Source organism: Triticum aestivum, chromosome 5A (assembly GCF_018294505.1).
Source record: "Triticum aestivum cultivar Chinese Spring chromosome 5A, IWGSC CS RefSeq v2.1, whole genome shotgun sequence".
Taxonomy (NCBI): Eukaryota; Viridiplantae; Streptophyta; class Magnoliopsida; order Poales; family Poaceae; genus Triticum; species Triticum aestivum.
Genome location: NC_057806.1, coordinates 217416254 through 217704611, shown reverse-complemented (window position 1 = coordinate 217704611; position 288358 = coordinate 217416254).

Here is a 288358-nt window from a genome sequence, read left to right as displayed (position 1 = left end):
TTACCGCCTCCTTCGGCACACCGAACACTTCTAATGGATGGATGCAGCCACGGCCGGACTCGAGGAGATAAAAGCCATACTTGCAACAAACCTAGTCCTGGCCGCGCCAAATAGTGGCGAACCAATGCTATTATACATTGCAGCAACACATCAGGTTGTAAGCGCAGTGCTCGTCATCGAACGAGAAGCGGACGGACACAGATTCCCCCTTCAAAAGCCGGTCTATTATGTGTCCACTGTCCTCACTCCTTGCAAATCACGGTACCCGCATTATCAAAAGATCGCATACGCGGTATTCATGGCATCCCGGGAGCTACGACACTACTTTCAAGAGTGTTCAATAACAGTAGCCTCGGAAGTACCACTTAACGATATTATAAACAACCATGACGCAACGTGCCAGATTGAAAAATGGGCCATTAAGCTCCTCCCGTTCGACATAACTTATAAGCCACGGCGAGCAATCAAGTCGCAAGTCTTGGCCGACTTCGTCGTAGAATGGACGGAGGCCGAACTCCCTAAAGAGTACGGCACATATGCAAATTGGATCATGCATTTCGACTGCTCCAAGATGTTGGCCGGACTGGGGGCTGGCGTCGTTTTGACGCCCCCCATAGGAGACACAGTTCAATACGTACTCCAGATTATGTACACGGACTCCAACAACGCAGCCGAATATGAGGCCCTTTTACATGGTCTCCGGATGGCAGTATCCATGGGCATTCAACGCCTAGAGGTGCGCGGGGACTCGAACCTCGCAATATTCCAAATAAATGGAGACTTCGATGCCAAGGATCCAAAAATGGCAGCTTACTGCAACGCCGTCCTAAAAATGTCAGCTCAGTTCGAGGGGCTTGAATTTCACCATATAGCCCGGGAAAATAATCAGGCGACAGATGTGCTGGCACGCATCGGCGCAAAACGTGATGTAGTCCCCCCCAACATATTCTTGGAAAGGCTGTTCAAGCAATCCGTAGTATGGGAAGGCGAGCCGAACAATAACACCCCGGACCCAACCGCACTGCCCGACACCAAACATTCTGACACAATCGGAGGCTCTGCCAATGAAATAACACCTTCAGCCCACGTAATAATGGCTGTAATCGCCCCGTGGACAGAACCATTCCTTGCCTACCTCACTAGGTAGGAACTCCCCGAGGACCAAAATGAGGCATGCTGCATAGTGCGGCGATCCAAAGCCTACAGAGTCCACGAGGGAGAGCTTTATAAGAAAAGCACTACCGGAGTCCTTCAAAGGTGCATCTCCGAAGAGGAGGGGCGGAACCTCCTTGCTGAAATTCATGCCGGACTGGGCGGTCATCACGCTACAGCTCGGTCCCTTGTAAGCAAGGCCTTCCGTACAGGCTTTTATTGGCAGACGGCTCGGGAAGACGCTCAGGACTTAGTCCAACGATGCACCGGTTGCCAGCTCTTTGCAAACCAAAGCCATATGCCACCCACCGCCCTCCGAACTATCCCCATTACTTGGCCCTTCGCGGTCTGGGGGCTTGACATGGTTGGACCCCTTAAAGGCGGAACCCACAAGCAAAAATACTTACTGGTCATGGTGGATAAATTCACCAAATGGATAGAAGCCAAGCCTATTAAGACGGCCGAATTCATACCGGTGATAGACTTTATATCCGGGTCGTACACCGTTACGGCATTCCCCACAGCATCATCACTGATAACGGCACGAACTTCACGGCCGACGAGGTAAAACTCTGGTGCAAAAACATGGGCATCAAGCTCGACTATGCTTCCGTCTATCACCCACAAACTAACGGCCAGGTCGAACATGCAAATGGTCTTATCATGAGAGGCATTAAACCCAGATTAGTGCGGTCCCTCAAGGAATCTAACACGCACTGGGTAGAGGAGCTCGACTCCGTACTCTGGGGGCTGCGGACCACGCCAAATCACACCACCGGATACACACCATTCTTTATGGTGTACGGCGCAGAGGCAGTTTTGCCCTATGACATAATTCATGACTCACCTCGAGTGCGCATGTACGAAGAAAGAGAAGCCGAGCTCGATCGGCAGGACAGCTTAGACGCATTGGAGGAGGAGCGTGACGTGGCAAAAGCCCGTTCCGCATTCTATCAACAGCAGGCTCAAAGATACCAAAGCAGAGAAATACGGGCCAAAAATTACAACGTTGGCGAATTAGTTCTACGACTACCGGACAAGAAAAAGGACAAACTCAAGCCCAAGTGGGAAGGTCCCTTCATAATTGACCAAGTCCTGACTGGTGGAGCGTACCGCCTGCGAGATGCATCGGATAACCGACTCGAGTCGAACCCATGGAACGTAGCCCGTCTCCGAAGATTCTATGCCTAGCGCCGGACTCTATGTTTGTCTCCTACCTCTGTCCATTTTTTATATATTTTCTGTCTTGCATTTCTCTTCTTCTTCTCTCTCTCTCTTATAGCCCTTAAAGGCTCATAAAGTGACGCGCCATCCGCGCTCATTAAACCTGGGGGCTTCTTTAAATAGAAGTTATTCATACGGGCTTCATGCCCAACACATGCGTCACACTTCCGCATGTACCTTTTATTCACCATTATATGCATCGATATGACTTAAGTTTTGGCCAAGCTGGGTTGCCTTGCTCCTGTGCTTACCCCTACGTTCCTGATTGTTCGGCTAGGTGGTAAAGGGAGCACCTCTGCGATTGTTACTGCCGGGTCAGCCGGACGTGTACCTCAGACTGGGTAAAGCCGAAAGCTAGCGTTCTTAAGGGAATATTTGGTCCGTGAACTAAAGATGATCTTTTTTATTTTTATCTATACGCCCCCAGATGTTTTTCCTGCATTTCTTTTCGCAGCATGGACATGCACCTTAGGGCATGCCTCCCAGGGAAAGGAACCCCTAACAGAACTATTCTCCCTGGAAGATGTTTCTTACTAACCATGTAATATAACATAACTAGTCGGGCACTTGTCTGTTCACGCACTAATGACCCCTACGCCTGGTCTCCATGCATTCCCCGGTTCCTATATAACCGCATGGGAATTCGGACACACTCCGGACCATCAGGTCCCGAGGCTGAAGTGAAAAGGTCGGCCATGACAAATGATCTACAATCCAGCTAGAAGGCATTATAAATGTCAACTAAATTACATAGTCATTTTGACTGATTGTATTCCTCTTCAATACCATCTAACAGGCTATCTAATTTACAGTCCTGTTGGGAATACTTTGCGGCCAACTCTACTTGGCCGTATACTAAGCTTACAGGGATCTCCTTCCCATCGGGCCCTATAGGACCGACCTCGGCCATGTGGTTGGGGTTAGCCTTTGCGTACCGCGTCTTCACCATGGCCCAGGCCTCCCTAGCGCCTTGACGGCAGGCTGATATCTTCCACAATCGGAAGCGCCACCGTGCTCCTTTTAGCTTCTCCACAAGCTCTCCAAGACCTTCGGGCATGGAGACGGATGGCCACAGGGCCTGGGCGACGCCTCGCATTGCCTGCCGAACTCGATCGAGCAGTTGCGAGAGCTCGGGAAGTAGGTCACCCGTAGAACCGGGCATCTCCTCTGCAGGACGACCTGTCAGCAAACCTACAGACATTGCTCTGTTAGTAGACTTCCCCGCCGAACTTTCTTTCAAAAGGTTCGTTCAAGCACTAACTAAATATGCCGCGCCGAAGCTGCTGATTCTCCTTCACAGAGTCTGACAGCTGGGCACGAACATCTTTCAGCTCGACGCCAAGCTTGGTGTTGGCATCTTGGAGATCGTTCTTCTCCCCCATCACCTTTAACAACACCCTCTCACGAGCCTTTAGCTGGCGTAGGAGGTGTTGCCTTTCCGGATCCAATCCGACGCCATCTGCAATTTCATTTGTCAGATTCGCACCAAACCCGTGCTTCGCAAAATACTTATCTTTCGAAGTGTATATTACCAGAGGGGGCCTCCTTAGGCTCCCCTGCCGCGGCTAGTGCGGCCTCAAGTTGGGCTTTGCACTCTTCCAGCTCCTTGGACAGTAGGGAATTCTTTTCTGTAAGAACCTGCATAACAAATGATCCTTAAATCAGTTATTTTAACTGTTTCAAGTCTCAGGGGCTACTGGTATATATATAATTACCAAAATTTTCTTACCCGTATGTCTTTTACATATTGCTCCGTGGCTCTGGTTAGACCATTTTGAGCGGCACGGAGGTATGCATCTCCCGACTTAAAGGCATCTAACGCCTCTTGCGAGAAACAAGCGTCGCGAAGAATTGTCCGGCGACACCTGTGGTGCATGGCACTCTCCACCTCAGAGTTGGTGGCAGACAACCTGTCCACATCCTCCGTCGGAGGAGCGTCTGATGCGCGCCTTGTGTTCGGCCCCGCTTCCGGGCAAGGCTTTGGAGCCTGGCTGGTGGAGTTGCGATTGGCGGTCTCTTCGAATATAGTTCGCCGAGGTCTCTTTGTCCTGAAGAGAGCACAAGTGTTAATATGCCCTGAAGGTACGACACCTGGGATAAGGGGGTGCACCATACCTTTGTGCTGACGCCCCGGTCCGGACTGCACCTCTTTTCTGCCCACGGGGCCCTGCGGCCCCTCGTTGGCTTGTCGCCGCAGGTTCGGCCTCCCGTTTCCGGGAGGCCGGGATTAGCCCTGGATAATCGGCCGTAATGGCCACCAGGGCGTTGTCCCTGCTCAATTGATGGAACACTCCATCAATCAGATCCACTGAAAGCTCCGGATCCTCTTGCGAGTCCGGGTCGAGGGACCGTCCTCGGTCCTTGGGTCGTGGACGAGGGTTGTTTATTTCTTTAACAGCCTGGCGCAGTTCCTGCGTCGAAATCACTAAGATTAAATATTTAACAATTGGGATATAAAATGGATGGGCAAGATGTGATCACTCACCCAGCTTGGAGGATTGTACATGGAAAATCCACCCTTTGGGCCAACGCAGAGAAAATCCTCCTCTTCTCCCTTGTACAAAGCGGACAAGGTCTTTATTAGAGCCGCAGCCGAATCCGGCCCCTTACGGCCGTAGCGGGTGGTGTCGTCCGCCCCGTTGAAATCCCACATGGGTTGGCCTCTATACTGTAGCGCCTGCACCCCTCGCATGATGCATGCGGCCATGACCCCGATCATGGTTAGTCCGAAATGAGCTAACAATCTTATCCAGCCCATCAGGTAAACAACGTCCCTGTCACTTTCCCTCTGTGGGCTATGTGGGCGCCAACTTAGGTGCTTCTTTAAGGGAGCATTGTTGAACTCAGGGAGGCCGATCTGGATAGGATCCGGCAGCGGGACGTCTTCTATGTAAAACCATTCTGAGGGCCAGTCTTCGAACACCTTCTTTGGGGTTCCGGACAGATAGCCGGTCCCGGCGATGCGCCATACTTCGGCTCCGCCCACTTGATACATAGGCCCCTTCTTGGAACAGGGCACGAGGCAAAATAGCTCCCTCCACAGTCCGAAATGAGCTTCAATGCCCAAGAACAGCTCGCAAAGCTCTACAAAGCTCGCGATATGCAATACTGAGGCAGGCGTGAGATGATGTAGCTGGAGGCCGTAGAACTCCAGCAGCCCCCGGAGAAATGGATGGATTGGAAATCCGAGCCCCCTTATTAAATAAGGGACGAGGCACACCCGCTCTCCTTTGGAGCGATTAGGGGTGCTCTCTGCTTGCTCTCCGCCGTTATAGACGGCAAGACCGGCTCAAACCGGGATCATATAGGCCGGGGGGAGAAATCCCTTGGTCTGGAGCGTCACTAACTCGCTATGCGGGATGTAGCATCTTTCCCAATATCCAGGCTTAGGGCTGGAAGGGCGGGAGGAGGAGTCGCGACGGCTGGCCATGGTGGAATGGATCTTTGTTGAATGCGCTCTGATGAACACTCGCGAAGGGGGAAGGTGTGGTTTGGATCTAAATCCTCGTCTCCTTAAATAGGTCAACTTGTTTACACGGCTAGGGGTGTGAATGTAAAAACACTCAGACCTTTCATATTCGTTTGACACGTGGGGAGCGGCCATTATTGGGCGCAGAAGCCAAGGAGCGCAACATCTACAAGAAACCGGACTTTATTCAACAGGTACATGGAATTTGGAGGAGAACCCGCCTTGCAATGCCGAAGACAATCTGCGCGCCGGACTCATCGTCATTGAAGCCTGGTTCGGGGGCTACTGAGGGAGTCCTGGATTAGGGGGTGTCCGGATGGCCGGACTATACCTTCAGTCGGACTCCAGGACTATGAAGATACAAGATTGAAGACTTTGTCCCGTGTCCGGAAGGGACTTTCCTTGGCATGGAAGGCAAGCTTGGCGATACGGGTATTTAGGCCATTGTAACCGACTCTATGTAACCCTAACCCTATCCGGTGTCTATATAAACCGGAGGGTTTTAGTCTGTAGGAGAACATACACATCAACAATCATACCATAGGCTAGCTTCTAGGGTTTAGCCTCTCTGATCTCGTGGTAGATCTACTCTTGTACTACCCATATCATCAATATTAATCAAGCAGGACGTAGGGTTTTACCTCCATCAAGAGGTCCCGAACCTGGGTAAAACTTCATGTCCCTTGCCTCCTGTTACCATCCGGCCTAGACGCACAGTTCGGGACCCCCTACCCGAGATCCGCAGGTTTTGACACCGACAATGCACCTATCACGTCGCTCTCCCTGCTCCTGCTTTCTTTGACTCTCAGGCAAAAGGGAGATATATTATAACCAGGGAGGAGGCGGATGAGTATAAGAGGAGGACGGAGACGGCCCGTCTCCAAGTGGCAGCTCATGAGGCAATAGATGCTGCATCTCAGTACGACCCCAACTATAACTTTGGATATCCGCCAGGCCAGCCGTGGCTATAGACCAACTTAGGCCAAAAGCCTAAGCTTGGGGGAGTACGTATTTCTCGCCGACATTACATTCATGTTCACACACTCATTGCTAGTTGTCGGTGCTCATACTTTTTCATTGTATCATCCATGCTAGTTTATTTTCCTTTTTTATGCTTTCTTCTTGTGTGTTTAATAAACCTTAAGAAAAAACAAAAACAATTAGTTGTGGCTTTTAATTAGTTTACTTTCCATGCTTGTAGTAGTAATTAAAAAGAAAACCCAAAAAGATATCTCGTTCTTCTTTTGCTTGTTGGGAGCTTTCCCGTGTAAATAGTTTTATTTCTTTTCTTGTTCTTTGGGGGTCGATAGTAGAACACCATAATGAAAATGTTAAAGTGGATCTTATATGCATTATCGTTGATCTGACAAAGAACCCATATTACCTTGTCTTCTCTCTTGAATTGAATGCTTGCAGATTCCAGCTTAGTCCAATGCATGTGCACTATTATTGTTATCCACACTATTCGGTCGTGCAAGTGAAAGGCAATAATGATGATTATATGATGAACTTATTGAGATGAGAAAATCTGGTATGAACTCGACTCTCTTGTTTTTGTAAATATGATTAGTTCATCGTTCCTGATTCAGCCTATTATGAATAAACATGTTTGCAATGACAATTAGAGATTATAGTTGCTTATGCCATGCTTAACCAGCTAGGAGCTTATAATGGTTTACCTTGCGTGTCAACATGCTATTAAAATGGTTGTGATGTGGTATAATAGGGTGGTATCCTCTTTTAAATTATTCGAGTGGCTTGACTTGGCACATGTTCACACATGTAGTTGAAACAAAATCAACATAGCATCTACGATATTTATGTTGATCGTGCATTATATCCTACTAATGCTTGCATTCGGTGTTGATTAATTTTAATGCATGCCTTCACCTGTACTAAGCAGGAATACTGCTTGTGCATCCAATTCCATAAACCCCAAAGTTATTCCATATGAGTCCACCATACCTGCCTATATACGGTATCTACCTGCCGTTCCAAGTAAATTTGTATGTGCCACACGCTAAACCTTCAAATAAACATTCTGTTTTGTATGCTCGAATAGCTCATGTATCAACTAGGGTTGTCTGTATCTTCCATGTTAGGTGGGTTATTCTCAAGAGGAGTGGACTTCGCTCCTCACTCACGAGAAAATGGCTGGTCACCGGGATGCCCAGTCCCATGCTTTATGCAAATCAAATCAAAATAATTGCAAACAAAACTCCCTCGGGACTCTTGTTATTTGGAGGCACTCGTTGTTTCAAGCAAGCCATGAATTGATGCTTGTTGGTGGAGGGGGAGTATAAACTTTACCATTCTGTTTGGGAGCCGCCTATAATGTGTGTAGCATGGAAGATATCGCCATCTCTTGGTTGTTATGTTGACAATGAAAGTATACCGCTCAAAATATTATTCATATCTATTTCAATACCGAGCTCTGGCACCTCTACAAATCCCTGCTTCCCTCTGCGAAAGGCCTATCCATTTACTTTTATGCTGAGTCATCATCCTCTTATTAAAAAGCACCAGTTGGAGAGCATCGTTGTCATTTGCATCCATTACTGTTAGTTTACATTGAGTATGACTTGACTGGATCTCTTTTACCATGAATTATAATGTCTAGTCAGTCCTTGTTCTTTAAAGGTGCTCTGCATTTATGTTTTGTGGTCTCAGAAAGGGCTAGCGAGATACCATCTTGTTATATCATATCTTGATTGTTTTGAGAAAGTGTTGTCATTCGAGATTTATTATTATTGCTTGCTACTTGATTATGCCATTGATATGAGTAAACATGAGACCTAAATGTTTTTGTGAATATGGTTAGTTCATAATCTTTGCTGAAAACTTGAATGCTGGCTTTACATATTTACATCAACAAGAGCAAATAGAGTTTGTAATTTTTTTTCTTTATCACTTTCAGTTTATCAACTGAATTGCTTGAGGACAAGCAAAGCTTGGGGGAGTTGATACGTCTCCATCGTATCTACTTTTCCAAACACTTTTGCCCTTGTTTTGGACTCTAACTTGCATGATTTGAATAGATCTAACCCAGACTGACGCTGTTTTCAGCAGAATTTCCATGGTGTTATTTTTGTGCAGAAATAAAAGTTCTCGGAATGACCTGAAAATCAATAGAGAATTATTTTGGAATATATAATAAATATTGCAAGGAAGATCCACGTCAAGGGGGCCTCCACCTGTCCACGAGGGTGGGGGAGCGCCCCCCTGCCTCGTGGCGCCCTGACGCTCCACCGACCTCAACCTTGACTCCATATATTCACTTTCGGGGAGAAAAAAAACCAAGGAGAAGGATTCATCGCGTTTATGATACGGAGCCGCCGCAAAGCCCTAAACTCTCTCGGGAGGGTTGATCTGGAGTCCGTTTGGGGCTCCGGAGAGGGGAATCCGTCGCCATCGTCATCATCAACCTTCCTCCATCACCAATTCCATGATGCTCACCACCGTGCATGAGTAATTCCATCATAGGCTTGCTGGACGGTGATGGGTTGGATGAGATTTATCATGTAATCGAGTTGGTTTTGTTAGGGTTTGATCCCTAGTATCCACTATGTTCTGAGATTGATGTTGCTATGACTTTGCTATGCTTAATGCTTGTCACTAGGGCCCGAGAGCCATGATTTCATATCTGAACCTATTATGTTTTCATCAATATATGAGAGTTCTTGATCCTATCTTGCAAGTCTATAGTCACCTATTATGTGTTATGACCCGTTAACCCCGAAGTAACAATAATCGGGATACTTACCGGTGATGACCGTAGTTTGAGGAGTTCATGTATTCACTATGTGTTAATGCTTTGTTTCGGTACTCTATTAAAAGGAGGACTTAATATCCCTTAGTTTCCGCTAGGACCCCGCTGCCACAGGAGGGTAGGACAAAAGATGTCATGCAAGTTCTTTTCCATAAGCACGTATGACTATATTCGGAATACATGCCTACATTACATTGATGAACTCGAGCTAGTTCGGCATCACCCTAGGTTATGACTGTTACATGATTGATTGTATCCGGCATAATTCTCTATCACCGATCCATTGCCTACAAGCTTTCCATATATTGTTCTTCGCTTATTTACTTTTCCGTTGCTATTGTTACCAACTGGTTATTAGATTTGAATATCCCTAGCTCCGAAGAGTGGCTTGTTCTTGGTGACTTTAACTACATGCGATCGCCTGACAATCGCAACAAGCCGGGCGGTAGTGTTCAGGATATGTTCACCTTTAATGATTTCATTCGTGAGCAAAACCTTACTGAATTGCCAATCAAGGGGAGAGCGTACACTTAGTCCAATATGCAACATCAACCACTTCTTGAACAACTTGATTGGTTTTTCACCACACTACACTGGACTCTTTCTTTTCCAAAGACAATGGTGAACCCGCTAGGAAAACCCGTCTCTGGTCATACTCCTTGCTCTGTGATCATTCAAACAACGATCCCAAAAAGTAAACTTTTCAGGTTTGAATCATATTGGATCGCTCACCCTGGTTTCATGGAGGTGGTGGAACAGGCCTGGAATAAACCCATTAAACACAATAAACGCTACAACCATGATGCGAAAATTGGGCAAAAACTCAAGGCTGTGAGATATGCACTCAAACATTGGAGTAAGAAGATCTCCCGCCTCACTGTTGCCATTGAAAACACTAATAAAGCCCTCCTGGAATTGGATAACATCAAAGATCGTCGACATCTTACTACTCTAGAAAGAAACTTCCGCAATATTCTCAAAAAACACATTCTGAGACTCCTTCAATACCAAAAAGATTACTGGAGGAAACGATGCACCATCCGATGGATTCAGTTTGGAGACGAGAACTCAAATTTTTTCAGACTGTCGCTACTGAACGTTACCGGAGTAACTGCATTAGTTCTCTTAAAACTGTCAATGGAGGGATTGTGGAGGATCATGTTGGGAAAGAATCTATACTTTTTGAGGCCTTTAAGGCTAGGATGGGACAAGCTAACCCTTTTCCCATGAAATTCAACTTAGACAATCTTGTGGTTCCGTTCACACGTGAAGAGATTGATGACGTGATGGCGGCTATGCCACCTAACCGTGCCCCCGGCCCTGACGGCTTCAATTGGGCGTTCTTGAAAGCGTGTTGGCCCATCCTCAAAGAGGATTTTTATCTTTTATGTGAGGAGTTTCATTGGGGTGGCATAAATTTGGAAAGCATCAATGCTGGCTATATCACACCAATTACAAAGACCAACTCACCTGACACTGTCAATGATTTTCGGCCCATCAGTCTCCTGAACTGCTGCCTGAAGCTGATCACTAAAGTCCTGGCCAATTGCCTCCAGAACATTATCCTCAAACTGGCACATCAAAATCAATATGGCTTCCTTCATGGACGATCCATTCACAACTGTTTGGCCTGGGCCTTCGAATACATACACCAATGTCAAGCTTCAAAGAAAGAAATTGTCCTCCTGAAATTAGACTTTGCCAAAGCCTTCGATACAATTGAACATTCCTCTATGCTCCTAATCATGCGAAAAATGGGCTTCCCACCTAAATGGCTCACTTGGATGGAAAGTATCTTCTCTTCCGGCAAGTCTTCTGTGCTCTTGAATGGTGTACCTGGGCGGCAATTTCACTGCAAGTGCGGAGTGCGCCAAGGAGATCCCATGTCTACCCTCATTTTTGTCATTTCAGCCGATCTCTTGCAATCAACCATTAATGAGGTGATTGATCTAGGTCTACTCAGCCACCCCATCCCTCCCAAGGGCAATGCCAAGTACCCGGTGATCCAATATGCGGACGATACTATCATTGTCTTGCCTGCGTGTCTCCTCCAAGCGGCCAAGATGAAGAAAATTCTTGAAGACTACGCCACCTCCATTGGACTTAAGATTAACTTTCATAAATCCACTCTCGTGTCCATTAACACACCGGCAGGCACGTGCAATGATCTGGCCACTCTTTTTGGTTGCGCTCAAGCCGAACATGCTGTTTACTTACCTGGGTTTGCCCTTAGGGACCACTCGCCCTTCGCTTCTTGATATGACACCTTTTTTGTGCAAAGCTGAGAGAAAAATCATTGCGGCCATGTCCCTCATGTCACATGCTGGAAGGTTGGCCTTGCTCAACTCGCTCATTACATCGCTCGCTATCTATCCGATGGGCACCATGCGACTGCCGCCAAAAATCCTCGCGTAACTGGACAAAATCCGAAGACATTGCCTCTGCAACAAAAAAATCGTAGATGGCGTCAAACATACCTCACTAGCTGCCTGGCCCATGGTATGTCGACCTAAATCTAGTGGTGGCCTCAGGATTCTTGACCTAAAAGTTCAAAATGATGGTATGCTTCTGAAGTTCCTTCATAAGTTTTATAACAGAATGGACATCCCTTGGGTGCAGTTGGTTTGGGATACATACTATGTTGATTCAATCCCCCATGCTAATGATATATGCGGTTCCTTCTGGTGGCGCGATCTTGTTCCTTTAATGCCAATATACCGCGGGATCACTCATGTCCAAATAAAGCAGGGTACATCTGCGCTTTTTGGAAGGATAATTGGAATAATGCTATCTACGCTGATAAATACCCGAGAGCCTTCTCGTACGCCACCAATGAAGATTTGTCGGTCCGTGACTTTTTGACTACCACCACACTGCGTGAAACCTTTCAATTTCCGCTCTCCGTGCAAGCCCATGAAGAGCTCAAACTGCTACAACTGGATGTCACGACTGTGACTTTTGAGGAGCATGACGATGTTTGCTCATACTGCTGGGGTGCGACCGTTTTCAAAACTGCCACATACTATCAATTCTTCTTTCGGTATGTGGTCGCTCATATGGCCTTCCGATCGCTTTGGCGCACCAAGTGCACCCCAAAAATCAAGGTCTTTGGTTGGTTCTTGTTGCCGGATCGCCTCAATACACGAAACATGCTATAAGGGAGGCATTACAACATTGGTTCCAACCTCGACTGCTTGCTCTGTGGTCTACACGTAGAAGAAACGGTGGAGCATATGTTCTTCCACTACACCTTTAGCAATGAGTGCTGGCGGCGCTTGGACATCCGCTGGACCGAAGCTGGAAATAGACTGGACCTCGTGGGGCAACTAAAGGCACGACATCCTCGCCAAATGGCGATGGAAATCTTCCTAGTTGCTGCTTGGAGTCTATGGAAGGAGCGCAACAATAACCACTTTAGACATATTGTGCCTTCGGTGGCCTCATGGTGGGATCGATTCAAGTCTGACTTTAGTAACATACAATATAGATTGCCTGAGCATAAGAGACATGTGGTCTCTTCTATCTTACAAAATTGACAACAAGACTCTCCGTAGTTGTACATTGATAGCTCTTACCACCCCCCCCCTTTTTGTAATTACCACCATGTAATAGTTCTATAGTTCCTTTAATATATATATATATGCAGTCGGAGCCTTTCCTACTGTCTTTAACTTCAAAAAATACCAAAAATATTACTTTTGCTACCGTTACCTTTAGCTACCATTACCACTACTATCATATTACTTTGCTACTAAACACTTGATGCAGATATTAAGTTTCCCGGTGTGGTTAAATTGACAACTCCGTTGCTAATACTTGAGAATATTCTTTGGCTCCCCTTGTGTTGAATCAATAAATTTGGGTTGAATACTCTACCCTCGAAAATTGTTGCAATCCCCTATACTTGTGGGTTATCACTCGGTACATCATGATCTTGGCCATCTCGCAGGGCCCAACCCCTATCGACCAGGTTCTAAGCGAGAACTGATCTCGCATTGAACTGCGGGTTTCGAGTGTCCCTCGTGTGACGATTGGGACTCGACCTGCAATCGCCGCCGTGTGTTCGCCTGTCAGCGTAGGGCTGGTGCATGTATGCGCTATCTCGTGGTGGAGGCATCAGGGCACGTTCGTAGTCCTCGTGACGCCGGGGCGACGCAACTCGATCGCGCCTCCGATCTTCATGATGATCTCTTGAGGAGGAAGCGACTCGGCGCCTGACGGAGACGAGTGGGCTATGAGCCGACTGAACTGTCTCCGCGAGCGTTGACGCGCTATGGATCCAATCTCTAAACTGGGACACTGCCGCATTCTGCGACAACACCATTGATTGCTCTCTAGTTATAGCACCAGAAAAGCTCCTATCTGCTAGTACTACGTTGGTATTTCCCCAAAGAGGAAGGGATGATGCAGCACAGCGACGGCATTTATTTCCCTCAGTGAAGAAACCAAGATTATCAAACTAGTAGGAGAACCAAGCAACACAACGTAAACAACACCTGCACGCAAATAACAACACCTCGCAACCTGACGTGTTAAAGGGGGTGTCAACCCCTTTTGTGTAACGATGCCAGAAAATTGTAGTAGATTGAAATAATAGATCACAAATAAAATAAATTGCAGCAAAGTATTTTTTATTTTTGGTTTAATAGATCTAAATAAAAATGTAAAGGAAACGTAGATCGCAAGCAAATATATGAGGAAGAAGACCCGGGGCCCGTAGGTTTCAGCAGTGGCTTCTCTCAAGAAAAATAGCAAACAGTGGGTAAACAAATTATTGTTGGGCAATTGATAGAACCTCAAATAATTATGACGATATCCGGGCAATGATCATTACATAGGCATCACGTCCAAGATTAGTAGACCGACTCCTGCCTACATCTACTACTATTACTCCACACATCGACCACTATCCAGCATGCATCTAGTGTATTAAGTCCATGGAAAAGCGGAGTAATGCAATAAGAATGATGACATGATGTAGACAAAATCCGTTTATCTATTGCGTAGATATAGATCCCGTCTTTTTATCCTTAGTAGCAACGATACATACGTGTCGGTTCCCTTTTCTGTCACTAGGATCAAGCACTTTAAGATCGAACCCACTACCGGGCGCCTCTTCCCATTACAAGATAAATAGATCAATTTGGACAAACAAAACCCAAATATCGGAGAAGAAATACGAGGCTATAAGAGATCATTCATATAAGAGATCAAAGAAACTCAAATAACTTTTATGGATATAAAAAGATATGACTGATCATAAACTCAAAGTTCATCAGATCCCAACAAACACACCACAAAAAGAGTTACATCATATGGATCTCCAAGAGACCATTGTATTGAGAATCAAGAGAGAGAGATGAAGCCATCTAGGTACTAACTACGGACCTGAAGGTCTACAAAAAAAGTACTCATGCATCATCGGAAGAGGCACCAATGGAGGTGGTGAACCCCATCTCAGATGGTGTCTAGATTGGATCGGGTGGTTCCGGACTCTGCGGCAGCTAGATGAATATTTCACCGACTCCCATAGGGTTTTGGGTATATTTGGGTATTTATAGAGCAAAGAGGCGGTCCGGGGGCACCCGAGGTGGGCACAACCCACCAGGGTGCACCTGGGCCTCCTGGGCGCCCTAGTGGGTTGTCCCCTCCTCGGGACTCCCCACAGGTGCTACCAGGGCTCAACTTGTTCCTTCTGGTCCATAAAAAATCTCCGTAAAGTTTCGTGGCATTAGGACTCCGTCTGATATTGATTTTCTGTGATTTAAAAAACACGGAAAAAACAGGAGCTGGCACCTGGCACTATGTCAATAGGTTAGTACCAAAAATGATATAAAACGATTATAAAACATCCAAGATTGATAACATAATAGCATGAAACAATAAAAAATTATAGATACATTGGAGACGTATCAGCATCCCCAAGCTTAACTTCTACTCGTCCTCGAGTAGGTAAGTGATAAAAACATAATTTTTGATGTGGAGTGCTGCTTAACATGTCATAGCATATTCTTTTCTTTATAGCATGGACAATTGTACTTTTTATGTGGTTCAAAGCAATAGCCTAGTGTTGACATAATAATTTAGATACTCAAGCATATCAACAAGCAACCATGTCTTTCAAAATATCAATGCTAAAATAAGTTATCCCTACAAAATCATATAGTCTTGTCATGCTATGTCTTCCTAACACAAAGTATTTATCATTCACAACCCCGATGACAAGCCGAGCAATTGGTTCGTAATTTTTAACGCGCCTCAGCTTTTTCAACTCTTACGCAATACATGAGCGCAAGCCATGGATATAGAACTACGGGTGGAATAGAGTATGATGATAGGGGTAAATATAGAGAAGACAAAAAAGTAGGAAAGTCTCACATCGATGCGGCTAACCAACGGGCTATGGAGATGCCCATCAATTGATATCAACATGAGGAGTAGGGATTGCCATGCAACGAATGCACTGAGAGCTATAAGTGTATGAAATCTCAATATGAAAACTAAGTGGGTGTGCGTCTAATCCTATAATGAAAAATTCCCACTAGTATATGAAAGTGACAACATAGGAGACTCTCCATTTGAAAAACATGGTGCTACTTTGAAGCACAAGTGTGGTAAAGGATACTAGCAATGCCCCTTCTCTCTTTGTTTATTTTTCTTTTTTCTTTTTTCTCTTTTTTTCCTTTTTCTTTTTCTTCCTTTTTATCCTTTTTTGTTTTTTTCTTTCTCTCATTGTCCAGAATCTCATCCCGACTTGTGGGGGATCATAGTCTCCATCATCCTTTCCTCACGGGGCACTGGGGCACACATTTCTGATTACAGACCTGTTTGCCGCGTATCACACACATCTTGTTATATTGAACCGCTTCTGTTCTCTTGCCTAATCACAAACAGTTCATCCAAGTGAACCGTATGATGTACATCGCACACACCTTGATCGGCTGACCGTTTCTTTTGTGTTGCCTAATCACACAGAGTTCATCCCAGTGAACCGTATGTTGTATATCGCACACGCCTTCATCTGGCTGCCCGTTTCTTTTGTTCCTCCTCATCGCAAATAGTTAATTGAGCTGAATCATATGCCGTTCATCGCATACGCAACTAAAATCTGAACCGTGTTTGATACATCCTCCATCGCAAATGTTTTGCACCGTTTTTGATGGTTTTCATACACCACCATTTGCGATTATTGCATCGCACACAGTTTCTCGAAGGGTCTCTGATCGTAGTGTCGCGTCAGCAACATCCTGTAGTAGTGTTTACTTATAACTCAAAAGAAACAAAAATTACAACTCGATACCTATGACAAAGTACGACTCTATATGAATGGCTTTAGCAATGATCTAGTGTAACATGTATGAAAAATGATGAACGGTGGCTGAGCCACAAACATTAAGTCAGTTATATGATCATGCAAAGCAATATGACAATGAATGCTCAAGTCATCAAACGAAAACGGTGGAAGTTGCATGGCAATATATCTCGGGATGGCCATGGAAAAGCCATAATAGGTAGGTATGGTGGCTGTTTTAAGGAAGATATAATGAGGCTTATGTGTTATAGAGCGTATCATATCACGGGGTTTGGATGCACCTGCGAAGTTTGCACCGTGTCTCAATGTGAGTAAGGGTAATGCATGGTACCGTAGAGGCTAGCAAATTGCGAAAAGGTAAGAGTGTGTATAATTTATGGACTCACATTAGTCTTAGAGAACTCATATACTTATTGCCAAAATTTATTATCCCTTGAAGCAAAGTACTACTACACATGCCCCTAGGGGGATAGATTGGTAGGAAAATACCAGCGCTCGTCCCCGACCGCCACTCATAAGGAAGACAATGAAAATAAATCATGCTCCAACATTATAGCATAACGAGAGACTATACGTGCATGCTTCGGGAATCACAAACTTTAACACCAATATTCCTACTAGAGCATAATTACTCATCAACATAACTCACATATCACATCATCATATCTCAAAACTATTACTAAGAATCAAGTTTATTTTGTCCAATGATCTTCATGACATTTTTCTTTTCTTTGTACTTCTTGGATATCTACCACTTTCGGACTAATTTTCATGTGTTGCTTTTCATAAGCTCAAACAAATATAAGTGAAGATCATGAGCATAATATTTCTTTCTCTCAAAATAATTTAAGTGAAGCACGAGAGTTTTTCTTAAAAAATATACTAACTCTCAAATAAATCTAAGTGAAGCAATAGAGCATTTTTTTGAAAATACTAAGCACACCGTGCTCAAAAACATATAAGTGAAGCACTAGAGCAAGTCCTAGCTCATAAAAGATTTAAGTGAAGCATAGAGAGCAATTCTAACAAGTCATGACATAATTTTGGCTCCCTCAAATAGGTGTGCCCAGCAAGGATTGATGACTTAAAACACAAAATAAAACAAGCAAAGACTCATATCATACAAGATGTTCCAAGCAAAACACATATCATGTGACGAATAAAAATATAGTCTCGAGTAAAATACCGATAGTTGTTGGAAGAAAGCGGGGAGGCCACTCGGGGGCATCCCCAAGCTTAGTTGGTTGCTAATTTTTGGATAATAGCTTGGGATGCCGGGGCATCACCAAGCTTAGGCTCTTCCATCCTTCCTTCATCCATCGTAAGATAAACCAAAACTTGAAAACTTCAATCACACAAAACTCAACAAAACCTTCGTGAGATCTGTTAGTATAAGAATAATAAACCACTACTATAAGTGTTGTATCAAACCAATTCATATTTTGTTTTTGTATTATATCTACTGTATTCCAACTTTTCTATGGCAAAAAATCATCAAAGAAAACCATAGAGCCATCAAAATAAGCACACAACACAAAGAAAACCAAATCTGTCAAAACAGAACAGTCTATAGCAATCTGACTATTTTGAATACTTCTATAACTCCAAAATTCTGAAAATTTAGGAAGACCTGAGAAATTTGTATATCGATCTACTGCTGGTGGAATGGGTATTTTATCGCTCTTTTGTAAAATATGAAAATTAATTTCATGAGCGTAAAAGTTTCTGCTTTTTCAGCAAGATCAAACAACTATCACCCAAGAAGATCCTAAAGGCTTTACTTGGCACAAACACTAATTAAGACATAAAAACACAATCATAATAGTAGCATAATTGTGTTAACACACAATAACAGGAAGAATAAAGCAAAAATAAATTTTATTCATTGGGTTGCCTCCCAACAAGCGTTATAGTTTTACGCCCTTAGCTAGGCATAAAGCAAGGATCTAAGTTTTGTCATCTTTGTCCAACTCTTCAATCAAACACTTAGAATACTTTAAGGATTTAGCATAAAGATTTTCAATAACAATACTCCTAGGAATAAATTCAAAGATTTCGTTCTTGCCAAAAGGATCTCTTATCACTTCAACAAAATCTGGGTGAACACTAATCATCTTAAGACCTCCATTATTACTATTACTAGAAGTGGCACCCTTGTTCCTGGATGTCCTACTCTTTACGGGACTTTCCTCAGTAATTTTAGTGGTAGAAAAAGCCGTGCTTAGATTACTAAAGATTCTTCCAATTTATCTATCCGAGACGGACTTTCTTATTCTTTCATGGATTAAGGTACCCCTCTCTTTTAACAACTTAAAAATATCTCCCGCTTTTAACCCAAGATGAGTAGAGAAATTATGCATCTTTTTATATATTATTTCCATATGATCTTTGGTGAGCATTTTCTTTTCGATAGCATCTAATCTTTCCATAACGTGCTCAAGAGTCAAAATTGTTTCATTAACCATAAGAAGCGGTGAACCCACTAAATCTCCCATAGCATTAAGGGCATCAAAAGGAGGAATCATTAAGAAATTGCCACCGGTAATCGTATCAAGGACGAATCTATACCAAGTGGTTATGCCAACATAAAAACAACACAGAAGCACAATGGTAGATTGCTTACAGATAGATCTATTATGAGCATTACAAATTCTATGTCAAGCATCTTTTAAATTTTCTCCTCCCCTTTGTTTAAAGTTGAGTACTTCATCCTCGTGAGTGCAAGAAATAGAAGGAGAACTATCCATAACGGCGAACAAAGATGCACGTAAAAACAGATCTGGCAAGAAAATGGCGAACGAGAAAGAGAGGCGAATAAAACGGCAAATTTTTGTGAAGTGTGGGAGAGGAAAATGAGAGGCAAATGGCAAATAATGTAAATTGTGAGGAGATGAGATTTGTGATTAGGAACCTGGTTATGAAGAAAATCCTCCCCGGCAATGGTGCCAGAAATTCCTTTTGATTGCTCTCTGGTTATAGCGCCAGAAAAGCTCCTGTCTGCTAGGACTACGTAGGCATTTCCCCAAGGAGGAAGGGATGATGCATCACAGCGACGGTAGGTATTTCCCTCAGTGAAGAAACCAAGGTTATCGAACCAGTAGGAGAACCAAGCAACACAACTTAAACAACACCTGCACACAAATAACAACACCACGCAACCCGACGTGTTAAAGGGGGTGTCAATCCCTTTCGGGTAACGATGCTAGAAAATTGTAGTAGATTGAAATAATAGATCACAAATAAAATAAATTGCAGCAAAGTATTATTTTTATTTTTGGTTTAATAGATCTGAATAAAAATGCAAAGGAAAAGTAGATCGCAAGCAAATATATGAGGAAGAAGACACGGGGGCCGTAGGTTTCAGTAGTGGCTTCTCTCGAGAAAAATAGCAAACAGTGGGTAAACAAATTACTCTTCGGAAATCGATAGAACCTCAAATAATTATGATGATATCCAGGCAATGATCATTACATAGGCATCACGTCCAGGATTGGTAGACGGACTCCTGCCTGCATCTACTACTATTACTCCACACACCGACCACTATCCAACATGCATCCAGTGTATTAAATTCATGGAAAAATGGAGTAATTCAATAAGAACGATGACATGATGTAGACAAGATCTGTTTATCTATTGCGTAGATATAGACCCCGTCTTTTTATCCTTAGTAGCAATGATACATACGTGTCGGTTCCCTTTTCTATTACTGGGATCAAGCACCGTAAGATCGAACCCACTACCGGGCACCTCTTCCCATTGCAAGATAAATAGATCAATTTGGCCAAACAAAACCCAAATATCGGAGAACAAATACGAGGCTATAAGAGATCATGCATATAAAAGATCAAAGAAACTCAAATGACTTTCATGGATATAAAAGATATGATTGATCATAAACTCAAAGTTCGTCAGATCCCAACAAACACACCGCAAAAAGAGTTACATCATATGGATCTCCAAGAGACCATTGTATTGAGAATCAAGAGAGAGAGAGATGAACCTATCTAGGTACTAACTATGGACCCGAAGGTCTACAAAGAACTACTCACGCATCATTGGAGAGGCACCAATGGAGGTGGTGAACCCCATCCCAGATGGTGTCTAGATTGGATCTGTTGGTTCTGGACTTGCGGCGGCTAGGTGAATATTTCATCGACTCCCATAGGGTTTTGGGAATATTTGAGTATTTATAGAGAAAAGAGGCGGTCCGGGGGGCACCCGAGGTCGGCACAACCCACCAGGGCGCGATTGGGCCTCCTAGCACGTCCTGGTGGGTTGTCCCCTCCTCAAGACTCCCACCAGATGCTATGAGGGCCCAACTTGTTCCTTCTGGCCCATAAAAAATCTCCGTAAAGTTTCGTGGCATTTGGACTCTGTCTGATATTGATTTTCCGCGATGTAAAAACACGGAAAAAACAGGAACTGGTACTTAGCACTATGTCAATAGGTTAGTACCAAAAATGATATAAAATGATTATAAAACATCCAAGATTGATAATATAATAGCATGAAACAATCAAAAATTATAGATACATTGGAGATGTATCAACCGTCTTCAGGAGTGCCTAGATCTATGGAATCCATTCGTCGGCCGCAGAGCCAGAGGTCTGGATGGAATCCGCGATCCGAGTGGCAACTGCTAGATTTTGCAATGGAGTACTGAGGACTTCATACTTACGAGGCTGGTCACTCGAGAAGAGCCGATGTTTTTGCTGACTGGAACTGGGTTGATGGTGTTCATGTTCGTCCAGCTACTTCTGAAGCCATTCAAGGCGATCACGCTTGGCCAAGGTGGCCAGGCGAGTTGACTCCATGGCCAATGCCTTAGGAGTCGTCCCGGTGTTGGGGGTGTTTGGAGTTGTTCGTTCCGGCGGTGGAGCTCGCCCCGCTGCTCTCGGGTGAGAGCTTGAGGTAGGTACGGCTCATGGCCCTCGGTGCCAGCATCTGTGTTGTCGTGAGATGCACCCACACAGCCATTCTGTGCATCTGTGTATCTCGGGGGTGCACGGCACTCGGAGTTATCCGCCATGAGAATCTCAACGGTCGACTCGGTGCTTTCACACTCGGACTCCTTAGAGGAGTCGCCGAATGACCCCTCAGAGAGGTCGAGGGCGGGCTCATGGAACTCGAGAGCCGCCACATGCTCTGCCGCGGCCTGGGTGGCCACGGCATGCTTGATCTAGCACTGGAGCCACGAGCACTCGGAATGCTTGCGGCGGCGCGCGATGGTAGAGTGGGCAGCCACTCGGTATGGAGCCAAGGGTTGTCGGAGAAGGACTCCGTACGACGATGCGCGAAAATGCCCCACGTCACGGACGGGCAATGCCTCCACATCCAGCGAGGCCTCGCGAAGCCACGCTGAGTCATTGGCGATGAAGGAAAGTGTCCTGAAACGGATTGCGCTGCCGACTGACATGATGATGAAGAAATCCACCTACGCCGCAAAATTTTGCTAGACACCTAGCCCCACTGTAGGCACCAACTGTCTGGGTTACAATCCTGACAATGAGTGCTAGGGGTATGAATAAGGGGAATAATCTAGCTATGGCGCAGGTGTAACACTCGGTGTTTAACGAGTTCACGCCCCTCTCGGTGGAGGTAAGAGACCTACGTCTTGTGCTCTGGGGCTTGCTTTGATTTTGTTGGTTATGGTTACAAAGATTTCTCGTGCCTGGCTGTGGAGTGGGGTGCGGCTTATATAGAGTGCGCTGCAGCCCCATGTCTCCCACACTGCAGTCAGCATTTAATGGCACTGAATGGGTCAGTTACTAGTATAATGAGCCTCTACTATGGTAGTTACATGTAACAGTAGCCATGACTCTTGTTAAAGGATGACTTAGGATTCCTCGACTGTTGCAGCTCCTACGACGTCCTCCTGCCTTCTATGTCCGAGTGGTGGTCCATCAGCCGAGTGACGTGTTGTCGTCCGAGTGTCGTCGAGCTGTCCGACTGGACTTCCTAATGTAAACATCCGAATGTTGGCCATGTCTAGGGGCCTACCTATGATGGTGATGGTCCCCATGTGGGTACCAAATGATGGGTCCTTGACCTGACCTGTAATAGGTGACCACATCACCTCCGCCATGGAGGCCATGGACCAGAGGGGAAACCCTCCTCCCATCTAGGGGGGAGGTCAAGGAAGAAGAAGGAGGGGGGCTCTCTCCCCCTCTCCCGGTGGCACTGGAGTACCGCTGGGGCAAGGATCGTGATGACGATCTACACCAACAATCTCGCTACCGTCAACACCAACTTTCTCCCCCTCAATACAGCGGTGTAACACCTTTTCTCACTGTTGTAATCTCTACTTAAACATGGTGCTCAACACTATATATTATTATCCAATGATATGTGGCTATCCTACTATGTTTGAGTAGATCCGTTTTGTCCTATGGGTTGATTGATGATCGTGATTGGATTGAGTGGTATGTTTTATTGTTGGTGCTATCCTATGGTACTCTCCATGTCGCGCAAGCATGAGGGATCCCTGCTGTAGGGTGTTGCGATGCGTTGATCATTCGCTTACGGTGGGTAGCTAGAGTGACAGAAGCTTACACCTGAGTAAGGGGGTTGTTGCGTATGGGAGTAAAGAGGACTTGATACTTAATGCTATCGTTGGGTTTTACCTTAATGATCTTTAGTAGTTGCGGATTCTTGCTAGAGTTCCAATCATAAGTGCATATGATCCAACTAGAGAAAGTATGTTAGCTCATGCCTCTCCCTCATATAAAATTGCAATAATGATTACCGAACTAGTTATCGATTGCTTAGGGACAAATAACTTTCTTGTGTTACAAAATCTTTCTACTAAAAAACTAACTTTATTATCTTGCAATTTTCTCGTAGTTTTATTCTCGCTAAGTACATCTAGTTTTATTCTTGAAAACCTATCCTATCACACCTAAAAAATAGTTTCATACTTGTTCTAGGTAAAGTGAACATTAAGTGTGCGTAGATTTGTATCGGTGGTCAATAGAACTTGAAGGGAACATAAATCCTACCTTTAGCTCCTCGTTGGGTTCGACACTTTTATTTATCGAAAAAGCTACAATTGATCCCTTATACTTGTGGGTTAATAGCCGACGCTGCACGGACTTTTCCGGCTGCGCACACCGGTGGTGGCGAGGGGAGTAGCTGCGGTGGTGAGCTCCTAGTAGCGTGCAAGGTTTTCCTCTTGAATTGAAGAAATTATCCCTCTTGTAAAAAAATTCCACTTGTTTCTGCCATGAGTTTTGTCGAGAGCAAGTTAGAAATACGAGGAACATCAAACCAACTTAGAATCAACATGCACACACGGGCTTCACCCTAAATAGTGGGGGCGCCTCCATGCACGCTCGTTGCCACCCAAAATCTCTCTCCCTCCCACCTTGTCGCTGGTGGAGGAAAAAAATTTCCTTCCTTGCCATTGCCTTTGATAACCCCACCATTATTTGTGCACACCTTTATTGATGCGGAGCATCCTATGGACATCACCATGTCAAGAGTCCATTTGGCAAGTGACACGTGCCACATCTACTTCATACATACAAAGGTGAATCATCTCCTTTACACGTGTCCACTTGTACCTCTCCAGGATGGTATACTACTTGACCCCTCTCTCGTATGCATACATAGGTGTGAGCGGAGCTACACATTCATCGAGGAGGAGTCCAAGAAGAAGAGAACATCTACACCATCCAAGAGGGAAGTCTGGAAGCGGAGAAGGAAGCGCCAAGAAGAAGGCAGCAGCTCCAGGCAACCCCGTGAGCACGGGCCCCTCCGACCCCGTGCCCACGGGCCTCCCAGGCTGGCGGTCCTGAAGCCCCCGTGCGCACGGGCGTGTACCGTGCCCACGGGACCCCCGTGTCCGTGGGCCCAACGGACCCCGTGCGCACGGGCCCTTGCGTCAGGTCTCTGGATACCCCGTGCGCATGGGCTCCACTTACCCCATGCACACGGGGCCCCCTGTGTGTTGCTGTGGGCTTTGCCATGGTAATTCCCATTTCGCCCCTGCTTACCCCTTCATCCCTTGGACCTATATATACTCCTTCATCGCCTCCATTTAGACTTAGCTAAGAATAGATCTAAACACTAGAGCTTAGCTCATGTATCTCCCCTTGTGGGATTCCTCTTGAGAGAGAGACACTCCATTGGAGTTCAAGGCCTCCATTGGAGAAGATCCCTAGTGGATGAAGACCCCCTTGAGGGAAGGATCTATCTAGATCATCAAGCCCTCATCTCCTTCATAGGATTTGGGATGAACTCTACCATGTATCTTATTTCCCTTTGATTGTTCATGTACCTTGTGGATCTTGTGTATTTGATTGTCTAGTGGATGTGTGATTGGACTTGTTCTTGAGTGTTCCTCTTGTTTTCCCTCTTGTGTTCATCTTGTTCTTGGGGATTCCCCCTCCAATTCGTGAAAGATCTCCACTTAGGGTTCCACCCTACACCATTTTGGTATCATGAGCCATGGTTTCTCACGAAATTGGAGCCCCCCTCTTTGTTTTCTAGCCTAGTTTTGTTGATTTCGTCCTAAATTCGAAAATTCCCCACCAAAAATTGCCCCAATTTTTTTTGTGATTTGTTGGTTTGATGATGTTTTGTTTGATTTGATCCATGGATTTGCTTGGTTTCAAGTGGATCTAGCTTTCCTCCACCTTCCCCTACCTTCCATCCTTCAATTTTGACCCCAATTTCAAGATTACCCACGGATCAGGAGCAGTTCATCCGCTCACAAAGCACCCCGTGCACACGGGCCATCGGGACCCCGTGCACACGGGCCAGACAGACCCCGTGCGCACGACCCTTCCAGTGCGCTTCGGCCGCTGTCCCTTCGACCTGCCACCCTCCCATACCACCCCCGTACCCCCAACTAAATCCCAGCAACGAGATCCATCCATTTGGAGCCCAGATCGGGAAGAAATCCGCCAAACCCACGTGCCCCAGGTGACCCCGTGCCCTCAGTGTGTGTACCGTGCGCACGGCACCCCGTGCCCACGGGCCCTAGACCCCGTGCGCATGCCCCCACTATAGCAGCCGTGACTACTTCACCATTTCGCCCATAACTTCCATATCCGGAGTCCGATTTTTGCGTTCTTTAGCTCGATGAGTAGCTATGGACATGCCCCATCCACCAAGATAGGCTCCAACACCATTTGACTCCATCAAAATTTTGACATTTTGGCATCTTTGCCTAGGCCTTCCACCATATCATCCGCAAAACCACCATAGCCTTCTGCAACCTAACCCATTTTGCTCCATTTAGCATTTGTGGTTGTTTGAGTGGTGACTTGAGTCTCCTAAGGTGTTTCGGCTACTTAGGGACGGTTGCTTCTTCATCATCCATCACCACCACTTCCGCATTGCCATCTCCGCTACCACCATTTGACTTTTTTCTGTGAGATTTTGAGTTCGTGGTTTTTCCGTTTCCTAAGGTGTTTCGACTACTTAGGGACGAGTCTCCATCATCTTGGTATCTACATCAAGAACACCGCCACTCACCATCTTCAAGGATAGTAACCTTGACGACACCATTGTACATTCCCCCTGCAATTGCATTGATAACCCCGAGCCCCTTTTGCGTCACTTGCCTATCGAGACTAGCCATTTGAGTATTGCCGGCAACGTTACTTGTGCACATTAGTGATCTACACCTTCCATTGCATACATACCATATCATATTGGTATCATCATATCATCTCTTGTGTCACAAGATTGTTCCCGCATATACACAATTGCTATCTTGGTTTGTGCATTTCGCATAGTGGCCATATCAAAAAAAAGAGAATAAGCTTTTAAGCAAAAGAAAAGAGAGCAAAGAGCTTGTAAGCAAGTGCCATAGCATCATACCACATTGCGCATAAGATTGTCATATCCGATCATCTTGGATCACCTTGAGAAGAACAACGGGAACATCATACACATAGCATACTTGGGATAGAAAGCTCATACATTTTGCATCTTATAGGTTGTGCACAAGTGTCGTATCCGCCTATTGAGCAATCGTGCTAGTGTCTCTCTTGAGTTGTGCAACACGAGCGTTTTCCGTGGATTCCACATTTTGTGCTCATTCCTTGGTTGCACGACCCCATTTATCTATCCGTGTGTGTGTTTCCGTGTGCCACATATTGCTATTGGTCTACTTGTTTCACTTTGCGAATTTGTGAATCTTTTCCAACATTATTGACTCTTGCTAACACTTTGCATCAAATTTTTGTGCCACTATCCTCACCGAGCTCCACCATAAGCTTTACTTGATAGGTGTGAGTGAACAAGTCCGGTACCAATTCCACTATTCTTTCATATCACATTGAGTGATACAAGATACATCCTCAACTTTGGGAAAAGGTAGCTTGGTATTGTTTATCTCATTTCCTACTCACCTTTGCTCGAGTTTTGTGATGGATAGGCAAGGCATTTCACCTCCGGTCTACAACCACGACGACGAGATCGATGCTATGAAGAACGTCATCAACACCAAGATGGACAAGCACATGGAGGAGCTCAAGGTCCTCATCAAGAACGGCAAGCGGTCTTCCTCATCTTCGAGAAGACGCTCAAGTGCAAAGACTTCCGTGCTACCATCTCCGGCAAGTACACACAAGCATCGACATCGACAAGACCATGAAGAGCGACCTACTGGACGAGAGTTGGCTTCTCTGCCACCCCCGTGCACACGGGCCCTCGACCCCGTGCACACGGGACCCTGCACACGGCCCACACCCCGTGCGCATGGGCCATACAGTACAGCAACATCGACTACAAGGCTACGGCTTCTTCAACACCTTTGGCATCTTCGCCAAGTGACTTCAAGGCATATTCGCCTACGGACGTATGGCATCTTCGCCTACTCCACGAGCTCAAGTCCACTACTCCCTCGAGCTACTACGACCTTGACACCAACCACAAGATTCCTTTCTATGGGACTCTAGAACCCGAGGAGTATCTCGAGTGGGAGCGTTTGATGGACGACGACCTCAAGCTACATCAAGTCCCTCCCGAAGATCAAGTGAAGTGCACCTCAAGAAACTTCCACGACTACGCGTCCACATGGTGGCTTCACACACCTTCGAAGAACTACGACATGAGTTGGCCCAAGACGAAGAGAGTTTTGCGGCGAGAGTTCGTGCCTCCAACCTACACGGAACAACTTCTATGCCAATTGGAGAACACCATCCAAGGATCCAAGTCCATCGACGAGTACTTCAAGGAGATGAAGCATGCCTTGCGACGTGTCGGCGTGGAAGACCCCATGCCAATGAAGTTCCACTTCATGATGGGATTGAACAACAACATCTCCAAGCCTATCTTCCTCGAGAACTACAAGTCCCTCGACGACAACTACATTGGTGCTCTCAAGGCAGAACAAGAACTCATGAAGGCCAAGGCTTCTCCATCCCAAGCTCACTTCTCGAAGACCAAGCTCCAACACGATGAGCATGAGGCTAGTACCACCATGATGTCCAAGCCCGACGAGCTCCAAGACGATGCTCCCAAGTTCGACTTCACCGCCATCCCTCTTTGTGGCATTGACGATGCCGAGTCTCCTATGACGCTTTTTCAAGACGGTGCGGCGACGAGTTCAACTACGGAGACCTTCAACGACCAAGCTTTGGAGGCAAGCGACCCGGTGGCGAGCAAGGATGATGCTTCCATCTTAGGAGGCAAGAGTGAAGATGTGCCATCTTCGGCCTTCATCCATGGCGAAAATGATGAGATGGTTGAGTATGTCACCTCGACCACGGCGACGCATGATGACTTGAGTGACTTTTGCCACCATATTGAGAGTGAGAGTGACTTCACCACTAGCCCCATATATGATGTGTTTCCACAATTCCCATGTGAGGAGAGCCACAACCCCCACCTCTTGAGTGAGAAGAGTGACTCCACCATATGTGAGTTTGAGTGCACCTATTGTGAGGGAGTGAGTGAACCACCACATAGAGAGAGTGAGGTAGTTGATAGGGCATGTGAGGCCACTATGATTTCTAACGACTTGACCTCTACCTCTATTGTGTCTTCTCATTTGGTGCTAGGTCCCTTATATGATGATGTGCCGATTCTCGATGACTTCGTCCTACCTTTGGACAAGACGATGGCCATGGTGGAATGTGATGCACCCCCACATGGTTCCATCAAGATGAAGATGACCACCATTTGGTCTTTCCCACCTCACCTACACCACATGAGTGGAATGAAAAAGGTAACATAGGTGAAGGTGATGCTCTACTCCCACTAGTGAACATTCTTGACGTTGATTGCTTGCATGATGTTGATCAACCTATTTCCATGCTTCATGCCAGTGTGACTTCCCCATGCGACGATTTACCCATTTATGATAAGTATGATGATTGCCATGTGGAGTCTATTAGTTGTGATGCCATGTTACATAGGATTTCTTGTGCTAATTCTCTTGGTCACATCATGTTTGCCAATCCGCTTGACTTGTCATATGCTATGCATGAGATCGACCACATGTCATATTTGCAATCTCTTCATAGTGACTATGCATATGCCATTCGGATTAACCCAATTTGCACTTATGGCATAGATGACAAGCCCATGGTTATTGGCATTTGTTTTTCTTGTGATGATATTGATATGCTCCCTTTGCATCATTTATATCATATGCCATGCCATGAACACCTAACTTCGGATATGCATTGTTTTGGATGTTGTCCATTTTCTCCATATGATGTTTCCATTATTGCTCATGAGGAGACCCCCATAGTTTCCTCATACATTTTAGGAGATTTTGATTCATCCCATTCATTGCATGATCCCAATACTTGTGCGCACCATATGCTTCCATGAATTATGATTGCCATATACTTGCATTCTCAATTTGCATCCCCATCGTGTCATACACAATAACTATTCTTTCATGATGGATGACATGTTCTTATACCATGCATAAAATTTCTTTAAACGATGCTTATCTTGTGCTAACTCACACATGCACATACACATCATGATGGATGATGTGTACATTTACCACGCGCACAATTTCTTTGGTTTGTGTCTCTTTTGTGTAGGTACCCATGAATACTTGTCAACCTCGCAATCCCACGAGTTGACAAAACAAGCTCTAGAGAGCAATGATGACTTGGGATCCCATGGATTGTCTTTCCCACCGCTCTCTTCGCGCAAAGACTTCGCACATTTCTTCTACATGACCCTCACTTGGTTATGGGTTATTGTTCATTACATATTCTATGCCCATCTTGCCATGTTCACTTTGCATGATATACTCATTCCTATGCTTTTGCCATGCATTTGTGACCCATGCTTTGCATTACACATGATGATTGATTCTAATACTTGTATGTGTATTTGCAAGCTTGGTGGAGATATCACTTGTTATTGCCATATTTGCTTTGTGCCCCATGCCTATGATTATACTATGATCTTGCTTTGTGTTCGTGCTTGCGATATGTCATGTGCATTGCCTATGCCTATTATTTGCTCACATGACATGATTGCCATGATTTTCTCTAGTATGTTGCATCTTCGCACTACTAGCTTGCACGACTTGTTTCCTATGATTGCTTGCCTTGTTGCATCATCGATGACTCATACTTGCTCACTTCACGCGGTTGATGACAACCATCTACATGCTTATCACATGATTATTATTGCTTCTTGTCATATATCTCCACATGTTGCCTCTCTCATGCTAGATGATTTGCCATGTATTGAGTGCAACTACTCCTTTAGTCTTGCTAATGAGATTGCCCCCATAGCATTCTCGCATATATTTGGAGATTCGGACATATTTCTTGTGAAGCATGCTTGTCTTACCCCTTTGCACCATATACCTAGTGCCATGAATATTGCCATTGTTGCATCATATTATTCATGCACTTGTGCTTCTAATGGTTATGTGCAAGAGAAGAGAACCATCATGATGGATGATGTGTTTATCTACCATGCGCATACGTTCTTTGCTTTGTTTTGTGCATGTGTAGGATACTTGGACCTTGTGTCGACTTCCGCTTCACATGAGTTGACCATTCGAGCTCTTGAGAGCGAGCCTCATACATTCGACCACGACTCGCTTCTCCAACACCTTTGCTACCTCTTCGGCATTGTGAAGAATGCACAAGGACACGCCTTCAAGGTGACATCTTTCTTGAGCATGGCTATTGCGGATCATACTACTTGTGTTGCTTGCACCATGAGAATTATTATTCATCATGATATATATGCCTTGTGTGTTGCATCCAATTCTTGGATTACTTGCTCCTCTCATATGTTTGGTTGTAAAAATGTCATCACTTCACATATGCCATGTCCCATCAATTGCTACATGCTTGCCTTGATTGCCTCACACATGATGAACACTTGCTCTTTCTATTGTGTTGAGTGCCACACTATATTCACTACACCCCATGCACATTATGCTTGGATTGTCTTGCACTTGAACCATGTGTTTAGATACCTCATTCTACTTGGTGTTGTGAATGATTCATATGTCTACCATAGACCTTTTGTTGAGCACATTGCGCATTCTTGCTATGATCTTGAGGTTGATGCTTGTTCACTTGTCACGCATATTAGCATCTTTACCACCCATTTGCATACTTTTTTCCATGATGTCCTTGATTGTGCTCACCTTATATGCTTAAATTCCATGCCACACTTCTTTGTCAAACCATATGCTATGCTTGATGACAACACTTGTTGGGTGAATAACCTCTTGAATGCTTGGTTTTGCTCTTACGCCAAACACATTTGTTTTTCCAAGTGCTTGTTATCTTTGCTCCTTTTGAAGGAATTACAGACGGTACGATATCGGAGAGTGCCCATTTGGAACTACAAGATGATGAATGCTTGGTGATCGTCCACTACTACACGGCAACATCATCTCTTTCCCATGGTGATTTGGATTTCGATCCGAGGTCGGATCTTTCCCAAGGGGGAGGGGATGATGCGGAGCATCCTATGGACATCACCATGTCAAGAGTCCATTTGGCAAGTGACATAGGCCACATCTACTTCATACATACAAAGGTGAATCATCTCCTTTACACGTGTCCACTTGTACCTCTCGAGGATGGTATACTACTTGACCCCTCTCTCGTATGCATACATAGGTGTGAGCAGAGCTACACATTCATCAAGGAGGAGTCCAAGAAGAAGAGAACATCTACACCATCCAAGAGGGAAGCCTGGAAGCGGAGAAGGAAGCGCCAAGAAGAAGGCAGCAGCTCCCAGGCAACCCCATGCGCACGGGCTCCTCCGACCCCAAGCCCACGGGCCTCCCAGGTTGGCGGTCCTGAAGCCCCCGTGCGCACGGGCGTGTACCGTGCCCACGGGACCCCTGTGTCCATGGGCCCAACGGACCCCGTGCGCATAGGCACTTGCGTCAGGTCTCTGGATACCCCGTGAGCACGGGCTCCACTTACCCCGTGCACACGGGGCCCCCTGTGTGTCGCTGCGGGCTTTGCCCATGTAATCCCTATTTCTCCCCTGCTTACCCCTTCATCCCTTGGACCTATATATACTCCTTCATCTCCTCCATTTAGACTTAGCTAAGAATAGATCTAAACACTAGAGCTTAGCTCATCTATCTCCCCTTGTGGGATTCCTCTTGAGAGAGAAACACTCCATTGGAGTTCAAGGCCTCCATTGGAGAAGATCCCTAGTGGATGAAGCCCCCTCTTGAGGGAAGGATCTATCTAGATCATCAAGCCCTCATCTCCCTCATAGGATTTGGGATGAACTCTACCATGTATCTTATTTCCCTTTGATTGTTCATGTACGTTGTGGATCTTGTGTGTTTGATTGTCTAGTGGATGTGTGATTGGACTTGTTCTTGAGTGTTCCTCTTGTTTTTCCCTCTTGTGTTCATCTTGTTCTTGGGGATTCCCCCTCCAATTCGTGAAAGATCTCCACTTAGGGTTCCACCCTACACCATTTATACCCATTGATACTAGCTATCTGAGTATTGCCGAGTTTCACGAAAACTTGAGCACCTTAGTGACAACGATAACATTGTATTGTGTGATAGTTTACTCCTTGCAATATATTAGGATACTTGTCTTGCATGTTTGATTGATACAAAATAAGAATAATGAAAAGGAAGAGAAAGCTAAAAAAGTAGAGCAAAAAAGCAAGAAAAAGAATCAATAAGCTTATAAGTAAAAAGAGCTCAAGAAAAAAGATATTCATGCATAGGATATTTGAGAAAAAAACATTATGCTTGCATGTATAGGTTGGTGCCAAGTAGCGAATCTTGTCCACAAGTGCAATCAAGCTACCATCTCTCCTAATGTTTGTGCAACACGAGCTTAGTCTTCATTAGGACAAATCCTATATATTCATTTCCTCCATTGCACAAACCCATTATCCCACCGCGTGTATTTATGTTGTTGACCCTCTCTACATTTGTTATCACTTTCTTTGCATTTTGTCTCATTTAGATTGCTTTCAACTCTTACAGATTTTCTTGAATTTGTGTCACTTGTATGTGCATCTAGTACCCCTTTGTGGTTTCGAAGTATTGACCACAAAAATTATTAAGGGACTAATGTGTTTATAAGTATATATATAGGTGGAAGTGCCTAAAGATTTGGTTTAACTGTCGTAGACAATCCCTAAAAATGTATGAAAACATTGATAATTTCGATGTGCCCTGATGAAGAATTGGAGCGTGAAAACTTAGTTTTTTGGTAGTTCACTTTCTTCCTAATTAAGTCATAGGGAACACCATATTCTTAAGAAGGGTTCAGGTGATATGAAGACAACATTTTTGAAGTGATGCTCAACCCAAACCTATTTCTTTGAGTGAAAACTTTGAAAATCTCTTACAATGCAGCTCATTTTCTTCAACGTCAGAGACGATGTTCATCGGGGCACCATTTTAATATTCTCACTAAAGATTTAAGAAACCAGCAATTTGGTTCTCCTACTTCGATGAATTTGAGAGTTCACATTTCGACTATTATCGAGCTAGTTTGTGCGACAGATAGAACAGTTGCTTGAGCGGCCGTGCTACGATTGCGGTCTGGTGTTGCCATCCCAATAACCCCGCACAATCGCGTGTCCAAATCGAACATCGTGTAGGAGGAGCCACCCTCCCGGCTGTGGTATGGAGCCACCGTCCTCGCCCTGTTGCTGGCCCAGGAGCCAGTGGCTTCCGTTCACCGTCAAGAAGGAGGAGTCACCCTCCCCTCCCCATGGCAGTATGGGAGCAAGTTGCACCCAGTTGTCGTGAAGAAGGAGGCGCCCTCCCTATCGACCTCCAAGGTGTGTGGCCGCCTCATCTACTGCCCTGATGGTGGCGGTGGTGACTCATCATCCGCAGTGATGGCGACCTCCGAGACAGCCTTTGAGGCGGTGCACCGAGGGTCATTCCAAGACTACTGCAGAGGCATCCACCCGATACAGCCATCAAAACAGCAGCCAAATCCTCAAAGTGGGATTGGACGACTCAAAGACCTTGGACCGGCTCAAAGCAAACAACCGTCGGCGCCAGGCAGACTTCATGGCCGACTATCGCACCCAGGCGGACTTCGCGGCTGACTATCACACCCAGGCGGAGGTAGCCGAGTAGCTACACCGCGAGAGCCAAACGGTGGCCAATCAGGACTGCAGCGATGCCTATCAGGCCACTGGAAGGACGACAATAACGATGGATTGGACGACAGTGATGATAGCACGAAAAATGACAAATGTGCCAGCTGCCTCGAAGGCCATGCCTACGACATAAACATTCGGTAGCTCACTTAGTTTAGTCTAGGTTTAGTTGAAACTTTGTTAAATTTCGTCTACTTTGGTTGTAATATATGAGAATCTAACAAATATTAACATCAAATTCATATAGTTTTTAAAGTCCCGTTTGAAATGAGGCTCATATTTGATGCTTACAGTTGGATGACCTCCGTCTCTATCTCTATCCACGGACATGTCCGTCAACATTTGGTGAGGCCATTTTGATGATCCGTGTTGGAGTTACCTTTTCTTTTGAATATGGTACAACGTAGATACTCACATATACGGGCATGCACTCACCCCTATGACCGAGAACACACATACTCTATCCCTATGAGTACCTTTGAGATCATGAGCCAGCACAACATCTTAAAGATGGACGACCTAACCACCAACTAATGATCATCGTCGAAAACTCTAAAATACATCCAGGAAAATGCAAGCACACATGCCAAGTCTAGAACTTGAACCGGATGGGTTGGTTCCACCACAAGGAACCTATAACTACCTAAGAGCATCTCCAATAGATGATTGATACGTCCCCAACGTATCTATAATTTGTTATTGTTCCATGGTGTTATATTATCATTCTTGGATGTTTTATATTCATTTTATAGCAACTTTATGTCATTATTTGGGACTAACCTATTGACATAGTGCCTAGTGCCAGTTGTTGTTTTTGCTTGTTTTTTACTTTGTAGAATATCAGTAGCAAACGGTGTCCAAATGCAGTGAAACTTTTTGGAGATTTTTTCTGGACCAGAAGACACCTTGCGGGCCAAGAAAGACCAGGCGCGCCCATGGGGGTTGTGCCCCATGTAGCTCCCGTGCATCGCCTCTTCACCCTACAAATATCCAAATATTCCAGAAACCCTAGGGGAGTCGACAAAATGCAATTCGAGCCACCGCAAGTTCCAAAACCACGAGATCCAATCTAACACCACCACGGAGGGGTTCATCATCCTCATTGGTGCCTCTCCGATTGTGATGCCCCTGATTCAATCGTACACTAATCATACACGCAAATGTGTATGATCAAGATCAAGGACTCACAGGAAGATATCACAACACAACTCTAGACACAAATTAAAATAATACAAGCTTTATATTACAAGCCAGGGGCCTCGAGGGCTCGAATACATAAGCTCAAATACAAAAGAGTCAACGGAAGCAATAATATCTGAGTACAGACATACGTTAAACAAGTTTGCCTTAAGAAGGCTAGCACAAAAGCAACATCGATCGAAAAGGCAAGGCCTCCTTCCTAGGAGCCTCCTAACTACTCCTGGTCGTCGGCGGTCTCCACGTAGTAGTAGGCACCCTCGGGGTAGTAGTAAGCGTCGGTGGTGGCATCTGGCTCCTAGACTCCACCATCTGGTTGCAACATCCGGAAAATAAAGGAAAAGGGGAAAGAGGGAGCAAAGCAACCGTGAGTATTCATCCAAAGTACTCGCAAGCAAGGATCTACACTAATCATGCAACAGTATCAATGGAAAAGTTGTATATGTGGACTGGGCTGTAGAGATGCCAGAATAGAGAGAAGGCCTAGTCCTATCGACGACTAGCATCTTCAGCATCTTTGGAGGTCTTGCAACATTAGAAGAGTGCAGATTAGCATAATGTAAGTAGTATAGTGTTAACAACCTCGGCCAGAGATCCTTTCTCGACTCCCTGCGAGAAAGTAATCCCAGAGCCATACTATACATTTCTCATAACCATGTCTCATCTCAAGTATCCAGTTCTAGTTGTATCGATCGGGATACAACTCCAAATGTCCGTTATCGTAGGATAGGCTATCGATAGATGTTTTCTTCCCTGCAGGGGTGCACCAACTTACCCACCACGCTCGATTAACTCCGGCCGGACACACTTTCCTGGGTCATGCCCGTCCTCGGCCAAACAATGCGCTGCAAACCGACCTTGGCTTAACAGAGGGGTCAGCACGCCGGACTAAACCTATGCCCCCAGGGGTCATGGGCATCGCCCCGGGAACTCCTGCACGTTGTGTGGGCGGACGGTGAGCAGACCTAGCTACCTCCTTAAAAAGGCAGGAGCTTACCAGTCCAACCCGGCGCGCGCCGCTCAGTCGCTGACGTCTAATAAGCTTCGACTGATGTATGTGACGCAGAACACCCATACAATGCCCACGTGATGGTTAGTGCTATCAGGCCAGAGACCCCTCGGATCAAATATCCAAACCGTTAGTGTGTTGGTAGTGCGGTCACGAGCAGAGACTCACGAAAGATGTTACCCCGTCGCCCCGTCTCGAGTACTTGTGGCAAGGGCTAAGAATGCCCGGCCACGCCTCATAAGTATCTCGCGGGCACCTTCCGGGTCAACCCGACTCCACATGACTTGCTATTACGCTCGCGCGGGTACCCCTCAGGACCGACCCGTCTTTAGTAACATGGTTCACTATAAAGTCATAGTAACCATAGTAACTGTGTGTCTAACACCAAGGGGAAAACCCGAGGAATCACCCCCGGTGAATTCCACTCGATGTAATCATGAAGATGAACGTAAGAGTATCCACCCTCGAGGTTCACACTTGAGGGGTTGCACAACAGAGCCGTATCGGAAGTGGTTACGGAGGAAATCACCCTCGATGACCACGACCGAATAGCTACACTATAGAGATCTCATCAGGAGTGATGTAAGAGGTTTCACCCTCGGCACTCGATGGTAACTCTACAGAGTCGTAGAACTAGTGGGGGTGATGTGCGATGTCGGGGCCTGGATGTCGATCAGATTGATCGAGTCATCGAACATAAAGCGGGGCAACTGGGACAAGGTGGGGGTCACTGATGGATCACTAACCAACCTATACTAAGCAGTTTTAGGATAAGCAGGTAAGGTAACAATAAGCAGGTTACAAAAGCAGGCTATGCATCAGAATAGGAGCAATCAAATATAGTAGAAAAATCTAATGCAAGCATGAGAGAATAGAATGGGCGATATCGGGATGATCAAAGGGGGGGCTTGCCTGGTTGCTCTGGCAAGGAGGGGTCGTCGTCGACGTAGTCGATCACAGGGGCAGCAAAGGTCTCGAGGTCTACCGGAGAGAATAGGGGGAAGAAATAGTAAATACAGAGCAAACAATGCATCACAAGGCATAACATGGAAACACGCAGCGCTAGGAGTGTGCTAACATAGTGTTGCATGATACAGGTGAAGGGGAAATCAACCAGGAAGGTATTCCTGGTACCGGACCCGTGTCAGACAGGTGACCGGAGGGGGAATGTTCCATGTTCAGATAGTTAGAGGTATCCGACAGGTATGTGGGTAGCGTATTCGGGTACGTCTCGTTTTTCTGAGCAACTTTCATGTAGAAAACATTTTCATCCGAGTAATGGATTATTTTCTATGATTTATCAAAGATTTTAACATTTACTGGAATTAAATAAATTAACATAAAGGAAAAACTACGTCAGCATGACATCATTGTGACATCAGCAGTCAACAGGACAGCTGGCCAGGTCAAACTGACCAGTGGGTCCACCGGGACCCACATGTCAGCCTTCGTGGGTTAACAATGGATTAATTTGACTAATAGTAGTAGTTAGGGGTGTGGGCCCCATTAGTGAGTGACTAATTAGTGATTAATCTAATTAACCAATTAATTAACATTTTATTTATTTATAAAACCTGTTTAATTAGTGCGGGGCCCACATGTTAGTGGCACTAGGGGCGGCCACGTCAGTGTTGACCCAAGTCAACAGGTTAAAGGGGGCCCTGGGCCCACCAGTCAGTGGCCCAGGTGGTGCCACGTGGACGCCACGTCGAACACCGGCCGGAGACGCGCCGGAGTTGACTCCGACGAGCTAAACGTGGCGGCGCGGCTCGGGAGGGGCGTAGATTTCGCGCACAGGGGGTCTGCGGGGTTGTGGCTGGGCGCGTTCGACGCATCTCGGTGTCGCGCATCGAACGGTGGTGGCCGGAGTGGCTAGAATGGACGGGGGCGAGCGCTTCGAGCTCGCCGGCAGCGAGGTGCTTTGGGCGAGCAATGACAACGGTGGTTCGGCGCGAGTTCGGGCAAACAAGAGAGCGGGACGAGGCCTACGTGCACGCGCGAGCAAGATGGACGCGAGCAAAAGTTCAAAAGGTCGCCGGAACGACGCCGGCGATGAGCTACATGGAGGCGCCTCCCGTTGGAGCACGGGGTCAGCGCTACGGGGCTCGACCGAGAGCGAGGGAGGAGTGCAACGGGCCCGCACGAACGTGCTTAGCACAATCCCGAGCTCATATGAGCTCGACGGACAGCAACGGCACGGCCACGAGCACGCCAACGGAAGCAGAGGCATGGCAACGACGGCGAACTAGCTAGGGACGAATGCGGCCACGGGAAGAAGGAATGGAGGGAGACAGGAGCTCACCGAGTGGCCAAGAAAAGACCTCGACGGATTAGTACCTGCAGGGTTTGCCGGAGACGATGAGGATCGTCGGTGACAAAGGCGGAAGGGGTCGCAGCAGAACGCCCTCAGCGAGGCCTCCCAGCTCCTGCTGATGGTTGGAGACGAAGGAGCGGAGAACGGCGGAGATCATGGAGGCATTGGTGAAGCTCGGGGTCGACGGTCGTCGTGGCGGTGTGAGAAGAACGGCGACAACAGCGTCGGGCGACGTGGGGGGAGGCCCGGGAGAGCGGGGTGGACCTGGGAGGCGAGGAAGCAAGTGGGGAGGGGCGCTAGGGTTCGCCCGGGGAGGGGGCGACCTAGTTGGCGTTGGAGAGCCGCCGGATGGCCGCCCCATGCCCATCGACGGCCACGGACGGCGTGCACGCATCCACCTAGCCCCTGGTGAACAGAGGTAGGGGACGGAAGGGTTAGGTGGGCTGGGCTGCACTGTTGCGCGGCTGGGCCAAGTGCACAGTGCAGCCTGGCCTTTTCTTTTCCCCCTTTTATATTTCTGTTTTTTTACAGAAAGGGTTTTGTAATATTTAGGGTGCCAAAATGATTTTTGTAAAATATGGGAATTGTCAACATAAATACAATGCAATGTTTGACACAGCCACAAAAAGTCTGGAAGAAGTTTGAATTAGATTGAATTTGTAAAAACATGGAAAAGCAATTAATTTGCTGAGTTGTCACTTTTTTAATTTGTTATAGTCCATCTTAGCTTGGATGTGATGTTTTTTCCTTAACAATCAATTGTTATGGAGTTTTGAATAAATGATGGACTATTTTGCAGCAACTTTTGTGCAACTTCAAAATTCACTTGCAAATTGAATTGACTGGTGAGGGAGTCCTGGATTAGGGGGTCTCCGGACAACCAGACTATATCCTTTGGCCGGACTGTTAGACTATGAAGATACAAGATTGAAGACTTCGTCTCGTGTCCGGATGGGACTCTACTTGGCGTGGAAGGCATGCTCGGCAATACGGATATGTATATCTCCTCCTTTGTAACCGACCTTGCGTAACCCTAGCCCCCTCTGGTGTCTATATAAACCGGAGGGTTTTAGTCCATAGGACAAGATACAATCATACCATAGGCTAGCTTCTAGGGTTTAGCCTCTCCGATCTCGTGGTAGATCAACTCTTGTAATACTCATATCATCATGAATAAATCAAGCAGGATGTAGGGTTTTACCTCCATCAAGAGGGCTCGAACCTGGGTAAAACATCGTGTCCCCTGCCTCCTGTTACCATCCGCCTTAGACGCACAGATCGGGACCCCCTACCCGAGATCCGCCGGTTTTGACACCGACATTGGTGCTTTCATTGAGAGTTCCTCTGTGTCGTCGTCATTAGGCTTGATGGCTCCTACTATCATCGATAGCGATGTAGTCCAGGGTGAGACTTTTCTCCCCGGACAGATCTTTGTGTTCAGCGGCTTCGCACTGCGGGCCAACTCGCTTGGCCATCTGGAGCAGATCGAAAGTTACGCCCCTGGCCACCAGGTCAGGTTTGGAAGCTTAAACTACACGACTGATATCCGCGGAGACTTGATCTTTGACGGATTCGAGCCCCTGCCTGGTGCGCCACGCGGTCACGATGAGTACGATTTAGCTCTACCATCGGACCGTATTCAGGAGATCGCACCGGCAGCCGCTCCGAGCCTCAATTCGGAGCCAGTTGCGCTATCCATGGACGGGTGGATAGACCCCGTCACGGAGGCCGTATCCTCAGCGGCGATCGAGCCGAATATCGACCTTACCCTTCACGAGAGCCGTGTTGCCAAACTGCCGGATCCTTCTCCGGCCACGGACTCAAAATAGTGCTCGGCAGCCACTCGGCCTATGGCCGAACCCTGCGCCGCGACAGTGGTGGCATCCATCTCCGCCCAGTATGTTTTGACACGGGCAAGGGCCACCCACGAGCCTTCTATGCACGCCAACCTCTTCATCGCATTAATGCGTGTCACCACACCAGGAACTGCTGCACCAAGCTAAAATAGTTGTTCGGCTTTGGCCTTTCCAGCCACAGATGATCCACGACAGACCTCATGGTGAGTCCGGACAATCTATTGAGTTCGGCCCATTCGGCAAGCTGATCTGTCAATGGAAGCGGACGCTCTGGAACGTTGAATTGCGACCGGAACAGCTTGTCCGCTTCACGATCTGTTTAATCTCGGATGTATTCGGCCGCATCGACAGCGCTCGCCGCTAAGTCCATATATGCGTCGGCCGAACTCCACAGCCGATCCAGAGGGGCATACCGCGGATCGCCGAACTTCCTCCGTAGCACAAAGGGCTTCCCAGCCACAATGTCCCCGGCTTCACGCAGTTCCTCCTTCTTCGCTCTCATTGCATAGCGGGTGTCTTTGGTCGCCATTGTGGCCTTTTCAAGGTCCGTAGCCTTCGCCCAGTTTTCTTCTTCAAGAAACTGGCAGCGGTCGGCAGTGTGTTTTAACTTCACACCCATTTTCGCCATTTTCTCTTTGCTCTCGCTATGCGCGGCCTTCTCGGCTCTCAACTCTTCGGCCGCCTTCAACGCGGCCGCATTACTACTCCTTGTTTGCTCCTTCGCTCGGGCAAGCTCCACCCGCAGGGCCTCCATGGTGGCAGCTCCATCTGCAGTCACAACATATTAAAGATACTGGCATCACGCGGCTCTTACTATGTGACATTCACTATGAACATCACCTACCCTGTGCCTCGTCAAGCCGCTTGTTAACAAGCTCGATATCAGCATCCGCCGCATCCAGTCACTGTTTTAGTTCGGCAACCCCATCAGTCCAGCTAGCCACCGGAGCTTCAGACACCTGCACATAACGGCAGTCTGGTTATTACCTAGGACTACGATCCTCTGTTCGCCGCCATTCTCGATGACAACCAGAGTCTCAGGGGCTACTATCTACATAGGGTGCACCTAAAAATGTGCGGTACTACGACAAATGCATATCATTCCACATACCTCAAAGCCCGTCAGTAGACTCATAAAGGCTTCATGCAACCCGTTTTCGGCGGACGAAATCCTTTCAATCACTGTACACATTAATGTACGGTGCTCTCCTAAGATAGTCGCTCGCTCTAGCAGACCCTTCAGTACGTCCGATCGCATACCAAGTGGTGTCGGACTCTTTTGATTGCTCTCTTCAAGAGCCAGATACTGAGGGCTTTGGGTGACCATGGGATTACCTTCTGGCCTTGCCGGATCTGGAGAAACTCTCCGTGACGACACTTCAAGGTCGCCCGCTTCTTGAGCCAGGGAGTCTAGGGGAGGCATTTCACTCTCCATCATCTCCGGAAGAAGATCCCCCGAAGATGAGCTCTACTGAGAAGGGCTCAGATCCAAACTGCAAGATAGATGCTTCGGTTATCTTCCTCAGAAGTAAGGTAGTATATCTTCACTATTAAGTACTTTTTGATTACTTACAGCTTGCTAGAGGGCTGATCCCCGCACGGACTTTGTGCGGCAAGAGCACCCTCCGAGGCAGGATCCTTTGGTGGAATTTTCTTCTCCCGTTTGGAAACCTTGGTTTCTGGGTCATCAGAGGTAGTCCTCTTCCTCCCCCGGGGCGAGGGGATGTCAGATTCCTTCCCTTGGTTATCCTCCCTCATGGAGGCACTCATTCCCTCGGTTGGAATAGGTAGCGGAGGGGGCCCGCTTTCGCCCTCTTTATTCCCCCCTTCATCTTCCTTTGAGGGCACCAGGCAAGGTGCTGGCTCGAGCATCTTTTCCAGCACCGGATTGTCCAAGCCTTCGGGAAGGGGGGGCCGAACACCGGATCATCTTCGCCTTTGTTATCCAGTCCTGGTCAAAAAGTGATTCTTCAGAATGACGTCATGATAAATGAAAGACAGTGTGTTCGGCTAGAGGATTACTTACTTGGGCCGCGGTGCGGTTGCTGCTTAGGCCCACGTCCTCGGGGGTGTCCGCACACTCTATTTGGGGTCCGAAGAACGACTTGTACATCTCCTCGTGCGTCAGGCCGAGGAAACTCTGAATAGCGCGCGGTCCTTCTGGGTTGAATTCCCACAAGCAGAGGGGCCGGCATTTGCAAGGCTGGACTTGACGAACCAGCATGACTTGCACTACCATAACCAAACTAAAATCTCCCTCGAAGAGATCCCACATGCGGCTCTACAGTATGGGCACATCCTTGGCTGGACCCCAGCTCAGCCCCCTACTGATCCATGACATCAGTTGTGGTGGAGGGCCCGAGCGAAACGCGGGGGAAGCTACCCACTTGGCACTTCTGGGAGCGGTGATGTAGAACCACTCCCGTTGCCATAATCCAGACACCTCTGGAAAGGAACATTTTGGCCCCGGAGCTCCGACAATCTTGCTTATTAATGCACCCCCGCACGCTGCATACTGCCCCTCGACCGTCTTCGACTTCACATCAAAGGTCTTGAGCCACAGGCCAAAGTGAGGGGTAATGCGGAGGAAGGCCTCACATACGACAAAAAATGCCGAGATGTGGAGAAAGGAATCCGGTGCTAGATCGTGGAAATCAAGCCCGTAATAGAACATCAAACCCCTTACGAAGGGATCCAGAGTGAGGCCTAGTCCTCAGAGGAAGTGGGAGATGAACACGACGTCTTCATTGGGTTCAGGAGTAGGGACGACCTGCCCTCGGGCGGGCAGCTGATGCGAGACTTCGGCGGTCAGGTATCTTGCCTCCCTCAACTTCTTGATATCCTCTTCCGTGACGGAGGAGGGCATCCACCGGCCCTGGAGGCTGGATCCGGACATGATTGAAGATCCGAAGCACCTGACCTAGGCTTTGAGTGTTAGAACTCGAGGCTGGGGAAGGATTCGATTAAGCACGGGAAGAAAAAAGTAAAAGCCTTGACCCTTTATAAAGAGGGTGAATATCAAGCGTCCTCCTCATGGCCGTTTGGGACTTGCCTAAGATCTAGGAGTCCTAGGCACGGTTGGCTTACCCACGACTGTATTGATGAGAATCCCATAATAAGGGGGACACGATGTCTGCTTTGACAAGATGTGTCAAGAAACTGCCTCGTGTTATGTGCGGGGCTAGTTAAAGAGAAATGGTTCGAATAATCACCGAGCCATGGCATGATGTCATGCTGCCAAAACGTGTCAGCAGATTAGATTTGTGGAAATATTATTCTCTCTATGGTGGTATGTGGAACTTATTTTGCAGGGTCGGACACTATGCTTTTATCAAACTCTTCTGTGGTGTATCTGGAGGAGGAACCCGCCTTGCAATGCCGAAGACAACACTGCGTGCCGGACTCATCGTCATTGAAGCTTGGTTCAGGGGCTACTGAGGGAGTCCTGGATTAGAGGGTCTCCGGACAGCCGGACTATATGCTTTGGCCGGACTGTTGGACTATGAAGATACAACATTGAAGACTTCATCTCGTGTCCGGATGGCACTCTACTTGGCGTGGAAGGCAAGCTAGGCAATACGGATATGTATATCTCCTCCTTTGTAACCGACCTTATGTAACCCTAGCCCCCTCTGGTGTCTATATAAACCAGAGGGTTTTAGTCCATAGGACAAGATACAATCATACCATAGGCTAGCTTCTAGGGTTTAGCCTCTCCGATCTCGTGGTAGATCAACTCTTGTAATACTCATATCATCATGAATAAATCAAGCAGGACGTAGGGTTACCTCCATCAAGAGGGCCCGAACCTGGGTAAAACATCGTGTCCCCTGCCTCCTGTTACCATCTGCCTTAGACGCACAGTTCGGGACCCCCTACCCGAGATCCGCCGGTTTTGACACCGACATTGGTGCTTTCATTGAGAGTTCCTCTATGTCGTCGTCGTTAGGCTTGATGGCTCCTACTATCATCGATAGCGATGTAGTCCAGGGTGAGACTTTTCTCCCCGGACAGATCTTTGTGTTCGGCGGCTTTGCACTGCGGGCCAACTCGCTTGGCCATCTGGAGCAGATCGAAAGTTACGCCCCTGGCCACCAGGTCAGGTTTGGAAGCTTAAACTACACAACCGATATCCGCGGAGACTTGATCTTCGACGGATTCGAGCCCCTGCCTTGTGCGCCACACGGTCACGATGAGTACGATTTAGCTCTACCATCGGACCGTATTCAGGAGATCGCACTGGCAGCCGCTCCGAGCCTCAATTCGGAGCCAGTTGCGCCATCCATGGACGTGTGGATAGACCCCGTCACGGAGGCCATATCCTCAGCGGCGATCGAGCCGAATATCGACCTTACACTTCACGAGAGCCGTGTTGCCAAACTGTCGGATCCTTCTGCGGCCATGGACTTCGAACCGCCTGCGCCCATTCCTATTGAATCCAATTGGGCGCCGATCATGGAGTTTACCTCCGCGGATATTTTTCAGCACTCGCCCTTTGGCGACATACTGAACTCATTAAGGTCTCTATCCTTGTCAGGAGAGTCCTGGCCGAACTACGTCCGGCAGGATTGGGATGCGGATGACGAAGAAATTCGCCGCCCACCCACCACCCACTTAGTAGCCACTATCGATGACTTAACCGACATGCTCGACTTCGACTCCGAGGGCATCGACAGTATGGACGATGATGCGGGAGGCGAAGTGGAACCACTGCCCATAGGGCACTGGACGCCCACTTCGTCACATGACGTATACATGGTGGATACACCCAAAGAAAACAACAACGAGGAACGGAAGGACACGGCGAAGGGTTGTTCCCTCGAGAAGCAATCAAAGCAGCGGCGTAAACGCCGCTCCAAATCTTTCGCGTCCTCAGCTGCTTTTTTTCTCGACCACAAGCTTCACCTTCTCGTTGATGTCCGCCTAACTAAACTTCTTTTTCTGCTTCTTGGTCTCCAGGACCTCATTGTAAAACACCTTCCACGTGGCGCCTTCTCCAGCGCCGTGCACACGACCATATTGCGGCCGCTGGCCCAAAGGGAGTCCCTTAAGTTTGTTCAAGGCCCGGTTGAGAGGGGTGTCCCACTTGGGCCTCATCAGAGAAGTAGGGCTTTCGGCTGCAAGCTGGTGTTGCTTCTCCTGCAGAAGGAGCATGAACCATTTAGGAATGTGTAGTCGACTAGATCTGGAGCTAAATGTAAGGTGGTAAAAGAATAATTACCAGTAGTCTAATCAATTTCCTTGTGATCTGGTCCATGTAAAAAACCTTCTGTTCCTTGTCCCACTTGTAGGAGGCCCTGATGAAGTCATGCTCCAAGGGGTTGGTGAACTTCGTGAAGGGGTCTGGGATACCCGCGGCTTCACGTTCCGTGTCCTCCTTATCCCATATGGGCCTTTTACTGAGGTAGCCACGGCTTCTGAGGTGATGCTTCCCCGTGTTCCTTTGCTGAAGGCTCTTGAATTTCGCAGCCTTAGACTTGGCTGCCTCGGTAGCGCAAGTGTCCTTGAACTTTTCAAACTCCTCTACCGTAAGTGTCGGATTTTCCTCAAGAATCTTAGACAGGGGTTCCTTAGCCTCAATAGCTCGTGTCACCCTCCCTTTCCAGGAGGCCAAATCATTGCTGAACATGCCCATGGCGTGATTGTTAATCTTTTTCATCTTCGGATCATCCCACGGTTCTTCTATGTCATCATCCCGGTCTGGGAACTTGAATCTCTTGTGCAACTTTGTCAGGAGCAACTGCGTCAAATGTTCTTTACTCCTTAAGTCATCGTCATTGATGCTCGCGCATTCCCGCAAGATGCATCCTACTTGGTTCCCATAGCACTTGCGAGGTTCTTCCAGCTCTAATGGCTCAAACTTGCCAGGTGCCATCTTTGTGATCACTAGTCGTCCAATCCCTAGTTTGTTAGGTTTTCATATCCTCTGCTTCTTCTGCTTCTTCTTTTCGGTAGCGGCATCGGCGCCGGTACCTTCCCCGTCGGTATCTTCCTTGCCGGTACCTTCCCCGCCAGTCTCGACGCCGCCATCGGTGTCGGCGCCGTCGGTGTCTATGTCGGCATTAGTACCACCATCGAGGCCGACCCGCAAACCTTGACTTTGCATTTCCTTAGCAGTCAAATAGTCGAGGTACTCTTGTTCACCCTCATAATCCATCTCGTCTGCATCTTGGTCAGAAGGCCCAGTTTCTTCGTTGTTTGACATGTTTCCTATGATTAAGTCTCCTCGGTTAATTCTAAAACTATGAAAAAAATGAGAAATGACATAAAAAATAAATCTATGTTTGCCGGAATGTCGTTTCCGAGCACTCGATATGCCTACTATGTAGCACAAATCATGCCAAAATTCACGGAAAATTTCGGCATGACCTTTGCTAAAAAATGGACATATCGAGCGCCTGAAATTCATTGGAACGGAAATGAATCAACATTCCGACATAACATAGGCCACTCGGATCATTTACCCTGCACATAATCATCATGTCCAAATGACATGTCCAAATTTCCAAATATGACATGTCCAAAACATCACATGTCCACATATATAACCTAATTAACCATCTGCCCTAACTAAAACCTAACTAAATTAACCAAAAAACCTAGCTACCAGAGAGAGGAGGAGAGGTGGGGGGCTTACAAAGGGTGCAGGCTCGACGATGGTCGAGGTCGGGAGGGGTCGGGGTCGAGCGCCGGGGCCGGAGCCGGGGTCGGGGTCGGGGCTGGAGCCGTGGCCAAGCGCCGGGGTCGGGGACGGGGGCCGTGGGCGAGCGCCGGGGTCAGGGTCGATGGCCGGAGCCGGCGCCGGGGTCGGTCGGTGTCGGGGTCGGGGGCGAGCGCAGAGGCGTGGCAAGGGCTCCGGCAGCGCGACGGGGGAAGAGAGAGTGTGGGGATTTGGGGGAAAAGAGGCGGGATGAAGAGAGGAGTGGGGATTTTCGGGGTTAAGTGGGCATAGTAGTAGCGCGTTTAGGCAAAACGCGCTATAGCTACTCGAGGTAGCTATAGCGGTTTCGTGTAGAAATCGCTACTGCTACCTTGACTAGTTGTAGCTCTTTTCTGAAAACGCGCTGCTGCTATAACTAGTAACAGTTTTCCCGTTTTTTTTCCTTTATTTTCTCTCACTTTTTTTCCCGAGAGCAGTTAACTAAGTGTGTATACAAAATAGGAACATGTATATTACATCATTTGACCAATAACATATGATTCCTCAGCATTGATGTTTTCGTTTTTGAGTCCGCTTCTTTCCCTTCTTGTTCGTTGAAGAATAATTGAGCCCCTCATTGTGACTTTGCCTTTTCCATGGAGTACGATTTTTCTTAGGTAATGTAGTATTGATTCTTCTTTTGATGTATACTTCATCATCATCATCATCATCTTCCCTCATTGGGTTGCTGTACTGATCGTAGTCTTCCTCGTTGGGGACTCCATCCATCCCAATGATGTTCCTTTTGCCTCTCCTCACGACAACACGGCTGGAATTGCGCGGGTCGGTTATGAAGAATCATTGTGTCATGTTCTTAGCATGTACCCATGGCTCATTTTTTGCGATAGCATTCACGGTAGCGCTCTTGGCGTCGGGTATTGTCATGGTAGTGAAATTCCGGTTTTCTCTTTCGACATTCTTAGCCCATCTGACACGGAACATCGTCGTGTTGTGCAGTCCAGAGTAGTCAAGCTCCCAGATCTCCTCGACCCTTCCGTAAAATATTTCAGTTGCACCGTTGTCGCTGCCGGTCATGCATTCCATCGTCACCCCTGAGTTTTGATCATCACCGTCCATATCTTTGGCCTCCGTGTAGAACGTGTATCCGTTGATAACGTATGCCTGATAGGTTTGGAGGTTGGGAGAGGGGCCATGTGCTAAGGCGTATCTGAGCAATCTGTCCTTAGAGCCCTCCTCCGGGGGATTAGAAATAATATGCTCTTTGAACCAATGTAGGAAAGTGGAGTTGTGCTCTCTAGTAACTTTGGCGTCCGTCCTGCATACCCCCCGGTCACGATACTTCTTTGCGATAATTTCTTTGTGCAGTGCCACGAAAGGATCTACCTCATCTAGGTGTTGTAGCACTACCAAGTTTGCTATGTCAAAGTCGCTACGTCGATCTGAGTATGCCACGTGCAGTTCCCTGCGACCGTTGGAGTGACCTTCTCCTTCGAGCCTCCCATCGTGCTTGTTAACGGGCAAACCAACACTAACATCAGGCGGCTGGTCTGCGAACGAATCCTTTGATGATCCCATTCATCCCCTCAAACAACATCATGTTGTGCAGAAATGACGGTCCCAAGTCTATTATGCCGTCCAGAATATGGACACACAGATGCACCATCATGTCAAAGAACGCGGTCGGGAAGTACATCTCAAGCTCATTCAGTATCACAACGATCTCTTCCTATAGCCTTCAGAGCTGCTTTAAACTGGTTGACTTTCGAGAGATGATGTCGAAAAAGTTGCAGAGACAAATAAGTGTGTCACGGACATGCTTGTCCATTATCCCTCTAAGGGCAACAGGTAGTATCTGCGTCATCATCACATGACAGTCATGGGACTTCATCCCGCTGAACCTTTTCTTGTCCGTGTCTAGATATCTGCTTATCTTGCCATAGTAACCGGAACTAACTTTGACTCTGGTAAGGCACTTAAAGAATTGATCGATCTCAGCCTGACTTAAGGTGAAGCAAGAAGGGGGCAATAATCCCCTTTCTTTTTTTTCTTGCCCTCCTTGTCCCGCGTCTCTATCTCCGTCTTTGTCTCGTCTGATTGTTTACGGGGCGGCATGTGCAGATCTTCCCTGATTTTCAAATCTTGCAAGTCTTTTCTTGCCTTCGGCCCATCCTTGGTCTTAGCCGGCATGTTCATCAGTGTCGCGAGCAAACTCTCAAGGACATTCTTATAGATGTGCATTTGATCAAGGCAATGAGGTGTATCGAGTTTGTGGCAGTACTCCAAGTCCCAGAACACAGACCTTGTCTTCCATACCTTCAGCAGCGGCTCCGGCGCCTTTTTCATCGTCTTTCCCGGCGCGGGGCACTCCTTCCAGTTTTTCAACAGCTCATCGATTTCGGCACCGCTCCGCTTACGTGAAGGTCCTCGATGCTCATCGTGACCATTGAATAGATCTCCACAGTTTCTCCACGGGTCGTCCTGTTCGAGCCATCTTCGATGCCCCATGTACACGATTTTCCCAGACCCACCATCTTTCCTTGACTTTAGCTGCTGAGACATCGTATCACCCATGCACCGCATGCATCCGCAATATCCATGGCACACCTGGCCTGCGACATATCCGTAACCGAGATAATCGTGCACCGTCGTGATCAGCGCGGCTCTCATGTAGAAATACTCGCCTTTGCTGGCGTCCCATGTCTTGGCCGGTGTTTTCCATAAAGTGTCTAACTCCTCTTGAAGTAGCCCCAGATACAAACTAATATTATTTCCTGGTTGTTTCGGCCCTTGAATAAGCATGCTCATGTGAATGTACTTCGACTTCATGCACAAACAGGGGGAGGTTGTACATCCATACAAACACGGGCCATGTGCTATGGTTGGTGCTCTGGTTGCCAAACGGATTCATGCCATCGGTACATGCGCCGAGCACGATGTTCCTTGCATCACATTCAAAATACTGATAGAAGCTATTCAACGCTCTCCACTAGCTTCCATCCTTAACGTGTCTTAGCTTTGGATCATCTCCATCGTCGGTCTTGTTCCTCTCCGCGTGCCAGCGCATTAGCTTTGCTTCCTTGGGATCTACAAAATACCGCTGGAGACGGGGAGTGATCGGTAAGTACCATACAGCTTTCTGGGAACATTTCTTCCCAGCCTTCTTGTATCGAGAAGCATTGCACACCGGACAGCTTGTTTTTTCCGCGTGCTCCTTCCGATAAATTATGCAATCGTTGATGCATGCATGGTATCTAACATGCGGCAGATCAAGAGGGCACACGATCTTCTTGGCCTCATCAAAACTAGTAGGACATAGATTGCCCGCGGGAAGAACATCCTTTAGGTACTTGAGATGCTCATCGAGGCTAGTGTAGGTCCATTTGTTTTTAGCCTTCGTCCTTAGGAGCTGGAGCGTGAAACTCAAGTGGGTCACCTCAGGATTGCAACAATCATACAATGGAGTGTTCGAGTCTACCACCAGTTGCTCCAGCTTAGCCTCCTCTCTAGAAGCAGCTCTCTCAATACTCGTCTCCTTGCGAAGTAGTGCTTGAACATGAGGGTCTCACACGATTGAACTTAGTACCGATGAACTCTGTTGCGTGGAGTCCACATTCTCTCCACCGCCATGTACGACCCCTTCTACTCCGCCATGTCCAGCCCCTTCTCCGCTGCCATGTCCAGCCTCTTCCCCGCCGCCATTATCGATCATCTCTTCGTGTTGCCCCATGTCATCATTGCCTGCCCCGTCGGCGTCCTCAACATCATCATCCTCATCTTCAATTATCCACCGAGTATAGCCATCCATGAAACCAGTCATGAGCAGGTGCGCTTCGACACGACCATCGTCATAGGGGTTGAGCCAAACTATTCCTTTGCATTTTTGACACGGACATAAAACCTCCGTCTGGTTGTTTTCTTTCATGTCCTGCACCACTGACCGCAACCACCTGTCCACCATCGTTCCACTGACCATCATGAACATCTGCATGGTAATAATAAACAAATTGATTATAAAAATGCGTGCATGCATCAAAGTCATACAAAAATTCGGCATGATCTTCCCAAAAAATAGGACATATGTAGATCTAGAGAGTTTGCCCGGAATTCGCCGAAACAGAAATAAATCGACATTTCGGCAAAACATAGGCAACTCAAAAGCACAATTTGGCGTCAACACATGCCACACACACAATTTCCATCATATTGCCCAATTATCATATCACACACACATACACATATTTCCATTTTGCAGAAGCATGAAATTTTAATCACCTCTATCTCGAGATCGATCACACGGTGGAGATGATGATGTACGGAGATCAAAAGTGCACAAAGCTCTTCTTGACAAACAAAGATCTAGTTAGGGGCAAATAGGTCACTTAACTAAATGCTACATCTACCTAGCTAGCTAATTTGGGAGGAGACAACTTCAACTAGTGGAGGGGGAAGGAAAAAGAGAAAGGAGATGCATTAATGGAGGTGGTGTAGTTAGCTAGGAGTAATGAAGAGAGAGAAAGGTAGGTAGAAGAGGGAGAGTAATGGGGGGAGAAGTATTGAGGAAGAAGAAGAGTGAGAGAGGGAGGATGCGGGAGGTAGGGGAAAGGGAGGAGAGGAGATGGGGAGAGGGGAGGTGGAAAAGGTGGTGGGTCCTGCGTCTTAGCAGTAGCGCGGGAGGAAAAATGCGCTGCTGCTAAGAGCATAGCAGCAGCACGCTTTCCCACCATGCGCTGCTGCTAAACGAGCCAACCGTGTGGACAATTTCAAAATTAGTAGCAATGACGTGACTAAAAAGCGCGCTACTACTACTGCATTAGCAATAGCGCGCTTCGCGATGCCGCGCTGCTGGTAAACTTAGGTCGTTGTGTTCTGTCGGTGGATTTTTGTAGCAGCACGGTTTAGACATCACGCGCTACTGCTAAATCTACATCAGTAGCACGCTTTTCCTAACCTCGCTGCTGCTAATTAGCAGCAGTGCCTCTTTTTGTGCTGCGCTGCTACTAAGATTCTATGTATAAGGTTTTCCCTAGTAGTGAAACTATGTTCTCAGTCAACTTTGCAACTACAATTCATCATCTTTTCAGGAAGGGTCACGTGTCGGAGGCTTTAGGCAAGTCCACATACTCAACCATCATATAGTCTTCTATGATGCTAACATTCGCTGCGTACACATGAGCAAAACATTTCAATCGGAGACATAGAAAGATAGGGGCTTATGGTTTCGCCTCCCAATGTACTCACCTTAAGGGTGATGTCAACAATAATAACTCATGCCACCCATACTCAACTGGACATATGTGCCTAGATCTTTTCGCACCACATGATGCTTGCCAAAGGTTAAAAATAAAAGGAATAACGAGAAAAACTTTGACTCTTGCATAAAAGTAAAATATAGGCCCTTCGCAGAGGGAATCAGAGGTTGCCATGCACTTATTTGTTTGTATGCTCAATTCCTTAGTGCAAAAGAACGTCACATTACATTGCCCCTTGTGATAGCGACCTTTATTATGCAGTCTGTCGCTTTTATTCTTCACCATCACAAGTTCATGCAACGCTCAATTTTCTCTTACACTAAATGATCTCACACTTTTAGAAGCAATTTTTATTGCCTTTTTGCACAGATGACAACTTACTTGAGGGATCTTGCTCAATCCATAGGTAGGTATGGTGGACTCTTGAAAATGAGATTTGGGTTTAAGGGTTTTTGGATGCACAAGTAGTATCTCTACTTAGTGCGGAATTTTTGGCTAGCAAATATAGGGGGCAAGCACCACATGTTAAAGGATCCATGACAATATGACTTCTGTGTGAATATGAACAAGCATAAATCATTACGTTGTCTTCCTTGTCCAATGTCAACAATTTTGGCATATAATATTTTGATGAGGGCTCACAATCACAAAAGATTTCTAGGATCGTATATTTATATGTGAATCTTCTCTTCCCTTATTAGTTCTTTCATGAGTTGCATCATTGACTAATGCTATGTTTGTCAATCTCTAATAAAAAATCTACTTATACTTTTCCTTATGTGGTGCCATCACCTACCATAGGATTAGTATGTGATCTTATTGATTTATTTCCTTTCTTTTATTTCCTTTCTCTTTTCTTTATTTGCAACATGAGAGTAAAGAAAGCAAAAACTCACACTAAACTTTATTATATAACTTGCACACGATTACAAGGATAGATCACTAAGCAAACTCTCAAAGAAGAAAGGATCGAACCAAACTTTTATTGATCTAAAGCAAAAGATTGAACTAAAATAAGTAAAAGAGAAAAAGATAGTGGGATGATACAATACCGGGGCACCTCCCCCAAGCTTGGCAAAAGCCAAGGGGAGTGCCTATACCCGATACTTAATTCTCCTTTAGTGGTGAAGAAGACGATGGTGGTGATGAAGCGATTCTGTCCTTAAGGATCAAGAGATTCTCCAATCGACGGATGGCACTCCGGAGATAGATGATATGCTCTTGATGCAGAATATTTTCGCGAGTAAGACATTTATTCTGCATACAAACTATTTCAATGACGCGAAAAGCTTCAATCTCAGCAGGAGTAAGGTTAGTAAGGTAGGGCTTAAGGTTACCCTCTTCCTCCTCCTCAGCCAGCAGTGCTTGTGCTGCCACCGGGGATGGATCTACGGTAGCTCCCTTGCCCTTGTCTCCCTTGACGGCGTCGGTAGGCTCCTCCCTCTTTGTCTCGATCTTCATCAACCAAGCATCTCCTTCCATGTTATTAGAGGAGCAGGAAGACATGGTGCCTGGCTTGATAAATCTGACCGGAAATAGCAAGAAAGTAGAACAGAGGATTTCTCCGCGATACAGTGATCGACATGTTCGGGAAGTATATATAGATTTTTTATCTTGGAGGACAAGCATACGGGAGAAAAACGGAGTCTGGAAGGTGTCCCGGGTGGGCACAACCCACCTGGGCGCGCCAGGCTTGCCTGGCACGCCCTCATGTCTAGTGCCCACCACGCTACGCTTCCTGAAAATTCTTTATTTCCTAAATTTTTAGATATTCCAAAACTAATAAAAAAACATTTTTGCAGATTTGTCAGAGTCTGTTTACTTACCATATCACGTACCACCTTATTTTCACGATTCTGGAGTGTTCCGGAAGGACTCTTTTATGTTTCTTCTAGTGTCAAAGTTTGGGTAATATTACTTTCAACCTTAATGGGCGTACTTGAGATATAATGTTTTATTCGTTGCCCATTGACAACCTTCGGGTTAGTACCTTCAGAATTATTTATTTTGATGGCTCCAGACCGATAAACCTCCTCGATGACATATGGGCCTTCCCATTTTGAGAGGAGTTTGCCTGAAAGAATCTGAAATGAGAGTTGTACAAAAGAACATATTCTCCGACTTTAAACTCACCCTTTTGGATTCTTCTGTCATGCCAGCTTTTAACTTTTTCTTTGAATAATTTTGCATTTTCATAAGCTTGGGTTCTCCATACGTCTAAAGAGCTAATATCAAATAACCTCTTTTCACCAGCAAGTTTGAACTCATAATTGAGTTCTTTGATTGCACAAAATGCTTTATATTCTAACTCAAGAGGCAAATGACAAGATTTTCCATAAACCATTTTATAAGGAGACATACCCATAGGATTTTTATTTGTTGTTCTATAAGCCCAAAGTGCATCATATAATTTCTTAGACCAATTCTTCGTGGACCTTTGACAGTGTTTTGCAAAATTAATTTTATTTCTCTATTGCTAAGTTCAACTTGACCACTAGACCGAGGGTGATATGGTGATGCAATTCTATGGTTAACATCATACTTGGCAAGAATTTTACGGAAAGCACCATGAATAAAGTGTGAACCACCATCAGTCATTAAATGTCTAGGGACTCCAAACCTTGGGAAAATAACTACCTTAAGCATTTTAATAGAGGTTTTGTGATCAGCACTACTGGTTGGAATAGCTTCTACCCATTTAGTAGCATAACCAACGTCAACCAAAATATGTGTATACCCATTAGAGGAAGGAAAAGGTCCCACATAATCAAATCCCCAATCATCAAATGGTTCAATAGCAAGTGAATAATTCATAGGCATTTCTTGACGCTTACCGATATTACCTATTCTTTGGCATTCATCACAAGATAAGACGAACTTACGGGCATCCATGAAGAGAGTAGGCCAATAAAATCCAGACTGCAATACCTTATGAGCGGTTCTATCTCCAGCATGATGTCCTCCATAAGCTTCGGAGTGACATTTCCGTAGGATTTGTCCCTGTTCATGCTCAGGTACACAATGTCTAATATACCATCTACTCCTTCTTTATAAAGGTGTGGGTCATCCCAAAAGTAATGTCTTAAATCATAGAAGATTTTTTTATTTTGTTGGTACATAAAGCTAGGTGGTAAATATTTAGCAACAATGTAATTAGCATAGTCATCATACCAAGGAGTACTATGAGAAATATTTATTGCAGCTAACTGCTCATTAGGAAAACTATCATTAACAGGTAGTGGCTAATCAAGCACATTTTCAAGCCTAGATAAATTATCAGCTACTGGGTTCTCAGCTCCTTTTCTATCAATGATATGCAAATCAAATTCTTGTAGCAAGAGAACCCATCGAATAAGTCTAGGTTTAGCATCTTTCTTTTCCATAAGATATTTAATAGCAGCATGGTCTGTGTGAATAGTTACTTTGGAATCAACAATATAAGGTCTAAACTTATCACAAGCAAACACCACTGCTAAGAATTCTTTTTCAGTAGTAGCATAATTTCTTTGAGCAATGTCTAGAGTTTTACTAGCATAATGAATTACATTAAGTTTTTTTATCAACTCTCTGTCCTAGAACAGCACCACCAACATAATCACTAGCATCACACATAATTTCAAAAGGCAAGTTCCAATCAGGTGGTTGAACAATAGGTGCAGAAATTAAAGCTTTCTTAAGTGTTTCAAAGGCTTCTAAACAATCATCATAAAAAACAAAGGGAATATCTTTTTGGAAGAGACTAGTAAGAGGCCTACATTTTCTTGAAAAGTCTTTGATAAATCTCCTATAGAAACCAGCATGACCTAAGAAACTCCAACCGTCTAGGGCGCCAAGGCACCCAAAAGGAATGAGCTCTAGGGTGCCCAAACACCCAAGAGTAATAAGCTTCTCAAACTTCACTTCCACATATCACCGTGGAGAACTCAAACCGATGCACCAAATGCAATGGCAAGGGCACATGAAGTGCCCAAGTCCTTCTCTCTCAAATCCCACCGAAGCAACTAATTCTAGGGAGGGAAATGAGAGGAACAACAAGAAGGAGAACACCAAGAACTCCAAGATCTAGATCCAAGGGGTTCCCCTCACATAGAGGAGAAAGTGATTGGTGGAAATGTGGATCTAGATCTCCTCTCTCTTTTCCCTCAAAAACTAGAAAGAATCCATGGAGGGATTGAGAGTTAGCAAGATCGAAGAAGGTCAACAATGGGGGAAGAACACAATCTCAAGAGATAAGGTTCATTGGGGAAGAAGACCCCCTTTTAAAGGTGGAAAAAAATCCAACCATTATGCTCACAGCCCGCACAGAGCGGTACTACCGCTAGGGAGGTAGTACCCCTTTTAAAAACAAAAACGAGGAGGCAAAAGGCCAGTAAAACCGCCGGAGCGGTACTACCGCTCGTCCTCACGGTACTACCGCAAATGTTAGCGGTACTACTGCTTGCGCGCGGTACAAAAAAATACTTCCGTGCCTACCTCCGCTGAGCAAAACATGAGATTTTGGTCCAGAGCGGTACTACCACTCAGGAGCTGCGGTAGTACAGCTCTGGAGCGGTACTACCGCTCAGGAGCCGCGCTAGTACCGCGGCAGCCTTTACCAAAACAGCCACAACTTCTGCAAATGGACTCCGAATTCAATGAAACCAAGTTTGTGGGAAAGCTAACGACATGGTCTAACACAATCTTGATATAAATAACAATAAGAAGCAAATGAGAAAAGGACCATAAGAAAATGGTGAGAACCCTTCCTTGGATAAGACCGATAAAACCTCCAACACCGAAAACATCATAGAAGATGCATGCGAACTCCGTTTTCGATGAACTCAAGCTTGTCATCAAGATGACCATAAGCTCTAAGACTCACAAAGAGAACCAATCAGGAACCAAGAAAGATGATGCAAGGATGCAATGGTTTGAGCACTCTACGAATGATACAATCAAGCCACTCATCCAGAGCCCCCCTTGATAGTACAACAATCGATCCTATAACCCGGTCTCCCAACTACCATCATGAGACCAGTAAAATAGAAAACCTATCAAGGGCAAACCTTTGCCTTGCACATGGTCCACTTGAGCTAGATGATGACGATCTTGACTCCCTCAAGTTGGACCACCTTTCTTGATTGCGTTGGCTCGATGAAGACTAGTTGATTGCTCCCCCATATTCCACTATGGGTGAGCCACTCTTCCGCACATCTACACAAGTCCATTGTCACCAAATGGACGGCAAGCTTCAAGCATTTGATCTCCTCGTGATGCTTCACTTGAATTTGCACACCATAACCTAACCCCACAAAGAACTCTCACAAAGATCATGGATTAGTACACAAAGCGTAATTGACAATGCTTACCATACCATGGGATCGCTTGATCCCTCTCGGTACATCTTCTACGCTTTGTGTGTTGATCAACTTGATTCACTCTTTTACTTAGTCTTGATCAACCTCTCACACGACCAATCTTTAGGTAATTCCTTGAATAGCACCTTGGTCATCACAAACTCTCATTGAAACCAACAAATGTACTCTAAGAAAAGCCTATGGACAAAACCTTCAAATATAACTCAAGGCAACCATTAGTCCATAGAGATTGGCATCAATTACCAAAACCAAACATGGGGGCATCGCATGTTCTTTCAATCTCCCCCATTTTGGTAATTGATGACAATCACTTTCAAGAGAGTTTATACAAGGAATTATGCATCACCATGCAATGCAACAGCCAATAATGCATGCATATGAGATGCGAATGCTTAGGAACAAAACCAAAGCAATACAAAACTCTGAAAACTTCTCCACAAAACTCTCTGAAACTTCTCCCCATTGGCATCGATTGCCAAAATGGGAGAAAAGCTTAGAAGGCCAATACAAATTGTGGTCCTCCATAAATTGTGTATTTCTCAACAAGAGAGTGGAATGCACTACACATATCCAACTATCAATACTTGGAGGAAGACAAACTATATTGAGGCCCAAAGATTGCAATAGAAAGATATGTCACAAAGATAAAACAAAGAGAGACACAAGCAATCAGAAGATACCAATTGAAGTAAGTAATCAACGGATACCAATTGAACCAACTAGACCAATGATCCTACGTGCCACATGAATAAAGATATTATGATATGAGCAGAGGATTGTTCTAAAGAAACTAGAGAAGATCCCCATGATTTGTGCACATCAAGAATTTTTGTATTTGGATACAAAGTGCACAAAATAGGATCATAACTCCCCCAAAATCAATAGAAACTTACAACAAGTGCAAGTGAGCATATAGGAAACAAAGCCTAGTACTTGCAACAAACACATGGTTGAGCAACAAGTAAAAGAGGCAACTTAAGAAGGGGCTCAACCAAAATGATGTGTGTGAGTCAAGGCAACGCACTTGAGAAGACTAATGTATGGATGAGCATTAAGAATCAACAAAGTCTTGAAAGAATGAGGCACGCGGTGCAAGGCCTATCATTCCCACACACAACTAGCAAATGGGTTCACAAGCTTACTAATAAGCATATAAAGAACCTATGCTTGTGACAACCCGTGGTGAAGATAGAAGATGAAAGCCTCATCGAGACGAGGGATACCAATTAAGATGGCAAAAGCCTCGTAAAGATAAGCATGAGGAAAATAATCTTCACCACACAAGAGTGCATCAAGATGCAACGATATAAGACACGCACTCAAGGCAAAAGCATTCACGGAGCCACCAAAGAAATAACATAAGAAAGACAAGGTGGACGTGAAAGAAAGGATATCAACTAGATATGCAACTTCTCTCAAGTGTATAAGATTCTAGGTAGACGAAATCACGATGATATATATCTACCAAGAAGGATGTACACCCGAAATAGTTACAACACGAGGAACAAGATATCCAAAGGGAGGTCATACATATACGAATAATATATTTGCTTGGAAGCATATCACATGGCTAGATATGGTCTTATTGTATATAAATGAATTCCTACCACACACTCATCAAAGACATCACAACTAGCAACATGAGATCATCGTTGAGATGCTTTGAGAAAGGAAACAAGTATCACACGATGGAATGGATATCATGCCAAGATGCAACCTACGCAAGGTTGAATGCAAGAAAATAATGCATGAATAGATACTTGTTACCGAGATATCATTGGAAAGATGTAGAAGAAACCAATTGAAGGTAGTATGTAGTAGTTCATTGATCATCCTAGCTTAACTCCAATAAATACATGGTGACACCACCTTCGTTGTGAGTGAGCCGAGCATCCAATGCATCTCCAATAGTCCCTAGAACAACAACACAAACAAAATGGTACCCAAACGCATTGGGACCATAGAGTTAGAAACACCAATACGTAGGACAAACTCCACATAAATATGTGCACATTGATATGAAATAGAATTTCATGCACATCTCATCCAATTTGAGACATGGTGGAGTTTCCCTTATATAATGGGTCAAAGAAAGAAAGCATGCCACGGAGACTACATGAAGTAAATATGCATGCTCAAGACCTTCAAGAACCGATAGCAAATGACAAAGAAATACCAAGTGAAGAAAAGATACCAAATGAATAAATCATCACTTGGAGGATATCAATTGAAAGATACATCAAGGAATGAGACATCCAATGGCACACTCAAAATAAAAGATATCAAACTCCCAAAAGAGAGGATGGTTCCAAACATACCAAGCTCTCTACAAAGTTTCATGATGGCACAAAGTACCAAAACGAAAACGGCTTGCCTTCCACCAACACACACTTGATAAGGATCGCAAGAAGAGTGTTTTATCAAAAATAGGATAGCTCCCCCAATACTAGTGCATTAGAGAGAAATTGCATTTGAATACAAAATGCACAAGGTGGGATGACCTTTTTCACTATATGTAGAAAACACTAAACAAGATCAAGAAATAAACAAGACCCGGAAGTGGTATGGAAGACAAAGGGAGTTGATACAATCCTTGGTAAGAGAAAAGGCAAATAAAAGCAAAAGCCAATGAAAAGATGATCAATAAATTCTACCACAAAAGTGAGTACCAATTGTCAAAAGACAAGAAGTAAATGGAAATAATTCCCAGTGGTAGATAGCAAGGATGTCCACATCATCTTCACACCAAACAAAAAGCAAATTGCAACTTGTAGAGCTAACATGCCACCTAGGAACAACATAATTTCAGTATCAACTCTAGGTGACAATATCTCAAATGTACACATTTTCTAGGCTAGTAATATACACATAGCATATTACTCCCCCATAATGTGATAACAATTAAGGATAATCAAGAGGCAAATGAAAGGATCCAATAAGAGATAATTAATGGCCTATTTAGAATTTGAATTTCTCATGAGATGACATACCACATAGCGACCATATAATCTTGAAATATCACTACTAGATGGTATTACTCATGTACACACATTTATAGGATTGTGAGGTGCACAAAGCACATCACTCCCCCATAATGGGATATTCCATTAATCTCTCACAAGAGCCAACTAAGAAACAAATATGATGCAAAAGGCTCAACGCATGACACACACGTACATGATGTTCAAACCAACACACACATACTTGATTGCTCAAGATAATCAAGTTGGAAGCACATCATACACATGCAAGGAACGAAACCAAACATGCAAAGGGGCAAGTAACTATCAATGTAGACACTTTAAGCACGAGTTACCGCAAGGAGGAACATTGGATATATGATAGAAAGTTGATAATCCAAATGACTTGGCTTGAGACAATAAGAATGATGAAGTCCCCTTAATTCTTCATAATGTAGCCAAGTCTCCAATGACCTCCACCAACACCTATTGATCAAGTATGAGCTAGTTGGTCCCCAACCAAGTTGGGTCCTAAGAGGTTAGTCACAATAGGCTTGGCTACCCAAATGGTTCTTTTCTTGACACCACTTTGAGCACCAACAAATTTGGCAAACACATTGCCAACCTTATCCTTCCCGGAGGTGGAGGGAGAACAATCATTCCCACAATTCTTGGACACGCCATACTTATCTTGAAGCTTTGTCCACAACTCATGAGCATCCCGGAACGGCATGAGTTGAAATATAACTACATTGCTCAAACCATCGAAAAGCACATTAGAAGCTTGAGCATTGAGATAAGAATTTTTCTCATCCTCTAAAGATAATCTTTGGGGATCCTTTGGAGGAGAAACACTCATATCTACAATTCGCTCTAAATTTAGGTCCATGACCCTAAAGAGATTAAGCATGTGAATAACCCAAACATCAAAATTTGTGCCATTGAAACTAAGAGTGTCAGAGAATCCAAATCCCCTAGTCAACATCTTTACTCTCTAGGCGGCTTAAGCCTAATAAAGAGAGACGAGGCTCTGATACCAATTGAAAGATCATGGATGTCGCCTGGAGGGGGGTGAATAGGCGCTTTAAAATAATTACGGTTTAGGCTTGAACAAATGCGGAATAAACCTAGCGATTAATTTGTCAAGCACAAAACCTACAACAACTAGGCTCACCTATGTGCACCAACAACTTATGCTAAGCAACATAAACTACTAGGTGATAGCAAGATATATGACACGAAACAATATGGCTATCACAAAGTAAAGTTCTTAAGTAAAGAGCTCGGGTAAGAGATAACCGAGGCACACAGAGACGATGATGTATCTCGAAGTTCACACCCTTGTGGATGCTAATCTCCGTTTGGAGCGGTGTGGAGGCACAATGCTCCCCAAGAAGCCACTAGGGCCACCGTAATCTCCTCACGCCCTCGCAAAATGCAAGATGCCGTGATTCCACTAAGGACCCTTGAGGGCGGTCACTGAACTCATACAAATGGCAACCCTTGGGGGCGGTCACCGAACCCGTACACTTTGGCAACCCTTGGGGGCGGTCACCGGTACCCATCAAATTGCTCGGGGCAATCTCCACAACCTAATTGGAGACACCGACGCTTGCCCTAGCTTTACACCACAATGATTGAGCTCCGAACAACACCAACCGTCTAGGGCGCCAAGGCACCCAAGAGGAACAAGCTCTAGGGTGCCCAAACAACCAAGAGTAATAAGCTTCTCAAACTTCACTTCCACGTATCACCATGGAGAACTCAAACCGATTCACCAAATGCAATGGAAAGGTCACACGAAGTGCCCAAGTCCTTCTCTCTCAAATCCCACCGAAGCAACTAATGCTAGGGAGGAAACTGAGAGGAAGAACAAGAAGGATAATACCAAGAACTCGAAGATCTAGATCCAAGGGGTTCCCCTCACATAGAGGAGAAAGTGGTTGGTGGAAATGTGGATCTAGATCTCCTCTCTCTTTTCCCTCAAAAACTAGCAAGAATCCATGGAGGGATTGAGAGTCAGCAAGCTCGAAGAAGGTCAACAATGGGGGAAGAACACGAGCTCAAGAGATAAGGTTCATTGGGGAAGAAGACCCCCTTTTAAAGTTGGGGGAAAATCCAACCGTTATGCTCACAGACCGCATAGAGTGGTACTACCGCTAGGGCGGTAGTACCCCTTTGAAAAACAACAGCGAGGAGGCAAAAGGCCAGTAGAACCGCCGGAGCGGTACTACCACTCGTCCTCATGGTACTACTGCTCGACCTCACGGTACTATCGCAAATGGTAGCAGTAGTACTGCTTGCGAGCGGTACTAAAAAATTCTTCCGCGCCTACCTCCACTGAGCAAAACACAAGATTTTGGTCCGAAGCGGTACTACCGCTCAGGAGCCGCGGTAGTACAGCTCTGGAGCGGTACTACCGCTTAGGAGCCGTGGTAGTACCGCAGCAGCCTTTACCAAAGCAGCCACAACTTCTGCAAACGGACTCCGAATTCAATGAAACCAAGTTTGTTGGAAAGCTAACGAGATGGGCTAACACAATCTTGATATAAATAACAATAAGAAGCAAATGAGAAAAGCACCATAAGAAAATGGTGAGAACCCTTCATCGGATAAGACCGGTAAAATCTCCAACACCGAAAACATCATAGAAGATGCATGCGAACTCCGTTTTCGATGAACTCAAGCTTGTCATCAAGATGACCATAAGCTCTAAGACTCACAAAGAGAACCAAACAAGAACCAAGAAATATGATGAAAGGATGCAATGGTTTGAGCTCTCTACGAATGATATGATCAAGCTACTCATCGAGATCCCCCCTTGATAGTACGACAATCGATCCTATAACCCGGTCTCCCAACTACCATCATGAGACGGTAAAATAGAAAACCTATCAAGGGCAAACCTTTGCCTTGCACATGGTCCACTTGAGCTAGATGATGACGATCTTGACTCCCTCAAGTTGGACCACCTTTCTTGATTGCGTTGGCTCGATGAAGACTAGTTGATTGCTCCCCCATACTCCACTATGGGTGAGCCACTCTTCCGCACATCTTCACAAGTGCATTGTGACCATAATGGACGGCAAGCTTCAAGCATTTGATCTCTTCGTGATGCTTCACTTGAATTTGCACACTGCAACCTAACCCCACAAAGAACTCTCACAAAGATCATGGGTTAGTACACAAAGCGTAATTGACAATGCTTACCATACCATGGGATCGCTTGATCCCTCTCGGTACATCTTCTACGCTTTGTCTGTTGATCAACTTGATTCACTCTTTTACTTAGTCTTGATCAACCTCTCACAAGACTAATCTTTAGGTAATTCCTTGAATAGCACCTTGGTCATCACAAACTCTCATTGAAACCAACAAATGTACTCTAAGAAAAGCCTATGGACAAAACCTTCAAATATAACTCAAGGCAACCATTAGTCCACAGAGATTGGCATCAATTACCAAAACCAAACATGGGGGCACTGGATGTTCTTTTAGGTAGCACGCTCTTTCTTTGAAGACTTTGTCTTCAACTTCTTCTTGGATGGGGCCTCATCAGAAGCGTTCTTATGCTTGTGTTTCCTCGCATCAGCTTCAGCTACCCCTGTCTTCTTCAATTCAGAAGCTACAAAGGGGACCTTAGGCTTCGAGCCTGCCATGCTGGCAGGGAAGACAATGTGAGGTTCTTCCTTCCTTGATGCTTCAGTTCAGGCCATAGAAGACTTCTTCATTTGCTTGGCAGCCATTCTGGGGTCAATGCCAGGACGTCCATGAGCTTTGCACTTTTCAGCTTCATTATGTGCTTGAACACATTTCTGCGTGAAGTACTTCATGCGTTCTCAAGAGCCTTTGGCTTCTAGATGCTTCTTGTGAAACTGTTCCTTAAGATCACACAACATCTTCTTGAAGATCTGAACATCTGCCACGCTGAGCTTCGCCATGTTCTTATTGAAGTGAGCCTTCTCATAGTCAAATCTTGTTCTTGAGCTCGACAATCCTCTGAGCCAAGGCCAACTCATTAGCAATGGCTTCGTGGAATGTGACGTTGATGTCCACAGGAAGCTGAAGATCATCAATGCACTAAAAAAAAGACACATCCGTGACATTTTGGGATGAACGAATTTTTTTCCTGTCATACTTATGACCCTTCTATGACAATAATTGTGACAAAACCCGGTATCATCATAGATGTGGTGGGGTCCTACTTCTATGACAAAAAATCATGACAGAAAATGTGCTTTTCGTCCTGGGCGGGCCGGAGACGCAGCTGCATGACATTGTTTGGGTCGTCCATGACGGAAAAACCCGTGGTAGAAGCGAGGGCGAGGAAAATATTGGGTTGTTCCCGGTTACGGTGGGTGGTCGGGGCTGAGCGATGGGCGTTTCTCTCATACACGCACGCGCGTGGGTGTGAGGCGTTGGGCTCTAACTGAACCCGAGCGAGGCGTTGGGCTCTAACTGAACCCCAGTGATTGCACTGCAGGCTACGTGTTAATGAACCTGAGCGATCGCTCGATGGGTGTCAACTGAACCAGATCAAGCGATTCCTTCGCTACTGCTGCTAACTGAAGCCGATCGATGTTGCCTCTGGATGAACAGTGAGCGTTGCTGGGGGGTTTGGATGAACAGTTCCCGGTGGGGGTGGATGAACAGGACCCCATGGTGTTGCCTCTGGATGAACAGTGAGCGTTGCTGGGGGGTTTGGATGAATAGTTCCCGGTGGGGGTGGATGAACAGGACACCGTGGTGTTGCCTCTGGATGAACAGGACCCCGATCGATCGAGACAGTTGGGGCTGGATGAACAGGACACCATGGAGGGCTGGATGAATAGGACCACCCCGTGGAGGGCAGGATCAACAATAGACGGTGGACGGCTGGATGAACAGTAGCCCGTGGAGGGGTGGTTGAACAGGAGCCCGTGGAGAGGGCTGGTTGAACAGTACCCGGTGGAGTAGCGCGCGGTGGAGGCTGGATGAACAGGAGCCCGTGGATGAACAGTCGCAGGTGGAGGCTGGAGGAGGTCGACAGTGGATGAGCAGTAGCCCGTGGAGGCTGGAGGGGGTCGACGGTGGAGATGAGCAGTATCCCGTGGAGTCCCGTTTTGCGGTACGCCACACCCCTCCCGATGAACAAGACCCCCGTTTCGATCGTAGCGCTCCAAAACAAGTCTATTTCCTCCGTTTTGCGGTACGCCACACCCCTCCCGATCAACAGGACCCCCGTTTCTACCGTAGGAGGTCCGTTCCCTCTGTTTTGTGGTACGCCAGACCCCTCCCGATGAACAGGATCTCGTTTTGAACGTGGCCGGTCGAACACAAGGCTGTTTCCTCTGTTCTGCGGTATGCCAGGCCTCGTTTCCATCAGCTGTTCTGTCCAAGCCGGCTGGCTCCCACGCGTTCCATTGCCTCCCGATGAACACGAAGCATTCCGTTGCCTCCCCATGAACACGACGACGATGCAGTTTCTCCGTTCCGACCCAGCCATGTACACGAGCCCTGGCCGTACGTACGCGCGAGTAGGCGTTTGAGACCCCGCCTGTATGTACATACGTGGTCGTATTTACTTTCTTGCACCTTGGCCGCTGTACGTACGTGTACATGCTATGTGCGCGCCTCTACTATGACACGTGCATGCCTCTACATCGACCAGTATGTACGTACACGTTCGCGTCCAGAATGACAATGCTACATACGCTTCGACCAGGTGGGGTCCCGACTGTCAGGCACTGCCTTGCGTGCGAAGATGTAGCTGGTGGGTCCCAGCAGTCAGGGGGTGAATCGTTTTTTTTTGCCCGGACGCACTTCCTTGCATGCGAAGATGTAGCTGGTGGGTCCCAGCAGTCAGGGGGAAACGTTTTTTTGCAAAATACGGTGGCCCGTCCGGTGGGTCCCCGCTGTCAGGTGGAGGAATAATTATTTTGTGCGTAATAAGGAGGCACTTCCTTGTTGCGGCCGTGGACGCAGCTGTCATCCTCTCCACGTACAGTACTCTTCCGATGGAAGTCATTCGTTGACCACATTGACCACGACATGCCGAGAGCACCACGGCGGTGGACGATGGCGAGGCCTAGGAAGGGGAAGACGCGGATCCGGGGAAGACACGACAGTGGAAGCCCGCGCGGAGAGGAGTACGAGGGTTCACTGGTTCGGCTGTGGTGTGAGGCTGCCATCGCCGCAGGGCCTGGCCAGCGGTGGGAATAGTAGGGGGCGGTGAGGCCTCCGCGGCAGCACAGCCAGCCACGTGAAGCAGGAGCATGCGGCACGACCGGCGTTGCTTTGGGCGGCTTTAGCAAGAAGACCGGAGGTTGAAGAAGCACTACGGCCGTTGGATGGACATCGTACGGTCACTGGAGCTAGAATCGTTCATATTGACTAAGTTGACAAAGCACTCCGTCCCCGTCAACTTAGTAGGCCCACAAGTCAGCCACCCACCAAGGTGGGTCCCAACTAGCAGGGGGAGTACTCTTTTTTTTGCGTAATAAGGCGGCACGTCCGGTGGGTCCGAGTTGACAGCGGGGGGAACGTTTTTTCGCGAAATACGGTGGCCCGTCCGGTGGGTCCTAGTAGTCAGGGGAAACGTTTTTTCCCCAAATACGGTGGCCCGTCCGATGGGTCCCTACTGTCAGGTGGAGGAATAATTAGTTTTTGCGTAATAAGGAGGCACTTCCTTGCGGCTGGTGTGGACCCAGCTGTCAGCCTCTCCACGTACAGTACCCTTCCGATGGAAGTCGTTTGTTGACCACGTTGACCACGCCACGCTGAGAGCACCAGGGCAGTAGACGATGGAGAGGCCTAGGAAGGATGACATGGAGCCGGGGAAGACGCGACAGTGGATGCCCACGCATAGAGGAGTATGAGGGTTCACCGGTTCGCTGCGGTGTGAGGCTGCCGTCGCCGCAGAATAACAGGGGGTGTGGGTGAGTAGAGGGATGGCCTGGCCAGCGGCGGGAGTAGTAGGGGGCGGTGAGGCCTCCGCCGCATCGCAGCCGGCCACGGGAGACAGGAGCACGAGGCATGACCGGCGCAGGTTTGGGCAGCTGGAGCAAGAAGACCAGAGGTTGAAGAAGCACTATGGCCGTTGGATGGACATCGTACGGTCACTGGAGCTAGAATCGTGCATATTGACTAAGTTGAAAAAGCCCTCCGTCCCCGTCAACTTAGTAGGACCACAAGTCAGCCTCCCACTATACTGCGTCCCAGCTAGCAGGGGGAGTATTCATTTTTTTCTGCATAATAAGGACGCACTTCCTTGCGTGCGAAGATATAGCTGGTGGGTCCGAGCTATCAGCGGCGGTAACGTTTTTTTCGCGAAATACAGAGGCCCTTTCGGTGGATCCCAGTTGTCAGGTGGAGGAATCAATATTTTGCGCGTAATAAGGAGGCATTTCCTTGCCTGCGGTCATGGACCCAGCTGTCAGCCTCTCCACGTACAGTCCACTTCAGATGCATGTCGGTCGTTGACCACGTTGACCAGGCCGCGCCGAGAGCACCAGGGTGGTGGATGACGGAAAGGCCTAGGAAGGGAACGACACAGAGGCAGGGAAGACTCGGCAATTGTTTCCCACGCGGAGGAGAGTACGACTATACGAGGGTTTACTGGTTCATCTGTCGTCGCTGGAGAATAACAGCAGGTGTGGGCGAGTAGAGGGATGGCTAGGCTAGCGATGGGAGTACAGTGGAGCGGTGAGTCCTGCACGGCAGCACAGCCAACCGCGGGGAGGAGGGAGCAGGCAGTCCCGCCGGCGCTTGTTTGAGCGGCTGGAGCAGGAAGAGCAAAGATTGAAGAAGCACGAGGGCCGTTGGATGGACATCCAACAGTCACTGCTTATGCGTCAACCTTTTTTTAGGAAAGCCTCAAATCTATGGAAAATAGCATACAACCCATCTTCCATTATTTCTAATAATTTACAGCCCATTTGCTAATTCTTAAGGTTTTTTTGGAGCCCATATTCTTTTTGTTAGCATTACAGACCATATTTTGGCCACGGTTAAAAAATTATACGAAATTTTGCATATTTTGGTGCGGTCCGAACTGTTTTTAATCCCGAAATTTCGAGTCACATTCAAACTGATTTTCAAAATAAATGTAAATCAATATAAAATCCAACAAATTATCCACGCATAAAAATTAATGCAATTTAAAATCTCGAAATGAAAGAAATAAATTTGAAACTAATTGCCGGTTTGATGTGTTTTAAAAATGTACAGCCCATTTCTCATTACTGATAGGCCATTTTCTTGTCCAGCCGAATTAAGCTCTCCTCGTCTTGAAAGATTAGCAGCCCAACAAGCCTAACAAAGCGACTTGTCAAATCACAAAAAAATTGGGCTAGCCATTTTCAGAAAAAAAAACTACTGGGCTGGTCTGTGGTAAACATAAAAGAGAAGGCTGTCTAGACAGGCCAGAGTGCCCCGCACAGCCCAGTTGACACCCTGCTTCCGTCTCAAAAAGAAATTAGATAAATGCCACTCCAATTATGGCGATTCATAAAAATGCCACTTCAATTTGCAAACTTTGAAAAATGCCACTTCAATTTTTGCAAACTTTGGAAAACGCCACGGCAATTTGCAAACTTCGAAAAACGCCACTCCAGACTTCGAAACATGGCACTGGAAATGGCATGAAATGGCATTTTTCAAAGTTTGGAAGTTGCAGTGGCATTTCTTAGAAACACCAGATTTGGAGTGGCATTTATCAAATTAACCCAAAACAAAAATAACTGGGTGAGCTGTTGGGTCCCTGGTGTCAGCCGCTCGTTGTGCAATTCTCTTGTTTATTGACTACGTTGACAATGGCATGGGACCCAGATGTCAGAAATCCATTAGGAGGAGCCATTTTTTATTGGCTTGAAATAAGGAGGCACTTGCTTGCGTGCTGCCATGACCTTGGCGGGTCCCTATTTTCATCCTCTAAACGTACAATCATCTCCTGATTGTGTACGCGTCAACTTGGTAGGCCCACAAGTCAGCCTCTAAACCCGTGGAGGACAAATGCAACCCATTTAAAAAAATAATAGCCCATTCCATACGTTCAAATGGAAAGTTCAACATTCAGAGCAAAGTAACAGGTCTGATCCACATATAGAGTACTGAACTTCCACGTTAACAACCATCATAGCCAAGTTAACTATCTACTCCCACTAATACTCTAGTAGCGTAGAAGTACTAACTTACTCTTAACTAACTAGACGATGCCGGCCGCCATCTGCGGTACATGCTAAACGCCGGCACCGGCGTCCTCCGCCTCGCCTCGGACTTGCCAGAGGTGGGATAGGGCGCGTTGCTCGCGTGCGTTGGCCCTTTCCATGCCGGCGTGGTCCACCGAAGCTTCAGCTTCTAAGCGGGAAACCCACTTGATGAGCTGGTAGTAAAATCGGCATCGTGAACACGTGTGTGCCCGACAGCCTCCAGGGCTATTTGCCGGGCGCCGGCCTCCACGTAGTCGGCCCAGTTGCAGGCGCTCTGCTCGCGACTCAGAGCGTCGGTGCGCTGCTGCTCCATGTCCCGCTGGCGGCGCAAATCAGCGATACGCTGCTCCTCCGCCAAGCGGTTGCGCTCCAACAACTCCTGCTCCTCCCCCAGGCGGTCGCGCTCCAACAAGTCCTCGATCTCCGCATTGTCATATAAAGACCGATAGAATGCCTCCTCCCTCCGTCTGCCTTCCGGTGAAAAACTGAACACTAGTTCCGGCGGTGATCGCCTCCGGCCTCGCCTATCGCGGTGGGGCGGGGGCATGGCGGACGTGGCGAGAGTGAGTATAAGTGGCGAGCGGTGTCGGGCAGGTGGGAGCTTATGAGGATAGGGCTTGTCAGTAATGATTCCACGGATTTAAAAGTCCCGCAACAATTAAAGCGCATCTTTTTTCGCATCAGTTAGCTGCCTTAATTACAGCCGGCTGCATGAAGGCACTCAAAATCGCTCGCAGCCAGTACGTGGAGGAGCATGCAATGAGTCGCAACCGAGGGCATTAGTTGATGAACTTTAGCTAGGAGATAAGGCATTTGCGAATGTTTTCGCTGGCAGTTTCTTCAGATGCGCATGACATTTTCTTTAGAGCAGCTTGTCAATTTCTTCAGAGGTAGGAATTTTTATTCAAAAAACTGCCACTTCGGATCTTGCATCGCAACTAAAACTGCCAGGAGCGCATTAGTAGGCTAGCTAGTGATCGATCAGTAACTTGTAAACACTAAGAGAACAGATATAAGGAACTGGTAATGCATCTCAATGATTCACAGATCATATACAAATATGTAGCTCCAAAAGCAAAGATCAGCCATAACTAAAACCAACTAGTACGACTCCCATACATAAGATCAACATGTTAATGCATCTCAATGATTCACAGATCATATACAAATATGTAGCTCCAAAAGCAAAGATCTAGAAAAAACATATGTTCTTCCTACTAACATGGATGCTTCCCTTGGCCAACATTCAGTACAGACTGAAAGACAAATTTGTTTGTGAATTCTACAATTCCTCTTGCAAACGTAAGTGGTTTCACCAACAGCTGGAACCATGAGAATGAACCACACATGATGGAGGAACATCCACTGCAATATGATTTGGTCTTCTCTCGATCACATGGCGAGACTATTTTTGGAATACAAACTTTAACTTAGGCAAAATGATGCCCATTCTATAATCAGACCAAAGCAATGAAGCACCTAGTGTTGGCCAATAAATAGTATAGTACTACTTTTCTACAGTCCATGAAGTGACTATCCAATCTTTCTGTGTCTATTTTCAAATGGCACTGCATGCAGTGACTATACTATTCTCTTGTGCAGTTCAACCAAAATTGCGGTCACTTTGTGTGTTTGCCAAATAGCAACGGGCAGACATGTCTGGCCGCACAAATATCAAGCAGCTAGTAAACATATACCCCACCTTGTATTTTTGGTTTAAACATGTCTCTTCCGCTTAGCATCTGTCATGTTTTGCACTAGACAATTTGATACAGTCATGTTTTGCCCTGCACAATTTCATACTGAATTGATTTGCTTGTTCAGAGCAGAAATATAGCGCCTATTCTTCATCAGACCAAGGACATCCATCTTCGCAGTGATGGAAGAGGTGAAACCGATACAACCAAAATTGAGCATCCAATCATTGAATCATGTCCTGCACCTCCAACGTAGGTCCACCCTGCCAATAAACTCACATGCAAAGCACTAGTATTACAATCTAATGACAATACAAAAAGAGTAGCAAGATAGTAGGAAACCATGTACCTTCTTAATGAACAACTCACAGTGCCACCAATTGGATATAAAGGTTTGGAAGAAAACATGCTCCTAATGTTGAACAAGTTGGACTTTTTGTGCAGTTCCACTAAAATCGAGCATCCCTGTTTGCATAGATATTGAAAGTGTGATTATTATAAAAGTGGCACTATGTGAAGCATAGACTCACAAATATAAGCATACCAATTCCTTAATGGGAAAAGGTAGCAAGACTGTTTCTAACCACTTGTTTGAAGGAATAAATAAGGCTACAGTGGCTGATGTCAGAAAGGCATATATAGTTCTTTCTGAAAGAATGATCAATTCTTGACCTTTCCTCCTCTTTTAAGCATATTTTGTGCAGTTCAACTAAAATAAAATGTCATCACCATCTTGACAATTCAGTGACATTGTACAAAAATAAATGACTTAACATTACATCATGATGTCAGGTATGTAGTCGACAGGCATTAGAGACAAACTTACAGATCTCCTCTGATAACATAATGAACATTAACTTTCACAAAGGTGTGACTAGCTTTACCGGGATAATTTGAGTGAACTCTACACCCTCTGTTCCTTAATATAAGATGTTTTCACGATTCAGTTTAAAGTACCCAAACGTCTAGTATTTAGAAAAACAGGTAGTAGTTTTCTTGAGCACATATCTGGGAAAGCTTGCCACACTTTATTTATGTCCATACGCTAATGCAACACCATTCGAAATTTCAAATACTACAAATATACTCTAATCCAGTGGCTAGTGCAACAGTAGAGTAGTTATTTTATTACAGTGTATAGTACAATGGTTTTACTGAACAGATTTCAATAAACTCTGGCACTGGAAGATTTCTATAAGAATTAACAATAAAAAATGTAAAGGTAACACATTTCAGCATTGGTATACTAGCTGTGCATGAGAATTAAACCAAATAAAAAAGTCTGAAGGTAACTAGCATTATTAACCAATGACAGTATAAAAAATTGCAAACCATGTACCTCCAAGGTAAATATCATTTCGAACTCAGGTGGACCTTAAAAATTGCTATCCCAATCTGGATAATCGATCAAACATAAAAACTTGATGGAACGAATCAAGAGAATGGCCGGAGGAGGAGATGCCCACTCTTGACCTTTCCTCTTGTCTTCATAATTTTGTGTGCAGTTTAACCAAAATAAAATGACATCAGCGCCTTGGCATTTTGGTGACACTGAACAAAAAAATTAACTTATCTGATGAAAGTGAGGTATGTAATCTATAAGCATTAATAGTGCAAAAATCTAAACGTAGTAACAAGTTTCATCGTTGGTATACTGGTTGTGCAACAACATTAGAATGCCTTAGCTAAAAAATCTTCAATACATCCACAATTAACAGCTAACCCTGAAATAATCCAGTGACATTAAATGGCATTTCCTAAATTTATCAATGGCATTAGATTGAGTGCGACATTAGTTAAATGTGGCATCACTTTAGCAATAACATTGCTTGACTTGACTGATGGCGTTATACTAACAGCAAAAAAGTGACAATAAGAGCATTGGAGGCCCATTCGGACAGTGGGTGCACCAGTACGATGTACCTCCGCGGACGTATAGAGTGGTGAGGGAGGTATGATTGCCCAGAGCAACAAATATCTAGGCAACATATGTGGATTACGTCCCATTTTTGTTATGTTTAGCCACCTTTTTCCTATGTGAGTATAACAAACCGATCAACCTGGTCATTCTCTATTGCGTTGTCATGCCTTTCTACCCTTCTTCAACCAAGAGACACGAGACTCGTTCCTTAGCTACTGATTTTCCCCTTTTCAACCTAGATGCGGGTTCGATGCCTACTCTCTTGGACAGTACAGTCTCCCTTCCTTTCCTTATTCAACCCAGACATGGATTAGTCTGCATGAAGTAGGGGTTCCTTTAATAGTGCAACTTAAGGTTTTCATCTGCGTGACCACCAGAGCAGAGGATAGCAAATTGGGAAGATGGTGGAGTGGAAAAAGATCCACATGCAGCGACATGGCAGATGGGGCAATAGAACAAGGGTATGGCTCGAAAAGAGGTAGCTGATACGTCTCCAACGTATCTATAATTTTTGATTGTTCCATGCTATATTATATTCTATTTTGGACATTATTGGGCTTTATTATACCCTTTTATATTATTTTTGGGACTAACCTATTAACCGGAGGCCCATCCCAGAATTGCTGCTTTTTTGCCTATTTTAGGGTTTCGCAGAAAAAGAATATCAAACGGAGTCCAAACGCAATGAAACCTTCGGGAACATGATTTTTGGAACGAACATGATCCAGAGGACTTGCACCCTACATCAAGCAATCAACGAGGAAGGCACGAGGTAGGGGGCGCGCCTACACCCCCCCTAGGCGCGCCCTCCACCCTCGTGGGCCCCCTATTGCTCCATCGACGTACTACTTCCTCCTATATATACCTACGTACCCCCAAACTACCATACACGGAGCCAAAACCCTAATTCCACCGCCGCAACTTTCTGTATCCATGAGATCCCATCTTGGGGCATGTTCAGGAGCTCCGCCGGAGTGGGCATCGATCACGGAGGGCTTCTACATCAACACCATAGCCTCTCCGATGAAGTGTGAGTAGTTTACTTCAGACCTACGGGTCCATAGTTATTAGCTAGATGGTTTCTTCTCTCTTTTTGGATCTCAATACAAAGTTCTCCCCCTCTCTTGTGGAGATCTATTCGATGTAATATTCTTTTGCAGTGTGTTTGTTGAGATCGATGAATTGTGGGTTTGTGATCAAGTTTATCTATGAACAATATTTGAATCTTCTCTGAATTATTTTTTGTATGATTGGTTATCTTTGCAAGTCTCTTCGAATTATCAGTTTGGTTTGGCCTACTAGATTGATCTTTCTTGCAAAGGGAGAAGTGCTTAGCTTTGGGTTCAATCTTGCGGTGTCCTTTCCTAGTGACAGTAGGGGCAGCAAGGCACGTATTGTATTGTTGCCATCGAGGATAACAAGATGGGGTTTATATCATATTGCATGAGTTTATCCCTCTACATCATGTCATCTTGCTTAAAGAATTAATTTGTTCTCTTGAACTTAATATGCTAGATGCATGCTGGATAGCGGTAGATGTGTGGAGTAATAGTAGTAGATGAAGGTAGGAGTCGGTCTACTTGTCTCGGACGTGATGCCTATATACATGATCATAGCTATATATTCTCATTACTACGCTCAATTCTGTTAATTGCTCAACAGTAATTTGTTCACCCACAGTAAATACTTATGCTCTCGAGAGAAGCCACTAGTGAAACCTATGGCCCCCGGGTCTATCTTCCATCATATTAATCTTCCAATACTTAGTTATTTCTTTCGCCATTTATTTTACTCTGCATCCTTTATTTCTCTTTATCATAAAAATAAAAGATATTATCTTATCATATCTATCAGATCTCACTCTCGTAAGTGACCGTGTAGGGATTGACAACCCCTTATCGCGTTGGTTGTGAGGATTTATTTGTTTATGTAGGTGTGAGGGACTTGTGTGTGGCCTACTGGATTGGTACCTTGGTTCTCCAAAACTGAGGGGAATACTTACACTACTTTGCTGCATCACCCTTTCCTCTTCAAGGGAAAACCAACGCAAGTGCTCAAGAGGTAGCAAGAAGGATTTCTGGCGCCGTTGCCGGGGAGGTTCGCGCAAGACAAGTCAAGATTTGACTCCCGACAACGAGTCACTTGTGGCGCCGTTGCAAGTCAAGACATACCAAGTACCCATCACAAACCCTTATCTCGCGCATTACATTATTTGCCATTTGCCTCTCGTTTTCGTCTCCCCCACTTCACCCTTGCCGTTTTATTCGCCCTCTCTCTCCGTCCTCCTTCTCTTTCCCAATTTGCCTCTTTTGCATGTTTCTTGTTTGCTCGTATGGTTGGAATAGTTGTTTATTTATTAATAAATAGAGAACCTAAGACCTATGGATCCTCATCCACTTGCTAATCCTTTTAAGAGATCCAATTATGATGAACCAATTGCTAGTGAGTTTTGTGCACTAGATTATCTTTATGAGGTTTTGCTTGAAATTCGTGAATATAAAAAGTGTGATGAATTACTTTATGAAGCAATTCACGATAGATCATTGAATAAAAAGCATGATTGCAATGATTTTATTATAAATTCTATTTATATAAATTGTGCTAATAATATGCAAAACCCTAAGCTTGGGGATGCTAGTTTTTCTATGTCCTCTACTTGTTGCAATGATCATGATTGGGGTGATTCTTCTTATGATCTTGAAAATTTATTTAAGCTCCATGATGAATATGAGATTGATAATAGTGTTTGCAATATTATTGAAAGTGGGTTTGGAAGAGTGTCAACTTTAGATCCCACTTATTTGGAAAATGTTCAATCTTATGAAATCTTTGATAAAAGTGGGTTTGGAGAAGTCATGACTTTAGTTAATATTAATCCCACTATTTTGGAAGAGTGTCAACTTTGCATGAATGTGGATCGTGTTGAAAATATTTTATGTGATAGCTATTTTTTTAATTTTCTTATGATCCTACATGTAATCATTATTGGAGAGGAAAATATGGTGGTAGAAATTTTCATGTTACTAATTTACCTCTCGTTATGTTGAGATTGCTATTGTTTCTTTCCACTTCCTTGCATATGCTAGTTTTTGCTTGCGATGATAATTTGTTTGCCTATAAGATGCCTATGCATAGGAAGTATGTTAGACTTAGATGGTATTGTCACGTGTTTTATGATGCTCTTTTTGTGCTTCAATTCTTGTCTTTCATGTGAGCATCATCGAAATATTATGCCCAGCTATAAGGCTTTAAAGAAAAAAGCGCTTGTTGGGAGACAACCCAATATTTTTACTTGCTGTTATTCAATAAATAATTTATCTAGCCTCTGTTTTGGATATGTTTTTTGTGTTTAATTAATGTTTGTGCCAAGTAGAACCGCTGGGAAGACTTGGGGGAAGTCTTTTTAATCTTACTGTAAAAAACAGAAACTTTAGCACTCACGAGAATTGCTGCCATTTTTATTTGGGAAGTGCTATTTAGTTAATTCTTTTTGAATATGATTAATAGATAAATTCCTCACGTCCAGAAATTTATTTTAGAATTTTTGGGGTTCAGATCTTGTGTTAGCTACAGATTACTACTGACTGTTCTGTTTTTGACAGATTGTGTTTTTCGTGTGTTGTTTGCTTATTTTGATGAATCTATGGCTAGTAAAATAGTTTATAAACCATGGAGAAGTTGGAATACAGTAGGTTTAACACCAATATAAATAGATAATGAGTTCATTGCAGTAACTTGAAGTGGTGTTTTGTTTTCTTTCGCTAACGGAGCTCACGAGATTTTCTACTTTAAGTTTTTTGTTGTGAAGTTTTCAAGTTTTGGGTAAAAGATTTGATGGATTGTCGAACAAGGAATGGAAAGAGCCTAAGGTTAGGGATGCCCATGGCACCCCAAGATAATCTAAGGACACCTAAAAGCCAAATCTTGGGGATGCCCCGGAAGGCATCCCATCTTTCATGTACTTCCATCCGTAACTTTACTTGGAGCTATATTTTTATTTACCACATGATATGTGTTTTGCTCGGAGCGTCTTGTATTATTTGAGTCTTTATTTGTTAGTTTTCCACAACCATCCTTGCTGTACACACCTTTTGAGAGAGACACACATGATTCGGAAATTGTTAGAATAGTCTATGTGCTTCGCTTATATCTTTTGAGTTATATAATTTCTTCTCTAGTGCTTCACTTATATCTTTTAGAGCCCGTCGGTGGATTTGTTTTATAGAAACTATTGATCTCTCATGCTTCACTTAGATTATTTTGAGAGTCCTACAAAACAGCATGGTATTTTGCTTTAATTATGTTAGGCACTCAAGATTAATAAATTTTTTCTTATGAGTGTGTTGAATACTATGAGAAGTTTGATACTTGATAATTGTTTTGAGATATGGAGATGGTAATATTAGAGTCATGCTAGTCGAGTAGTTGTGAATTTGAGAAATACTTGTGTTAAAGTTTGTGATTCCCGTAGCATGCACGTATGGTGAACCGTTATGTGATGAAGTCGGATCATGATTTATTTATTGATTGTCTTCCTTATGAGGTGCGGTCGGGGAAGAGCAATGGTCTTTTCCAACCAATCTACCCCCCTAGGAGCATGCGCGTAATACTATGCTTTGATAACTTGTAGATTTTTTGCAATAAGTAAATGAATTATTTAGGACTAAGGTTGAGTCCATGGATCATACACACTTTTCTTCCTTCCACCATTGCTAGCCTCTCTAATATCGTGCACCTTTCACCGGTATCATACACCCACCATATACCTTCCTCAAAACAGCCACCATACCTACCTATATCTATAATTTTTTATTGTTCCATGCTATATTATATTCTGTTTTGGACATTATTGGGCTTTATTATACACTTTTATATTATTTTTCGGACTAACCTATTAACTGGAGGCCCAGCCCAGAATTGTTGTTTTTGCCTATTTTAGGGTTTCGCAGAAAAAGAATATCAAATGGAGTCCAAACGGAATGAAACCTTCGGGAACATGATTTTCCAAACGAACATGATCCAGAGGACTTAGACCCTACGTCAAGCAATTAACAAGGAAGGCAGGAGGTTGGGGGGCGCGCCTACGCCCCCCCCCCCCCCCAGGCGCGCCCTCCACCCTCGTGGGCCCCCTGTTGCTCCACCGACGTACTCCTTCCTCCTATATATACCTATGTACCCCCAAACTACCATATACGGAGCCAAAACTCTAATTCCACCGCCGAAACTTTTTGTATCCACGAGATCCCATCTTGGGGCTTGTTTCGGAGCTCCACCAGAGGGGGCATCGATCACGGAGGGCATCTCCATCAACACCATAGCCTCTCCAATGAAGTGTGAGTAGTTTACTTCAGACCTATTGGTCAATAGTTATTACCTAGATGGCTTCTTCTCTCTTTTTGGATCTCAATACAAAGTTCTCCCCCTCTCTTGTGGAGATCTATTTGATGTAATCTTCTTTTGCGGTGTGTTTGTTGAGACCGATGAATTGTGGGTTTATGATCCAGTTTATCTGTGAACAATATTTGAATCATCTCTGAATTCTTTTATGTATGATTGGTTATCTTTGAAAGTATCTTCGAATTATCAGTTTGGTTTGGCCTACTAGATTGATCTTTCTTGCAATGGGAGAAGTGCTTAGCTTTGGGTTCAATATTGCAGTGTCCTTTCCCAGTGACAGTAGGGGCAGCAAGGCACGTATTGTATTGTTGCCATCGAGGATAACAAGATGGGTTTATATCACATTGCATGAGTTTATCCCTCTACATCATGTCATCTTGCTTAAAGTGTTACTCTGTTCTCTTGAACTCAATACTCTTGATGCATGCTGGATAGCGGTCGATGTGCGGAGTAATAGTAGTAGATGCAGGCAGGAGTCGGTCTACTTGTCTCGGACGTGATGCCTATATACATGATCATACCTAGATATTCTCATAACTATGCTCAATTCTGTCAATTTCTCAACAGTAATTTCTTCACCCACCATAAATACTTATGCTCTCGAGAGAAGCCACTAGTGAAACCTATGGCCCCCGGGTCTATCTTCCATCATATTAATCTTCCAATACTTAGTTATTTCCTTTGCCATTTATTTTACTTTGCATCTTTTATTTCTCTTTATCATAAAAATACCAAAAATATTATCTTATCATATCTATCAAATCTCACTCTCGTAAGTGACCGTGTAGGGATTGACAACCCCTTATCGCATTGGTTGCGAGGATTTATTTGTTTGTGTAGGTGCGAGGGACTGGTGCGTGGCCTCCTACTGGATTGATACCTTGGTTCTCAAAAACTGAGGGAAATACTTACGCTACTTTGCTGCATCACCCTTTCCTCTTCAAGGGAAAACCAACGCAAGTGCTCAAGAGGTAGCAGTAGCATACCAGAGGGTCGGTGGGAAGTGGCTTCGCTCGTGGTCATCGTCCTCCGCATGCACTACGGTAGCGAGCTTGGGGACGGAGGCCATCCCGCGCGGGCGCTAGGTCTGAGAGGACGGCCTTGTCGTTAGTGCGTGACCTCGCTCGCCGACGACAAGTGCGTCAACGGTGCACGTCCTTTTCTTCCCCGGTGGATCTGTGACCACTGGTGAGGTGGGAGACAGAGGTCGTCTTTTTTAGATCTGGAGAGAGGGTGATAGTGTGAGAAGCAAGTGGGCAGCCCTTAGCAAGAACGCTTTGAAGCTCCAGCCTATATATCTTTTTTATACTACTAGTATAGAGGTGGAGTAGTGGTAGAGTTGTTTATATTTTCTCTGCAAACAGTACCAGTTAGTCGTGCTTCAAAACTGAACGACACGCCATTAAAAAATAAAGTCGAGAAATAATACGGCACTTCGGGCCAACACGGCTAGATCGCATTTTGCACGAGAAATTACACACCATGTTTCGTTGACATGTGGTCCCGTTCCAACATGTCAGTGAGACGACGGCGAGTCCTTTTGTACAATTTCCGAAAGGACGTGTAGGCCGGGGCGCCTCTTCGTGTACCATGGCAAACTGGCAACCGCCCACCGACTCTTCGCCTTTTGCTCTCAATTTGGAACTGCTATCGCACGCTCTTCCTCCCTCCTCCATTTGCCTTCACCCTTCCTTCTGCCATTGTTCGATCGTCTTCTCCATGGAGGGAACAAGCCAGAAACGACCCCGTTATTATTGCCCCGATCTGAAAGATGACGTGGTGGGGGAACTCATTGACGGTGTGACGTCATCACCTCGGCTAGCATGGTAGGTTCATTCAAGAACATTCTCGACTCAACTAATAACATCATTACAAGGAACCCAAGGGTCCAGGAGCGGTTTGATCTCCCTTATCTTCTTTGCTATAAGCATGTTCGCATGGGCGCGGACGACGGAGGCCTCGCCTTGTGCAAGTTGATGCCGCTTGATAACGATACGTGTGATGTCAAGATGCCATCGCTTCAGAGTAAGGCCTGGGCAGACGCAAATGGAGATTGGGTTGTTTATATTGGGTACAATTACGAGTGGGAACTTGTGAATGTGTACACTTGTCAGCGGATTCCACTTCCAAAAATCTCAGAGTGCCCTGAGGTTGAGCACACATACGATCTACGTATGTTCAAATACGATCATGGTGACTGTCGTCTACGGAAGATAGCAATTTGTCGAGTTCCCAACGACTCTTGGAATTACAAGAACTATCAAGTTGTTGCTATCTTCGACAAGCTTGTTGCCTTCCTTACTGATTCCACGGTTCGTCCATGGATATTGCTCAAAAATCAGTTTCTGTACATGGATGAGTACTGTGATGCAATTGAATACGAGGATCTTATGTTTGCTGCCACCACACGTGGCACTGTTTTTGCATGGGATCCTCGTAGTTTCGGTACGTTTGCCTTCCACTGTAATTATAATTGTTTCATCCACATGCATGCGGGTTAGCAAGTTTCCCTTTACTAATTAACCTTCTTCTTGTGTTTCCAAGTGAAGGAAATATGCCCTAGAGGCAATTATAAAGTTATTATTTATTTCCTTATATCATGATAAATGTTTATTATTCATGCTAGAATTGTATTAACCGGAAACATAATACATGTATGAATACATAGACAAACAAGAGTGTCACTAGTATGCCTCTACTTGACTAGCTCGTTGATCAAAGATGGTTAAGTTTCCTACCCATTGACATGGGTTGTCATTTGATTAACGGGATCACATCATTAGGAGAATGATGTGATTGACATGACCCATTCTGTTAGCTTAGCACATGATCGTTTAGTATGTTGATATTGCTTTCTTCATGACTTATACATGTTCCTATGACTATGAGATTATGCAACTCCCGTTTACCAGAGGAACACTTTGTGTGCTACCAAACGTCACAACGTAAGTGGGTGATTATAAAGGTGCTCTACAGGTGTCTCCAAAGGTACTTGTTGGGTTGGCGTATTTCGAGATTAGGATTTGTCACTCCGATTGTCGGAGAGTTATCCCTGGGCCCTCTCGGTAATGCACATCACTTAAGCTTTGCAAGCATTGCAACTAATGAGTTAGTTGCGGGATGATGTATTAAGGAACAAGTAAAGAGACTTGCCGGTAACGAGATTGAACTAGGTATTGAGATATCGACGATCGAATCTCGGGCAAGTAACATACCGATGACAAAGGGAACAACGTATGTTGTTATGCGGTCTGACCGATAAAGATCTTTGTAGAATATGTAGGAGCCAATATGAGAATCCAGGTTCCACTATTGGTTATTGACCGGAGACGTGTCTCGGTCATGTCTACATAGTTCTCGAACCAGTAGGGTCTGCACGCTTAACATTACGATGATAGTTATATTATGAGTTTATATGTTTCGATGTACCGAAGGTTGTTCGGAGTCTCGGATGTGATTACGGACAAGACGAGGAGTCTCGAAATGGTCGAGACATGAAGATTGATATATTGGAAGCCTATAGGATATCGGCAGTGTTCCGGGTGAAATAGTGATTTTACCGGAGTACCGGGAGGTTACCGGAACCCCCCGGGAATCAAATGGGCCTTAGTGGGCCTAGGTGGAAGAGAGGAGAGGAGGCAAGGGTTTGCCGCACGCCCCTCCCCCTCGTCCGAATAGGACAAGGAGAGGGGGGCGACGCCCCCCTTCCTTCCTTCTCCTCCACTCCTTCCCCCCATGTCCTAATCCAACTAGGAAAAAGGAGGGGAGTCCTACTCCCGGTACGAGTAGGACTCCTCCTGCGCGCCTCCTCCTATGGCCGGCCGCACCCCCCCTTGCTCCTTTATATACGGGGGCAGGGGGGCACCCTAGAGACACAACAATTGATCATTGATCTCTTAGCCGTGTGCGGTGCTCCCTCCACCATAGTCCACATCGATAATACTGTAGCGGTGCTTAGGCGAAGCCCTGCATCGGTAGAACATCAACATCGTCACCACGCCGTCGTGCTGACGAAACTCTCCCTCAACACTCGGCTGGATTGGAGTTCGAGGGACGTCATCGGGCTGAACGTGTGCTGAACTCGGAGGTGTCGTATGTTCGGTACTTGATCGGTCGGATCGTGAAGACGTACGACTACATCAACCGCGTTGTGCTAACGCTTCCGCTTTCGGTCTATGAGGGTACATGGACAACACTCTCCCCTCTCGTTGCTATGCCTCACCATGATCTTGCGTGTGCGTAGGAATTTTTTTGAAATTACTATGTTCCCCAACAGTGGTATCAGAGCCAGGTTTTATGCGTTGATGTTATATGCACGAGTAGAACACAAGTGAGTTGTGGGTGATATAAGTCATACTGCTTACCAGCATGTCATACTTCGGTTCGGCGGTATTGTTGGATGAACCAGCACGGACCGACATTACGCGTACGCTTACGCGAGACTGGTTCTATCGACGTGCTTTGCACATAGGTGCCTGGCTGGTGATAGTTTCTCCAACTTTAGTTGAACCGAGTGTGGCTACGCTCGGTCCTTGCGAAGGTTAAAATAGCACCAACTTGACAAACTATCGTTGTGGTTTTGATGCGTAGGTAAGAACGGTTCTTGCTAAGCCCGTAGCAGCCACGTAAAACTTGCAACAACAAAGTAGAGGACGTCTAACTTTTTTGAAGGGCATGTTGTGATGTGATATGGTCAAGACATGATGCTAAATTTTATTGTATGAGATGATCATGTTTTGTAACCGAGTTATCGGCAACTGGTAGGAGCCATATGGTTGTCGCTTTATTGTATGCAATGCAATCGCCCTGTAATGCTTTACTTTATCACTAAGCGGTAGCGATAGTCGTGGAAGCATAAGATTGGCGAGACGACAACGATGCTACGATGGAGATCAAGGTGTCGCGCCGGTGACGATGGTGATCATGACGGTGCTTCGGAGATGGAGATCACGAGCACAAGATGATGATGGCCATATCATATCACTTATATTGATTGCATGTGATGTTTATCTTTTATGCATCTTATCTTGCTTTGATTGACTGTAGCATTATAAGATGATCTTTCACTAAATTTCAAGATAAAAGTGTTCTCCCTGAGTATGCACCATTGCCAAAGTTCATCGTGCCCAGACACCACGTAATGATCGGGTGTGATAAGCTCTACATCCATCTACAATGGGTGCAAGCCAGTTTTGCACACGCAGAATACTCAGGTTAAATTTGACGAGCCTAGCATATGCAGATATGGCCTCGGAACACTGAGACTGAAAGGTCGAGCGTGAATCATATAGTAGATATGATCAACATAGTGATGTTCACCATTGAAAGCTACTCCATTTCACGTGATGATCGGTTATTGTTTAGTTGATTTGGATCATGTGATCACTTAGAGGATTAGAGGGATGTCTTTCTAAGTGGGAGTTCTGAAGTAATATGATTAATTGACCTTAAATTTATCATGAACTTAGTACCTGATAGTATCTTGCTTGTCTATGTTTGATTGTTGATAGATGGCCCGTGTCGTTGTTCCGTTGAATTTTAATGCGTTCCTTGAGAAAGCAAAGTTGAAAGATGATGGTAGCAATTACATGGACTGGGTCCGTAACTTGAGGATTATCCTCATTGCTGCACAGAAGAATTACATCCTGGAAGCACCGCTGGGTGCCAGGCCTGCTGCTGATGCAACTGACGACGCTAAGAATGTCTGGCAGAGCAAAGCTGATGACTACTCGATAGTTCAGTGTGCCATGCTTTATGGCTTAGAACCGGGACTTCAACGACGTTTTGAACGTCATGGAGCATATGAGATGTTCCAGGAGTTGAAGTTAATATTTCTAGCAAATTCCCGGATTGAGAGATATGAAGTCTCCAATAAGTTCTACAGCTGCAAGATGGAGGAGAATAGTTCTATCAGTGAACATATACTTAGAATGTTTGGGTACCATAATCACTTGACTCAGCTGGGAGTTAATCTTCCGGTTGATAGTGTCATTGACAGAGTTCTTCAATCACTGCCACCAAGGTACAAGAGCTTCGTGATGAACTATAATATGCAAGGGATGAATAATACAATTCCTGAGCTCTTCGCAATGCTAAAGGCTGCGGAGGTAGAAATCAAGAAGGAGCATCAAGTGCTGATGGTCAACAAGACCACTAGTTTCAAGAAAAAGGGTAAAGGGAAGAAGAAGGGGAACTTCAAGAAGAACATCAAGCAAGTTGCTGCTCAGGAGAAGAAACCCAAGTCTGGACCTAAGCCTGAAACCGAGTGCTTCTACTTCAAGCAGACTGGTCACTGGAAGCGGAATTGCCCCAAGTATTTGGCGGATAAGAAGGATGGCAAGGTGAACAAAGGTATATGTGATATACATGTTATTGATGTGTACCTTACTAGAGCTCGCAGTAGCACCTGGGTATTTGATACTGGTTCTGTTGCTAATATTTGCAACTCGAAACAGGGACTACAGATTAAGCAAACACTGGCAAAGGACGAGGTGACGATGCGCGTGGGAAATGGTTCCAAAGTCGATGTGATCGCGATCGGCACGCTACCTCTAAATCTACCTTCGGGATTAGTATTAGACCTAAATAATTGTTAACATTATATCTGTATCTTGTTTGATGCGAGACGGTTATTCATTTGAATCAGAGAATAATGGTTGTTCTATTTATATGAGTAATATCTTTTATGGTCATGCACCCTTGAAGAGTGGTCTATTTTTGATGAATCTCGATAGTAGTGATACACATATTCATAATGTTGAAGCCAAAAGATGCAGAGTTGATAATGATAGTGCAACTTATTTGTGGCACTGCCGTTTAGGTCATATCGGTATAAAGAGCATGAAGAAACTCCATACTAATGGACTTTTGGAACCACTTGATTATGAATCACTTGGTACTTGCGAGCCATGCCTCATGGGTAAGATGACTAAAATGCCGTTCTCCGGAACTATGGAGAGAGCAATAGATTTATTGGAAATCATACATGTGGTCCGATGAATGTTGAGGCTCGTGGCGGATATCGTTATTTTCTCACCTTCACAGATGATTTAAGTATATATGGGTATATCTACTTGATGAAGCATAAGTCTGAAACATTTGAAAAGTTCAAAGAATTTCAGAGTGAAGTTGAAAATCATCGTAACAAGAAAATAAAGTTTCTACGATCTGATCGTGGAGGAGAATATTTGAGTTACGAGTTTGGTCTACATTTGAAACAATGCGGAATAGTTTCGCAACTCTCGCCACCCGGAACACCACAACGTAATGGTGTGTCCGAACGTCGTAATCGTACTTTACTAGATATGGTGCGATCTATGATGTCTCTTACAGATTTACCGCTATCATTTTGGGGTTATGCTTTAGAGATGGCCGAATTCATGTTAAATAGGGCACCATCAAAATCTGTCGAGACGACACCTTATGAACTATGGTTTGGCAAGAAACCAAAGTTGTCGTTTTTGAAAGTTTGGGGCTGCGATGCTTATGTGAAAAAGCTTCAACCTGATAAGCTCGAACCCAAATCGTAGAAATGTGTTTTCATAGGATACCCAAAGGAGACTGTTGGGTACACCTTCTATCACGGATCCGAAGGCAAGCCATTCATTGCCAAGAATGGATCCTTTCTAGAGAAGGAGTTTCTCTCGAAAGAAGTGAGTGGGAGGAAAGTAGAACTTGATGAGGTAATTGTACCTGCTCACTTATTGGAAAGTAGTACATCACAGAAATCGGTTTCTGTGAAACCTACACCAACTAGTGAGGAAGTTAATGATGATGATCATGGAACTTCAGATCAAGTTGCTGCTGATCCTCGTAGATCAACTAGAGTAAGATCCGCACCAGAGTGGTACGGTAATCCTCTTCTGGAAGTCATGCTACTAGATCATGATGAACCTACGAACTATGAAGAAGCGATGGTGAGCCAAGATTCCACAAAATGGCTTGAAGCCATGAAATCTGAGATGGGATCCATGTATGAGAACAAAGTGTGGACTTTGGTTGACTTGCCCGTTGATCGGCAAGCAATTGAGAATAAATGCATCTTCAAGAAGAAGACTGACGCTGACGGTAATGTTACTGTCTACAAAGCTTGACTTGTTGCGAAAGGTTTTCAACAAGTTCAAGGAATTGACTACGATGAGACCTTCTCACCCGTAGAGATGCTTAAGTCTGTCCGAATCATGTTAGCAATTGCCGCATTTTATGATTATGAAATATGGCAGATGGATGTAAAAAACTGCATTCTTGAATGGATTTCTGGAAGAAGAGTTGTATATGATGCAACCGAAAGGTTTTGTCGATCCGAAGGGAACTAACAAAGTGTGCAAGCTCCAGTGATCCATTTATGGACTGGTGCAAGCCTCTCAGAGTTGGAATAAACGCTTTGATAGTGTGATCAAAGCATTTGGTTTTATACAGACTTTTGGAGAAGCCTGTATTTACAAGAAAGTGAGTGGGAGCTCTGTAGCATTTCTGGTATTATATGTGGATGACATATTGCTGATTGGAAATGATATAGAATTTCTGGATAGCATAAAGGGATACTTGAATAAGAGTTTTTCAATGAAAGACCTCGGTGAAGCTGCTTATATATTGGGCATTTAGATCTATAGAGATAGATCAAGACGCTTAATTGGACTTCCACAAAGCACATACCTTGACAAAGTTTTGAAGAAGTTCAAAATGGATCAAGCAAAGAAAGGGTTCTTGCCTGTGTTACAAGGTGTGAAGTTGAGTAAGACTCAATGCCCGACCACTACAGAAGATAGAGAGAAAATGAAAGATGTTCCCTATGCTTCAGCCATTGGCTCTATCATGTATGCAATGCTGTGTACCAGACCTAATGTGTGCCTTGCTATAAGTCTAATAGGGAGGCAAAGTAATCCAGGACTGGATCACCGGACAGCGGTCAAGAACATCCTGAAATACCTGAAAAGGACTAAGGATATGTGAGGGAGTCCTGGATTAGGGGGTCTTCGGACAACCGGACTATATCCTTTGGCCAGACTGTTGGACTATGAAGATACGAGATTGAAGACTTCATCCCGTGTCCGGATGGGACTCTACTTGGCGTGGAAGGCAAGCTAGGCAATACGGATATGTATATCTCCTCCTTTGTAACTGACCTTGTGTAACCCTAGCCCCCTCCGATGTCTATATAAACCGGAGGGTTTTAGTCCGTAGGACAACATACAATCATACAATAGGCTAGCTTCTAGGGTTTAGCCTCTCCGATCTCGTGGTAGATCAACTCTTGTACTACTCATATTATGAAGAATAATCAAGCAGGATGTAGGGTTTTACCTCCATCAAGAGGGCCCGAACCTGGGTAAAACATCATGTCCCCTGCCTCCTATTACCATCCGCCTTAGACACACAGTTCAGGACCCCCTACCCGAAATCCCCCGGTTTTGACACCGACGTTGGTGCTTTCATTGAGAGTTCCTTTGTGTCGTCATCATTAGGCTTGTTGGCTCCTTCAATCATCGATAGCAATGTAGTTCAGGGTGAGACTTTTCTCCCCGGACAGATCTTTGTGTTCAGCGGCTTCGTACTGCGGGCCAACTCGCTTGGCCATCTGGAGTAGATCGAGAGTTACGCCCCTGGCCACCAGGTTAGGTTTGGAAGCTTAAACTACACGACCGATATCCGCAAAGACTTGATCTTCGACGGATTCGAGCCCCTGCCTAGTGCGCCACATGATCACGATGAGCATGATTTAGCTCTGCCATCGAACAGTGTTCAGGAGATCGCGCCGGCAACTGCTCCGACCCTCAATTCGGAGCCAGTTGCGCCATCCATGGACAGGTGGATAGACCCCGCCACGGAGGCCGCACTCTCATCGGTGATCGAGCCGAGTATCGACCCTACCCTTCACGGGAGCCGTGATGCCGAACTACCAGATTCTTCCCCGGCCACGGACTCCGAACCGCCTGCGCCCGTGCCTATCGACTCCGACTAGACGCCAATCATGGAGTTTACCTCCGTGGATATTTTTCAGCACTTGCCCTTCGGCGACATACTGAACTCATTATGGTCTCTCTCCTTGTCAGGAGAGTCCTGGCCGAACTATGTCTGGCAGGATTGGGATGCGGATGACGAAGAAATTTGCCGCCCACCCACCACCCACTTAGTAGCCACTGTCGACGATTTGACCGACATGCTCGACTTTGACTCCGAAGACATCGACGGCATGGATGACGATGCAGGAGGCGAACAAGAACCATTTCCCATAGGGCACTGGACTGCCACCTCGTCATATGACATATATATGGTGGACACACCCAAAGAAGGCAATGGCAACGGGATAGCGGAGGATGACCCCTCCAAGAAGCAACCCAAGCGCCGACGTCAGCGGCGCCGCTCTAAGTCTCGCCAAAGCAAAAGCGGTGACATCCGCATAGGAGATAATAGCACTCCAGACAGTGCCGAAGACGACAACAATCCCCTCCAGCAAGATTTAGGGCAGGAGGATGGAGAAGCCAGCCCTCCCGAGAGAGCGGCTGATGGAGAGGCGGAGGATGATAATTACATGCCTCCCTCTGAAGACGAGGCAAGCCTCGACGATGACGAATGCGTCGTGCCTGAGGATCCCATCGAACAGGAGCTCTTCAAGCGCCGGCTTATATCCACGGCAAATAGCCTTAAGAAAAAGCAACAACAGCTTCAAGCTGATCTATATTTGCTAGCTGACAGATGGACTGAAGTCCTTGCGGCCGAGGAATATAAACTCGAACACCCCTCCAAGAGTTACCTAAAGCACATGTTGCTACCCCAACTGGAGGAGGAAGCACCAAAACCCACATCTCCAGCGTATGACGCGGCTGATCGGCCACCTCGTGGCTGCAACAAAGAGGCATTCCAGCCAAAAGTTCAGCCCGCACCCCAACACCACTCAAATAAAAATGTCCAGACATGGGGAAATACGCCAGACCTGCGAGACGTATTGGAGGACAAAGCAAAAGACGCAAGATCGATCTACGGATTGCGAGGGCGTCGCCACTATGCGAGATGATAACTGTCACGCCAGATACAGTAAAAGTAAGTCCGGCCCAGGCCGAACACAGCGGACAAGACTCATTTGAGCTGCATCACGATATAGCCCAGTACAGAGGCGCCACACACCCCTTATGCTTCACAGACGAAGTAATGGATCACCAAATCCCAGAGGGTTTCAAACCTGTAAATATCGAATCATATGACGACACAACAGATCCCGCGGTATGGATCGAGGACTTCCTCTTGCACATCCACATGGCCCGCGGTGATGATCTACACGCCATCAAATACCTCCCACTCAAGCTCAAAGGACCAGCTCGGCATTGGCTCAACAGCCTGCCAGCAGAATCTATTGGCTGTTGGGAAGATCTGGAAGCCGCATTCCTTGACAACTTCCAGGGAACTTATGTGCAACCACCAGATGTCGGTGACTTAAGCCACATAATTCAGCAACCATAGGAATCGGCCAGGCAATTCTGGACACGGTTCCTAACAAAGAAAAATCAAATCGTCGACTGTCCGGATGCAGAGGCCCTAGCAGCTTTTAAGCACAACATCCGCGATGAGTGCCTCGCCCGACTCCTTGGCCAGGAAAAGCCGAAATCCATGGCAGCCCTCACGACACTCATGACCCGCTTTTGCACGGGAGAAGACAGCTAGCTGGCTCGCAGCAATAACATATCAAAGAACCCTGGTACTTCGGATACCAAGGATGGCAATGGCAGGTCACGTCGCAACAAACACAAGCGCCGCATTAACAGCGACAATACCGAGGATACGGCAGTCAATGCCGGATTCAAAGGCTCTAAACCCGGTCAGCGGAAAAAGCCATTCAAAAGAGGCACTCCGGGCCCGTCCAGTTTGGACCGTATACTCGACTGCTCGTGTCAAATACAAGGCACCCCCGACAAGCCAACCAACCACATCAACAGGGATTGTTGGATGTCCAAGCAGGCCGGCAAGTTAAATGCCGAAAACAAGGATGAGGGGTCACATAGCGATGACGAGGAGGAGCCCCGACAGCCGAACACTGGTGGACAGAAGAGGTTCCCCCACAAGTGCGGACGGTGAACATGATATACGCAACCCACATCCCCAAAAGGTAGCAAAAACGTGCGCTAAGGGACGTATATGCGTTGGAGCCAGTCGCCCCAAAGTTCAACCCATGGTCCTCTTGTCCGATCACCTTTGATCGCAGGGACCACCCCACTAGTATTTGTCATGGCAGATTCGCCGCACTGGTCCTAGACCCAATCATTGATGAATTTCACCTCACTCGAGTCCTTATGGATGGCGGCAGCAGCCTGAACCTGCTTTATCAGGACACATTGCACAAAATGGGTATAGATCCCTCAAGGATCAAACCCACAAAAATGACCTTCAAAGGCGTCATACCAGGTGTAGAGGCCCATTGCACAGGCTCAGTCAGATTGGAAGTGGTCTTCGGATCCCTGGATAACTTCCGAAGCGAGGAGTTAATCTTTGATATAGTCCCGTTCCGCAGTGGCTATCATGCACTGCTCGGGCGAACCGCATTTGCGAGATTTAATGCAATACTGCATTATGCGTACCTCAACCTCAAGATGCCAGGACCTCGGGGGGTCATCACAGTTAATGGAAACATAGAGCGCTCTCTCCGCACGGAGGAGCACACTGCGGCCCTCGCAGCAGAAGCGCAAAGCAGCCTCTTAAGGCAATCCACAAGTTCGGCGATTAAGGACCCACACACCTTCAAGCACGCTCGGAGTAATCGGCAACAAGACCACCTGGCACGTTCCGAGTTCGCATAGCAATGCGGCCCCCACCCCAGTCCCAACCAAACTGCAAAATCCGTGCCACGCGTACATAATTACGCATTGGAAATACCATGGGCATAGGTGGGGAGGGGGGCACGACTACGGCACGCCCCAAGACGTGGCTCAACCGCACTAGGGGCTTCCCGCTTCGCTATTTTTCTTTCTTTCAGGACTTTAATCTCTAGAAGCCCCGTCCAGCAGTACGATTGCCGAACACACGATACAACAACCAAGGAGTCAGAAAGCTATGTCGTATCAAAGAATTCCTAGGTGGTCTCTGATAACGAGTGCAATACCTGCTTTAAATACCATTCCTCAGCTTACCCTTGGAGGGGACATGTTAAATAGTCATACTTTTTGCTTATCGCACTAATTGTATCATTCTGCTTGGACGCACCTTTTTGAATAAACAATGCATAGCACTAGACTATTATAGCATTCTTCTTATATATATATATATATATATATATATATGTTCATTCATGACATTTAGCATCCGTACACTCTGGTACGGCCAATATGCCAGGGGCTTAAGCATACCCCATAATATGGCGTGAGAAGTCCGACCACTTTCGACACTGCGGCACCCCGAACTTATAGCATTATATGCATCGGCTCCGAATCATGTCTTGGGTCAATAGTTGGGTTTGCCCGGCTCCCATGTTTTGGTACCTTACGTTCCGCTATATCGGCTAAGGTAGCACTGGGAGAACTACTGCGATTGTGCCCCGGTTCAGCTGGGCTAAGCTCCTCGGTAGAGAAAGCTAAAACTGATTGTCATGATAAGGCGAGAGCTGGTCGCTGTTCGAGACATCTCGAGTCCCTAAAGACTTATGCCACTTAGAGCGAGGAGTCGGCTTTGTCCGGCTTAAGGCGTGTATAGCGCCTCGAATTCGGCCTTCCGAATACTAGGGGCTTCGCCAAAATTTAAAATTATAGAACTCTATGGCTAAGTGAGAGTGATAAAGCATTATAGTCCGATTGCCTTGTTCGTTGTGCTGAGCACCTCCCTCGAAGGACCCAAAAATGGGAAAAAGAGTGCTCAGGTTTATCCCGAACACCCCAGCACTCATGGCATGGGGGCAGAAGCCGATGACTAGCCATCTCTCAGATTTGATAAACAGCTGAACAGAAGGTAATATTTTAAATTCAAACAAGCGTTGCGCATATGAACAAGTTTTCATAATACATGATCACATGAGAAATTTCATTCAAATATTACATCTTTCGCACACTCGTCCGCTACAAAACGGGCACCCTTCAGGACACCCTCATAATACATCTCGGGGTGGCGATGCTCCTTGCCTTGCGGCGGCCCCTCCTTCACCAGCTTCTCGGCGTCCATCTTGGCCTAGTGCAACTTTGCATGGGGAAAAGCCCGCCGGGCACCTTTGATACACATGGATCGCTTGATGACTTCCAGCCATGGGCAGGCATCCACAAGCCGCCTCACCAGGCCGAAGTAGCAGTTGGGAAGGGAGTCGCCAGGCCACATCCGGACTATAAAGCCCTTCATGGCCTGTTCGGCCGCCTTGTGTAGCTCGACCAGTTGCTTCAGCTGGTCGCTCATACGCATCAGGTGTTCGATCCCAGTATACTAAGACCAGAACAACTTCTCTGTCGAGCTTCACTCCTCGGCCTGGTAATACTTCGCGGAATCCGCCACGCTGCAGGGCAAATCTGCGAATGCTCCTGGAGAGCTCCGGACTCGGGTAAGTAATAAGTAATTCACTTTCAGATGCTTGCTTTGCATATTGAATGCCTTACCTGCCGCTATCTTCCTCATCGCCTCAATTTCCTGGAGGGCCTTTTGGGCTTCGGCCTTGGCATGCTTGGTTCTCTCGAGGGCCTCGGCAAGCTCGGACTCTCGCGTCTTCGAGTCAAGCTCCAAAGCCTCGTGCTTCTTCACGAGAGCCTGGAGCTCTTGCTGCACCTCGCCCACCCGTGCCTCTTGTTTTTCCCGCTCGGTGCGCTCCTTGGCCGCTTTGTTCTCGGCCTTCGACAATGCTTGCTTCAGGGCCGCCACTTCGGTCGTGGCCCCTGGCACATTCATGATGATCCTGTCATTTCGCAACCACATTTTCTTTTTTATATAGACAAGGTATTACTTACCTTTGTTCTCCTCGAGCTGCCTCTTGGCAAGGCCGAGCTCTTTCTTGGCCCCCTCGAGGTCCTGCTTCAGTGCGGCGACCTCCGCAGTCAGTGCGGCAGAGGTCAGCAGCGAAGCCTGCATACGCATACAGACATACTTATATTAGACTCCTGCAGATATTATTTGATCCTCTATTCGGCTTTTCTTTATGAACACCAAACAGTGCATCAGGGGCTACTGTCTATGCGACACTATTTTTCCTATATTTTAAATACTTACCTCAAAGCCTGTTAGAAGGCTGGCAGAGGCTTCAGTCAGTCCGCTCTTAGCGGACTGAACCTTCTTGATCACTGCACTCATAATAGTGCGGTGCTCTTCGTCGATGGAAGTGCCGGGAAGCACTCCCAGCAGGTTGTCCGGTGCCTCTGGATGGACAGAGGTCACCGGCACGGACGGCTTGCCCCTTTTGGAAGGGGGTTGCCTGCCCGAGTCCGGAACCACTGGAGGTTCCGGCGCGGTGTTCGGCTGAGGGCCGAACTTGGAGCCCCCGGGAGCCTTGCTCCATTTGCTCCTGGAGTCCGGAAGGTCGCCTTGAGGCGCCTCCAGGACTGTCTCCCCCCTGCTCGGTGCCCCTTGAGACAATACCTCGGCATTGCCTGTAGGGCAAGGGGAGGAGGCGGCTGGAAGTGGATCACTATTCATGTCCGATGAGTCCAAGGAATCGTCCGACGATGATACATCGATACGGGCTTGGGGCGGACTGCATAATCGTATTCAACGTTAGGAGAAGCAGTGCAACAAAGGCATGCTATGAGTTACTCTGGTACCTGAATACTTACGACTTCGCCAGGGGCTTGGCCCTGAGCAGCCACTCATCTTCGCCATCGACAGCGGTGGTGGAGCAGTCCGGAAGGAGAGTCCTTCCCTTCTTGGACCCTTCGGCCTCCCCGGTTGGGGTGGCCTTCCTTTTCTTGTCTCCCCTGGCTGGAGGGGGAGAATCTTCATCTTCCTTCTCCTTGTTTTCACGGGAGGAGGGTGTCTCGGTGTTATCGGACGATGGCTCCAATACCACCTGGCACCGGGAACTCTTTCGGGTTACCTTGGCCTTCTTCTTGGTCTTCTCCGGCACCTCATAAGGAGCCGGAGTCCGCGTCTCCATCGGGAGAGCGTCTGTAGTATCTTCGGGTAGAGGGGCCGAATAGTTAATCCGCTCCGATGTCTCCACCCAGTCCTATCAAAGGCATGGGAGCTTAGACCCCACACATGGTTAAGCTATGGGAAATAAATATCCTACCAGATGTACAGAACTTACCAAATTCGCAGGGCACTTCGCGCTTAGCCCGCGGTCCTCGGTAAGAGAAGGAGGGACCTCGGCTTCCTTGAACAGCACCCTCCAGACGTCCTTATGCGTCGTGTCAAAGAGCTCGTGTAGAGTCTGGTGCTGGGCCGGGTCGAACTCCCATAAGTTGAAATCCCGTTGTTGACACGGGAGGATCCGGCGGAACAGCATGACCTGGACTATGTTGACAAGCTTGAGTTTCTTGCTTATCATGCTCCGGATACACTTCTGGAGTCTGTCCAGCTCCACAGATGAACCCCAGGATAGGCCCTTCTCCTTCCAGGAAGTGAGCCGCGTGGGGATTCCGGATCGAAACTCGGGGGCCGTCACCTAGTTGGTGTTGCGCGGCTCGGTGATGTAGAACGAACCCGATTGCCACCCCTTTATGGTCTCCAAGAAGGAGCCCTCGAGCCATATAATGTTGGGCATCTTGCCCACCATGGCTCCGCCGCATTCCGCTTGTTGGCTGCCCACCACCTTCGGCTTGATATTGAAGGTCTTCAGCCATAGGCAAAAGTGGGGCCGGATGCGGAGGAAGGCCTCGCACACCAGGATGAACGCTGAGATGTTGAGGATGAAGTTCGGGGCTAGATCATGAAAGTCCAGCCCATAATAGAACATGAGGCCACGGAAAAATGGATGGAGGGGAAACCCTAGTCCGCGGACGAAGTGGGGGAGGAAAACCACCCTTTCGTGAGGTTCCGGGGTAGGGACGACCTGCCCCGCGGCTGGCAGCCGGTGCGCGATATCCGCGGCTAAGTATCCGGCTGCATGCAGTTTTTTGATGTGTCCCTCCGTGACGGAGGAGGCCATCCACTTGCCTCCCGCTCCGGACATGTTTGGAGACAGTTGAGGAGAAGGATGTGGACTTGGGTGTTGGATCTCGAGTGCGCGAGAATGGATGAGCAAGGAGGAAGAAGGCGTGGGTAGAAAAAGGTGAGATCTTATCCCTTTATAAGGGCGGACAAAACTATGCGCCCCCACTGGCCTGGTAAAACTCGCTTATCTCCCAAGCGCCGTAATTGGTGGCGCGGTTGGATTACCCACGTCCGTATTGATGAGAATCCCGTGATAAAGGTAACACGATCTCTGCTTTGACAAGACGTGTCAAGAAAACGCCTCGCGTTATGTGCGGGGCTGGTTAAAGAAAAAACGGTTCAAATAATTACCAGGCCGTGGCGTGATGTCATACTGCCAAAACGTGCCAGCAGATTAGATTTGTGGAAATATTATTCTTTCTACGGTGGTATGTGGAACTTATTTTGCAGGGTCGGACACTATCCTTGTATTCAAACTCTTCCGTGGTGTATTCGGAGGAGGAACCCGCCTTGCAATGCCGAAGACAACACTGCGCATCAGACTCATCGTCATTGAAGCCTGGTTTAGGGGCTACTGAGGGAGTCCTGGATTAGGGGGTCTCCGGACAGCCGGACTATATCCTTTGGCCGGACTGTTGGACTATGAAGATACGAGATTGAAGACTTCGTCCCGTGTCCGGATGGGACTCTACTTGGCGTGGAAGGCAAGCTAGGCAATACAGATATGTATATCTCCTCCTTTGTAACCGACCTTGTGTAGCCCTAGCCCCCTCCGGTGTCTATATAAACTGAAGGGTTTTAGTCCCTAGGACAACATACAAGCATACCAAAGGCTAGCTTCTAGGGTTTAGCCTCTCCGATCTCGTGGTAGATCAACTCTTGTACTACTCATATTATCAAGAATAATCAAGCAGGACGTAGGGTTTTATCTCCATCAAGAGGGCCCGAACCTGGGTAAAACATCGTGTCCCCTGCCTCCTTTTACCATCCGCCTTAGACGCACAGTTCGGGACCCCCTACCCGAGATCCGCCGGTTTTGACACCGACAATATGTTTCTCGTTTACGGAGGTGACAAAGAGCTCATCATAAATGGTTACGTTGATGCAAGCTTTGACACTGATCCGGATGATTCTAAATCGCAAACCGGATATGTGTTTACATTGAACGGTGGAGCTGTCAGTTGGTGCAGTTTTAAACAAAGCGTCGTGGTGGGATCTACATGTGAAGCGGAGTACATAGCTGCTTCAGAAGCAGCAAATGAAGGAGTCTGGATGAAGGAGTTCATATCCAATCTAGGTGTCATACCTAGTACATCGGGTCCAATGAAAATCTTTTGTGACAATACTGGTGCAATTGCCTTGGCGAAGGAATCCAGATTTCACAAGAGAACCAAGCACATCAAGAGATGCTTCAATTCCATCCGGGATCTAGTCCAGGTGGGAGACATAGAAATTTGCAAGATACATACGGATCTGAATGTTGCAGACCCGTTGGCTAAGCCTCTTCCACGAGCAAAACATGATCAGCGCCAAGGCTCCATGGGTGTTAGAATCATTACTATGTAATCTAGATTATTGACTCTAGTGCAAGTGGTAGGCTGAAGGAAATATGCCCTAGAGGCAATAATTAAGTTATTATTTATTTCCTTATATCATGATAAATGTTTATTATTCATGCTAGAATTGTATTAACCGGAAACATAATACATGTATGAATACATAGACAAACAAGAGTGTCACTACTATGCCTCTGCATGACTAGCTCGTTGATCAAAGATGGTTAAGTATCCTAGCCATTGGCATGGGTTGTCATTTGATTAACGGGATCACATCATTAGGAGAATGATGTGACTGACATGACCAATTCCGTTAGCTTAGCACATGATCGTTTAGTATGTTGCTATTGCTTTCTTCATGACTTATACATGTTCCTATGACTATGAGATTATGCAACTCCCGTTTACCAGAGGAACACTTTGGGTTCTACCAAACGTCACAACGTAACTGGGTGATTATAAATGTGCTCTACAGGTGTCTCCAAAGGTACTTGTTGGGTTGGCGTATTTCGAGATTAGGATTTGTCACTCCGATTGTCGGAGAGTTATCCCTGGGCCCTCTCGGTAATGCACATCACTTAAGCTTTGCAAGCATTGCAACTAATGAGTTAGTTGCGGGATGATGTATTACGGAACGAGTAAACAGACTTGCCGGTAACGAGATTGAACTAGGTATTGAGATACCGACGATCGAATCTCGGGCAAGTAACATACCGATGACAAAGGGAACAACGTATGTTGTTATGCGGTTTGACCGATAAATATCTTCGTAGAATATGTAGGAGCCAATATGAGAATCCAGGTTCCGCTATTGGTTATTGACCGAAGACGTGTCTCGGTCATGTCTACATAGTTCTCGAACTTGTAGGGTCCGCACGCTTAACGTTACGATGACAGTTATATTATGAGTTTATATGTTTCGATGTACCGAAGGTTGTTCGGAGTCTCGGATGTGATTACGAACATGACGATGAGTCTCGAAATGGTCGAGACATGAAGATTGATATATTGGAAGCCTATATTTGGATATCGGAAGTGTTCCGGGTGAAATAGTGATTTTACCGGAGTACCGGGAGGTTACCGGAACACCCCGAGAATTAAATGGGCCTTAGTGGGCCTAGGTTGAAGAGAGGAGAGGAGGCAAGGGCTGGCTGCGCACCCCTACCCCCTAGTCCGAATAGGACAAGGAGAGGGGGGCGACGCCCCCCTTGCTTCCTTCTCCTCCACTCCTTCCCCCCAAGTCCTAATCCAACTAGGAAAAAGGAGGGGAGTCCTACTCCCGGTATGAGTAGGACTCCTCCTGCGCGCCTCCTCCTATGGACGGCCGAACCCCCCCCCCCCTTGCTCCTTTATATACGGGGGCAGGGGGGCACCCTAGAGACACAACAATTGATCAATGATCTCTTAGCCGTGTGCGGTGCCCCCCTCCACCATAGTCCACCTCGATAATACTGTAGGGGTGCTTAGGAGAAGCCCTGCGTCGGTAGAACATCAACATCGTCACCACGCTGTCGTGCTGACGAAACTCTCCCTCAACACTCGGCTGGATCGGAGTTCGAGGGACGTCATCGGGCTGAATGTGTGCTAAACTCAGAGGTGCCGTACGTTCGGTACTTGATCGGTCGGATCATGAAGACGTACGACTACATCAACCGCGTTGTCCTAACGCTTCCGCTTTCGGTCTACGAGGGTACGTGGACAACACTCTCCCCTCTCGTTGCTATGCATCACCATGATCTTGCATGTGCGTAGGAATTTTTTTGAAATTACTACTTTCCCCAACACCAAGGTCCTGTGAACATTCCACCACCTATAGTTGAAAAATTTTATAACCAAGGGGGAGATAACGATGGTGATGATCACGAGCATGAGGACGAGCAGAACTTATATACTCAGTGGCGCCTGGCAAGTAATTCTGATGGATCACCTCTTCTTGTCTATATACAGTGCACTGTGATTATTACTACTGAGGTAGAAGGTGTTCTCTCCCATGTTCGCCCTCTCCGGACCTATTCCAACACCCGTTGCAGGGTATTCGGGGTGGATACTAGTGTGCTAGCACCAACACCTTCTCCCTGGTACAGTATTGATAGTCTTGGAGAAAACTCGCTCTTCCTTGGAAAAATCTATCCAATGATGGTGAAAGGCTATCCAGCTACTGTTGACACAACATTACTACCATTTATGAGAAGCAATTGTATCTATACCTTGGACATTGCGGTGGTTCCCTACCCTGGTCCATATATGTGCCGCTTCAGCCTGGATGATCAGTCCTGCATTGCTCTTGATATTGACAATAGATGGCCCTTGCTAGAGCACTTATGGTTCAAAGCAAGCGTTTCCAACACCGAGGATTGGTTCAGTTGAAGTTCATTTCATTGCTTGTTATTTGTTGTGTGGTGAAAACTTCAGTATTTATTAGAATGTTTTGTTGGAAATAATCTATAATCCAACTATATCATCGTCGTCGTTGTGTGTTGATGACTTGTTGTATGTAATGAATGGTACATTTGCAAATGCGTGTCATAGACTCAATTTATGAATGGTTTTCAAGTCACTTCTTGGAGTGTGAGTACCATAGTAGTATAGCCAGCATCCGGTTAGTATGTGAAGTTGCCACATCACATAGAGCCAACCTAATATTGGAGTACCAGATCTGAGATGCCACGTGTACCAGATGAATGACTCCAAGTTCGACCACCGTGATGCTATGTGCGAGCTGAGGAACACTATTAGAGAGACCCCCCTCAAAAGTTTCCTACATTGGTCGTTTGATTCATAGGATAGAATGTTATAGGATTTTTTCCTATGTAATTATGTTTTAATTGGAAATCTAGCATCCACTCCAACTTTTGTTTCACTTCCTTTGATCCTACGAAGAGAGTACTTGCTCTAAATGATGTGTCGCTGCAAGAGCCGCCTATATTAGTTAACCATGCTCTAAAAAGGTGGACCAACTTTGGCTATAGTAATACTGTATTAGGTTAGTAGGTGACCTTCCACTTGGCTCTTCTCCTCTTTCGGAAGTCGAACAATAATGATGGTACTACTTCTGGCAATCTGACACCAAATGAACCGCTGCATGTCCATCGCTTGTAAGCAAAAGTTTCTCCTCGTGTTGCGAGCCACCGCGCACGCGTTGGCGAGGGAGAAGGCATAGTAAGCAAGCTTCTCGTCGTTCTGCGAGTTGACGGGACACATCAAAGTTACGTATTTATTAGTACTCTCTTAAAAAAGGGCCGACCATGTCCGTGGCTACCATCCCGTGCTCGGTCATTGAGTACGTGCACTATTCACGTGCCATCGAGGAGAAAAAAATATTGCATAGTACTAGGTGCCATCGAAGTGCACGACTCACTTACGCACTGCATATTTCCATTTTCTTGCATGACACACCACCTTGATGCTAGATGTCCCACGTGTCATCGAGGCATATAGTATGATTTTGTAAAATGGAGGCATATAGATGTCCCATGTGCCGGCAACAGGATGAACAAAGCTCATGTCTTAAACGAAAGAGTGGAAGAACATAGATTCCCGAAGACCAAGAAGGAGCTACAAACCTCAGGGTGGAGCGTCTGCACTCATCATATTTTATATTATTCAGCGATATAAAATCAACCAAATCTCTCCACATTCCTATACCATTCTATAGTACTATGAGAATAACTTTGAACGTAAGCCATTGATTCACTCTATCCAATGGTCATAGTTGGAAAATCCAAACAAAACCAAGCATTGGATCAACTCTTTTTTCGAGATCAACTCTTTTAGCACTTAGATAGTTGCCGCCTGCCCACCTAGCCCACCTATAGATCCGCTCATGTGTGATGACCACAGGAGCTATCCACTCAGATTGTATGTTAAAAAAATAAAGGTCGATAACTAATGCGGCACCTTGGGCCAACGCGGCTAGATCGCATTTGCACGAGAAATTACACACCATGTTTCGTTGACATGTGGTCCCGTTCCAACATGTTAGTGAGACGACGGCGAGTCCTTTTGTACAATTTCCGAAAGGACGTGTAAGCCGGGGCGCCTCTTCATGTATCGTGGCAAACTGGCAACCATCCACCGACTCTTCACCTTTCCCCCTTGATTTGGAACTGATGTCGCACGCTCTTCGTCCCTCCTCCATTTGCCTTCACCCTTCCTTCTGCCATTGTTCGATCATCTTCTCCATGGAGGGAACAAGCCGGAAACGACCCCGTTATACTTGCCCCGATCTGAAAGATGACCTGGTCGGGGAACTTATTGATCAGTGCGACGTCATCACCTCGGCTAGCATGGCAGGTTCGTTCAAGAACATTCTCGACTCAACTAATAACATCATTACAAGGAACCCAAGGGTCCAGGAGCGGTTTGATCTCCCCTATCTTCTTTGCCGTGACCCTGCTGTCTAGCATGGGGACGAGGGAAGCCTCACCTTGTGCAAGTTGATGCCGCTTGATAATGATATGTATGATGTTAAGATGCCATCGCTTGAGGGCAAGGCTTGGGCAGGCGCAAATGGAGATTGGGTTGTTTATATTGGGTAGAATTGCGAGTGGGAACTTGTGAATGTGTACACTCGTCAGCGGATTCCACTTCTAAAAATCTCCGAGTACCCTGAGGTTGAGCACACAGATGATCTACGTACGTTCAAATATGATCATGGTGATTGTCGTCTATGGAAGATAGCAATTTCTCGAGTCGCCAACCGCTCTTGAAATTACAAGAACTATCAAGGTGTTGCTATCTTCGACAAGTTTGTTGTCGTCCTTCGTGGTTCGACTGGATGGATATTACTCAAAAATCAGTTTCTATACATGGATGTGTACTATGATGCAATTGAATACGAGGGTCTTGTGTTTGCTACCACCACTCATGGCACTGTTTTTTTTTGAATATTTACTGTGAGTTAAATCCCCGCAGCCCTTTATTAAAGAAAACATAACTGTACAAGCAAAATACAAACTATACAAAGAAAAAGACAAGAGCCTACCTATGACTAAACATCCCTACCTGCTTTACAACAAAGAATCAACCCAAGCCAAGAGTTTTGGTTTAATACAATCCTTCAACCTATGAGCAAGCAATGAAATATCATGGATGAATTTACACTTCAAAGCACTAAAAGTAGCTCTCTCAGTCTGAAGGTTCTGCCATTTTTTAAAATCCAAATATTCCAGGCTGCTGTTAGCATAACTTCAAAGAAGAAAGGGTGCCTGAAGCTGGATTTAGCATGCATGATACATTGCAGTATATCGGAGCCTCCAGACCAATCAATTCCCAAGTAGCTCCAGACTCTACAGCTGTATGTGCAATTAAAAATATCATGGCACTGTTTTTGCATGGGATCCTCGTAGTTTCGGTATGTTTGTATTCCACTGTAATTATGATTGTTTCATCCACATGCATGCGAGTTAGCAAGTTACCCTTCTCTACTAATTAACCTTCTTCGTGTGTTTCCAAGGTCCTGTGGACATTCCACCACCTATACTTGAAAAAATTTATAACCAAGGGGGAGATGAGGACGACGAGGGCCTATATACTCGGTGGCGCCTGGAAACTTCCGATGGATCACTCCTTCTTGTCTGTATACAGTCCACTGCTGATGTTACTACTAAGGAAGTAGGTGTTGTCTCCCATGGTCGCACTCTCCGAACCTATTCCAACACCCGTTGTATGGTATTCGAGATGGATACTACTGTGCTAGCGCCAACACCTTCTCCCCGGTACAGTATTGATAGTCTTGGAGCAAACTCGCTCTTCCTTGGACAAAACTATCCAATGATGATGAAAGGCAATCCAACTGCTATTGACAGAACGTTACTACCATTTATGAGAAGCGACTGTATCTATACGTCGGACATTGCGGTGGTTCCCTACCCTGGTCGTGATATAGTAGGTCGCTTCAGCCTGGATGTTCAGTCCCGCGTTGGTCTTGAGATTGACAATAGCTGGCCATTCCCAGAGAATCACTTGTGGTTCAAAGCAAGCGTTTCCAACGCCGAGGATCGGTTGAGTTGAAGTTCATTTCATTGCTTGTTATTTGTTGTGTGATGAAAACTATAGTATTTATAATGTATCCTCGTTGTCGTTGTGGGTTGATGACATGTTGTATGTAATAAAATGATATGCCTATGATAAACTTACTAAATTTATGAATGGCTTTCGAGTCGCTTCTCTGAGTGGGCGCTGCGACGAGGCAAAAATATATTTTCCGAATACATAATTGTACGTGCATTGCAACAGGTTATCGGATGAGGCCAATCAACAATAGTACACTATTTGTACTAGCTTCACATGATGCACTATCTTTACGTCTACGTCCATAAGACAACAAGTTTTAAAGTTGAGACCAGCCACCCATCCTCACAAAGAACACTTTTTAACCTAGCACAGACTCCAGGAAATTTGGCCATAGTGTGAGGTGGGCCATATGTTAATGTGTTCCCTATACGTAACCAGCACCTTGAATCCTCGATACTACTACTATAAGTAGTAGGAGTAGTAGGGTGGCATGGGCCAAAACAAGCATTCAAGTCTAGGAGTACGACACACGCCACCAGCATGACTTCCATCTGACACCATATTTGTTGGAGTCCGTGCTACAACAATCTCTTCAACCTCGTCGTTTCTCTAACTCAGCCATCGCGCGGCGGGCGAGGTGGGGGTTCGCCGATAGTCGGTTTCCTCAACTGCGGTCCCACTTGTAAGGCCAACTCCAATGCACGACCCTAAACGGACCTCCGTTTTGCCCGGATTCTGTCCGTTTGGGTAGGGCAATGGGGTCGTGTCTGGGCCATTTCTCGGATGCGGTGGTCGTGCGCCGAATGCGCGGACGCATCCCGGCCGCGTACATTTTTCTGTGCAAACACATATCTTTTTTTCATCATTGATTTTTTGGTACATGGAAATACATCACCAAAATTTTGACTAGAAAAACAAGAACCACAAGAATACATTTTAGAAGATATCCAACTTCCATAACTGCTCCTGTAAGTTGGATTAGTGCCTTATCGATGCATTCATTGTTGATCTGCAGAGGCTCGATCCTGCGTGCTTATTTCCTCTTTGATTTTAAAGAAGTAGACGTGTCTAGCCTCTATTCTATCAACAAGTGCACTAGTCTCATCTCTAGCCTCTATGCTAGCTAAAAGTGCTAGAACATCTACTAAATTGTGATCTGTCAGTATATCTTTGTACTCTTCTTCCCAATACCAAAACTTGCATCCATTCTACACAATAAAATTTTAAGTTAGCACAACTAGTCTAATCCAAGAGCACAACCGAAGATTTGGTCGAGTTCTTCCTCCTTTTGCCGACATGTGGGACATCCAGCATCCAGGTCGTGTCATGCAAGAAAATAGAGTGGTAGTTGAAGCCACGTGATGTGCATCTTGGGTTAAACTGTAAAAAGAATCTTACTATTCTTGAGTAACTCCAAAAGAGGCCACCGAAGATCTTTATTGGATTTGTTTTTCATCACCAGCACGTCGAGGTGAAAGATGTGCAGGTTCAGTGGGTCCTCTTGCGTTTTCACTGACATGTGGGACCTCATATGAGCAAACAGACGATGGGCTCCATGCGTCTGCTGGCTGGCTGAGAAGAGAGATAGAGGAGGGCTGAGCATGGACTTGAGGAAATTTGTTCTATGTAACCAGCACCTCGATATAGTGGGGTGGCATGGGCCATAACTAGCATTCATGTCTAGCAGTATGACACACGCCACCCACACGAGTCCCATCCGACACCAATTTTCTTGGAGTCCATGCTTCATCCATCTCTTCTCCCTCCTGTTTTCTCAGCCATTGCGCGGTGGGCGGGGTGGGGGTTTGTCGATAGTCGGTTTGCTCAATTTCGGCCCCACTTGTAAGTGAAAATGCAACACAGCACGCATTCCCCCTTGAGTTGCGTGCCGGACCAACCGTGTGGGGGTGTGATGCGAACACGGCAGGCTTTTCCTTTTGAACTTGTAACTTGTAAAATTTGGTTCTGCTCCATGGCGTGACCGATAGATAGAAAAATCATTTTTCCCTAGAGTAATGAGAAGTTTGGTTTTGGCGCAGTTCGTCCATGGAGTACGTAGGAAAATTATGAAGTTGATGTGAAAGGTAAGATAATTACTAGTACTACCATATACTACTACATGGATTTGACGGAAAGATAAAGATACATACGGATTCATCAACGACATCCTCACGCCCTAGTGCACCGGGTCACCAACCGACGTGTGAGGAGCAGCGGCGTTGGCGGCAAGCTCAACGTGCTTCTGAGCAATGCCGTCCTAGGTTGCCCTGCGGTCCAAGAAGGCCAGCATCCTCCTCTTGCATGTAGTAGTCCTTGTGGACGATTTGCGCGTAGACGTGGGTGATTATGTCGATGGTGTCTTGCTACGCCAGGCGCTGCGCGGCGAGCGCGACCTCGAGGTGGACATTCTCCGGCGCGACGGCGGGCAGCCGCAGGGCCACCGGTGCGTCAAAGAGGTTGTCAACATAGATGCCGTTGAGGGTGGCAGGCATCACAGAGCCTGGGCGCGTGGGCTGGAGGCGTACGTCAAGGTCGTCTGCGAGCTTCTTGACGACGGTGAACTTGTCGAGGAAGCCGACGAGGACCTCCGTCGAACAAGGAGATGAAGCTATCGTCCGAGCGGCCCCTCGCCTTGGCGGCTTCAAGCACTACCTGGAGACGTTCCTTGGTGGCGAGCCGCAGGCCGGCATCATGGACCATCTGGCACAGCCGGCTGATGCTCGCGCTCATTGCCTCCATGGGTCTAGCTTCTAGTCAACTGATCTTGCGATTGCAGTGATCACTCTTGCCCTTGGGTGCGTAGGTGCATAGGATTTCGTAGATTGGACTGGCGGGAGCCTTTATATGAGAAGTGCAGATTGCGTTGAATTCACATGCATGTTGGCCATCTACTCCTCGCCCCTCTACTTCACCTGCCTTTGGCTGTATGACAGGTTGGCCAGCCACCCATTGGGCCCACGTGTCATACACCCAAAGGCAGGTGTAGTAAGTCAATGAAGCTGCGTCCCCCTCCGTGCCCGTGCATGCTTTCAATGACTTGAGACTACCAAACATCACATGCAGTGGTTAGTTCATTGCTTGTAATCCTATTAAGTAGCAAAAGGACATTAAGTTATCTCGCCGATAGGAATAAAACAATACAACATGTATTTATTTACAGAGGGAGTAGTACATTTTTTGTGACATGCATTACTACATATTGCTAGTCAAATACTAAATCCAGATGGACGTGGTAGTACTACTAAATCCAGACGGTGGTGCTAGTACTAGTAGTAGTACTACTACCAATGTAGTAGCACTGTATTACCCATTGGTAGGGTTATTACGTGCTGCTCCTCACAGTGAAGTGAGAAGACCCTACGCCGAAGATGACACCTGAGTATAGGCACCGTGTTCGGCATACCATAGTCAGCCTCACCGTCTGCAGTCACTATCATCATGGATGTAGACCTAGCCTTCTTACAACTAGCCGTGTTCGACATAATTTCCCTTGCGTAGATGCCCGTGCATCGCACGGAACACCAAGATTGGGGGGTGCACGGCGCCGACGGCAGCCATCGCGCCATATTTTTACATGGCCTTCTAGATGTGGTGGGGAGGAGATAAGGCTGATTGTGAGAGACAGGGAGTTGTTTGTAAATAGGGAACAAGTGCGGGCATCTTTTTGCAAAACTAGAGAAGTTTGGTTTGTGTGCGTCAGATCTAGATCCGGCGGCTATTGGTGAAAGATGGCAGGCACAACATCATCACCAACTCAGGACCTGTTTGATTCGCAGGATTTTGTAAACGCAGGAACATGACACAACAATATTACAAGTTTCAAACTGATATTACAAATGTTAGGAGTAATGCTGCACCTACGAAGATGGAATTACTAGGAAGTTTACGTAAGAACTTTCGTTACTATAGGTGGATGCAACATTATCGTACAAACTAAAATCCACCGCCCTGACAAGTCACTAATGGGAAAATAAGTTTTCGAGTCTCTGGCCACTTGATGTTTCAAAAACAAATTCAGCTTCTATGGAGACTTTGTCATTTAGGCTTAGAAGCTTGCGGTGATTAGCACGCCATTCATTGTTGCGCCAAAGAACGCTAGACCTCATTACCTTGAGCACACTTCCCTCCAGAACAAAGAACCTGACCAATTTAATCTCAGATGTGCTCCCTCGGTAGTCGATGAAATCAATTTCTGTAAGATGGAGATCAAGGCATTTTATGAGATTGTTATAGTGCAACACATTTTTCACTTTCGGGTCTTTTTAATCTACAAAAGAAGAGAACATATTAGAGCAACTGGCTATATAAGGTTGCCGTGTCATCAAGAGGTACCAATATCATTCGCTCATACGATAGGGTTGGCTGGCTAGTGATATTTTTTTCACTCTCTCTCTCTTTCTCTTTCCTATCATTTACCTAGGAGTACGTGAAGAGCTTGGGAATTTGCTGCCTTCCACTATGTGGCTGATGCCATATTTCGCAAAAGTATGCCCCATAATACGCATCGATGTCAAATCAAAAGATTTTGGCACCTCTCTCGCGATGTGAGAGAGTTGGCACCGCTTTGCACACATACCCACATGTATAAACAAATCAATCAAACCAACTACACCAACCTCTCAATCTCCCAAACAAGTGGTTTTTTATTGCCTCAGTCCTCTCTCTCCCACGCAATTTTTTTTCATTGCGTGAGTTATTAATTTGGCACCGGAGCAAATTAGGTGATCCAGATTGGGGCACCAAGTGAGCAATGGAGGGGCATCGATGCCAAATGCATCACAAGTGAATTTGGCATGTGTTTTGCCCTACATAGTGGAGGGCCGTTATAGCCAACTTTTGTACTACCTCTTATTTAGTATAAAATATTAACCATAGATTTACGTAAGAAAATGCGAATTCATGTCACTAAAAATTACACCATTTGAAATTATGTTCAAATACGAATCCAACGATATAGTTCTTAGTGACATGCATTAACATTTTGTCAGTTAAATCTATGGTCAAATTTTGATACTACAAAATAGGAAGAGTAAACCAGGATGGAGGTAGTACTTCCTCTTAGGGTAACCATAGAGTTACTGGAGTAGTCTAAGTTACTTTCCACTATGACTAGCCTAGGCTACTATAGTAGTACAACAAAAAAACGATGCAGGTGATCACGTGAGAAAAAATACTAAAAACATTTCTTTCGGTGCAGTGCGTAGATGCGATTTTGAACGCTACACTTGTCATCGTAATTTGGGTAAATTATGAAAAATTTGAGCTACGTTGTGATTACCGTTTACTAATAGGAAAGAAGTTTCACCTCAATGAGTAGATTCTCGTGCACGAAAAGCATGTAAGGAATCCAATAACTTGATCCTGATTGGGGCCGATAGCTTTTACTGCCAAGATCTTCACTGTGCGCATAGACTGGGTCAAGCTTGTGGGAATCATTTTCTGGAAGACGGTCGTAAATACATCAAGAAGAAATTTAAAAATGTCAATTTCAAGAAGACGGAGAAGAAGATGAGTGATGTACCTGAACGATTACGGATCCAATAAAGAGTTTGGAGAATATGGCAGACGAGTGCACCAACGCTGTCAATTTTGGTGCGTCAATGACCCTGATTTTTGTTGGACCTTCTAGATCTGATACAAGCAATCTCTCAAAGAAAGGTGCATTCTCAATGACCATAACATGGAACAGCTGGAGTGATCTCTTCCCAATTGATGGCTTGTTGCGGGGCCAGCAAGACACATAAATCCATCGGAGATTCATCGAGGCGATGTGGAGGCTAATGAACCCATGGATCTACTCAAGCCGAAGGTACTCGAGCGTAGTAGAGCTACGGAGCAGGTGCTCCATATCCTTCTTCGAGATGACAACGTCGAAGAAGTCGAGCTGCTTGAGTTGAGGGAGAAGAAGGGCAGGTGCGGCATTAATCTAGGGAAGATAGCAGGAGCTGAAGCTAGCGTGGCGCAGCGTTGGCGCGAGGCTGAGTGCGGACGGCGGTAGAGAGCGACATCGTCTAGCTTCAAAGCTGAGCTCCTCGAGCTAATCTATGGCGGGGGATAAGAACCACTCGTTGAACTTGGGTTGGACCTTGTAGTTGGTACTGAACATGCGGATGTCAAGGCTTCTGGCTGGCCCAAGGTGCGATGAAAGGATCTTGGAGACTGCGGCCATGCATTTGCAATCCCCGTCGCAGAGGCAGCTGTCGACGGTGAGGTTGAAGGGGACGCAGCGCCAGAGGGGGCGCCACTGGCGAGAGAGCAGGGCGGTCCGCACTACAGATTTGGTGGGGAGCAGGCCGATGATGACGAGCAGCATGTCGTCGGTTGGCTGCTGATGAAGTCCACGCTCGCCGGATGCGGTTTTGGCTCGAGCCGCCTTTGCTTGTTGGCTGCCTCGCGTCCATCTCAACCGGCGGTGACGCCGGTGTACACGTGTGCGGGTGTGTGTTGTGTGCCGGGTGTGCGCGAGTGCGTCCTTCTGTGCATGCCGCTGCGCACTGGTGAATTGTGCGCGAGTGCGTCCTCCACATGGAAGAAGTGTGTCCTCAATGCGCCCTCAATTTACTAGCGTGCGGGGTGCTACCCCGAGTGGTTTCAACTTTGTTTACTTCACCGCATGTCAGATGGGCCTCTAGTTTACTTATTTTCACCCACTGTCACATGGGCCAGCACACGAAGATACAGAACACGAGCTGACATGGCAGCATGTGCACTGGTTGACAGGTCAACTAAACAATATACAGAGCTATACGCTAATACAGTGAGCGTATAATCCGTCGGTATAGAGTGTTCGTGTGAGAGGGGAGGCATGTGAGAGATAGCAGGGAGAGAGAGCAGGGAGAGAGAGAAAGAGCTACTCCCTCTGTTTTATAATGTAGTTCCAACATTTTTTTAAAAGTCAAACTTTTGAAACTTTGACCAAGTTTATAAATAAATTACTTATATCTACAATACCAAAGATAAATGATAGTATGAAGTAAGTACATGTTGTGATGAATCTAATGATCATTCCAGATGTAAATGTTTTTCTCCACATATACTTGGTCAAACTTTTCTGAGGTTTGACTTTTCAAAACATCCATATGCTTATGGACGTGAGAGAGTCCCTAACTAGAGAGAGAGAGAGAGAGTGAAATAGAAAGATTGAGTGAAAAAAGTGTGTGTGCATGTGTGAAACAGACAAGGACAACACTCGATAAAAGTCGAGAAAAAACGTGTGTGTCTTATGCAAACATATCACACATGCATCTTCGACAGTGGAAGCACGGTGAGGAGATGGTGTGTGGTTTTTTGCAACCGAGAGAGCAAGACTCCTAGCACGTGGCCAAGAGGGGTCTAACAAACAAGGGAGAGAGGTCGAGAGAGACGTACGGAGAAAATGCAGACATGGGGAGGAGAGAGTGTATGTTTGTCATAGAGAGATCCCCTGGAGATCGTGATGGGACTACATGGGTGGGAGATCGAGTGACAAGGTGTGTGCGCCATAGAAGATACCCCGAGAGATATCGAGATAGATGTATGGATGGAAGGAGACAATATGTGTGTTCCTGATGGCTAGTGAGAGATAATCATACTTAGGGGGGGAGTGCTTGCGCCTATGATGGAGTGAGGAATCATGGTACTTATTAGGGGGGTGCGTGTCACATAGAGAGAGAACAAGGGCGGAGAGTGCTGGATGGGTCTATATGTATAGCGTGAGCGAGACATGTGTATGTGTGAACCAGGGAGATATAAAGTTTGAGAGAGATTGAGGAGCCCCGATAAGGCTGAGTGGTGCGTCAGATAGCTGAGAGGGGGAAAGAGATATTCCATCCGCTCGATAATGCAGTGCATGTAATTTTTTTAGAAGTCAAACTTTGGAAACTTTGATCAGGTTTACACAAGTGTTATTTATATCTTCAATACCAAAGATACATCATATGTAACTACATCTCATGGTGAATCTAATGGTATATGTTTGTCGTTCCAGATGTAATTGTTTTTCTCCACGTACACGGTCAAACTTTGTGATGTTTGACTTTTCAATAAATCAATATGCTATGGACTGAGGAGAGTGCCTAAGTCGAGAGGGATCAAGTGCGTGTGAAGGAGAATGAGTAAGTGTGCAAAAAGAGTATGTGTGTGAAAGAGAAAGTGACAACAAACGATAAATTAGAGAGAGAGAGAGAGTGTGTTTTTCGTTTCTTAGGCGAACATATCACACATGCATCTCCGAGATAGAAAAGCGAGACAAGGAGATACACGAAGATAGCTAGTGTGTGATTGTTTGCAACGGAGAGAGACACCCCTATAGCACATGTCCAATAGAGGTCTGGCCAACAAGGAACAAAGGTCGTGAGGGACACATGGAGAACATGGACGCATGTGGAGGGCGAGAGGGTGTGTTTGTGATAGAGAGACCCCCTCGATACCGTGAGGGGACTATATGGGTGGGAGATTGAGGGAGGTGCGTGCGGGATAGAAAGATGCCCTGAGAGAAATCGAGATAGACCATGCACATGTTTGTGATGGAGACTAAGATTAGCTAGTCATATACATATAGGGGGGACTGCGTGTGCCTACAATTGAGTGAGAGACCATTATACTTGTCTAGCTAGGCATGAGATTGTATGTGTGTGCGTGTGAGATGGAGAGAGAACGAGGGAGAGAGATAGAGTTTTAGATGGGCCTATCAAGTGCGAGTGAGATATGCATGTGTATGTGTGACCCAGGTAGATGGAGAGTTTGAGAGAGGGGGGGAGAGCTCCGAGATGACAGAGTGGTGAGTGAGAGAGTTACGGGCAACGAGCCAAGGAATTTGTGTGCGTACAATGAGTGCACCCAAGATATCTAGCTTGGACTAGAGAATCATACATAGTGTGCGAGAGAAACCTATAGATGGAGTATATATGCATGCGAACTAGAAAGACACCCCCACGCACACACACAAAGGGAGAGAGAGAGATGGAGAGAAAGAGAGAGGACCAATAAGGTTTGTGTGTTGGATGTGTGCGACAGAATTGAAGATTGTCATCGAGAGAGAGAGAGACAGAGAGAGAGAGAGAGAGAGAGAGAGAGAGAGTCGGTGTCAAAACCGGCGGATCTCGGGAAGGGGGTCCCGAACTGTGCATCTAAGGCGGATGGTAATAGGAGGCAGGGGACATGATGTTTTACCCAGGTTCGGGCCCTCTTTGATGGAGGTAAAACCCTACGTCCTGCTTGATTTATTCTTGATGATATGGGTATTACAAGAGTTGATCTACCACGAGATCGGAGAGGCTAAACCCTGAAAGCTAGCCTATGGTATGATTGTATGTTGTCCTACGGACTAAAACCATCCGGTTTATATAGACACCGGAAAGGGCTCGGGTTCCACAAGGTCGGTTACAAAGGAGGAGATATACATATCCGTATTGCCTAGCTTGCCTTCCACGCCAAGTAGAGTCGCATCCGGACACGAGACGAAGTCTTCAATCTTGTATCTTCATAGTCTAAAAGTCCGGCCAAAGGATATAGTCCGGCCATCCAGAGACCCCCTAATCCAGGACTCCCTCAGTAGCCCCTGAACCAGGCTTCAATGACGATGAGTCCGGCGTGCAGTATTGTCTTCGGCATTGCAAGGCGGGTTCCTCCTCCGAATACACCACAGAAGAGTTTGAATACAGGATAGTGTCCGACCCTGCAAAATAAGTTCCACATTCCACCGTAGAGAGAATAATATTTCCACAAATCTTAATCTGCTGACACGCTTTGGCAACATGACATCAGGCCATGGCTCGGTGATTATTCGAACCGTTTTTCTTCATCCAGCTCCTCACATAACGCGAGGCGGTTTCTTGACACGTCTTGTCAAAGTAGAGATCGTGTTCCCCTAATTACAGGATTCTCATCAATACGGTCATGGGTAACCCAACCGTGCCTAGGACTCCTAGATTTTAGGCAAGTCCCAAACGGCCACTAGGAGGACGCTTGATATTCACCCTCTTTATAAAGGGACAAGGCTTTTACTTTTTTCCCTCTCGTGCTCAATCGAATCCTCCCCCCGCCTCGAGTTCTAACACCCAAAGCCCAGGTCAGGTGCTCTGGACCTTCAATCATGTCTTGATCTAGCCTTCAAGGCCGGTGGATGCCCTCCTCCGTTACGGAAGAGGATATCAAGAAGTTGAGGGAGGCCAGATACCTGACCGCCGAGGTTTCGCATCGGCTGCCTGCCCGAGGGCAGGTCGTCCCTACTCCCGAACCCAACGAGAACGTTGTGTTCATCTCCCACTTCCTCCGAGGTCTAGGCCTCACTCTGGATCCCTTCGTTAGGGGTTTGATGTTCTATTACGGGCTAGATTTCCACGATCTAGCCCCGGACTCCTTTCTCCACATCTCGGCATTTATTGTCGTATGTGAGGCCTTCCTCCGCATTACCCCTCACTTCGGCCTGTGGCTCAAGACCTTTGACGTGAAGCCGAAGATGGTCGAGGGGCAGCATGTAGCGTGCGGAGGCGCATTAATAAGCAAGATCGCTGGAGCTCCATGGCCAAAGGGTTCCTTTCCAGAGGTGTCCGGATTATGGCAACGGGAGTGGTTTTACATCACAGCTCCCAGAAGTGCCAAGTGGGTGGCTGCCCCTGCTTTCCGCTCGGGCCCTCCACCACAACTGATGTCATGGATTAGCAGAGGGCTGAGCTGGGGTCCAGCCAAGGACGTGCCTATACTGCAGAGCCGCATTCAAGATCTCTTCGAAGGAGATTTCAGTCTGGTTATGGTGGTGCAAGTCATGCTGGTTCGTCGAGTCCAGCCTTGCAAACGCCGGCCCCTCCGCATGTGGGAGTTCAACCCAGAAGGACCGCGCACTATTCAGAATTTCCTCGGCCTGACGCACGAGGAGATGTATAAATCATTCTTCGGACCCCAAATAGAGTGTCCGGATACTACCGAGGACGTGGGCCTGAGCAGCAACCGCACCGCCGACCAAGTAAGTAATCCTCTAGCCGAACACACCGTCTTTCATTTATCATGACGTCATTCTGAGAAATCGCTCTTTGACCAGGACTGGCTAACAAAGGCGAAGATGATTCGGTGTTCGGCCCCCCTTCCTGAGGGTTTGGACAATCCGGTACTGGAAAAGATGCTCGAGCTAGCACCTTGCCCGGAGCCCTCAAAGGAAGATAAAGGGGGGAATAATGAGGGCGAAAGCGGGCCCCCATCGCTACCAATTCCAACCGAGGAAATGAGCGCCTCCGTGAAGGAGGATAACCAAGGGGAAGAATCTGACCTTCTCTCGCTTCGGGGAAGGAAGAGGACTGCCTCTGAAGATCCGGAAACCAAGGCTTCCAAACGGGAGAAGAAGTCTCCACCAGAGGGTCCTGCCTCGGAGGGTGCTTTTGCCACACAAAGTCCGCGCGGGGATCAGCCCTCTAATGAGCCGTAAGTGATCAAAAAATACTTAATAGTAAAGATATTCTACCTTACTTCCGAGGAAAATGACCGAAGCGTTTATCTTGCAGTTCGGATCCTAGCCCTTCTCAACAGAGCTCGTCCTCGGGGGATCTTCTTCCGGAGATGATGGAGAGCGAAACGCCTCCCCCGGACTCCTCCGCTCAACAAGCGGGCGACTTTGAAGTGTCGTCAAGGAGGGCCTCCCCGGGTCCGGTGAGACCAGAAGATAATCCTATGGTCACCCGAAGTCCCCGGCATCTGGCTCTTGAAGAGGGCAAATAAAAGAGTCCGGCGCCATCTGGTATGCGGCCAGATGCACTAAGGTATTTGCTAAAGCGAGCGACCATCTCGGAAGAACACCGTACGTTGATGGGTACGGTGATGGAAAGGATTTCGTCCGCTGAAAGCGGGTTGCATGACGCCTTTATGAGTCTACTAACGGGCTTTGAGGGACGTAAAATGATGTACATTTGTGATAGTACCGCACATTTTTAGGTGTGCCCTGTGTACATAGTAGCCCCTGAGACTCTGGTTGTTGCCGAGAACGGTGGCAAACAGAGGATCGTAGTCCTAGGTAATAACCATACCGCTTTTAAGTGCAGGTGGTGGAAGCTTCGGTGGCGAGACAGACTAATGAGTTTGCCGAACTAAAGCGGCAACTGGATGCGGCAGATGCCGACATCGAGCTTGTTAACAAGCGGCTTGACGAGGCACAGGGTAAGTGATGTTTTTTGGTGAATGTCACATAGTAAGAGCAGCATGATGCCAGTATCTTTAATATGTTGTGTCTGCAGATGGAGCTGCCACCATGGAGACCCTTCGGGCGGAACTTGCCCGAGCCAAAGAACAAGCAAGGAGTAGTAATGCGGCTGCTTTGAAGGCGGCCGAAGAGTTAAGAGCCGAGAAGGCCGCACATTGTGAGAGCAAAGAGAAGATGGCTATAAAGTTAAAAGACACTGCCGACCGTTGCCAGTTCCTTGAAGAAGAGAACCGAGCGAAGGTGACGGACCTCGAAAAGGCCATAATGGCGGCCAAAGACACCCGCTCTGCCATGAGGGCAAAGAAGGAAGAGCTGCGTGAAGCTGGTGATATTGTGCCTGGGAAGCCCTTTTTGTTGCGGAGGAAGTTCGGAGATCAGCGGTATGCCCCTCTGGATCGGCTGTGGAGTTCGGCAGATGCATATCTAGATTTGATGGCTAGTGATGTCGATGCGGCCGAATACTTCCGAGATCAAACAGATCGTGAAGTGGACAAGCTATTCTGGTCGCAGTTTAACGTTCCAGAGCATCCGCTTCCACTAATTGATCATCTTGCCAAATGGGCCAAACTCAATAGATTGTCCGGACTCGCCATGAGGTCCGTCGTAGATCATCTGTGGCCGGAAAAGCCGAAGCTGAACAACTATTTCAGCTTAGTGCAGCAGTTCCTTGGAGCGGTGTCGTGCATCAATGCGATGAAGAGGTCGGCGTGCATAGAAGGCTCGCGGATGGCCCTTGCCCGTGTCAAAGCATACTGGGCGGAGATGGATGCTACCACTGTTGCGGCGCAGGGTTCGGCCATAGGCCGAGTGGCTGCCGAGCACTATTTCGAAGAAGTTCTTGAGGGTGCTCGTTTGATAGAGGCCCAGTGCTCGAAGAATATTATGTTTGAGTGACATGTATTCCCATTGTAAAAACAATGTTTTATTGAATTTATCAAGGCTGTATTTATACTTGTGCCCGAAAGTATTGTGATGCCTCCTGTGCGGCCGTTTATGTATACATGTATATAACCTGAAAGATTGCAGTCGTCGGCTTCAGCCCCCACGCATATAATGCGGGGGTGTTTGCAGAAGACGCATATTCACACTTAATCAAACGTCTTGGTCCTAATAAGGAGGTGATAGCGCAGCGAACTAGGCAACCAGACTATAATGCTTTAACACTTTCACTTAGCCATAGGAGTTTGACAGTGGGGCTACTATATAGCCCCTGGTGGCTCCGCACTCACCCGAATTCGGGGTGCGTACATGCCTGGCCGGGAAACGGCCCTTCGTTAAGGCGAAGGAATTCTAAGATTCTGATAGGTCGTCGAGTGGTTGACCAGTCTCACGCTATATCATGACAGTCAGTTTTCGGCTTCCTCTACTGAGGTGCTCGTCCGGATGAACCAGGGCACAATCGCAGTAGTTCTCCTGGTGCCGCCTTAGCCGATAGAGCGGAACGTAAGGCAGCAAAACACAGGAGCCGGGCAAACCCAACATTTGACCAAAGACATGATTCGGAGCTGATGCATATAAGGCCAAACTCGCGACGCCGAACACTCCCTAAGGTATTCGGTCTTTATGGTGTAAACCGGGCCTAAATAGCGCCCTTTGTAAGAAGCCCCTGGTGTCCAGGTACGTGCATTATTCTAACGTGGCCACATGCCAAGACGTCAGCATCCTTCTCAATTGTACTGAGAATCCGAGGGATGTGTATCAACAAGAGACAGTAAAAAGGTTGACGCAGGGTCTTAATCTAAAAAGAATCCTTTGAACGGGTCCCTGCTGCAAGTCTGCGCCTGTGTCTCCGTTGTGCCGTATCCTGGACGGGTGTAGCACGATGGTCATCTTTAAAAGAGAGGAACTTAGGTGAAAAGTTGTCGTGCAAAAAGGTAGGTTTAAAGAAACCATGTATAGTTCAAGATGAGTAAAAATTGCCACTTCTCTGCACGCGTTGAGCCCCTTGTATTTGTAATAGGGGTGTGGTCATCAAACCTGTATGAATTACATATAGCTGTGCCGGACTCGTCTAACCGTGTCCGTGGTCTTGACGCCCTCGAATGCTTTAGTTGGTGAGGCCGTTTTAGTGTGCGGCTGCCAAGGCCGCCGCACTCTCTTCGATGCGCAGGGATCGCTCAATATTTCCATTTACTATAATGATGCCACGTGGACCGGGCATCTTAAGAGTGAGGGAACCGTAATGCGGTATTGCATTAAAGCGAGCGAAAGCTTCGCTTCCAAGTAGTGATTAATAGCCACTTTGGAATGGCGCAATGTGGAAGGTTAAATTTTCGCTACGGAAGTTATCGGGGAAGCCGATTATAACCTCTAGTAGCAGGGAGCCCGTGCAATGAGCCCCTGGGCCTGGCGTTACTCCTTTAAAGGTAGTATTGCTATGGCAAATTTTCGTTGGGTCTATCCCCATTTTGCGGACTGTGTCCTGATATATCAGGTTTAGACTGCTGCCACCGTCCATCAGGACTCGTGTGAAGTGGTATCCGTCAATTATTGGATCTAATACCAAGGCAGCCCATCCTGCGCGCCGGATACTTGCCGAGTAATCCTGATGGTCGAAGGTGATCGGTTGAGATGGCCAGTGGCAGAACTCCACGGTGATAGGCCCTTGGGCATATTTATCTGGGAGTGCCGCTTTGTTTCTCCCCTTTATCACGTGTAACACGTTTACTGTTTTGACTTCTGGTGGAAATTTCTTCTGTTCCCCAGTGCTTTGCTTGCGAGGCTCATCCTCGTCTTCGCTTGGTGTATCCTGCCCCTTGTGTTCGGCGTTGAGCTTGCCGGACTGCTTGAAGACCCAACATTCTCTGTGGGTATGATTTGCAGGTTTATCGGGGGTGCTATGGATCTGACATATTTGGTCCAGAATTTTGTTTAGGCTGGACAGTTCATCTCTGGCGCCTTTAGAGGACGGCTTCTGCTGACCTGGCCGAGAGCTTCTGAATCCGGCGTTTACCGCCGTGCTCTTCGGGATGTCTTCTTTATTCCGGCGCTTATTATTTTTGCTGCGTCGTGATTTCCCGTTTCCATCTCTAACTTCGGATGTACTTGGGTCGCTGGTGCTGCATCGGGCTAGCCAGCTGTCCTCGCCCGCGCAAAAGCGGGTCATGAGGCTTGTTAATGCTGCCATTGTTCTCGGCTTTTCTTGGCCGAGGTGTCTGGCAAGCCATTCGTCTCGGACGCTGTGCTTAAAAGCTGCCAAGGCTTCGGCGTCCGGACAGTCGACTATTTGGTTCTTTTTAGTAAGAAACATGTTCCAAAGCTTTCGGGCTGACTCTCCGGGCTGTTGAGTTATATGACTCAAATCGTCCGCATCCGGAGGTCGGACATAAGTCCCTTGAAAATTTGCCCGAAAAGCGTCTTCGAGCTCTTCCCAGCTTCCAATGGAGCTTTCGGGGAGGCTTTTAAGCCAGTGCCGAGCTGGCCCTTTGAGCTTGAGGGGTAAGTACTTGATGGCATGGAGATCATCTCCTCGAGCCATATGGATATGGAGGATATAGTCCTCAATCCAGACCCCAGGGTCTGTTGTTCCGTCGTATGCCTCTATGTTTACGGGTTTGAATCCCTCTGGAAATTCGTGGTCCAGCACTTCGTTGGTGAAACATAGGGGGTGTGCTGCACCCCTGTATCTGGGTGTACCGTGATGTTCGGATGTTTGTTGTGTTGCATCGTATGCTGGAGCGCGCTTGCGTGGTCCATAGATGGATCTGGTTGTGCCGTCCTTTTGATGCGAGCCCTCGCGTGGATCGCGTATTGGCTTATGTGCGGCGTTGTTTGCCACTCTATGTTGGCCGTGAGGTCGACTATCCGGCCAGATGGCCATTTTAATTTTTGGTTGTGGGGGATCTAAGGCCTCGTCATCGAATTCAGGTAGCAACTTCCGCTTCGGGTAGCTCTTGGTGTGGCGATTACCGCCGTACTTCGCTATTGTATTGAGTACTTTACTCCATCTAATTTTGAGTGTGTCTTGCGCAGCCTTGAGCCTTTGCTTCTGCTTTTTTGGACTCCTTGTAGTGGCAACAAGCCTTTGATGGGCATTCTGTTGCTCCGGGTGTCTATCCGGTGTGATGTCGTCCGGACTATTATCTTTGACAGAGTCGGGTTGTTCGGTTTGATTCTCCGTGTTGTCGTGGTCCGGCGATGGTTCACCCTGCTCTAACGATGGGTCTATATGATCGTTGTTTCTGCCGAGGAGGGATTTGGAGCGGCGCTTACGCCGCTGCTTTGACTGCTTCTCGAGGGGACAACCCTTCGTTGCGCCCTTCCGTTCCTCGTCATCGCTTTCTTTTGGTGTGTCCACCATGTATACGTCATGTGATGAAGTGGGCGTCCAATGCCCTGTGGGCAGTGGTTCCTGTTCGTCTCCTGCATCATTGTCCATACCGTCGATGTCTTCGGAGTCGGAGTCGAGCATGTCGGTTAAGTCATCGACAGTGGCTACTAAGTGGGTGGTGGGTGGGCGGCGAAGTTCTTCGTCATCCGCATCCCAATCCTGCCGGTCATAGTTCGGCCCGGATCCTCCTGACAAGGAGAGAGACCTTAATGAGTTCAGTATATCGCCGAAGGGAGAGTGCTGGAAAATATCCGCGGAGGTAAACTCCATGATCGGCGCCCAACCGGATTCAATAGGAACGAGCGCAGGCGGTTCGGAGTCCGTGGCCGGAGAAGAATCCGACAGTTTAGCAACACCGCTCTCGTGAAGGGTAAGGTCGATATTCGCCTCGATCACCATTGGGGATTCAGCCTCTGTGGCGGGGTCTATCCACCCGTCCATGGGAGGCGCAACTGGCTCCGAATTAAGGGTCGGAGCGGCTGCTGGTGCGATTTCTTGAACACTGTCTGATGGCAGAGCTAAATTGTACTCATCGTGCCCGTGTGGCGCACAAGGCAGGGGCTCGAATCCGTCAAAGATCAAGTCTCCGCGGATATTGACCTTGTAGTTTAAGCTTCCAAATCTGACCTGGCGGCCAGGGGCGTGACTTTCGATCTGCTCCAAATGGCCAAGCGAGTTGGCCCGCAGTGCGAAGCTGCCGAAAAAAAAGATTTGTCTGGGGAGAAAAGTCTCGCCCTGGACTACATCGCTATCGATGATAGTGGGAGCCATCAAGCCTAACGGCGACGACACAGAGGAACTCTTAATGAAAGCACCAATGTTGGTGTCAAAACCAGCGGATCTCGGGTAGGGGGTCCCGAACTGTGCGTCTAAGGCGGATGGTAACAGGAGGCAGGGGACACGATGTTTTACCCAGGTTCGGGCCCTCTTTGATGGATGTAAAACCCTACGTCCTGCTTGATTTATTCTTGATGATATGGGTATTACAAGAGTTGATCTACCACGAGATCGGAGATGCTAAACCCTAAAAGCTAGCCTATGGTATGATTGTATGTTGTCCTACGGACTAAAACCCTCCGGTTTATATAGACACCGGAAAGGGCTAGGGTTACACAAGGTCGGTTACAAAGGAGGAGATATACATATCCGTATTGCCTAGCTTGCCTTCCACGCCAAGTAGAGTCCCATCCGGACACGAGACGAAGTCTTCAATCTTGTATCTTCATAGTCTAACAGTACGGCCAAAGGATATAGTCCGGCCGTCCGGAGACCCCCTAATCCAGGACTCCCTCAGAGAGCAGGAGTCCGGGAGAGGGGGAGGTCACGTTTTATGCATCAAAGACTGATATAAACCATGTTTCGATATAAACTTGCATTCAAATATTTAAATTGGAGAACATGTTGTCTGCAATCCACACATGAATGGATATATGCGTATATCAAACAAGTTCATTAATTTGACTTTCAACGTATTAATGGAGTACTATAATACTGTACAACATGCTATTCGATTGAGGCGTTCAATTTTGGATTTAGTTCACTATTTTGACCTGGTGAACGAGCTATTTCATTGAATCGAGATATTTCATTTTGTGTTTGATTGCCGTTTTTGAGTGGGTCAACTATTTGTCATATAGTAATCGCTAGCAACGAGCATGTAAAAACACATTACTCCCGGGCATCATCTCTCCATCTAAAAAAGAAGTGGCAAGCTAATATTTCTAAATTTGATTCGAATCGACTTGGTAAGGTAGACGTGGATGCTCATTCTCCCAAATTTTGAACGAACCGTTAAACATCCTCTGCTCGGTGGAATTTGCCCGAGCAAATAAATGGGTAACGCGAAATTACCATCCTATGTGGGAGACACATTAATTGGCTTGTTGTGGATCGAGGGTAGGTTCGTAACTTCATCCAAGCGTGCCTTCTCCTAGAACGAAATGACATGTGCCGAATAATTCATAAACCATGTTCGGCAAAACACGCTCTCCTTACCCGAAATAGCTCGCGCCCACTATTTCAAAACACGCTCTCCTCGCCGGAAATCGCTCACGCCCACTATATTTCAAAACATGCCCTCCTCGTCAGAAATCGCTCCCGCCCACTATTTGTGGAAAGCAAAGTTACTCTACTATCCCCGACCCTCAGTACACTGACCCAAGCCTAGAAGCCTAAAGGCTGGGGTAGAACTGTAACTCCCCCTCACATTTCAGACAAATGCGTCCGTAAAACATGGTTCCACTCCCCTCCCAATCCCCCCCCCCAATTCATACCTCGTGGGCGCCAAATCACCTTCTCCCCGAAAGCTCCCTTCTCCCGAGCCGCGAAACCTCAGCCCCTCCTCCAAGGCGCCCCCACCGCACCAATTTCACAGCCACCCTCCTCCCTAATGCCGGAGACGTTGTCCATTTGATGTCGTGCACTAGGCCATGTGCCTCTTACTCCGTGCTGCTGGAGCTGCCTCGACGACGGGCGCGTGAACCCTACCGGAGCTGATTCACCCCCTCTGTTGTTCACGGCTCCGAAGCAGCTCCAACTTCGGATCCGTCCAGAGTCCCGGCGCTGCTTCTCTGTAGCCGTCGACCGTCGCGACATCGTTGTTTTCCTACTACCGGTGGCCACCGCAACCGCGCCGGCCTCATCGACTCGGCAGCTGGACCTGCCTACTTCGCCATGCCACCAGATAGGTCGCACCCTCATCTCAAATCACTTTATTTAGGTATCAGGTGTCTGAATTTTTATTCTGGGCCAATCGATTCCCAATGGGAAGCAGCACCCCTTGAGGCGGCGGAGCTCCTAGGCTTCCGGTTGGCTGGTGTCTAACGTAAGGGTGCAGGGCCGCAAGTTTGCCACGGAAGTAGCACTTAGATGGCTATCTTAGAGTTGTGTGGGTTCAAGGTACTGCCGCCGCCGGATTTGGATGACGGGGAGTCTTTTTGAATTGGCCCGGTGGTGGCGCAACCACGGCAGTGCGGTGGGGCGGGGAGCGGGGTTTTGGCCGGGGCCACGGACGGCGGAGGCAAGCTGCTCTGACGTTGGTCGCTGGCTCTTCGGGGAAGATTCCTAACAGTGTCAACCGGGAGGCACAAGACGGCCATCAAGCCATCCGGCATAGACTGGACAGTACCAAAATAAAATAAAATCGTGTGACCCCAATTTAGTCTCAGTCAACAGACGTGTGACCACTCTCGTACCTTGCTATTGATCTCTTAGTGTATTTTATTCAGATCAAAGAGATGTGTCGTTCTTAACATTATGCGTTATCTGCATCTTCAGCCACACCGTCTTCCAACTCACTCCAGCTGCTCCAACAAGGGAAGCATACACCAAAAGGGAGCTATAGTCCCCACTCAACAGTTCCCTGCATCGAATGCGCATGCCCGACATGGACAGCCGCAACAACTGTAGGGCCATCGACAAGTCAGCACATGATGCTCGCTCCTATGGATGGCGGCCAGATAGGTTGTACCCTCATCTTAATTGTGTGCAATATTTATGGCTTTGTTATTCATCTAAGCATGGAAAATAGTTTATCACATTTCACTATATATTCATGTTGATCTCTTACGGGTCTTGTTCAGGAGTTAACGCTATTCCATAGTTCAGCTAAGATACTTGTTTTTTAGGTAACGTTGTTCCATAGTTATCATCCATCAGCCAATGCTATCCCACAGGCTGGTGATTATAGTATTATACCACTTCTAGTATTACATATGTTGTTCTTTAATACTTTTGTGTGCCATCTAGTTAATCTCGAGTACAAACGATACATATTTTGTAGCTTTCATCTGTGTTCTCCCTTTAGTTTTTGAGACCTATTGCTGCTAGTTAACCCTAGTCCTACTATTTATGTCGTCTCCTACATGAACTCATTACACAAATCTAACTACTAGTTGTCTTCCATGCATGTCATATATAATTGCACACACTGATATATCCACAAGAACCTCGCCGAGAAATGTAAAGGCCAGTAAACTTGATGTCAATGATACCCAATATGATGGAACATGTAAAGGCGGTTCTTCAGAAGACTTGTAGAAAGATGTTGAATCCTCTTCACCCCACAAGGTCCTTGCTCTAACTTGGCCCGTGATATGGGTACAACATGCATATAATATCCTGGAGTGTATCTACTCTATTGCAATGCCATGTGCTTAGCATGCTGATCATGCATGTAAATATGTCACACCTTCCTATTTTTCAGTAACTATTCCATTCATGATAACATGTTTTCCAATTCAAGTACCGTAATTCTACTCTATCGCAATGCCATCTGCTTAATTTGGACATCATGCTTCTGAATATCTTATGCATTGTTATTCATCAGTATGTACTTCATCTGTCTACCATACCATGTTGTTTTACATTGAAATGTTGTTCTAGTGCTCTGTTGCAATGCCATCTTAGTTTCCCAATCATACACGTGTATGTTGCCTTAGTTTTTTCTGTACGTATTCCGCTAGCATATAGTTTTACATTCAACTAGTGTTTTTTTACTCTGTTGTCCTGTCGTATCCCTAGCTCTTACACAATACTCCCTCTGTCCGGATTACATGTTACCGAAATGGATAAAAAAGGATGTATCTAGAACTGAAATATGCCTAGACCCATCCATTTTTTTCAGATGGAGGGAATACATGTCAATATGTCATGCCTTTCTATTCTTTAGTACCTATTCCATCTCTCTGCTGTAGCATGTTTTACAATTGAAGCACCATTCTTCTATACAAGGCATGCAAGGGGAAGACGACTATGTTAGAATCTAAAGGGTTACAAACTAGGTCTTTGCAAAAGTCCAAACGCCAGGAGATAATAAACCAACTCTAGTTTTTATAGATACTGCTCTAGTACAAAGAAACCCAACTCCTACTGATAATAAGTAGATTCCAGTGGCTAAAGAACTAGTCCGCTCCAGTCCAGCAAAAATATGTCAGCTCCATTCTGAAAGTGCGTTATATCGACTAGAGGGGGGGTGAATAGGCGATTTTTATGTAAGTCTTCAAAACGTGGAAGTTTCGAAGACAAACGATAGAAATAGACCTATTACCATGCAGCGGAAGGTAGACTACACTAGGCAAACCATAGTCAAGTATTCAATGAAGTGAAAGCACAATGACCTATAGCAGCTATGTAGTTAGGATCAGGTAGGAAGATATTATGAAGCCAAACAGAACACACAGTCACTCAGTGAAGACAAAAGATTATGCAATCATACAATGACTTCACAAGGACCAACAGTAAGTAAAGGGAAGGGACGGATGAAACCAGTGACTCGTTGAAGACAATGATTTGTTAGACCAGTTCCAGTTGTTGTGACAACTGTACGTATGGTTAGGGCGGCTAAGTATTTAAACATGAGGACACACAGTCCCGGACACCCAGTCTTGAACACACAGCTCAGGACACCCAGTCCTTACCGTATTCCCCTTGAGCTAAGGTCACACAGACCTCGCCCAATCACTCTGGTAAGTCTTCAAGGTAGACTCCCAAACCATCACAGACTTCGTTCACCGGCGATCCACAATGACTCTTGGATGCTCAGAACGCGACGCCTAACCGGCTGGAGGATTCACAGTCCTCAAGTGTAATAAGTCTTCAGATCACACAAACAGGAAGACTTTAGTGATGCCTAACACTCTTTGGCTCTGGGTGGTTAGGGCTTTATCCTCGCAAGGAATTCTCTCTCAAAGGCTTCAAGGTGGGTTGCTCTCAAATGACAAAAGCCGTACTCTAACTCTGAGCAGCCAACCGTTTATGGTTGTAGGGGGTGGGCTATTTATAGCCACTAGGCAACCCGACCTGATTTGTCTGAAATGACCCTGGCTCACTAAGGAACTGACACGTGTTCCAACGGTTAGATTTCAAACTCACACGGCAACTTTACTTGGGCTATAAGCAAAGCTGACTTGTCCGACTCTGGACAAGATTCTCTCTCATAGTCTTCACTCGAAGACATAGGTTTTGGTTAAGCATCACTTCAGTCATTCTGACTGGTTCTCTTGGACCCCACTTAATAGTACGGTGGTTCCTATGACTCAACAAAGAAGAAAAAGAACTACGAAAGATCTAAATCTTCGCGCTCCATAGTCTTCATGCGATGTATTCCCTTGTCATAGTCTTCAATGTGAATGTCTTCACATACCGCCTTTGACTTCAATGTCTTCATACATTTTTAGGGGTCATCTCTGGTAGGAAAGCTGAATCAATGAGGGACTTCTACCTGTGTTATCCTGCAATTCCCACAAACACATTAGTCCCTCAACTAGGTTTGTCGTCAATACTCCAAAACCAACTAGGGGTGGCACTAGATGCACTTAAAATCTCCCCCTTTTGGTGATTGATGAAAAACTAGTTGAAGTTTTCAACGGGGAATATAATATGTAAAAATTGTAAAGGATAAGGAATTGTCTTCATAAGTTGTAAGGGCTCCCCCTGAAGATGTGCATATAAGTAATTTGCTTTTGGAATGCAAATGCACATGGCAGGTTGTACTTGTGGAGATCCTCTTCAACTTATGATGACAACTCATAATGCATGAAAAGTATGTGAAGATAATGACATGCATAATGGAAAATGGACGTTTGCAAAATGATCTAAGTGCGGAATTTATCGTCGCACAAGCAGAATTTATCATCGCATCACAAAGTAGCAAATGAGTTGCAGACGACCATCGAGTTTAAGTGTTACAACTCAAAGAACCAAATGTATCAAAACGAGAGTTGTAAACACTAGGAAAAACATAAAGTAACCACCCATATGGACCCGCTTGAAGACTATCAAACTCATATGCTTCTCCCCCTTTTGTTAGTAAGGACCAAAAAGGTTTGAAGACATAGAGCATCTACTCGTTCCCCTGAGGATTAGGTGAAGTAGCAAGGTCGTCGGTGTTGTTAGGCGGTGCAGACGAGCTCGGGGCAGTGTCGACGCGTGCTAAAGGAGGGGGCGGTGAAGTAGCATCGTCTTCGTCCTCGATCACTCTGGCATTCACAGTTACCGCAGAGGAAGAGAACTCAGAGTCTTCAAGTGAGGGAGTTCGTCGCAGCACAGCCCTTTGGGGAGGTGTGGAGTCAAACTTGAAACGTTCAGAGAAGCCATCCTCTTGAAGATCATCCTCAGAGCACATAAGCGTCAGCCCTTTCCATGTACGCCGACAGGTTTCATGGGCAACAAAGGCATTCTTGGTGGCAAGATTGCGAATGCGGTTAACATCCACCAAGAGGCTTTGCATTTGGCGCTTCAGCCAGTCATGATGCCTATCCTGTTTCTGATGAAGAGCAACCAGAAGCTCTCGGTCATTGAGAACACGAGATCGCTTCTTGGGCCATTGGGAATAGTGCTCTTAGTGGCTTCAGTGAGGGCACGATGAGGTGCACGTGTATTACCAGCGAGAGGATAGACACGAGTGACCGCTTCAACTCCTTCAATGTTCTGAGAGAAACTTTGATGCTCCGCATTCTGAAGACTAAGAGGCTCCTTGGCAGGCTCAGGATAAATGGCTTCAACGGACATAGCCACATCCGGCAGAAAGATCCGATGATTGCGAGCAGATGGCTGATATGAGATAGCGGAGTGGAGTTTAATCAGCCGCATTATCCATGGAGCATAGAACTTCAAGCCAAAAATATCAGAGCCTGATGCAGCAAGTTGGCGGATGAAGAAGTCTTGTGCATTGAAGCATTTGCCATGAAGAATATAGAAGACCAAAGTCTTCATTGCACCTTCCAGCTTGGCATGTGGAGAATGTCCTTTGATGGGCCAGAGAGTTCGCCTTATGATGTGATATATAGTCCTTGGCAGATACTCAAGGTCTTCAACAAAGAACTCCTTAGGATATGTAGCATCTTGTGGCAAGGGCTTCATCATACTGAGCATCTGACTCATGTTCGGTTCAGGCTTCTGAAAGATGTTCTCCATAGCTTCACTGTGAAGTTGACAGCCAGGTTCATAGAGATCTCCAGGAGTAGGAAGACCAGTGAGCTCAATGATATCAACATGATAGTCAACATGGTAGTCAAACCGAGGACCAGCAGCAGGCGCAGGAACAGGGGCAGTAGCATCATTTGCTTCACTGACTTCTGGCTCATTGGTTGGTGCAGGCTCCACATTTGCTTCAGCCATGACAATGTCATTGGCTTCATTTGTTTTGGTGGTGGCAGCCTCAAGATTCTCAACCTCCACTTGATGAGCTGGAGGGTCGATCACAGTCATGTTCTCCTCGAGAATAGCTTCTTGGTGAGACGGGGGTGTAGCAACTCTTGGGGTGTCTTCTTCATCGGCTGATGCAGCCGGAACATCTTCAGCCAGTTTGGCTTCGCATTCAGTCACAGTAGGAGTGGCATCTGGAAACACTTGACGTGCAACAGATTGGTGAGGCACTTCTCCTTCTGGAATGCTGGAAGGAGGGACTTGAGACCTTGATCCTTTGCGAAGCCTGTGGAATGCTGGCGATGCCTTTGGAGATGGCGTTGGCTGGGCCTCAAAGTCAACTTCTTCTTCTTGCCGGGGTGGTGTGACTTGTGGTTGATGTGGGTGATCAGCCCATGTTGTATCCTGAGCAATTGGCGTCAAGGGACGACCAATGCTGATGAGTTCGCTGTGCGTAAGCACAGGCGATGATACCTATTGGTGTTCGATCTGAGGAAGGACTACATTATCTTCAATATTGTCATGGTGACCAATGTCTTCAGCAGCAGTGGGATCAGCTGCTGGAATGTCTTCAGCTTCATAAGCCTCTGTGGAAGCAGGCTCATGGACAGTCAGTTGGTGCTCTTGACGTTCAGCGTCAGGGCGAACCATGGAGATAGGTTCAACAATTAAGGGCTCTTTGGGAGCAGCCTGTTCCTTCTTGGTCTTCCGCTTCTTCTTGGGGGGAGCAGGAGCAGAGGCTTCAGGATGTTTCCTCTTTCTGGCTTCAGCCTCAGCAGTCCTTGTCTTCTTCAGTTCTGAAGCGGTAGACCTGGCTTTTGGCATCGAGCCAGTCATGCTGGTTGGGAAGACAATGGGATGTGCTTCCTGCCTTGGTGCATCGGGTTCGGCCATAACGGGCTTATTCTTCTTCTTCTTCTTCTTCTTCTTCTTCTTCTTCTTCTTCTTCTTCTTCTTCTTCTTCTTCTTCTTCTTCTTCTTCTTCTGCTTTGCAGCCATCCTGGGGTCGATGCCAGGACGACCAAGGGCCTTGCGCTTCTCAGCCTCATTGTAGGCTTGCACACTCTTGTCAGCCAGGACCTTCATGCGCTCACGAGAACCTTGAGCTTCTGCACGTTTCTTGAGAAAGTCTTCTTTGAGCTCGTGCAGCATAATCTTGAAGTTTTTCACCTCTTGCACGCTGAGCTTGGCCATGTGCTTCTTGAACTGGGCTTTCTCAAAGTCAATCTTTTGCTTCAGTTCAACGATGCGCTGGGCTATAGCTAACTCTGAAGCAATGGCGCCATGGAAGGAGACACTGAGGCCAATTGGAAGTTGCAGATCTTCGAAGCTGAGGTTGGGCGTGTCAAACCACTCATCAATGAAGTTGTGGATGATTGCCACATCAAAGAGAGGCAGATCATTGAAGATTTCTGCTTCTTCTTTGCTCTTGATCAGTTGCTCAAGAGCATCATCTGCCAGATCTTCATCACTGGACAGATCAATGGCATCATTGCGTAGAATGGCAGCAGTAGTCAGTTCTTGGCTGGTGTGTGGCAGAGGCATTTTGACTCTCTGGGCTTGGAGATGCATGACAGATCTTCAGACTGCACACTGTCTTCAGGAGGTGCAGTAGCCAGTGGCTTCGCCCGTGAAATTTTCGGTGGAGCAGCTGATCTTGAAGCCTTAGCCTTCTTTGGCTTCTGCGGCTTTGGAGTATGGGCTGGGGCTTCATTAGTGTCAGCATCATCATCAAAATGATCCACTTTGGCACCTAGAACAGAAATGTGAGTAATGAGGCCATCCAGGTTGTAGAACGGACTGATGATATTGGGTTTTGCATCACGTGTGCCGTCAGTACAGGGAGCAGAGGGACCAGGGTTGAAGTCTAATCCCAAAGACTTCTTGTTCGGCTTCGCTGAGTTCTTGGCAAACTGGAAGTTGCGCTTGAACAGATTGCCGTCACGACACCATAGTAGTGACGATGGGTGTGCATCTGCAGGCTGTGGTCCACGGACCATGCAGGGATAGAAGCCTTGTTTAATGGCTTCAGCTCTGGACCTGGGTTGAAGATTTTTGTATAGGATGTCTCCCCAAGGTCACTTGATGGCATTTTTCTCAGCATATTCCTGGGTCACAAATCGGTATTTGAACCATTGTTCTGCCCAATATCTTCAAGTCCATTGGATTCGGGTCTTGCGCTGATTGTAATCCTCTTCAGGATCTGTCTTGTAAAGCTCTGAGAGGTCATCAGGCAAATCTCTTGATGTTCCCCCACGACGCTGTCTGCCTCCCTTCCTTGCAGATATCTCTGTAGCCATGAACTTTAAACTGAATGGCTTCAACACGTTCAAAGGCTTCAGAGGCTTTCGCTTGCTGGACAAACAGGAACTTGCTTCGGGAGAATTTATATGATGCTATAAGAATTCTGCAAATGAATGCAGACTATGAGAACCAAGGGATTCTCCCACGGACATGTACCTGTGACAGCATTAAGGTGCGAGGGAAGGGGAAGAGGTCATATGCATTCTTAGATGATTTTGAAGATAAATTAGTTTAGAAGACATTGAACTCATCGTGCAAAGACATTCACTCATAGATAAGGAGTTGGTTCCAGATTTGTATGAATCCAGAGATTAGTACAAGTGAGGAATCTAACTACTTTATGAAGCATAAGTGAACATACTAGGCATACTATGAGATGCAGTATGAAGTGGATCCAACATGTGTGAACAGAAACTACTTGTGGTAGAAAGTGACGAATTTGTAGGATCAAAGGGGCCGTAAAAAGGAGGTTTTTATTTACCACACAAGGAACTGCTAGACGGAGTGGAAGAGGAGGCCAAGCAGTTCGATCGTCCGTGCCCTAACTTGGCGACGGAGGACACTTACGGCGACGGCGAAGAGGATGATGTCCGCGGTCAGCGTGAAGACGGCGTCGGAGAGGTTGCGGTAGCTAAGTGCTTCGTCGCCGGCGTCGTCGAGGGCTAGCGGTGGCGCTAGGGTTCGTGCGAGAGTGGAAGCAGAGATAATGACTGTGGTGAGGCGTGTATTTATAGGGATAGGGGCGGCTCAGTGTTATTACACAGGTGCCCCTGGCGATTCACATCTAAGGAACACGTGGCGATCATGCAGCATATCGGAGGTTGTTCCATGTCCCACGCACGCCTGGATGGTCGGGTGGTTGTTCCCACTTCTCCGGGTTTCAGGTGAAGGAATTAGCATTGAAAGCGGACTTAATGTTTGTCTCTGTATCTTCTGCTTACAAGGACGGAGAGAAGACATTTGACAGTTTCAAGAGAATGCATATGATTTGGAGAGTTAGAGTTTGAGATAGAAAGCATAGAGAGGTTAGGGTCCGATCACATTCACTTAGTTCAAAAGATTCAACAAGAAGACATAGCTATAAGTGAATGCTGTAGAGGACAGAACACTAGTGTATATATATATATATATATATATATATATATATATATATATAATCAACATATTGAAGATAATCATGAAGACATGTTGAGATTGAAGCCAAACCGAATGTGAAGACCTAGCAAATGTAGCGCCATGAGTGAAACACTTCAAACAGAACATTTGGTGGTGGCGTTACCCACCGTACAGGAAGTGTTAGACCCAGACACGAAGCACAATTATTGTGGCGCTCCAAGGTCAAATTCCTCATTAATGTATTCACACTTAGAATGCATGTCTTCATTGATTGAAGATATACTTTGCTTCGTGTGTTGCACATCTAAGTCATCAATATGCATAAGTGTTAGGATGTGTGCCTGATCACATGACATTTGAGGATTCCAAGATATTTAGCTCACACCGTAACTTGCAAAATCTCTTCTCATCGAAGGGCTTGGTGAAGATATCTGCCAATTGCTCTTCAGTGTTGACGTGTATGATATCAATATCTTCCTTCACAACATGATCTCTGAGAAAGTGATGATGAATCTCAATGTGCTTTGTCTTCGAGTGCTGAACTGGGTTGTTGGCAATCTTGATGGTGCTTTCGTTGTGGGTGGGTTGCCCTCAAACGACAAAAGCCGTACTCTAACTCTGAGCAGCCAACCGTTTATGGTTGTAGGGGGTGGGCTATTTCTAGCCACTAGGCAACCCGACCTGATTTGTCCGAAATGACCTTGGATCACTAAGGAACTGACACGTGTTCCAACGGTCAGATTTCAAACTCACACGGCAACTTTACTTGGGCTACAAGCAAAGCTAACTTGTCCGACTCTAGACAAGATTCGCTCTCATAGTCTTCACTTGAAGACATAGGTTTTGGTTAAGCATCACTTCAGTCATTCTGACTGGTTCTCTTGGACCCCACTTAACAGTACGGTGGTTCCTATGACTCAACAAAGAAGAAAAAGAACTACGAAAGATCTAAATCTTCGCGCTCCATAGTCTTCATGTGATGTATTCCCTTGTCATAGTCGTCAATGTGAATGTCTTCACATACCGCCTTTGACTTCAATGTCTTCATACATTTTTAGGGGTCATCTCTGGTAGGAAAACCGAATCAATGAGGGACTTCTACCTGTGTTATCCTGCAATTCTCACAAACACATTAGTCCTTCAACTAGGTTTGTCATCAATACTCCAAAACCAACTAGGGGTGGCACTAGATGCACTTACACATTCTAAGAAGCATGTGCGTATCCTTGCATCATGAAATTTTATATCATGCTGATCATATTTTCTACATGTTTCTTACCCATCTCTCTTTTAGAAAATAAGCTTAATAGATAGAAGAATTTCTGCACTGGTATCGTCTGTGAGGAAAGATTCTTGCAGGAATTCTCTGTACTCCAATGCAAATGTAAGTACCTGTTGTATATCACTATATTTTTACATCAGCATGTATTTTGTGAATCGGCGTGAATCCAACCTTTATCTGATCTAAATTTAGTTGTAGCAAAATGTATGATTAAAGGCCATAATGTTGATTTTTGTAAAGAAAACTGCCTGGCAGTTTTGCATCCTGAGCTCCATGAGTGTACTATCTCATATCAGTGGGTTTGATCACTTTTGTTCTGCAGTGGGTTTTCAGTGTTTTTTTCTGTGTTGTCCTGTCGTATCCCTAGCTCTTACATCATACTCCCTCTGTCCGGATTACATGTCGCAGAAATGGATAAAACTGGATATATCTAGAACTGCGATACGCCTAGACCCATCCATTTATTTCCGGATGGAGGGAATACATGTCAATATGTCATGCAATTCTAAGTACCTATTCCATCTTTGATGTAGCATGTTTTATAATTGAAGCACCATTCTTCTATATAAGGCATGCAAGGGGAAGACGGCTATGTTAGAATCTGAAGGGTTACAAACCAGGTCTTTGCAAAAGATCCAAAAGCCAGGAGATAATAAACCAACTCCATTTTTCATAGATACTGCTGCAGCACAGAGAAACCCAAGATAATAAGCAGATTCCACTGGCCAAAGAACTAGTTCGCTCTAGTCTAGCAAAAGAATGTCAACTCTATTCTAAGAAGCGTGTGCGTAACCTCGCATCATGAAATTTTATAGCATTCTGATCATATTTTCTACATGTTTCTTACCCATCTCTCTTTTAGAAAATAAGGTTAAATGATAGAAGATTTCCTTCATTGGGATTGTATTCGAGTAAAATATCTTGCGGGAATTCTCTATGCTCCAATGCTGATGTAAGTACCTGTTGTATATCACTATATTTTTACATCAGCATGTATTTTGTTAATCGGCGTGAATCCAACCTTTGTCTGATCTAAAATTAGTTTAGCAAAATGTTAAAGGCGTCAATGTTGATTTTTGTAAAGGAAACTGCCTGGTAGTTTTGCATACTGAGCTGCATGAGTGTACTATCTCATATCATGCACATTACTGTATTGTAGTGCCGCTCTGGTTGCCCATTAATTCATTGTGTCAATGTTGCTTTTGTATTACCTTACCTGAGTGATGATAGTTGTGCCATATTGTGTTAATTTGGTGTTGGCTAGTTGCCCAGACGTTCGTTGTGCCAATGTTGCTTTCCTATTATCTGACTTGGCAAATGATAGCAATGCTAGTGTCTTAATTTGGTGCAGGCTGCTGAAGATATGAAGACAAACTCTGAAAACAACAAGGCAACCCCATTGTTTCTTTTTAATAAATCTAGGCCAGGTAATATGCCAATAACTCATGATTAATCTGTTTGGTTCCCCTCCTAATTTATGTTATGATGAAGTGGTTGAGGCACTCTCCACTATCAATAATACAAGCCTGCCAAAATCGCCATCTGAATTTGTTCAATATCCTCTGTCTCGAATGCAATGGAAAAAATGTATGTTTGTGAACCAATTAATGGCTGAAGAAATGATGGAAATGGTGGAGGAATCAGAGGTGCAGAGTCGTGCGACACAACAACTGATCAATGTTTTCAGAGACAGTGTAGCAAAGCAGCAAGAACTTGCCCACATGCTTATGGGTGTCATCCGTGCTGAGGTTGCAGATTGTGACGTTGTAAATTGTTAGGTTCTGTTCATTTATTTGCACTGGCATCAATCTTTGATTACCCAGTGGATGTAATTTCCTATAATATATGCTAGATGTGCAACATTTTTTCCTGTATGCCGCACCTTTGCTTGATCGGTTTTGGTCCTGTGCATAATTGCTCGTCGTAATGGGCTCATATTATCTAATTTAGCCTAAAGACATGTACGAACTTTAGTGGGCCCATTAAGTTAATGGGCCGTTACCAGGCCGAAAGTTAATGGTCGACCCTCTTAACTCCCGGGTCATTAACAGGCTGACATCGAAGCAGGCAACAGGTGGGCCCAATTGATTTCACGGGCCGTTAATAGGCCGTTACTAAGTTCGGGCTACATATGGCCCAACTATACTGTGGGCCATTAGCAGGCCGAAAGAGACAGCGGGCTTGTATTGGACCATGAAGAGCATGGGCCGCTAAGAGGCCAAAGTTCAGGTCGTATTGTCAATGGCCCAACTGTGTTGTGCGCCTTTAGCAGGCCGAAAGAGAAACCGGGCTGGTATTGGACCATGAAGGGCATGGGCCATTAAAAGGCCAAAACTCAGGTCCGACTACAAATGGCCCAACTCATTTATGGTCCATTAACATGCTGAAAGGCACACAGGGCCGGGAATTGGTCCAACACTTCAATGGGTCTCTAAAAGGCCAAAACTCAGGTCCGACTACAAATGGCCCAACAGATATATGGGCCGTCATCAGGCTGAAAGACACACCGAGGCAGAAATTGGCCCAACACTTAAATGGGTCGCTAAAAGGCCGAAACTCAGGTTCGACTACAAATGGACGAACTGATTTATGGGCCGTCATCAGGCTAAAAGACACAACGGGCCGGAAATTAGCCCAATATTTAAATGGGTCGCTAAAAGGCCGAAAGATGTACATCGTGAAAATTGGCCCATCCACTAAATGGGCCGTTAACAGGGCAAAATCTCAAATCTCATCGGGCCGATATTGAGCACAAATATATAGCGGGCTGTTAATGGGCTCGAACTGACGATGGGCTACAATGGTGTCAAATCTTTAACGGGCCGTTGACAGGCCAAATTGGCACATCTCGTATGGGCCGTGGGCTTAAATGGACCTGATACAAGTAGGCCTTATATGGGCTGGCCTGCTATTTTTTACTATGCCGGCCTTTTTCACTGAAATGGGCCACTGTTGGGCCATGCCAAGTGTCGACCTATCATAGGCACCTCCTGTCCAATGAGTGGATGACATCTATCCCAATGGTGAGGCAACACATGTTTCCTCCGACCAATGATGATTTTACACGTGCAAAATCCCCATTGGTCTGGGCTGTTAACGGGTTATCGGATCCAAAACCGGACCCGATAGCTTAACGGCGTTCCGTTACGGTGGATGCCACGTGTCGTTCACTCTTGACGAAAGCACTTCTGTGACGCGCGATTTATCGTCATGGAAGTGGACACTTCCATGATGATAATTTTGGTAATGTCATGGAACAGTTCTACGACAACACAGGTATAACTATCTTAATTCTGTCATAAATTTTTCATGGATGTACATGCATGACAGAAAACATGACCTACTGTGACAAACACGTATCATCATGGAAGTGTTTTTTTGTAGTGATGATGATGCTTTGGTCATCGAACAACTCATCAATGAAGTTGTTCGGTATATCAACACCAAAGAGGGGAAGATCATTGAAGATCTCCCCCTCTTGCTTGCTCTTGATCAGTTGCTCAAGTGCGTCATCACCAAGATCTTCGTCACTGGATAGATCAATGGTGTCATCTTCGTTCCTTAGAACGGCAGCAGGAGTCAGTCATGCCCAGAAATCTTCTTGGGCTTCTTGGATTTGTTGGTCTTCTCGGCCTTCTTGGAGACACGAGACAGGTCTTCAGACTGCACACTGGCTTCAGGAGGCGCAGTGGCCAATGGCTTCATAGTCAAAGCTTTTGGTGTGGCAGAGGGCTTCGTAGCTTTTGTCTTCTTAGTCTTATGCTTCGGTGGTGCTGGCGCATCTTCAGAATCTGCGTCGTCAGCATATTGTTTCACCGTAGCCCTCTGGGCAGCGATATCTGAGAGAAGACCATCAAAGTTGGTGAAGGGGCCGATGACATTTGGATTGGCATCACGTGTGCCGTTAGCCCTTGGAGCAGATGGACCTGGGTTGAAGTTGAGGCCCAGCTCCTTCTTGTTCTTGGTGGCTGACTCCTTGGCAAACTGATAGTTGCGCTTGAATAGATTATCTTCATGACACCATAACAAGGATGATGGGTCGGCATTCTCTGGCTTCGGTCCTCGGACCATGCATGGGTAGAAGCCTTGAGCAATGGCTTCAGGCTTCGACTTTGGTTGCAGATTCCTGTATAGGATATCTCCCCATGGTCACTTGATAGCATTCTTCTCTGCATATTCAGGGGTCATGAAGTGGTACTTGAACCATTCTTCTTCCCAATATCTTCGAATCCATTGGATTCGGGTCTTGCGCTGATTGTAACTTTCTTCAGGATTTGACTTGTACAATTCATACAGATTCGGAGGCAGATCTAGAGCTGTGTTGGCTCTGTGCTGTCTGCCACCTTTCCTGACAGATTTCTCAGTGGCCATTATATTCAGACTGAATGACTTCAGAACAGTGAATGGCTTCCTTCTACTGGTTAGACAAGAGCTGGCTTCAGGGGAGTGTATATGTTGCTGTAAGAACTCTGCAAATGAATGCAGACTATGAGAACCAAGGGATTCTCCCACGGACATGTACCTGTGACAGCATTAAGGTGCGAGGGAAGGGGAAGAGGTTATACACATTCTCAGAAGATTTTGAAGATAAATCAGTTTGAAGACATTGACCTCATAGAGCGAAGACATTCACTTATTTGAAGAGAGTCGGTTCCAGATTTGTACGAATCCATGAATAAGTACAACTGAGGAATCTAACTAGTTATGAAGCATAAGTGAATATTCTTAGCATGCTATGAGATGCAGATAAGGGCGGATCCATATTTGGAAGTGAAGAAACCACTTTTGGTTGAAGTGGACAGATTTGACAGATCTAAAAGGCAGTAAAAAGTGAGATTTTAATTACCACGGACGAACTGCTAGACAAGGTAGAGGTAGAGGCCGAGAAGTTCAACTTCCGTGCCCTAACTTGGCGACGGAAGACACCTACGGCGGCGACAGAGAGGACGAGGTCCACGACCGGTGTGAGGACGACGTTGAAGACGTCGCAGTAGCTAAGCGCTTCGTCTCCGGCGTCGACTCCAGCTAGCGGATGCGCTAGGGTTTGTGCGTGGCGGCGAGGTGGAAGAATTTTTTTGACCGCGGTGAGTGTGTATTTATAAGGAAAGGGGCGGCACATCGTAATTACGTAGGTGCCCCTGGTGGTTCACATCTGAAGGACACGTGGCATGCATTTAACACATTGGAAGTTGTTCCATGTTCTCACGCACGCCTGGATTTTCGGGTGGTCGTTCCGGCTTCTCCGGTATTCAGGCAAAAAGGATATAGCATTAAAAATAGATTTAAATGTTTGTCTCATTGTCTTCTACTGACAAGGACTTGGAGAAGACAATTGACAGGTTTCAATGGAATGCATATGATTTGGACAGATAGAGTTTGAGGAAGAAGCACAGAAGAGGTTAGGGTCCGATCACATTCACTTAGATCAAGAAAAGATTCAAGCATGAAGACATAGCTATAAGTGAATGTTGTAGAGGACAGAACACAAATATATATACATACATACATACATACATATATATATATCAGACCAACTCAACATTGCGAAGATAAACCTTGAAGTTAAATCAATGTTGAAGACAAACCAAATGCGAAGACTATGCAATTATGACGCCACATGAAACACTTTGAAAAGATTTTGGTGGTGGCGTTACCCACCGTATAGGAAGTATTAGACCCAGACACGACACACAATTATCGTGGCACTCCAAAGTCAAATTCCATGTTAGTCTATTCACACTTAGAGTGTATGTCTTTGTTGATTGAAGATATACGTTACTTTGTGTGTTGCACATCTAAGTCATCAACATGCATAAGCGTTAGGATGTGTGTCCAATTACAGGACATTTGAGGATTCTAAGATATTTAGCTCACACTGCCACTTGCAAAACCTTTTCTCATCCAAGGGCTTTGTGAAGATATCTGCCAATTGCTCTTCAGTGTTAACGTGAATGATATCAATATCCTCCTTCATGACATGATCTCTCAGAAAGTGATGACAGATCTGAATGTGCTTTGTCTTCGAGTGCTGAACTAGGCTATTGGCAATCATGATGGCGCTATCATTATCGCAGTAGAGTGGCACATGCTTCAGGTGGATGCCATAGTACTTGAGAGTTTGCTTCATCCATAGAAGTTGAGCGCAGCAAGATCCAGCAGCAATGTATTCAGATTCAGCAGTGGAGAGGGATACACAGTTATGCTTCTTTGAAGACCAACAGACAAGAGACCGTCCAATAAAGTGACATGTGCCTGATGTGGACTTGCGATCAACCTTGTCACTAGCATAATCAGCATTTGAGAATCCAACTAGATCAAACTCTGAACCCTTTGGATACCATAATCCTAGTGTTGGGGTGTAAGCCAAATATCAAAGAATTCGCTTCACATCTAAGTGATGTGATTCCATTGGTGCCGCTTGGAATCGGGCACACATGCAAACGCTAAGCATTTTATCTGGCCTAGATGCACATAAGTAGAGTAAAGAACCAATCATGGAGCGGTATACCTTTTGATCAAACTCTTTACCATTATCGTCGGGGCCCAGATGACTTTTGGTTGGCATTGGCGTCGTGTATCCTTTCCAGTCTTGCATTCCAAACTTCTTCAGGCAATCTTTGAGATATTTTTCTTGTGATATGAAGATGTTGTTGCTTTGCTGACGGATTTGAAGACCGAGAAAGAATTTCAGCACCCATCATGGACATCTGATATTGCTCTTGCATCATGTGTCCAAACTCGTCATTGTATTTCTTGTCTGCGCAGCCTAATATAATCTCATCCACATAGATTTGGCATACAAACAATTCTCCATCATATGTCTTTGTGAAGAGTGTGGGATCTAGGGAATTGGGTTTGAAGCCTTTACTCTTCAGGAAGTATTTGAGTGTGTCATACCAAGCACGAGGGGCTTGTTTGAGGCCATACAGTGCCTTGTTGAGCTTCTATACCATGTCAGGACGTTTGGGTCTTCAAAACCAGGTGGTTGTGTAACATACACTTCTTCTTCAATTTTTTCGTTCAGGAAAGCACTCTTTATATCCATTTGGTATAGAAGGATCTCGTGATGGTTGGCATAGGCTAGCAGGATGCGAATGGCTTCAAGCCTAGCCACGGGAGAAAATGTTTCATCAAAGTCAATCCCTTCTACTTGAGTGTAACCTTGAGCAACGAGACGAGCCTTGTTTCTGACAACTTGACCATGCTCATCTTGTTTGTTGCGGTAGATCAATTTGGTGCCAATGATATTTTGCTTGCGAGAATCAGGACGCTTAACCAGTTCCCACACATTGTTCAGCTCGAACTATTTAAGCTCTTCTTGCATCGCTTGAATCCATTTAGGTTCCATGAAGGCTTCAGCAACTTTCTTTGGTTCAGATATGGAGACAAATGCAAAGTGCCCACAGAAATTTGCTAGCTATGTTGCTCTTGAACGAGTGAGTGGACAAGGTGCATTGATGCTATCACTTATGTTCTCAATCTGCACTTCATTTGCAACACGAGGATGAACTGGACGAAGACTTCGCTCTTGCTGATCGTTGTTGTCGGTGTCAAAACCCGCGGATCTCGGGTAGGGGGTCCCGAACTGTGTGTCTAGGATCGATGGTAATAGGAGACGGGGGACACAATGTTTACCCAGGTTCGGGCCCTCCCTATGGAGGTAATACCCTACTTCCTGCTTGATTGATCTTGATAAATATGAGTATTACAAGAGTTGATCTACCACGGGATCGTAATGCCTAAACCCTAAAAGTCTAGCCTGGCTATGATTATGAGGACATATCTACGGACCTAGACCTTCGGTTTATATAGACACAGGAGGGATCTAGGGTTACACAAGGTCAGTTATAGAGAAAGGAATCTTCATGTTTGGTGGCCAAGCTTGCCTTCCACGCCAAGGAGAGTCCCATCCGAACACGGGTAGAGTCTTCGGTCTGTGTATCTTCCCGGCCCATCAGTCCGGCCCATATCCAATAGGTCGGACGCCTGAGGACCCCTTAGTCTAGGACTCCCTCAGTAGCCCCCAAAACAGACTTCAATGACGAGGTGTTCGGCGTGCAGATAGTCTTCGGCATTGCAAGGCGGGTTCCTCCTCCTATGACTTTAAAGTGATGTATTCGGCTTTCCATTTAATGTCTTACCCCTCGGCTTCCGCGCCTTCCCGACTTCAGCTTCCACGTGTCGAGTGCATACAAGAGGTCGGGGTATTTTTACATATACCACCCTGACCATACCAGAAAGGTGCCTATTTAAAGAGAATAGATCTCAGATCCCTTCCAAATCCCATGAAAAAAAAATCCTCAGAGCTTGCGTAGCAGAACCACATCAACATGGCTAGCGCTCCCAGCTCTTCCTCTCGTCCCCACAACTCTGAAAAGGGTGATTGGGAGAGATGTTCTGTATCTCAGAGTTAGTTGGTGAAGCTGAAAACACAGGGCTTTCTTCCTCCGGCGGATTTGGTCCCCGTATGAGCAGGGATAACGTCCTTCAATGGCGGGGCTCAAGCGGAGAACTTCCCCAATCCGTCCAGGGGGGAACGAGTATGCTTCGTCCCCTTCTTGTTAAGAGGTGTCGGATTTTCGATCCATCCCTTCCTCCGAGGTCTGCTGGAGTATTATGGCCTCCAACTGCACAACCTCACTCCTGCGTCCATCCTGCATATTGCAGGCTATGTTGCTCTATGCGAGCTATTCCCGGGCTGCGAGGCCCATTTCGATTTATGGAGAAGACTGTCCTGCCTCGTCCCTCGTAATCAAGGAGGGTTGATGACCCACAAGTATAGGGGATCTATCATAGTCCTTTCGATAAGTAAGAGTGTCAAACCCAACGAGGAGCAGAAGGAAATGATAAGCGGTTTCCAGCAAGGTATTCTCTGCAAGTACTGAAATAAGTGGTAACAGATAGTTTTGTGATAAGATAATTTGTAACGAGCAACAAGTAACAAACGTAAATAAGGTGCAGCAAGGTGGCACAATCCTTTTTGTAGCAAAGGACAAGCCTGGATAAACTCTTATAAGATGTAAAGCGCTCTCGTGGACACATGGGAATATCGTCAAGCTAGTTTTCATCACATTCATATGATTCGCGTTCGGTACTTTGATAATTTGGTATGTGGGTGGACCGGTGCTTGGGTGCTGCCCTTACTTGGACAAGCATCCCACTTATGATTAACCTCTATTGCAAGCGTCCGCAAATACAACAAAAGTATCAAGGTTGTAGCTACCCGACCTTAGATGGTCAAGTGTGTGTGCTTCAGTGTCATCCCTGGATCGGTAATGCTGACACACACAGTACTCGAAGGATTTATAACAGAGTAGCAATCACACACTTATTACATCGAATGTCTCAAGAGAGAACTTATTACAATAATATGGCTTAAGGCCATCTAATACAATAACAGCGAAAGGCTTGGAAGATAAAGTGAGTCCATCAACTCCAACGGCATAGCTGAGCTGCACGGCAACGACCTAACGAACCTTACTCCTCGTCTGAAAAGTCTGCAACATAATACGTTGCAGCCCGAAAACGGGTCAGCACATGGAATATGCTGGCAATGTAACACAGTAAAGCAAGAACAGAATAGTGCTATCACTACATGCATATTTGGCTGGTGGAAAGCTCTATGGTTACGTTTTGCAAAAGGCCAAGTTTTCCCTACAACAAAGGAATATATTTTATTTAACTATCATGGTAGTTGAAACATCATTGAGAAGGTTCCTCCAACTCAATCCCAATTAAAGTGATTAACAACCCAACAATATTAATTAAGAGTGATGAGATACATGTGATAATCCAAGTACTAGATGCTCAAGAATTGTCCATAAACGGGGACACGGCTAACCATGATTAGTTTGTACACTCTGCAGAGGTTTGCGCACTTTTCCCCACAAGACTCGATCGCCTCCGTTTGATTTCTCGCACTACATGGTGTTTGAGAAACGGATGACCGAGACATAGTCTTTCAGAAACATTAACTCTCTACTCCGGACAGACCATACCAAACCTACATCCCACTACCTGCTGATCTGCCTCTTCAAGAGCTTCACGTAACTTACTCAACTATGCTAGAGCCCATAATAGCTTGTGGCTGCACACGGAAGTTTCTAGCATGAATCATCTCAGTTCCCTTTGAGCCTGGGTGGCGGTCCATAGGAAGATCACACGGGTACTCCGGGATTTCCAAAAAATACAGGCAACACTGGGTACTCCAGGTGCCTCAATCCACCCAGATGTTTGATTAAGTTGCCACCTTAAGTTGAACCATTAATTAACAAGCTCACATCTGTCATGTATTTCACTCAAACCCAAACCACGTCTACGAGCATAGCATAGCATAGTATATATAAGCAACGCGTAGAGTAACTCCCAAGGGTTTGAATGTAACAGGGCAATAGGTTCTACCTCATCGACTACTTCCCAACCCACAAGTTAATAACATCCTAATCATGCAATGGTTGAGGATTGAGACTAATGCATAAAAACTGGGTGATAAAAGAGATATGATCAAAGTGTTACTTGCCTTGTTGACGATCTGCGAAACCTAGGGACTCGTAGTAGCACGCTTCACACTCCGGGTGTTCTATCGCAAGCAAACAATAGCATACATAAGTCACAAGCAACGATGCACAAGCAAAACTCAAACAAAAGAGGTTGACCAGAAGTTTCAACTTAAGAACTCCGGTTCGCAAAAAGAATCAAATCAAATGGAGCAACGAAACTCAAACGGCGAAAGAAAGAAGCTTCATTTACTAATCTGAAACTAGGTCACATTTTACAGTAGAGAAAACTTGTTTGAGTTTGTTAAGAGGAAAGAGGGTTTCCAGAGAAAACTCCGGGCGCTTGAATCGCCTGATTCCGACTAACAAGCGAAAAGAAAAACAGAAACTAAGATCGGATCAGAAATCGCGATCAGAGAAAATCGCGGAATAAATCCGATAAAAGAAAACTGACGAATAGACTAACGAACGAGTGTTCGTTGGCTGTTTCTAACGGGCGAAGAACCGTTCGTTAAAATGATCGTTCGAACGAATGTCCGCCAAATAGAAGAACCGACAAAACCGGCAAATCCTAAAAAAACGGATCTAGGGTTCTAAAAAAACCGGTCGGTCTTTATAAAAAAACCGGTGGCGGGGCGCGGCGGCTACCTTCGGCGAGAGGTCCGGCGGGGCGGCGGCTTAGGGGCGGCGGGCTCGGCGGCGGCGGCGGCGGGCGCGGGCGGCGGCGGCGGCGGCGGCGCGGGCGGCGGTGGTGTGGTGGGGTGTTGGGGGCGGGGTGGCGGCGTATATAAAGGGCGGGGCGGGGCGGCTTGGAGGAGGGGCAAGCGCGGGGCGGAGAGGAGTCCGGCTCGGACTCCTAGTCCGAGTCGGCGGCGGCGGCGCTCGGGGGAAGGGGCGGCGGCGGCCTGGCGCGGCTGGGCCTTAGGCCCAGTCGGGCGGGAACTCTTTTTTTAAATAATTTCGCCGACCGAAATAAATCCTAGAAAAATAAATAAAAATCTAAAAATGCCAAAATAAATTTTCACCGTCTAAATAAAATATTTAGAACGAGATGAACATTTTCTTGGCCCTAAAATGCAATTTTGAAAAGTGCAATTTTTCTAATGCAAACAAAATTGCAATAAAATCCAAATAAAACAATATTTGATTTTAATATTTTTCCTCCAATATTTCAATTATCTTGGAGAAGTCATATTATCTCCTCTCATATATTTTAGTGTGAAATATTTTTGGAGAGAAAATAATTAAAACCAAAAATCCTCGTTTTCAAGATTTGATAGAGATCAAATTTGAAAACCGGGAAATCCCCAACTCTCTCCGAGGGTCCTTGAGTTGCTTAGGATTTCGAGGATCGCGAGACGAAATGCGAATAAAATATGATATGCATGGATGACTATGTATAACATTCCAAATTGAAAATTTGGGATGTTACAAACCTACCCCCCTTAAGATGAATCTCGCCCTCGAGATTCGGGTTGGCTAGAAAATAGGTGTGGGTGGTCTTTGCGAAGATCATCCTCCCGTTCCCAGGTGGCTTCATCCTCGGTATGGTGGCTCCACTGAACTTTACAAAACTTGATAACCTTACTGCGGGTGACTCTGCTGGCAAACTCAAGAATCTTAACTGGTTTCTCCTCATAAGTCAAATCACTGTCCAACTGAATCGCCTCCAGGGGTACTGTATCTCTTAGCGGTACATCTGCCATCTCAGCATGACACTTCTTCAGCTGTGAAACGTGAAACACGTCATGAACTCCTGACAATCCCTCGGGTAACTCCAACTTGTAGGCAACTTCTCCCATCCGTTCCAAAATACGATACGGTCCTACAAATCTCGGGGCTAACTTTCCCTTAACTCCAAGACGTTTCACTCCTCGCAAGGGTGATACTCGCGGATATGCTCGGTCTCCAATTTCATAGGTTACCTCCTTGCGTTTTGAGTCTGCATAACTCTTCTGCCTGGACTGAGCAATCTTCAGTCTGTCACGAATCAATTTAACCTTCTCCTCAGACTCCTTGATCAAGTCTGGTCCAAACAACTGTCGGTCTCCTACCTCGTCCCACATCAACGGTGTTCTGCACCTTCGTCCATACAGGGCTTCAAATGGGGCCATCTTCAAACTGGCTTGATAGCTATTGTTGTATGAAAACTCTGCGTATGGCAAATTGTCATCCCAACTAGATCCATAATCTAGCGCACAGGCTCTCAACATGTCCTCCAAAATTTGGTTGACTCTCTCTGTTTGTCCATCCGTCTGCGGGTGAAATGTTGTACTAAACTCCAATCTCGTTCCCAAAGTCTGGTGCAACTGGTGCCAAAACTTTGAGGTAAACTGTGTTCCTCGATCTGATACGATGGTCCTCGGAACTCCATGCAGACATACTATCCTGGACATATATATCTTGGCCAACTTTGCACTTGTATAGGTGGTTTTCACTGGGATGAAGTGAGCTACTTTGGTCAAGCGATCAACTACTACCCATATGGAATCATATCCTGCTTTGGTCCTGGGCAATCCGGTGATAAAGTCCATGCCCAGTTTATCCCACTTCCATTCGGGTATCGGCATAGGCTGTAACAGTCCTGCTGGCTTCTGATGTTCTGCCTTCACACGCTGACATACATCACATACGGCGACATACTCGGCAATATCCTTCTTCATACCGGTCCACCAGAAACGTTCCTTCAAATCCAGATACATTTTGGTGTTTCCGGGGTGTATCGAGTAGGGTGAGTCATGGGCCTCGTGAAGTATTAACTTCCTGATCTCCTGGTTATTGGGCACATAAACTCGGTCCTCAAACCATAGGGTATCGTGCTCATCCTCACGAAAACCTTTGGCCTTTCCTTTGCCCATCTTCTCCTTTATCTCGGCAATCTCTTTGTCATCCTTCTGAGCTTCCCGAATTTTGTCCAGCAATGTCGACTGGACCTCCATTGTTGCAATAAATCCTCTAGGAACAATCTCCAATCGAAGTTCCATGATGTCCTCTGCTAATTCCTTCGGCAGTCCCTTCTTTCAAGGATATTAGCATAACTCTTCCGGCTCAAAGCGTCTGCTACGACGTTGGCCTTTCCTGGATGATAGTGTAGCTTCATGTAATAATCCTTTATAAGTTCCAACCATCTCCTCTGTCGAAGGTTCAGCTCCTTCTGGGTGAAAATGTACTTCAAACTCTTATGGTCCGTGTACACATCACAACGGTTTCCAATAAGGTAATGTCTCCAGGTCTTCAATGCATGTACTACGGCTGCTAGCTCCAAATCATGCGTGGCATAGTTTAACTCATGAGGTTTCAGTTGTCGTGAGGCATACGAAACAACTCTCCCGTCCTGCATAAGCACACATCCAAGTCCTAAGCGTGAGGCATCGCAGTACACTTGGAACTCCTTATGTATATCTGGCAGTGTTAGCATGGGCTGTAGTCAAGCGTTTCTTCAATTCCTGGAAACTTGCCTCGCAATCTTCTGTCCATTTAAACTTAGTATCCTTCTTCAACAGTTCAGTCATTGGCTTTGCAATCTTGGAAAAATTCTCGATGAATCTCCGGTAGTATCCTGCGAGTCCAAGAAAACTGCGGATCTCGCTAACTGAAGTGGGTGCCAACCATTCAGTGACTGACTGAATTTTGCTGGGGTCTACTGCTATACCTTCTCCCGATATAACATGTCCAAGGAACCCGACTTCCTTCAACCAAAATTCGCATTTGCTGAACTTAGCATACAACTGGTGTTCCCTGAGTTTCTTGAGAACTAAGCGCAAATGCTCCTTGTGCTCCTCCTCGTTCTTCGAGTATACCATAATATCATCAATAAACACCACAACAAACTTGTCCAAATACTCCATGAACACCTTGTTCATCATGCTCATGAAATAGGCAGGGGCGTTAGTTAGTCCAAATGACATGACTGTGTACTCGTATAATCCATATCGTGTTGTGAACGCTGTCTTCTGTATGTCCTTCTCTCGTATCTTCAACTGATGATACCCCGATCGCAAATCGATCTTCGAAAACACTTTAGCTCCCTGCAACTGATCAAACAGATCGTTGATCATAGGCAGTGGGTACTTGTTCTTAATCATCACTTCATTTAATGCTCGATAATCAACAACCATCCTCAGGGATTTATCCTTCTTCTCAACCAAAGGTACTGGGGCTCCCCAAGGTGATGAACTTCTTCGGATGTATCCTTTCTCCAAGAACTTCTTGATCTGTTTCTTAATTTCTTCCAGATCATTTGCGGGCATCCGATAGGGTCTCTTGGATATTGGTCCAGTACCTGGCAACAGTTCTATCAAAAACTCAATGTCTCTATTCTGTGGCATGCCTGGTAACTCCTCTGGAAAAACATCCGGGTAATCCTTCACTACAGGCACTTCCTCCTGAACAACTCCCGTAAGGGAATTCACCTGACTCCTCCTAGGCACATTCCTAGATACATACTTAATCCTTTTTCCTTCCGGAGTGGTGAGATAAATCGACTTACTAGCACAGTCAATGCTTCCTCCAAACTTTGACATCCAGTCCATACCCAATATCACATCCAATCCTTGTGACTCCAAGATAATTAGGTCGGACGGAAAAACATGTGTACCAATGGTTAAGGGTATCTGGTCACACCATCGGCTAGCCATAAACTCTGCTCCGGGTGAACTCACTAAAAGAGGGGTCCTAAGGGTCTGGGTTGGTAGCTTAAACTTATCCACGAATCCCCTTGATATGTATGAATGTGATGCACCTGTATCGAAAAGAACAAGAGCAGTAAATGACTTAACCATAAACTTACCTATTACCGCGTCCGGCTGCTCTTCAACCTCCTCCACGTTAACGTGGTTCACTTGTCCTTTGTTGAATGGATTTGGCTTCTTCCCAGCGCTCCCATTTCCATTTCCATTCTTTCCTTCAGGGCACTCTGTGGCGTAGTGTCCAGTCTTCCCGCACTTGAAACAAGTAACATGACTTAAGTCCCTTTTGGCGGGTGTGGCTGGGTTGGGGTGGTTATGATTATTGTTGGTTCCGCTCCCATTCCCATTTTTAGATCCATTGTGTTTATGCGATCCTCCTCTAGTGTGGTTGTGAACTCCATGGTTATGAACAAGTCCTCCCGAGTTCAGGGTTAGGCGAGGCTTCTTCTGAGCTCCAGAGTTATACTTCCCTTGTCCATACTTTCTCTTGCGGCTCTCAATCTGCTGCTGCTTCCCTTCAATCATAAGAGCCTTATCTACCAACTCCTGGTAGTTGTTGAAGGTTGCTACCATCAACTGCATACTCATCTCATCATTCAGCCCTTCCATAAACTTCACCTGTTTTGTTGCATGTGTGGCCACATCATCAGGGGCGTAGCGAGATAACTTGCTAAACTCATCCACGTACTGAGCCGTAGTACGGTTCCCCTGGTGTAAGTTGTGGAACTCCCACTTCTTCATTTGCATAGCTCCAGTGGAGACATGGGCTGTGCGGAAAGCTTGCTGAAACTGGTCCCAAGTGACATTGGCTATAGGGAAAGGGGCTGTGTAATTCTCCCACCATGAGGCTGCTGGTCCATCCAATTGATGTGCGGCAAAGCGCACTCTCTCAGCGTCTGTGCAACCTGCGATGGTCAACTCCCTTCCAATATGGCGTAGCCAATCATCCGCAACTATGGGCACGGTGCTACTGGAAAACACCGGCGGCTGTAACCTTAGAAAACGGGCTAGGTTGTCCATGGGCGGCGGGTTGTTGTTGTTGTTGTTGCCCTGATTCTGAACTAGCAATTGCATCAACGTATTCTGCTGTTGGATTAACTGGGTGAGCTCCGATGGGAAGGCAAAACTGGTGTCACGTCTCGGAGGCATCTGAGGGTTTAGATGGAAGAGATTAGAATAGAGAAGGGGGTCTAATGATAAAACACTACCCATATGCACATGAGATAAACACAATCATTTCACTCAATCAATCAAGCAAGGGCATACAAACGATCTAGAACTATCTCACAAGTGCTCAACTACTACTAAATACATGGGGGAATACTAGTGATATATGGTAGTCATCTAGAAATTTTGATCGATGGAAGACTCCATGATGTCTGCTCGAGCTTCGTCTTCAAAGTCATCATTACTAGGATCGGAATCGGTGTCGTCGATGATGATGTAGTCCTCGGGGCGTATCTCCTTGTGTTCTTCTTCTTCTATTGGTGCTGGTCCTCCCATGAATACTCCGATCTTCTTAACTAAATCATCATTCTTCTCTAGTAGTGTCTTGATTTCCTCCTCATATCCATCACGTGTAAACTTGAGTTCTTCCTCCAACTCAATGATCCTAGTCTTCGCCTTCTTCAAGTCCATCATGTTCGCGCACATCTGGTTTTCCTGACGTCGGATGTGCTGGTTTAACTCCTGGATGAAAGCCGCAATGGATCCATCCTTCCTGGTGCTGATTACTTCCCATTGCTTGTCTCGGCGCCCACATATTTGGTAATAGTGTCCTTAAGTTCCCTATTGTAAACTTCTCCAAGGCATCCAATGGTAATGTGGGCTGCCATGCTCTTGCCTAGACTACAGGTGGGTGCTTCGAAAGAAAACTCTATGGGTTTAGAAGTTGGCGAGAACGTCCTTCCTGGAACTTGTACTTGTATCCTCCAGCGCTCCTCTTCAGGTAAAGTGGCGTTGTACGTCCAATGTTCAGGTACCTAGTGACTTCCTTCAAGTGACGTCCAAAAGGTGTGTCTTCATCCGGTTGTGCAAACTTGTTCTTCACCTCCGTCATCCTAAAGAGTAGAAAATGGAGAGGAGTCAGAAATGAGAAGAGAGGTGTGACCTAGGGTTTATCTTAGTGGTCGTGTCCTACACTCAGCGTCTGCTCTGATACCATCTTGTAGCGACCCGACCTCAGATGGTCAAGTCGCTGTGCTTAAGTGTCATCCCTGGATCGGTAATGCAGACACACAGTACTCGAAGGATTTATAACAGAGTAGCAATCACACACTTATTACATCGAATGTCTCAAGAGAGAACTTATTACAATAATATGGCTTAAGGCCATCTAATACGATAACAGCGGAAGGCTTGGAAGATAAAGCAAGTCCATCAAGTCCAACAGCATAGCTGAGCTGCACGGCAACGACCTAACGAACCTTACTCCTCATCTGAAAAGTCTGCAACATAATATGTTGCAGCCCAAAAACGGGTCAGCACATGGAATATGCTGGCAATGTAACACAGTAGAGCAAGAACAGAATAATGCTATCACTACATGCATATTTGGCTGGTCGAAAGCTCTATGGTTACAGTTTTGCGAAAAGCCAAGTTTTCCCTACAACAAAGGAATAGATTTTATTTAACTATCATGGTAGTTGAAACATCATTGAGAAGGTTCCTCCAACTCAATCCCAATTAAAGTGATTAACAACCCAACAATATTAATTAAGAGTGATGAGATACATGTGATAATCCAAGTACTAGATACTCAAGAATTGTCCATAACCGGGGACACGGCTAACCATGATTAGTTTGTACACTCTGCAGAGGTTTGCGCACTTTTCCCCACAAGATTCGATGGCCTCCGTTTGATTTCTCGCACTACATGGTGTTTGAGAAATGGATGACCGAGACACAGTCTTTCAGAAAGATTAACTCTCTACTCCGGACAGACCATACCAAACCTACATCCCACTACCTGTTGATCTGCCTCTTCAAGAGCTTCACGTAACTTACTCAACTATGCTAGAGCCCATAATAGCTTGTGGCTGTACACGGAAGTTTCTAGCATGAATCATCTCAGTTCCCTTTGAGCCTGGGTGGCGGTCCATAGGAAGATCACACGGGTACTTCGGGATTTCCAAAAAAATACAGGAAACACTGGGTACTCCAGGTGCCTCAATCCACCCAGATGTTTGATTAAGTTTCCACCTTAAGTTGAACCATTAATTAACAAGCTCACATCTGTCATGTATTTCACTCAAACCCAAACCACGTCTACGAGCATACAATAGTATATATAAGCAAAGCGTTGAGTAACTCCAAAGGGTTTGAACGTAACAGGGCAATATGTTCTACCTCATCGACTACTTCCCAACCCACAAGTTAATAACATCCTAATCATGCAATGGTTGAGGATTGAGACTAATGCATAAAAACTGGGTGATAAAAGAGATATGATCAAAGTGTTACTTGCCTTGTTGACGATCTGCGAAACCTAGGGACTCGTAGTAGCACGCTTCGCACTCCGGGTGTTCTATCACAAGCAAACAATAGCATACATAAGTCACAAGCAACGATGCACAAGCAAAACTCAAACAAAAGAGGTTGACCAGAAGTTTCAACTTAAGAACTCCAGTTCGCAAAAAGAATCAAATCAAATGGAGCAACGAAACTCAAACGACGAAAGAAAGAAGCTTCGTTTACTAATCTGAAACTACGTCAAATTTTACAGTAGAGAAAACTTCTTTGAGTTGGTTAAGAGGAAAGAGGGTTTCGAGATGATACTCTAGGCGCTTGAATCGCCTGATTCCGACTAACGAGCGAAAAGGAAAACAGAAACTAAGATCGGATCAGAAATCGCGATCGGAGAAAATCGCGGAATAAATCCGATAAAAGAAAACTGGCGAACAGACTAACGAACGAGCGTTCGTTGGCTGTTTCTAACGGGCGAGGAACCGTTCGTTAAAACGATCGTTCGGACGAACGTCCGCCAAATAGAAGAACTGAGAAAAACCGGCGAATCCTAAAAAAACGGATCTAGGGTTCTGAAAAAACCGGTCGGTCTTTATAAAAAAACCGGCCGCGGGGCGCGGCGGCTACCTCCTGCGAGAGGTCCGACAGGGCGGTGGCTTAGGGGGCGGCGGCGCTCGGCGGCGGCGCGGACTGCGGCGGCGGCGGCGGCTTGGCGCGGCGCGGGCGGCGGTGGTGTGGTGGGGTGTTGGGGGCGGGGGTGGCGGCGTATATAAGGGTGGGGCGGGGCGGCTTGGAGGAGGGGGCAAGACGCGGTGGCGGAGAGGAGTCCGGCTCGGACTCCTAGTCCGAGTCGGCGGTGGCGGCGCTCGCGGGGAAGGCGGCGGCGGCGGCCTGGCGCGGCTGGGCCTTAGGCCCAGTTGGCGCGAGAACCTCTTTTTTTTAAATAATTTCGCCGACCGAAATAAATCCTAAAAAAATATCTAAAAATTCCAAAATAAATTTTCACCGTCTAAATAAAATATTTAGAACGAGATGAACATTTTCTTGGCCCTAAAATGCAATTTTGGAAAAAGTGCAATTTTTTCTAATGCAAACAAAATTGCAATAAAATCCAAATAAAACAATTATTTGGTTTTAATATTTTTCCTCCAATATTTCAATTATCTTGGAGAAGTCATATTATCTCCTCTCATATATTTTAGTGTGAAATATTTTTGGAGAGAAAATAATTAAAACCAAAAATCCTCATTTTCAAGATTTGATAGAGATCAAATTTGAAAACCGGGAAATCCCCAACTCTCTCCGAGGGTCCTTGAGTTGCTTAGGATTTCGAGGATCGCGAGACGAAATACGAATAAAATATGATATGCATGGATAACTATGTATAACATTCCAAATTGAAAATTTGGAATGTTCCAAAGGTAAACCTAACCATAGCATGAAACATATGGATCCAAATCAGCCCCTTACGAAGCAACGCATAAACTAGGGTTTAAGCTTCTGTCACTCTAGCAACCCATCATCTACTCATCACTTCCCAATGCCTTCCTCTAGGCCCAAATAATGGTGAAGTGTCATGTAGTCGACGTTCACATAACACCACTAGAAGAGAGACAACATACATCATATCAAAATATCGAACGAATACCAAATTCACATGACTACTAATAGCAAGACTTCTCCCATGTCCTCAGGAACAAAAGTAACTACTCACAAAGCATAGACATGTTCATAATCAGAGGGGTATTAATATGCATATAGGATCTGAACATATGATCTTCCACCAATTAAACCAACTAACATCAACTACAAGGAGTAATTAACACTACTAGCAACCTACTAGCACCAATCCCGGACTTGGAGATAAGAATTGGATACAAGGGAAGAACTAGGGTTTTGAGATGAGATGGTGCTGATGAATATGTTGATGGAGATTGCCCTCTCCCAATGAGAGGAGCGTTAGTGATGACGATGGCGATGATTTCCCCCTTCGGGAGGGAAGTTTCCCTGGTAGAACAGCTCCGCCAGAGCCCTAGATTGGTTCCGCCAAGGTTCCGCCTCGTGGCGGCGGAGTTTTGTGTGAGAAGATGGCTTATGATTTTTTCCCATCGAAAGACTCCATATAGCAGAAGATGGCCACCGGAGGGCCACCAGGGGGCCCACGAGGTAGGGGGCGCGCCCCCACCCTTGTGGGCAGGGTGTGGCCCCCCTGGTGAAGTTCTTGCTCTCAATATTTTTTATATATTTGGAAAACATCTTCTGTGGAGTTTCAAGACTTTTGGAGTTGTGCAGAATAGGTCTCTAATATTTGCTCCTTTTCCAGCCTAGAATCCCTGCTGCCGGAATTCTCCCTCTTTATGTAAACCTTGTAAAATAAGACAAAATAGGCATAAGTATTATGACATAATGTGTAATAACAGTCCATAATGCAATAAATATCGATATAAAAGCATGATGCAAAATGAACGTATCAACTCCCCCAAGCTTAGACCTCGCTTGTCCTCAAGCGAAACGCCGAAATCGAAAAATATGTCCACATGTTTAGAGATAGAGGTGTCGATAAAAATAAAATATGGACATGAGGCCATCATGATCATTCTTAGAACAACAACTTATATAATTCTTGTCATATGATCTCTAATGCTAGAGTAATAATTCAATCACAATATCGAGTATGAATCATAAACTTTATTGAAAACTAACAAACTACAATCTCAGTCATTGAAGCAATTGCAATTTATCATAACATAGGAAAGAGTCAATGTAAGAGCTTTTCAACAAGTCCACATACTCAACTATCATATAATCTTCCACAATTGCTAACACTCACGCAATACTTATGGGTATGGAGTGTTAATCGGACACATAGAAAGATAGGGCCTTATAGTTTTGCCTCCCAACGTTTTACCTCAAGGGTAATGTCAACAGTAATAGTTCATGAGAACTCACATCCAATTAGCCATATATACCAGGATCTTTCCAACATATTGTGCTTGCCAAAGGATAAAATGTAAAAAGGAAGGGTGAAGATCACCATGACTCTTATGCAATGTAGGAGATAAAAGTAAAAGATAGGCCCTTCGCAGAGGGAAGCAGAGGTTGTCATGCACTTTTATGGTTGGATGCACAAAATCTTAATGCGAAAGAACGTCACTTTATATTGCCACTTGTGATATGGACCTTTATTATGCAGTCTGTCGCTTTTATTACTTCCATATCACACGCTCGTATAAAGCTTATTTCCTCCACACCAATCAATCATACATATTTAGAGAGCGATTTTTTATTGCTTGCTCCGATGACAACTTACTTGATGGATCTTACTCAATCCATTGGTAGATATGGTGAACTCTTATGGCAAGACTGGTTTAAGGGTATTTGGAAGCACAAGTAGTATCTCTACTTGGTGCAATGAATTTGGATAGCATGAGGGGGAAAGGCAAGCCCATCATGTTGGAAGATCCAAGACAATATAATTTATCTCAGATGTAAGAAAACATAACCCATTACGTTGTCTTCCTTGTCCAATGTCAACTCTTTAGCATGTCATATTTTAATGAGTGCTCACAATCATAAAAGATGTCCAAGATAGTATATTTATATGTGAAGACCTCTCTTTCTTTATTACTTCCTATTAACTGCAACGATGACCAAAACTGTGTTTGTCAACTCTCAACAACTTTTATTCATCATACTCTTTCTATGTGAGCTCATTACTCTCCATAAGACTCTTATGATCTGTTTGTTCTTTTCTTTCTCTTTCCTTTTATTCCTTTAGGATCATGGAAAAATAATCAAGCCCTTGACTCAACACTAATCTTTATTATATAGCTCACGGACTCGATTACATAGAAGAATAATAAAGCAAAACTCACAACTAAATCATACTAAGAACTTTTATTCTACTAGATCAAGATATTATCAAAAGGATCAAACTAAGAAAAACGGTAAAGATAAAAGTGATGGTGATACGATACCGGGGCACTCCCCCAAGCTTGGCAATTGCCAAGTGGAGTGCCCATACCAGATATGCAATTCTTCTTTGTTGGTGGAGACGGTGGTGATTTTGTTGATGGCGTAGGTTTGTCGTCCTTCTTCCAAGGCATAGGCTCACCATCATAGAAAGATGACCGAGTCGCCGGGATCCTCAAATCTGCAGCCAAACTCATCCTTTTGAATCTATATTCATACTCACAGTTTTGGTTTTGCAGGTCATAGATTTGAGCTTGAAGGTGCTCAATTTTCTCGTGAAGCTTGAAGATGGTTTCCCCGATGTTGTCGGCATCCAGCTTGTGTTTGTTGGTGAATTCTGCGATCATCATGTGGTTAGAGTTGAGTCCACGCTCCACCATCCCCTGACACTTGAAAACTTGTTGCTCCATTGCTTTCAGCCCCGTCTCTACGCTTCCGGTCCCCTTCGGTCCCTCAGCATCACGGATGTGCAGCGACCCATCACGTATCTCAATGGTTTGAGGGTGTCGTTGCACCTCTGCGAGGTAAGGGTTGATGACCTTCTCAAAGAACTTGTCCTTGGGAGCACTTGGAGACGCCATGATAACCTATATCTGTCAGAAAAACAGCTTGAAACAAAGACAAGAGATTTTTTCATGATACGGGAGTCAAAACCCCCGGGTGATTATATAATGAATTTTTACCGACCAAAATACGTGTCGTGTATGAAAACAGAGTCTAGAGAGCACACGAGGTGCCCACAAGGTAGGGGGCGTGCCCAGTAGGGTAGGGCGCGCCCTCCACCCTCGTGGAGCCCTCGTGTCCTTTCCGGACTGCTGCTTATTTTTCTATTTTTCTAAATATTCCAAAACGGAGAAATATTGCCTTAAAAACTATTTTGGAGTCGGATTACTTACCATACCACATACCTATTCCTTTTCGGAGTCTGAAATGTTCCGGAAAGTGTCCCTTATGTATTCCTCCAGGGTTACGGTTTCAATAACATTGGTTTCAACATTTATGGGATTACCTAAGATATAGTGTTTGATTCTTTGACCGTTCACCACCCTCGGATTTGTGCCTTCGAAGTTGTTGATTTTTATGGCACCGGAATGGTAGACCTCCTCGATAACGTAAGGACCTTCCCATTTAGAGAGAAGTTTTCCAACAAAAAATCTTAAACGAGAGTTGTATAGCAATACATAATCACCAACATTAAACTCACGCTTTTGTATCCTTTTGTCATGCCATCTTTTAACTTTTTCTTTAAACAACTTGGCATTTTCGTAGGCTTGGGTTCTCCATTCATCAAGTGAGCTAATATCAAATAACCTCTTCTCACCGGCAAGTTTAAAATCATAATTAAGTTATTTAATAGCCCAATAAGCCTTGTGTTCTAGTTCAAGTGGTAAGTGACATGCTTTTCCGTAGACCATTTTATACGGAGACATACACATAGGATTTTTATATGCGGTTCTATAGGCCCATATTGCATCATCTAGTTTCTTGGACCAATTCTTTCTAGACCTATTAACAGTCTTTTGCAAAATTAATTTAAGTTCTCTATTACTCAATTCTACTTGACCACTAGACTGAGGGTGATAAGGAGATGCAATTCTATGATTAACATCATATTTAGCAAGCATTTTATGGAAAGCACCATGAATAAAATGTGAACCACCATCAGTCATTAAATATCTAGGGACTCCAAATCTTGGAAAAATAACTTCTTTAAGCATTTTAACAGAAGTGTTATGATCAGCACTACTAGTTGGAATAGCTTCTACCCACTTAGTAACGTAATCAACAGCAACTAAAATATGTGTATAACCATTAGAGGAAGGAAAAGGTCCCATATAGTCAAAGCCCCAAACATCAAATGGTTCAATAACAAGTGAATAATTCATAGGCATTTCTTGACATCTACTAATATTACCAATTCTTTGACATTCATCACAATATAAGACAAACTTACGGGCATCCTTGAAGAGAGTAGGCCAATAAAAACCAGATTGCAGTACCTTATGTGCAGTTCTATCTCCAGCATGGTGTCCTCCATAAGCTTCGGAGTGACACTTGCGTAGGATCTGTTCCTGTTCATGCTCAGGTACACAATGTCTAATAACACCATCTACTCCTTCTTTATAAATATGTGGGTCATCCCAAAAGTAATGCCTCAAATCATAGAAGAACTTTTTCTTTTGCTGGTATGTGAAACTAGGTGGTATAAACTTAGCAACAATGTAATTAGCATAATCAGCATACCATGGAGCAGTATGAGAAGCATTTATGACATTTAATTGCTCATCAGGAAAGCTATCATCAATAGGTAGTGGGTCATCAAGCACATTTTCTAACCTAGACAAGTTGTCTGCAATGGGGTTCTCAGCTCCTTTTCTATCAACAATATACAAATCAAATTCTTGTAGCAAGAGAACCCATCTAATAAGTCTAGGTTTATCATCTTTCTTTTCCATAAGATATTTAATAGCAGCATGATCAGTGTGAATAGTTACTTTAGAATCAACAATGTAAGGTCTAAACTTATCACAAGCAAATACAACTGCTAAGAATTCTTTTTCAGTAGAAGCATAATTTCTTTGAGCATTGTCTAAAGTTTTACTAGCATATTGAATAACATTTAGTTTCTTATCAACTCTTTGTCCTAGAACAGCACCTACCGCATAATCACTAGCATCACACATAATTTCAAAGGGTAAATTCCAATCAGGTGGCTGAACAATAGGTGCAGAGATCAATGCTTTCTTATGTATTTCAAATGCTTCTACACTGTCATCATCAAAGACAAACGGTATATATTTTTGTAATAAATTAGTCAGAGGCCGAGAAATTTTTGAGAAGTCCTTAATGAACCTCCTATAAAAACCGGCATGACCAAGGAAACTTCTTATACCTTTGATGTCCTTGGGACATGGCATCTTTTCAATAGCATCAACCATGGCTTTATCAACTTCAATACCTCTTTTAGAAACTTTATACCCCAAGACAATACCTTCATTAACCATAAAGTGGCACTTTTCCCAATTTAAGACAAGATTAGTTTCTTCACATCTCTGCAAAACTCGATCAAGGTTGCTCGAGCAATCATCAAAAGAATATCCATAGACTGAAAACCTCACAAATTTTTTCACAAAAGTCAGAGAATATAGCCATCATGCATCTTTGAAAGGTAGCAGGTGCATTACATAAACCAAAAGGCATACGTCTATAAGTAGAAGTACCAAAAAGGCATGTAAAAGTAGTCTTTGATTGATCTTTGGCTCACACAGGTATTTGAGAGAAACCAGAATAACCATCTAGAAAGCAAAAATGTGTATGTTTGGATAATCTTTCTAGCATTTGATCGATAAAAGGTAAGGGGTAATGATCTTTTTAGTAGCCTTATTTAATTTGCAGAAATCAATCACCATCCTATAACATGTAATAATTCTTTGAGGAATCAATTCATCTTTATCATTAGGAACAACAGTAATACCTCCCTTCTTAGGGACACAATGGACATGGCTTACCCACTGACTATCAGCAACGGGATAAATAATACCTGCCTCAAGGAGCTTTAGTATCTCCTTTCTTACCACTTCTTTCATTTTAGGATTCAGTCGGCGTTGATGACCATGAACTGGTTTAGCATCTTCTTCCAAATTAATTTTATGTTGACATAGAGTGGGACTAATGCCCTTAAGATCATCAAGAGTATACCCAATAGCAACATGGTGCTTCTTCAGAGTTTTCAATAATCTCTCTTCTTCATGCTCTAAAAGGTTAGCACTAATAATAACAGGATATATCTTTTTCTCATCAAGATAAGCATATTTAAGAGTATCAGGTAATGGTTTAAGCTCAAACACGGGATCACCCTTTGGTGGAGGAGGATCCCCTAGGATTTCAACAGGTAAATTATTTTTCAGAATAGGTTCCTGTTTAAAGAATACTTCATCTAATTCCCTTCTTTCATTCATAAATGTATCATTTTCATGGTCTAGCAAATATTGTTCTAAAGGATCACTAGGAGGTACGGCAATAGAAGCAAGACCAATAATTTCATCCTTACTAGGTAATTCTTCTTCACGGTGTTGTCTACTGAATTTAGAGAAATTAAATTCATGAGTCATATCATCTAAACCGATAGTAACAACATCTTTTTTGCAATCTATGGTAGCATTAATAGTATTTAGGAAGGGTCTACCAAATATAATGGGAAAAAACTATCTTGTGGGGAACCAACAACAAGAAAATTAACAGGATATTTAGTTTTCCCACACAAGACTTCAACATCTCTAACAATTCCCATTGGTGAAATAGTATCTCTATTGCCAAGTTTAATTGTGACATCAATATCTTCCATCCCAGCAGGTGCAATATCATGCATAACTTCTTTGTATAAGGAATAATGTATTGCACTAGCACTAGCACCCATATCACATAAGCCATGATAACAACGATCTCCTATTTTAATAGAAATAACAGGCATGCCTACCACAGGTCTAGGTTTATCTTTATCACGGGGTTTAGCAATTCTAGCAGTTTCATTACAGAAATAAATAACATGCCCATCTATATTATCAGACAAGAGATCTTTAACAATAGCAATATTAGGTTCAACTTTAACTTTCTCAGGAGGTGTATATGTTTTAATATTGCTTTTACGAACCACAGTTGAAGCTTTAGCATGATCCTTTATCCTAATAGGGAAAGGTGGTTTCTCAACATAAGATGTAGGAACAATACGATCATTATAAGTGATAGTCTTTTCTTCAACTTTAATAGGTGCAGCTACTTTTACTTCTATGGGAGGATGATATTTAAACCACTTCTCCTTGGGGAGATCAACATAAGCAGCAAAAGATTCACAAAAAGAAGCTACTATCTCATAGTCAAGTCCATATTTAGTGCTAAATTTACGAAAAATATCGGTATCCATAAAAGATTTAACACAATCAAAACTAGGTGTCATACCTGACTCCTTACCATTGTCGAGGTCCCAATCTTTAGAGTTATGTTTAATTCTTTCCAATAAATCCCATTTTAATTCAATAGTCTTCATCATAAAAGAGCCAGCACAAGAAGTATCAAGCATGGTGCGATTGTTACCACAAAGCCGAGCATAAAATTTTTGAACAATCATTTCTCTTGAGAGCTCATGATTGGGGCATGAATATAACATTGATTTAAGCCTCCCCCAAGCTTGAGTGATGCTTTCTCCTTCGCGAGGCCAAAAATTATATATATAATTGCGATCACGATGAACAAGATGCATAGGATAAAACTTCTGATGAAATTCCAATTTCAATCGTTTGTAATTCCAAGACCTCATATCATCACATAGCCTATGCCATGTTGATGCATCTCCCCTCAAAGATAAGGGGAAGCCTTCTTCTTAACAACATCTCCGGGTACACCTGCAAGCTTAAATAATCCACAAACTTGATCCACATATATCAAATGTTCATCAGGATGTTTTGTTCCATCTCCTAAAAATGGATTAGCTAGCAGTTTTTCTATCATACCCAAAGGAACTTCAAACCAAGCATTATCATTTTCATTTTCATTTTCAGTAGGTTCAGTAGGTTGAGGAGCAACTCTTTGCCCTACTGGTCAGGGTGAAGATACCCCGAACAAGCCCCTCAGAGGATTACCTTCCATGGTAACAAGTGACAGTAAATTTCAGCACACTATATAAATTTGTCCTTACCAAATTCCACCTACCAAAGGCGCTTCACTCCCCGGCAACGGCGCCAGAAAAGAGTCTTGATGACCCACAAGTATAGGGGATCTATCATATTCCTTTCGATAAGTAAGAGTGTCGAACCCAACAAGGAGCAGAAGGAAATGATAAGCGGTTTCCAGCAAGGTGTTCTCTGCAAGTACTGAAATAAGTGGTAACAGATAGTTTTGTGATAAGATAATTTGTAACAAGCAACAAGTAACAAAAGTAAATAAGGTGCAGCAAGGTGGCCCAATCCTTTTTGTAGCAAAGGACAAGCCTGGACAAACTCTTATAAGATGTAAAGCGCTCCCGAGGACACATGGGAATATCGTCAAGCTAGTTTTCATCACATTCATATGATTCACGTTCGGTACTTTGATAATTTGGTATGTGGGTGGACCGGTGCTTGGGTGCTGCCTTACTTGGACAAGCATCCCACTTATGATTAACCTCTATTGCAAGCATCCGCAACTACAACAAAAGTATTAAGGTAAACCTAACCATAGCATGAAACATATGGATCCAAATCAGCCCCTTACGAAGCAACGCATAAACTAGGGTTTAAGCTTCTGTCACTCTAGCAACCCATCATCTACTTATTACTTCCCAATGCCTTCCTCTAGGCCCAAATAATGGTGAAGTGTCATGTAGTCGACGTTCACATAAAACCACTAGAGGAGAGACAACATACATCTCATCAAAATATCGAACGAATATCAAATTCACATGACTACTAATAGCAAGACTTCTCCCATGTCCTCAGGAACAAAAGTAACTACTCACAAAGCATAGACATGTTCATAATCAGAGGGGTATTAATATGCATATGGGATGTGAACATATGATCTTCCACAAATTAAAACAACTAGCATCAACTACAAGGAGTAATTAACACTACTAGCAACCTACTAGCACCAATCCCTGACTTGGAGATAAGAATTGGATACAAGAGATGAAATAGGGTTTTGAGATGAGATGGTGCTGATGAAGATGTTGATGGAGATTGCCCTCTCCCAATGAGAGGAGCGTTGGTGATGGCGATGGAGATGATTTCCCCCTCCGGGAGGGAAGTTTCCCTGGCAGAACAGCTCCGCCAGAGCCCTAGATTGGTTCCGCCAAGGTTTCGCCTCGTGGCGGCGGAGTTTCGTCCGAGAAGATGGCTTATGATTTTCCCCATCGAAAGACTCCATATGGAAGAAGATGGCCACGAGAGGGCCACCAGGGGGCCCACGAGGTAGGGGGCGCGCCCAGGGGGGTAGGGCGCGCCCCCCACCCTCGTGGGCAGGGTGTGGCCCCCTGGTGAAGTTCTTGCTCTCAATATTTTTTATATATTTGGAAAACATCTTCCGTGAAGTTTCAAGACTTTTGGAGTTGTGCAGAATAGGTCTCTAATATTTGCTCCTTTTCCAGCCCAGATCCCTGCTGCCGGCATTCTCCCTCTTTATGTAAACCTTGTAAAATAAGAGAAAATAGGCATAAGTATTGTGACATAATGTGTAATAATAGCCCATAACGCAATAAATATCGATATAGAAGCATGATGCAAAATGGACGTATCAAGGGTCAATATTTGAAGTGAGGGTGCTGAACTGTGGCGTATTGCTGGAACCGGATACCTGTCCGGCACGCCGAAAAAGGCTTACGAAGGGTGGCCTTCCGAATGGTTCTATATTGACGACGTCGCTCGTCCTGATCCAGTCCGAATGGGCCTCCTCGAATTTTCAAGTGCTCCATTCAAGAAACGCCATAGCTGGCGTCGTCGGAGCCTCGAGGAAGAGGATAGCGCAGAGGTCAGTCAGCTGCTGGGCATGATTAAGATGCTCGCCCAGTCCGGATTGTCAATAGTCGAGGTAATGGTGGTCTCCATAGCACGGGGGGGGGGGCAACCACTCCAATACAGAGGGCTACCCATGTGGCACTACAATGGGGAAGACGACGCCTCTCGCTGCGGTCGGAAGGGCCCAAAAACCCCCGCCGCTCTGGTCAAAATATTGGATGAACTATATAAAGAAGAGAAGGAGGATTTCACCCGTCTCCAGTATCGAGACGGTTTTTCCATGCATAATCCTCCTAGCCGGGTAAGCTATAACTCCACTATTTTACTCCTCTCCCTGAATTATCTTTGACAGGCAGTATTCTATCAACTCATAATAGGAATGGTGAAAGGCTGTCGAGGGGATCCATGACCCTACCCTCAGCCAAGGAATCACAACCGGGATCTTGACCCTAGAGAGGAAGAAGATCCGGACATATTTGTGGAGCTCGAGGATGGAATATTCTATCAGACGAGCTATGATTTTACAGATGTACGTATCATTGCCGATTACCCCGGCCTCCTTCCTGCTTCGCATGTAAGTAATTTAAAAGGCACTTTCTTCGAAAGAGTTCCCTTACTATGCCTCACCCACCACACTTTTCCGTGTTCCAAAGGGGAGGCGCTTGGCACCACAACATGCACCAAAAGCATCTCCGGGGATAGCAGCGCTCGCGCCTAGCACATGTTCAAAGAGGAACGCAAATGATAACACGACAAAACCCTCGTCAAAGAGGTAAGGCTTTTATTCTCAAGAATACCCTTTCTGACCGCCACATCAAATTGTAATGCCATTCGCTGCATTCTATTAGGAAAAGTATCCGCCGGACTGTGTCCGGGGATCCGATCGGATGTGCCTCCACCAGTCAGGTTCCGGAACCTGCCCAAAGGATGGGGTCTGACACGGGAGTGGCACCGAATTGTCCTTCCATAGTGGATTAGGATGACATGTCCGTCACGAACTCTCAAGTGGATAGCGCTATGAATCATCATCGTCGGAGGTCCGTTCTACGTAACCCCGTTTTTCAAAAGAGGCATTTGATGCCTTCAACTCGGCCGATGCATACATCCGAGCTGCTCGGGATGGGCTTGTCAGAGCCACAGACCAGCATATGAAAGATATGCGGGTAAGCATAGATTTAATAATCATACACTAGTAGCCCCTGAGACTTAAAGTAGTTGATACAGCTGATTTAAGGCTCAATGTATAACCAGGAGCTTACAGAGAAGAACAACCTGTTATCTCGGGAACTAGAAAAGTGTCAGAGCCAGCTAACTGCTGCCAATGCCGAACTAGAGAAATCCAAGAAGGCATCTCCTGGTAATGTTTCCCTCCATCGGGAAAACATAATGGTATACCAATAATGCTAACACGGTTGCTTACCTCTTAATTGGATCATTGGGTCAACTGCAAGAACAACTGGAAGCCGCTCGAAGTGGAGAATGAGGATCCAAAAAACTGCTAGCCGCGGGCGAGCATGTGCTAACAAAAGTCGTTGTGGAGATAAACAAGCTCCGGGATTCGAACACCCAATTGGGCGAGGAGCGGAAAGATGTACAGGCCCAGCTGACGGACTCCGTGAAGGAGAATAAAAGGCTCCGAGGCGGCATATTCAGTATGTGGTCGAACTTACCTTTGAATGATTTGGAGGCAGAAGGGGCTGATAGAGTTATGTCTGCAGGTATGCTGACCGGTCGTCCCGAAGAGGAGATGTCCGGATCTTCAAGCGATCTGCTACAACAGCTGTCGCAGGTCCACGAGTAAGCTCGGCGGGTGATGCGAAGTGTTGCCAAGGCCCTATGACCGTCTGTCTCCCCTCCGGGAAATATGGAGGGGCTGGTACAGCTATTCAAGGGAGCGCGGTGGTGCTTTCGACTATGGAAGATATCGGCCTATCGAGAAGGTGCATGGGAAGCCTGGGCCATGGTGAAAACACGGTATACCAAGCTTGATCCGAATCATATGGCTCGGGTCGGACCTCTAGGGTCAGATGGGAAAGAAGTTCCTATTAATTTGGTATATGACCAAGTAGAAGTAGCCGCCAAGTATTCCCAGCAGGATTGTAAGTTAGACCGCCTGTTGGATGGCATAGAGGAGGAAACTTTTGAGTCCTAGTGACTATGTACTTTCATTGACATATGTGACTCTAGCTGAATTATAAAAACAATTGTCATGGAAGACCTTTCCGCTTCGACCTCTGGACCCGAAGGTGCGGAGTGTTTCCGAATACCTTAGCGGTAAAATAGACCGGGGTATGCGTGGGAACCAGGCGTAGGGGTCATAGTTGAAGGTGCGGAGTGTTTCCGAATACCTTAGCGGTAAAATAGACCGGGGTATGCGTGGGAACCAGGCGTAGGGGTCATAGTTGCTTGAACAGACAATGTGTATCCGAATAGTTATGTTATATTACATTATGATTGTAAAAAACATCTTCCAGGGAGAATAGTTCCGTTAGGGGTACCTTTCCCTGGGTGTGCATGCATTAAAATGCATGTCCGAACTGTGATTGATAACATTACAGTATAGGTAATCATCTGGGGGTTCATAATGGAAGGAATATAAAGCATCTTTAGTCCGCCGACCGAGTATTCTCTTAAGAACGCTAGCTTTCGGCTTCACCCAGTCTGAGGTACACATCCGGATGACCCTTCGACCTCTGGACCCGAAGGTGCGGAGTGTTTCCGAATACCTTAGCGGTAAAATAGACTGGGGTATGCGTGGGAACCAGGCGTAGGGGTCATAGTTGCTTGAACAGACAATGTGTATCCGGATAGTTATGTTATATTACATTATGATTGTAAGAAACATCTTCCAGGGAGAATAGTTCCATTAGGGGTTCCTTTCCCTGGGTGTGCATGCATTAAAATGCATGTCCGAACTGTGATTGATAACATTACAGTATAGGTAATCATCTGGGGGTTCATAATGGAAGGAATATAAAGCATCTTTAGTCTGCCGACCGAGTATGCTCTTAAGAACGCTAGCTTTCGGCTTCACCCAGTCTGAGGTACACATCCGGATGACCCGGAAGTAACAATCGTAGAGGTGCTCCCTTTATGTCCTAGCCGAACTAGCGTGAACATAGGGCATAAGAACATGAGCCAGGCAACCCAGCTTGGCCAAAACTTAAGTCATATCGATGCATATAATGGTGAAGAAAAGGTACATATGAGAAAAAACACATATGTGATGAGCTTGATGCTCGGAAAATAAGCTTCTGTCCGGGAAGCCCCCAGGTATAATGGACGTACATGCTCAATGATGTCTACATCACAGGTGCACGGTTTAGCCATGAGAAAGAGTTTAAGTTCTAGGAAAAGGAAAAAAACAAAAAGAGAGGAAAAAATAAAGGAGACAACAGGGAGAAGGAGACAAACACATAGTTCGGCGCTAGGCATAGGATCTTTAGAGTCTGGCCGCGTTCCAGGGGTTCGGCTCTAGGCGATTGTCTAATGCAGCACGTAGGCGGTACGCTCCTCCCGTGAGAACCTCGTCAATTATGAAGGGACCCTCCCACTTGGGCTTGAGTTTGTCCTTTTTCTTTTCCGACAAGCGTAGGACGAGTTTGTCGACATTATAAGTCTTGGCCCATACTTCTCTGCTTTGGTATCTGCGGGCCTGTTGTTGATAAAATGTGGGACGGGCTTTTGCAACATCGCGCTCCTCCTCCAGGGCATCTAGGCTGTCCTGCCGGTCTAGCTCGGCCTCTCTCTCTCTTTGTACATGCGAACTCGAGGTGAATCATGTATAATATCGCAGGGCAACACAGCCTCCGCACCATACACCATGAAGAAAGGTGTGTATCCAGTAGTGCGGTTGGGCATGGTCCGCAACCCCCAGAGTATGCAATCAAGCTCCTCAACCCAGTGCTTGTCTGATTCTTTCAGAGACCACACTAGTCTAGGTTTGATGCCGCTCATAATAAGACCATTGGCCCGTTTGACTTGACCGTTTGTTTGCGGGTGATAGACAGAGGCGTAATCGAGATTAATGCCCAGATTAGCACACCAAGTTTCACCTCATCGGCTGTGAAATTGGAGCCGTTATCAGTGATGATGCTATGTGAAACACCATAATGGTGCACCAAGCCGGATATGAAGTCTATTACTGGCCCCGCCTCGGCCGTTTTGGCTGGTTTGGCCTCTATCCACTTAGTGAATTTATCCACCATGACCAGTAGATACTTTCTCTTATGGCTTCCTCCTTTAAGGGGTCCGACCATATCGAGCCCCCAGACCGCGAAAGGCCAAGTGATGGGGATCGTTTGTAGAGCGGTGGGGGTCATATGGCTTTGGTTGGTGAATAGCTGGCATCCGATGCAACATTGGACAAGGTCATGTGCATCTGCTCGGGCCGTCGGCCAGCAAAAACCTGTAGGGAAGGCCTTGCTAACAAGGGCCTGAGCTGCAACGTGTTGACCGCCGAGTCCAGCGTGGATTTCAGCCAAGAGCTGCCGCCCCTCTTCCTCGGAGATACATCTTTGAAGAACTCCGGTAGCACTTTTCTTGTAGAGCTCTCCTTCATGAACCTTTTAGGCCTTCGAGCACCGAACAATGCGGCGAGCCTCATTCTGATCCTTCGGGAGTTCTTTCCTATTAAGGTAGGCCAAGAAGGGTTCAGTCCATGGGGCAATGACTGCCATGATTAGATGGGCCGACGGTGTTATTTCGGTGGCTGAGCCTCCGGTGATATTGTTGTGTTCGAAGGCTGGGGTTGTGTTCGGATCGGGACTAGTGTTACCGCTCTCCCCTTGCCACACCATAGACGGCTTAAAGATCCTTTCTAGAAAGATATTAGGTGGGACGGGTCGCGCTTGGCGCCAATGCTAGCGAGGACATCCGCCGGTTGATTACTTTATCGAGCCACATGATGAAACTCAAGCCCCTCGAACCGAGCCGACATTTTTAGGACAGCGTTGCGGTAAGCCGCCATCTTCAGATCTTTGGCATCAAAATCTCCGTTTATTTGAGATATTGTGAGGTTTGAGTCCCCACGCACTTCCAGGTGTTGTATGCCCATAGAGACAACCATCCGCAGACCATGTAATAAGGCCTCGTATTCGGCTGTGTTATTGGAGTCTGTGTATAATATTTGGAGTACGTACTGGACTACGTCTCTAGTGGGGGACGTTAAAACGACGCCCGTTCCTAAACCTACCAGCATTTTGGAACCATCGAAATACATAACCCAGTTGGTATATATGTCGTACTCTTTAGGGAGATTGACCTCTGTCCATTCGGTGACAAAGTCCGCCAGTACTTGGGATTTGATGGCTCGGCGCGGTTTGTATGTTATGTCGAATGGAAGGAGCTCAATGGACCATTTGGCTATCCGGCCCGTAGCATCGTGGTTGTTTATTATATCATTAAGTGGTACTTCGGAAGCCACCGTGATAGAACATTCTTGGAAGTAGTGTCATTGCTTCGGGGATGCCATGAAGACCGCGTATGCTATCTTTTGATAATGAGGGTACCGGGATTTGCATGGTGTGAGGACGGTGATACATAATATACCGGCTTCTGAAGTGGGAATTTGTGTTCGTCCTGGTCTCGTTCCACGGCGAGCACGGCGCTCACCACCTGGTGTGTTGCTAATATGTATAATAACATGGGTTCGCCGACGTTCGGTGCGGCCAGGATTGGGTTGCTCGCCAGAAGGGTTTTTATTTCTTCCAGTCCGGTTGTTGCCGCATCCGTCCACTCTAAGTGATGGGTGTGCCGGAGGAGGCGATACAATGGAAATGCCTTTCCCCCAATCTGGAGATAAAGCGGCTTAAAGCTTCCACGCACCCAGCGAGTTTTTGGACCTGTTTAAGGTCCGTTGGTGTGGCCAATTATGACAAGGCTCGGATTTTTGCTGGATTTGCTTCAATTCCTCTATTGGAAACGATGAAGCCCAGCAGCTTTCCAGCAGGAATGCCGAAAACACACTTTTCCGAATTGAGCTTGATGTCATATGCATGGAGGTTGTCGAATGTGAGACGTAAATCGTCTATTAGTGAGTCGACATGCCTAGTTCTAATGACGATGTCATCCACGTATGCTTCAACTGTCTTGTCGATCTGTTTCTCCAGGCATGTTTGAATCATGTGTTGGTAGGTGGCCCCAGCGGTTTTGAGCCCGAAGGGCATGGTGTTGAAGCAGAATGTCCCATATGGGGTAATGAATGTCGTTGCGGCTTGATCGGACTCATTCATTTTGATTTGATGGTATCCGGAATATGCGTCGAGGAAGCACAACGAATCGTGTCCTGCGGTGGCATCGATAATCTGGTCAATGCGGGGGAGGGGGAAGGGATCCTTAGGGCGGGCCTTATTGAGGTCTTTCAAATCGACACACAGGCGCCAGGATTTATCCTTCTTTGGCACCATCACCAAGTTTGCCAGCCAGTCTGGGTGTTTTATTTTTCTAATGAATCCGACCTCGTTTACCTTGCCTAGTTCCTCCCCCATCGCTTGACGTTTGGGTTCAGAAAAACGCGGCAGTGTTTGTTTGACCGGTTAATATCCCTTCAATATGTTGAGGTTGGGTTCGGCCAATCTGCATGGGATTCCTGGCATATCAGAAGGGTGCTAGGCAAATATATCCCAGTTTTCGCGCAGAAATTCTCGTAGCGCGGTGTCGACCGTTGGGTATAGTTGTGCCCCGATAGATGCTGTCTTCTTAGGGTCCATTGGATGGACATGGAATTAGACTATTTCTTCTACTGGTTTGAAGGAAGTGGATTTGGGTCATTTGTCCAAGATTACGTTGTCCTTATCCATCGTGGAGCGTAATGCGGTTAATTCTTCGGCCGCGAGGGCTTCAGATAATGCCTCAAGGGCCAGCGATGCAGTTTTGTTTTCGGCGTGGAGTGCTATGTCCGGATCACTAGCGAGAGTGATTATGCCGTTGGGCCCCGGCATCTTGAGCTTCATATACCCATAATGAGGTATAGCCTAGAAGCGTGTAAATGCATCTCGCCCCAATAGGGCGTGATATCCGCTGATGAAAGGGGCCACTTGGAAGGTTAGTTCTTTGGTCCGATAGTTCTTCGGTGTGCCAAATACCACGTCGAGTGTGATTATTCCTGCGCATTGCGCCTCCCGACTAGGAATAATTCCCCAGAAGGTCGTGCTACTTTCCTTGATCCGGCTCCTATCTATTTCCATTTTACTGAGTGTATCCTTGTAAATGAGGTTTAGTCCGCTGTCGCTGTCCATGAGAACCTCGGTGAGCCGAAAGCCGTCCACGATCGGACTGAGGACCAAGGCGGTTGGTGCGCGGATTGTCCTGAATTTTGGTTCGTCATCGGCATTGAAAGTTATGGCCGTGTCGTTCCAAGGGTTTGTTGCTGTGATTTGGCAGACTTTTGCAAGGTTGCGAAGTGCCCTTTTACGCTTATTGTTTGAAGCAAAAGTCTCGAAGACCGTCAGTACTATGGGGTTGTCGTCTTTTAGAGGATATTGCTTTGGGTTATTTTTGGTGAGGATATCCTCGCCACTCTTGGCCACCTGCCGGAGTATCCAACACGCTCTAAGGATGTGAGTTCATATAGTATCTGGTGTTGTGTGTAGCTTGCACGGTCCATCGAACCATCCCTCCAGAACGGTTCCATGTCCCGTAATGGGCTTATATTTCTTTTTCATTGGGCTGGGTGTGCTACTAGGGTGCGTCCTCTTCACCTGAACGAGGGATTGGGTGGAAACCGGCGGTTCCCAGCAGGCTGCCTGAGTTTTCCAAGCGCTTTCCATTGCACTATACTTGTATACTATGGTTGCCAAGTCTGCGAAGCGTGATGGCGTTGAGGATTCCTTCATCCATGCAATTGCTGTGGAACGCTATGATTGCGTCTTCGTCGTCGCAATCTTCAATCTTATCTTTGACAAGGAGAAATCTGGCCCAAAAGTGGTGGGCCGTTTCCTTATACTACTGCCGTATGCCCCTAAGAGCGCTTCTGTCTGGGTGGGTGGGTGGATTGAAGTCCAAACCCTGACCCTAATTAGGATCCAGAGTTTGAAGAATCTCCGGATTTAGTAGTTCGGGCTCCGGGATGTCAGCTGATTTTTTGGGCTTGTCATCCGATTCTATGTTCAGAGGATAGGACATGTCTTTCTGCAGGTAGGTGTCCGGCTCTTCAAGTTCGGAGATCCGAATGTAGTTCGTCCTTAATATAGAGGAAGAGTTGTCGTCTTTCTCCTCTACTACCGCTATTTGATGGGTGATAGGCAAAGTTTTAATTTCTCTCTGCTCAGGTTTAAGCCCATTCAGATCATAGTCTGTGGCGAGCCCCAGGGCGGCAATGCGATCTAGGAGCTCATTTAAAGACGACAGCTCCGCCGAATCCATCTGCTTGGAGTACTTAGAGTCAACATGAAGGGGATTTTTGATGACCCGAGAAGCCATCGTCGGCTTAATGGCCAATCGGGAGGTCATAATGAAGCCGCCCAACCGGAGGGTTTGGCCTGGGGCCAGTGTTCCTCCGGAGGTGATGTTATCCTTGAGAACAAGGCGAGCCATTGATCCTATCTTTTGACGGCAAAGTGGAACTCTCAATGAAAGCACCAATGTAGGTGTCAAAACCAGCAGATCTTGGGTAGGGGTTCCCGCACTGTGCGTCTAGGATCGATGGTAACAGGAGACGGGGGACACAATGTTTACCCAGGTTCGGGCCCTCTCTATGGAGGTAATACCCTACTTCCTGCTTGATTGATCTTGATGAATAGGAGTATTACAATAGTTGATCTACCACGGGATCGTAATGGCTAAACCCTAAAAGTCTAGCCTGGTTATGATTATGAGGACATATCTATGGACCTAGCCCTCCAGTTTATATAGAGACAGGAGGGATCTAGGGTTACACAAGGTCAGTTACAGAGAAAGGAATCTTCATGTTTGGTGGCCAAGCTTGCCTTCCACGCCAAGGAGAGTCCCATCCGAACACGGGTAGAGTCTTCGGTCTGCGTATCTTCCTAGCCCATTAGTCCGGCCCATATCCAATAGGTCGGACGCCCGAGGACCCCTTAGTCCAGGACTCCCTTAGTTGTCTTCATCATCAGCATTGACTTCAGGCCGAGCAGTGTCTTCAGGCTGATTAGGTGCTGAAATGATGAGTTCTTCTTCAGCCTGAACCTCTAAAGGTATGATTTCTCTAGTACCCATAAGCTTGATGGATTCACTCGGTGAGACTTCATCTAGCACATTTGGCAGGTGCTCTCAGTTAGTAGCTCATATGATGTCTTCTTTAGAAGCTTGTGAAGATAAACACGGTTGATGACGTGACATTCAGTGTCAATGGCTTCATGCCAAAATTTCCTTGGAGTCTTGTACTCATCAAGCATCGTCCGTGCCATCTCAATGAGGGTTCTATTCTTGCGCTCCACGATGCCATTCTGCTTAGGTGTGTAAGGAGCTGAGAACTCGTGAGTGATGCCCAATGTATCAAGATAATTGTCGAGGTCGGTGTTCTTGAATTCTGTGCCATTGTCACTTCTGATGTGCTTGTTCTGGATGTTATAGTTCGTCATGGCACAATTGGGGAATCTTCTGAAGACATCTTGCACTTCATTCTTGTAGAGGATTATGTGCACCCATGTATATCTTGAGTAATCATCAACAATAATGAAGCCATAGAGGCAAGCAGTGGTAGTAAGAGTAGAGTAGTCAGTAGGGCCGAATAAGTCCATGTGAAGCAGCTCGAAGGGACGTGATGTCATCATGATTGTCTTCGAGGGATGCTTGGCCCTAGTCATCTTTCCAGCTATGCAGGCACCACATAGATGACCCTTCTTGAACTTGACGCCCTCGATGCCCATGACATGCTTCTTCTTCGTGAGAGTGTACAAGTTCCTCATGCCAGCATGCCCTAGCCTCCAATGCCAGAGCCAGCACTCTGAAGCTTTTGCTAGAAGACATACGGCCCACTGTGGTCCTGCTGAGAAATCTACCATGTACAAATCGTCCTTTTGATACCCTTCAAAGACTAGAGATTTGTCATATTCCATACACACAAGGCAATGATATTTTCCAAACATCACAATCATGTTCACATCACAAAGCATTGAGCCAGACATTAAGTTGAAACCAAGGGATTCAACAAGCATCACTTTATCCATGTGCTGATCCTTTGAGATTGCAACTCTACCTAGACCCAATACCTTGCTTTTACTAGTGCCAGCAAATGTGATGTGACTCTTGTCAGATGGATGCAGGTTTGAATCCATGAGAAGACTTCGATCACCAGTCATGTGGTTAGTGCATAAACTGTCCATAATCCATTCTGAAGCCTTTGGTGTCATGCCCTACAGTGCAGTTTGGGGGATAGGCTTCACCAAGAGTATTGTGAAGCATAAACATTTGATGAACAAGCGGATTATGGAAGTTCAGGTCTTGGTTAGGATAAGTAGGATGTTTGTCAAGAAATCCTGGGACAAAATACATAATAAGACCATTTGGACATTTTATCCTGCGCCCCACAAGATGTTTTAGGTCCCGGCATAAGCATTAGACGCCTTTGATTTCTGGCTGGAGACCTTTCCCTGCAAAAGAGAGTTAATTTTTCTTAACCACCCACATCTTCAGGGGTGGCTTAGAAGCAATGAGTCTAAGTGCAGCATCTAAGAACTTTGGCTTTGGAGCCCTAGTAAATAGCCTTGCAGAAGGTGAATAATACTCATAAGAATAAGCAAAACAGCTCTTGGTCTTATGAACATAGCGGTTTGACGAAACACGCTCACATTCATAAGTCTGAGTATGGTTTCCCTGCAAAACATTAGCGTTAGGGTGACTCTGGTGAGTCCTCTGTCTGTATGAAGCCTTTGGACCATAGGAAGCCTTTGGTCTGGGGTTTGTCTTCTTCCCTGGTGGTGTCATGATGACATTCACAGGAAGTTTCTCAAGGCAACTTTTGTGCACCCAGATCTTCTTCAAGGGTGGTCCATTCCTGCAGTTAGTACCAATATACCTGGCAAACACTTCACCATCATGATTCTTAAAAAATTTATAGTTTGCATGAAAGGATTCATCAATGATAATAGAGTTAGCACAAGTGAAGCCAGATAAGGTATATGGATCCACTGAAAGTTCCTTCGCAGCAACCCATGTGGTTTTGGGGTTGAGGGAGTCCTGGATTAGGGGGTGTTCGGATAGCCGGACTATACCTTCGGCCGGACTCCTGGACTATGAAGATGCAAGATTGAAGACTTCGTCCCGTGTCCGGAAGGGACTTTCCTTGGCATGGAAGGCAAGCTTGGCGATACGGATATTTAGATCTCCTACCATTGTAACCGACTCTATGTAACCCTAACCCTATTCGGTGTCTATATAAACTGGAGGGTTTAAGTCCGTAGGACAACATACACATCAACAATCATACCATAGGCTAGCTTCTAGGGTTTAGCCTCTCTGATCTCGTGGTAGATCTACTCTTGTACTACCCATATCATCAATATTAATCGAGCAGGACGTAGGGTTTTACCTCCATCGAGAGGGCCTGAACCTGGGTAAAACTTCGTGTCCCTTGCCTCCTGTTACCATCCGGCCTAGACGCACAGTTCGGGACCCCCTACCCGAGATCCACCGGTTTTGACACCGACATTGGTGCTTTCATTGAGAGTTCCTCTGTGTCATCGCCATCAGGCTCGATGGCTCCTACGATCATCGATGGCGATGCAGTCCAGGGTGAGACCTTCCTCCCCGGACAGATCTTCGTCTTCGGTGGCTTCGCACTGTGGGCCAATTCACTTGGCCATCCGGAGCAGATCGAAAGCTACGCCCCTGGCCGTCAGGTCAAATTTGGAAATTTAAACTACACAGCTGATATCCGCGGGGACTTGATCTTCGACGGATTCGAGCCACTGCCGAGCGTGCCGCACTATCCCGACGAGCATGATCTAGCTCTGCCGCCGAACAGTGCCCTGGAGGCCGCACCCGCATCGGCTCCGATCCTTAATTCAGAGCCAACTGCGCCGATCGAGGGTGGGCAATTGGACGCCACCTCGGGGGCTGCGATCCCAACGGTGATTGAGCCGAACACCAGCCCCGCACTCCGCGAGACTCATGACTCCAAGGAGCCGGACTCCTTTCCGGACTCCGAACCCTCTGCGCCCCGGCCAATCGAATCCGATTGGGCACCGATCATGGAGTTTACTGCCGCGGACATCTTTCAGCACTCGCCTTTTGGCGATATTCTGAATTCACTGAAGTCTCTCTCTTTATCAGGAGAGCTCTGGCCGGACTGCGGCCAGCGAGGTTGGGATTCGGACGATGAAGAAATTCAAAGCCCACCCACCACCCACTTCGTAGCCACTGTCGACGACTTAACCGACATGCTCGACTTCGACTCCGAAGACATCGATGGTATGGATGCCGATGAAGGATATGATGAAGAACCAGTGCCTATTAGGCCCTGGAAAGCCACCTCGTCGTATGACATATACATGGTGGACACCCCAAAAGAGGGAGATGGTGATGGAACAGCTGAGGATGACCCATCCAAGAAACAGCCTAAGCACCGACGTTAGCGGCGCCGCTCAAAATCCCGCCAATAGAAACACGGTGATTCCAGCACGGGAGATAATAATACTCTGGAAAGCGTCGAAGAAAACCCCCTCCAGCAAGATTTAGCACAGGAGGATGGAGAAACCAGCCCTCATGAGAAAGCGGCAGACAGAGAGGTCGAGGACGATAACTATATGCCTCCCTTCGAAGAGGACGCAAGCCTCGACGACGATGAATTCGTCGTGCCAGAGGATCCCGTCGAGCAAAAGTGTTTTCAACGCAGGCTTATGGCCACGGCAAGAAGCCTCAAGAAAAAACAGCAATAGCTTAGAGCTGATCAAGATTTGCTAGTTGACAGATGGACTGAAGTCCTTGCGGCTGAAGAGCATAAACATGAACACCCCTCCAAGAGCTACCCAAAGCGCAGGTGGCTACCCCAATTAGAGGAGGAAGCACTTGATGCGGCCGACCGGCCACCTCGTGGCCGCGACAGAGAGGACTCTCAGCGCTCCACTCAAGCCGCACCCCGTACCAACGCACGGGACTATGCGCCGGACTTACAAGATATGTTGGAGGACAAGGCAAGGCAAACAAGACCGATCTACGGATCGCGTGGGCGCCCCACGGCTTGAGACGGCAACCGTCACGCCAGCCACAAATTCAGCAGGGCCAAACACAGTAGACAAAGCTCATTGGAGCTACGTCATGATATAGCCCAGTACAGAGGCGCCGCACACCCACTCTGCTTTACAGACGAAATAATGGATCATCAAATCCCCAAGGGTTTCAAACCCGTAAACATCGAATCATATGATGGCACAACAGATCCTGCGGTATGGATCGAGGATTATCTCCTTCATATCCACATGGCCCGCGGCGATGATTTCCATGCCATCAAATACCTCCCACTAAAGCTTAAAGGACCAGCTCGGCATTGGCTTAACAGCTTGCCAATAGGATCAATCAGCTGTTGGGAGGATCTGGAAGCCACATTCCTCGACAATTTCCAGGGAACTTATGTGCGACCCCCAGACGCCGATGACCTAAGTCACGTAATTCAGCAGCCAGATGAATCAGCCAGGCAATTCTGGACATGGTTCCTAACAAACAAAAATCAAATAGTCGACTTTCCAGACGCTGAGGCCCTAGGAGCCTACAAGCACAATATCCGTGACGAGTGGCTGGCCCGGCACCTTGAACAGGAAAAGCCGAAATCTATGGCAGCACTCACGACACTCACGACCCGCTTTTGCGCGGGAGAAGACAGCTAGCTTGCTCGTAGCAACAATATAACCAAGAACCTTGGTAATTCAGACACCAGGGACAGTAGTGGCAGGTCGTGTCGCAACAAACAGAAGCGCCGCATTAACGGCGACAATGCAGATGATACAGCAGCTAATGCCAGATTCAGAGGCTCTAAATCTGGTCAGCGGAAAAAGCCATTCAAAAGGATTCCTAGGGGCCCGTCCAGTTTGGACCGAATACTCGACTGCTTATGCCAGATACATGGCACCCTCGAAAAGCCGGCCAATCACACCAACAGGGATTGTTGGGTGTTCAAGCAGACAAGCAAGTTAAATGCCGAAAACGAAGACAAGGGGCTGCATAGCGATGATGACAAGGAGCCCCGGCCACCGAACAACAGGGGACAGAAGGGTTTTCCCCCACAAGTGCAGACGGTGAACATGATATACGCAACCCACATCCCCAAGAGGGAGCGGAAGCGCGCGTTAAGGGACGTATACGCGATAGAGCCAGTCGCCCCAAAGTTCAACCCATGGTCCTCCTGCCCGATCACCTTTTATTGAAGGGACCACCCCACTAGCACCCGTCACGGCAGATTTGCCGCATTGGTTCTAGACCCAATTATTGATGGATTTCATCTCACTAGAGTCCTTATGGACGCCGGCAGCAGCCTGAACCTGCTTTACCAGGATACAGTGCGGAAAATGGGCATAGATCCCTCGAGGATTAAGCCCACCAAAACAACCTTTAAAGGCGTAATACCAGGTGTAGAGGCCAACTGTACAGGCTCAGTCACACTTGAAGTGGTCTTCGGATCTTCGGATAATTTCCGAAGCGAAGAGTTAATCTTCGACATAGTCCCGTTTCGCAGTGGCTATCACACACTGCTCGGGCGAACCGCATTCGCCAAGTTCAATGCGGTACCGCATTACGCATACCTTAAGCTCAAGATGCCAGGCCCTCGAGGAGTAATTACGGTCAATGGAAACACCGAACGCTCCCTCCGAACGGAGGAGCAGACGGCGGCCCTTGCAGCGGAAGTACAAAGCAGCCTCTCCAGGCATTTCTCCAGTGCGGCCACTAAACGACCGGACACCGTCATGCGCGCCCGGAGTAACCTACAACAAGACCGCCTGGCACGATCCGAGCAGGCATAGCAATGCGGCCCCAACCCCAACCCTCGCAAAAGGCGACGTTAGTACTTCGCGTACATAACTACGCTCTAGAGATACCATGGGCACAGGGGGAGGGGCACCACCGCGGCACGCCCAAAACACGGCTTACAACTGTACCAGGGGCTGCCGATTTTTTTTAAAAAAATTCTTTTACTTTCAGGACTCCATTCTTCGGACGGCCTGTTCGGCAGTTCAATTGCCGCACAAACGATGCAAGAACCAGGGAAGCAGACAAGCCACGCCGCATTACAGAACTCCCAGGTGGTCTCTATCACGAGTAGTATACCTGTTTCGCATATCATTCCGCAGCTTGCCCCTGGAACGGACATGTTACATAGTCCAACCTTTTGCTTATCGCATTATTTGTATCGTTCTGCTTTGATCGTAGCTCTTTTTAATAAACAATGCATAGCTTTTGTCTATTTTTGCATTACTCTTTTTTTTATATTTATATATGTTCCTTAATGACATGTTGCACCCATACACTTTGGTACGGCCAAAATACGCCAGGGGCTTCAGTACCCCTCAACATGGTGTGAGAAGTCCGAACACTTTAACAAGTGCGGCACCCCGAACTTATAGCATTATATGCATCGGCTCCGAATCATGTCTTGGGTCAATAGTTGGGTTTGCCCGGCTCCTATGTTTTGGTGCCTTACGTTCCGCTATATCAGCTAAGGTAGCACTAGGAGAACCACTGCGATTGTGCCCAGTTGAGCTGGGTCGAGCACCTTAGTGGAGAAAGCTAAAACTGACTGTCATGATGAAGCGAGAGTTGGTCGCTGTTCGAGAGGTTTTTTCGAGTCCCTAAAGACTTATGCCACTTAGAGCGAGGAGCCGGCTCTGTCCGGCCAAGGCGTGGATAGCGCCCCGAACTCGGTCTCCCGAATACCAGGGGCTTCGCCGAAATTTAAAATTATAGAATTCTACGGCTAAGTGAGAGTGTTCACGCATTATAGTCCGATTGCCTCGTTCGTTGGGCTGAGTGCCTCCCTCGAAGGACGCAAACATGGGAAAAAGAGTGCTCAGGTTTATCCCCGAACACCCCAGCACTAGCGGCACGGGGGCAGAAGCCGACGACTCGCCATCTCTCAGAGTTGATAAACAGCCGCACAGAAGGTAATATTTTAAATTCAAACAGCATTGCTTAGCGCATATGAACAAGTTTTTAGCGCACAGGACAAAACGAGTGAGTTTTACTCAAAAATTACATCCATAGAACATTCATCCGCCACAAGGCGGCCACCCTTCAGAACATCCTTATAATAGTTCTCGGGCTTGCCATGCTCTTTCCCCGGCGGTGGCCCGTCCTTCACAAGCTTCTCAGCATCCAACTTGCCCTAGTGCACCTTCGCACGGGCAAGAGCCCTACGGGCACCTTCAATGCAGACGGAGCGCTTGATGACCTCGAGCCTTGGATAGGCCTCCACCAGCCGCCGCACCAGCCCGAAATAGCTCCCAGGCTGAGCCTCTCCAGGCCACAGCTGAACTATGAGGCCCTTCATGGCCTGTTCGGCCGCCTTGTGGAGCTCGACCAGTTGCTTCAACTGGTCGCTCAGGGGCACGGGGTGTCCGGCCTCAGCGTACTGAGACCAGAACACCTTCTCCGTCGAGCTGCCCTCCTCGGCTCGATAGAATGTGGCGGCATCAGATATACTCCGGGGAAGATCTGCGAACGCGCCTAGAGAACTCCGGATTCGGGTAAGTAACAAGTAACTCACGCTTATGTGTTTACTTTCCATAAAGAATGCCTTACCTGCCGCTATCTTCTTCACCTCATCCAACTCCTGGAGGGTCTTCTGGGATTCGGCCTTGGCAGACTTGGCACTTTCAGTAGCCGCCGCGAGCTCGGACGCTCGCGTCCTTGAGTCACGCTCCAAACTCTCATGTTTTTCCATGAGAGCCTCGAGCTCTTGCCGCACCTTGCCAACCTCAGCCTCATACTTTTCTCGCTCAGTGCGCTCCGCGGCCGACCTCTTCTCGGCCTCGAGCAGCGCTTGCTTCAGGGTCGCCACCTCAGACGTGGCCCCTACAATAGCCACGATACTCCTGTCATTTTTCGCAATTGCACCTTTTTATACACATTTATACAAGGTATTTCTTACCTTCACTGTCCTCGAGCTGCTTCTTGGCACGTCCGAGCTCTTGCTCGGACCGCTCAAAGTCCTGCTTTAGCACGTCCACTTCCGCAGTCAGTGCGGCGGACGCCAGCAGGGAAGCCTGCACACGCATATTGACTTCTTTTTATTAGACTCATGCGAATTTTATTTGATCCTCTATTCGGCTTTTCTTCCCGAACGCCAAACACAGCATCAGGGGCTACTGTCTATGCGGTAATTTTATTTACACATTCTTTACTTACCTCAAAGCCTGTTAAAAGGCTTGTACAAGCTTCAGTCAGTCCGCCCTTGGCGGACTGAACCTTCTGGACCACCGCATTCATAATGGTGTGGTGCCCCTCGTCGATGGAGGCGCCTTGGAGCGCCTCCAACAGATTGTCCGGCGCCTCTGGTTGGACCGTGGTCGCCGGCGCGGTGGGCTTGCTCCTCTTGGAAGGAGGTCCCCACCGGACTCTGGAACCTTTGAAGGTTCCAGAGTGGTGTCCGGCCTAGGGCCGGACTTGGAGCCCTGGGGGGTTTCATCCCCTTTACTCCTGGAGTCCGGGAGGTCGCCTTGTGGCGCCTCCAGGACCACCTCCTCCCGGATTGGAACCTGTTGGGACAACACTTCGGTGTCATCCGTAGGGCGGGGGGAGGAAGCCGTCGGCAGTGAGTTCACGTCCGACGAGTCCAGTGGGCCGCTCGACGACGCGTCGAGCCGGTCTTTGGGTGGGCTGCATAAACATATTCGACATAAGGGAAAGCTATGCAATAAACGAATACTATGAAATCACTCCGGTATCTGGATACTTACGATTTCGCCAGGGGCTTGGCCCTAGGCGGCCACTCCTCTTCACCGTCGTCGGTGTTGGTGGAGTAGTCCGGAGGAGGGGTTCTCCCCTTCTTGGACCCTTCGGCCTCCCTAGTTGGGGCGGCCTTCCTTTTCTTCCCTTCCCCTGCTGGAGGGGGAGGGGTCTCTTCTTCCTCCTCCTCATCTTCATGGGAGGAGTGCGTCTTGGATTCATCGCATGATGAATCCGACACCTCTGGGCGTCGGGCACTCTTTCGAGTCCTCGTGGCCTTCTTCTTGGCCTTCTTCTCCGGCACCACATAGGGTGCCGGAACCAGCAGCTTCGCCAATTGAGCGTCCGCTAGGCCTTCGGGCATAGGAGACGGATAGTTGATTTGTCCAGACATCACCTGCCAATCTTGTCAAAGTAAAGGGAGCTTAGATCCCGCATGGAGTCAAACTATGAAACACTGATACCCTGTAAAAGAAAAAAAACAGCTTACCGCAACAGCGTGACGCCGTGCACTGAATCCGCGATCCTCAGTAGCGGATGCGGGAGCCACGGCGCCCTTGAAAAGCACCTTCCAGGCATCTTCGTACGTCATGTCGAAGATCCTGCTCAAAGTTTGGTGCCGCGCCGGGTCGAACGCCCACAGGTTGAAAGCCCGTTGTTGGCACAGGAGGATCATGCGGATGAGCATAACCTGGACTACGTTGACAAGTTTGAGCTTCTTGTCCACCAGGGTTTTGATGCATGTTTGGAGTCCGGTCAACTCTCCTTTTTTACCCCATGACAGGCCCGTCTCTTTCCAGGACGTGAGCCGTGTTGGGGGTCCAGACCGGGACTCAGGGGGTGCGACCCATTCGGCGTCGCGTGGCTCGGTGATGTAAAACCACCCCGATTGCCACCCCTTCAGGGTCTCCACAAAGGAGCCCTCGAGCCATGGGACGTTGGCCATCTTGCCCACCATGGAGCCTCCGCACTCCACCTGGTTGCCGCGCACCACCTTCGGCTTGACATTGAAGGTCTTGAGCCATAGGCCGAAATGGGGGCGGATGCGGAGGAAAGCCTCGCACACGACGATAAACGCCGAGATGTTGAGGACAAAATTCGGGGCCAGATCGTCGAAATCCAGGCCATAGTAGAACATGAGCCCCCGGACAAATGGATGTAGAGGAAAACCCAGTCCGCGGAGGAAATGGGGAAGGAACACCACCCTCTCATGGGGCCTTGGGGTGGGGATGAGCTGCCCCTTTTCGGGAAGCCGGTGCGCAATGTCGTTAGACAAGTATCCGGCCTTCCTTAGTCTTTTGATGTGTCCCTCCGTGACGGAGGAGACCATCCACTTGCCTCCCGCTCCGGACATGGCTGGAGAAGGTTGAGGTGAGGAGTGCGGACTTGGGCGCTGGATCTCGAGTGCGCAAGAATGGATAGGCGAAGGAGGAAGAAGGCATAGGTGAAAAGGTGGATCTTTATCCCCTTATATGGGTGGACACAACTACATGTCCCCACCATCCTGGTAAAACTCGCTTATCTCCCAAGCGCCGTAATCAAAGGCGCGGTTGGGTTACCCACGCCCGTATTGATGAGAATCCCAGGATAAGGGGACACGATCTCTGCTTTAACAAGATGTGCCAAGGAAACCGCCTCGCATAACGCGCTGAGATGGGACAGTAAAATGGTTCGAATAAAAGCTTGGCTGTGGTGTGACGTCACACTACGGAGTGCGTCAGCAGATTAGATTTGTGTAAATATTATTCTCTCTATGGCAATATGTGGAAACTTATTTTGCAGAGCCGGACACTACCTTTGTGTTCAAAATCTTCTATGAAGTACTTGGAGAAGGAACCCGCCTTGCAATGCCGAAGACAATTTGCGCGCCGGACTCATCATCATTGAAGCCTAGTTCAGGGGCTACTGAGGGAGTCCTGGATTAGGGGGTGTTCAGATAGCCGGACTATACCTTCGGCCGTACTCCTGGACTATGAAGATACAAGATTGAAGACTTCGTCCCATGTCCGGAAGGGACTTTCCTTAGCGTGGAAGGCAAGCTTGGCGATACGGATATTTAGATCTCCTACCATTGTAACCGACTCTATGTAACCCTAACCCTATCCGGTGTCTATATAAACCGGAGGGTTTTAGTCCGTAGGACAACATACACATCAACAATCATACCATAGGATAGCTTCTAGGGTTTAGCCTCTCTGATCTCGTGGTAGATCTACTCTTGTACTACCCATATCATCAATATTAATCGAGCAGGACATAGGGTTTTACCTCCATCGAGAGGGCCCGAACCTGGGTAAAACTTCGTGTCCCTTGCCTCCTGTTACCATCCGGCCTAGACGCACAGTTCGGGACCCCCTACCCGTGATCCGCCGGTTTTGACACTGACAGGGGTACTGCTCAGGCTTCTAGTATGAACCATCAACATTCTTTTTCCTCTCAAACCCAACACCCTCTTTCCTAGGGTTTCAGTTCAGAATCTGTTTCTTGAGGACATCGCACAGTGTCTGATGCCCTTTGAGTATTTTTTACATCCCTGTTTCAAGCAATGTCATCAACTTGGCATTCTCATCAGCAATAGTAGTGGTATCCTCAGAAGAGGGGTGAGTTTCCACATCAGCAGTTGAAGACATAGCAATAGTAGCAGCAGTAGAACATCCAGCAACAGAAGCATCATTATCATGCTCAAGACATTTTAAACATGGTGGCTCAAAGTCTTCCTAAGAAGATATGATCAGTTGAGCACGGAGTGACTCGTTCTCCTTTTGAAGATCTTCATGAGCCAATCTCAAGTTCTCAAGCTCTTGCTTCCTATGAAGATAATCGTAGGAGAACTTTTCATGAGTAGTTGAGAGCGTTTCATGACGACTTTCAAGTTCCTCATACTTAACGTGAAGATTTTCAATGTCTTCAATTAAGGACTGAGTTCGAGTCATTTCCGCGTCCAACAGTTCATCGCTTTTGTCTAGCAACTTTTGAATATGTTCCATAGCATTTTGTTGTTCTATTGCAATTTTAGCAAGTGTTTTGTAGCTAGGTTTAGATTCACATTCCGAGTCATCTTCATTTGATGATTTAAATTAAGCATCACGTGAGTTTAACTTGGCACCACGTGCCATTAAGCAGTAGGTGGGAGTAGAGTCATCCTCGTCATTAGCATCAGTGTTGGTGACGAGGCCATTGTCTTCATTGTTGAAGATGGACTTGGAAACATACGCTGAAACTAGAGCCAGGCTGGCCATGCCTGAATCAGATTCCTCTTCAGACTCCACCTCTGCCTCCTCAAATGCAGACTCTTCCTTTGAATCCATCTCCTTGCCAACAAACACACGAGCCTTGCTGGATGAGCTCTTCTTGTGTGATGAAGACTTCGACGAAGACTTGGAAGAAGAATTTGAGGATTTCTTCTTCTTCTTGTCATCAGAATCATATTCCTTGCTCTTCTTCTTCTTGGTCTCATTGTCCCACCGTGGACACTCAGATATGTAGTGACCAGGTTTCTTGCACTTGTGGCATGTTCTCTTCTTGTAGTCACGAGAGGTGATGTCTACTACACAACCTTCTTCTTGTAGACGTTGTTGGGCCTCCAAGTGCAGAGGTTTGTAGGACAGTAGCAAATTTCCCTCAAGTGGATGACCTAAGGTTTATCAATCCGTAGGAGGCGTAGGTTGAAGATGGTCTCTCTCAAGCAACCCTACAACCAAATAACAAAGAGTCTCTTGTGTCCCCAACACACCATACAATGGTAAATTGTATAGGTGCACCAGTTTGGCGAAGAGATGGTGATACAAGTGGTATATGGATAGTAGATATAGGTGTTTGTAATCTGAAAATATAAAAACAGCAAGGTAACTAATGATAAAAGTGAGCACAAATGGTATTTCAATGCGTTGAAACAAGGCCTAGGGTTCATACTTTCGCTAGTGCAGGTCCTCTCAACAATAATAACATAATTGGATCACATAACTATCCCTCAACATGCAACAAAGAGTCACTCCAAAGTCACTAATTGCGGAGAACAAACGAAGATATTATGGTAGGGTACGAAACCACCTCAAAGTTATTCTTTCCAATCAATCTGTTGGGCTATTCCTATAATTGTCACAAACAACCCTAGAGTTCGTACTAGAATAACACCTTGAGGCACAAATCAACCAAAACCCCAATGTCACCTAGATACTCCAATGTCACCTCAAGCATCCGTGGGTATGATTATACGATATGCATCACACAATCTCAGATTCATCTATTCAACCAACACATAGAACCTCAAAGAGTGCCCCAAAGTTTCTACCGGAGAGTCAAGACGAAAACGTGTGCCAACCCCTATGCATAGGTTCATGGGCGGAACCCGCAAGTTGATCACCAAAACATACATCAAGTGAATCATGTGATATCCCATTGTTACCACAGATACGGATGACAAGACATACATCAAGTGTTCTCAAATCATTAAAGACTCAATCCGATAAGATAACTTCAAAGGGAAAACTCAATCCATTGCAAGAGAGTAGAGGGGGAGAAGAAACATAAGATCCAACTATAATAGCAAAGCTCGCGATACATCAAGATCGTGCCAAATCAAGAACACGAGAGAGAGAGATCAAACACATAGCTACTAGTACATACCCTCAGCCCCGAGGGAGAACTACTCCCTCCTCGTCATGGAGAGCACCGGGATGATGAAGATGGCTACCGAAGAGGGATTCCCCCTCTCGCAGGGTGCCAGAACGGGTCTAGATTGGCTTTCGGTAGCTACAGAGGCTTCTGGCGGCGGAACTCCCGATCTATTGTGCTCCCCGATGTTTTTAGGGTATATGGAGATATATAGGCGGAAGAAGTACGTCAGGGGGGCCACGAGGGGCCCATGAGGGTGGAGGGCGCGCCCAGGGGGGTGGGCGCGCCCCCTTGCCTCGTGGCTTCCTTGTAGATCCCTTGACGTGCACTCCAAGTCTTCTGGGCTTCTTCTGATCCAAAAATAAGTTCCGTGAAGTTTCGAGTCAATTGGACTTCGTTCGGTTTTCCTTTTCTGCGATATTCTAAAACAAACAGAAACTGGCACTGGGCTCTGGGTTAATAGGTTAGTCCCAAAAATTATATAAAAGTGTATAATAAAGCCCATAAACATCCAAAATAGTAGATAATATAGCATGGAGCGATCAAAAATTATAAATACGTTGGAGACGTATCAAGAGGAAGCTTCATCGTTTCTTGAGTTGGATCTTGAAGACTTTCTAAAGTCTTTCTTCTTGGTGAACCTGTGGAACTTATTCACAAGCATAGCAAGCTCCTCTCCAATGTCTTGAGGATCCTCAGAACTATAGTCAGATTCTTCTTCAGATGAGGAAATAACCTTGGCCTTCAAAGTGCGAGTTCGTCCATAGTTGGGACCATAGATATTTTTGTTTTCTCAGATAGTTGGAACTCATGTATGTTGAGCCTCTCAAGTATGTCAGACGGATCAAGAGTCTTGAAGTCAGGGAATTCTTGAATCATCAGGGCCAGGGCATCGAATGAGCTGTCAAGCAATCTCAGAAGCGTCTTGTCGATTTCGTGCTTGGTGATCTAAGTGGCACCGAGTGCGCGAAGCTCATTTATGATATAAGTGAGGCGATCAAATGTGAGCTAGACATTCTCATTGTCATTTCTCTTGAAGCGGTTGAAGAGGTTGCGAAGAACACTAATACTTGAGTCTCTCTGAGTTGAGACGCCTTAATTGACCTTGGAGAGCCAATCCCAGACTAGCTTCGCAGTTTCCGGTGCACCCACACGGCCGTACTATCCTTTGGTCAGGTGACCACAGATGATGTTCTTGGCCATTGAGTCCAGTTGAATGAACCTCTTGACATCAGCAGCGGTGACGCCTTCACCGACCTTGGGAATGCCGTTCTTGACGATATACTGAAGGTCGATGTCAATGGCTTCAAGATGCATACGCACCTTATTCTTCCAGTAGGGGTAATCAGTGCCATCGAAGATAGGGCACGCAGCGGAGACCTTGATTATCCCAGCAGTCGACATAGCTAAAACTCTAGGTGGTTAAACCGAATCACAGAGAACAAGGGAGCACCTTGCTTCGATGCCAATTGAAAGTGCTAGTTATCGACTAGAGGGGGTGGGGGTGAATAGGCTATTTTTATGAAAGTCTTCAAAACACGTGGGCTTTGAAGAAAAATGACAGAAATGAACCTATTGATATCAGCGGAAGGTAGACTACACTAGGCAGGCCATAGTCAAGTAAGCAATGAAGTGAAAGCACGAAGACTATCAGCAGCTAGGTAGTAAGGATCAGGATGGAAGACATTATGAAGCCAAACAGTAAACAGTCTTCAGCCAATGAAGTCAATCGGATCATACAGCAAGCAATGAATTCACGAAGACAAACTGTAAAGTAAAGGGAAGTGAAGAATAGAACCAATAGCTTGGTGAAGACAAGGATTTGGTAAACCAGTTCCAGTTGCTGTGACAATTGTACGTCTGGTTAGGGAGGCTGAGATTTAACTCAGAAGACCGCGTCTTCACCTTATTCCCCTTGAGCTAAGGACACACAGTCCTCGCCCAATCACTCTGGTAAGTCTTCAAGGTAGACTTCCAAACCTTCACACACTACAAAAAAAGACACATCCGTGACATTTTGGGTCGAATGAAATTTTTTTCTGTCATACTTATGACACTTATATGACGATAATTGTGACAAAACCCGGTATCATCATAGATGTGGTGGGCTCCTACTTCTATGACAAAAAATCATGACAAAAAATGGGCTTTTCATCCTGGGCGGGCCGGAGACACAACTGCATGACATTCTTTGGGCCATCCATGACGGAAAAAACCATGGTAGAAGCGAGGGCGAGGAAAATATCGGGGTGTTCCCGATTACGGTGGGTGGTCGGGGCCGAGCGATGCACGTTTCTCTCGTACACGCACACGTGTGGGTGCGAGGCATTGGGTTCTAACTGAACCCGAGCGAGGCGTTGGGCTCTAACTGAACCTGAGCAATTGCACTATAGGCTACTTGTTACTGAACCCGAGCGACAGATCGTTGGCTGTTAACTGAACCCGATCGAGCAATTCCTTCGCTACTGCTGCTAACTGAAGCCGATCGATGCTACCTCTGGATGAACAGTGAGCGTTGCTGGGGGGTTTGGATGAACAGTTCCCGGTGGAGGTGGATGAACAGGACCCCGTGGTGTTGCCCCTAGATGAACATGACCCCGATTGATTGAGCCAGTTGGGGCTGGATGAACATGACCCCGTGGAGGGTTGGATGAACAGGACGACCCCGTGGAGAGCTGGATGAATAGTAGATGGTGGAGGGCTGGATGAACAGTAGCCAGTGGAGGTGTGGTTGAACAGGAGCCCGTGTTGAGAGGGCTAGTTGAACAGTAGCCGGTGGAGTAGCGCGCGGTGGAGGCTGGATGAACATGAGCCCGTGGATGAACAGTCGTAGGTGGAGGCTGGAGGTGGTCGACGGTGGATGAACAGTAGCCCATGGAGGCTGGAGGGGGTCAACGGTGGAGATGAACAGTATCCCGTGGAGTCCCGTTTTGCAGTACGCCACGCCCCTCCAGATGAATAGGACCCCTATTTCGACCGTATCGCTCCAACACAAGTCTGTTTCCTCCGTTTTGCGGTACGCCAGACCTCTCGTGATGAACAGGATCCCGTTTCGACCGTGGCCGGTCGAACACAAGGCCATTTCCTCCATTCTGCGGTACGCCCGGCCTCGTTTCCATCAGTTGTTCCGTCCAAGCCCTCCCGATGAACACGACGACACATTCCATTTCGACCCAGCCGGTTGGCTCCCCATGAACACGATGACGACGTAGTTTCTCCGTTATGACCCAGCCATGTATACGAGCCCTGGCCGTACGTATGCGCGAGTAGGCGTTCGGAACCCCGCCCGTATCTATGTATGTTGCCGTATTTTCTTTCTTGCACACTGGCCGTTGTACGTACGTGTACGTGCTACGTGCGCGCCTCTACTACAACACGTGCACACCTCTACATCGACCAGTATGTACGTACACATTCGCGACCAGAATGACAACGCTACGTACGCTTCGACCAGGTGGGTCCTGACTGTCAGGCACTTCCTTGCATGCGAAGATGTAGCTGGTGGGTCCCAGCAGTCAGGGGGGCAAATCGTTTTTTTGCCCAGACGCACTTCCTTGCGTGCGAAGATGTAGTTGGTAGGTCCCAATAGTCAGGGGGGAAACGTTTTTTCGCAAAATACGGTTGCCCGTCCGGTGGATCCCTGGTGTCAGGTGGAGGAATCATTATTTTTCGCGTAATAAGGAGGCACTTCCTTGCTGCAGTCGTGGACCCAGCTGTCAGCCTCTCCACGTACAGTCCACGTCCGATGGAAGCCGTTCCTTGACCATGTTTACCACGCCGTGCCTAGAGCACCAGGGCAGTGGACAACGGCGAGACCTACAAAGGGGACGACGCGGAGCCAGGGAAGACGCGGCAGTGGATGCCCACACGTAGAGGAGTATGAGGGTTCACTGGTTCGCTACAGTGTGAGGCTTCCGTCGCCGCAGAATAGGGGTCTGGGTGAGTAGAGGGATGACCTGGCCAGCGGTGGGAGTAGTAAGGGGTGGTGAGGCCTCCGCCGCATCGCAGCCGGCCAGGGGAGGCAGGAGCACGAGGCATGATTGGCGCTGGTTTGGGCGGCTGGAGCAAGAAGTCCAGAGGTTGAAGAAATACTACGGCCGTTTGATGGACATCGTACGGTCACTGGAGCTAGAATCGTGCATATTGACTAAGTTGACAAAGCCCTCCATCCCCGTCAACTTAGTAGGCCCACAAGTCAGCCTGCCACTATACTGGGTCCCAGCTAGCAGGGGGAGTATTCATTTTTTGTGCGTAATAAGGAGGCACTTCCTTGTGTGCGAAGATGTAGCTGGTGGGAACCAGCAGTCAGGGGGAAACATTTTTTTTCACGAAATATGGTGGCCCGTCCGGTGGGTCCCTGCTGTCAGGTGGATGAATAATTATTTTGCGCGTAATAAGGAGGCACTTCCTTGCGGCCGCAGTGGACCCAGCTGTCAGCCTCTCCACGTACAGTACTCTTCTGATGGAGTCGTTCCTTGACCACGTTGACCACGCCACGCCGAGCGCACCAGGGCGGTGGATGACGGCGAGGCCTAGGAAGGGGACGACACGGAGCTGGGGAAGATGCGACAGTGGATTCCCACGCGTAGAGGAGTATGAGTGTTCACTGGTTCGCTACGGTGTGAGGCTGCCGTTGATATGTCTCCGTCGTATCTATAATTTTTTATTGTTCCATGCCAATATTATACAACTTTCATATACTTTTGCAAACTTTTTATAATATGTTTGGGACTAACATATTGATCCAGTGCCCAGTGTCAGTTCCTGTTTTTTGCAAGTTTTTTGTTTCGCGGAATATCCATATCAAACAGAGTCCAAACGGGATAAAAACTGACGGAGATTTTTTTTGGAATATACATGATTTTTGGGAAGAAAAATCCACGTGAGACGATGCCCGAGGGGGCCACGAGGCAGGGGGCGCGCCCCAGGGGGGAAGGTGCACCCTGGGCCCTCGTGGCCACCCCGTAAGGGGGTTGATGCCCTTCTCTCGCCGCAAGAAAGCTAATATCTGGATAGAGATCGTGTTAAAATTTCAGCCCAATCGGAATTACGGATCCCCGGGAATATAAGAAACGGTGAAAGGGTAGATTCTGGGAATGCAGAAACAGAGAGAGACAGAGAGACAAATCCAATCTCAGAGGGGCTCTCGCCCCTCCCACGCCATGGAGGCCATGGACGAGAGGGGAAACCCTTCTCCCATCTAGGGAGGAGGTCAAGGAAGAAGAAGAAGGAGGGGGGACTCTCCCCCCTCGCTTCCGGTGGCACCGGAGTGCCACCGGGAGCCATCATCATCACCGCAATCTTCACCAACAAATTCACCGCCATCATCACCAACTCTTCCCCCCTCTATGCAGTGGTGTAACCTCTCTCTTACTCGTTGTAATCTCTACTTAAACATGGTGCTCAACGCTATATATTATTCCCCAATGATGTATGGCTATCCTATGATGTTTGAGTAGATCCGTTTTGTCCTATGGGCTATTTGATGATCAAGATTGGTTTGAGTTGCATGTTTTATTATTGGTGTTGTCCTATGGTGCTCTCCATGTCGCGCAAGCGTGAGGGATTCCCGTTGTAGGGTTTGCAATATGTTCATGATTTGCTTATTGTGGGTGGCGTGAGTGATAGAAACACATACCCGGGTAAGTAGGTTGTTTGCATATGGGATAAAGAGGACATGGTACTTTAATGCTATGGTTGGATTTTACCTTAATGATCTTTAGTAGTTGCGGATGCCTGCTAGAGTTCCAATCATAAGTGCATATGATCCAAGTAGAGAAAGTATGTTAGCTTATGCCTCTCCCTCATATAAAATTGCAATAGTGATTACCGGTCTAGTTATCGATTGCCTAGGGACAAATAACTTTCTCGTAACAAAAAGCTCTTTACTAAAACTAACGTAGTTGTGTCTTCACCTAAACAGCCCCTACTTTTTATTTACGTAATCTTTATTATCTTTCAAACCTATCCAACAACACCTACAAAGTACTTCTAGTTTCATACTTGTTCTAGGTAAAGCGAACGTCAAGCGTGCGTAGAGTTGTATCGGTGGTCGATAGAACTTGAGGGAATATTTGTTCTACCTTTAGCTCCTCATTGGGTTCGGCACTCTTACTTATCTAAAGAGGCTACAATTGATCCCCTATACTTGTGGGTTATCAAGACCTTTTTCTAGCACCATTGCTGGGGAGCAATAGCGTGGGGTGAATATTCTCGTGTGTGCTTGTTTGCTTTATCACTAAGTAATTTTTATTTGCTATTCTTAGTTTTTCTTTATCTTTAGTTATGGATATGGAACACGAAATACCAAAAAAATTAGGCGTACTTGCTTCTCATGGAGATGAGGAACCTCCTAAAACCCTTGATGCTCGTTATGTGACAGATATTATGTACTACTTTGATAATCCAGAGAAAACCCCATTCAATTTGGTAATGGAAGACACGTTGGATGAACGTGAATACTTTAGGGATTATCGCTTGACTCAAAAAGGGAAACTATTATGGGATCAAATTTATATGTTGTATTGGTATGCTAGGCAACTATGCTTGAGATATGATTATACTTGTTGCTCTAGGATGAAGGCTCCACACCTTCCCTTTTCATGTGAATTTAATGATAATGAAATTTTGGCTTCTTATGCTAGAGGTATATATGACTACTATGATGTGGAACAAATAGAAAAATTTATTGCTTTTATGGGTGCTTATGAAATTGAATCTATGTTCAAAGAATATGAAAATCTTTATGATGCTGTCTGCAGACCTGAAAATTTAGCTATCCTTAAATATTGTTATGAGAATTATGAATACAATTCCGATATTGATGCGTTTATTGAGAAAGTCTCCGCTGTCCAAGAAGAGACTAATATTTTGCAGGAATCTATGGAAGAAGAAATTGACAAAACTGTGAGCTCATTGGATGAACAAGATGAGGAGGAGAGCGAAGAACAAAAGGAGGAAGAGCGGATTGATCACCCATGCCCACCTTCTAATGAGAGTAACTCTTCAACTCATACATTGTTTAATTTCCCTTCGTGCTTACTGAAGGATGAATGCTATGATAATTGCTATGATCCCATTGATTCTTTTGAAATATCCCTTTTTGATGATGCTTGCTATGCTTGTGGCCAAGATGCCAATATGAATTATGCTTATGGAGATGAACTTGCTATAGTTCCTTATGTTAAACATGAAATTGTTGCTATTGCACCCACACATGATAGTCCTATTATCGTTTTGAATTCTCCAAACTACACTATATCGGAGAAGTTTGTGCTTATTAAGGATTATATTGATGGGTTGCCTTTTACTACTACACATGATGATTTTGATAGATATAATATGCATGTGCTTGCTGCTCCTACTTGCAATTATTATGAGAGAGGAACTATATCTCCACCTCTCTATGTTTCCAATATGATAAAATTGCAAGAAACTGATTATACTATGCATTGGCCTTTACTATGTGTGCATGAATTGTTCTTTTATGACATGCCGATGCATACGAGGAGAGTTAGACGTCGTTGTTACATGATATATGTTACTTTGATATACCTTGGGATCCGGGTGGATTCACTACTTGATCAGTATATGCCTAGCTTAATGGCTTTAAAGAAAGCACTGCCAAGGAGACAACCCGGAATTTTTAGAGAGTCATTTATTTCTGTTGAGTGCTTTCATATAGTTTAAAAACAACAAAAATAAAGAGGGGAACCTAAAACTTTTTCAAAAAGAAAAGTGAAAGTGAGAGAGACAAGCATTGTTGAAGTGGGAGCTAGCCTTAAACTTTGTTCATGCTCACGGAAACTTTGTGAATCTTGATTACAGAAACTTTTCAACAAAAATAATTATCCCCTTATACAATTCCATTGTATTATAAAAATAATGTTCCAAGGTTTGCCTTTAGGATGTTTACATTTGCTTGATGGTTTGTACGGTGTAGGACGGAAACTTTGGCTCTAGTGCGCGATTTTACATTTTTGCTGGAACGCCAACTTGTTCTTATTATTTTTGCAATGTGTTTCTATACAAATTGTTTATTTTTCCTAATTTTGGAAGATTTTTTCAAGTAACATAAGTATGGTGAATGTTCAGATTATTACAGACTGTTCTGTTTTAGACAGATTCTGTTTTTGATGCATAGTTTGCTTGTTTTGATGTATCTATCGATTCATATCAGTGGATTAAGCCATGAAAAAGTTATAATACAGTAGACACAATGAAAAAACAAAATATGACTTGGTTTGCAACAGTACTTAGAGTAATGATTTGCTTTATTATACTAACGGATCTTACCGAGTTTTCTATTGAAGTTTTGTGTGGATGCAGTGTTCGATGATCGAGAAGGTCTCGATGTGAGAAGAAGGAACAGAGGCAAGAGCTCAAGCTTGGGGATGCCCAAGGCACCCCGAGTAAATATTCAAGGAGACTCAAGTGTCTAAGCTTGGGGATGCCCCGGAAGGCATCCCCTCTTTCTTCAACAAGTATCGGTATGTTTTCGGATTCGTTTCGTTCATGCGATATGTGCAATCTTGGAGCATCTTTTTGCTTTAGTTTTCACTTTTCTTTTATGCACCATGCTGGTATGAGATAGTCCTTGGTTGATTTATAGAATGCTCATTGCACTTCACTTAAATCTTTTGAGTATGGCTTTATAGAATGCTTCATGTGCTTCACTTATATCATTTGAAGTTTGGATTGCCCGTTTCTCTTTACATAGAAAACTGCCATTTGTAGAATGCTCTTTTGCTTCACTTATATTTGTTAGAGCGTGGGCATATCTTTTGTAGAAAGAATTAAACTCTCTTGCTTCACTTATATCTATTTAGAGAGATGACAGGAATTGGTCATTCACATGGTTAGTCATAAAATCCTACATAAAACTTGTAGATCACTGAATATGATATGTTTGATTCCTTGAAATAGTTTTGCGATATAAAGATGGTGATATCAGAGTCATGCTAGTGGGTAGTTGTGGATTAGTATAAATACTTGTGTTGAGGTTTGTGATTCCCGTAGCATGCACGTATGGTGAACCGTTATGTAAGAAAGTCGGAGCATGATTTATTTATTGATTGTCTTCCTTATGAGTGGCGGTCGGGGACGAGCGATGGTCTTTTCCTACCAATATATCCCCCTAGGAGCATGCGCGTAGTACTTTGTTTTGATGACCAATAGATTTTTGCAATAAGTATGTGAGTTCTTTATGACTAATGTTGAGTCCATGGATTATACGCACTCTCACCCTTCCACCATTGCTAGCCTCTCTAGTATCGCGCAACTTTCACCGGTACCTTAAACCCACCATATACCTTCCTCAAAACAACCACCATACCTACCTATCATGGCATTTCCATAACCATTCCGAGATATATTGTCATGCAACTTCCATCATCATCATATACATTACTTGAGCATTCATTGTCATATTGCTTTGCATGATCGTAAGATAGCTAGCATGATATTTTCATGTCTTGTCTGTTTTTTGATGTCATTGCTATGCTAGATCATTGCACATCCCGGTACACCACCGGAGGCATTCATATAGAGTCATATCTTTGTTATAGTATCGAGTTGTAATATTGAGTTGTAAGTAAATAAAAGTGTGATGATCATCATTATTAGAGCATTGCCCCAGTGAGGAAAGGATGATGGATACTATGATTCCCCCACAAGTCGGGATGAGACTCTGGACGAAAAAATATATATAAAAAAGAGAATGGCCAAAAAAAGAGAAGGCCCAAAAAAAGAGAAAAAAATAAAAAAAAAATGAGAGAAAAAGAGAGAAGGGGCAATGTTACTATCCTTTTACCACACTTGTGCTTCAAAGTAGCACCATGTTCTTCATATAGAGAGTCTCTTGAGATATCACTTGCTTTATTAGTAGGCTTGAAGTATTATTGTTTTATGTCAAATGATAGACTATTGCTCTGAATCACTCGTGTCTTAATATTCATGCCACGATTAGATATATGATCAAGATTATGCTTGGTAGCATTCCACATCAAAAATTATCTTTTTATCATTTACCTACTCGAGGACGAGTAGGAATTAAGCTTGGGGATGCTGATACGTCTCCGTTATATCTATAGTTTTTGATTGTTCCATGCCAATATTATACAACATTCATATACTTTTGGCAACTTTTTATAATATTTTTGGGACTAACAAATTGATCCAGTGCCCAGTGTCAGTTCTTGTTTGTTGCATGTTTTTTGTTTCGCAGAATATACATATCAAATGGAGTCCAAACGGGATAAAAACTAACGGATATTTTTTTGTTATACATATGATTTTTGGGAAGAAAAATCCACGCGAGATGATGCCCGAGGGGCCCACGAGACAGGGGGGCGCGCCCCAGAGGGGCAGGCGCGCCCTGGGCCCTCGTGGCCACCTCGTAAGGCGGTTGATGCCCTTCTTTCGCGGAAAGAAATCTATATTCGGATAGAGATCATGTTAAAATTTCAGCCCAATCGGAGTTATGGATCTCCGGGAATATAAAAACGGTGAAAGGGTAGATTCTGGGAACGCAAAAACAGAGAGAGACAGATCCAATCTTGGAGGGGCTCTCGCCCCTCCCACGCCATGGAGGCCATGGACCAGAGGGGAAACCCTTCTCCCATCCAGGGAGGAGGTCAAGGAAGAAGAAGAAGAAGGAGGGGGCTCTCTCCCCCTCGCTTCTGGTGGCACCGGAGTGCCACCGGGGGCCATCATCATCACCGCAATCTTCACCAACAACTTCACCGCCATCATCACCAACTCTTCCCCCATCTATGTAGCGGTGTAACCTCTGTCTTACCCGCTGTAATCTCTACTTAAACATGGTGCTCAATGCTATATATTATTCCCTAATGATGTAGGGCTATCCTATGATGTTTGAGTAGATCCGTTTTGTCCTATGGGCTATTTGATGATCAAGATTGGTTTGAGTTGCATGTTTTATTATTGGTGCTGTCCTATGGTGCTCTCCATGTCGCGTAAGCGTGAGGGATTCCCGCTGTAGGGTTTGCAATATGTTCATGATTTGCTTATGGTGGGTGGCGTGAGTGATAGAAACACATACCCGAGTAAGTAGGTTGCTTGTGTATGGGATAAAGAGGACTTGATACTTTAATGCTATGGTTGGGTTTTACCTTAATGATCTTTAGTAGTTGCGGATGCTTGCTAGAGTTCCAATCATAAGTGCATATGATCCATGTAGAGAAAGTATGTTAGCTTATGCCTCTCCCTCATATAAAATTGCAATAATGATTACCGATCTAGTTATCGATTGCCTAGGGACAAATAACTTTCTCGTAACAAAAAGCTCTTTACTAAAACTAACTTAGTTATGTCTTCACCTAAACAGCCCCTACTTTTTATTTACATAATCTTTATTATCTTGCAAACCTATCCAACAACACCTACAAAGTACTTCTAGTTTCATACTTGTTCTAGGTAAAGCGAACGTCAAGTGTGTGTAGAGTTGTATTGGTGGTCGATAGAACTTGAGGGAATATTTGTTCTACCTTTAGCTCTTCGTTGGGTTCGACACTCTTACTTATCGAAAGAGGCTACAATTGATCCCCTATACTTGTGCGTTATGAGCCGTCGCCGCAGAATAACAGGGGGTGTGGGTTAGTAGAGGGATAGCCTGGCCAGCTGTGGCAGTAGTAGGGGCGGTGAGGCCTCCGCCACATCGCAGCCGGCCATGGGAGGCAGGAGCACGAGGCACGACCAGCGCTGGTTTGGGTGGCTGGAGCAAGAAGAACAGAGGTTGATGAAGCACGACGGCCGTTGGATGGACATCGTATGGTCACTGGAGCTAGAATCATGCATATTGACTAAGTTGACAAAGCCCTCCGTCCCCGTCAACTTAGTAGGCCCACAAGTCAGCCTCCCACTATACTAGGTCCCAGCTAGCAGGGGGAGTATTCATTTTTTTGTGCGTAATAAGGAGGCACTTCCTTGCGTGCGAAGATGTAGCTGGTGGGTACCAGTAGTCAGGGGGAAACGTTTTTTTCGTGAAATACGGTGGCCCGTCCGATGGGTCCCTGTTGTCAGGTGGATGAATAATTATTTTGCGCCTAATGAGGGATTTCCTTGCGTGCGGCCGTGGACCCAACTGTCAACCGCTCCACGTACAGTCCACTTCAGATGCATGTCGGTCGTTGACCATGTTGACTAGGCCGCGCCCAGAGCACCAGGGCGGTGATCGACGACGAGGCCTATGAAGGGAACGACACGGAGCTAGGGAAGGCTCGGCAGTTGTTTCCCACGTGAAGGGGAGTACGACCGTACGAGGGTTTACTGGTTCGTCTGCCGTCGCCAAAGAATAACAGCAGGTGTGGGTGAGTAGAGGGATGGCTAGGCCAGCGATGGGAGTATGGTGGGCCGGTGAGGCCTGCGTGGCAGCACAGCCGGCCGCGGGGAGGAGGGAGCTGGCAATCCCGCCGGTGCTTGTTTGAGCGGCTGGAGAAGGAAGAGGAGAGATTGAAGAAGCACGATGGCCGTTGGATGGACATCCAACAGCCACTGCTTGTGCGTCAACCTTTTTTTAGGAAAGCCTCAAATCTGTGGAAAACAGCATACAACCCATCTGCCATTAATTCTAATAATTTATTCCCCATTTTCTAATTCTTAAGGTTTTTTTGGAGCCCATATTCTTTTTGTTAGCATTACAGCCCATAATGTGGCCATGGTTAAAAATTATACGAAATTTTGCATATTTCGGTGCGGTCCTAACTGTTTTTAATCGCGAAATTTTGAGTCACATTCAAACTAATTTTAAAAATAAATGTATATGAATATAAAATCCAACAAATTGTCCACACATAAAAATCAATGCAATTTAAAATCTTGAAATGAAAAAAAGAAATTTGAAACTAATTGTCGGTTTGATGTGTTTTAAAAATGTACATCCCATTTCTCATTACTGATAGGCCATTTTCTCGGCCAACCGAATGAAGCTCTCCTCGTCTTGAAAGATTTGCAGCCCAAGAGGCCTGACAAAGCGACTTACTTGGCAAACCACAAAAAACTGGGCTAGCCATTTTCAGAAAGAAAAAAAACTACTAGGCTGGTCTATGGTAAACATAAAAGAGAAGGCTGTCTAGGCAGGCCAGAGTGCCCCGCACAACCCAGTTGACAACCTGCTTCTGTCTCAAAAACAAATTAGATAAATTCCACTCCAATTATGGCAATTTATAAAAATGTCACTGCAATTTCCAAACTTTGAAAAATGCCACTGCAATTTTTGCAAACTTTGGAAAACGCCACTGCAATTTGCAAACTCTGAAAAACGCCACTCCAGACTTCGAAAAATGCCACTAGAAATGGCATGAAATGGAATTTTTAAAAGTTTGGAAATTGCAGTGGCATTTCTCAGAAACACCGGATTTGGAGTGGCATTTATCCAATTAACCCAAAATAAAAATAACTGGGCGAGTTGTTGGGTCCCTAGTGTCAGCCGTTCGTTGTGCAATTCTCTCGTTTATTGACTACGTTGACAATGGCATGGGGCCCAGATGTCAGAAACCCATTAGGAGGAGCCATTTTTCTATTGGCTTGAAATAAGGAGGCACTTGCTTGCGTACTTCCATGACCTTGGCGGGTCCCTGCTGTCATCCCCTCCACGTACAATCATCTCCTGATTGTGTCCGCGTCAACTTGGTAGGCCCACAAGTCAGCCTTTAAACCCGTGGAGGACAAATACAACCCATTTTAAAAAAATAACAACCCATTCCATACGTTCAAACGGAAAGTTCTAGATTCAGAGCAAAGTAACAGGTTTGATCCACATATAGAGTATTGAACTTCCACGTTGACAACCATCATAGCCAAGTTAACTATCTACTCCCACTAATACTCTAGTAGTGTACAAGTACCAGCTAACTAGACGATGCCGACCGCCATTTGCAGTACACGCTAAACGCCGGCACCGGCGTCCTCCACCTCGCATCGGACTTGCCAGAGGTGCGATAGGGAGCGTTGCTCACACGTGTTGGCCCTTTCCCTGCCGGCGTGGTCCACCGAAGCTTCAGCTTCTAAGCGGGAAACCCACTTGATGAGCTGATAGTAAAAATCGGCGTCACGAACGCGTGCGTGCCTGACAGCCTCCAGGGCTATTTACCGGGCTGGCCTCCACATAGTCGGCCCAGTTGTGGGCGCTCTTCTCGCGACTCAGAGCGTTGGTGCGCTGGTGCTCCATGTCCCGCTGGCGACACAAATCGGCAATACGCTTCTCCTCTGTCAGGCGGTCGTGCTCCAACAACTCCTCATAGTTCACATTGCCATCTAAAGACCGATAGAATGTGTCCTCCCTCCGTCTGCCTTCCGGTGAAAAACTGAACACTAGTTCCGGCGGTGACCGCCTCCGGTGTCGCCAATCACGGATGTGGCGAGAGCAAGGATAAGCGGCAAGTGACATCGAGCCGATGGGGGCTTATGAGGGTAGGGCGAGTTGGGTGATGGTGCCACCGAAGAAGCCCGGGAAACAATAATTATAGGCGGAAGGTAGGCAAACTAGCGTGTCACGTGAAATGCGACGATCATCGCGGTCATCGGAATTCAATGCATAAGCAGGCATGGCTTAGCGCGCCAGCTTGCCGTGGAAAACTAGAAAAACTAAAATTATGACTGTGTCGTGCCATCCCGTCAGTGGTGCGTCCCGTCCGTGCTGGGTCGCACGCCGACATGAGTGTCAAATGAGTGCACTCGAATCATCCAGATGAGGTACTCCCTTCTTGTCAAAAATGATTCCACCACTCATCATCTACCTTGGTTGGTTAGATTTTCGAATTAAGCGTCGTAAACCGGAAAGGAGGTAGTACGTGCGTGATCCGCTATTTATTCGTGTAGGATCGAGAGTTCGTTTTTTTGAATTGAGCCCTGCAAACCAGAAAGGTGGTAGTACGTGCGTGATCCGCTAGTTATCCGTGTAGGATGGAGTAGGCCGGACAGTGTACGTCTAGGATCGAGTAGGTCGGATGGTGTACGTGTATGATCGCATTAGCAGATGTACGTTCGCTGGGAGATATGGCATTTGCGAACTTTTTTGCTGGCAGTTTCTTCAGATTCGCATGGCATTTTCTTCAGAACAGCTTGTCAGTTTCTTCAGAGGTAGGCATTTCTATTCAAAAAACTACCACTTCGGATCTTGCGTCGGAACTAAAACTGCCAGGAGCAAATTAGTAGGCTAGCTAGTGATCGATCAGTAACTTGTAAACTCTTAGCGAATAGAAATAAGGAACTGTTAGTAACTTGTAAACACTAAGAACACAGAAATAAGGATCATGCTATGCACAGCAGTAAGAGCCGATCCGTTCAAAATATTCACACGAGACTCACAGGCCTGGCATTGTAATATGTTCACATTAGTAGCCCAAATTTAAAACCAACTAGTGTGATTCCCATACATAAGATCAACATGTTAATGCATCTCAATGATTCACAGATCATATATAAATATGTAGCTCCAAAAGCAAAGATCTAGAAAAAACATCTATTCTTCCTACTAACATGGATGCTTCTCTTGGCCAACATTCAGTACAGACTGAAAGACAAATTTGTTTGTGAAGTCTACAATTCCTCTTGCAAACGTAAGTGGTTTCACCAATAGCTGGAACCATGAGAATGAACCACACAAGATGGAGGAACATCCACTGCAATATGATTTGGTCTTCTCTCAATCACACGACGAGACTATTTTTGGAATACAAACTTTAACTTAGGAAAAATGATGCCCATTGTATAATAACACCAAAGCAATGAAGCACCTAGTGTTGGCCAATAAATAGTAAAGTACTACTTTTCTGCAGTCCATGAAGTGACTATCCAATCTTTCCGTGTCTATTTTCAAATGGCACTGCATGCAGTGACTATACTATTCTCTTGTGTAGAACAACCGAAATTGAGCATCCAATCATTGAATCATGTCCTGCACCTCCAATGTAGGTCCACCCTGTCAATAAATTTACATGCAAACCACTAGTATTACTATCTAATGACAGTACAAAAAGAGTAGCAAGATAGTAGCAAACCATGTACCTTCGTAATGAACAGCTCATAGTGCCACCAATTGGATATAAAGGTTTGGAAGAAAACATGCTCCTAATGTTGAACCAGTTGGACTTTTTGTGCAGTTCCACTAAAATCGAGCATCCCTGTTTGCATAGATATTGAAAGTGTGATTACTATAAAAGTGGCACTAGTGGAAGCATAGACTCACAAATATAAGCATTCAATTTCTTAATGGGAAAAGGTAGCAAGACTATTTCTAACCACCTGTTTGAAGGAATGAATAAGGCAACAACGACTGATGTCAGAAAGGCATATATAGTTATTTCTGAAAGAATGATCGGTTCCTGACCTTTCCTCTTCTTTTAAGCATATTTTGTGCAGTTCAACTAAAATAAAATGCCATCACCGCCTTGACAATTCAGTGACACTGTACAAAAGGAAATGACTTAACATTACATCATGATGTCAGGTATATAGTCGACAGGCATTAGAGACAAACATACAGACCTCCTCCGATAACATAATGAACATTAATTTTAACAAAGTTGTGACTAGCTTTACTGGGATAATTTGAGTGAACTCTACATCCTCTGTTCCTTAATATAAGACATTTTCGCAGTTCAATTTAAAGTACCCAGACGTCCAGTATTTAGAAAAATAGGTAGTAGTTTTCTTGAGCACATATCTGGGAAAGCTTGCCACACTTTAGATATGTCCATACGCTAATGCAACACCACTCGAATAGTACAAATATACACTAATCCAGTGGCTAGTGCAACAGTAGAGTAGTTATTTTATTACAGGGTACAATACAAATGGTTTTATTGAACAAATTTCCATAAGCTCTAGCACTGGAAGATTTCTATAAGAATTAACAATACAAAATGTAAAGGTAACAAGTTTCAGCATTGGTATACTAGCTGTGCAAGAGCATTAAACCAAATACAATAGTCTGAAGGTAACTAGCATTATTAACTAATGACAGTATTAAAAATTGCAAACCATGTACCTTCAAGGTAAATATCATTTCAAACTCGAGTGGACATGAAAAATTGCTATCCCAATCTTGATAATCGATTAAACATAAAAACTTGATTGAATGTTTCAATACAATAGCCAAAGGTGGAGGTGCGCACTCTTGACCTTTCCTCTTGTCTTCATAATTTTTTGTGCAGTTTAACCAAAATAAAATGACATCAGTGCCTTGGCATTTAGGTGACACTGCACAAAAAATTGACTTATCTCATGAAAGTGAGGTATGTAATCTATAAGCATTACCAGTGCAAAAATCTAAAGGTAGTAACAAGTTTCATCATTGGTATACTGGCTGTGCAACAACATTAGAATGCCTTAGCTGAAAGATCTTTAATACATCCACAATCAACAGCTAACCCTGAAATAATCCAGAGACATTAAATGGCATTGCTTAAATTTACCGGTGGCATTAGACCGAGTGCGGCATTAGTTAAATGTGGCATCACTTTAGTAGTAGCATTGGTTGACTTTACCGCTGGCATTATACTAACAGCAAAAAAAGTGGCAATAAGAGCATGGGAGACCCATTCGGATAGTGGGCGCACCAGTACGATGTACCTCCACGGACGCATAGAGTGGTGAGGGAGGTATGGTTGCCCAGAACAACAAATATCCAGGCAGCATATGTGGATTACGTCCCATTTTTGTTCTCTTTAGCCACCTTTTTCCTATGTGAGGACACAAACCGATCGACCTGGTCATTCTCTATTGCGTTGTCATGCCTTTCTACCCTTCTTCAACCAAGTGACACGAGACTCGTTCCTTAGCTACTGATTTTCCCCTTTTCAACCTAGATGTGGGTTCGATGCCTCCTCTCTTGGACAATACAGTCTCCCTTCCTTTCCTTATTCAACCCAGACATGGATTAGTCTGCATGAACTAGGGTGTGATGCCCCCGATTCAATCGTACACTAATCATACACGCAAATGTGTACGATTAAGATCAGGGACTCACGGGAAGATATCACAACACAACTCTACAAATAAAATAAGTCATACAAGCATCATATTACAAGCCAGGGGCCTCGAGGGCTCGAATACAAGAGCTCGATCATAGACGAGTCAGCGGAAGCAACAATATCTGAGTACAGACATAAGTTAAACAAGTTTGCCTTAAGAAGGCTAACACAAACTGGGATACAGATCGAAAGAGGCGCAGGCCTCCTGCCTGGGATCCTCCTAAACTACTCCTGGTGGCTGTCAGCGGGCTGCACGTAGTAGTAGGCACCTCCCGAGTAGTAGTAGTCGTCATCGACAGTGGCGTCTGGCTCCTGGGCTCCATCGTCTGGCCACAGCAATCGAGTATAGGAAAGGGGAAAAGGGGAAGCAAAGCAGGCATGAGTACTCATCCAAAGTACTCGCAAGCAAGGAGCTACACTACATATGTATGCATTGGTATCAAAAGGAATAAAGGTATCATATGTGGACTGAATTGCAGAATGCCGGAATAAGAGGGGGATAGCTAGTCCTATCGAAGACTATGCTTCTGGTAACCTCCATCTTGCAGCAGGAGAGGAGAGTAGATGGTAAGTTCACCAACTAGCATCGTGTAGCATAAACCTAACCGATGATCCTCCCCTCACCGCCCTATGAAAGAGCGACTACCGGTTGTATCTGGCACTTGGAAGGGTGTGTTTTATTAAGTATCCGGTTCTAGTTGTCATAAGGTCAAGGTACAACTCCAAGTCGTCCTGTTACCGAAGATCACGGCTATTCGAATAGATTAACTTCCCTGCAGGGGTGCACCACATAACCCAACACACTCGATCCCATTTGGCCGGACACACTTTCATGGATCATGCCCGGCCTCGGAAGATCAACACGTCGCAGCCCTACCTAGGCACAATAGAAAGGTCAGCACACCGGTCTAAATCCTATGGCGCAGGGGTCTGGGCCCATCGCCCTTTGCACACCTGGCCGGAAGCAGACATAGCCTAGCAGGCGTTCCAGTCCAATCCGGCGTCCGCCGCTCAGTCGCTGACATCACAAAGGCTTTGGCTGATACCAGGATGTCGAGTGCCCATAACTGTCCCCACGTAGATGGTTAGTGCGTATAGGCTAGTAGCCAGACTCAGATCAAATACCAAGATCTCGTTAAATGTGTTATTTTGAAATAACCGCAAACGCCGACCAGGGCCATGCCCACCTCTCTCCTAGGTGGTCTCAACCTGCCCTGTCGCTTCTCCATAAAGATCCACTCAGAGGGCCGTTGGGACGAACATCCTTTCGGACCCAATCCGTGAATCACTCGCGGGTACTCCTACGAGCCGACCCATCTTTAGTCATCACAAGTATCATATAGTATGTATAAGTATATACCCGTGATCACCTCCCGAGTGATCATGGCCCGATAGTATAGCATGGTAGACGGACAAGAATGTAAGGCCACTGATGATAAACTAGCATCCTATACTAAGCATTAGGATTGTAGGTAAAGGTAACAACAGTAGTAGCAAGGACAGGCTATGCATCAGGATAGGATTAACGGAAAGCAGTAACATGCTACACTACCCTAATGCAAGCAGTATAGAGGAGAGTAGGCGATATCTAGTGATCAGGGGGGGGGGGCTTGCCTGGTTGCTCTGGCAAGAGAGAGGGGTCGTCAACATCGTAGTCGTACTGGGTAGCAGCGGCGTCGGTCTCGGTGTCTAGCGAGAGAAGAGGGGGAAGAAACAATAAATATAATGCAAACAGATCCATAGTGATGCATGACATGACAAAGCGTGATGCTAGGTGTGCTCTAACGCGGTACGAGGTAGTACCGGTGAAGGGGGGAAACATCCGGGAAATTACCCCCGGTGTTTCGCGTTTTCGGACAAACGAACCGGAGGGGGAAAGTCGCATGTTTGATATGCTAGGGATGCGTGGTGGACGAACGGGCCGCGCAACCAGATTCGTCTCGTCATTCTGAGCAACTTTCATGTACAAAGTTTTTCCATCCGAGCTACGGTTTAAAAGATATGATTTTCTAAAGATTTTATTAATTTCTGGAATTTAATTAATTAATTAAATTAAGTTCAAAATTGGATTCATGACATCAGCATGATGTCATGCTAACGTCAGCAGTCAACAGGGTTGACTGGTCAATCCTGACCAGTGGGTCCCACTGGTTGGTTACACATTCTAATTAATCATTTTAATTAACCTAATTAGTATTAATTAGGGGGGTGGGCCACACTGTCATACTCTGTAATTAAGTTAATTAATTAGTTAATCAATTAATTAATTAATTAATTAATTTTATTAGTTATTATTATTATTATTATTTATCATTATTATTTTTTATACCTTTTTTAACAGAAATGTTCTGTTCTTTGGGCATGGGGCCCTCGTGTCATTCGCCCAGGGGGCCATAGCGGGCGACGGGCAGGCGGTCAGCGGGCGCAACCAACACGGAGTCGAGCCCGCTCGCGAGGCAGCGGGGCGAGGCCGAGCGGGGGCTGAGCAAGCGCAGCCGACCGGCACGGGCACGGCCGGTGCCGTGGTACTGGCAAGGCACTGGGGGCGAGCAGGGGGCGCTCGTCAGGCAGGGCGATGAGACGCGGCGGGGCTGCGGCGACTACGGCAAGTGGTAGCGAAGGCAGTAGCGGGGCGCGGGCGATGGATGCGCGCGGTGAGCAGGGCCAGCGAGGTTGGCGCGGGGGATCTACGGGGGGTGCGGCCAGCGCGCGCAGCCGTGGCAAGGGCGCGCTCGGGCGTAGCAGCAGCGAGCAGAGGGCATGCGGCGCGCAGGGGGAGGGCGCGGTAGTGAGCGCGACCACGGCGGGGCGACCGATGCGGGTGGAGCGCGCGCGAGGGGGTGGTGCACCAGCGGCGTCGCGCGCAAGCGGAGCGGGTCTACGGCAGGCGGGCCGGGGAGCGATACGTGCGGGAGGGCGCTTTGGTGGGCGGGGGAATGGATGCAGGCGGCGGCGGCTAGCAGCATGAGCTGCAGCAGTGCAAAGTAGCAAGGGCGGGCGGCGGGCGCGGGCACGGAGGTGGCTGGGCATGCACGCCGTTGTGCGGGGCTGCGGCAGCAGCAGCATGTCGAGCGGCTGGCCGGGCAGTAGGCAGAGCTGCAGCGGGGCTCATGGGGTGCGAGGCAGAAGATCAGCAGCAGAGCGAAGCGGGGCGGCGGAGACGAGCGCGGCGGCGGGGCTCACCGCAGGGTGCAGGGATTGGGGCAACGGGCGCGGGGAGGTTCGGGGAGGTCCGTTGTGGAGGAGGACAGGGACGGCGTCGGCACGGAGGAGGCAGGCTAGCGATGGAGCCCTCCGGGCGCCGGCGTCGCGGGTGGAGGGGCGAGGGGGTCGGGTTCTCCTCCCAATCCAGATCCAATCGAGGGGAGGGGGCGAGTGGGGAGACGGGGTGAACGGTTGCGGTTTCGGGAGGGGGGGGGTCGGCCGGCTGGGCCTATGGCCGAATGGGCCGGCTTGCTGGGCTGAGGACCAGGGGGCAGGGGGTTTCTCTTTTTTTTTGTATTTTCCATTTCTTTTATTTCTTTTTCTTTTCTGTCTTCATTAATTTTAGGGCATTTAAGGATTTTATAAAATTGTGTTTTCTTTACTATAATTACCCTTGTAATATTCAGCACCACCCGAACATTTTGTTACAACTTTTGAAAAGTTTTGTTGTTTGACATATTTTTGAATTTGAATCTCGAATCAGTTTTGAACTAATGCGAGATTAACAACAGTAACCGTGGTGACGTGGCATCATTAACAGAGGTTTACTGTAGCTTAATTATCCGGGCGTCATAATTCTCCTCAACTACAAGAAATCTCGTCCTGAGATTTAGGAGGTAGAAGGAAATAGTGCGGGGTATTCATCGCGAAGACGATCCTCGCGTTCCCAGGTGGCTTCGTCTTCAGAGTGATTCGACCACTGGACCTTGAGGAACTTGATCGCCTTCTGACGTGTGCGGCGTTCAGCTTGGTCGAGAATGCGGACCGGATGCTATTTATAGGAGAGGTCCTGTTGCAATTCGAGCACTTCATGATCCACTGCTCGGATTGGATCCTTGAAGCAACGACGGAGTTGTGACACATGGAACACATCGTGATCCAGGGAAAGGTTCAGTGGAAGCTCCAGTTGATATGCCACCTTTCCACGCCTTTCGAGAATAGTGAATGGGCCAATATAGCAAGGAGCTAGCTTGCCCTTGATCCCGAAGCGGTGAGCACCCTTCATTGGTGTAACTCAAAGATAAGCCTTTTCGCTAGGTTGATAGACCATGTCTTTGTGATGACGGTCATACTGACTCTTCTGACATGACTGAGCAGTCTTGAGATTCTCGTGAATAATGCGAACTTGTTCTTCAACCTGTTGGATAATATCTGGACCGAAGAGTGGACGTTCCCCAGTTTCTGACCAGTTCAGAGGGGTCCAGCACTTTCGTCCATATAGCACTTCGAAGGGGGACATCTTCAGACTAGCTTGATAGCTATTATTATAAGAGAACTCAGCATATAGAAGAGATTCCTCTCATTTCTTGCTGAAGGAAATTACACAAGCTCGAAGCATGTCTTCGAGAACTTGGTTGACACGTTCGACCTGTCCTTGCGACTGAGGATGAAACGCAGTACTGAATGACAAATGAGTCCCCATAGCTTCTTGGAAACTTGCCCAGAATCTTGAAGTGAATAAGCTGCCACGGTCTGAACTGATAACCAGTGGAATACCGTGAAGTGAAACAATTCTGGCCATGTAGAGAGTAGCAAGCTAAATAGCAATGATTGTCTCTTTGACCGCCAAAAAATGTGCAACTTTAGAAAGCCGGTCAATGACGAAAAGAATAACATCATTACCTTTCTGCGATTTGGGAAATCTAGTGACGAAGTCCATTTCAACATGGTCCCATTTCCATTCAGGAATAGAGATAGGTTGCAGAGTTCCAGCAGGCCTTTGACGCTCTGCTTTGATACGGCGGCAAACGTCACACTCAGCAACATAACGAGCAATGTCTTGCTTCCTATTAGACCACCAGAATCTTTGACGAATATCCTGGTACATCTTTGTACTACCAGGATGGATGGACAGAGGCGTATCATGAGCTTCTTGCATAACCCTTTTAGTCTTATCCAGGTTTTTCTTCGAACATGGTACCACTAGGCGGCCTTTGAAGTACAAGGCGCCATCATCGGCGACAGTGAAGAATAAGGGTTTTCCTTCTGCTAGATGGTGTTTAATCCTATGGACTTCAGAGTCATAACCTTGAATAGTCTTTATACCAGCTACGAGATCTGGTACGACAGCCAGGGTATTTAGGGAACCCTTAGTAACAACAAGAAGATTCATCTTGCGGAACTCCGGGGGAGGGGGAGCGAGTGCTCTAGGGGAACAATATGAAGGTTCAGCTTTCTAAATTCTTTGACAAGCGAGGGCTGAACTTTGTGAACCTGGAGGTGGTTGCAGTAAGACTTGCGGCTCAAGGCATCAGCCATTACATTAGCCTTGCCGGGGGTATAGGATATACCCACGTCAAAGTCTGCAATAGTCTCCATCCATCTTTGTTGACGGAGGTTCAGATCTAGCTGAGTAAATATATACTTCAGACATTGGTGGTCGGTGAAGATCTCGCAACGATTACCGAGAAGGTAATGTCGCCACTGCTTCAGTGCATGAATGACAGCAGCAAGCTCAAGGTCATGAACTGGGTAGTTTTCTTCATGAGGGCGCAGTTGACGAGAGGCATAAGCAATCACTCTGCGCTCTTGCATTATGACACAGCCTAATCCTTGATGGGAAGCATCGCAGTAAATGACGAAGTCCTTCTTAGTATCAGGTGGAGCAAGCACTGGGGCAGAAGTCAACTTGTCTTTGAGCGCCTAGAAACTTTCCTGACACTTGTCTGTCCATTCGAACTTGACACCCGTATGCAACAGATTAGTCAGAGGCCTGGCAATCTTGGAGAAGTTCTCAACGAATCGACGGAAATAGCTGGCGAGACCGAGAAAACTTCGGACTTGCTTGACATTCTTCGGAGGAGTCCAATCGAGAATAGCCTGAACTTGTTCAGGGTTGACGGCAATACCATCCTTGGAAATGACATGCCAAAGATAGGTTACTTCGGGGAGCCAGAATTCACACTTGGAATACTTAGCATACAGTTGATGCTCTCAAAGCTTTTCCAGCACAAGACGAAGATGTTCAGCATGTTCTTCTTTGTTCTTGGAAAATACCAGGATATCTTCCAGATAAACCACGATGAACTTGTCGAGGTAATCCATGAATATATAGTTCATCAGACGAGAGAAGGTGGCGGGAGCATTCGTTAAGCCGAATGACGTGACGGTGTACTCGTATGATCCATACCGAGTCACGAAGGAGGTTTTTGGGATGTCCTCTTCATGAACACGGATCTAGTGGTAACCCAACCTCAAGTCGAGTTTGGAGAACACTGATGAGCCAGCCAATTGATCATAAAGATCATTGATCCGAGGAAGAGGGTATTTATTCTGAATGGTAGCTTGGTTTATAGGACGGTAGTGTTGGACTAATCGGTTTGTCCCATCCTTCATCTTAACAAAGAGAGAAGGTGCTCCCCAAGGAGAGCAACTTGGGCGAATGAAACCTTTGACAAGAGATTTGTCGATTTCCTCCTTAAGCTCAATGATTTCATGCGGCGGCATTTTGTACGGTCGTTTAGCTATAGGGGTGGTGCCAGGTTTCAAGTCAATGATGAATTCGACAGCTCTAGCAGGGGGAATCCCTGGAAGTTCTTCTAGGAAGACGCCTTGGAATTCACAAACGACGGGAATGTTTTCAATTCCCTCGAGTGGTGCAGCGTTCAACGCATTCAAGGCATAAAGACGTGCCTCGGCGTTCTGAACTAGATGAGCTTGGTAAGCAATTATTTCTTCAAAAGGGTGTAGCAGATGGACGACCTTAGTGGCGCAAACTATAGAAGCAGTATGCGCTTTCAACCAATCCATTCCCAGAATAAGGTCGATGCTACAGGACTTCAGTACAATGCGAGAGGCAAGGAATTCCAGTCCTTCAATTTCAACAGGAACGTTGTGACTAACCATAGAGGTTTGACACTGGCCCGCGGGAGTGTGTACCACAATCGCAGTGTTCATCTCTTCGTATTTAATGCCATGCATGAATGCAAACTCAGCTGATATGAATGAATGTGATGCTCCTGTATCAAATAAAACAGATGCTGGTACTGAATTTACGAGGAGTGTACCCATCATGGTAGCAGGCTGGTCTAGAACTTCATTGAGATCAACGTGGTTGGCATGAACACGACCATAAGACTTGGCATTGTTGTTGTAGGGCTGGTTGCTTCCACGGCCAGTTGCTGGGAGGGCCAGTTGATTCTGGTTCTGGTTGCATTCCCTAGCACGGTGCCCTGGTTGACCACACCTGAAGCACAAACCATTATTAGGAGTGGGAACGGGAGCTTGGGGTGGTGGAGCTGGAAGTCTTGGCTGCCTAGTTAGAGGAGCGGGCAGACGAGCTGCAGCATAGGACTGCCTTGGGGCAGGTGCAGTTGGCTGGTACATACTGTTGGGAATCCATATCTTACGCTTCTGCGAAGACGGGCCCGAAGATGAGCCCGTGTCACGGTTGCGCCAGTGAGAGCTCTGGTATTCCTGCAGACCAGTCTCGACATTGATGGCCTTGTTCACCAGGGTGGCGAAATCAGCGAAGTCATGCGCTAGAAGTGCGAGGTTGATATCAGCTTGAAGGCCATCACGGAACTTCTCCTGTCTGCGCGCATCAGTTGTAATGTCTTCTTCAGCATAGCGGGACAAATCCAGAAACTCCCGCTGATAAGCTTCCACAGTTTTGTTGCCCTGAGTGAGGTTGCGAAACTCGCGCTTCTTCCGGTCCATGACTCCCTGAGGAATGAAGCGAGCACGGAAAGCGGCTTGGAAGTCTGGCCAGGTGATGATTGTTCCAACTGGCAGAGTGCGCCTGTGGCTATCCCACCATTGAGCTGCGGGTCCCTTCAAGAAGAAGGAAGCAAAGGTGACATAGCTGGCAGGGGCTACATCAGCAGACTCCATCTCATAGGTGATGTCATGGAGCCAGTCATCAGCATCCAGAGGCTGAGTTGAGCTGCGGTACACAGTTGGGTTCAGGCGCATGAAATCCTGCAGAGTTACTGGGGTTGGCTGCTGGTCCATATTGGGACGAGGAAACTGAGCCATAATATTCTCCAAGAACTAGTGATTCAGCTCAAACTGTTGCATCATCCCAGCCACGTACTCAGGCGGGGGCGGGGGAGGGTTACCACGACCACGACCACCTGGTCTAACCATCCTGCTAATATATAACAAGAGTAGTTCAGCATTGAGAAATTGCGAGGACAAGAATCATTCATGATGAAACATGCATAATGAAAGGAACACGATAGATACTACATAGTAGTTGGCACATCTTACAAAAGTGATCATGCATAGAGTTCGGCACACAGAGTTCAGTACATAGACTAAGAACATCATAGGCGGCATGCAGGCTCGCAGCGAATGCATCTAACACTATCAAGCAAGCCTACATCAGTCCCAGGAGGAACTGTGGAGGTAGGTGTGGCCTGATAGCTGGTAGTGAGGCGAAGGGAAGACCTCCACGTGAGTAGCCTGGGGTCCGCAGATACTCTGGTGCGGAACCCGATGCGCAGGTGGCAGGAGAGGACCAAGTGCAGGAGAGTAGCCTCCCACATCTGGCCAACCGACGCCCTGGGCATCACGGTCCTGGCAGGGTAGATCGCAGAACGCGACAGATCACCAGATCGGACAGAGGGGTGCAACAGCGCCAGAGCACGGTATAGGTGCTGACAGGTGGTGTACAACTCGTGGCGAAGAGCTCGGTTAGCTCTATCCAGCCCATCAGCATGCAGAACCAGGTTCTGATGGTAGAAGGGCTCTCGGGTGACGGTGGAGTAGGCAGTAGTGTAATATCTCTCCGCACCAACATCGGATGCGATAGCAATGTGTCTGAAGGAGGAGGTTTCCAACTCCTGATACTCTCCACGAAGACCTGTCAGAGCAGCATAAGCAGCATCGTGGACCGCCATGTCGATAGTCACTCCAACACCATGAGCAGTGTGCACCACGGTAGTGGAGTCATACTCCTGAGAGTAGAGGTGGACGATGGCACGGTACTACTCCTGGTTGAAGTCCTGGTACTCCTCATAGATGGTGTACTTAGGGTGCCAGCGATAACCCAGGTAGGCCATCATCTCAACCAACACAACAGGTGATCCTGAGGCACCAAGGGCTGTCGTGTGGCGCATGACCTGTCTCGTGGGTTCCATCTGAAAACAAAGATGTTTCAAAGGAGTCAACTGACAGCGTGGATAATGTTTAATATACTACTCTAATGAATAGCTAGGGCTTATCCAACTTTGGGGTGAACGTGCTCACGGGATCCTAGGTTTAGGGTTAGTAAAATCGGTTAACCCAAGTAGGAGAGAGTTTAGAGTCCCAGAGTAAGGATCGAGGAGTAAAAGATCCTAATACCACCCAGATGGCGACGTGGGCCCGTAAGGCACACATCCATGTTAGTAAAAGTTTTTTGTAATGTCTAGACTCAACTTCGGCCAAGGAGTGCGGAAGGGGGATTCCTACAGGCAGTCGGCTCTGATACCAACTTGTGATGGCCCCGATTCAATCGTAAACTAATCATACACACAAATGTGTACGATCAAGATCAGGGACTCACGGGAAGATATCACAACACAACTCTACAAATAAAATAAGTCATACAAGCATCATATTACAAGGCAGGGGCCTCGAGGGCTTGAATACAAGAGCTCGATCATAGATGAGTCAGCGGAAGTAACAATATCTGAGTACAGACATAAGTTAAACAAGTTTGCCTTAAGAAGGCTAGCACAAACTGGGATACAGATCGAAAGAGGCGGAGGCCTCCTGCCTGGGATCCTCCTAAACTACTCCTGGTCACTGTCAGCGGGCTGCACATAGTAGTAGGCACCTCCCGAGTAGTAGTAGTCGTCATCGACAGTGGCGTCTGGCTCCTGGGCTCCATCATCTGGTCACAACAATCGAGTATAGGAAAGGGGAAAAGGGGGAAGCAAAGCAACCGTGAGTACTCATCCAAAGTACTCGCAAGCAAGGAGCTACACTACATATGTATGCATTGGTATCAAAAGGAATAAAGGTATCATATGTGGACTGAACTGCAGAATGCCGAAATAAGAGGGGGACAGCTACTCCTATCGAAGACTACACTTCTGGTAACCTCCATCTTGCAGCGGGAGAGGAGAGTAGATGGTAAGTTCACCAAGTAGCATCGTGTAGCATAAACCTAACCGATGATCCTCCACTCGTCGCCCTGTGAAAGAGCGACAACCGGTTGTATCTGGCACTTGGAAGGGTGTGTTTTATGAAGTATCCGGTTCTAGTTGTCATAAGATCAAGGAACAACTCCAAGTCGTCTTGTTACCGAAGATCACGGCTATTCGAATAGATTAACTTCCCTGCAGGGGTGCACCACATAACCCAACACGCTCGATCCCATTTGGCCGGACACACTTTCCTGGGTCATGCCCGGCCTTAGAAGATCAACACGTCGCAACCCTACCTAGGCACAACAGAGAGGTCAGCATGCCAGTCTAAATCCTATGGCGCAGGGGTCTGGGCCCATCGCACTTTGCAAACCTGCATGTTGCGAACGCGGCCGGAAGCAGACCTAGCCTAGCAGGCGTTCCAGTCCAATCCGGCACGCGCCGCTCAGTCGCTGACCTCACGAATGCTTCGGCTGATACCACGACGTCGAGTGCCCATAACTCTCCCCACGTAGATGGTTAGTGCGTATAGGCCAGTAGCCAGACTCAGATCAAATACCGAGATCTCGTTAAATGTGTTATTTTGAAATAACCGCGAATGCCGACCAGGGCTATGCCCACCTCTCTCCTAGGTGGTCTCAACCTGCCCTGTCGCTTCGCCACAAAGATCCACTCAGAGGGCCGTCGGGACAAACGTCCTTTCGGACCCAATCCATGAATCACTCGCGGGTACTCCTACGAGCTGACCCGTCTTTAGTCATCACAAGTATCATATATTATGTATAAGTATATACCCGTGATCACCTCCCGAGTGATCACGGCCCGATAGTATAGCATGGTAGACGGACAAGAATGTAAGGCCACTGATGATAAACTAGCATCCTATACTAAGCATTAGGATTGTAGGTAAAGGTAACAACAGTAGTAGCAAGGACAGGCTATGCATCAGGATAGGATTAACAGAAAGCAGTAACATGCTACACTACCCTAATGCAAGTAGTATAGAGGAGAGTAGGCGATATCTGGTGATCAAGGGGGGGGGGCTTGCCTGGTTGCTCTGGCAAGAGAGAGGGGTCGTCAACACCGTAGTCGTACTGGGTAGCAGCGGCGTCGGTCTCGGTGTCTAGCGAGAGAAGAAGGGGAAGAAACAATAAATATAATGCAAACAGATGCATAGCGATGCATGACATGACAAAGCGTGATGCTAGGTGCGCTCTAACGCGGTACGAGGTGGTACCGGTGAAGGGGGGAAACATCCGGGAAATTATCCCCGGTGTTTCGCATTTTCTGACAGACGAACCGGAGGGAAAGTTGCGTGTTTGCTATGCTAGGGATGCGCGGCGGATGAACGGGCTGTGTACCCGGATTTGTCTCATCGTTCTGAGCAACTTTCATGTACAAAGTTTTTCCATCCAAGCTACGGTTTAAAAGATATGATTTTCTAAAGATTTTATTAATTTCTGGAATTTAATTAATTAATTAAATTAATTCAAAATTGGATTCATGACATCAGCATGATGTCATGCTGACGTCAGCAGTCAACAGGGTTGACTGGTCAATCCTGACCAGTGGGTCCCACTGGTCAGTGACACATTTTAATTAACCTAATTAGTATTAATTAGGGGGGTGTGCCCCACTCTCATACTGTGTAAGCTAATTAACAGTAGTTAATTGGTTAATTAGCCATTAGGTTAATTAATCTTAATTAGCTAATTTAATCAAAATTAATTAAGTTAATTAATTAATTTTATTATTATTTATTATTATTTATCATTATTATTTTTAATACCTTTTTTAACAGAAACGTTCTGTTCTCTGGGCATGGGGCCCTCGTGTCATTCGCCCAGGGGGCCATAGCGGGCGACGGGCAGGCGGTCAGCGGGCGCAACCCGCACGGGGTCGAGCCCGCTCGCGAGGCAGCGGGGCGAGGCCAGAGCGGGGGCTGAGCAAGCGTAGCCGGCCGGCGTGAGCATAGCCGGGGCCGTGGTACTGGCAAGGCAAAGGGGGCGAGCAGGGGGCGCTCGTTAGGCATGGCGATGAGACGTGGCGGGGCTGCAGTGGCTACGGCAAGTGGTAGCGAAGGCAGTAGCGGAGCGCGGGCGATGGACGCGCACGGTGAGCGGGGCCAGCGGGGTTGGCGCGGGGGCATCTACGGGGGGTGCGGCCAGCGCGCGCAGCCGTGGCAAGGGCACGCTCGGGCGCGGGAGCAGCGAGTAGAGAGCATGCGGCGCGCAAGGGGAGGGCGCGGTGGTGAGCGCGACCACGGCGGGGCGAACGGTGCGGGTGGAGCGCGCGCGAGGGGGGGGCATGCACCAGTGGCGTCGCGCGCGAGCGGAGCGGGTCTACGGCAAGCGGGTCGGGGAGCGATACATGCGGGAGGGCGCTTTGCTTGGCGGGGGAATGGATGCAGGCGGCGGCAGCTAGCAGCACAAGCTGCAGCAGTGCAGAGCAGCAAGGGCGGGTGGCGGGCACGGGCACGGAGGTGGCTGGGCACGCGGCTGTGCGGGGCCGCGGCAGCAGCAGCATGTCGAGCGGCTAGCCGGGCAGTAGGCAGAGCTGCAGCGGGGCTCATGGGGTGCGAGGAAGAAGAGCAGCAACAGAGCAAAGCGGGGTGGCGGAGACGAGCGCGGCGGCGGGGCTCACTGCGGGGTGTAGGGATCGGGGCAACGGACGCGGGGAGGTTCGGGTAGGTCCATTGTGGAGGAGGACTGGGACGGCATCGGCGTGGAGGAGGCAGGCCGGCGATGGAGCGCTCCGGGCGCTGGCGTCGGGGGTGGAGGGGCGAGGGGATCGGGTTCTCCTCCCGATCCAGATCCAATCGAGGGGAGGGGGGCGAGTGGGGCGACGGGGTGAACGGTTAGGGTTTGGGGGGGTTAAGTGAGTGGGGGTGGGTTCGGCCGGCTGGGCCTGTGGCCGAATGGGCCGGCCTACTGGGCCGAGGCCCAGGGGGCAGGGGGTTTCTCTTTTTGTTCTTTTGTATTTTCCGTTTCTTTCATTTCTTTTTCTTTTCTGTGTTCATTAATTTTAGGGCATTTAAGGATTTTATAAAATTGTGTTTTCTTTACTATAATTACCCTTGTAATATTCAGCACCGCCCGAACATTTTGTTACAACTTTTGAAAAGTTTTGTTGTTTGACATATTTTTGAATTTGAATCTCGAATCAGTTTTGAACTAACGCGAGATTAACAACAGTAACTCTAGTGACGTGGCATCATTAACAGAGGTTTACTGTAGCTTAATTATTCGGGCGTCACATAGGGTTTCCTTTAATAGTGCAAATTAAGGTATTCGTCTGCGTGACCAGTAGAGCAAAGGATAGGAAATTGGGAAGATGGTGGAGTGGAAAAAGATCCACATGCAGCGACGTGGAAGATGGGGCAATAGAACAAGGTTATGGTTCGAAAAGAGGTAGCATACCTGAGGGTCGGCGGGAAGTGGCTTCGCTCTTGGTCGTCGTCCTCCGCACGCACTACGGCAGCGAGCTTGGGGACAGAGGCCATCCCACGCGGGCGCTAGGTCTGAGAGGACGGCCTTGTCGTAAGTGCGTGACCTCGCTCGCCGACGACGAGTGTGTCAACGCTGCACATCCTTTTCTTCCCCGGCGGATCTGTGACCACCGGTGAGGAGGGAGAGAGAGGCCGTCTTTTTTAGATCTGGAGAGAGGGTGATAGTGTGAGAAGCAAGTGGGCAGCCCTTAGCAAGAAAGCTCTGAAGCTCCAGCCTATATATATATTTTTATACTACTAGTACTAGAGGTGGAGTAGTGGTAGAGTAGTTTATATTTTCTCTGCAAACAGTACCAGTTAGTTGTGCTTCCAAACTGAACATCACGCCATTTAAAAAATAAAGGTCGATAACTAATGCGGCACCTCGGGCCAACGCGGCCAGATCACATTTTGCACGAGAAATTACACACCATGTTTCGTTGACATGTGGTCCCGTTCCAACATGTCAGTGAGACGACGGCAAGTCCTTTTGTACAATTTCCGAAAGGACATGTAGGCCGGGGCGCCTCTTCATGTACCATGGCAAACTGGCAACCGTCCACCGACTCTTCGCCTTTCCCTAACTATTGTCGTGCGCTCTTCCTCCCTCCTCCATTTTCCTTCACCCTTCCTTCTGCCATTGTTTGATCGTCTTCTCCATGGAGGGAACAAGCTGGAAACGACCCCGTTATTCTTGCCCCGATCTGGAAGATGACGTGGTGGGGGAACACATTGATCGATGCAACGTCATCACCTCGGCTAGCATGGCAGGTTCGTTCAAGACCATTCTCGACTCAACTAATAACATCATTACAAGGAACCCAAGGGTCCATGAGTGGTTTGATCTCCCTTATCTTCTTTGCTATAAGCATGTTCGCATGGGCGTGGACGACGGAGGCCTCGCCTTGTGCAAGTTGATGCCGCTTGATAACGATACGTGTGATGTCAAGATGCCATCGTTTCAGGGTAAGGCCTGGGCTGGCGCAAATGGAGATTGGGTTGTTTATATTGGGTACAATTGCGAGTGGGAACTTGTGAATGTGTACACTCGTCAGCGGATTCCACTTCCAAAAATCTCTGAGTGCCCTGAGGTTGAGCACACAGATGATCTACGTACGTTCAAATACGACCATGATGGCTATCGTCTACGGAAGATAGCAATTTGTCGAGTTGCCAACCGCTCTTGGAATTACAATAACTATCAAGTTGTTGCTATCTTCGACAAGCTTGATGTTGTCCTTCGTGGTTCGACTAGATGGATATTGCTCAAAAATCAGTTTCTGTACACGGATGAGTACTGTGATGCAATTGAATGCGAGGGTCTTGTGTTTACTGCCACCACTCGTGGCACTATTTTTGCATGGGATCCTCGTAGTTTCGGTACATTTGTCTTCCATCGTAATTGTAATAGTTTCATCCACATGCATGCGGGTTAGCAAGTTTCCCTTTACTAATTAACCTTCTTCTTGTGTTTCCAAGGTCCTATGAACATTCCACCACCTATACTTGAAAAAACTTATAACCAAGGGGGAGATGACGATGGTGATGATCACAAGCATGAGGACGAGCAGAACTTATATACTCAGTGGCACCTGGCAACTAATTCCGATGGATCACCTCTTCTTGTTTGCATAAAGTGCACTGTGATTGTTACTTCTGAGGTAGCAGGTTTTGTCTCCCATGTTTGCCCTCTCCGGACCTATTCCAACACCCGTTTCAAGGTATTCGGGATGGATACTAGTGTGCTAGCGCCAACACCTTCACCCAGGTACAGTATTGATAGTCTTGGAGAAAACTCACTATTCCTTGGACAAAACTATCCAATGATGGTGAAAGGCGATCCAGCTGCTGTTGACACAACATTACTACCATTTATGAGAAGCAAATGTATCTATACCTCGGACATTGCGGTGGTTCCCTACCCTGGTACTGATATATGCCGCTTCAGCTTGGATGATCAGTCATGTGTTGCTCTCGATATTGACAATAGCTGGCCCTTCCCAGAGCACCTATGGTTCAAAGCAAGCATTTCCAACGCCGAGGGTTGGTTGAGTTGAAGTTCATTTCATTGCTTGTTATTTGTTTTGTGATGAAAACTTCGGTATTTGCTAGAATGGAAATAATCTATAAACCAACATGTATCCTCGTTGTCGTTGTGTGTTGATGACTTGTTGTATGTAATGAATGGTACATTTGCAAATGCATGTCATAGACTCAATTTATGAATGGTTTTCGACTCACTTCTTGGAGTGTGAGTACCGTAGTAGTATAGCCAGCATCCGGCTAGTATATGAAGTTGACACATCACATAGAGCCAACCTAATATTGGAGTATGCTAGCCCTCCATCGGCATGCCGCTTCAAATGGCGGAGGAAGTGAGAGGTCGCATCACCTTGTGTCCAGATCTGAGATGCCACGTGTACTAGATGAGTGACTCCAAGTTCTACCACCGTGATGCTAGGTGCGAGCCGAGGAACACTGTTGGAGAGACCCCCCTCATAATTTTCCTACATTGGTTGTTTGATTCATAGGATAGAATGCTATAGGATTTTTTTCCCTACGTAATCATGTTTTAATTGGTAATCTAGCATCCACTCCAACTTTTGTTTCACTTCCTTTGTTCCTACGAAGAGAGTACTTGCTCTAAATGATGTGCCGCTGCAAGAGCCGGCTATATTAATTAACCATGCTCTAAAAAGGTGGACTAGCTTTGGCTATAGTAGTACTGTACTAGGTTAGTAGGTGACCTTGCGCTTGGCTCTTCTCCTCTTCCGGAAGTCAAACAATAATGATGGTACTACAGTAGTACTTCTGGCAATCTGATAGCAAATAAACTGTTGCACCTCCACCGCTTGTAAGAAAATGTTTCTCCTCATGCTGCGAGCCACCGTGCACGCGTTGGCAAGGGAGAAGGCGTAGTAAGCAAGCTTCTCGTCGTTTTGCGAGTTGACGGGACACATCAAAGTTATTTATTAGTACTCTCTTCAAAAAGGGCCGACCATGTCCATGGCTACCATCCCGTGCTCTGTCATTGAGTACGTGCACTATTCATGTGCCATCGAGGAGAAAAAATATTACGTAGTAGTACTAGGTGCCATCGAAGTGCACGACTCACTTATGCAATGCATATCTCCATTTTCTTGCATGACACGCCACCTTGATGCTAGATGTCCCGCGTGTCATGGAGGCATATAGTATGATTTTGTCAAATGGAGGCATATAGATGTCCCGTGTGTCGGGATAAGGATGAACAAAGCTCATGTCTTAGACAAAAGAGTGGAAGAACATCGATTCCCGACGACCAAGAAGGAGCAACAAACCTCATGGTGGAGCGTCTGCACTCATAATATTTTCTATTATTCAACAATATAAAATCAACCAAATCTCTCCATGTTCCTATACCATTCTATAGTATGAGAATACCTTTGAACATAAGCCATTGATTCACTCTATCCAATGGTCATAGTTGGAAAATCCACACAAAACCAAGCATTGGATCAACTCTTTTTTAGAGATCAACTCTTTTAGCACTTAGATTGTTGCCGCCTGCCCACCTAGCCCACCTATATATCTGCTCACGTGTGATGACCACAGGAGCTATCCACTTAGATTGTATGTTAAAAAAATAAAGGTCGATAACTAATGCGGCAGCTCGGGCCAACACGACCAGATCGCATTTTGCACGAGCAATTACACACCATGTTTCGTTGACATGTGGTCCCGTTCCAACATGTCAGTGAGATGACGGCGAGTCTTTTTGTACAATTTCCGAAAGGACGTGTAGGCCGGGGCGCCACTTCGTGTACCGTGGCAAACTGGCAACCATCCACCGACTCTTTGCCTTTCCCTCTCGATTTGGAACTGTTGTCGCATGCTCTTCCTCCCTCCTCCATTTGCCTTCACCCTTCCTTCTGCCATTGTTCGATCGTCTTCTCCATGGAGGGAACAAGACGGAAACGACCCCGTTATTCTTGCCCTGATCTAAAAGATGATGTGGTGGGGGAACTCATTGATCGGTGCAATGTCATCACCTCGGCTAGCATGGCATGTTCGTTCAACACCATTCTCGACTCAACTAATAACATCATTACAAGGAACCCAATTGTCCAGGAGCGGTTTGATCTCCCTTATCTTCTTCACTATAAGCCTGTTCGCATGGGCGCGGACGACGGAGGCCTCACCTTGTGCAAGTTGATGCCGCTTGATAACGATACGTGTGATGCCAAGATGCCATCGCTTCAGGGTAAGGCCTGGGTTGGCGCAAATGGAGATTGGGTTGTTTATATTGGGTACAATTGTGAGTGGGAACTTGTGAATGTGTACACTCATCAGCGGATTCCACTTCCAAAAATCTCCGAGTGCCCTGAGGTTGAGCACACAGATGATCTACGTACGTTCAAATACGGCCATGGTGACTGTCGTCTATGGAAGATAGAAATTTGTCGAGTTGCCAACCGCTCTTGGAATTACAAGAACTATCAAGTTGTTGCTATCTTAGATAAGCTTGATGTCGTCCTTCGTGGTTCGACTGGATGGATATTGCTCAAAAATCAGTTTCTATACACGAATGTGTACTGTGATGCAATTCAATACGAGGGTCTTGTGTTTGCTGCCACCACTCGTGGCACTGTTTTTGCATGGGATCCTTGTAGTTTCGGTACGTTTGCTTTCCACCTTAATTATAATTGTTTCATCCACATGCATGCGCATTAGCAAGTTTCCCTTCTCTACTAATTAACCTTCTTCTTGTGCTTCCAAGGTCCTGTGAACATTCCACCACCTATACTTGAAAAAATTTATAACCAAGGGGGAGATGACGATGGTGATGATCACGAGCATGAGGACGAGCAGGGCCCATATGCTCACTGGCGGCTGGCAACTATTTCCGATGGATCACCCCTTCTTGTCTATATACAGCCCTCTACTGATGTTACTACTAAGGGAGCAGGTGTTGTCTCCCATGGTCGCACTCTCCGGACCTATTCCAACACCCTTTGCATGGTATTTGGGATGGATACTAGTGTGCTAGCACCAACACCTTCTCCCTGGTACAGTAGTGATAGTCTTGGAGAAAACTCGCTCTTCCTTGGACAAAACTATCCAATGATGGTGAAAGGCGATCCAACTTCTGTTGACACAACGTTACTACCATTTATGAGAATCAACTGTATCTATACGTCGGACATTGCGGTGGTTCCCTACCATGGTCGTGATATAGCAGGCCGCTTCAGCTTGGATGATCAGTCCTGCGTTGGTCTCGAGATTGACAGTAGTTGGGTCTTCCCAGAGAATCGCTTGTGGTTCAAAGCAAGCGTTTCCAACGCCGAGGATTGGTTGAGTCGAAATTCATTTCATTGCTTGTTATTTGTTGTGTGATGAAAAATTTAGTATTTATAATGTATCCTCGTTGTTGTTGTGGGTTGAGGACCTATTGTATGTAATAAAATGATATGCCTGTGATAAATTTACTAAATTTATGAATGGCTTTCGAGTCGCTTCTCTGAGTGGGTGCTGCAACGAGGCAAAAAATATTTTCCGAATACATAATTGTACGTGCATTGCAACAGGTTATCGGATGAGGCCAATCAACAATAATACACTATTTGTACTAGCTTCAGATGCTGCACTATCTCTACGTCTACGTACGTAATACAATATGTTTTAAACTTGAGACCAGCCACCCATCCTCACAAAGAACACTTTTTAACCTAGCACAGACTCCAGGAAATTTGGCCACGGTGTGAGGTGGGCCATATGTTAATGTGTTCGCTGTACGTAACTAGCACCTCGAATCCTGAATACTGCTACTATAAGTAGTAGGAGTAGTAGGGTGGCATGGGCCAGAACAAGCATTCACGTCCAGGAGTACGGCACATGCCATCAGCACGACTTCCATCTGACACCATATTTCTTGGAGTCCGTGCTACAACAATCTCTTCAACCTTGTCGTTTCTCTAACTCAGCCATCGCGCGGCCGGCGAGGTGGGGGTTTGCCGATAGTCGGTTTCCTCAACTGCGGTCCCGCTTGTAAGGCCAACTCCAATGCACGACCCCAAACGGACCTCCGTTTTGCCCGGATTTTGTCCGTTTGGGTAGGGCAATGGGGTCGTGTCCGGGCCATTTCTCGGATGCGGTGGCCGTGCGGAATGCGCGGATGCATCCCAGCCGCGTACATTTTTCTTTGCAAAAACATATCTTTTTTTCATCATTGATTTTTTGGTACATGGAAATACATCACCAAAATTTTGACTAGAAAAGAAAGACCAAAGAAAACAAGAACCACAAGAATACATTTTAGAAGATATCCAACTTCCATAACTGCTCCTGTAAGTTGGATTAGTGCCTTCTTGATGCATTCATTGTTGATCTGCGGCTCGATCTTGCGTGCTCTTTCTTCTTCGAGTGTAAAGAAGTAGACGTGTCTAGCCTCTATTCTATCAACAAGTGCACTAGTCTCATCTCTAGCCTCTATGCTAGCTAAGAGTGCTAGAACATCTACTAAAAGTGCTAAAAGCCTATATGCTAACTAAATGATTTTACACTAGTATCAATATATCGTTGTACTCTTCTTCCCGATACCAAAACTTGCATCCATTCTACACAATAAAATTTTAAGTTAGCACAACTAGTCTAATCTGAGAGCACAATCGAAGATTTGGTCGAGTTCTTCCTCCTTTTGCTGACACGTGGGACATCCAACATCCAGGTCGTGTCATGCAAGAAAATAAAGTGGTGGTTGAAGCCACGTGATATGCATCTTGGGTTAAACTATAAATAGAATCTTACTACTCTTGAGTAACTCCAAAAGCGGCCACCTAAGATCTTTATTGGATTTGTTTTTCATCACCAGCACGTCGAGGTGAAAGATATGCAGGTTCAGTGGGTCCTCTTGCGTTTTCACTGACATGTGGGACTGCATATGAGCAAACAAACGATGGGCTTCGTGCGTCTGCTGGCTTGCTGAGAAGAGAGATAGAGGAGGGCTGAGCACGGACTCTAGGAAATTTGTTCTCTGTAACCAACACCTCGATATAGTGGGGTGGCATGGGCCATAACTAGCATTCATGTCTAGCAGTACGGCACACGCCACCCACACGAGTCCCATCCGACACGAATTTTCTTGGAGTCCGTACTACAGCCATCTCTTCTCCCTCCTCTTTTCTCAGCCATCGCGCGGTGGGCTGGGTGGGGGTTTGCCGATAGTCGGTTTGCTCAACTGCGGTCCCACTTGTAAGTGAAAATGCAACACATCACGCATTCCCTCTTGAGCGGCGTGCCGGACCAACCGTGTGGGGGTGCGACACGAACACGGCAGGCTTTTCCTTTTGAACTTGTAACTTGTAAAATTTGGTTCTGCTCCATGGCGCGACCAATAGATAGAAATAACGATTTTCCCTAGAGTAATGAGAAGTTTGGTTCTGGCGCAGTTCATGCATGGAGTACGTACAAAAATTATGAAGTTGATGCGAAAGGTAAGACAATTACTAGTAGTACCATATACCACTGTTCAAGATATCTTCCGATATTCCAATAAATCGGCCGATTTATCGCTTATCATTGTCTGGCTGATAAGATAAATCGGCCGATAAATCAGCCGATATGGCGATAAATCGGCCGATATGCCGATAAACTTGCCAATTTACCCCTTATCATGGGTCGACCGATAAGTTCCCGATAAGCAATATCCCCAACATTGCCATATGCTACTACATGGATTTGACGGAAAGATAAAGATACATACGGATCCATCAACGACATCCTCACGCGCTAGTGCACCGGTTCACCAATCGACGTGTGAGGAGCAGCGGCGTTGGCGGCAAGCTCAAAGTGCTTCTAAACAATATCATCCAAGGTTGCCCTGCGGTCCAAGAAGGCAAGCGTCCTATCGTCCTCCTCTTGCATGTAGTAGTCCTTGTGGACGATTTGCGTGTAGACATGGGTGATTATGTCGATGGTGTCTTGCTGCGCCAGGTTCTGCGCGGCGAGCGCGACCTCAAGGTGGACATTCTCCGGTGCGACGGTGCGTAGTCGCAGGGCCACCAGTGTGTCGAAGAGGTTGTCGCCATAGAGGTCGTTGAGGGTGGCAGGCATCGCAGAGCCTGGGCGAGTGGGCTAGAGGCGTACATCAAGGTCGTCCGTGAGCTTCTTGACGATAGTGAACTTGTCGAGGAAGCCAACGAGGACCTCGTCGAACAAGGAAACAAAGCTGTCATCCAAGCGGCCCCTCGCCCTGGCGGCCTCAAGCACTACCTGGAGACGTTCCTCAGAGTTGGGCCGCAGGCCGGCATCGTGGACAATCTGGCATGGCCGGCTGATGCTCGCACTCATAGCCTCCATGGGTCTAGCTTCCAGTCAACCAATCTTGCGATTCGAGTGATCACTCTTGCCCTTGGGTGCGTAGGTGCATAGGATTTCGTAGATTGGACTGGCGGGAGCCTTTATATGAGAAGTGCAGACTGCGTTGAATTCACGTGCGTGTTGGCCATCTACTCCTCACCCCTCTACTGCACCTGCCTTTGGCTGTATGACAGGTTGGCCATCCACCCGTTGGGACCACGTGTCATACACCCAAAGGCAGGTGCAGTAAGTCAATGAAGCTGCGTCCCCCTCCGTGCCGGTGCAGTATAGTCATCTCATCGGACCACTAGTTGGGGCCAGATGTTTACTGGTTTATTGGTCCCCTTTGCATTTTGCGCCAAGTTTTGACCTTTGATTTAACTAATAAAATGTTAATGCATGTAACCAAAAAAGTTTTGTAAGTCACCTTACGAAAACCAAATAATCCCAAAACACTAAGGTACGGTACATTAACTCCCTCCCCGTTTCTTATTTTGTGACATATCAACCAATGAGAGATGTGGGCCATGCATGCTTTCAATGACATGAGACTACGAAACATCACATGCGGTGGTTAGTTCATTGCATGTAATCCTATTAACTAGCAAAAAATCATTAAGTTATCTCGCCGATAGGAATAAAACAATGCGCCATGTATTTATTTACAACGGAAGTAGTAGATTTTTGTGACATGCATTACTAGATATTGCTAGTCAAATACTAAATCTAGATGGACGTGGTAGTACTACTAAATCCAGACGGTGGTGCTAGTACTAGTAGTAGTACTACCAATGTAGTAGCACTGTACTACCTGTTGGTCAAATTACTACGTGCTGCTCCTCACAGTCAAGTGACAAGACCCTACGCCGGAGATAACACCTGAGTATAGGCGTCGTGTTCGGCATACCATAGTCAGCCTCACCGTCTGCAATCACTATCATCATGGATGTAAACCTAGCCTCCTTACAACTAGCCGTGTTTGACATAATTTCCCGTGCGTAGATGCCCGTGCATTGCACAGGACACCAAGATTGGGGGGTGGATGGCGCCGGCAGCGGCCATCACGCTTGATTTTTCCATGGCCTTCTAGATGTGGTGGGGAGGAGATAAGGCTGATTGGGAGAGACAAGGAGTTGTTTGTAAATAGGGAACAAGTGCGGGCATCTTTTTGCAAAACCGGAGAAGTTTGGTTTGTATGCGTCAGATCTAGATCCGACGGCTATTGGTGAAAGATGGCAGTCACAACACCATCACCAACTCAAGACCTGTTTGATTCACAGGATTTTGAAAATGCAGGAATAGGACAAGGCAATATTACAGGTTTCAAACTGATATTACAAATGTTAGGAGTAATGCTGCACCTACGAAGAGGGGATTACTAGGAAGTTTACATAAGAACTTTCATTACTTTAGGTGGATGCAACTTTATCGTACAAACTAAAATCCATCGCCCTGACAAGTCACTAATGGGCAAATAAGTTTTCGAGTCTCTGGCCACTTGATGTTTCAAAAACAAATTCAGCTTCTGCGAAGACTTTGTCATCTAGGCTTAGACGCTTGCGGTGATCAGCACACCATTCATTGTTGCGCGAGAGAACGCCAAACCTCATTACCTTGAGCACACTTGCCTCCAGAACAAAGAACCTGGCCAATTTAATCTCTGATGTGCTGCCTCGGTAGTCGATCAAATCAATTTTTGTAAGATGGAGATCAAGGCATTCGATGAGATTGTTATAGTGCAGCACATTTTTCACTCTCGGGTCTTTTTTTATCTGCAAAAGAAGAGAACATATTAGAGCAGCTGACTGTATAAGATTTCTGTGTCATCAAGAGGTACCAATATCATTCTCTCATACGATAGGGTTGGCTGGCTAGTGATATTTTTTCACTCTCTCTCTCTCTTTCTCTTTCCTCTCATTTACCTAGTAGTACGTGAAGATCTTGGGCATTTGTTGCCTTCCACTATGTGGCCGATGCCATATTTCGCAAAAGTATGCCTCATAATACGCATCGATGTCAAATCAAAAGATTTTGGCACCGCCCTCGCGATGTGAGAGAGTTGGCACCACTGTGCACACAGACCCACATGTATAAACAAATCAATCAAACCAACTACACCAGCCTCTCACTCTCCCAAACAAGTGTTTTTTTATTGCCTCAGTCCTCTCTCTCTCTCTGCCACACAAGTGTGTTTTCATTGTGTGTGTTAATTTGGCACCCGAGCAAAGTAGGCGATCCAGATTGGGGCACCAAGTGAGCAATGGAGGGGCATCGATGCCAAATGCATCACAAGTGAATTTGGCACGTGTTTTGGCCTACATAGTGGAGGGCCGTTATAGCCCACTTTTGTACTACATCTTATTTAGTATAACATTTGACCATAGATTTACGTAAGAAAATGACAGTGCATGTCACTAAAAATTACACCGTTTGTAATTATGTTCAAATATGAATTCAACGATATAGTTCTTAGTGACATGCATTAACATTTTGTCAGTTAAATCTATGGTTAAATTTTGATACTACAAAATAGGAAGAGTAAACCAGGACGAGGTAGTACTTGCTCTTAGGGTAACCATGGAGCTACTAGAGTAGTCTAAGTTACTTTCCACTATGACTAGCCTAGGCTACTATAGTAGTACAACAACAAAAACAATGCAGGTGATCATGTGAGAAAAAATACTAAAAACATTTCTTTCGGTGCAGTGCATAGATGTAGTTTTCAACACTACACTTGTCATCGTAATTTGGGAAAATTAAGAAAAAATTGAGCTACGTTGTGATTACCGTTTACTAATAGGAAATAAGTTTCACCTCGATGAGTAGCTTCTCAGTGCACAGAAAGCATGTAAGGAATCCAACAACTTGATCCAGATTGGGGCCGATAGATTTTATTGCCAAGATCTTCACTGTGCGCATAGACTGGGTCAAGCTTGTGGGAATCATTTTCTGGAAGACGGTCGTAAATACATCAAGAAGAAATTTAGAAATGTGAATTTCAAGAAGACGGAGAAGAAGATGAGTGTTGTACCTGAACGATTACAGATCCGATAAAGAGTTCAGAGAATCTGGCAGACGAGTGCACCAACGCTGTCAATTTCGACGCGTCAATGACCCTGATTTCTGTTGGACCTTCTAGATCCGATACAAGAAATCTCTCAAGGAAAGGCGCATTCTCAATGACCATAACGTGGAACAGCTGGAGTGATCTCTTCCCAATTGATGTCATGTTGTGGGGCCAGCAAGACACATAAATCCATCGGAGATTTGTCGAGGCGATGTGGAGGCTAATGAACCCGTGGATCTGCTCAAGACAAAGGTACTCGAGCGTAGTATAGCTGCGGAGCAGGTGCTCCATAGCCTTCTTTGAGATGACAACGTTGAAGAGGTCGAGCTGCTTGAGTTGAGGAGAAGAAGGGCGGGCACGGCATTAATCTGGGGAAGATAGCAGGAGCTGAAGTTGGTGCGACGTAGCGTTGGCGCGAGGCGGAGCGCGGACGACAGCAAAGAGCGACATCGTCGAGCTTCAAAGCTGAGCTCCTCAAGATGATCTAGGGCGGGGGATAAGAACCACTCGTCAAACTTGGTTTGGACCTTGCAGTTGGTACTGAACATGCAGATGTCAAGGCGTCTGGCTGGCCCAGGGCGCGCCAAAAGGATCTTGGAGACGGCGGCCATGCGTTTGCAATCCCCGTCGCAGAGGCAGCTGTCGACGGTGAGGTTGAGGGGGACGCGGCGCCAGAGGCGGCGCCACCGCCGGGAGAGCAGGGTGGTCTGCACGGCAGATTTGGTGGGGAGGAGGCCGTGATGACGAGAAGCATGTCGGCAGGGAGGCTGCTGATGAAGTCCAGGTCGCCGGATGCGGTTTTGGCTCAAGCCGCCTCCGCTTGTTGGCTGCCTTGCTGTCCATCTCAACCGGCAGCGACGCCGGTGTACACGTGTGCTAGGGTGTGTTGTGTGTTGAGTGTGCGCGAGTGCGTCCTTCTGTGCATGCCGCCGCGCAGTGGTGAATTGTGCGCGAGTGCGTCCTTCACGTGGAAGAAGTGTGTCCTCAATGCGCCCTGAATTTACTAGCGTGTGGGGTGCTACCCCAAGTGGTTTCAACTTTGTTTACATCACCGCGTGTCAGATGGGCCTCTAGTTTACTTATTTTCACCCACTTACACATGGGCCAACACACAAAGATATAGAACACGAGCTGACAAGCCAGCATGTGGACTGGTTGACCGGTCAACTAAACAATATACAGAGCTATACGCTGACACAGTGAGCGTATAATCCGTCAGTATAGAGTGTTCGAGTGAGAGGGGAGGCCCGTGAGAGATGGAAGAGAGAGAGAAAGAGCTACTCCCTCCGTTCGATAATGTAGTTCCAACATTTTTTAAAAGTCAAACTTTTGAAACTTTGACCAAGTTTATGAAGAAATTACTTATATCTACAATAACAAAGATAAATGATAGTATGAAGTAAGTACATGTTGTGATGAATCTAATGATTGTTCCAGATGTAAATGTTTTTCTCCACATATACCTGGTCAAACTTTTCTGAGGTTTGACTTTTCAAAACATCCATATGCTTATGGACGTGAGAGAGTCCCTAACTAGAGAGAGAGAGAGTGAAATAGACAGAGTGAGTGAAAAAAGTGTGTGTGCATGTGTGAAAGAGACATGGACAACACTCAATAAAATTCGATAAAAACGTGTGTGTCTTATGCAAACATATCACACATGCATCTTCGACAACGGAAGCAAGGTGAGGAGATAGTGTGTGGTTGTTTGCAACCGTAAGAGCAAGACCCGTAGCACGTGGCCAAGAGGGGTCTGACAAACAAGGGAGAGAGGTCGAGAGAGACGTACGGAGAAAATGCAGACATGGGTAGGAGAGAGTGTATGTTTGTCATAGAGAGATCCCCTGGAGATCGTGATAGGACTACATGGGTGGGAGATCGAGTGGCAAGGTGTGTGCGTGATAGAAGATACCCCGAGAGATATCGAGATAGACGTATGGATGGAAGGAGACAATACGTGTGTTCCTCATGGCTAGTGAGAGATAAGCATACTTAGGGGTAGTGCTTGCGCCTATGATGGAGTGAGGGATTATGGTACTTATTTGGGGGGTGCGTGTCACATAGAGAGGGAACAAGGGCGGAGAGTGTTGGATGGGTCTATGTGTATAGCGCGAGCAAGACATGTGTATGTGTGAACCAGGAAGATATAAAGTTTGAGAGAGATTGAGGAGCCCCGATAAGGCTGAGTGATGCGTCAGATAGCTGAGAGGGGGAAAGAGATATTCCATTCGCTCGATAATGCAGTGCATGTAAATTTTTAGAAGTCAAACTTTGGAAACTCTGATCAGGTTTATGCAAATGTTATTTATATCTACAATACCAAAGATAGATCATACGAAACTACATCTCATGGTAAATCTAATGGTATATGTTTGCCGTTCTAGATGTAATTATTTTTCTCCACGTACATGGTCAAACTTTGTGATGTTTGACTTTTCAATAAATCAATATGATATGGATCGAGGAGAGTGCCTAAGTCGAGAGAGATCAAGTGCGTGTGAAGGAGAATGAGTAAGTGTGCAAAAAGAGTATGTGTGTGAAAGAGAAAGTGACAACAAATGATAAATTAGAGAGGGTGTGTGTTTTTTTGTTTCTTAGGCGAACATCTCATGCATGCATCTCCGAGATAGAAAAGCGATGCAAGGAGATACACGAAGATAGCTAGTGTGTGATTGTTTGCAACAAAGAGAGACACCCCTATAGCACAGGTCCAATAGAGGTCTGGCCAACAAGGAACAAAGGTCGAGAGGGACACATGGAGAACATGGACGCATGGGGAGGGCGAGAGGGTGTGTTTGTGATAGAGAGATTCCCTCGAGATCGTGAGGGGACTATATGGGTGGGAGATCGAGGGAGGTGCATGCGCAATAGAAAGATGCCCCGAGGGAAATCGAGATAGACCATGCACATCTTTGTGATGGAGACTAAGATTAGCTAGTCATATACATATAGGGGGACTGCGTGTGCCTACAATTGAGTGAGAGACCATCATACTTGGCTAGCTAGGCATGAGATTGTGTGTGTGTGCATGTGAGATGGAGAGATAACGAGGGAGAGAGATAGATTTTTAGATGGGCCTATCGAGTGCGAGTGAGATATGCATGTGTATGTGTGACCCAGGTAGATGGAGAGTTTGAGAGAGAGGCGGGTGAGCTCCGAGAGAACATAGTGGTGCGTGAGAGAGTTACGGGCAACGAGCCAAGGAATTTGTGTGCGTATGATGAGTGCAACCAAGATATCTAGCTTGGACTAGAGAATCATACATAGTGTGCGAGAGAGACCTATAGATGCAGTATATATGCATGCGAACTAGAAAGACCCCCCCCACACACACACACACAAAGAGAGAGAGAGAGAGAGAGAGAGAGAGAGAGAGAGAGAGAGCAGGAGTCCGGGAGAGGGGGCGGTCGCGTTTTATGTATCAAAGACTGATATAAACCATGTTTCGATATAAACTTGCATTCAAATATTTAAATTAGAGAACATGTTGTCTGCAATCCACACATGAACGGATATATGCGTATATCAAACAAGTTCATTAATTTGACTTTCAACATGTTCATGGAGTACTATAATACTGTACAACATGCTACTCGATTTAGGTGTTCAATTTTGGATTTAGTTCACTATTTTGACCTGGTGAACGAGCTATTTCATTGAATCGAGATATTTCATTTTGGGTTTGACTCCCGTTTTTGAGTGGGTCAACTATTTGTCATATAGTAAAGCGCTAGCAACGAGCATGTAAAAACACATTACTCCCGAGCATCATCTCTCCATCTAAAAAAGAAGTGGCAAGCTAATATTTCAAAATTTGATTCGAATCGACTTGGTAAGGTAGACGTGGATGCTCGTTCTCCCAAATTTGAACGAACCGTTAAACATCCTGTGCTCGGTGGAATTCGCCCGAGCAAATAAATGGGAGATGTGAAATTACTGTCCTATGTGGGACACGCATCAATTGGTACATTGTACATCGAGGGTAGGTTCGTAACTTCATCCAAGCACGCCTTCTCCTCGGCCGAAATGACATGTGCTGAATAATTCATAAACCATGGTCGGCAAAACACACTCTCCTCGCCTGAAGTAGCTCGCGCCCACTATTTCAAAACACGCTCTCCACACCCGGAATCGCTCGCGCCCACTATATTTCAAAACATGCCCTCCTCACCCAAAATTGCTCCCACCCACTATTTGGGGAGAAGCAAAGTTACTCTACTATCCCCGACCCTTAGTACACAGACCCAAGCCAAGAAGCCTAAAGGCAGGGGTAGAACTGTAACCCCCCTCACATCTCAGACAAATGTGTCCGTAAAACATGGTTCCACTCCCCTCCCAATTCCCCACCCTCATTCATACCTCGTGGGCGCCAAATCACCTTCTCCCCGGAAGCTGCCTTCTCCCGAGCCATGAAACCTCAGCCCCTCCTCCGTGGCGCCCCCACCGCACCAATTTCATAGCCGCCCTCCTCCCTAATGCCAGAGATGATGTCCATTTGCCGTCGTGCACTGGGCCGTGTGCCTCTTACTTCGTGTTGCTGGAGCTGGCTCGACGACGGCCGCGTGAACCATACCGAAGCTAATTCACCCCCGCCGTTGTTCACAGCGACGGAGCGGCTCCAACTTTGGATCCGTCCATAGTACCGGCGCTGCTTCCCTGTAGCCATCGACCGTCACGACATCGTTGTTTCCCTGCCGCCGGTCGCCACCGCAACCGCATGGCCTCACCGACTCGGCAGCTGTACCTACTTACTTCACCATGCCGCCAGATAGGTCGCACCCTCGTCTCCAATCACTTTATTTAGGCGTCAATTGTCTAAATTTTTATTCTGGGCCAATTGAGTCCTAATGGGAAGCAGCACCCCTAGAGGCGGCGGAGCTCCTAGGCTGTCGGTTGGCTGGTGTCAAACATAAGGGTGCGGGGCCGCAAGTTTGCCGCAGAAGCAGCGCTTAGATGGCTATCTTAGAGTTGCGTGGGTTGAAGGTACTGTCGCCGCTGGATCTGGATGACGGGGAGTCTTTGTGGTTTGGCCCGGGGGCGGCGCAACCACGGTAGTGCGGTGGGGCGGAGAGTGGGGTTTTGGCCGGGGCCACGGACGGCGGAGGCAGGCTGCTCTGCCGTTGGTCGCTGGCTCTTCTGGGAAGATTCCTAATAGTGTCAGCCAGGAGGCAGAAGACGGCCATAAACCCATCCGGCGTAGATTGGACAGTACCAAAATAAAATAAAATCGTGTGACCCCAATTTAGTCTTCAGTCAACAGACGTGTGACCACTCTCGTACCTTGCTGTTGATCTCTTAGTGTATTTCTTCAGATCAAAGAGATGTGTCATTCTTAACATTATGCGTTATCTACATCTTCAGCCACACCATCTTCCGACTCACGGCAGCTGCTCAAACAAGGGAAGCATACACCATGAGGGAGCTGTACTCTCCACTCAACAGTTCCCTGCATCGAATGCACGTGCCTGACATGGACAGCCACAACAATTGCAGGTTGTACCCTCATCTTACTTGTGTGCAACATTTATGGCTTTGTTATTCATCTAAGCATGGAAAATAGATTATCACATTTCATTGTATATTCATGCTGATCTCTTACGGGTCTTGTTCAGGAGTTAACGATGTTCCATAGTTCAGCTAAGATACTTGTTCTTTAGGTAACGTTGTTCCATAGTTATCATCCATCAGCCAATGCTATCCCACAGGCTGGTGATTATAGTATTATACCACTTCTAGTATTACCTATGTTGTTTTTAATACTTTTGTGTGCCATCTAGTTAATCTCGAGTACAAACGATACATATTCCGTAGACTTCATCTGTGTTCTCCCTTTAGTTTTTGAGACCTGTTGCTGCTAGTTAACCACAGTCCTACTATTTATGTCATCTCCTACACGCACTCATTACATAAATATAACTACTAGTTGTCTTCCATGCATGTCAGATATAATTTTACACACTGATATATCCATAAGAATCTCACGGAGCAATGTAAAGGGCAATAAACTTGATGTCAATGATACCCAATATGATGGAACATGTAAAGGCAGTTCTTCAGAAGACTTGCAGAAAGATGTTGAATCCTCTTCACCCCACAAGGTCCTTCCTCTAACTTGGCCCTTGATATGGGTACAACATGCATATAATGTCCTTGAGTGTATCTACTCTGTTCCAATGCCATGTGCTTAGCATGCTGATCATGCTTGTAAATATATCATGCCTTCCTATTTTTCAGTACCTATTCCATTCATGATAACATGTTTTCAAATTCAAGTACTGTCATTCTACTCTATCGCAATGCCATCTGCTTAATTTGGACATCATGCTTCTGAATATCTTATGCATTGTTATTCATTAGTATGTACTTCATCTGTCTACCATACCATGTTTTTTACATTGAAGTGATGTTCTAGTGCTCTGTTGCAATGTCATCTTAGTTTCCCAATCATACACGTGTATGTTGCCTTAGTTTTTTCTGTATGTATTCTACTAGCATATAGTTTTATATTCAACTAGTGTTTTTTTACTATGTTGCCCAGTCGTATCCCTAGCTCTTACACCATACTCCCTCCGTAAGGATTACATGTTGCCGAAATGGATAAAAAAGGATGTATCTAGAACTAAAATACGCCTAGACCCAGCCATTTTTTTCCAGATGGAGGGAATACATGTCAATATGTCATGCCTTTCTATTCTTCAGTACCTATTCCATCTCTCTGTTGTAGCATGTTTTATAATTGAAACACCATTCTTCTATACAAGCCATGCAAGGGGAAGACGACTATGTTAGAATCTGAAGGGTTACAAAATAGGTCTTTGCAAAAGATCCAAACGCCAGGAGATAATAAACCAACTCCAGTTTTTATAGATATTGCTCCAGCATAGAGAAACCCAACTCCTACTGATAAGAAGCAGATTCCAGTGCCCAAAGAACTAGTCTGCTCCAGGCCAGCAAAAATATGTCAACTCCATTCTAAGAAGCGTGTGCATAACCTTGCATCATGAAATTTTATAGCATGTTGATCATATTTTCTACATGTTTCTTACCCATCTCTCTTTTAGAAAATAAGCTTAAAAGATAGAAGAATTCCTACACTGGTATCTTCTGTGAGGAAAGATTCTTGCGGGAATTCTCTGTGCTCCAATGCAGATGTAAGTACCTGTTGTATATCACTATATTTTTACATCAGCATGTATTTTATTAATAGGCGTGAATCCAACCTTTATCTGATCTAAATTTAGTTGTAGCAAAATGTATGATTAAAGGCCACAATGTTGATTTTTGTAAGGAAAACTGCCTAGTAGTTTTGCATCCTGAGCTGCATGAGTGTACTATCTCATGTCAATGGTTTTGATCACTTTGGTTCTGCAATGGGTTTTCAGTGTCTTTTTTACTGTGTTGTCCTGCCGTATCCCTAGCTCTTACATCATACTCCCTCCGTCCGGATTACCTGTTGCAGAAATGGATAAAACTGGATTTATCTAGAACTGCAATACGCCTAGACCCATCCATTTATTTCCGGATGGAGGGAATAGATGCAATATGTCATGCCTTTCTATTCTTCAGTACCTATTCCAGCTCTGCTGTAGCATGTTTTATAATTGAAGCACCATTCTTCTATATAAGGCATGCAAGGGGGAGACGGCTATGTTAGAATCTGAAGGGTTACAAACCAGGTCTTTGCAAAAGATCCAAACACCAAGAGATAATAAACCAACTCCATTTTTCATAGATACTGCTCTAGCACAGAGAAACCCAACTCCATCTAATAATAAGCAGATTCCAGTGGCCAAAGAACTAGTCCGCTCCAGTCCAGCAAAAGAATGTCAACTCCATTCTAAGAAGCGTGTGCGTATCCTTGCATCATGAAATTTTATAGCATTCTGATCATATTTTCTACATGTTTCTTAGCCATCTCTCTTTTAGAAAACTAGTTGACCCGTTGCGCCAAATGGCGCAGAGACCTGCTGAAGACATGATGTCGATGAAAATAGTTTCATGGTGCAAGAACCTTCAACTAAATCATGCTATTTTTTAAACATGTTTATTATGTTGTTAAATAATAGTCTGGGAAAAGGGAAACTTTGCATAATATGAATATGTTCAGTTTGAAAATATGGCCACTATGATGAGAGAGTAAAGTTGGCATGGTTGTATTTTTTTAGCAAGTTTGAAAACATGGTTATCATGATGGGAAACCTGGCCATGCATCTTTTTCCTGCAAAAAAGGGGGAAAAAGATAACCTAAGAAAAAAACATGTCTTTGTTGTGCATATACGGAGATATAGGGATCATGAGGTATTAGGATAGCCCATATGTTATTTAGCCCAGCCCACGTAGAGCGATGCCTGTGGCCCGTGAGGAGCTGGATATGAAACGGCAGGGGCGGATCCAGCGGAGACTGTCTATCCCCTGCCTTTCGTTTCCTCAGCCATCGACCGGTGCGATTTCTTACCTCTTTTGATTTCGGATTTGTCTGCATGCATGGGTTTACCTTCCATTTCTCTCGATCTTTCATCTCCACTCGTTTTTGTGGCGATTCCCACCCCTTTTGTCTCATTTTCTAGGCATTATAGATCTTGTGATGCGATCCATTCTATTTAGGGATGCACCCATATGGAAGTAAATTTCTGTAGTTATTCCAATGGTTATTTATAAGCTGACATTGTTTTGATTGAGAATCAATGGTGTCGTAGGTCACTGCAATGGTTGAGCATGAGGGGATCTCGAACTGACCATGTGGATATTAGTTCTGATGGAAGCATCTACTCTAAACAGAAGGATAATAATAAATTGAGGCTAACCTATGTGGCTAAGGTAAACAAACAAGGAGAAGAACACACCATAATTCTTAAAGTACCTATCCTAGGATGCATTTGACCGCGGTACCATCCTAAAAGTCCTTCCTGATGCTTCTTAGCTTCTTTCCTTAGCTAATCGCCCTGTTTTTGAGTTTTCGCTAATTTTAACAAGGTCCCTCTTACCCCCTTCACATAATAGGTAGGAAGGTAAGAGTTAATTAGGGACCATGTTAGAACTGCTCTTTAGTTTTTGCGACACCTTCTCAACCCGATAAGAGTTCCATTGATAAGCTGATCTATGGGTTCAATACCCATAAATGTCAAGAGAAAAAGGTCATGTGATGCCTCTCAACTGATTGATTGTTTCATCTCTACTAAGTCTTCAGAAGGTTGTGGAGCTCTAAATTGCTCTCGAGTAGCCGCAGTAGAAAAGAATAAACCATACCATACTCAAGTTGACCGGTGCAAAGCTCGTTATAAAACAGAAACTTCAAAGGCCATATCAGGTAATATGCTGATATGATTTAGAAAAGAATGGCTGGGGAAACAAAAATATTTCGTAGTACAGAACAAGCCAACAAAAACATTTCAACACTAAAGTAAAACTGCAGCAAGCACAATGGTTACACTACACTGTTTAGATACCAAATTGCTAATTTAGGTTATGCGGCTGATGGAACCAAACAATATATAAAGAATCTATTTTCAAGTACTCCCTCTGTAAACGGTCCAGTCCTATGAGGACATTACACATCAGTAAGAGTTCCATGGAGACTGTCTCCTTTCCTATACCTAACCTATGTATATATGCCTCGATGGAGATGGACGAAGACGACATGACCCACATCACGACAACACAGTTCTAGTTTCCTTGGTCCATCCCCTTGCTTCTCTTCAGGTCTCTACCTTGGTGTTGTCATGCTACTCCTGCATTCCAATCTAACATTTAGCTAATATAAACTCACTACTCTCTGTACAACAGAGCAGTAATAGGGTACAGAAGAAAAAATGGAACTTCACTTACCCACTGAAGTGTGTAAAGCCAGCTCTGAATTTTCGGTTGCACCACTCATCATCATCCATCTCAGAGAATAGGCAAAATCTGCAATGATATGAATGGCCTTAGAATTAACTATTGCGAGAATAAAGGATGTACATCTACAACTACAGCAGAATTAACTGTTATGAATTTTATTTGCAGGAGTGAACACGAGCTTTGTAGTTCTATGTCTATTTTATGGAGCAGTACTGGCATTATTAAAACAATCCTGTTAGTATTATCATTTTTCGGGTTCAAGAAACACATCTCTTCTGTGCTAGATCTAGATACGCCCCGAGCGTAGTATAAGTTATTTGAAATCGTGGAAAAGCAACCTGAAAATTGTCTGAAGGCATGATGACCAGAATTCAGAGTAAACGGTTGTAAAATACCAAGAAGCACTTCATGGAATATATTTGATTACTCAGCATTAGACAGTTAGCACTGGATGTCACCAAATAATGCACCCAACTGCGCACTGGACACCGGCTCGTGTCTGAGTTATCCCATGATCTCATAGGTATGCAACAGTTTAGGCAGAAAATATAGTTTGAATTGGATGTCAGGGCGATGTAAAAAATGCAGGACCATTTTTGTATGTCTACAAAAATATGTTCAATTCAATTTTTTACTGGAACTTTGATGGAGCAAAGTGAAACATCATATAATGTGGTAGCCAAATGTACACAAAAATGTAGCATGCAGATGTGGTACCATGAACTGCATGAACAAAATAGACTGAATGGTTCAAAAATTGCATCAAAACTGTTTTACAATTAAGATATTCAGAGGCTAAACAACCTTGACTTATAAACCAAAAAATGGAGCAAAAAAGATGTGCTGCCTACACCTTTATCAACTAAAACTGCTTACTCATTTGTTCACTGCATAGAAGCAGGTAATCAACTAATAATAAGTCAAACTTGAAATGATGAACAACCGATCATGTGTATAGCTCCCGCTTCTTTCCATATTTAGCATGGTTCAGGTAGCCTTCTCTTCGCTATACACTCGACTTAACCAAACATTTAATCAAGGCACTTATAATAGGGCAACATCACAATAGCCCTAGTTATTAGGACAAGGTTCAAGTGTAGCTTAAAATATGAACAATAAACTGTACTTCTATTTCTCTTCCTCAAAATCACAATACTGCATTTGTTCCTATTTATTTGTGATCAGTGGCCTTGTGCATGTCTAAACCTGAGATTATGATTCTTTTTTCGCTTCTACCTACAGACCTAAATCAAAATGGTAAGCATGCCATTTATTTACAAATCAACACCACATCAGTCTAATCTTCCAAGGGCAAGAGCCTAACATATTTTCAGAGATGCGCAATTCAGATCATGCAGTCACAAATAAATGATATGCCAGTAAATCCATCCAATTTGCTATTCAATCATATACCTTCCATAATGATTTATCCCCTATTTTAATCTTGCACTGAAAGTTACATATAGTGAGTGACATGTATGCTTATACACCAAGCATAAAATTTGAAAAGAGCAAAAAAACACCAACATTAATTTGCAGAGACACACCTGCTTGGTCAACGGCATCCACGCCCACCTGGACATCCTCAACAGGTACTCGCACACTTCCACCATCTTGCACCCGGCGGTGAAGTGTAGTGCCCCAACACCGTGATTCTTGACAGCTTGCACCATCTCTACGAGATGGCTGTGACCACCTTCAAGCTGCCTTGCCCTCCCTGCACAGATAGATAAACCGATCAAGCACAATCTTGGAACCAGCCGAGAGTCGCAAGAGCACCCGCCCATGGTTCCTCTTCTTGTCCCTAAACCCAATCTCACTCAGTTAAACCTCTAAGTAGTGCTCTCTCATGGAAGAAGTCAGGTTATTAAATATACAATATAGTTTCGTCAAAAGAATGTACAATATAGCAACCAACCATAGGTGAGCATGAATCATAAGATTGCATTCTTATAGCTGGGTTGATGTGGTTTTTCACCCATTTGTTTAGCTACAGCAATATCATCAGTGTATAAGTAAATGATGCATCTAGGCAAACAACTCTTTAGGTAAGTTATTCTGACAAAAAAATATTCTGGGGGAGACAACTATTCGAACATACCAGACTAATTTACAACCATATCATCATCAATATTTAAGTAAAGGATGAATCTGCATGACAAGGAAGCACCTCATAGTGTCAATCCAAAGTATTGCAAAATAATCAAAAGAAAGATCATATGTATAATCAATTAGTAGAAACGTGATCATGCTCATGGAGCAATTGGACCAAGAAAAGGAACACTTTCTTTAGTAAGTATAAGTTTTTGCTATGAAGCACCATACAACAACACAGATACGACGATATGGAAACAAGCACATAGGATACGGCAATTTGTAAAAATAGCATTACAAAGATACAACAAGTATATATAAATAATTAATAAAATATGTATGCAAAGAAGACAACAAATAATCAATGCATGAGATAAAATAAGATCAGAATACTGCCCCATTTGTTGACTGAATGATCATTAATTTCCCCAATCGACATAACTGAATATCTCCTGTGTCTTTATGACACTGAACTTCCCTGTCCAGCAAAGCAACAACATCAACAGGTCAGCCACAACAAGCAGTTTACAATAAAGCATTGATGAGGACATCAATACCATTGTTGCACCCACAGCCCCTGCTGCTATACATACTGGACCAATTACTAGAGCTCGCACACGCCAATTGAATTATCAGGTACTTTCGTTTCTTGGTAATGATTCTAATGTTCATGAGAATATGATGCCGCCTAAATTGGATACATTTGTTTTTCTTACAAATGAAGGGCCTAGCTTGGACAAGAAAGATGAACCTTGGAGCAAGTTCAAGCATGGAGATGATGGCATGCGCAAGGGGAACAAGAACGGAGTTACAAGTGATGATTCCAGGACTCTGAAGCCATCATAATGAGAGCATGAAGCATGGGACGAAATATACAAGATGCCAATTCATAAATTTCGTCCAGAGGCTATTCTAGGTGCTGCATCACATTATTATTGGGCCAGGCCCATGTATTTTCGAAGTACTTAAGTATAGGTTGTTTGTAGAGTCCGTATGTGTGGGGAAACAAGAGTTAGGGTTGGTTTCGGACCCCTCCACCAAGGGCCACGAAATTCCCCCTCTCTCCTCCATATATACAGCCCTTAGGGCATCGTTTAGACTTTGGGATTTGTTTAGTCAAAGTTAGCCATTGCAACTTCGTGTACTTCGTTTGTGTCCAACGACCAGACCAAGACCGCTTACGGATCCCCACCTTTATCAATACTTCATATATTCGCAATATTCAGATTGCATTATCATATTCTTGCTCGTTCTTCGATTGCATGCAGGAATAGACCTTCGTGGTCAGGCTGATCGTGTTTCCAGCATCGTCAGTAACCTTGGGAGATTGGTTTAGCGATTGCTAAGGCACAACGTCGTGCACGTTTGTAGTCGGATCGTCAAAGTCATCTCCACCAAATCGATAGTTATCACCTCATCGAAAGATCGGGACACCCTCGCCTCTATCAAGTGGTATCAGATTTTCAGGTTGCTCGATGAGATTTTCCAGTTTTTCATAGTTTAGATCGAGTCTGTTCTTCATACCTACAGTCCACGAAAAAAGCCAAAAAAATTTAGGGTTAGTTCATCATATCCGAACCAATCTGAGCCTTTGCATAGTCTTTTCAGTATTTTGCTTTGTTGAATTTGCGGTTGCATCATCGTGTCTAGTTGCTGGTCTTAGAGTCTAGTCTTTTAGAGTTTCAAGTTCTGGTCATAAGTTGTCACGCCGCCGCCGCACCATCATCTTGGTTCCTGCCATCTACCACCACCGCTTATCCGCCATCGATCCGTATCCATATACCACCACCAATCTGTATCCATATACCACCACCGCTGCCATATCCTACCATCATATATCCACTACCAATTCAAGTTCCTTTCATATTAGGTTTGTTTTCGAGGTCCGTCTAATTTCTGATTCGTGTTTCCTTGCCTGAGTAGGTCTCGAAAAAAAAGAGTCTGGAGACCCCCGGGCAGTTTTTAGGCCAAAATTTTCACAGGCAATTTTTTCCCTATCCTATTTTTAGGCTTTTCTGAGTCTTTTGAGCCACGTGCCATCATAGTGATTTCTTGTCGCACTTTTTCGTCGTCGCTGCCCTGATTTCCGAAAAAAGTCAAAAAAAAAATCGTGCCCATCCTATCAGTTTGACGAGGGAAGAGTTTCGAGACACTCGCCATTATAGTGATTTTTCGCAAAAAAAAGGAGCACAAAAAAAGCGAAAAAAAAGTTCCAGAGTGTGCTTTTCCCTTGTTTACGTGCAGCACCATGATTTTGTTCGTGTTCTAGGCTCGCGTCTCTAGCACGGTCTAGCCTAGGACCAGCACAGTACCGTCGTTGCGCGTTTATTCAACTTTGCATCTCTGAATTGATTATTGCTGACCCTTTTTGCTACCATATTATAAGCCTTCCCAGCTCCACATACATCTACTCGTGCGCTTGACTCTCCCTGGTAATCGCTCTATCCAAGCTTTGAGAGTTTTGACTACGACGGTTGCCGATCACCGCCTGCTGCTGGGTAAGAACTGGTAAGAATTTGAGATTTTCTTGACGGATTTGTGACATCCACCACCACCTCTTGTTAGTAGTCTATAGGATCATATTCTTGTGTGTTTCTATTGCTGCTAACCATGGCAGGATCACAAGCCGACGAGACTGACTGGGAGAACCTGACGAATAAGGAGTTGCATGATAAATTTCAGCAAATGATGAGTGGACAGGTGCAAGATGTGGTAAACCGATTTGAACAGGCCATGGAGAAGATAGATGACATGGAGAGGATGTTCAAAACAAAGCTCGATAACAGGTTTAATGAATTGCTCGCGCGTCTTCCACCACCACCACGGGCTGCCCCTAACGCACCTCTACAACAACAACAACAACAATGTCGCTTTCCAAATCATGTGGGACGAGCACAGCGCATTCCCATTGACCCTGGGCAAAATTCTGGTGTCGCTGTTGATGCTTCTGCCGCTCCTGCTGCTACTGCAGAGGTGGAGGACCATTACGAGGATGAGGTTGACCAAAATCAGAACTACGTGCAACCACCAGCACCACCACCACCAGGTCGTCCTCATGCATATCATCGCAATGGTAAGGTTGCACCACCACCTGAGGTACATGACCATCTTCCTAAACTAAAATTGAATATTTCACCATTTGAGGGTAGATATGTTCCTGATATATATCTTACTTGGGAGTTAGAAACTGAACAACGATTTACACACTACTAGGAAAAGGGCTATAGATGATATGGCCACTAATGGCGCACCAGGCATGTGGTGCGTCGTTAGTATATACTAATGGCGCACCATGTGTTGGTGCGCCATTAGTGTCCAAATACTAATGGTGCACCACATCCACGGTGCGCCATTAGTAACAAAAAAAATTTCATTTTTTTTTCAAAACTAGTAATGGCGCACCAGTGGATAGTGCACCATTACTAATTAAACTAGTAATGGCGCAGCACGTCCATGGTGCGCCACTAGTAAAAAAATTCAATTTTTTTTATTTTTTCAAAACTAGTAATGGTGCACCAGTGGACAGTGCGCCATTACTAGTTAAAACTAGTAATGGCGCACTGTCCACTGGTGCGCCATTACTAAGTTTTTTTCAAAAAAAATTCAGAATTTGTTTTTTTTCAAAACTAGTAATGGCGCACCGTGGGTGTGGTGCGCCATTACTAGTTTAGCTAGTAATGGCGCACCACACCCACGGTGCGCCATTACTAGCTTTGACCAAAAATTCCACCGAATGCACCCCCCCCCCCCCCCCGTGGACCGCCTTTTCAGTTTAAAAAAATAAAAGAAAATGATGGAAATGTCAAAAAATAAAAGAAAATAAGTTTCCCATGTGATATGTGGTCTACTTGTTGGGAAAATTTACAAATATGAATTTTGACTTTATTTGCAAAATCTCTCTGGAATTTGTAAAATGGGCATAACTTTTGCATACGAACTCGGATTAAAAAGTTTTATATATGAAAAATCATCTACTCGAAAGGTTACATCCGAATTTAACTGGGGGGGAACCCCGTTAAACATTGTCAAAATCCTCAAAAATCTAACAGAAAAAAGTTACGGGGCTTTTAAGATCCGGAGGCAAAAAAATCAAAAAAAAATTCAAACTTACTAGTGGCGCACCGTATGCTAGGTGCGCCACTAGTAACAGAAAAAAATTAGTTTCGATTTTTTTTCGGGATTTTTTTTTCAAAATATGATACGTAATATGAACGGAAGTTTGAAATATTTTTTCAAAATTTCATCACACTCATCAACATGAACAAAGTCCTAAACATCAACAAGGTTTAATAGTATTGATATGCTAGATATATTAACAAGTGCATGTGAAGTGAGCTGGTGCTGGGGTTGGATAGAACTCTGAAGTTAAGCGTGCTTGGGCTGGAGTAGTGTGAGGATGGGTGACCTTTTGGGAAGTTTGACCATGGAGTGCGATTTGACCTAAGATTAAGCATATTGACCCGAGACTAAGCCATAGTGACCTGTGATTAAGAAAAAATTAAAAAAAACAATTTTGAAAAAAAATTGAAAAAATATTAATACTAATGGCGCACCTCTAGGCATACTAATGGCGCGCTACAGGTGCGCCATTAGTATCTGGTATACTAATGGTATGATGCTAGTGGCGCACCAGTAGTGCGCCATTAGTAGGCAAAACTGGTGCGCCACTAGCATGCCTTTTCCCAGTAGTGACATGTTTACAATATCCTGAGGAGAGACGTGTTCCTGCTGCTGTTTGTGCTTTCACTAGCTTTGCATGTATTTGGTGGTCTGAACATTGTAGATTATATCTTATTCCAGCTACTTGGGCTGCTTTGAAAACTTCTATGCGTACTCGTTGGGTTCCATCATATTATCAATGTGAATTACTTCAAAAATTGCAGCATTTAGACAAGGAAAAAATTCTGTAGAAGAATATTATCAGGAATTACAAACTGGCATGATTAGATGTGGTATTGTTGAGGAGAATGAAGCTATGCTTGCACGTTTTATGGGTGGATTAAATAGAGAGATTCAGACCATTCTAGAGTATAAGGAGTATATTAATATCTCTCATTTATTCTAGCTTGCTTGTAAAGCTGAACGTGAAGTGCAGGATCGACAAGCATTGGCGCGAACTAACTTTTCTGCAGGTCGATCTTCATCATGGACACCACGTGCATCCTCTACTTCCACTCCACCAGCACCTCCATCAGGTGACACCTCCAGCCGTGATACAAGAAAGCAGGCACAACCACCACTATCTGCCAAGGGCACACCTGCCGGACCTGCCCAGAGCTCTTCTTCTTCCATCGCATCAACAGGGCACACAAGTGATATTATTTGTCGTCGTTGTAAGGGAAGAGGACATTTTGCGAGAGAATGCCAATCTCAGCGTGTGATGATTGCTAATGAGGATGGTGGGTATGAGTCCGCTAGTGACTATGATGAGGAGACTTTGGCACTTATTACACATGAAGAACACGGTGGAGAGGATTCTGATCATGAAACGCAATACATGGCGGCTAAAGATGCTGACAGGTATGAATGTTTAGTTGCTCAATGTGTTTTGAGTGTGCAGGTTGCACAAGCTGAGCAAAATCAGAGGCATAATTTGTTCCATACAAAGGGAGTTGTGAAGGAACGTTCTATTCGCGTCATCATAGATGGAGGGGGCTGCAATAACTTGGCTAGCATGGAGATGGTGGAGAAGCTATCTCTCACCACAAGATCACATCCACATCCTTACTACATCCAATGGTTCAACAACAACGGTAAGGTTAAGGTAACACGTACTGTTCGTGTGCATTTTAGTATCTCTACATATGCTGATTATGTTGATTGTGATGTGGTACCTATGCAAGCATGTTCCTTATTACTTGGTAGACCATGGCAATTTGATAAAAATTATGTACACCATGGTAGAAACAATCAGTATACTCTTGTTCATAAGGATAAAAATATTACTTTGCTTCCTATGACTCTTGATTCCATTTTGAAAGATGATATTAATAGAGCTAATAAAGAAAAACAGGAGAAAAATAGAAGTGAAAATTAGATTGTGGCAAAAGAATTTGAGCAACAAATGCAGCCTAATAATAAACCATCTAGTGTTGCTTCTGAAATTAAATTGAAAAGTGCATGTTTACTTGCCACCAAATCTGATATTGATGATTATGATTTTAGCAAATCTGTTTTCTATGCTTTTATGTGCAAACAGGCATTATTTTCATTCGAGGACGTGCCTTCCTCTTTGCCTCCTATGTCACTAACATTTTGCAGGAGTTCGCTGATGTCTTTCCAAAAGACGTGCCACCGGGATTAACACCTATTTGAGGGATTGAGCATCAAATTGACTTAATTCCCGGTGCATCATTACCCAACCGTGCACCATACCGTACCAATCCAGAGGAGACGAAGGAGATTATGCGTCAAGTACAAGAACTGCTCGGCAAAGGTTATATACGTGAATCCCTTAGTCCTTGTGTTGTTCCTATCATTTTAGTGCCAAAAAAGGATGGTACGTCGCGTATGTGTGTTGATTGTAGAGGCATTAATAATATTACTATTTGTTATCGTCATCCTATTCCTAGGCTAGACGACATGCTTGATGAATTAAGTGGCTCTACAATATTCTCCAAAGTTGATTTGCGTAGTGGATACCATCAAATTCGTATGAAATTGGGAGATGAATGGAAAACGGCATTTAAAACTAAGTTTGGTTTATATGAGTGGTTAGTCATGCCTTTTGGGTTAACTAACGCACCTAGTACTTTCATGAGACTAATGAACGAAGCTTTACATGCTTTCATTGGACGATTTGTGGTAGTCTATTTTGATGATATACTGATTTATAGCAAATCTTTGGAGGAACATTTGGAACATTTACGTGCTGTTTTTATTGCTCTATGTGATGCACGTTTGTTTGGTAACCTTGGAAAGTGCACCTTTTGCACCGACTGAGTATCTTTTCTTGGCTATGTTGTTACTCCACAGGGAATTGAAGTTGATAAAGCCAAGATTGAAGCTATTGAGAGATGGCCGTAGCCCAAAACGGTCACACAAGTGAGGAGTTTCCTTGGCCTTGCTGGTTTTTATAGGCGTTTTGTGCGAGATTTCCGCACCATTGCTGCACCTCTCAACAAGCTTGCAAAGAAGGATCTGCCTTTTGTTTGGGGTACCGCACAGGAAGAAGCCTTCACGGTATTGAAAGATAAGTTGACACATGCTCCTTTACTCCAACTTCCTAATTTCAATAAGACTTTCGAGCTTGAATGTGATGCTAGTGGAATTGGATTAGGAGGTTTGTTATTACAAGATGGCAAACCTGTTGCATACTTTTCTGAAAAGTTGAGTGGGCCTAGTCTGAACTATTCTACTTATGATAAAGAATTATATGCTCTTGTTCGGACCTTAGAAACATGGCAACATTATTTATGGCCAAAGGAATTTGTTATATATTCTGATCATGAATCTTTGAAACACATTAAAAGTCAAGCAAAACTGAACCGTAGGCATGCTAAATGGGTTGAATTCATTGAGACTTTCCCTTATGTCATTAAGCACAAGAAGGGTAAAGAAAATGTTATTGCTGATGCATTGTCTCGTCGTTATACTATGCTTTCACAAGTTGACTTTAAAATATTTGGTTTGGAGACCATCAAAGATCAATATGTGCATGATGCTTAATTTAAAGATGCATTGCAGAATTGTAAGGAAGGGAGAACTTGGAACAAGTTCGTTCTTAACGATGGATTTGTGTTTCGTGCTAACAAGCTATGCATTCCAGCTATCTCCGTTCGTCTTTTGTTGTTGCAGGAGGCACATGGAGGAGGACTAATGGGACACTTTGGCATGAAGAAGACGGAGGACGTACTTGCTACACATTTCTTTTGGCCAAAGATGAGACGGGATGTTGAGCGTTTTGTTGCTCGCTGCACTACATGTCAAAAAGCTAAGTCACGACTCAATCCTCATGGTTTATATATGCCTTTGCCTATACCTAGTGTTCCTTGGGAGGATATATCTATGGACTTTGTTTTAGGTTTACCTCGAACAAAGAAGGGGAGGGATAGCATATTTATTGTCGTGGATAGGTTCTCGAAAATGGCACACTTTATACCATGTCATAAAAACGATGATGCTGTTAATGTTGCTGATTTGTTCTTTCGTGAAATTATTTGCTTGCATGGTGTGCCAATTACTATTGTTTCAGATCGTGATACTAAATTTCTTAGCCACTTTTGGAGATGTTTATGGGCTAAATTGGGGACTAAACTGCTTTTTAGTACTACTTGTCACCCCCAAACTGATGGACAAACTGAAGTAGTCAATAGAACATTGTCTACTATTCTTAGGGCTGTTTTGAAGAATAACAAGAAAATGTGGGAAGAATGCTTGCCTCATATTGAATTTTCTTATAATCGTTCATTGCATTCTACTACTAAGATGTGCCCTTTTGAAATTGTGTATGGTTTCGTACCTCATGCACCTATTGATTTGTTGCCTCTTCCATCTTCGGAGAAGGTTAATTTTGATGCTAAAGAACGTGCTGAGTTGATTTTAAAAATGCATGAGTTAACTAAGGAAAACATTGAGCGTATGAATGCTAAATATAAACTTGCTGGAGATAAGGGTAGAAAACATGTTGTGTTTGCACCTGGAGATCTTGTTTGGTTACTGTCAGTGTCAAAACCGGTGGATCTCGGGTAGGGGGTCCCGAACTATGCGTCTAGGCCGGATGGTAACAGGAGGTAAGGAACACAAAGTTTTACCCAGGTTCAGGCCCTCTTGATGGAGGTAAAACCCTACGTCCTGCTTGATTAATATTGAAGATATGAGTGTTACAAGAGTAGATCTACCACGAGATCAGAGAGGCTAAACCCTAGAAGCTAGCCTATGGTATGATTGTATGTTGTGATTGTTGTGCTACGGACTAAAACCCTTCGGTTTATATAGACACCAAAGAGGGTTAGGGTTACACAAGGTCGGTTACAAAGGAGGAGATATCCATATACATATTGCCTTCCACGCCAAGTAGAGTCCCATCTGGACACGAGACGAAGTCTTCAATCTTGTATCTTCATAGTCTAATAGTCCGGCCAATGGAGATAGTCCGGCTGTCTGGAGACCCACTAATCCAGGACTCCCATAGTAGCCCCTGAACCAGGCTTCAATGATGATGAGTCCGGCGCACAGTTGTCTTCGGCATTGCAAGGCGGGTTCCTTCTCCGAATACATGACAGAAGAAGTTGAATACGAGGATAGTGTCCGACCCTGCAAAACAAATTCCACATTCCACCGCAGAGAGAATAACATTTTCGCAGATCTAATCCGCTAGCTTGTTTTGGCAACATGACGTTATGTCATGGACTGGTGATTATTCGAACTATTTCTCTTAACCAGCTACACACATAACGCGAGGTGGTTTCTTGACACATCTTGCCGAAGCGGAGATCGTGTTCCCCTAATTACGAGATTCTCATTAATGCGGTTCGTGGGTAACCCAACCGTGTCTAGGACTCCTAGATTATAGATAAGTCCTAAACGGCTACGGAGAGGACACTTGATATTCACCTTCTTTATAAGGGGACAAGGTTTTCTCTTTTTCCCTCCCGTGCTCAACCAAACCCTTCCCCCGCCTCGAGTTCTAACACCCAAAGCCCAGGTCAGGTGCTCCGGATCTTCAACCATGTCCGGATCCAGCCTTCAAGGCTGATGGACACACTCCTCCATTACGGAAGAGGACATCAAGAAGTCGAGGGAGGCCAGATATCTGACCGCCGAGGTGTCGCATCGGCTGCCTGCTCGAGGGCAGGTCATCCCTACTCCCGAACCCAATGGGAATGTTGTGTTCGTCTCCCACTTCCTCCGAGGTCTAGGCCTCACTCTGGATCCTTTCGTGAGGGGCTTGATGTTCTATTACGGGTTAGATTTCCACGATCTAGCCCTGGACTCCTTTCTCCACATCACGACATTTATTGTCGTGTGTGAGGCCTTCCTCCGTGTTACCCCTCACTTTGGCCTGTGGCTCAAGACCTTTGAAGTAAAGCCAAAGTTGATCGAGGGGCAACAAGCCGCGTGCAGAGGTGCATCAATAGGCAAGATGGCAGGAGCTCCATGGCCGAGAGGTTCCTTTCCAGAGGTGCCCGAATTATGGCAACGGGAGTGGTTTTATGTCACGGCTCCCAGAAGTGCTAAGTGGGCGGCTGCCCCCGCTTTTCGCTCGGGCCCCCCCACCACTACTGATGTCATGGATCAGCAGGGGTCTGAGCTGGGGTCCAGCCAAGGACGTGCCTATGCTGCAAAGCCGCATCCGAGATCTCTTCAAGGGAGATTTCAATTTGGTTGCGGTAATACAAGTTATGCTGGTTCGCCAAGTCCAGCCTTGCAAACGTCGGCCCCTGCGCTTGTGGGAGTTCAACCCAGAGGGACCACGTGCCATTCAAAGTTTCCTCGGCCTGACGCACGAGGAGATGTACAAGTCATTCTTCGGACCTCAAGTGGAATGTCCGGATATCACCGAGGACGTGGGCCTGAGCAGTAACCGCGCCGCCGAACAAGTAAGAAATCCTCTAGCCGAACACACTGTCTTTTATTCGAGGTTATTTTTGAGAGTTCGCCTTTTGACCAGGACTGGCTAAAGAAGGCAAAGATGATTCGGTGTTTGGCCCCCATCCTTGAAGGTTTGGAAAATCTGGTATTGGAGAAGATGCTCGAGGTCGCACCTTGCCTGGAGCCCTTGAAGGAAGATACCGAGGGGGATAATACGGGCGAACGCGGGCCCCCATCGCTACCCGTTCCGACCGAGGGAACGAGCGTTTCCACGAAGGAGGACGACCAAGGGAGGAAAAGGACTGCTTCTGAGGATCCGGAAGCCCTCCAAACGGGAGAAGAAGTCTCCCATAGAGGGTCCTTCCTCGGAGGGTGCTTTTGCCGCACAAATTCCGCGAGGGGATCAGCCCTCCAACGAGTTGTAAGTGATCCACAATATTTTAATAGTAAGAGTATGCTATATTTTTCCTCTAAGAAAACAACCACCGCATATATCTTGCAGTTTGGGCCTCAGCCCCTCTCAAATGAGTTCGTCTTCGGGGGATCTTCTTTCGGAGATGATGGAGAGCGAAACGCCTCCCCCGGACTCCTCCGCACCAGAAGCGGGCGACCCCGAAGTGTCGTCGTGGAGGGCCTCTCCGGATCCGGTGAGGCCAGAAGATAGTTCCGTAGACCCCAGAAGTCCCCAGTGTCCGGCTCACGAAGAGAGCATACGAAAGAGTCTGGCACCGCCTGGTGTGCAGTCGGATGTTCTAAGGGAGTTGGTGGGGCGAGCGGCCATCTCAGAAGACCGCCGTATGTTGATGGGTACGGTGATGGAGAGAATCTCGTCCGCTGAAAGTGGATTACATGAAGCCTTTATGAGTCTACTGACAGGCTTTGAGGTATGTGAGATAATATGTGATAGTACTGCACATGTTAGGTGTGCCCTGCGTAGATAGTAGCCCCTGAGACTCTGGTTGTCGTCGAGACTAGCGGCGAACAGAGGATCGTACTCCCAGGCAATAACCAGTCTGCCTCTATGTGCAGGTGGTGGAAGCTCCGGTGGCTAGCTGGACTAATGAGTTTGCCCAATTAAAATGGCAACTGGATGCGGCAGACGCCGACATCGAGCTTGTTAACAAGAGGCTTGACGAGGCACAGGGTAAGTGTGATCATCCGGTGAACGCCACATAGTAAGAGTAGCATAATGCCAGTATCTTTAATATGTTGTGACTGCAGATGGAGCTGCCACCGTGGAAGCCTTGCGGGCGGAACTTGCCCGAGCCAAGGAACAAGCGAGGATTAGTAATGTGGCTGCTTTGAAGGCAGCTGAACAGATGAAAGTCGAGAAGGCCGCACATTGCGGGAGCTAGGAGAAGATGGCCAAGATGGCCGTAGAGTTAAAAGACACTGCCGACCGTTGCCGGGTCCTTGAGAAAGAAAATCGAGCGAAGGCAACGGACCTTGAGAAGGCCGCGGCGGCAGACAAAGACACCCGTTCTGCTATGAGGGCAAAGAAGGAGGAGCTGCGGGAAGCCGGGGATATTGTGGCTGGGAAACCCTTCATGTTACGGAGGAAGTTTAGAGATCCACGGTATGCCCCTCTGGATCGTCTATGGAGCTCGGCAGATGCGTATATGGATTTGGCGGTGAGCGCCGCGGATGCGGCGAAGTACTTCCAAGGTCAGACAGATCGTGAAGTGGACAAGCTGTTCTGGACGCAATTCCACGTTCCAGAGCGTCCGCTTTCCTTGGCTGACCAGCTAGCTGAATGGGCCGAACTGAATAGGTTGTCCGGACTCGCCATGAGGTCTGTTGTGGATCAGCTATGGCCGGAAGGGCCTAAGCCGAACAGCTATTTTAGCTTAGTGCAGCAGTTCCTTGATGCGGTGCCGCGTATTAATGCAATGAAGAGGTCGGCGTGCATAGAAGGCTCGCGGATGGCCCTTGCCCGTGTTAAAGCATACTGGGCGGAGATGGACGCTACCACTATTGCAGCGCAGGGTTCGGCCATAGGCCGTGTGGCTGCCGAACACTATTTCGAGGAAGTTCTCGAGGGTGCTCGTTTAATAGAGGCCCAGTGCTTGAAAAATATTATGTTTGAGTGATATGTATTCTCATTGTGAACATAATGCTTTTATGAAGTTTTTTATAAGGCTATGTTTATACTTTTGACTGAAATGATACCTCCTGTGCGGCCGTTTATGTATACATGTGTATAACCTGAAAGATTGCAGCCGTCGGCTTCAACCCCCATGCATATAATGCGGAGGTGCTCGCAAAAAACGTGTGTTCACACTTAACCCAATGTCTTGGTCCTGATAAGGAGGTTATGTAACGCCCCGAGACCGATGTGCCAGGTGTCCTCCAGTTATTCGCTGTAGTTGCCATGTCATTTGCTTGTGTGTTTCATTTCATCATGTCATCATGTGCATTGCATCATCATGTTTTAAAACTTGCATTCGTCCCGGCCTCCCCGTTCCTTCCGTTGCCCGTTCTGAGCTCAGACACACTTGCACGCGCCCGCGGCATGTCCGAAATAGTATTTTATAAGTGGCCGGAAAATGTTCTCGGAATGGGTTGAAAGTTGGCATGCGGTGTTGTTTTGTTGTCAGTAGACCGCCTGCCAAGTTTCATCGCATTCGGAGTCCGTTTGACGTCCCAACGGATAAATATAGCGGCATAGTAGCCGGTCTAACGTCAGACGTTTTCGATCTCCAGAAATAGTTGTCGGGTTGATTCCCCCTCTCTCTTCTCAGTCCACCACCACTCACTGTCAGGCCCTACCTAATCTCTCTCGTCAGCCCGCGGCCCTCCTCGCGCGTGCGTCCGAAAAGTTGTCCCGGACCCGACCCGGGGTGTCGCCACCGTTGTGTCCGGATCATCTCCAAACGTCTTCAAAACATCTCCGTTTTCTCTTTTGGACTCCCTAGCCTATTTTTCCCGACCGTCTGGTTTCGATCGGAGGGACGAAATAGACCTAACCAAAATCCAGTGCTATATATATAGACCAATCCCCCAGGCAGCAACCCTAAATTCTAGCCCTCTTGTCCCATCGCGCCGCCACCTACCTTTCTTCCTCGGGATCCCCTCATTTTCCCCGATCCAATCCCACCAACCAGCTCCACCCCTCAATTTCATCACCGATACAACCGGCGGCCTCCCTGCGTAGCCGCGCCCCTGGCCCCGATCCTGTCAACCGAGGCCCATCCTCCTCTCGCTCATGCGCGAGCACGCGCCCAGGAACTCGAGCGGGAGCCCCGATCCCGCAGCACCAGGCGTCCTAGCATCCTCGTCGCCCCGCGGCTCCATGCGCGTCGCCCCCTTCCCGTGGCCGCGTTGAGCTCCCTCTGCATCGCCCGGATCCGGTTGGGTCCATGCCTCCCCTGCAGCCCTGCGCCACCAAGCTCCTCCCGCGGCCGCGCCACCGATCGTCGCACGGCCAGGTCACCTCGCCTCCTCTGGATCTCACTCTGGCCCTCTCTCTGTCCCTGCCTCGTGACTGTATTTTTCCCTGCCAGGACCCTGTCGTTCCTCCCCGCCTCGGAGCTCCCTTGCGCCGCCGGATCTGAGACCCCCTCGCCCGGTCCTGCCCGTTCCCGGCGCTCGCGTCGTCGTCAGTCACCGTCGCCGGAGTCCCTTGTCGGCTCGCGCGCCGACCTGCAAGTCCCACGCTGCGCTACTCTTCTTCCTGTCGAGAAGACGAGGATGGCGCCGCCTCTGTCGCGAGGGAGACGAGCGCCTCGCCCACATCCGTTGACCGCATCGCTCCCCTGCTTCGCTCGCACGGGCCGGCCTCGCCTGCCGTAGATCCAGCCCAGCTCCAGACCGCCCGCTCCACGTGTGGGCCTCCTTTTGCCCACCAAGGCAAGCGCCAGGCCCAGCCTGCTTCTTTGCCGGCCCGGCGCACCCCTCCTCACCCAGCCAACCTTCTTCCCTGAACCGGGCCAAAGCCCATGGGTGAGGCCTCCCCAGCGCCTCCTTTTTTTTATTGCTATTTGGGCTAGACAGATTCGGCCCGAGTCACGTTTTTTTTCGCCGAACGTTTTTTTCTATTTAACCAGTGCACTGCATATTTACAGAACTGCCCCTATGTTAAACTGCTAATAACTTTTGAACCATGCATCCAAATAAAACATGTTATATATGTAAGATGCTCAGAATTTTATCTACTTTCATAATCTGCCTTTTTCATCCATGTTTGAAATGTTTAAAATGATGTTTGTTTAAATTTGCTCCTATGCCTTGCTAAAATGATTTAATTCATAAGTATTCAACCGTAGCTCCAAATTAAATAATCTTGATATGTAAATGGGGTAGAATTTTGCCTAGTTTAACATGGTGGCCTTACTTTGCATGTTTAACAACCCTAAAATTGCGTTTAGGGCAGAACAGGACCTAATCTAAAATATGCATATGGGGAGTTTCCGGAATTGTTGTTCGTTGCTTCCGGCCTCATTTAAACTTGACTAGATAGGTAGTTTTACTTTGCTTCACCCTCTTGCCATGTTAACCAACATTTAATATTGTTGGGTACATAAACGAGATCGAACTAAATAACTTGTTGTGGTGTTTCGTCAATATGCAACTCGTTGCATATTGAGCTCCACTTAATTTGTAGGATTGTTTGTGCACTTTCCCATGCCATGCATATTTAAACCGGACATGCATCATACTTGATTGTGCATCATGACATGTTTATGTGATGGTTGTTTATTATGTTGTGTGCTTCCTTTTCCGGTGTTGCTTCTTCGGGTTGGTTCCGGTAACATCGCGCTTGTGAGGACCCGTTCGTCTACGTTCCGTTTATCTTCTTCATGGACTCGTTCTTCTTCCTTGCGGGATTTCAGGCAAGATGATCATACCCTCGAAATCACTACTATCTTTGCTATGCTAGTTTGCTCGCTCTTGCTATGCCTATGCTACGATGCCTACCATTTGCTTGTCAGCCTCCCAAATTGCCATGTCAAACCTCTAACCCACCATGTCCTAGCAAACCGTTGATTGGCTATGTTACCGCTTTGCTCAGCCCCTCTTATAGCGTTGTTAGTTGCAGGTGAAGATTGAAGTTGTTCCTTGTTGGAACATGGAGATGTTGTTCCTTGTTGGAACATGTTTACTTGTTGGGATATCACAATATATCTTACTTAATTAATGCATCTATATACTTGGTAAAGGGTGGAAGGCTCGGCCTTATGCCTGGTGTTTTGTTCCACTCTTGCCGCCCTAGTTTCCGTCATATCGGTGTTATGTTCCCGGATTTTGCGTTCCTTACACGGTTGGGCTATAATGGGAACCCCTTGACAGTTCGCCTTAAGTAAAGCTTCTCCAGCAATGCCCAACATTGGTTTTACCATTTGCCACCTAGCCTTTTCTTTCCCTTGGGTTCTGCAGACTCAAGGGTCATCATTTTTTTAACCCCCCCCGGGCCAGTGCTCCTCTGAGTGTTGGTCCGAACTAGAGTCCTGTGCAGCGCCCCCTCGGGGAAACTCGAGGTTTGGTTTTAGTTGTATGGAGCGCTCATCTGAGTGTGCCCTGAGAAAGAGATATGTGCAGCTCCTATCGGGATTTGTCGGCACATTCGGGCGGTGTTGCTGGTTTAGTTTTACCCTGTCGAAATGTCTTGTTGTACCGGGATACCGAGTCTGATCGGAGTGTCTCGGGTGGAGGTCTATTCCTTCGTTGACCGTGAGAGCTTGTCATGGGCTAAGTTGGGACACCCCTGCAGGGATTTGAACTTTCGAAAGCCGTGCCCGCGGTTATGGGCAGATGGGAATTTGTTAACGTCCGGTTGTAGAAAACCCGAAGTTGACCTTATTTAAAATACATCAACCGCGTGCGTAACCGTGATGGTCTCTTCTCGGCGGAGTCCGGGAAGTGAACACGGTGTTGGAGTTATGCTTGACGTAAGTAGTCCAGGATCACTTCTTGATCATACTTTTATCGATCATGCTTTGCCTTCTCTTCTCGCTCTCAGTTGCGTATGTTAGCCACCATATATGCTAGTCGCTTGCTGCAGCTCCACCTCATCCCTTTACCTTACCCATAAGCTTAAATAGTCTTGATCTCGTGGGTGCGAGATTGCTGAGTCCCTGTGGCTCACAGATACTTCCAAAACCAGCTTGCAGGTGCCGATGAGTCCGTGCAGATGACACAACCAAGCTCAGGAGGAGCTCGTTGAAGATCTTGTCCTTTGTGTTGTTTCGTTCTAGTTGATCAGTAGTGGAGCCCAGTTGGGGTCGATCGGGGACCTTTGTCGCATTTGGGGTTCTTCTTTTATTTTGGTTCCGTAGTCGGACCTTGATTGTATCTGGTTGATGTAATGCTTTATTCATGTAATTGTGTGAAGTGGCGATTGTAAGCCAACTATGTATCTCTTCCCTTTATGTATTACATGGGTTGTGTGAAGATTACCTCACTTGCGACATTGCTTTCAATGCGGTTATGCCTCTAAGTCGTGCTTCGACACGTGGGAGATATAGCCGCATCGAGGGCGTTACAAGTTGGTATCAGAGCCTTCCCCGACCTTAGGAGCCCCATTGCTTGATCGTTTTTAGCGGCCGAGTTGTGTCTAGAAAAATGTTTTGAGTCATTTAGGAATTATATATATCGGAGAGTTTAGGAATTCTTTTTACTCCCCAGTCTCCTCATCGCTCTGGTAAGGCATCCTGACGTAGAGTTTTGACTCTTCTCTTCTCAAATTTCACTAAAAAAATTTTAGGATCACGCGGGTATCTTGGAATCGTTCCGATGGTTTTATGATGAGAACATTGTCTTGGTGCCTCCTGTCAGGGGTTTAGTGGAAGTGTCCCGGGGAGTTGAGCTCTGAGGTGTTGTCGTCATAATTTTATCGTTGCAGTTCTGGAATACCTGAGTTTAGTACGCCGACATCGAAAATCTCTTTTATGCAGTTGTTGGTGAGATAACCCCGATAACCCAGTACTGAGGTGAGTACGGGAGTATTGCCATGACTTGTATAACGGATGCTTTTCGAAGGTTGAGGTAGACGATTTCCGAAGGTTTCTTGGTTATGTGTTGAAGGATGGATACAGCTGGATGTAGGATTTGTTAGTTTTGGGTGAGATATTATGCTTCCCCTGTATCCCCAACACCTGATTGCATAACCTGAAAATTTCGGGAGTTTCATAGGTGGGAATTCTAGTAGATCTTAGGATATCTTTCCGACAGATGTATGATATGAAATTGGGGTTCGACGTCTAGTGGTCCGCCTATTCACGGTCATTTTTACAGTGGTCTCGTTGTGTCTTAAAGAACCCTTGGCTATGCTGGTTCGGGGACACTTCGTATGTCATGTGCACTGCCTTGTACATGATGGTGCTGTACACTCGAGCCCGTGTAGGCCCCACCATGAAAACTTCGGACGAAATCTCTATCGTATGATTGTTCCGGCTTATTCTGCAAGCCAGTCCTTTGTTTTTTGTTTTAAGTTGTGGTATTCGAGTTGCTTCAATGTCAAGTGTTGATTCCATACCTTTCCGAAATGGCGTTCTCATACTCCGATGTGAATACCAATCCTTCTCGACAATCGAGATTGTCATGTCAATCCTTTTCAACCAGTGTGTCTCTCTTCAAGTGGATCCGATCATTCTCCCCATCCGCAAGATCAATTCTAAGTTTTTCTCAACGGTGTTCATTCCAACTGCCCCAAGTTGCCTTTGTTTTTCCCGCCCTCCCACCCTTTTTGTTCAAGGACTCAGATATCTTAATCATGTATCCTTTTATTGATGGGAAGTCTCTCCATTCTTTTCCGTCAATATTCTTATCCGGTGATTCTCAAGAAGATACTAACGGAGCTCCAAGTTCATCACTCTTCATTCTCGTTTTCTTCTCCGATGGATTTACCTCAAGCTTTCGGTGTTGATCATATCCTTATCCTCGTTCAAATGCTTTTCTTATGCCGGTGCACCTCTTAATCATCCATCTCTCGCTATTAAATTGTTCCAGAGTGCTCAAGATATCTCGAAGATTCGTGTTTCCACTCTGCATTCGTTCAAGCTCTTTCGAGATTGGTATCTCATTCAAGTCATTTAATTCAACCGGTGCAACATCTCTTTTAAATCTTTTCAACGGTGTTCTTTTGAGTGGGCCCATAAACCACAGGTCTTTTTCCAGGATCTTACCTGACTCTTCTTATTTTCCCGGCGTTACTCTTAAATTTTTCTCCAAGTTTGACGTAAGAATGAGTTATCATTAGTCAAATGCTTTTCTCCAAGATCTTTCAAATTCTTTTCATAGTTGGCTCAACCTCTTCGCTTTGGATTCTTCCGGTGTGCCTCAATAATTCTTGGTGGTGTTTCTCATCGTCATTCTCAGATATTGAAGACCGATGAAGACTTTTCCTCCATATCTATCTGCTCTCTCAGAGATTCGTGATTCTAGCTTGTTGCCATCCTCTCATAATTATTTGCGATTGTGAGATATTCTTTTTATCCATCCGGTGCAAATTCAGGAGTCTTTTCAGTTTGATTCTCTGAAGGCCATTATTTCGGGATTATTCATTCTCAGCTTTCAGTTATCACTCTCCAATTTTACCGGTGCATCAAGTGATCTCTAATCAGCTCGTGATCTCTGCGCTCTCATGTATCTAAATCCTCTCAAGCATCCTCGTTCATTTGCAAATTCTTCCGGTGATTCGTTATCTTTTATTCGTTCCTTTCAATTCTTCCGGTGGTTCGTTCAAGAGTTTTCTTCCTTCGTGTCATCATATCAATGTCATTTGTTATTTCCAATCCTACCGGTGGTTCGTTGAAGACCTTCTCAAGTTTTCGATATATCTCTTTTAATCCTTTCTACGAGAATAAGTAGTATGCCAAATCCGTTGATTGTCATCAATTTAATTGGTGAAGGATAAGCATAACATAATTCTTATTCTTGTTCATCCAAGTGATTAATTCTTTATTCCGGAGGCCCTTCAAATTCTCGGTTTCATTTGTTTCATCTTCTCTTTTTCCCGGAGTTCCAAGCTCTAATTATCACGGAGATTCATTTAAATCATTGCAAGTCTTCACCTTGTGTTTCCATCTTCTCTTGCCTTCCGTTTGAGCATTCTTTTGTTTAACGGAGTTCTTCGGGAAGGTTCTACATGTTGGTTCATAAAGGATTTAATTTCTTCTTGAAGTGTTCATCAAGATTCTTTTCTAAGAAACTCAAGCTTTCTTCATATTGTAATCCGGAGTGCATTCTTTCTATCATATTATTGGAGGTGGTATTATGCCATTCTTGATAATTTGAGTTCATGTTTCATGATTCACTTGTTGTAAGGATGAGATATTTTAAATCCATCATTTTCTTCATTGGAATTATCTTGGGTTATATTTCACCTAAAGCTTTCCTTTAAGAATTGTCGCTCTCATGGTGTTTATCAATGATCCAATTTCTTCATTTACCCTTTCCGGTGCGATATACTTTCTCGTCTCCTTGTTCATATCAATACAATTCTTTTCCCGTGAGTGGCAGGTTGTCACCTCATATTTTGAGATGTACTCCATAAGACCATATCAAGTTTATTCTTTCGTTGTTGGCTTTCCAATAACTCCGTTCGACCCTTCTCCTTAAGATGCCTTTTCAAACTCTTTTGTGGCAGAAGTTGGCATTTTCTTCAACATTCTTTTATTTCAATTATCAATCTTCTATTTCTTTCTCCCGGAGGCAGTGTATTGTGATTTCATCAAGTATCTTCTCATCTTATCAAGTTCTTATTCAATTCTTTTTCTTTTCAATCGGAGTGCTGCCCGAAGTTGTTCTCCCTTGTTCCTCTTTTCTAACGGAGTGTTTTCAGCTTCGTCACCTCCATTGTATTCTTTTCTCGAAATGGATTAACCTTTCAAGGTTCTTTGGATTCACTCGTTTGTCAAAGAAGCAACTTAGTTTTACCTCCTCTCTTCCTCTTCCGTTTCCCTCCGATGCCATTCTAGATCTCGGGACGAGATCCTCTTGTAGTGGTGGAGTGTTGTAACGCCCCGAGACCGATGTGCCAGGTGTCCTCCAGTTATTCGCTGTAGTTGCCATGTCATTTGCTTGTGTGTTTCATTTCATCATGTCATCATGTGCATTGCATCATCATGTTTTAAAACTTGCATTCGTCCCGGCCTCCCCGTTCCTTCCGTTGCCCGTTCTGAGCTCAGACACACTTGCACGCGCCCGCGGCATGTCCGAAATAGTATTTTATAAGTGGCCGGAAAATGTTCTCGGAATGGGTTGAAAGTTGGCATGCGGTGTTGTTTTGTTGTCAGTAGACCGCCTGCCAAGTTTCATCGCATTCGGAGTCCGTTTGACGTCCCAACGGATAAATATAGCGGCATAGTAGCCGGTCTAACGTCAGACGTTTTCGATCTCCGGAAATAGTTGTCGGGTTGATTCCCCCTCTCTCTTCTCAGTCCACCACCACTCACTGTCAGGCCCTACCTAATCTCTCTCGTCAGCCCGCGGCCCTCCTCGCGCGTGCGTCCGAAAAGTTGTCCCGGACCCGACCCGGGGTGTCGCCACCGTTGTGTCCGGATCATCTCCAAACGTCTTCAAAACATCTCCGTTTTCTCTTTTGGACTCCCTAGCCTATTTTTCCCGACCGTCTGGTTTCGATCGGAGGGACGAAATAGACCTAACCAAAATCCAGTGCTATATATATAGACCAATCCCCCAGGCAGCAACCCTAAATTCTAGCCCTCTTGTCCCATCGCGCCGCCACCTACCTTTCTTCCTCGGGATCCCCTCATTTTCCCCGATCCAATCCCACCAACCAGCTCCACCCCTCAATTTCATCACCGATACAACCGGCGGCCTCCCTGCGTAGCCGCGCCCCTGGCCCCGATCCTGTCAACCGAGGCCCATCCTCCTCTCGCTCATGCGCGAGCACGCGCCCAGGAACTCGAGCGGGAGCCCCGATCCCGCAGCACCAGGCGTCCTAGCATCCTCGTCGCCCCGCGGCTCCATGCGCGTCGCCCCCTTCCCGTGGCCGCGTTGAGCTCCCTTTGCATCGCCCGGATCCGGTTGGGTCCATGCCTCCCCTGCAGCCCTGCGCCACCAAGCTCCTCCCGCGGCCGCGCCACCGATCGTCGCACGGCCAGGTCACCTCGCCTCCTCTGGATCTCACTCTGGCCCTCTCTCTGTCCTGCCTCGTGACTGTATTTTTCCCTGCCAGGACCCTGTCGTTCCTCCCCGCCTCGGAGCTCCCTTGCGCCGCCGGATCTGAGACCCCCTCGCCCGTTCCTGCCCGTTCCCGGCGCTCGCGTCGTCGTCAGTCACCGTCGCCGGAGTCCCTTGTCGGCTCGCGCGCCGACCTGCAAGTCCCACGCTGTGCTACTCTTCTTCCTGTCGAGAAGACGAGGATGGCGCCGCCTCTGTCGCGAGGGAGACGAGCGCCTCGCCCACATCCGTTGACCGCATCGCTCCCCTGCTTCGCTCGCACGGGCCGGCCTCGCCTGCCGTAGATCCAGCCCAGCTCCAGACCGCCCGCTCCACGTGTGGGCCTCCTTTTGCCCACCAAGGCAAGCGCCAGGCCCAGCCTGCTTCTTTGCCGGCCCGGCGCACCCCTCCTCACCCAGCCAACCTTCTTCCCTGAACCGGGCCAAAGCCCATGGGTGAGGCCTCCCCAGCGCCTCCTTTTTTTATTGCTATTTGGGCTAGACAGATTCGGCCCGAGTCACGTTTTTTTTCGCCGAACGTTTTTTTCTATTTAACCAGTGCACTGCATATTTACAGAACTGCCCCTATGTTAAACTGCTAATAACTTTTGAACCATGCATCCAAATAAAACATGTTATATATGTAAGATGCTCAGAATTTTATCTACTTTCATAATCTGCCTTTTTCATCCATGTTTGAAATGTTTAAAATGATGTTTGTTTAAATTTGCTCCTATGCCTTGCTAAAATGATTTAATTCATAAGTATTCAACCGTAGCTCCAAATTAAATAATCTTGATATGTAAATGGGGTAGAATTTTGCCTAGTTTAACATGGTGGCCTTACTTTGCATGTTTAACAACCCTAAAATTGCGTTTAGGGCAGAACAGGACCTAATCTAAAATATGCATATGGGGAGTTTCCGGAATTGTTGTTCGTTGCTTCCGGCCTCATTTAAACTTGACTAGATAGGTAGTTTTACTTTGCTTCACCCTCTTGCCATGTTAACCAACATTTAATATTGTTGGGTACATAAACGAGATCGAACTAAATAACTTGTTGTGGTGTTTCGTCAATATGCAACTCGTTGCATATTGAGCTCCACTTAATTTGTAGGATTGTTTGTGCACTTTCCCATGCCATGCATATTTAAACCGGACATGCATCATACTTGATTGTGCATCATGACATGTTTATGTGATGGTTGTTTATTATGTTGTGTGCTTCCTTTTCCGGTGTTGCTTCTTCGGGTTGGTTCCGGTAACATCGCGCTTGTGAGGACCCGTTCGTCTATGTTCCGTTTATCTTCTTCATGGACTCGTTCTTCTTCCTTGCGGGATTTCAGGCAAGATGATCATACCCTCGAAATCACTACTATCTTTGCTATGCTAGTTTGCTCGCTCTTTGCTATGCCTATGCTACGATGCCTACCATTTGCTTGTCAGCCTCCCAAATTGCCATGTCAAACCTCTAACCCACCATGTCCTAGCAAACCGTTGATTGGCTATGTTACCGCTTTGCTCAGCCCCTCTTATAGCGTTGTTAGTTGCAGGTGAAGATTGAAGTTGTTCCTTGTTGGAACATGGAGATGTTGTTCCTTGTTGGAACATGTTTACTTGTTGGGATATCACAATATATCTTACTTAATTAATGCATCTATATACTTGGTAAAGGGTGGAAGGCTCGGCCTTATGCCTGGTGTTTTGTTCCACTCTTGCCGCCCTAGTTTCCGTCATATCGGTGTTATGTTCCCGGATTTTGCGTTCCTTACACGGTTGGGCTATAATGGGAACCCCTTGACAGTTCGCCTTAAGTAAAGCTTCTCCAGCAATGCCCAACATTGGTTTTACCATTTGCCACCTAGCCTTTTCTTTCCCTTGGGTTCTGCAGACTCAAGGGTCATCATTTTTTAACCCCCCCGGGCCAGTGCTCCTCTGAGTGTTGGTCCGAACTAGAGTCCTGTGCAGCGCCCCCTCGGGGAAACTCGAGGTTTGGTTTTAGTTGTATGGAGCGCTCATCTGAGTGTGCCCTGAGAAAGAGATATGTGCAGCTCCTATCGGGATTTGTCGGCACATTCGGGCGGTGTTGCTGGTTTAGTTTTACCCTGTCGAAATGTCTTGTTGTACCGGGATACCGAGTCTGATCGGAGTGTCTCGGGTGGAGGTCTATTCCTTCGTTGACCGTGAGAGCTTGTCATGGGCTAAGTTGGGACACCCCTGCAGGGATTTGAACTTTCGAAAGCCGTGCCCGCGGTTATGGGCAGATGGGAATTTGTTAACGTCCGGTTGTAGAAAACCCGAAGTTGACCTTATTTAAAATACATCAACCGCGTGCGTAACCGTGATGGTCTCTTCTCGGCGGAGTCCGGGAAGTGAACACGGTGTTGGAGTTATGCTTGACGTAAGTAGTCCAGGATCACTTCTTGATCATACTTTTATCGATCATGCTTTGCCTTCTCTTCTCGCTCTCAGTTGCGTATGTTAGCCACCATATATGCTAGTCGCTTGCTGCAGCTCCACCTCATCCCTTTACCTTACCCATAAGCTTAAATAGTCTTGATCTCGTGGGTGCGAGATTGCTGAGTCCCTGTGGCTCACAGATACTTCCAAAACCAGCTTGCAGGTGCCGATGAGTCCGTGCAGATGACACAACCAAGCTCAGGAGGAGCTCGTTGAAGATCTTGTCCTTTGTGTTGTTTCCGTGCTAGTTGATCAGTAGTGGAGCCCAGTTGGGGTCGATCGGGGACCTTTGTCGCATTTGGGGTTCTTCTTTTATTTTGGTTCCGTAGTCGGACCTTGATTGTATCTGGTTGATGTAATGCTTTATTCATGTAATTGTGTGAAGTGGCGATTGTAAGCCAACTATGTATCTCTTTCCTTTATATATTACATGGGTTGTGTGAAGATTACCTCACTTGCGACATTGCTTTCAATGCGGTTATGCCTCTAAGTCGTGCTTCGACACGTGGGAGATATAGCCGCATCGAGGGCGTTACAGGTTATAGCGCAGCGAGCGAGGCAACCGGACTACAATGCTTTAACACTTTCACTTAGCCATAGGAGTTTGACAGTGGGGATACTAGATAGCCCCTGGTGGCTCCGCACTCTCCCGATCACGGGGTGCGTATATGTCTGGCCGAAAAACGGCCCTTCGTTAAGGCGGAGGAATTCTAGCATTCCGATAGGTCATCTAGTGGTTGACCAGTCTCACGCTTTATCATGACAGTCAGTTTTCGGCTTTCTCTACAAAGGCGCTCGTGTAGATGAACCAGGGCACAATCGCAGTAGTTCTCCTGGTGCTACCTTAGCCGGTAAAGCGGAACGTAAGTCACCAAAACACAGGAGCCGGGCAAACCCAACATTTGACCAAAGACAATGATTCGGAGCTGATGCATATAAGGCCGAACTCGCGACGCCGAACACTCCCTAAGGTATTCGGTCTTTATGGTATAAACCGGGCCGAAATAGTGCCGCTTGTAAGAAGCCCCTTGTGTCCAGGTACGTGCATTATTCTGACATGTCCACATGCCAAGACATCAGCATCCTTCTCAATGGTGCTGAGAATTCGGTGCATATGTATCAACAAGAGACAATAAAAAAGGTTTACACAGGGTCTTGATCTAAAAAGAATCCTTGGAGTGGGTCCCTGCTGCACGTCTGCGCCTGTGTCTCCGTTGTGCTGTATCCTGGACGGGTGTAGCACGATGATTATTTGTCTGCGCACGCTGAGCCCCTTGTATTTGTAATAGGGGTGTGATCATTGATCTGGTATAAATTGCATATAGCTGCACCGGACTCGTCTAACCGTGTCCGAGGTCGTGACGACCTGCTAAATATGTTAGTTGGTGAGGCCGTTTTTAGTGTGCGGCTGTCAAGGCAGCCGCACGCTCTTTGGCGCGCAGGAATTGCTTAACATTTCCGTTCACTGTAATGATGCCACATGGACCGAGCATCTTGAGTGTGAGGGAAGCATAGTGTGGTATTGCATTAAAGCGAGCGAAAGCTTCGCGTCCGAGTAGTGCTTGATAGCCACTTTGGAACGGAGCGATGTGGAAGATTAGATGTTCGCTACAGAAGTTATCGGGGAGGCCGAATATAACTTTTAGTAGCAGGGAGCCTATGCAACGAGCCCCTGGGCCTGGCGTTACTCCTTTAAAGGTAATATTGCTATGGCGAATTTTTGTTGGGTCTATCCCCATTTCGCGGATTGTACTCTGGTATATCAAATTTAGACTGCTGCCACCGTCCATCAAGACTCGTGCAAAGCGGTATCCGTCAATTACTGGGTTTAATACCAGGGCAGCCCATCCCGCATGCCAGATACTTGTTGAGTAATCACGATGGTCAAAAGTGATCGGTTGAGACGACTAGTGGCAGGACTCCACGGTGACAGGACTTCGGGCGTATTTTGCGGGGAGTGCCATTTTGTTTCTTCCATTGATCATGTGCAACACATTTACTGTTTTGACCTCTGGTGGAAATTTCTTTTGTTTCCCAGCGTCTCCCTTGAGAGGCTCATCCTCATCTTTGCTTGGTTATCCTCCCCCTTGTGTACGGTGTTGAGCTTGTCGGACTGCTTGAAGACCCAACATTCTCTGTGAGTATGATTGGCTAGTTTGCCAGGGGTGCTATGGACCTGACATATTTGGTCCAGAATTTTATTCAGGCTAGACAGTTTATCTCTGGCGCCTTTAGAGGGCGGCTTCTGACCTGGCCGAGAGGTTTTGAATCCGGCGCTTACTGCCGTGTTCTTCGTGATGTCCGCTTTGTTTCGGCGTTTGTTATTGCTATTGCGCCGGGATTTCCCGTTTCCATCTGTAACTTCGGATGTACTGGGGTCGCTGGTGCTGCATCTGGCTAGCCAGCTGTCCTCAACCGCGCAAAAGCGGGTCATGAGGCTTGTTAATGCTGCCATCGTTCTCGGCTTTTCTTGGCCGAGGTGTCGGGCAAGCCATTCGTCACGGACGCTGTGCTTAAAAGATGGCAAGGCTTCGGCATCCGGATAGTCGATAATTTGGTTCTTTTTAGTAAGAAACCTGTTCCAGAGCTTTTGGGCTGACTCTCTGGGCTGTTGAGTTATATGACTCAAATCATCCACGTCCGGAGGTCGGATATAAGTCCCTTGGAAGTTTGCCCGAAAAGCGTCTTCGAGTTCTGCCCAACTTCCAATGGAGTTTTGGGGAGGCCTTTGAGCCAGTGACGGGCTGGCCCCTTGAGTTTGAGTGGTAAGTATTTGATGGCGTGGAGATCATCTCCTCGAGCCATATGGATGTGGAGGATATAGTCCTCGATCCAGACCCCAGGGTCTGTAGTTCCATCGTATGCCTCTATATTTACAGGTTAGAATCCCTCTGGAAATTCATGATCCAGCGCCTCATCGGTGAAACATAGGGGGTGTGCGGTACCCTTGTATCTGGGAGTACCGTGTTGTTCGGATGTTATATCGTATGCTGGGGCGTGCTTGCGTGGTCTATAGATGGAGCTGGTTGCGCTGTCCTTTTGGTGCAAGCCCCCACGTGAATCGTGTATTGTCTTGTGAGTGGGATTATTTGCCGCTCTACGTTGGCCGCGAGGTCGTCTATCCGGCCAGGTGGCTGTTTTGATTTTTGGTTGTGAGGGGTCTGAGGCCTCCTCATCGAATTCAGGTAGCAACTTCCGCTTTGGGTAGCTCTTGGTGGGGCGATTGTCGCCGTAGTTCACTGTTGTGTTGAGTATTTTACTCCATCTGATTTGGAGTGTGTCCTGCGCAGCCTTGAGCCTTTGCTTCTGCTTTTTTAGGCTCCTCGCGGTGGCAACAAGCCTTTGACGGGCATTCTGCTGCTCCGGGTGCCTGTCCGGCGTTGTGTCATCCGGACTATTATCTTTGACAGAATTGGTTTGTTCGGTTTGATTATCCGTATTGCCATGTTCCAGCAGTGATTTGCCCTGCTCCAACGCTGGTTCTATGTGATCGTTATTTCTGGCGAGGCGGGATTTGAGGCGGCTCTTGCGCCGCCGCTTTGACTGCTTCTCGAGGGAACAAGCCTTCGGTGCGTCCTTCCGTTCCTCGTCGTCGTCTTCTTTTGGTGTGTCCACCATGTATACGTCATATGGTGAAGTGGACATCCAGCGCCCTGTGGGCGATGGTTCATCTTCGCCTCCCGCACCGTTGTCCATACCGTCGATGTCTGCGGAGTCCAAGTCGAGCATGTTGGTTAAGTCATCGACAGTGGCTACAAAGTGGGTGGTGGGTGGGCGTCGAATTTCTTCGTCGTCCGTATCCCAATCCTGTTGGCCGTAATCTGGCCAGGGCTCTCCTGACAAAGAGAGAGACCTCAATGAATTCGGAATGTCACCGAAGGGCGAGTGCTGAAAGATATACATGGCGGTGAATTCCATGATCGGCGCCCAATCGGATTCGATTGGCAGGGGCGCGGATGGTTCGGTTTCCGGAAGAGAGTCCGACACCTTGGAGTCACGGGCTGCACGGAGATTTGCGCTAGTGTTCGGCTCGATCGCCGTTGAGACTGCCAACCCTGAGGTGGTGTCTAACCACCCGTCCTCGATTGGCGCAGTTGGCTCCGAACTAAGGGTCGGAGCTAATGCGGGCGCAGCTTCTGGGTTACTGTTCGGCGGTAGAGCTAGGTCATACCCACCGCGACAGTGCATCGTGCCCGGCTGTGGCTCGAATCCGTTGAAGATCAAGTCCCCACAGATGTTGGCCGTGTAATTCAAACTACCAAATCTGACCTGATGGCCAGGGGCGTAGCTTTCAATCTGCTCCAGATGGCCAAGCGAATTAGCCCACGGTGCAAAGCCGCCGAATACGAAGATCTGTCTGGGGAGAAAAGTCTCACCCTGGACCGCATTGCTATCGATGATAGTAGGAGCCATCAAGCCTAACAGCGACGACACAGAGGAACTCTCAATAAAAGCACCAATGTCGGTGTCAAAACCGGCGGATCTCGGGTAGGGGGTCCCGAACTGTGCATCTAGGCCGGATGGTAACAGGAGGCAAGGAACACGAAGTTTTACCCAGGTTCGGGCCCTCTTGATGGAGGTAAAACCCTACGTCCTGCTTGATTAATATTGAAGATATGAGTGTTACAAGAGTAGATCTACCACGAGATCAGAGAGGCTAAACCCTAGAAGCTAGCCTATGGTATGATTGTATGTTGTGATTGTTGTGCTACGGACTAAAACCCTTCGGTTTATATAGACACCGAAGAGGGTTAGGGTTACACAAGGTCGGTTACAAAGGAGGAGATATCCATATATGTATTGCCTGGCTTGCCTTCCACGCCAAGTAGAGTCCCATCCATACACGAGACGAAGTCTTCAATCTTGTATCTTCATAGTCTAACAGTCCGGCCAATGGAGATAGTCCGGCTGTCCAGAGACCCCCTAATCCAGGACTCCCACAGTTACATTTGCGTAAGGATAGATTTCCTAATTTGCACAAATCAAAGCTAATGCCACGTGCTGATGGTCCTTTTAAGGTGTTAGAGAAAATAAATGATAATGCATATAAACTTGAGCTGCCTGCAGATTTTGGGGTTAGTCCCACTTTTAAGATTGCAGATTTGAAGCCTTATTTGGGTGAGGATGATGAAATTTCGTCGAGGACGACTTCATTTCAAGAAGGGGAGGATGATGAGGACATCAATACCATTGTTACACCCACAGCCCCTGCTGCTATACATACTGGACCAATTACTAGAGCTCGCGCACGCCAATTGAATTATCAGGTACTTTCGTTTCTTGGTAACGATTCTAATGTTCATGAGAATATGATGCTGCCTAAATTGGATACATTTGTTTTGCTTACAAATGAAGGGCCTAGCTTGGACAAGAAAGATGAACCTTGGAGCAAGTTCAAGCATGGAGATGATGGCATGCGCAAGGGGAACAAGAACGGAGTTACAAGTGATGATTCCAGGACTCTAAAGCCACCATAATGAGTGCATGAAGCATGGGACGAAATATACAAGATGCCAATTCATAAATTTCGTCCAGAGGCTATTCTAGGTGTTGCGTCACCTTATTATTGGGCCAGGCCCATGTATTTTCGAAGTACTTAAGTATAGGCTGTTTTTAGAGTCCATATGTGTGGGGAAACAAAAGTTAGGGTTGGTTTCGGACCCCTCCATCAAGGACCATGAAATTCCCCCTCTCTCCTCCATATATACAACCCTTAGGGCATCATTTAGACTTTGGGATTTGTTTAGTTAAAAGTTAGCCATTGCAACTTTGTGTATTTCGTTTGTGCCCAACGACCAGACCAAGACCGCTTACGGATCTCCACCTTTATCAATACTTCATCTATATTCGCAATATTCAGATTGCATTATCATATTCTTGCTCGTTCTTCGATTGCGTGCAGGAATAGACCTTCATGGTCAGGCTGATCGTGTTTCCAGCACCGTCAGTAACCTCGGGAGATTGGTTTAGTGATTGCTAAGGCACAACGTCGTGCACGTTTGTAGTCGGATCGTCAAAGTCGTCTCCACCAAATCGATAGTTATCACCTCATTGAAAGATCGGGACACCCTCGTCTCTATCAAGCATGATACAAGAATTATACAAATATATATACAGCAAAACACCGGCATCAGGCCATCAGCGGATCAACACCCAGCGACAAAGCACCCAACAGCAAGCCAGCAAGCACGCACACAGCAAGCAAGAACGCACGCACACAGCAAGCAAGAACGTACGAACGCAGCACGTCAGCAGCAAGCACGCACACATCAGACATGTAATAAGCAGGGCAGGAGGAGCAGGTAGAGAAGGGATTCAGAGGAAGTAACCTTGCTGGGGACGGGATTCCTGGCGGCAGTGGTGTAGTTGACTCGCGGTTGCGGCTTGAGATGGCAGTCAGGGTGACTCTAGGTGGCGGCGTGGACATGCAGGCGCCCTCGATCCAATCCGATGCTCTGCTCTTGTCAATCGAGCGACTTATCCTCACCTCCTCCCGGCTGCACCTCTTTGGGTGTTGTGCACCTGCGGCTACTCTTCGATGGTGAGCCTCCTCCCATGACGGCGCCATCGGGCTGGGAAGCCTTCGTAACCACCCCATCTTGACGACCCAGCACTGTCCCTGCTCTGCCACGGCGGCGACCTGTGCACGAGCGATGGGAAGGCGAGGAGGAGGAAGGGGCGTGGTGGTGGAGTAGCAGTCGGCGGTGGGGCTCGTAAGGCAGAGGCTGTGGAGGCGAGGGAGGAGGAGGAAGAGGAGGGAGGAGGGAGGGAGCATGGTGGCGGACGAGGGAGAGAGGAGTGAAGGGTGTGGGGGCTGTGGATTGGGGCTAGGGTTCACACGGTTGCCCAATGGGCTCTGCGCGAGGAAAACCAATCACACCCGTCCACTCCACACCCAGCCAACACAATATGACCCCACCAACAAATTGGCCCACCGGTCATACTCACGTGAAAGAAATAATAAGGTGAAACATGTGGTGAATATCTAACGGCCGAGAAAAGCCAGGTGGGAATTTTACCGCGATCCAACGATAGCTAAAGCACCAAATTAGGGGAGCTCTGTGAGGCAGAGTTGGCTAGCTTCTATTTTGTTTTAAATAAGGTTAAATGATAGAAGACTTCCTTCATTGAGATTGTATTCGAGGGAAATATCTTGCGGGAATTCTATATGCTCCAATGCTGATGTAAGTACCTGTTGTATATCACTGTATTTTAACATCAGCATGTATTTTGTTAACCGGCGTGAATCCAACCTTTATCTGATCTAAAATTAGTTGTAGAAAAATGTTAAAGGCGCTAATGTTGATTTTTGTAAAGAAAACTGACTAGTAGTTTTGCATACTGAGCTGCATGAGTGTACTATGTCATATCATGCACATTACTGAATTGTAGTGCTGCTCTGGTTGCCCATTCATTCATTGTGTCGATGTTGCTTTCGTATTACCTTACCTGGCTGATGATAGCTGTGCCATACTATGTTAATTTGGTGTTGGCTAGTTGCCCAAACGTTCGTTGTGTCAACTAGTAAAGTGGCCCGCCCGATGTGCGGGCTAGGAATTTATAAAGTTATATCAGGAGAACACATTATTTGATTGATCTAAAGGAAAATGGAATCAAATGTGAGAACGTTCACAACTATGAGCATTCTGTAAACATAGTTTTGTAGTTCTGTATTAGGTATATATTTGTTTTCTCATTGATATATAAATATATATAATCATGTACTTGCTTGCTATGGACATGCTAAATTTTTATTTTCAGGGAGAACATTGTCAAAAAAGGACATTCTAAATTATCACAATCTTAGGGCGCAATTTATATATGTATCTTTTTCCAAATGTATATACTGACATATGAACCTATTAGTGTAGAAGTGTGTACTTGTGATATTCATTAATTATGTCTCACCTTCTCTTTTTAATTTGATATACTCCCTCTGCTTCAAAATAAGTGTCTCAATTGTAACAGCATTTATATAGTAAAATGGTTCATGGTGGAGAGAGGCGTTTTGGAGGCCGAGCTCCGTGGAGGCCTTTATTTTTGAAAAATTCAAATTCAAAATGTTGTTGTTCAAAAAATTCTGAAAAAATATGCGTGCATGTAAGGATGTAACACACATGTGTGTAAATATTCATGATGAAATACCTTGGGAGAATGAATAGTATCATGTGTTAAATAGCCCCAGATTTGTCTTTTTTTTCACAACCCTCATTTCAATGTATTTTGAACTGAAAATTTACACACATGTGTGTTATGCCTCCTTGTATATCTATATTTTTTAGAATTTTTTGAAATGTAAAAATATGAATTTCGATGAAATTTCAAATTTGAATTTGGAGGCCTCACTGGAGGCCGAGCTCCAAAAGGGATTTCCGTTCATGGTGACTCTTTATTTGATAGACATTTGACTGAGTTAACTTAAACATGTACTACACCGGAAGTAGTACCAGCATTGGCTCATCTTTTCACCTAAGCAAAGTTCCATGTAACTATCCAGACTATCAACACGTACAATGTGTACACATCCAAAAAAACGTAGTGTGGCTACAAGTAGCACCAACATGAACCTTCATTTTCTCCTATCTCAAGTCTTCTTGTCTTCTCCCTATCCCAAAAAAGAAAGTCTTGTCTTCTCCAAAGCTCCCACTCCCAGCCATGGAAAAGGATGAGCCAGCCTGGATCTACCGCATATGTGAGGATCACCTCGAAGCTCCCCTCAGTCTCCTCTCCTACTTCGTGGTCCTCACTCACACACCTCGTGGTTGGGACTGCGCATAGTTTGCTTGCGCGCATGCCGCGTCGATCTCCAGGGCCGTCAACGGGTATCGGGGCCCTGATATCAGCTACGCGAGGGAGGATGCGAGCTCGTCGTACTCGACGGCGCAGTTGCCGCCGGCTTCAATTGAGGCATTGAAGGAGTGGATCTCGTTCCCCTTAGCTCCTGTAGGTTGTGGTTGTCGGGATCCTGGGGTTGTTATCCGTCCCCGAGTGCCGGGCCGGAGGCATCGTAGTTGTCCCCAAGCGGGCACGCCGACGCATCGTCTTCATTTTCGACAGTCGCAACCCGACTTCAGTGTCGCATTCTTTCACCTGCAGGTTCCCCCTCTTCATTTTTGTTTTTTCTGTCTTTGTACGACTGAACCATACTTTAAGATACTTCTTAATAGTGACAAATGGTATACAGGCTGCTATTGAAATGAGATAGTAGTAAGTCTGGACGCCAACGCAGCTTAAGCCAAATTAAATTTAGTAACTGGGTAGTAAAATTAGGTCTGATTGCATTCTACACGTGACATATAACGATGATCTGATGCTCTCAACATTGTTGTACTATATAATAAGCTTCAAATATCATATGTTAGAGTGTCAATGTTTGGTATTTCTAAACTATTTCCATCAAATGTTGATGCATTTTTCCGGTACTTATGTGGAGTAGTTGACCATCTCCGGTGTTTGGTATTACTGAACTATTTAAATCAAATGTTGATGCATTTTTCCCATACTTATGCGGAGTAGTTGACCATATCCGTCCTATCATATCTTGTTAGCCTAGGTAAGTCAGTTATTATTTTGATGGTAGTCTATAGTGTACTATTTTTTCATGTACTTATGATTATATGTAATGCATAAAAGGCAGTATCATCCATCTAGTTCACTAGGATTGACATGTCCTCTACCCCAGCGAATGTTAAAGCCAACACCCATCTACTTCATATGTATGCAAGTAGCGGCGCATGCTCTTTTTAATAAATCTTTGTTTCTGTCTGACCAATTCCTTTGGTTTGTACTGCATGAACCACTCTTATGTAAGAAATTCCCAAATAGACAATGGATAATGGTACATTAAAGTACATAATCAGTAGTGTATAATTAGTTGAGTGAAATCGGTTCTGGCTCTCCATGTTTGATGCGGTGAAGCAGAATATATGTAAACACTACCGAGTTTTGCTATCCTGGCCTGGCAATTTAGTCCTCCTGTACAATGGAGATTCCAACGATCATAGTCCATGGATGCTGCTAGTCAGTAGGTTAATAGCGTAAACCCCTTTAAAAATAGTTTTATTTGTTTATTAGCAACTTCTTTCCTTTCTTTTTTATAGTTTGAGCACTTCTTTAGATAGCAGATTCTTTGATCTCATTTATTTGTTGTTTCTACCAAGTGTTTGTCCTCATGTTTGTAATCATTCATTGAATATTAGGAGCAAAAAAGTGAAAATCCGAGTAGTAGAGGTGCAGGTCTATCATAAGTATGTGTTCATTTTCTGGAATGATTATGTGGATCAGACATGTTACTGATCTACATCTTCAATTGAGTACGCCTCCTTTTCACATCTATTGCTGTTATAAACAAAAGCCTCTTTCTTTAATTCTTTGAGACTAAAATAAATTTAAGTATATGTGAGAAATGAAGAAGTAATATCAATAAAATTTACATAATTAAATATTAGGATGAGCAGCATATGCAAAAAAATCAAAGATGAGAACTCTGAACTTCAAAAAATTTATCTGATAAATTTTGTAGTGACAGTGATGATTGTTTGTTTGTGCAAAACCTCCAGTAACCATACTTGCAAAAAGGTTTGCCCATAGAGTGGTCCCTATCTTCTCACCACTGAAAGAATTTCATCATGTAAAGGTAATGTAAAGAGTTATATACATAACTTTAAAATTGCTTACATAATTTAAATAACTTACTCTAGCAAAAGAACATAAATCTCGCTTATATTTGAAATTTGCTGTCATTGTGAAGACAATTAAGCCGGGCTGGTGGTCGGCTGAGTGGACACAGGTCTTGGAATAACAGAGGGTAATGGTTCGATCCTTCAAACTTTCAGAACCGGCCTAGTCGAAAACTTCAGTTATAGTGAAATTCTCTAAAGGACTTGCGTCAAGTCTTTCAAGGAGGTGCCGTTAGTAGGAGAGGAGTTTTAGAGTTTAGCCAAGGTTGCTTGACGGTGTTCTGTGGATTATGGTTTATCAGTTGGAGGACCTAATTTATTCTTCCCTTTAATTGTATTTGTGCATGGTGTGAACTTTGACAGTGAGATCGGCAGAATTGCATGCAGAATGCTTTAGCCACAGTCCAAAAGGTTTAATGTTGTTAGTTCCTAGCAGTTCTGGTGTAACCACGAAGTGAGATGCATTTTAATTATGCAGTTTTTATATAAAAATTTATCTTCTTATATTATGTAGTTCATAAGCAGACAATCAAGATACTTGAAATGCATTAGCCATTTACTAAATGAATAGAGTTGGGAAGAAATCAAAGGTAAGGATTAGGCCGTAGCTAATAAAAAGGAGGTGACAACCACCAATGTTTAAGATCAAGAAAACAGTGCTTATTGTGTCACAAGCGAACATTGCTTTTTTTCTCCATGTCTGTCATGCATACCTTGAGCCAAAGAGGTCAATTATAATTTTGATATTTTTTAGGTACCTCTAAATAACTATTCCTATGTAGATAATAAAAATTACCTGATCTGAGCACTAAGATTTGTTTGTGGAGGTGCAAAGGGATTAGAAGATGCTTATGGGACAACTGTGAATGTTGACGGGAAATAGCTATTTCAAAGTTTGATTAAGAAAGTCACAGTAATCAAAATCTTAGGTGGAAAATTATAGATGTCCATGGACACTAATGGCCAGGAACCAATATTTTATTGTCGGATGGTTATTCTCCTTTCATGTACGTTGCATGTGACAAAAGAATCAACTTGATGATGCTTATGTATATTTTGGCATCAAATATCAACTTCTATGTGTGTTGTTAATTGATGAATAGAACAATTATGGTAACAAAAAAAGAGTTGAATAGCAAAAACAAAAGGCTGTGCATGCAATGACCAGGGATAGGCTTGGATGGTCTGGTAGAATCGATCAAGTACCTACCTTGCCATTGTCTTTGGCCGTTGTGCTGATGCTGAGCCACCTCGGAGTCAGAGGGGTCGGCCTATGTCTTCCATCCATATCTGCCAGTCTGTCCTCCTTTTCTTTGCATACCAGAGAGGAGTAAGGACGTAGGGCTGGAATATTGAGGCAACGCGGAAGATGATGGTGCGGCCAATCTAGGGTTTAGATAGGTTTTTTGGTGATGGTGTGGTTGTAAGTACGGGGCAGGAGAGTTCGTGGGAAGTAATGGATGGTTTATCAGATTTGACGGTAGGATATTTTACCTTTTTTAAAGGAAAAAAATGCAAGAGGCATGGGATCGACGTGTTGTTCCATTGTAATGGCCATGGTGGGTAAAATTTTCAAGTTAAATCTAATCTAACAGTTATTAAATAAATTGTCTATTTGATTGAATGGTCAGATGTTTCTATTTTTTGTGATAATTTCTAGCCTATTTATCTTTTATCTGGCTAGTCCATAAATCCGTAAAGCACTTTTTATATATAATAGATGTTGCATTCCTATTATCTGACTTGGCCAATGATAGCAATGCTAGTGTCTTAATTTGGTGCAGGCTGCTGAAGATAAGAAGACAAACTCTGAAAACAGCAAGGCAACCCCATTGTTTCTTTCCAATAAATCTAGGCCAGGTAATATGGCAATAAATCATGATTATTCTGTTTGGTTCCCCTCCTAATTTATGTTATCATGCAGTGGTCGAGACACTCTCCACTATCAATAATACAAGCCTGCCAAAATCGCCATATGAATCTGTTCAGTATCCTTTGTCTCGAATGCAACGGAAAAAATGTATGTTTGTGAACCAATTAATGGCTGAAGGAATGATGGAAATGGTGGAGGAATCAGAGGTGCAGAGTCGTGTGACACAATAACTGATCAAAGTTTTCAGAGACGATGTAGCAAAGCAGCAAGAACTTGCCCACATGCTTATGGGCGTCATCCATGCTGAGGTTGCAGATTCTGATGTTGTAGATCGTTAGGTTCTGTTCATTTATTTGCACTGGCATCAATCTTTGATTGCCTAGTGGATGTAATTTCCTGTAATATATGTTGGATGTGCAACTTTACCCTGTATGTCGTACCTTTGCTTGATCGGTTTTGGTCCTGTGCATAATTGCTCGTCGTAATGGGCTCAAATTACCTAATTTGGCCTAAAGACATGTATGAACTTTAGTGAGTCCATTAAGTTAATGGTTCGTAACCAGGCCAAAAGTTAATGGTCGGCCCTCTTAACTCCTGGGTCGTTAATAGACCAACATCGAAACAGGCAACAGGTGGGCCAAATTGATTTCACGGGACGTTAATAGGCCGTTACTAAGTTCGGGCTGCATATGGCCCAACTCTACTGTGGGCGTTTAGCAGGACGAAAGAGACAGCGGGCTTATACTGGACCATGAAGAGCATGGGCCGCTAAGAGGCCGAAAGTCAGGTCGTATTGTAAATGGCCCAACTGTATTGTGGGCCTTTAGCAGGCCGAAAGAGAAACCGGGTTGGTATTGGACCATGAAGGCTTGGGCCGTTAAAAGGCCAAAACTCAGGTCTGACTACAAATAGCCCAACAGATATATGGGCCATCAATAAGCTGAAAGACACACCGGGCCGGAAATTGGCCCAACACTTAAATGGGACGCTAAAAGGCCAAAACTCAGGTCCGACTTCAAATGGCCCAACTCATTTATGGGCCGTCAACAGGCTGAAAGACACACCGGGCCGGAAATTAGCCCAACATTTAAATGGGTCGCTAAAAGGCCGAAAGATGTACATCGTGAAAATTGGCCCATCCACTGAATGAGACGTTAACATGTCGAAATCTCATCGGGCCGATATTGAGCCCAAATATATTGCGGGCTGTTAATGGGCTTGAACTGACGATGGGCTGCAATGGTTTCAAATCTTTAACGGGCCATTGACGGGCCGAATTGGCACATCTCATATGGGCCGTGGGCTTAAATGGACCTGACACAAGTAGGCCTTATATGGGCTGACCTGCTAATTTTTACTCGGCCGTCCTTTTTCACCAGAATGGGAAACTGTTGGGCCGTGCCACGTGTCGACCTATCATAGGCCCCTCCTGTCCAATGAGTGGATGACATCTGTCCCAACGGTGAGGCAACACATGCTTCCTCCGGCCAATGATGATTTTACACGTGGAAAATCCCCATTGGTCGGGGCTGTTAACGGGTTATCGGATACAAAACCAGACCCGATAGCTTAACGGTGTTCCGTTATGGTGGATGCCATGTGTCAGTCACCCTTGACGAAAGCACTTCTATGACGCACGATTTATCGTCATGGAAGTGGAAACTTCCATGATGATAATTTTGGTAATGTCATGGAAAACTTCTACGACAACACATGTATGACTATCTTGATTGTGTCATAAAATCGTCATGGATGTACATGCATGACAAAAAACGTGACCTACTGTGACAAACACGTATCATAACGGAAGTGTATTTTTTTGTAGTGACAGACTTCGTTCACCGGCGATCCACAATGACTCTTGGATGCTCAAAACGCGACGCCTAACCGGCTGGAGGATTCACAGTTCTCAAGTGTAACAAGTCTTCAGATCACGCGGATAGAAAGACTTCACTGATGCCTAACAGTCTTTGGCTCTGGGTGTATAGGGCTTTGTCCTCGCAAGGATCTCTCTCTCTCTCTCAAAAGCTTCGGAGGTGGGTTGCTGTCGTGGAAGTGTCACGGCAGATGTCCTCATCGAAGGACTTAGTTGCGGAGCCATTGCGACGGGGTTAGCTTAAAGGGGTTAAACGGGACAAGGGACATGGAGAGTTTATAATGGTTCGGCCCCTTGCGGTGAAGGTAAAGGCCTACTCCAGTTGAGGTGGTATTGCTAGGGTTTCGATTACTAGGGAGCAAACACGCTTTGCCTGGCTCTCGATTTGATGTTTCTTACCCTAAGCCGCTACCGGGTCGTGCCCTTATATGCACGGGTTGATGCCCTGCGGCCTATAGAGTCCCGGTCGGCTCATACAACTTGTCCGTCTCGGTGACGTATATTACATGCCTTACATTACAAGTCTACTCATACATGGCGGTTTACACTTACGGGCTTTAAGCCGTCTCTAGGCTTGGGCCTCTTACCGACCTATCTATGAACCGCCATCTGGTATACACTCTTGGGCTTCTAGGATGAACCGTCATTGTGGTTGACCCGGCCCCTCCTGGGCGGGTCATACCTGATAGTCATATTCCCAACATTAGGACCCAGGTTGATTTGAACTTTGTTCAGGTCAATCTTCAACACTTAGAAAAAATCCTTCTTCCTCTACTTGTGAAAAATTGTAACCCGCCGTGACGTCATCTCCGGAAATATCGGAAACCCACCACGATGTCATCTTTAACAGATCTTTTATCCTTAATGACCTTCCGAAACTCGAGGCGTTTAATTAGCTAGATAATCATCATTTGGCCTCCTCGTTTTTCGCGTCTGCCTGTTACTCTTTTCCTTATAAATAGGGTTAGACCACCCCTTTCTCATTCTCCTCTCTTCTCCTTCTCGTCTTCTTCCTCCTCGCGACGCCCCAGCCCTCACAAGCTGCGCCACTGTTGTGGGGACCCCGACTCATAAGTCGTGATCACCGAATGCACGTGTACAGTGATCCCAGAGATCAATGCTCACTTAACACACAGAAGCTGAATAACAAGAGTCTTACATCCATACATACCATCTTACACAAATTATGAACATTATGGTCAAGTCTTAGATAGATAAAGCCACAAGGGCTGAATATCAAATAAACTTAAGCAGCGGAAATCTTCGTCGACAAATAGAACCCATGCCATCTGCCTTAACCCTACAGGCATTCTGACTGGGAAGCGTCCTAGCTCGCATGTTCGTCACCGAAATATTCTTCCTCATATCATGATATTTCATGCCTGGCCAATAAAATAACCAGTGGCAAGCCAATGAGTACTTTGAATGTACTCGCAAGCAACCCATATTTTGGCTCAAGATACAACAATGCATGACATAGGTAAATTTTTGCAGAAAGCTAATTTTATTGTGTTATGACATGTTCAATAACTGGTAAACCATGCATCATATGGATTCAAGTAACCATAGGGGCTGGTTACAGATATCAACATAAAGGGAGTGGGCTCCAACCCAAGTCATCCATGTCAAGTCCTTTGACTTGACCCAAGTAGTTATTCCCACACACACTGGTTTGTAAACAAGTGGACGTAGCCGAAGAGCGGTTACCCAACTATCCTTGACCGTGGACACGGCTATTCGAATAGTTTTACACTCTGCAGAGGTTGCACACTTTACCCACAAGATCCGGGGAACTTTCGTGTCATCCACGACCCGCGGTACCTCAAGTACCCGGGGTAAGCACCCGATCACTATCTTTCCCTAGACGACACTAACATGGAGTCCACTCGGTTGGTAGTAACCCCCGTGCCCAACATTTCACAACTTTAAAATTATGGAGCCTCGCTCCCATATTCATCACATACCACTGGCACGGGGTACCAATGGTGTGTCCGGTGCCCCATAAAAATGTTCTTGGCCGCCCTACCTGGCACGACCCCGTCCCGAGAGAGAGCACCAACCCCCCCTATCACTAGTAATGCGGGCTCCAAGCTAGTATCGGCCTAGGTAATCAATAATGCCCTTTCCCATATAAGGGTAGAGTGGTTGCGCATGTAAGGTTGGAATAACGGTCGCAACTTAAACCAATCCGTTTTGAAAACAACACACACTTGCCTCGGGACACCACTTCGTCATCAAGTGGCTACCCAACTCATCATCTCCCCCGGGCATAAGTGTCACCCGATGGGGTTTTCGAAAAGTCTTTTGAAAATACTATGTCTCCATCACCATGCATATTCTCGTCCCTTTTTGCGTAGCACTACTTTAGCATCCTATCTACTCCCACTGGCATAACCCTCATAAGGAGGTAGGGTCATGAACAATGCAAGTATCAATGAGGAAGTAATAGAGGCAACCCATCAAAGTGGTTACCATCTCATCATGATTCTGATGCAACACTAATAAAGTGCTATATGACATGCATAAAAAGGGTTTCATAGACATGGTCAAAGGGCTGCTTGCCTGGCTCAACAAAGTCTTCTAGGTTATCAAAGTCTTCTGGTCCAACTCCTTCGTCAGCAACGCAATCTATCATCGCAAAAAAAACGAGAAAAATAAGGCAATAATAAAACAGAAAAACCAAAGTGCTCAGAAAAATGTCAATTCATTTTTGTTAAATACTAGGGTGAAAACTTAGAAGGGGAAAATTCCTAGTTTTGGATTTGGAGTCATGGAAACAGTGCTAGGAATTTTAAATGACAGGCATAAATGCTCAAATTCAAATTTAAATTTGAACAGTGAAGAAAAGTTGGTTTGATATGAATAAAAACTGCTCCAATAAATAGGTGGGATTATTACAAGAACTTAGGAGTTGGAATTATTGCATTTGGATTATTATTTAATCCTGTGGATTTTTTGGAAAAGTTACAGAAAAAGAAAAGGAAAAAGGGCTCTGTGCCTGCTAGGCCAGAACAGCCGCAACACAGCAGGCCCAGTCAGAGAGGCGGCCCATCGCACTGGTGCATGCACGCGCGCTAGGTTTAAACCTGACGGGCGGGGCCCAGGCGTCAGCGAGAGAGAGAGGGGCGATGGAGAGGAGAGGCTGACAGGCGGGGCCTGCCTGTCATCCCTAACCCCTGCGACAGAGGGCCGGCAAGCTCACCGGCGTCGATGTAGGGCACGGCGAGGTTGGGCGAGGGTTCGGATGGACTCAGCGTCGAGTCGCCGTTCGGGTGGAGGTGGTTGCGGTCGCCGGGGTGGCCTAGTTCGCCGGCGACGAGGTCTCGCGGCGGAGGACCTTCGGGCGTCGTTGGTTCCGGCCATTTCTGATTGCAAAAGAAGCGGGGGAGAAAGGGGAAATGATCAGGGGTGCTCGGGGGTTCCAGATCGAGGCAGAGGAGGAGCGGGGGAGGCCTGTACCTCGCGAACTCCGGCGAGTCGAAGCGGCGGAGCTCGAGCTCGGGCAGCTCCGAAGAGGAACTGGGGGTGCAGGGGGTGATTTGGTGATGCAGAGAGCGAGTGGTGAGGAGAGGAGAGCTCGGGGAGGCCTTTAAGTAGGCGAGCCATGGCTCACCGTAGACCCGTGCACCGGCGAGGTTGTTGCCATTGCTGTGGGTCACGGGGGCGCGCATGGGCGTGTCTGGGTGCTCGTGGGTTTGGTCCCGAGCGAGGGAAAGAAGAGACAGAGGGAGCAAGGGGCCAGAGGCACCGCGCGTGTGAGCATGCTCACTGGTGCGCTCGGGCGGTCATCGCGTGTGCGAGTTGGGGCGAGAGGAGGGAGAAGGAGGAGGGGGCCGACCAGCTGCCGTGTTGCGTACGTCGAGGCATCTTGTCGGGCGCGCTGGGGAGGCCCGAGGTGGCCGGAGGTGGTTGGAAGGGGGCGGCTACATTGCGGGAGCGCACTGTAGCGCGCTCCAGAGCATGCAAATGGCCGGCATGCCATTTTTTTTGGTAAAGTGGGACGGCCAAGCATGTCTGGTAGCTCTAGGGAGGAGTAAAGAAGTAGGAGATGGCCTTGGATGCCCTGGGTGGCTAGTAGGAGAGGAGAGAGGTAGAAGAAGAGGGAGAGAGGGGCTGTCCAGGGAGGTAAATGGGGGTATTATACCCCTCAATCATTGAGAAATGGCAAGGGGAGAGTTATTGGAGGTAGGAGAGGATCAGGATCAGTTGTGGTACAAAGTTGAGCTCATGGAGGTAAGTGGAAGAGGTCAAAAATGGTATTTTGGTAAGATGTCAGAAGGTGTTTGATAATGGTTTGGGCAAGTAGATGATTTCCATTTGCCATGATACTCCACAGGGTGAAATTACACATATAATTAGGGCCTTCCACCAATTTGGAGCTTATTTGGGCAAAGTTGCTAATGCAACTTTTGTAAACCCTAGAAATCAACATAAATGGACTTGTGTAGATCTAGTTGAGAAAATCACTTCCCCTTGATGCACCACTTGGTGTAGTGGCCTCATTTGGTCATGTGAACATTCTCACAAAAGTTGGGGTCAAGGAGAGAAAGTTGGTAGTACAAAGTTGTTCAAATTTGATTCTGGTCAGAGAGGGTTTTGGGGCACTTTGATCAAGATAAAATTCTCTCCAATTTGTGCCATTTGGTATAGATGAATAATTTGACCATTTGAGCATGTGCACCAAGTTTTAGAACATTTGCATGTTTGGCAATGTAAAGTTGCTCAAAATTCAAAATGGACAGAAATGGTTTTGAGGGGATTTCATGGGGTTATGCTATTCTCCATGACATGAGACTTGGCAAGATCATCCAACATGTCATATGTGACATGCTAGAATTTTCTTGGAATTTTTGGGGAATATTTCCTTTGTAAATATTTCAAAAGCTTGAAATATCCAGAAAGGGTATTTGAGGGATTTTACCATATTTTGAACATGACCATGTGTTGAAACTCTTATATATGGACAATATATGTCCACTGAGTTTCTCTAGGTTTTTGTCAAATATTTTTGAAACAATAAAATAATTTTTCCCTATTAAAGACCATTTCTGGCCTTAAGAAAAAGCTTTTAAATAAAATAGGAAAATAACTTTTAAAATTGTATTTTTGTGGTTTATGGGAGTCCTATATCTAATAGGATTCAAATATACTTTTCGAAAAAAATTCACACCCTTAATTAAGTACTTGTAGTTCAAGACTCAATTCAGGGGTTTTTGGAAAACCTAATTTATAAAATTCTTTTTGGCCAAAATATTTTTGTAAGAAAATACTATATTGCTCTATACACATGGCATGATCATTGGGCAGAAGTTTGGAGCAAGGAGATGAAGTATGGGAGGGGGAGTTGTGTTGACTTTAAAGAGCATTTGAAAAACACAGAGGGAAAACCAACTCCAAATAAAAGCCAAATAATGCAGAAGTTTTTGTCAAACCAAACTTTATCATGATTTATTAGCTTAAGTGTTGTGGCCTGAAAATCAGGATGTGACAACTGTCGACCTCCATTGCCTTCATCAACTCCGGCTGCTGCACCGCCCTGAACAGTCCAGAAATGTCGCGGCACTCCTCCGCTGTCAACTAGCCTCAGTAAGTCTCCCCTTTTCCTTTTCATGGATTTGTTCTTTAGGGTTTCGGTGTTTGTTAGTGTTCATCATTGCTCCTCCTTCTTCTTGCTAGATCGTGTAGTTTTGATTCCAAAAATAAGGTAGGTCCTGTGCAGTAGCAGTCTTAGCATCCGCCTTTGATATCTAGAACATATCCTCATTGCGATAGATCTCTTATGGGGCACCTCCACTTTTCTGCTGCCACCTCTGTAAATTTAGATTTTATTTCCTTTTTCTAAACAACTACAGATCCAAATTTATAGCTTTAATCTATGGAACCTGTTTTTCCCCAACACTTAGCAAATTTCACTCTTGGCAGATCTTGAATATCTTAGTCATGGCGGCTTTCTTTGCCGGCTTTTCGTTACTTCATATATCATTATACCTTGCTTAAGCCGCCATTCTGAACATGCACTGCAATTATTAACTTGTGAGCTCACCAACTAACTTGAACCGGCAAATTATTTGCTTCCTTTAGGTTGTCCCTTCACCATGCCGCCAAAGACAGTTACTACATGTAACTGGTTTCCCTCCATCGTCACTAAGAGTACTTTAAAGGATTTTGTCAATGTTGGATATTTGCCAGAGAAAAGTGTCATGCATTACCGTACTCCTGACCCGGGCAAAGAGAGACCTCAGCCAAAGGATGGTGAAGTTATTGTATTCACTGATCATATGAACCGGGGCTTCTCGCCGCCCGTCTCTAAGTTCTTTAGGGATGTTCTACACTTCTTCAAACTCCATCCGCAAGACATTGGACCCAACTCCGCGTCAAACATCTGTAACTTTCAAGTTTTTTGTGAGGTATACCTTCAAGAAGAGCCTAGTGTTGAGCTTTTCAGGGAATACTTCTATCTGAATTGGCAAAATGAGTTCACAAACGGGCTCAGCTTGGAACTTGGTGGAATTTCAATTCAACGTACAAGAGATGCCATCTTCCCTCAAGCAGCTCTACCGAGTCACCCCAAGGACTGGAATCATACATGGTTCTACTGCAAAGATATCTCATCCTCTGATGAAAATCCATTGCAGGGTTATCTTGTTGAATGTATCGACTCTAGTTATCAACTCCCTGAGAAACTTACCGCCTCCGAACGCAAGAAACTCATCCCTACAATCAGAGAAGTCCAAGCCTTGCTAGGAAACGGTTTAACCGGAGTCGATTTAATCCGCTGCCGGGTCGCATGGCGGATCATACCCTTAAGCCGCCGATCTGGCTTGATGTGTACTTATACCGGAGGAACAGACGATCCCTTACGCCATAGCTCTCTGCGTCTGACTGAAGAGGGCATCATTGAAATGGCAACAACAGTTGTAAATAGCAAAATTGAAGACTACAGCAAAGTGGGTCTAAATCCTTTCTACAAGCTTAACCCGCTACCAGATGTAAGTCTCTCAATTTCTTTTACCTTACTGCATCACCCAAACATTGCGTAAACTCAAATATGTTACTCTTCCGCAGGCTAAGTCTAACTTCTGGAAGGCAAAATATGACCACGAGGCTACCAAAAAGGTTAGGGCTGTCGCGAAAGCCGCCAAAAAGACTAGCAAGAGATCTAGGAAGAAATCAAGAGCCTCTGATCTGCTTAAGCTGGACGAAACCTCTGAGTCGGAGGTAGCCCTTGACTCCCTTGGCTTGTTTTTCAACCACCTTATTGACACTGACTATTTCCAGGATGACACGGGAGCCAGCCAAGCGGTTGAAGAAGAGTTAACCAAGGCAGAAACTTCGGCGAGTAACCCGGAAAGTAAGGTTTTCACACCCCTTAGCTTATTTAGACCCTCACTTTCTTTTGAAACGACAGCAACACGAGAGCCGCCGCCAGACCCGGACCAGTGGAGGTGAAGATTTATCCTCCGGTTTACCAAACACTCCTCGAAAGCGCCAAAATGAGGTTCTTTTTGGCCTTAACTCTTTTATTTACTAGCGAGTTTCTTTCGTTTACCACTCAATTCATTTCATTTATTTTTGCAGGAGATTTCCCGTTCTTCCTTTTGGTGATTCATCTCAGACTCAGCTGCCGGCTTTCAAGACTGCCCCTGGGTCAGAATAATTATCTTTCTTCTGTACCTTTATATCTTCACCATTATGCTAACTTGTCCAAATTCTCTTTAGCGGCCAAGCAAAACCCAACAAGAAGGCGAAGATGACAAAAACGACCAAAGATCCTAAAGCTGCTGAACCGGACCAGCGAGCCTCTGCACCAAAAGATCCTGCTTCCAACACTCAACCTGAGATGCCTGAGTTGTATGTTGATGAAACCAATATTGGCCCGTCAACTACTAAACCGTCAAGCTCACTTAACCCGCCAGAGACTCATGCAGACAACATTTTAATCACAGGCACTGGATTTACTGAGACGGGGAATCCAACTATACTAGCGAGACATTCTGCCAAACAAGAAGTCATGGAAAGACGGAAAGTGAGGTTTGATGTCTCCCACTATGCTCAATTGAGTAATAGTGAAGTATTATCTGGTTATCTCAGTCAAGTACACTCCAGCCGTGACTTGGAAATTGAAATGGTTAAACAGATGCACCAGAAGTATGAGGTGCGTCATCTGGCTTATATAAGTTATATATCCTGCCAACCCCCAAGTCTTCTGATTATGATAAGATTGAATAATCTGTAGACTTTAAAAACTTACAAGCTTCTATTCTAGACTCCCTCCAAGTCCAGTTTAAAACTAAACCATATGCTGATAATAGAATAATTTTGCATTTGTAGTCCCCAAGGGCCAGTTTAATCAGTATGAATGAGCCGGTCCTAGTGATCACTGTGTAAAAGAATAGAACTTAACTGCATAGCCCCCATGAGTCGGCTGAGACTGTTGACAGCACACCCAGCTCATCCTTAGGAAGAGAAAAGCAATATGCATTAGCTCCCAAGTGCCTAGTGTGTTGTTGCTTGCAAATCACTTGGGACTTTAGAAAAGTCGTTTCCATTGAAAAATTGCATTGACAAACATTAGCCCCCAAGTGCCAAGTTTTGTTGCTTGCAAAGGACTTGCGACTTATATTGTTGTAATCCTCCATGAAATTTGACAAACTTGTGTTGTATGCAGGCTGCTACTGCTGAACTAGAGTCTCAACTGAATGATGCCAAGACTCGGCTGGCGGCTCAAGAAAATGAGACCCGGAAAGTTGAATCAAAATTCCAGTTTAGTGTGTCTGAGTCGGAAAAATTGAAGACCACTTTTACTGAGGATAAAAAGGCCTGGGCTGAAGAAAAAATTGCCTTGATACAGCGTGCTGAGAAAGCAGAAACTGCTCTTCAGGAGGTGATCACAGAGCTCTCCGGTTTAAAACACC